At 40.2% G+C, this 285,921-nt stretch overlaps 20 protein-coding genes and 2 long non-coding RNA genes across 50 annotated transcripts in view; 11 read left to right on the forward strand and 11 right to left on the reverse strand.

Annotated features, from left to right (window-relative positions):
- The window catches only part of LOC108048982 (4-coumarate--CoA ligase 3), a 9,861-nt gene extending 433 nt beyond the window's left edge, over positions 1-9,428 (reverse strand). Inside the window, exons 1-5 of the mRNA XM_017129960.2 lie at positions 8,883-9,428; positions 3,104-3,314; positions 1,833-2,375; positions 891-1,005; positions 1-826 (exon numbers count right to left, since the gene is read on the reverse strand). The exon at positions 1-826 is cut by the window's left edge and continues 433 nt beyond it. Coding sequence (XP_016985449.1) covers positions 184-826; positions 891-1,005; positions 1,833-2,375; positions 3,104-3,314; positions 8,883-9,167 — 1,797 coding nt within the window. The 5' untranslated portion in view covers positions 9,168-9,428 and the 3' untranslated portion in view covers positions 1-183. The remainder of the gene's footprint in view (positions 827-890; positions 1,006-1,832; positions 2,376-3,103; positions 3,315-8,882) is intronic.
- A 4,556-nt stretch (positions 9,429-13,984) lies between these two features.
- LOC108049014 (potassium voltage-gated channel protein eag) lies at positions 13,985-81,190 on the forward strand. 11 transcript variants are annotated; one of them, XM_017130004.2, is made up of 19 exons: positions 13,985-14,086; positions 14,350-14,558; positions 32,730-33,447; positions 54,653-54,779; positions 59,579-59,691; positions 60,608-60,658; positions 62,073-62,204; positions 63,037-63,149; positions 63,213-63,356; positions 66,236-66,332; positions 66,395-66,741; positions 67,030-67,185; positions 67,306-67,378; positions 68,611-68,810; positions 70,625-70,877; positions 71,437-71,852; positions 73,337-73,627; positions 74,499-74,516; positions 75,363-81,190. In XM_017130004.2, exons 3-19 carry the CDS (start codon positions 33,369-33,371, stop codon positions 76,602-76,604), a joined length of 3,852 nt encoding a protein of 1,283 aa, XP_016985493.1. In that variant the 5' UTR covers positions 13,985-14,086; positions 14,350-14,558; positions 32,730-33,368; the 3' UTR covers positions 76,605-81,190. The 11 variants fall into 11 exon arrangements, with proteins under 11 accessions (XP_016985493.1, XP_016985494.1, XP_044317381.1 ...); XM_017130005.2 differs by having other exon boundaries at positions 63,043-63,149; XM_044461446.1 differs by having other exon boundaries at positions 54,653-54,773; positions 63,016-63,149.
- Positions 81,191-81,412: 222 nt separating this feature from the next.
- On the reverse strand, positions 81,413-139,777 carry LOC108049002 (E3 ubiquitin-protein ligase highwire). Its single transcript, XM_017129986.1, has 23 exons — positions 139,355-139,777; positions 135,085-136,198; positions 134,257-134,643; positions 132,458-133,577; positions 131,681-132,392; positions 131,459-131,598; positions 130,830-131,401; positions 129,732-130,770; positions 129,386-129,667; positions 126,740-129,326; positions 126,521-126,668; positions 126,349-126,451; positions 126,150-126,285; positions 92,301-92,414; positions 91,527-92,157; positions 88,693-90,721; positions 87,450-87,946; positions 86,062-87,384; positions 84,365-85,777; positions 83,958-84,299; positions 83,421-83,885; positions 83,167-83,360; positions 81,413-82,604 (listed from the first exon to the last, which is right to left on the reverse strand). The coding sequence occupies exons 1-23, from the start codon at positions 139,423-139,425 to the stop codon at positions 82,115-82,117; spliced, it is 15,909 nt and encodes a 5,302-aa protein (XP_016985475.1). The 5' UTR covers positions 139,426-139,777; the 3' UTR covers positions 81,413-82,114.
- On the forward strand, positions 97,261-112,389 carry LOC108049003. Of its 2 annotated transcripts, XM_017129988.2 has the most exons (7): positions 97,265-97,302; positions 97,422-97,858; positions 108,459-108,720; positions 108,783-108,940; positions 108,998-109,287; positions 109,348-110,405; positions 111,576-112,389. In XM_017129988.2, the coding sequence occupies exons 2-7, from the start codon at positions 97,610-97,612 to the stop codon at positions 112,055-112,057; spliced, it is 2,499 nt and encodes an 832-aa protein (XP_016985477.1). In that variant the 5' UTR covers positions 97,265-97,302; positions 97,422-97,609; the 3' UTR covers positions 112,058-112,389. The 2 variants fall into 2 exon arrangements, with proteins under 2 accessions (XP_016985478.1, XP_016985477.1); XM_017129989.2 differs by lacking the exon at positions 111,576-112,389 and having other exon boundaries at positions 97,261-97,858; positions 109,348-110,029; positions 110,098-110,253.
- LOC108049004 lies at positions 115,427-126,060 on the forward strand. The gene is made up of 5 exons (XM_017129990.1): positions 115,427-115,619; positions 122,398-122,756; positions 123,524-123,901; positions 123,966-124,125; positions 124,639-126,060. The coding sequence occupies exons 2-5, from the start codon at positions 122,601-122,603 to the stop codon at positions 125,343-125,345; spliced, it is 1,401 nt and encodes a 466-aa protein (XP_016985479.1). The 5' UTR covers positions 115,427-115,619; positions 122,398-122,600; the 3' UTR covers positions 125,346-126,060.
- A 792-nt stretch (positions 139,778-140,569) lies between the features above and the next one.
- LOC108049038 (NADH dehydrogenase [ubiquinone] 1 beta subcomplex subunit 7) lies at positions 140,570-141,284 on the forward strand. The gene is made up of 2 exons (XM_017130065.2): positions 140,570-140,698; positions 140,764-141,284. The coding sequence occupies exon 2, from the start codon at positions 140,765-140,767 to the stop codon at positions 141,116-141,118; it is 354 nt and encodes a 117-aa protein (XP_016985554.1). The 5' UTR covers positions 140,570-140,698; position 140,764; the 3' UTR covers positions 141,119-141,284.
- Positions 141,285-142,467: 1,183 nt separating this feature from the next.
- On the reverse strand, positions 142,468-143,707 carry LOC108049037 (transmembrane emp24 domain-containing protein 5). Its single transcript, XM_017130064.1, has 2 exons — positions 143,615-143,707; positions 142,468-143,551 (listed from the first exon to the last, which is right to left on the reverse strand). Exons 1-2 carry the CDS (start codon positions 143,621-143,623, stop codon positions 142,835-142,837), a joined length of 726 nt encoding a protein of 241 aa, XP_016985553.1. The 5' UTR covers positions 143,624-143,707; the 3' UTR covers positions 142,468-142,834.
- A 923-nt stretch (positions 143,708-144,630) lies between these two features.
- Positions 144,631-154,402, forward strand: LOC108049040 (1-acylglycerol-3-phosphate O-acyltransferase PNPLA3). The gene is made up of 2 exons (XM_017130069.2): positions 144,631-145,272; positions 153,121-154,402. Exons 1-2 carry the CDS (start codon positions 144,808-144,810, stop codon positions 154,156-154,158), a joined length of 1,503 nt encoding a protein of 500 aa, XP_016985558.1. The 5' UTR covers positions 144,631-144,807; the 3' UTR covers positions 154,159-154,402.
- LOC108049041 lies at positions 154,394-155,175 on the reverse strand. 2 transcript variants are annotated; one of them, XR_001769515.2, is made up of 2 exons: positions 154,893-155,175; positions 154,394-154,790 (listed from the first exon to the last, which is right to left on the reverse strand). It is a non-coding gene; the product is annotated as an uncharacterized LOC108049041 (long non-coding RNA). The 2 variants fall into 2 exon arrangements; XR_001769516.2 differs by having other exon boundaries at positions 154,862-155,175.
- A 3,861-nt stretch (positions 155,176-159,036) lies between these two features.
- On the reverse strand, positions 159,037-163,989 carry LOC108049027 (lipid storage droplets surface-binding protein 2). 4 transcript variants are annotated; one of them, XM_017130043.2, is made up of 5 exons: positions 163,538-163,989; positions 161,575-162,012; positions 160,847-160,897; positions 160,308-160,489; positions 159,935-160,188 (listed from the first exon to the last, which is right to left on the reverse strand). In XM_017130043.2, the coding sequence occupies exons 1-5, from the start codon at positions 163,734-163,736 to the stop codon at positions 160,045-160,047; spliced, it is 1,014 nt and encodes a 337-aa protein (XP_016985532.1). In that variant the 5' UTR covers positions 163,737-163,989; the 3' UTR covers positions 159,935-160,044. The 4 variants fall into 4 exon arrangements, with proteins under 4 accessions (XP_016985531.1, XP_016985533.1, XP_016985532.1 ...); XM_017130042.2 differs by lacking the exon at positions 160,308-160,489 and having other exon boundaries at positions 159,037-160,188; positions 163,538-163,988; XM_017130045.2 differs by lacking the exon at positions 160,847-160,897.
- A 6,607-nt stretch (positions 163,990-170,596) lies between these two features.
- LOC108049035 (microsomal glutathione S-transferase 1) lies at positions 170,597-172,760 on the forward strand. Its single transcript, XM_017130060.1, has 3 exons — positions 170,597-170,664; positions 171,224-171,668; positions 172,104-172,760. Exons 2-3 carry the CDS (start codon positions 171,418-171,420, stop codon positions 172,354-172,356), a joined length of 504 nt encoding a protein of 167 aa, XP_016985549.1. The 5' UTR covers positions 170,597-170,664; positions 171,224-171,417; the 3' UTR covers positions 172,357-172,760.
- Positions 172,761-172,906: 146 nt separating this feature from the next.
- LOC108049033 (microsomal glutathione S-transferase 1) lies at positions 172,907-174,422 on the forward strand. 2 transcript variants are annotated; one of them, XM_017130057.1, is made up of 4 exons: positions 172,907-173,395; positions 173,459-173,494; positions 173,578-173,657; positions 174,136-174,422. In XM_017130057.1, exons 1-4 carry the CDS (start codon positions 173,231-173,233, stop codon positions 174,386-174,388), a joined length of 534 nt encoding a protein of 177 aa, XP_016985546.1. In that variant the 5' UTR covers positions 172,907-173,230; the 3' UTR covers positions 174,389-174,422. The 2 variants fall into 2 exon arrangements, with proteins under 2 accessions (XP_016985546.1, XP_016985547.1); XM_017130058.2 differs by lacking the exon at positions 173,459-173,494 and having other exon boundaries at positions 173,120-173,395.
- Positions 174,423-174,984: 562 nt separating this feature from the next.
- LOC108049036 (cytochrome c oxidase copper chaperone) lies at positions 174,985-175,696 on the reverse strand. 2 transcript variants are annotated; one of them, XM_017130061.2, is made up of 3 exons: positions 175,573-175,696; positions 175,308-175,507; positions 174,985-175,222 (listed from the first exon to the last, which is right to left on the reverse strand). In XM_017130061.2, exons 2-3 carry the CDS (start codon positions 175,481-175,483, stop codon positions 175,138-175,140), a joined length of 261 nt encoding a protein of 86 aa, XP_016985550.1. In that variant the 5' UTR covers positions 175,484-175,507; positions 175,573-175,696; the 3' UTR covers positions 174,985-175,137. The 2 variants fall into 2 exon arrangements, with proteins under 2 accessions (XP_016985550.1, XP_016985551.1); XM_017130062.2 differs by having other exon boundaries at positions 175,308-175,510; positions 175,573-175,669.
- A 330-nt stretch (positions 175,697-176,026) lies between these two features.
- Positions 176,027-176,775, reverse strand: LOC108048996 (translation machinery-associated protein 16 homolog). The gene is made up of 2 exons (XM_017129979.1): positions 176,667-176,775; positions 176,027-176,599 (listed from the first exon to the last, which is right to left on the reverse strand). Exons 1-2 carry the CDS (start codon positions 176,667-176,669, stop codon positions 176,054-176,056), a joined length of 549 nt encoding a protein of 182 aa, XP_016985468.1. The 5' UTR covers positions 176,670-176,775; the 3' UTR covers positions 176,027-176,053.
- A 248-nt stretch (positions 176,776-177,023) lies between these two features.
- LOC108049048 (lipoamide acyltransferase component of branched-chain alpha-keto acid dehydrogenase complex, mitochondrial) lies at positions 177,024-179,474 on the forward strand. The gene is made up of 4 exons (XM_017130077.2): positions 177,024-177,199; positions 177,642-178,325; positions 178,383-178,781; positions 178,844-179,474. The coding sequence occupies exons 1-4, from the start codon at positions 177,128-177,130 to the stop codon at positions 179,075-179,077; spliced, it is 1,389 nt and encodes a 462-aa protein (XP_016985566.1). The 5' UTR covers positions 177,024-177,127; the 3' UTR covers positions 179,078-179,474.
- A 2,101-nt stretch (positions 179,475-181,575) lies between these two features.
- Positions 181,576-206,212, forward strand: LOC108049025 (MAP kinase-activating death domain protein). 10 transcript variants are annotated; one of them, XM_044461404.1, is made up of 23 exons: positions 181,576-181,831; positions 185,577-185,714; positions 186,369-186,787; positions 186,937-187,486; positions 188,186-188,547; positions 188,649-188,775; positions 190,494-190,526; positions 191,117-191,211; positions 191,519-192,677; positions 192,743-192,946; positions 193,155-193,205; positions 193,881-194,250; positions 194,310-194,695; positions 194,776-195,261; positions 195,639-195,734; positions 196,070-196,327; positions 196,393-196,632; positions 196,694-196,966; positions 197,049-197,216; positions 200,462-200,470; positions 203,750-203,822; positions 203,900-203,946; positions 205,153-206,212. In XM_044461404.1, the coding sequence occupies exons 2-23, from the start codon at positions 185,592-185,594 to the stop codon at positions 206,170-206,172; spliced, it is 6,549 nt and encodes a 2,182-aa protein (XP_044317339.1). In that variant the 5' UTR covers positions 181,576-181,831; positions 185,577-185,591; the 3' UTR covers positions 206,173-206,212. The 10 variants fall into 10 exon arrangements, with proteins under 10 accessions (XP_044317339.1, XP_044317346.1, XP_044317340.1 ...); XM_044461411.1 differs by having other exon boundaries at positions 204,518-205,258; XM_044461405.1 differs by lacking the exon at positions 200,462-200,470.
- LOC108049026 lies at positions 188,796-190,610 on the reverse strand. Its single transcript, XM_017130041.2, has one exon. It carries the CDS (start codon positions 189,508-189,510, stop codon positions 189,061-189,063), a length of 450 nt encoding a protein of 149 aa, XP_016985530.1. The 5' UTR covers positions 189,511-190,610; the 3' UTR covers positions 188,796-189,060.
- Positions 206,213-208,142: 1,930 nt separating the features above from the next.
- Positions 208,143-212,148, reverse strand: LOC108040525 (probable cytochrome P450 4s3). Its single transcript, XM_017118026.1, has 4 exons — positions 211,894-212,148; positions 210,780-211,233; positions 209,384-210,105; positions 208,143-208,401 (listed from the first exon to the last, which is right to left on the reverse strand). Exons 1-4 carry the CDS (start codon positions 212,042-212,044, stop codon positions 208,226-208,228), a joined length of 1,503 nt encoding a protein of 500 aa, XP_016973515.1. The 5' UTR covers positions 212,045-212,148; the 3' UTR covers positions 208,143-208,225.
- A 12,683-nt stretch (positions 212,149-224,831) lies between these two features.
- Positions 224,832-238,734, forward strand: LOC108040513. Its single transcript, XM_017118012.2, has 9 exons — positions 224,832-225,493; positions 231,521-231,667; positions 233,684-233,943; positions 235,376-235,664; positions 236,213-236,558; positions 236,614-236,976; positions 237,450-237,766; positions 237,839-237,987; positions 238,064-238,734. The coding sequence occupies exons 1-9, from the start codon at positions 225,121-225,123 to the stop codon at positions 238,286-238,288; spliced, it is 2,469 nt and encodes an 822-aa protein (XP_016973501.1). The 5' UTR covers positions 224,832-225,120; the 3' UTR covers positions 238,289-238,734.
- A 1,524-nt stretch (positions 238,735-240,258) lies between these two features.
- LOC108040514 (probable 60S ribosomal protein L37-A) lies at positions 240,259-241,108 on the reverse strand. The gene is made up of 3 exons (XM_017118013.2): positions 241,022-241,108; positions 240,649-240,784; positions 240,259-240,585 (listed from the first exon to the last, which is right to left on the reverse strand). The coding sequence occupies exons 1-3, from the start codon at positions 241,022-241,024 to the stop codon at positions 240,440-240,442; spliced, it is 285 nt and encodes a 94-aa protein (XP_016973502.1). The 5' UTR covers positions 241,025-241,108; the 3' UTR covers positions 240,259-240,439.
- A 3,143-nt stretch (positions 241,109-244,251) lies between these two features.
- LOC108040510 lies at positions 244,252-272,281 on the reverse strand. Of its 2 annotated transcripts, XM_017118008.2 has the most exons (11): positions 271,654-272,281; positions 257,708-257,884; positions 254,490-254,702; positions 251,878-252,696; positions 251,065-251,244; positions 250,579-251,001; positions 249,524-250,001; positions 247,819-248,415; positions 246,980-247,081; positions 246,322-246,480; positions 244,252-245,886 (listed from the first exon to the last, which is right to left on the reverse strand). In XM_017118008.2, the coding sequence occupies exons 1-11, from the start codon at positions 271,736-271,738 to the stop codon at positions 245,640-245,642; spliced, it is 3,480 nt and encodes a 1,159-aa protein (XP_016973497.1). In that variant the 5' UTR covers positions 271,739-272,281; the 3' UTR covers positions 244,252-245,639. The 2 variants fall into 2 exon arrangements, with proteins under 2 accessions (XP_016973497.1, XP_016973496.1); XM_017118007.2 differs by lacking the exon at positions 247,819-248,415 and having other exon boundaries at positions 244,253-245,886.
- Positions 272,282-283,469: 11,188 nt separating this feature from the next.
- LOC108040491 overlaps positions 283,470-285,921 on the forward strand; it is a 2,541-nt gene continuing 89 nt past the window's right edge. The window contains exons 1-3 of one of the 2 annotated variants that reach the window (XR_001769070.1): positions 283,470-283,629; positions 285,258-285,316; positions 285,380-285,921. The exon at positions 285,380-285,921 is cut by the window's right edge and continues 89 nt beyond it. This is a non-coding gene — a long non-coding RNA (uncharacterized LOC108040491). Of the gene's footprint in view, positions 283,630-285,093; positions 285,187-285,257; positions 285,317-285,379 lie in introns of those variants that run through there. The other variant, XR_001769069.1, reaches the window with a different exon arrangement.

Consider the following 285,921-nt stretch of genomic DNA (forward strand, 5'->3'; position numbering starts at 1 on the left):
GGGTTGTCGCAACAAATCACTAGAGATCTTCAAGAAGTTATAACGACTTGGTCTTTCATTGAGTAAGCGATGGCTTAAAGATCTCTGGGAATCTGGGTGCCTCCACCCCTGGATTGAGACGAACAAAAAAAAAATCACAAAAAATATATCTTAACGTATGAAGATCCCACATGTTGTGCGAACTTAGTCGGAGAACTTTTCCTTGAGCTCGCGACGCAGGATCTTGCCGGTGGGATTCTTGGGCACCTCATCGACGAAGATCACTCCGCCCTCGAGCTTCTTGTAGTGGGCCACCCGTTCGGCCACGTAGGCGGAGATTTCCTCGGCGCTGGCCTTCTCTCCCTCGCGCAGGACCACAATGGCACGCGGTGCCTCTCCATTCAGTTCGTGGGGAATACCGAAGACGGCCGCCTCCAGGATTTTGGGGTGATCGCGCAGCACCGCCTCCAGCTCGGCCGGCGGCACTTGGAAGCCCTTCACCTTGATCAGCTCCTTCATGCGATCCGTGATGTAGAAGAGGCCGTCCTCATCGTAGAAGGCCACATCGCCGCTGCGCAGCCAGTTGCCCGGATAGAAGGTGACCTGGTTGGCCTCCTCGTTGTTCAGGTAACCGGCCATCACCTGAGGACCGCGCACGCACAGTTCGCCGGTGGTGCGTGGACCCACGCCCTTGGCATCGCTCCCATCCAGGGGCACGATCTTGGCCTCCGTGCTGCCCGGCAGCACTCCAGTGGAGGCGTAGTTCTTGTTGCCCTCCGGAGTCAGTAGAACCACCGGCGAGGCCTCGGTCATGCCGTAGCCCTGCTTGAACACGGTCTTCGGGAATCTGGGGGGCAGTAGGAAACATATCATAAGTGGGGTTGTCCCAATATCATCCATTGTCAACTCACTTGTGCAGGAAGCGCTCCACATCGTGCTGGCCAATGGGGGCGGCTCCGCTCATCACCACCTTCAAATGGCGCGCCGTCTCCTGCGTCATCTTGGGGTGGTTGATCATGAAGAGGGCTAGAAAATAAATGTACAAATTAATAAATGGAAAGGTTTTCAAAGTTCACTTTTAACTTTAATCATTAATCTATATGCATTGGGAGCATTTAATAATATCGCCTCAAAAGACTCAAACTTTAGCAAGGAAGGTATCTATTAGAAAGAAAGACTACAAGAAGTACAGGTTTACAAAAATGAATTAAAAATTATAAAATACCTTTGCCTTTTATCTTTTATTATTTAATTATTAATTTTATTATTTTAGATTCCAGTTTAAACAGGTGTATTTTTAACAACTCTGTCATGTTCAATAAGACCGGTTAAATTGTGAGTTACCAACACCTTCAATTTGTTGATCCGATAACATACAGTTTTACAGTCACTTTCAAAATAGCTTTAGCCATATTTAATTTAAGAATCTATACTAAGTATAAAGTTGATTGTTAGCGAATGGCAATAAAAAAAGCCCCAAATAAATTCATTGACATTTTTAGTGTATTATACTTTTTTTCATATTATACTTTTTTCATATTATACTTTTCATATTTATGGGAAGCAGCTATCGGCTAAGCTATATTTTTTACAGATTTTGTTATTATACTATACTCGATATAAGAAGTCAATTAGAAGGCCAAAGATTATTGATTTGATATTTTTCAGAATAATACTACATTCGAGATATTGAATTCGGGATTAGGTACATTACATTTAATTCCCTTTCGGTTTTCGAAAAACTAAATCCTAATTTTAAGTCGTTATGAGGAATTATACTTTATGGACAATTGGGCAAGGCTATATTAAATCCTTTCAATTATTAAGGTTTGTATTACGAAGGTTTTACTCACCAATTGGGGGCACCAGGTTGAGGATGCTGCCCTGGTATTTGTCCAGGGAGCGCATGAAGTCGTCCGGCTTGAAGCTGGGCATGGTGGCCAGTCGGCAACCCTGTCCCAGCTTGGACAGCATCACCACGGTCAGGCCGTAGATGTGGAAGAAGGGCAGGACGCCGGGCAGGGTGTCCTGGGGACCCAGGAGGTCCAGTGGCAGCGATGCCTGCACCTGCTCGCAGTTGCTGGTGATGTTGTTGTGGGAGAGCATCACGCCCTTGGGCAGACCGGTGGTTCCGGAGGAGAAGGGCAGGAAGACCATGTCCTCGGCGGTGGCGTCCTTGGGCGTTACCAAGTCCTCGTATCGCACATTCTGCGTGCTGATCACCTCGCTGAAATCGATGGCGCCCTCGGGCAGGGACTCCTCCGCACTGGTCCGTATCACGGCGATTGGGATCTGCCTGCCCAACAATTGGCAGGCCTTTTTCAGGGTGGGGAATCCCGACACCGTTCCTACCAGGAACTTGGCCCCGCTGAAGGTCAGCTGCCTGGCGATCTCGTCTGCAAGCGGAAAGTGACGATCAGTGACGATCTTTGGACTTCGGAACCCCTAAATACAGATGTCGCCACATAAAGACCCCAGATAAGGCGCCTTTGACGCACTCAAGAGCCCCCAATAAACAAACGCCCCTCACGTACAGCTATGGTCACGCAAATAGCTAATTATTTGCCTAATTAACTGCATCATATTCCCAACTGTTTTTGTGGTACTCACCTAAGCTTTTATTTGCCCTAAACTTTTATGAACGGTTTACGATGGGTACTAGCTGACATTTGTACTTATATAATATGTGTGTTGGGTAATCCTATTTAACTTGCAGCTTTTAAGGTTTAATTTGTAAAAGTAACTAAAATGCTTTTAATACTTAAATCATTACAGCTTTAATTTGAAAATTCCCAAAGGTATATATTGTAAAAACTGCAAAAAATGTACTGAAAATTTTAAGAACTATTAAACCTTGCCGTAATTTATTTTAGTTATAGGCAATACGATATTGTGCCAATAATTTGATGTGTACTGTATTCAGCAGAACATGCAAAGCTAATTCTTTGTTTCTATTCTATTCAAAAATGTTATAATAAGCCCCTCAGATTATTGTTATTATGCAAAATTTTTATCATTAATCTGTCATTGCTACCGTTGCGAACACCATTGTACAAAATGTGTCTTATCACCGGCGTTTCTTAAGGAAAAACCGGGAGCAGGGCCCCTTGGGGACTTCACTTACCCGGCGTGTAGACGGGATTCACGGTGGTCACCGTAAGACCCGCTTCGATGGCGCCCAATGTGGCGATGGGGAACTCGGGGAGATTGGGAAGACAGATGGCCAAGACATCCGGCTTATGGAGCTTAAACTTGGTCTGCAAACGTACGGCAAAAGCGGCACTAGCATCTCGCATCTGGGCAAAAGTATACTGCCGATCGGTGATCACACACACCTGAAAATGCAAATCAAGTTTATGTATATTCCGGATAAGTTCAAGAAGATTATTAAAAAAAAAATAGTTTTCGATATATGATTCCCTGTTCAATGTTCAAAACCACTTTACTTATGCACTAAATGTAAATCAGCCCCATCTGAAGATAACTACAAATCAAAATCAAAAAAAAAAATCTGGGAATAACCAAATGGTCACACGAATCTTATCTAAAGAATGTTTCAAGTGGAATCATATATCACGGTGGAATATTTATGGGAAAACAAAATCGTGAGACTACATTGTCGAACAGGTGTTATATAGTGTATGGCGAAATTAAATGGTGAAATTATGTTAGTAATGCCCCCTACACACTACTACCGCTTATATGGGTTAAATCGTTTACTACCTAATTACCAACATAACAATTCCTTTGCTGAGAGTCTAATAAAAATTTGTAGTGCGATAAGATAATCCGACCTTGCTAAATTCAAATGACAACAAGAAAGAAAAGCTAACTTCGGACGGAGCCGAAGTTGATATACCCTTGCAGAATATTCTGTAAATTATATTCTTCAAAATTATTCATATGATGTATTCTTAATACTCATAAAAAGTCCCAACTTCCTAACTTTAAAAACACCAAAGTTATGGCATTTCCAATCGTTCAGTTATATGGCAACTATAGGATATAGTCGGCCGATCCTTATGAAATTTGGCAGGTCGGATTGATTGGCCAAAAATAAAACCCATAGAAAATCCCAACTTCCTAACTTTACAAACACCCAAGTTATGGCATTTCCGATCAATCAGTTATATGGCGGCTATAGGATATAGTCGTCCGATCCTTATGAAATTCGGTAGGTCGGATTAATTGGCCAAAAATAAAACTTATAGAAAATCCCAACTTCCTAACTTTAAAAACACCAACATTATGGCTTTTCCGATCGTTCAGTTATATGGCAGCTATATGATATAGTAGCCCGATCCGGCTCGTTCCGACTTATATACTACCTGCAATAGAAAGACAACTTTTGGGAAAGTTTCAAGCAGATAGCTTTAAAACTGAGGGACTAGTTTGCGTAGAAACGGACGGACGGACAGACGGACAGACGGACAGACGGACATGGCTATATCAACTCAGGAGGTGATCCTGATCAAGAATATATATACTTTATAGGGTCGGAAATGTCTCCTTCACTGCGTTGCAAACTTTTGACTGAAATTATAATACCCTCTGCAAGGGTATAATGATGATAGTTTAATCAGCAAACAATTAAAATCGGCTGTTTTTTTATCTGCGGTAATGTTTTTATATCAGTACAAGTTTTTAACCCTATGGGCAATTCACAGATTAAATTAATGTCTTTGAGATTTAGCTAAGGTCAGTTTTGTTTGTAGATTAGTCAAGAAGAGACCTTTGAAAGTTGTTTACTATAAGTTTTTATAGAGATCTATCGATTCCAAATCTAGAATTTTCAAATACCTAATATTAACATAAGAATTAAGATGATAATTATTTCAATAGACATCAAGATCTTAATATATCTTATATTAGTATAGGAATAATCTTAACTTTTCCCAGTGCAGGGCCTTTCACTGAACTTGACCTCTCGGTAAGCTGACTTCATAACCGGTTGCAGGGCTAAGGTGAAGGTCGTGATAAACGAATTGGCAAAATTCAGTTAAATGGGTGGGCGAAGTGAAGGGTGTGTTGATTTGCTGATTGGGGGATTGTCAGCCATAATTTGCGCAGTCGGAAATCGCATTCGGTTAAAAATAAGCATTATAAATAGCAGCACCGCCAACAAGTTGCTTAAATTGAAGAAAACAACACACAAACAGGCCGCATACACACATCATAATGAATAAATAAGCGGGTATAAAAAATAAGAGAATCATTTCGTGCATTTGCCATACAGACCCCCCTGCCCCCTCCCCCGCGCTGTATACCCATCGAAAACCGCTTCGCTTGGCTTCAGTCGTTTGGACGGTCCAAAGTTCAGTGGGGCAAAGTACAAAGTCTGCAAAGTCTAAACGAGTCGGGCCCCAAATCCCCCCTCTCCCCTTCCACCCCCCACCAGTCGATCTGCTCTTCTCTTTCTGTCTGTGCCGCTCTATCTCTCTCTTGTCACTTACTCTGCATTGTTTGTTGACTTTTGAGAGGCGAAGAAAAAAAAGTAGCTAAAAAATAGCCAAAAGTATCTCATATTTTAGGTAAAAAGAAAAGTAACTTTAAAGCAAGATCGTTCACATAATTTAACGTATTTAAAACTGTTTCAATTTCTGCTATTTTAATTGTTAAGGCGGATACCTAAAAAAGTGTTTTACGTAGAATATACATGCACATCATTTAAATTTACTTTAAAGTATAATACATAGAAAACATTAAGCTTCAAATAGCGTAGACAAATTATAACTGTTTTGAGACAAAGTCTCATGCCTTGTTATAAAAAAGATTGTTTGTACTCTGATAAAACGAAAGATAATGTCTAACAGCCTATAAAATATATTAAATAACCATGTATACATATTCAAACTATTAAAGATAAAAACCTAAAAATACACAATTGTAGAGTGCTGTGTGCAGTCGACTATGACTATTAAATAGTCAATCTACCAACACGGATGGCAATCAAGAGCGGAGAGAGCATAGATCGCATCAACATATCGGTGGAGGCTGGACCTCGACCAACTGCTGACGTCGGTCAGGGAAAAAAAGCAACAAAAATCAAAACAAAACCATCAAAATTATCAACCAAAACCAAAAAAAAATACAAATACCCAACGAAAAGCAAACGTAAATAACTTTGAGGCAATTAAAAGATCATTATATGGACTTATCAAGGAATTGGAGTTCATTTGGGTGCGACAAACACTTGAGCGAATGTCAAATAAAAACGGCAATTGATTAAAACTGACCGATTGCACCTATGAGTCATCAATATGAGTGCATTCACCAGCTGCACAAACAAATAAATTAAAGTTCAAGGAATTGAAAGTGGCTTTTCGTCCCTAAACTGTTTAAAAGCGATAAACTATTTCAAGAAATCCTGATTACTAATTTACTAACAAGTTTAGGAAACAAGAATTTCGTCCACTCTAATAAAATTAAAAAAAAATTACAAATAAAAACACGTAACATAAATGAATGTAGATAACTGATTCACATAACAAATATTGTTTACAACTCGAAATAAATAATATAAATATTTGCACGTTGCCCAAGTGCTGCTAATAGTAAAACAAATGTTTATCAGATTCACGAAAAATGTGAAATATAATGATGACACAGCTTAATCCTTATCTTATCTACCAGAAACCCTCAAGAAAAGGCACTTGATTTTACCACCCTATTGTAGGGTCTCCAATTTCCACTAACCAAACCAAAGGGGCGGATCTGGAAAATGAGTGGGCGTGACAGCGAATGGAAACAATAGGCGAACTTCGCACCGGCATGCAACGCTCTAGGTTTTTAATTGCATTTAATTCAACAATTGACGGGGCTCTGGTTACGCCTCTGGCCGACCATGTGGGCGATTACTACTCGGTTATATCAGACTCAGACTCAGACCCCAACCCCTCCTGCTCGCATGTGCATTGCACAAATGATGGCAATAAATTTCAATGAAAACTGTTTGCACTTTGATTTGCCCAGGCCCAGATACAAACATATTACAATTGTCTGTTTATAGACGACGAAAAGTGAAAAGTGTAAACAATTGGCGAAGGTCGCCTGGGTAATGTTTCGAATACGGGGCTTGCGATATGGTTATGCAAGTGGGGGTGTCATTACATCAAACTTACACTCATGGCAAAAAAATATTTGAACTTGCGGTGTTTAGATTTCTGGACAGAAGTTCTAACCCCTAGGCTACTCGGACAGCATTAGAATAATTTTATGATTAAGGAAAATATTTCCATATTTAAGAAAATATTTCTTTATTCAAGAAAATATTTCTATATTTTAAAAACGTTTCTATTTTTTAGAGTTATCTAATTTGTAGGGTTAATTTGAGACTATTTTTCTATTGAGCAGCATTTCTCATTTTAAGAAAAAAATTTTTAAAAACGAGTACCATTTTTACTAAAATATAGAAATTTTTTCTTGGATTTAGGGCGATTTTAGTTTACGGCGACAATTTCTACATTTGAGAAACACTTTCTTGATTCAAAAAAAGGTGGCTTGTTTTCACAAAAAAAAAATTCCTTGAAAATATAAATCTATTCTTGGAATTAGAAAAAAAAAATTTTATGGCGAATTTCTAAAACTTAGGGTTAGTTTAGCTATGAGTGTAGTTGACAGCAGCTCGGAGGCGATTCATTTAATCGTGAGATTTTTCTTATCACGAATCCCGGGCAATTTGCCTCAACCACTTGACTTATTCCCACTGGGCCATGGATGAAAAAGGCGGAAGGGGAATCGCAATCACGAATCGAAATCAAAATCGAAATCGGAATTAAAATTCAGACCGGAATCAACGCCTTTGGCCCCCCTTTAAAATGGGCTGGTGTTTACTACATTTCACTTTCGCTGTTATCAGGGACCTGTGCGCTTATCAACACAACCCGTCATTAGCAATGTCCGATAAGAGGATGGAGGAGCACAGGGGCCTTAATGACCCAAATTCTCGTGCTGCCACAGACTATACCTAGACCCCCTCTATCGCACTGATAGCACTTCCACCAGTGATAAAAACGGAACGATGGGCGGGGTGGGGGGTTGGATGTATTGCTGTGATGGAGGATACACAACACAATGTCGAGCATTGAGCACTTCAGCAGCGTTGCAAAATTTTGTAGCAGACGCAAATCAGACCGGCGAATGCCAGCGCCCGTATAAATATCACTTTATATATAGACGTAGGTTCAGGTTCAATAAACCGCCATAAACAAACAAAGAATTTCTGAGCGGCGCCTACGACAACGATTGCAACGATTTCGATTGTATGAATTAATTTATGATGCGATTGGGTTTACGGGGCTTTAAATGGGCTCCGGCTTACGTTTACGTTTATGTTGGGTCTCATTCAGTTAGTAAATTCGATTTTAATTAGCGATTGAAAATTTCACATTCGAGACGACTTATAATTGGTTGTAGTAAATCTTCGAGATTGGGGATTTTCATTAGTTTTTCACGTAGTACATCGCTTGGTTTATATTTGTAAAGAAGGCACAACTGTATTGCAGCTTGTCCAAAAATACATAAGTTTAAAAAAAAAGTTTTTTGATTGAAAATTACTTTACTGTTATTATAATTATCACGATAAATATATTCAAGGAACACTTGTTTTAATATCGCTATGTGCATTTTTAGAAAACCTAGTTGGGTAGCTATCATTTAACAATCACTTCCTTTGGGACTTAGCATGAAGAACACTTAAAATCTGAAGAGGTAAGCTTCTTTTCAGTGAGTGAAACCCTTGAAGTAATAGTAGAAGACCATTCCTTGTTGTTTAAACGATAGCGATTCTAGATTTAACGGCTTCCAATAGAGAGTTCTTTTAAAAAGGGATTGAGTTACCATATACAAAACTTATTCGAAAAACACAACATCACTAATTCACTGATCACTTCTGTGGCACTTACCGCAGCGGTGCGACGCTCCCACTTCTTGAAGTCGCGCCACACGTACTCGTGGAGCGGCACTTTGGGCACGGTGACGGGGTCAAAGGGCGAGGTCTTGTAGTAGCCGTCCTCGGCGCTGTAGTGCAGGAACTTGTCCGTCTCGCTGACGCCCTGCGTCCGCTCCCGCTGCGCGCTGGCGGTACTGGTGGTCCGCTCGCGCCGGTTGGTCGAGATGGAGCGCGACGAGACCGCGCTGCCCAAAGCGGTGGCGCTGCGCAGGCGCAGCAACTGAGCGGCTGGATTCATGGTATTTCTTTTTTTTTACTTGCTGCCTCTTTGGTTCAGTGTAGAAGAGAGTGGTGGTGGCGTGGGGGTGGCACTGGGTATGGGTCCTGGTCCGGTTTGGAGCTGACTGCTGCTGCTGCCACACACGTCTGCTGCTGTCGGGTGCTGAGACACGACTGGCGACGCCGTGCAGCGCTGAGAAAAGTAATGCCGCCGCCGCCGCTACTCACCAACACCAACAGAAACAAATACAGCGACGCACGATCGCGTTGGCGGTGCGCGATGTTGCTATCCCTCTCGTCGGTACACTGAAAATATTGATACCATTTGATCAGTGATCACTAGCCATCGGATTATGTGTTAAGTAGTATTCTGAACATATTTTAAATTCAGTCCTTGAAACACATGTTTCCAAAGACATCAATAAAAATGATTGATAATCATTTTAAGATCAAACATGGATTTATTATCAAAAATACATAAATTCAGTAATGTTGATTAGCAGTTAGTTCCAAATAAGTTAATCGTAAAGCATTTGATATTATCAAATGTATGATAAATCTTTATCATGAGGCTATTTTAACTTTTAATATAAAAGCTCACCGAATTGATGTTTAATTCTTAAAATATTTCTCTTAGTGTATATGCAACTCAGTTGCAGTTGTTGTCTTTCTTCCTTCGGAATGCTCTCTCTCTCTCAATCGTTCGCCCTTTCTCTCACAAGCAGTGGCTGCAACTGTAAATTGTAAAGTGAAACGATCTGTCAATAATGTAATGCTACTAAAAAGTGATCTAAAATTGCTAAGAAGAGAGCACACACAAAAATTCAGGGTGTCTCAAATATCTATTTAAGAAGATCTTAAAAGTGCCTTTTTGATGACGTATAACTTTTAAAGCATAAAGTAAATCATGCATAGTTTTACTGCTCTTAAAAAATAGGTTAACAACTCTACAATATTTTGTTCTATTAGGAAAAAATATAATAAAAGCAATACCTAGACTAAAAAGATTAGTGTACCATCGTCTTAGTCATTTGATATACTAGATATAAAGTAGAAGCCCTTTAAGTTGTCACGTTGTCCCTTTCGAGAGGTTAAAGATAGGACAGTAAAATTTCACATTAAGTTGTCAAGAGTTATTGACACTTAATATATTTTGAGTTGATGAGTTTGCCCCTTGAAACGTTCGGGTTGTTTCCAGTGCACCACTCTTAGTAATTCTTAGTAGTAATTCGTACACAGTGGCTGCGAGGTACTAGACCTGCATTCCCACGTACCTCCCCCTCCCTGGAAACCCACTTTCACACCCTGGGCTTATCGTTATCACGGTGCAGTGGCTTCTTGATGTCTACGCATGACTTGCAGGCCTTTCCCGCGCTTATCACTCGAATTTTGGTTTACTTGTATCAAACAGCCCATAAAAACGGTATTGTGAACCTTGATCACTGACTCAAGACTTACTAATCCCGTTAGAAACACCTGCAACGAGTGGAGCTGAAGAGAATCGAAAAATATTCCTAGTACAATTAGAAAATATAGCTATTTAAAAATTATTACATTAATGTTTTGACTCATTTAACATGATTTTTAAGTTAAATATGCGGAACTATTTCGATTTCCTATGAATTATTGTTATTATGATTAATGGTTTTAGGTACAATCAGTAGCTATATGAAACAAGTTTGTTAGGAACCCCTACCCCTAGTATTCGTCGTATATTTTTCAATGAAAATTTACTTTGAGTAAAAAAATGTTTTGTCGATCCAAGTTTTATCGAGATCCCATTTATAAGAAATAGAATAAGAAAAGTGCAACATTTTTAAATGTAAATATACATAGAACGTATTGGTTTTAAAGAGTTTTTCAACCTGCGAATCCAAAAAAAAAAAACTGGGCTTTTATTCTTTTCTGGAAATGTAACTGAAACTGCAAGTGAATCTTCATTTGCTTTTGAGTGCATTCACCTTTTCCAAGTGTTTGAATGGGTAACTTAACACTTAAAATTCTGCGTTTGCAATGGACACGGCGTTGCTGTCTACAAAATCAACACAAAATATGTAACACGAGCTGGAAAAACTAATCCCCGCAAGGAAACAACAATTAGAGAGCAACGTAAGCAAAGCTCAAGGCCAACAATAGAAGGCCCTTTCCCTTCTCACACATTCGGATAATTCTTAATTTGCATTCCGCTTTCTTTCCCCCTCCCTCTTTCGCGCTCTTACCGTTGCATCGATCAAGTTATTGCATCGAGAGAAGAGAAAACAAAGATAAAGAGTGAGAGAGTTACAGGGGGCCTGATATCCAGTTTTATATAGTATAGCATAGTTTGTGGGCATTATAAATGCCGTATACTTGTTATTCAACAGTTGGATCCAATTCAAACTTATCTCATGTACACTCACATATAATTTGCTTATTTTATTCGCATAACAAATCAAACAACATTTACAATGCACCACATACATTGTTCTCTCTCTCGCCCTGCCTCTCCGACATACACAGTTGAGTTCACAATAATAGCACCATCTGTGTGATAACAATGTAACGATGACCTAATTAATAAATTTGTTAATTGCGTTTATTCGTATTAAATTATTAGTATATGGTATTTGCTAATCAAATTAGTATATTTGCAATAATTGGTGAACAAGGCGTTATCTATCTAGTTAAGAGTTATAAATTTGCATATTTATTTTATTGTTATACTATTGTTGTTGTATAAAGATGTTTTAAAATTTATCTAAGTTGTATGATTATTATATTAAAACATGTTTAGGAAAACTTGAAAACTAATAGTCAAGGGTGTCAAAAAAACCATTCCAGTCCAATAACATAAAAAAATACCAGTCGAAATATATTGTCTATTTCATAAGCAAATGTTAGTCTATGAGAAGTAAATGGAATCCGTGGCACATATAAAAAAATCGCCCTTTTAAAGAGATAACATTAACAGAACTTTCTTATCTCCACTGACGTCTTAATAAGTGTTAGGAAAAACATATGCTAAAAATATGAACTTGGCTGTGCGTAGCATGCAAAATTTGTGTGATTCGCGAAAACAAGTCGTCGTACTTTCTTGGCGCTATTTTAAGTTGAACTTTGTACCCGGGCTCAAAGTCGTCCGAATCGTTTGCCCCCCCCGCCTCCTGCCTGAAAGCGGCACCAAAACAAACTCCAAAATGTTTATCCAAGCAAACCAGTTTTTCTCGACTTCATTAACGTTGTTGCATTTGAGTCTGCGGTTGTTTTTTAGTTATTTATATATTTTTTGTTTGCTGCAGCTCCAACTTGTTTACGGTTGTTATTTTCGAGCTGGATTATTGGTAGGATTTAGATTTCTCGGGTGTAAGGTACACCTTTTTGGGATGCTTTATCAGTTTTTAGTGGGGGGATTTGCCACAGGTTTCAGTTTTAGTTTCTGTCACTGTCACCCACTCACACACCTGCACTCTAATTTGGTAATCTGCTGTGCTCAGCGCTCGTTGGAGAACTGCCACCAACTTGATGCTCAACCGAAAGGAAAGGGGGAGGGCGGTGGTCGAGGTCGGGTCTGCCCCACAGTGGTTGCTCTCTCTTCGCAAGAGAGCGATGGAGAGCAGATTGCGAGGGTGGTTCTGGCTCAGTGGTGGCACTATAGCCATTTTCTGGCTAAATTCCAAGGCCCCAAAAGCAGCTTGTAAGCGGTGCAACTGCTGCCTAGCCTACATATAAATTAAGAGTAATATCTTTTTTAATTTAAGTAAGTAAGAATACATTTAAAACGTATTAACCTATTTGGTTAAATCTACTTCCCTAACAATGTATTAATTTGGGTTAGTAATTAAATCCAGCCTGAACACGAACGTAGTCATAAAGTTATAACCCGAGAAAAAATCAAAAATGGGAACTTTAATAAAAATATTTTAAATATCTATTGTTTATGCTGGCAACATGTTATTTAATAAAGAGCTAAAAAGGTTAATAATATTTATTGTACTAGTAAAAGTATGCATTAAATGATCATGCCGGCTTAAGTCCTGGGAGGAATGAAACGTCAATAAGGCTGTATCTAATATGGAATGTAAAACTTACATTTTATATTAAATATGTATATAAGCGCCACCTGATGGTGAATAACTATTACCTTTCTGCGGCTCACTTCCAGATGGCGCTGGAAAAAACCTTTAAATGTTCAATAGTTTTTAGGTAGTAATAATAGTATCGATTGCACCCGGATATTTTAAAATTGGGATATTTTGAAAAATGGTTCTTTGTCCTTAGCTAGATATCATCAAAAGAAAATGCACCTGAAATAAGATCATTATTTAGAAATGCAACTTGATTTACTTTCATATGGTCGTGTCCTCAAGATAGGAGTTCTGTTTAAATTATCAGTCCCTTTTTTGAAAACATTCTTTTAGATTTGACTAAAAGGGCTTGATGTTTATCGTACATTTAAAAAGCGAACAAAATTTAACGTAAAGTATATAAGTGTTAATAATCCTTGATCTACAATTTTAATTTCGTCTTCTTTACCATTGTTACAATTACATTTATCATTATCCTTATAATAATTAAAATAAATCCAAACACTTGTTCACCATTGTTGCGTTAAATACGAAATCGATAGCAACCTCGCGCCAGTGAGCCTTCACTAAAGGTCCTTTGCGCACAACAAAAACTCTATATATCGATACTCTCTTGTGTGGCGTCACCTAGCGGGTGAGTTACTAAAACAGGACTTTTAAAAAGAGTCGATGTTTGAAATGAAGGAGAGTATCTGAGCAATCGGTAGTGCTATCGATGTAAACCCAGCTCTAGTCGCGCGCAACTCACTCGTAGTCGACTTTTAGGTGCGTAGTCGCGAATAACTATGCAGAGGCAACTCTCGCGTCGAACGGTCCTCAGAATCCGGGAGTCGTCCTCCAGTTCAAAAAATCAGCAAATAAATCCAACATTTCCGTGCGCCATTTAATTTTTTTTTTTTTTTTTACTCTTTGGCAAATTTGGAAATTGCAGTGGGGGTGGGGTGGATAAGGGAGGGGGGTTTGGAAAAGGGGGGAGGGAGCGCACGTGTCGGCGTCGCAGTCGGCAATTGTTGCACGCTGCTCCTCCACAATTCTCGCTTCATGTTCTTTCTTGTTTGTTGTGTGCTTCGTGTCCCGTTAATGGTTTCTTCTCCTCCACATCCACCTCAACCTCCCATTTCTCATACACAACTGCAGTGCAAAGTGAAATGCGAAAAAACGCGTCGCAGAGTAATCACATCAAAAATACAGCGAAGGCAGATAAATTCAAAGAATTGAAGAATCAAGCAAAACCCAGTGAAGAATCAATGGAAGAATCAGCGGAATAACACTAAATAAATATAAATATCCACCATTTAAAAGCAATCAAAAAAGCAACCAAACAAACAACAAAAAAGCAACAAAAGGTAATCACAAAAAGGACGAAATATTGTGTAATGAAGTTGAATTTCTTTTTGCCCCAAAAAAACGAAAAAAAAAAATAAAAAAACACCAAAAAGTGGAATAAGAAGGAGCGAAGGCGAAAGTGATACGCAAAGAGAGAGCGAGTGAGAGCGGCATAAACACACTTCTAATTGTAATTGTTGTCTACTGTCGCTCTGCCGGCGTCGCTGCCGCCACTAAAAGTTTTTCCCGGTGGAGCGAAAGAGACAGCGCGAACGGCGAAGTTTTCTCCGAAGAAAAAGTAAAGAAAGGCAAAGCAAAGAAAAATAAATGAGCACGGAGTAGGAGTAGGAGTAGTGGAAAAAATGAACATAATAAGTTAAATTTGCGTGCTGTTGGCTTTTCGTTGATTCATGTTTCTTTCTATATTATTTATTTATTCCGTTTCTGTTGGTTTCATATTTTTTCCCAATTTCTTGTTTGTTTTCTTTCACATATTCTTGGTGCTTTTTTGCTCTTAGCAGAATGTGTGTCAGCCAACAAAAAATGAAATGCGCAATTATGTCAGCAACTAAATAAAACGAAATAAATCCTACATAGCAACTACAACAAATGGTTGCTTTTCAAGTGCAACAAACACACGGACGCACACACACCACCGCACTTTGCGGTTGCATAAGTGTCAACCGCAACACACGCGTACAGTTTGACAGCCACAGTTCTGAGTTAACTTTAACACGAGTAAAAATACAGCGGAAGGTCCTTAAGGCAAACGCAAAAAGATGTGCTTTGTTCAACAAAAGACTAATTTTTGTGGGGTGCCTAAAAGTATGCAACTCGTTATGTTAACCAAAAAACACGGTATATCCTTGCAATGCTCTCTTTAGTATCGCAACTATTGTTTTTCAATGTTTGAAGATATGTTTCTGGGAATGTTGCATATTTTAATTTATATTTAAAACTTATATACTTAAGATTTTGGTTAAGTCATACTCGAAAGTGTGATGTACCCCATGTTTCACTAACAAGCAATTGAAAGGCAGACTTGAATGTAATAGGCAATCAATCACTACAAAGATTAACCAATATATATTGAATCAGGAGAACCCGCATTCAAACTACTTTTTTGTAACAAATATTAAAATATTAAAGTTCTGAAAGCTGAATTGCCTAAAGTTTCGCCGGTCAAACTAAGCTTAAGTTCGCAAAGATTTGGCATGCGAAAGTTCGGGTAACGAAAGTTTTACTGTACAGGTTGAAAAGGATAAGGGCGAAGCACCTGCGGGTGGGTGGCAAAGTGGGCGGCTTAAGTTAGTTGACATCCACACAAGATTGATATTGATGCCCTTTACACCCACACTGGCATACTCAAACACACACACATACACATACACAGACACCCACACACGTACAGTGAGTCACAGCAACAGGAAACGGGGAAAACTACTTAAATATTTAAAGCATTTGATGCCAAAGGGAGGGCGATAAAGAGAGCGAGACGATGGAAGTGAAATTGAATGGTTCCGCCCACTTTTTGCGCCCGAAAGTATGCAAACAATGCCAAATGGCACCAACACAAATGTCGAGTAAATCTTTAGCAAGTTTTCCGCTCCCCAAGAAAACGCAAGAAAACGCGAGAAAACCCACAACAAAAAAAGAACAACCGAATTACAATAAGAACCCAATAATTTTGACACGCATGTGTGGCTTGATGTGTGTGTGTGTGTGTGTGGGCCAAATGAAAAGGGCCAAAACATTAAAAATGTACCACAGCAACAACACAAATAACAAAAATAACAAGAATAAAGGGAATAACACGAAGAAGGTCCAAGCTGACGGGCGCCACAATTTGCTGTTAACATAAAATAAATAAAAAGAAGCAATACACATATATAAACACACATGCATAGTATACATATATCTAGAAATATTTGCTACGCTTTTGGCAGTTGACTTTTGGCGCTGACTGTTCCTATTCGCATTTTCCACTCGTTTCCATTTCGCAATTTTCAATTTTACTTTGCGCATATTTAATATGACAAATCGTAAATAAGATTCGCCACACATTCAGCCCCTTTTGTACACTAAACGCAATTGGATACTTTAATAATCTTTTTTGTTCTCAAAGACAATTTAATGTAAACATTTTCAGTACTAGATTATTTCCTGTTACTTTTAAACAAATATATTTACAAATGTTTGGGCAAGAGAACTCAGAAAATCCGCATCATAGTGTTAATATAATAAATCAAAATTAAAAGTACCTCCTTATTATTTCAGTGCCTTTTTATTTTCTTGTTGTACTTTTATTACTCAAAGTTAATGAGTTTTATGTCTTGGAGAATGGGATGGCTAAGGGAATGTCCTGGCTAATCAATCAAGCGGCATCAATAAACCCTTAAGCAGATTTGCAAAACAATTTATGTTCTTAGAAAAAATCAAAAACTTCACGTATCCTGAGGAGACTTAAAATATTTGCTGTCGGATTTCCATAAAATATGTGAAATGTGAAAGCTGCCACCCGGCGCTTTTCTTTTTCCCCTGACCCTCCGCAAATGTTTTATGTTTGACATCCGCTGGCATCCGTGTTGCCTTGCCGTGGCTTCCGTTTCCGCATAGCGCTGCATTTCCCCTGCTCCTTTTTCCCCTTCCTAACTGCATTATCGTATTGCCCGCCATCTACACTGAGCGGAAAAGCGGTAATTTATCACACTGCCCGAATGGTTCACTATTTTTATTGGCCCTGAATAAATAGGGGTTTGAATAAATGTGTTTCGCATTCTTTTAGAAATGTGACGGATCCAGTATTTGATTGTGTGTGTGTGTGCGGTGGTGGGTTATAGAAAAAATCTTAGCATTCTTTTTAATACCAGATTTAATATCTATTTTTACACAGGTGTGGGTGGGTAATTGAACCCCGCGATTGTTTTAAAAATATTATATATGCTGTTTCACTGATTATACATTAATAGCAATCTTTGTTTAATTAATTTCTTCAAATTCTAGCGAAAACAAGGTGTCTAGAAGTATATAATTATATATTTAATTGCTGATATTTGCACATAATGTTTTGAAATAAATAAATAGCTGTGAGATATTTGTGGAACACCCTGAAGGGAATTGCCCTTCCTTATTTTTTTGGTTTTTCTTTGTGCAGGCAGCGGCACTTATCGCTACAGAGTAGAACCAGCAGCTGGACCACCTGCTGACTTCCTGTCAGATTGTCAGACTGTTTGGCTTGGCTTTTGGCTGTGGCTTCTTTCTGGCAGCTGCGAGGACTAGCAACTCGCTCCTCGCGTCCTTGTCCTCGTTGACCTTGTGCCCGAGATCTGGCTGTCGTATCAAAACAAGTTTATTAACATTCCACTGGCTTTCAAAGCGGTTCTGCCCCCGCCACTCCCCGCCCCACGGCACTTGGCAGGTGCCCAGGGGGAGGGGGTGGGGGACAATTACATATGTAAAATGTGGGCACAGTTTGGCAGCCATTGAAACGAATGGGCACGCCGTCCTGTCGCCATAAAATTGGAGCAAAAATCCCTAGCCAGTTTTCCTGAAGCTGAAAGAAGCCAGGGTTGTCAACCTTTACACATTTAACTTATTTTAAAATAATCACTAATCAATTATTAAATATTTGGATATTGAAGTTTATATATTTTTTGTGTTTTAGAGGAGTATTAAAGGAAATGTTGAGTATCTAAAATTTAAGTTGACTAAGCTTTATGTTTCGGGAATAAAAAAATGTAACAGATTTATTGATACATTGAAGATATCTCTAAGCATTTGAAATCCCTTGAAAGGATGTTCTAGATTGATATATTTTTGACAACTCTAGCCGAAACTGAAGAAGCTGGAAAAGCGAAAGGAAAACGCCAAAGCACGTGTACAATATGTAAATTTATTTATTTCTCTGTTGTTGCTGCTTTTTCATCTTTTTTTCTCGGCCATTTCTGGCTGTCTTTACACAGTTTTTGGCTTTTTGGTTTCTGCTCTTCTTGGCCCTTGGCTTGATGTTGTTTTTATGTTAATGTGCCCGGCCGAATGTGAGTGTGTGCGGGTAAGTGTAAGTGTTAGTCCCTAAGCTGTTTGTGTGTGTCTGTGTGGTGTTCCCAGGCCAAATTCGCCCACTCCAGCTCCTTCAAGATCTTCCCTCTCATGTGCTTGCTCATTGCTTTTAATAGCCAACAACACGCCATGCATTAATTTATGAATTTCGTGTTGTACCGGGCTAACGGGCTAACGGGCTGGCAGAAGCGGGCGTGGCCTTTCCGCCCACCCGGAAAGCTTTTAGCCGGAGAGCCAACAAGCCGCAGAAATAATTAAAAAAGAATATAAAGGCAGTCTACAAAAAAAGCCGAAGACACTTACCGATTCTCGCATGCTGAAGATTTAAATAAATTATTACTTTTAGCTGCGAAAAAAAAACTCCCTTCCCATTTCATATTATATATATTTTATCCTATTTAAATATTTTATGTGGCAATGAATTTGTTGAATTTGATATCAATGGATATCAGAAAGCTGATTATGCTAAATTGGGGTTAATCAAATTCAATAAGTTGTACTGATAACACGAAACGAGCATATTATTCGAGGATGATCTATTAAATAAATTATAGCTTAATACTTATTTTATTCAATGCTCATTTATATGTTAGAGGATTAAAATGATTTACTGTCTTTTGATAAATTCAATTTTTATCGACAAGCCATCAACAATAAATTCAGTTAGTTCACCACTTTTCATTGCATGATTAAATATGCCATAAAAGACCCCAACAGTCTTGAAATAGATTACAATATTTATAACTGAACAAATAACTAAATATATATATTTGAATATCTGCCAAACTCGCAAGATATTAATATTGAGAGTTTGTAAAAAATATTCAATAATTGTTGCCAGCTTAAAACGACTAGGATTCGTATTCCAATTTACGAATATTGCAGTCTTAACGGATATAAATTTATAAATTTAAAAAAAAGTGTATTAAATGTGATATGAAAAATACTTTCACTGTATTACAGCAAATCAAATTAATTTTTGCAATAAATGCACGCCGTGGAAAATTAAAATTTTCCAAGCCACAAATATGTATGAAATTTTTATTGATGATAATTGGTATTAATTTGTTGAATTGCTCATAATAGCATTATTCAACGCAAATAAAACCATTCAAGGAAGAAAATTATTTAAAATTGAAGTTATTTAAGTCAGAATACGAACAAATTCATTGTTGTTGTTTGAAATTATAAAAATTTGTAGTTGTGATTTTTAAAAGAAAAATTTGAGCTGCATAGTTTTAACAAGTTTCAAACTTAGGAGAACTAGATACATATGAAATAATAGTATGTACAGAAAATAAGAAGATTTATGTAACTGAAATGTTTAGTAGATAAACTCAAAATAAAAACGGTGCAGAATTCATAGTTTTGCCATTATTTTTTGTCGCAAGCCACAAATATGTTCAACAATTTAAAATGACACCACTGGGTGGTCGCCAAAACCGCATAACTTCATTATTCGAATCAAAGTAACAGTCGATGACTTTAATTTGCAGGCCACAGATATTTAAAACAATTTAACGAATGATATCCATTACGTATTTATTTCAAAAGCCCACATAATTTGTTTTGCAAAGTCGAAAGTAACTGACCGGAAATTGAAAACTTTTGCAGGCCAATGGCTTCTAAAGTCCTTTTCTTCTTTATTCCTGGCCAGTGGCTGTCAAACTGTAGACGCCAGTTTGTCGACCGCCCAAATGTCGCAGCATACTTTTCGGCGGGCGCTGTAAAACTATTACACTTATTGTCGTTGTGCGTGTGTGTGTGTTTGTGGGGGATCCCCCGAAAAGTGGAGAAAGGGATATCCCATTATAGTGGCCTCTTCTTCGATTTTCTGCTCTTTTCGCTCGCAGTTCTTTTTTTTTCCTCCTCTATTTTTTTTTTATTTGTTTGCCTTGCTTTGGCCTATTGTTTGCTTATCATGTGCATGGGTGTGTGTGTGTTCTCAGTGCTGTGTGTATGGGAGCGTTTTCTTACTGTGTCAATATTTTTTGGCGTAAGCTTTGCTTTTAGCCATGACAAGTAAATATGCCATCACAGAAGCACCAGCAGCAGCAGAAGAAGCTGAATAAATTGGCCAGTCTCGAGTTTTTCCCAGACCCAGCCTCCTCTGCCTTCCATTTCCCATTTTGCTCGCTTTTCCAGGGGGAAAAAAAAAGAAAGCAGACAAAAGCCCCTCGCCTGAAGTTCTCAAGTTGTTGTTTTTGTTGCTAGTATTAGTGTTAGTGTTGCTTTGGTTGCGCGTGGCGCAATCGAAAAAGTTTTTATGACACAATTTCCCTTTGTTGCCATTTGCCTTTCGCCTCTCGTCTTTCTTGGCACACTTTCGATTTTCGATTTCGCCATCGGAAAAAAAAGGGGAGCAGCGGGAAAGCGACCACTGAGTCATATCTGGTACACTGCAAAACAAGTGACTTCATGGTGCAAAAAGGAACACACTCCATACATTTCACATCTCAGTTCATCTTATTTTTAAGGAAAAGGGTTTCAAAGATAAAAATACTGATTTTGTATGGATCAAGCCGATGTGTCAATTTATAGGTGGAGCAAAGCTAGTTTTTTAGTAACAACAACTTGAGAACTTTATACCAAAAATGAAGAACTAACATTTCAATGGGACCTCAAACTTTTCGGGGCAACTTTTTGCAACACATCTTAAAAATTTCTAAATAAAATGAGAAATAATCCGTACATCTTATCCTTCCAATTCTAACTAAAACATAGAGCAAAAGTAATACAACATTTTTAGATTCATTAAATTTGATTCTCAGTGTAAAGTAGCAGAGTGAAGTAACTTTACTTGGGAAACTTCAAAGAAGAAAAAAACGGGCGTAGAAGTCTGGGACTGCTGCAGCTATATTTAGAATATTTGGTGGGCGTGCTAACTGGGTTTGCAGAGGGGAGTGCCGGGGCACAGACTGCTTTCGGGGCAATCGGCACAAGGATACGCTTGCCACTCCCCTCTGAACAAATAAAAAAAAAAGCCAATGAAAAAACGAAGTTGCATGCAAGAAAAGCCATGCAAAGCGGGCCAAAAATTATGTGTTGCATACTTACGTGCGCTGCACTGACCTTGCGTGAGGCGGAAAATAAGGGAGAGCAGCAAGAACATGGGGGGTGTGTAAGGAAAAATCCAAGGAGGAGGCAAACAAAAAAGGAGGCAACTACTTGGCCAGGTGCAACACTATCTTTAAATGTGTCTGTCGGTGGGTTTTATTGCACTGCTCGTTTCGGGCACCAGAGTCTAATTGGATAGGGAGACAGAGACAAAAAGATAGAGGCACAGATGGAAACGGAGAAAGGGATGGGGCGAGGAAACAGAGGGAGATGGCCAGAGACAGAGACAGCGAGAGAGCGAGAGGGAGCAAGGAGACCCACAGCTAGGCCAAATTAATCGATAAAAAGATCAAATTGAATTTGCCACTGTGGAGGGGGAAGAGCAGAAAAGAGGAGCGAGGAAAGGGGAAAATAGAAGGAAAAAGTAAAGGAAGAGGAAGTGGGCTAAGAAGACGCAAAAAAGAGGGCCCAAAGGCAGTCAAGTGAGCCGTGAGCTAAGGCCAAAAGCTGATAAGCCGCCGCAACAATAAAATCAAATCACATCAGGCCCGCGCCACGTTAACGGGCTCAAACGGTCAGCAAACGGGAAAACAGTTATCGGGTATCGGGTATCGGGCAATGAGTATCGGGTAGCGAGTAACGGTTATTGAGTTAGCGAATTAATCTACAAAAAGTAGCAAGTACTCAATTGAACTCAGTCAACTGAACTGGATTTAACCATTTATAGTATATATATATGCGCTGATACAGCAATGTCCAGGAAAATTGTAATTTAATTGCAAGTTTAAGCACTCAATTAGCCTCTGGCAACTGCTAAAAGCGTTAATGTTTCAATTCAGTTTATTAAGTAAATTAATTACTTTGAACCAATTATTTAAGACGTGCTTTTAACAATTCATAACAGTTAAAACAATTCATTAAAGAATAATAGTTTTATGTATTAATTCATTTAATAAATATTAAATGGCTAACTTATTTAATAAGGGCTAATTTAAGAATGGAAACAATTTTCAAACCAGTAAAAAACAAAGTTTAAAAGCTAATAAGCTGCTCATAAACTATTAAATACGTTCATGTCTCGTTCACATATTGTTAATAATGTGTATTTAAACTATTTAGTCAGTTGATTCATCAATGTATTAAGCAGTAATCCGGATGAATCTTCAACCAAGCTTAAGTCTTGTTTATATTTTATTTACGGTCCAAAATATATATATAAGTTTGCTCATCTAAATCCCGTGAAATTTGCATGCAATTTTAAAAATTTAAGATCTGATATAAAAGAGCAACAAAAGAAGACACAACTTGCTTGAGCTTTTCTGGGAATAAGCGTGGAGGAAAATCCAGCTCCTCCTCCCGCCCCTCTTCATTAATTTAATGAATACTCATCTCCATTTATATTTCATATGCTGAAATGCTTTTGGCACTGACGCCGCCTAATTAACTAAAAAATATGAATAAAAATTACTCACTCAGAGAACGGGAGACAAATAGGAAGCATTATTCAAGACATTAGTCGGAGATAATGTGCTCAGAGTTTCTAAGGGGGGATGAGCTCTTTGGGTTCCAAAGAATTAGACCGCGGATCCCCAGATCAATTCCGTTCGCTGCAGTCGAGAACTCAGAAGGATATCGGCTGCCCCAAAAGTCCTCAATGCAATCTCCTTCAACTGAAATATTTATCTTGGGAATGGGGAATCCGAAAATAGACTTTCTTTTGCGCTGCTTCTTTTTTGTTGTCTTGGGTTAATGAAATGGCTGCCCTACTTTGCCATCCCGGCCAAGGCGCCCCAACTTGGCACGCAAAAGTCAGGCCCAGTTTCAGCCATACTCGTACATGGCGAAAAACATGTTTCCTCTTTTCCATTTTATTACTTAATTTGACAAATAAAAAGTTATGGCAGTTTCAAATATAGTTAGCAAAATATTTCGTTTCTTGAAATCACTTATTAAGATTAATCCAAAACCTTTTTTTAAGATATCCAAAATAGATTCTCTTGCTTGCCTTTCTTTAACTTTAAAAGTTATTTTCAAAAATGAATAATAACCTTAAAAAACCAATATTAGATGATATTCTTATATTTAAAATTCGCGTAATGAAGATGTTTGAATAAATATGGTGATATACTTATAATTGCATTGCCTGAATGTAATAAGGTTGTTTTTCAACCATTGTTTTTGGTTTGTGGGGAGTTTTCTTATGAACTTTTGATTACTATATTTTTTGATATTTTTTCCCCGTGCAGTTTCAGTCGTAGTCGCAGTTTCAGTTAGCAGTTCCAGTCGCTCGCCCCGGGCAACGGGCTGACGACTTGGCAAAATCAAGGTTAAGTATATGTATTTATGCGCATACCCAAGTAGCTCTGACTTGGGCGCATATACAAATACGAATACATGTATATTCGCCCAGGAGTGGGAAACAAAGGACGAGGCTTTCGGTGGGGCTGGAGGGGGGGGACAGGAAATGTCAATCAATTAGACCAGCCCCAGGCGCCAAATGCGTCGGCGGTTTGGCCCTCCTCCTTGAGAGATCGGGGAATCCTTTTGGATTGGCCCTCCTTTCCTTGGGTCTTTGACCATCGCTGATTGCACTCGCCTTCTTGGAACTGGTGACCTTTTCTGGCAATCCTAGTGGTGGTGGTCAGAAGGACGTCGAGGAATGAAGGACTGCCGTTCCGGTAACCTGTTTGACTTTAATTTATAAGGATGGCTTCTGATTGCTCAACTTGATTTACTTCTGCTGGGTGAAATCGCTGTCGTTCTTCAGTTACTTTTTGTTCTGTTACTATTTGCAGCAATTTGTATGTATGCTCTAGATACAGCCACGAATTTGCTTAAATTCAATGCATTTTATATCCTTTTGGTCGGATTTTTAGTGGCAATAAAAAGGATTGACAGTTCGATTACATGAAACCATTTGAGTTTGCAAGCCAAACTTTTCAGTTCACAAATCATTCCTAGGGTAATGTGGTTAAATTCAATTAGTTTACTATCATCATTAAAACAAATACATTTCTATATTACAATTTGTGTGTTTTCATATCCTATCAAAAAGTATAATGATTTCAGGGAAAAGTTTGCAGCGCAGTGTAGATCACATATTATACCCTATAAAGTATATATATTCTGGATCAGCATCACCAAGGTTATGCTTGTCGATTCATTATTTTGAAGCATCGAAGTCGAAATTGAAATATAGGATATTTAATTTTTGTGAGAGCTACAAGTTTGCTTCCTTTTCTATTGAATTTTATTTTCTACTCTAGCAAGGGAATTAATAACCACAAAAAGCGTGACAGTTCAATAATTGAAATCCCTAAATTGTGCGAGCCTAACTTTCACCAAGATCCACTTCGCAATTGCTGTGCAACTAAGATAAGAATATTTACGTAATTGGATGAATATAAACAGCCAACTCAATTAAAACCCTTCATCTTTGGCATTAAAAAGTGTCCAATATTGATTTTACAAGCTTAGATTAAGCTTATTAATTATTTTCACTACTAAATAACCCGCAGTTTTAAATGAGAAAAATGTTAACTTATTCATTACTAAAATATGAAATGAATTATTAATTTGTAAGCCTTTAATGACACAGCCTGGTCTATTTATTATGCTTGGATGATTTTTCCGCATTACAAACAGAATTATTTTTACAAAAAGGGCTATAAATTCCCTGCAGAAGTTCAGTTGCAATTCATAGTCAATTTTCTGAATATTCAACATTTATTTATTTATTTTGCAGCCTGCTAGGTTCTTTGACATTTATGTTGTAAAATCACAAATCAAAAATCAATATGAGGTCACATCTGCAATTTACAGCGTCAAAGTTAAAGTTATTCAATAAAGGAAATGTATTTACAAGTTAGAATTTCATAAAATTACCTTTTCTTTGCAGCCACATTTTTTATTTATTCCTGGTATCCTATGAAAACATTATTTTCGATTCCCTTTATCCAGTCAATAGGCATTTCTAAGGCAACAAACTTGTTTTGGGCGCAGAAATGAGTGCTATAACTAACTGATATATTTTAGATCATCCAGTCATTTTCATTTGCCAACCAATTCAATCGAATTGAAGTAGCCTTTCTTCGGGAAAACGGAGGGGGTCCATTGTCCTGCGAGCGAGCAGCGCATCCTTGGTCTGTTCTTCGTCTGCTTTTTTCGTCTGGTTGGAGGGGGAGGGGGGAGGTCCTTAATACTCAGCCACCCCCCACCACCCCCTGTCAGCCACCCAGTCAAGCCTATTGTCCCCATGAGCTTTGTTTTCTATTTGCTGTTTTTCCCCCTCTCGGTTTGCGGCTTTGTTTTGGTTTCCCCAGCATTTGTGTTTGTGTAATTGTTGCAACAATTGTGCTTTCCGAATGGGATATACATGCACATACACACACATAACACACACACATAACACACACACACACACCGACAAGGCTCGAAACAAAACGTATTATATGAAGGGGGGTTTTTCTTCTTTTTTTTCTGCGGGGTATAACAATGATTTGTCCACAGACCGTAAAATTTGTTGTGAAAGCGAGTATTGGGAAAATGTGAATGCCTTGGGAATGGGAATGGAAATGGGAATGGAAATGGGAATGGGAATGGGAATGGGAATGGAAATATAACTGGGAATGCAATGTGCAATGGCCGAACACTCGAACTCGAACAAGGTAATTAGGAAATGCCCGGGATTTTGTTTCGCATTTTCCACCTGCTCACAAATTCTCTCTCTCACTCGCAATTTCTGTTTCTGTTTTTGGCTTAGACGCTTGAGCCGAGTTCAACTGAAAGCGAATGGCAAAAGGTTTATAAATTTTTGAATAGTCCACAATGGCAAATGGTATCCAAAGGTGAGCCAAAATGTGTGGGGCGGCACATAAAGGGGGCATGCTGCTCGGTTACACATTGCCGGGGCAGCTTCATTTTCTTGATGACACCATCTCATTAATAATGCCGCAGCTCTATTAATATTTGAAAGCCAAACGCAGCACACCGGAAATTAAATCCGAATGAATGGTGGTCGGGGGGTGCGGGGGTGTTGTGGGCGGATGAGTGGGTGTGCGTGTGTGTGTATGTGTGTGTGTGTAAATACTTCTATATGCATAGGAGTGCGAGTGAGTGGAAGGATATAATCCAGCTTGATTCGTCCTTAAAGTTCAAGTAATTGGAGCAAGGGAGGGGGGTACAATTAAGGGACTAAGTATATTTCTTGTTTGCAAATAGTTGAAGGGCCCACTAAAATCTCTACTTCCCTAAAGTTTAGAAAAATAACTGTTGATCAGGCAAACCTATTCCCAAAAAAAAACATTACTGAATGCATGTCATTGCATTTGTTTATTTTATGTAATCTCAAAAGAGTTAAAAAAATTAACAGAATTTTAAAAGAAAATAATTTTTAAAAAACCTCAGTAACATTTTAAAATTCTTTTTGTTATATCATCTATTTTATTTAAATTTTAAGGGTTGAACACAAACAAGAACAGTCTAAATTTATGATACAATAATCCGAATTAGATTTTTTGACTTTAAAACTAGTTTTATTGAAATAAGGGCTTATAAATTTTAGGGTTTTGTTATTCACGATAGAAAGATGTTGGGTTAAGCAAACTGGAAACCATTTAAATATATTTTTATATTTTATTATACATTTTGATATTAATATGGGCACTGGAGAAACTTCACTTACCGAATAATGTTATTTATCTCTTGTGCATTTCGCTTTCTAACCCCAGGCATTTCGATTAAGTCGCAGCATATCTTGTGCCATTTCGATTCGCAGCCACCTCAGCTGCTCCTTATCCTTTAGCCATTCCCCATTCCCCATTCCCCCTTGACCCTCTCATGTTAATTTTTATGACGTACTTGAAGTGAGCCATAAAATGAGAGGGCGGCTTGAGGGGAATTTAGCCCGAGGGGCGGGGCGGGGGGATGAGCTGCAACAAATTAAAATGTATAGTCGCCTCCACACGGCCCACCTGCCTTTCCGCTTTTCCCCCGCTTTTCCCACGGTTTTCCACCCGTTTTGGCGTTTCTGCTGCGCTTTGTGGGGCAAGGTGAGCGTCATCCTGTGGCATCGTTTGTCCTGCTCCGTTCTGGTGCCCCATCCCAACTTCTGTGGCCGGCCACTCGGTCGCCAACGAAACCAACAGGAGACTGGAAAAAAAAGGACAATCCCTAAATGACTTATTTCTTATTATTTCCAAATTGTTCAGTCGATTGTAAAATTCCTCACCCACCCAGTAATAAAATATGGTACACCTTCCAGCTTAAAATCTACTTAAAGATTACCAAGAGGTCAAGAAATGTCTGTTTTTATGATCAATTTCGGAAGTGCTGGTGAAATTGTAATATGTAAACCAAATATGTGTGTTACCCAGACGAAATATTTAACATATTGATCTTGTAAAACAGCATTAACAGCAATATTTTGAGTTTCAATTTGTCCTGAACTTGGCCAAAACACTTAAAAGGAAATTATTTTTAATTATTTCCTTTGGTTGAAATGATATTTATTTTCTCTCTGTGTACCAGCCACAGTGGCTGCCACATATACGTCCAAAATAGTTGTAGTTGGTCCTTGCCACACACACACACAGCCAGGAAAACTCCTCTCGTTTTTCATGTGTTGCAAGGTGCACAATGGTTGGAATGGGAAAAATTGTGGGACATGGTGGAAAATGGGGGCCATGGCATGTGGCAAGTGTGTCAGCAGGGGAGGGGGAGGGGGAGAGCAGGGGATGGGCATATTAAGGGGCGTGGCGACATTCCATTTATTATAAATAGGCGAGTGCTGAGAGGCTTGACTTTCCGTTCCTATTTTACATCCTTTTTGGCTTGTGACGTCAGTGGGCGATTTGCGAATTGACAGCATTTAGTACAGTGCGTTTCATAAGTGTTCGTTTGTCGGGAATCACTCAGTTTTGTGGGAAATGCAATAATTAGATTGGCTTTGCTGATGCCTCTCAATTTATTTTTATAGATAAATCGATTTCGGAGGGACTTAAAGTGTTTAAACTTAGTTACATATTTAAATTCAAGCTTTGAGATTTAAGATATTATTATACCATCTATCAAAATTACTCTACCACTTTCTTGTTACTATTAAAATTTTCTTATTATCCGGACTTCAATGCACTTAAGTTTACTGCTGCCACAGGAAGTTGCAAGTTTATCTGAGGGTTATTATTGATTGCCTTAAGACTTACATCATTATCTCTATTCTTTTCCCGGTTCATTAGCCAACCCAAAGAGATGGCTTAACTTTGGATCAGCTATGAATTTGCTTGCATTATCCCTGTGGCAAACACGGAGCTGCAAGTTGCAGTTAATTATATGCATTATGAGCAGAAAGGAGCAGGAGTGGGACAGGATAAGCCAGCGAATGAAGGGTGTAAAACGGGGCAGCATTGTTGGCAAAGTTTATGCCAGTCAGGCATCCCCCCTCCCGCCCCTCCCCCCTCTTCCGTCCATCTGAGATCCATCTGCTGACCCTCCAGTGGCTACAACTGGGCCACTGGGCCAGCTCCTCCTGCTTCTCCTGCTCCTCCTGCTCCTCCTGCTCCCTTTGCTCCCCTTGCTCCTCCTGCTCCTCCTGCTCCCCTTTCTCCTCCTGCTCCTCCTGCTCCCCTTTCTCCCCTTGCTCCCCTTGCTCCTTGTTCCTCCTCCTGCTGCGCCACGCATTAAAGCCAGAAAATTCATAAATGCCTGAGAGCGCTCCGCTCGCTTACACTGAAGTGTTCGTTCGCCCTCTAATAAGCACTTACGGCAGCAGCGGCAACATCGACGTGCAACATCGGCAACACAGTCCATGGATCCGTGGCAACAACAAGGACCTAACGAACAGGACAAAGAAGCTGTCGTTGCCGTTGCTTGAATTTTAATGAAATTAAAGATTACTGAGCTCAGCTAGCTGGGCAGAAACAACAGCTCACAGGACACAGGGGCTTAGTGGAAAAAGAACAGTGGAGAGGGGGTGGGAGGGGGGTATGAAGTTCATCCTGCAGAGCCAACCAAAATACGAATGCCAGACTGCTTTCACTGTGCAACAGTTGCGGCGCTTTTCAGTATAAATAACTTTGGAGGGGGCTTACTTTGGACATGGCAGACTTGACTTGGGGAAAAATTGAATATGAAATGCTTTCACTGCAAAACCCCTACAATAATTGCATTCCTGACCTGGCCATTTGGTACGGGTAATTTTACACAGTTTAGAGATAATTTAAAGAAGGGAATTAGAGTAAATTGCAAAAACTTCTATAGCAAATGGAATTGGGGGGCTTTAAGTAGATGCCTTCAGTGAAGATTACTGTGACTCAGAAATACGAAAACGTTTACTGAGAATTGTAGTAACTGGTTTTCAAATCACTTATTAAAGAAAGTTTAAAGGTAATTTTACAAAGAAAATTACAGTAAATTGTAAAAACTTATGATAACCAGAAGAGTTAGAATTTAGGTCCCTTTTAATAATAATTATAGTCCTGCGTAATTTATTGGGGTCAAACAAAATTGCATTACGAATAAAAGTTTCCTTAATGTTTCTAAGGGGTAATTTTTAGTGCCCCTAGAAATATAACTTTATTTAAGATGATGAATAATGTTTAAAACTATAAGTTAATGTAACATACAGGAAGTTATAATAAAGAAAAAATATAGTTAATGGAATCATAGATAAGATTAGATTTAACCAATCTACAAATGGTTTGATAGGCGGTATTTTAAATGAAGTATTAGCATTATATATTAGCATATTAAAATTATTAATGCTAAATTTAAAAACAGGTTTTCTTATGTCGATTTTATTGGGCTTTTGCCAAGTTTACTTTGCTGAAAATCGTTTGCCTAACCATTGAATTTAGGCATATCATAAGACTCGACTAAATTTGATTGCCTGCTTTTTGACTTATTTGACTTCATTTGAAAAGCTGCAGCAAGTCTGCTCTTCGTTTAACCCACAGATCCTGTCAGTCTATACAGATGTGTAACCTTTAAGTGCAAACATCTTGATGCAATGTCTGGGCTAATGATTACATCCTTGTGTGTTCGACTGCCTCTTACTCCTGAGAAGCCAAGCTTTGCCTGATTCCAGCCATTCATAATCCTCATGTTTCCAGTTCGCCGTACTCCTCGTCCTGCTGCCAATTTAACTGGGCCCTCAATCCGATCCTAATGAGTCTGTTCCTGTAGTTCGCCTGCCTGTCAGGCTCCTTGGTATTCAGGAGATACTCCCCCATCGGTGAACTTCCTGCACTTTGTAATTAGTGCGTGTTGGACAAGTGAATCAACTTTGCTGCCAACTTTGTTCGGCTGTCTTCTTTAATTAGTCAATTTGTTGCTGCAAGTGGCTGCGAACACTCCTCGGGTTAATGCTTTCATTTTATTGTGGCAGGCTATATTCGGGCAGGCAAACCCTGATAATTGGCTAATCGAGTTGTGCAATTGAGGCAGCTAATTGATGGCAGGTCTACTGCTCATAAGGGTGCTCTTAATGGGGTTTGAATCTACGTTTCCCTCGAAAAGAGTTATGTGCGAGTTATGGCACAAGATTAACAGTTGGATTGTATATGTATATGTATATGTGTGTACATATAACCGAGATAAATGCCAGGAGTGTATAGAATTTCGTTCTATCTGCGGGTAACAATGCACACATTACGCATACGCCCGGTTGTCTGTTCGAATATCATAATTAATTGCGAAACTTGCGCAAATTTTGCACAACTTCTGCACAACTGCACAAATCAATGAAATGGGAGGCTGACTGGGGAACAGACTACATTTACCAGGTAGTTGCACGTTGCGTATACTTAATGTTACAAAATTTAAATTGGATAAAGTGCCTTATTAATGCGACTTGACAGCAAATTTGCATGTGGCCTGTGTGCAGGCAACAAGAAAAAGGCCTTGAATCCACATTGTTCAATTTAATTGATTTCACTATAATGGCTATGTGCTTCAATAAATATCCCGTATTAAGAACTGTCATCAATTTGTCATCGAAATTATTTTGAGGCTAATTACCAAGCCAAATAATTCCAAATTGTTTAGGCCTTTAATCGTTTTCTATGTCCTTGCAATTGGATCCTTGGGCTTTTTACACCATTATAATTGGTTTTTAATAAGTTCAAATACATGTGAAATTGTCTGATAAATAAATGCAATTTATTGTGGCACTTTCTCAGTTTCGAATTGCAATGTCAAAGAATTGGGGATTAAACGAGTTGAAGCCCACTCGAATTGCAATACTGCATAGTTTAAATCGAGCCTAGATTCCTTTGATAATGGCCTGCCATTTAATACTTAGCAAACGTTTTCACCAAAAGGCAAGTTATTGTGTGTAATTTAGATTTAAGCTGGCTTCTATCTATGGGTTTAAATAAAAAGTTAGTTGTGTATGTGTATCTTTTAAATACAAGGTATTAAAATGTGTTGGAAAGTTATTTTGCACAGCAAATTTAGTTTTTGAATCCATTTATTTCTTAGCCGTTAGCTTATAGTTTAATTCATTTAGTATATCTATGTATACCTTCTGAATACATTTAGTCAGCAAGGGTATAATGTGCATAATAGTCACTCACCTATATTTTAAATAATGCCTAAAAGTAAATGTCAATTTCTGAAGAGTTCTTATAGGCGTTCGAATTTTAATCATAATGAGGAAGCCAAAGAACCCACAATGGGCTTAAAATATATATATATTTTTTTTTATTGTGAAATAATAACGAAATGGTAACAAAGATAGGTGTACTGTTTTCTAACTGGGCAACTTAAACAAATCAGAAATAATAAACATACAAATTTGTTATGTCAGCAGCACATAATAAATATAAATTATAGAAAAATTATATAAATTAAGCCTAAGGATATGCGAGAAATTTAAGTAAAATCAATTATAAGCGTGTTTAAAATCCATTGGACTTCCGTACCCAAAACATATTGTTGCATACTTTTAGACACTTCAATGGGTGATTTAAGAACCCGGGTGATTTGTGTGGCACTTTCCAAATAAAAATTTAAATTTCCTTGCAATTGCTATCTCTAACTAATGGCTTTTTTCCATCTCTCTTGTCTATTCCCCACAGTGCCATATGCAACCGATAAGACTGTGTGATTGGTCAAGTGGTCATCAGCATCGAAGCGATTCTCTCTCCCCGCATGTGTGTGAGTGAGTGAGTGAGTGAGTGTGCGTGCGAGTGTGTGTGTGTGTGTGAGAGTGAGGGAGAAAGCGAGCGAGAAAGAGAGAGAGAGAGAGAGTGAGATAGCATCAAAATGACGGACGCTCGGAGCAGCGGAATCCCCTGCGCTGCGAAATTCGAATGAGCCAGATCCACGACCATATAAGATCGGTTTCTGGATCGATCTCGCCCACTGAATTGTGAATCCCGTGGAATCAGGAGTTGGATAGCAGGCACTAGGATACTAGGAACCAGGAGCACCTCCGCCGGCCATCTATCCATCAGCTGACAACTGTCAGCCGTCAGAACACCTGTCAGTTGTCACAGCGAACTCAGCGTCGTCCAGGCCAGCTGTCAGTGGAATAGGAAGCGGCAGCGGAAGCGGAAGTGAAAGTGAAGCCGGGAGTGGAAGGACACCGACACGGGGCCAGCAAAACGGGACAGCAGGAGCACCAGGAGAAGGAGCAGGAGCAGGAGAAGGAGCAGGAGAAGGAGCCGGAGCAGGCGAGGATTGGGCAGCGCGGCGCGTAGCGTGTAGGCGGCAAAATGCCTGGCGGACGACGTGGACTGGTTGCGCCGCAGAACACATTCCTCGAGAACATCATCCGGCGCTCCAACTCGCAGCGTGAGTATTCCAAACATCTTCATCTAAGAAATTCCCAGGGGGGAGGAGGGGGGGTGGTAACACAGCGTGAAGATGTCAAGGCTTATTGCCCAGAAACACTCCCAAAAAAACATGGATTTGCTATTAAATTATACTTCTATATTTGGGCTACCATTAATTAAATCTTGCATTAAGTGATAAATATTCCTAACCATAAATATTCTCAGTTTAATTTTGGTTTTGAGTGAAACTTAATTTCCATAGGTGGATTTAATTATGATTGCCTTTTTTCTTTTTAGTTTAAAGTTTGCATATTTTAAAATAATTTGGCAAAGAAATAATATAAGATAAGAGTATACAAACTTCGGCCTTAAGGCCTTACAACTTTTCCAGAATGATTAAGTTTCATTATGTAAGCCTTCAATCCATATGCTGATTCAAACTCCTGCGGAAATCAGGATAATTTCACTGAACATTCGCAATGACCCTTATTCGATGCTCCAATTGCAGTCCGCATTTCACGCATGCCACACAATTATCGGTTGGCAGTGGGAGAGGGGGGAGGGGGGAGGGGGAGTCTACCTTTTGGGTCTGGAAAAGTGCGAGAGTGTGAAATGAATTTTCCGTTAAGTTGTCAACGTGCACAGGATGCTATGTGTGTGTGTGTGTGTGTGTGTGAGGGAAAGTTCAGGTGAAAGGGGAAAAGGGAAAAAAGGAGTAAGGGAAATGAGCTATAAATAGAGCACTCGTATTCGCACTTACACACACACACACACACACACACACATCATCGAGAGCAATGCCACACACGCACGTATGACCGAGAAATGTCCGGTTCTGTGAAATTGAATTGTTTCACTGTGGCAAGTGGAAAGTCAGGGGAAAAGTGAAGGGAAAAGTGCGGGGAAAAGTGCGGGGGAAAAGTGCGGGGAAAAGTGCGGGGAAAAGTGCGGGGAAAAGTGCGGGGAAAAGTGCGGGGAAAAGTGCGGGGGAAAGTGCGGGGAAAAGTGCGGGGAAAAGTGCGGTGGAAAGCGGGGGAGAAAGTCCGGAAGGTGCTTGGCAATTCGAGAACCGGCATTGAAATCCCTTTTTGTCCTGCGGTCAATGGCAACACTTTCAATTATGGCGGGGCCAATTGGAGTTGGGGAAATGCCAAAGAGCCAACTGCACTGGAGTTGCCAACTGCAACTTAAATCGGATTTCGGACTGGTTAACCACGCTCTCAGCTGCAGTCAACTGGGAATAGCTTCTGGTGTTGGCCTCACATCCACAGCCACATTCACATCCAGTTTTAGCATCAACAGCAGCATAAGCCCATAAATGGCCCCCTGAACAAACAGTTGTCGCAGCAACTTGAGTTGCCATTTTGCCATGTAACAAAGCAGCAACAACAGCCATCAGCAATAACAACCATCAACAACAAGCATTGGCAACACATGCAGCCATAAACAACACAGCACAGCAGCAGCAATGAGATAATTAACAAAACCCCCCTCCTGCGGAGCTCATTAGGGAATGGATTGGGGGGAAACGAAGAGAGGGGGGAGGGGAGGGAGGGTCGACATAAATGGACGCACAATTGATGCACTCCATTGCCATGTGACCATGTGACTGACTGACTGACTGACGGGGGGCATTGCATTCCGACCGGCAATGCAAATGGCCGAAAAGTATTCCGGGCAACTGCGGTTAATCATGGCCAAGGGAAACTGATGGAGTGAAAAGGACGAATGGCAGGACAATGGCAAAATGAGACAACAATCCCCGATGAAGATCCAATAAATACGAAATGTGTCATCGATTTTTTTTTTTTTTTTTTTTTTTAACACATACATAACGACTTTGGGAAAACTTTAAAGTACTGACAAAAAGGAAGTTCCAATTATGGAGGTACTGAAAAGGACACATATCAAAAATATGAGTCTATTTAACATTCATCCACATGAGATTGCTGTGGCATTGTGCAATATTCAAAAGTCAAAGATTTCATTAGACTCACAAAGAACTCATTGATATATCATCAATAGGGCACACAAAATGTACTTAATTTCCACTCAATTTTGTGGACAGTTCACAATACCCAATTGGGCTACAAAATAGTCGTATTTTAAGCTCCACTATCGACCCAATTAGGCAAAAAAAAAAAGATGAAATATTATTGTGGCTTCTCTAACTTTCACTTTGAGGAAAGGCGCCTAATGCTTCCCACTTCAGCTCCATTTGCAATTCCCGTAAAGGAGCCATCAATAGATTTAGGTAGGCCCAACGAAGACTTGACAGTTCGCTTTTTCCACACCCCCCACGCCCCTTACCGCCCCACTAGGCATAGTTTTCCATTCACATTTTCCCGAACGGCAACTGTCGAAAGCGGATTACTGAGAAGACGCAAAGCCTTTTGCAAAAGGATTTCGTTGGCAGCAAAAGTGAGGAGAAAAGTAAAACAGCTTTCAGGTCGTTGAAGAAGAGGAAAATTCTGACCTGAAACGGACAGATACAGATACATTTACAGATACAGATACAGTTAGAGATGGGGATACAGGCAGGACGTAAACTGGAAATGCCATAAAGGAAATGCACACAGGGTGAGGGGGATGAGGGGAAAGGGGGCGCCTTAAGTGCGGGATATTAAGGCGGGAATGCAAATGGCTGAGGGAAATGGGTCGTCAGGTGAGGCAATAGATTCTAATGTGATTTTCATGCCAATCGCAAATAAAAAGGGTCGCAGATTGAAGTTGGAAAGAGAAAGGGAACAACAAACTTGAAGTTTAAGACCCAGAAAATGCGTGACTTTATTTCCATGTGTCTGTTCGATACGCCTGTCTACCACACTTAACCTTTTTTCTTGGCCCTTGACTCTGTCCCAATTATTATTGTGCCATAGATTTTGTATTTAATTTATTGCCAAAACTTGTGACCCTTTCTAGAAATAACATCCTTTTCCTGTTCTTTTCTAGTCCACAAGTTATTAGTTTACCCAATTTAAAGCATTTCATTTATTATCAAGTCCTTAAAAGGAAAACTAAATCTATTGAACAATATGATCAATAAAATATTCAACTCAGTTTGATATTGATATTGTAAATTAAAAAGCAATATTTGCAAACGAAAAACCAAAAAGCAGATTATATTTCAGATGAAATAGGAAAAGAAAAATTGCCAATTTTTTAATAAAAGGGAAACCAAATCTGCAAAAGTAAGGATAACATTTCAACTAAAAAGGGGACAATTTTGGAAATTACTTTGAAAAGGCTAAGATTGATTTCAAAGAAAAACTTTGCGTTGACACTAGAAGGCGGCCTCATTAGGATATTTCACAGTAAGCAATCCTCCCATTTTCCACCCAAAACTTATCCATCAACCCAGAAAATTTAAGGAGGATAAATGGTAAATGGGGGGAAAAGGCCCACCATTTCGTGGTGTTTGTTTGGGCTGCGAATTTTCGGCCACGTTGGCGATAAACTGACCAAAGACACTGCCAAAAAGAGCAACTGGCTTAGGCAGATTTTTTAATTAGTTGACTTTATGGCTCACGCTTCCGGGCCGTCCCCTTCTGTCCGGCAATCCGGCAAACTGGCAGTCCGGCAAACTGGCAATCCGGCAAACTGGCAATCCGGAGCCCCTTGGCGGCCAGTTCGATTTGTCCCCAAGCTGCAAATAGGCAAAATTCGTGTGTTTGTCCTTGTTTGGCAACAAACTCATTAAAATTGAACGCAAAGAGCACGCCCCCTCCCTCCCCCTTGCAAAAAGAAAAGCCCACACTCACACACACATACAATCACGGGGAGTGGGAAAACCAAAATCCACAAAAATCCCGACTAGTCCGATGGCAAGCATTTTTCAGTGGTTTATCTGCGGGGTGGAAAAGTGGGGCGGAGGTGTGCAAAAAGAGACAAACAACTTTGCCCTTGTTTTTTTTTGTATTTCTTTCCCTTTTTTTTTTTGTATTTCTTTCCTTTTTTTTTTTTTTTTTGCTACCGCCTCTGTTTGCCTTTTTTGGGCTTGTCACTTTTGCGGTTTGCCTCGCACGTTTATCTCGAGTGCACATTGCTCTCTCATTCCCTGGAATAACCTAAACCCCCCCCTCCAACATTTGCTATGGCCTTTGCCCCTTAGGAGGTCGCAGCTCGACACTTGGCGCGGCTGTTTGATCTTCGTCAGCAAGCCAAACAACATTAGCAACAACAACAACGGCAGAAAAAGTGGCCAAAGTGGACAGGAGACAGGAGGAGAGGGGGGGGGAGCTTTGAAGTTGCCTCACTTCTCCATTCACCTCTCGTGCACCTCAAGAAAAAATCTAAGAAATCGGTCAGCATTTAGAGATTTTATCATTTACTTCATGCTAGCAGCAAATTAAAAAAAAAAAAAAAAAAAAAAACATACTGATATTTATCTATAAATCCTAATTATTTATGCCAAGATTTTTATACCCTTGCAGAGGGTATTATAATTTTGGTCAAAAGTGTGCAACGCAGTGAAGGAGACGTCTCCGACCCTATAAAGTATATATATTCTTGATCAGGATCACCTCCTGAGTTGATATAGCCATGTCCGTCTGTCCGTCTGTCCGTCTGTCCGTCTGTCCGTCTGTCCGTCTGTCCGTCTGTCCGTCTGTCCGTCTGTCCGTCTGTCCGTCTGTCTGTTTCTACGCAAACTAGTCTCTCAGTTTTAAAGCTATCGAATTGAAACTTTGCACACACCCTTCTTTCCTTTGCACGCAGTATATAAGTCGGAACGGCCGGGATCGGCCGACTATATCCTATAGCTGCCATATAACTGATTGATCGGAAATGCCATAACTTTCGTGTTTGCAAAGTTAGGAAGTTGAGATTTTCTATGGGTTTTATATTTGGCCAATCAATCCGACTCACCAAATTTCATAAGGATCGGCCGACTATATCCTATAGCTGCCATATAACTGATTGATCGGAAATGCCATAACTTTCGTGTTTGTAAAGTTAGGAAGTTGAGATTTTCTATGGGTTTTATATTTGGCCAATCAATCCGACCTACCAAATTTCATAAGGATCGGCCGACTATATCCTATAGCTGCCATATAACTGATTGATCGGAAATGCCATAACTTTCGTGTTTGTAAAGTTAGGAAGTTGAGATTTTCTATGGGTTTTATATTTGGCCAATCAATCCGACCTACCAAAATGGAATATATCCTATAGCTGCCATATAACTGATTGATCGGAAATGCCATAACTTTCGTGTTTGTAAAGTTAGGAAGTTGGGATTTTCTATGGGTTTTATATTTGGCCAATCAATCCGACCTACCAAATTTCATAAGGATCGGCCGACTATATCCTATAGCTGCCATATAACTGATTGATCGGAAATGCCATAACTTTCGTGTTTGTAAAGTTAGGAAGTTGGGATTTTTTATGAGTATTAAGAATGCATTATATGAATAATTTTGGAGAATATAATTTACAGAGTATTCTGCAAGGGTATATCAACTTCGGCTCCGCCCGAAGTTAGCTTTCCTTTCTTGTTAATCTTCTTCTTATAATTTGTTTTAAACTGATTTTCAAACTGAAATAGTCATGTTTTTTCTCGGTGCAGACATTCTCGTGAGTATTTTGCTTGCCTGTTGACAATTGATTACGCATACGCCGCGTGGCCCAGAAAAGAAAACACGTGCCAGGCGATATCCATCACAGACTAGCTGGGTTTTGTTTGCCCAGGTCAGAGTCGCTGAATCTCCAATGGATAAATGATAACCCAATAAGCGATGAATCAGAGCAACCGATGGGGAAAAAAAAGTTGGGGGAAAAACCATTGGCAGTTTGAACTCGATGCGAGGCTAATGGAACATAAATTGGTTGGATTGGATGGGGAATTGAAAGTCTTGAAAGGGTTTTAAAGGAGCAAGGGTTCTCTTCAATTTGATTAGACTTTCATAATGGCAGATCTTTTTTAAACATTTTAACTTTCAAACTGGCAGATTCTTTTTAAGCATTTAAACTTTCATAGTGGAAGATCTTTTTTAAACATTTAAACTTTCATAATGGCAGATCTTTTTTAAACATTTAAACTTTTATAATGGCAGATCTTTTTTAAACATTTAAACTTTCATAATGGCAGATCTTTTTTAAACATTTAAAGTTTCATAATGGCAGATGTTTTTTAAACATTTAAACTTTCATAATGGCAGATGTTTTTAAGCATTTAAACTTTCATAATGGCAGATCTTTTTTAAACATTTAAACATTCATAACATAATAACAGATCTTTTTTTCAACATTTCTATTAAATTCAAAGAAAATGTTCAATCTTTTTTAAACATTTAAACTTTCATAATGGCACATCTTTTTCCAACATTTCTATTAATTCTACTAATTCAGGGAAAATGTTCAATGGGCTAATTCAAGGGCAATTTGACCACGAAAAGCCCATGGCCGTTAAAAACTAAAATGTATTCAAAAATAACAGGATAATGACGGTCTGGTGGAAATTGTGATAAGCTCGTTTTTGTGTGCAAATTGAGAGCTAGTGACGCAAAAGGATGCCCAGGGCAACTGACAAACGAAATCAGCATAATCACACCTACGTTCATAATGACATAACTAGAGAGAGAGATAGATAGAGAGAGGGAAAGAGACGGAAAGGACAAACACGTACGCTAATTTGGTTGCAAGCGGACTTGCCGTACTGTGGCATGCAACAAGCCGCATTGGGAAACGCCCTCACGCAGCCCAATCGTTGAACAATTGCAATTATGTACAATCATTGTCTACTGTCGCACATACCCCCCCCCCCCCTCGGCGACCCTGCTCTGGCGCCACTTCCTTGGGTGTATGTGTGTGTGTGTGTTTATTATTGATTTTCATTTTTCATTTCGGTTTCGTTGTTTGTTTGTTTTCCTTCCATTTTTTTGCGCCGACTGTGTTGCTGGTTTTCGCCTCGGTTTTTGTTATTGTCGCTGGTTCGTGTAAATTAACGTTTTGCCGCCAGGGAGGCGGTGTGAAAAGGGGCGGTCATTACATTTATTGATTTTTTTTTGTCAGTGGATTGGAGGGGTGGGGGTGTGGTTGGGCTTTCACTGGGTGAGTCTCATTTGTTACCTTTTCTTTGCTTTGCTCTGCCTTCGTTTGCCGTGCTTTGCTTGCGTTTTCAGTTTGCGACACTTAACTTTTCGCGTTGTTTGCCGTTTGTTGTTGCTTGCCGTTTTCATTGCTGTTGCTGGGGCAGCGTCTTTGACCCGTTTTTTGTATTTCTATTTTTTTTTTTTCGGCGGCCGGAAATGCGCGACTGCACCCCATTACCCGGCCTTAAAGCCTCCCCCTTTTTGCCACTCGGGCAGAAGGTCAAAGCTTGGCGAGTGCCTTGCATAAAATGTAATGGAGGATGGGAATGGGGCAAAAACCAAACAGCAATTGCAATAATAATCCGCACTGACCTGGCCAAAAAGGTTGATCCTCGAGGCGAAAGGACTTCGGACTTCGGACTCGTCCTTTTTGCACGCAACAGTAAATCAAAGCCAACAAAGAAAGAGAGAGAGAAATTCAAATAAAGCAAACACTCTTTCTTTCGACTGGAGGTGAGTTGAGTGCAAAGATTTCGTGTCACTTGGCCGTTGTGCGGTTTTTTTGGGGTGGGGCAAGTCACACAAAGTGTGGGCCGAGTGCCAGGGGTGAAATATTTGCAGCACATTAATCATACGCCACGTGGTCGCGTCGCTACGGCAAGGTGTAATCATAACAATTGAACCAGCAATCAACGCCCCTAAAACAGAGTGTTAAGGAATGTCAAGAAAAGGCAATAGCGAACTATAATTACAAGTGGGGGATATTAACATGTATCAAGGAAACAGGGTATTCAGTGGGGAGAATACTTTACTCAATACATTTTCTCAATGATTATTATAAGAATAAGTGTTTTTCTTAATAGTTTAAGGTTTTTCCCAATCAATCAACAAACTTTTAGAAATAAAATCAATTAAAAATGGTAAATCAAGAGGGTGGCCTGCAAAGGTAATCATTTATTCGAAATCTTTTTGGCTTTGTTTCCCCAAACTTTCTTCCGTTTGTTAACAATTTCATTTGCTTGAGAGCTTCGTGCCGCTTTGACCTTTTGCAGAAATTCCATGGAAATCAATGGTCACCTTCGTCGGGCCTGGGCCTTCAATGCCATGGCCAAAACCTGGCCATCAGGGCCAGAGCCGCGATCCAGGCCATTCGGCCAGGTGGCGACAATTGATTGGGCTCCGCCCCCCGCAAACGCTCCCACGCTTTTTTTCTGATTGCGGCGACCACGACTTTTGCGTAATTTATGAGGACTGCGTTTATAATCCATCGCCCAGACGAAGGCCACTTACAATCAAGGGGAGGAGGGGGCGAGGAAAAGTACCCTCTTACCCCCGAGTCCGTCATTATTCAGCGGGATATATGCCGCAAAGTTATGCCCCCATTATTATCGACATGTGACCAAAGTCAAATCGCTTTAACTAGACAACAGCGCGTGAGCTCCAACTGCTTTTGGGATGGCATTGGGAGGGGGAAGGGGAAGGGGAGGTGGATGGGGGTAGGGGGGTGACGGCACAGCAGTCAAACGACACTTAGTATTAAGTAAAAGGCCATTTAAGAATGACCACAGTGGTCAGGGGCCAGGCATGTAGACGTGGCCAACAGTGGCCGAGTCCAAGTTTCGCCTTTGGCCAGTCAAATTGGATTAAGTTGTTGCCCCATCCCTCATTGTTTCCCCCATTCTGTGTGAACTGGCAGGCAGGTGGGCTCAGTTGTCAGGGGTTGGGGGGAAGGGGGACTGGTTGGGGGACTACTGAAAGTGGCCGAGCAGACCACATCAAAATTAAGACGCACCCTAATCCCGGAGAGAACCCATTGCACACAAAGTGCGAGTGAAAAGGTTGGAGACTGGTGGAAGCATTTCCCAACAAAGGATTCTGTGGATACACAAGCAATCCGGGACTTAAAGCCTTTTCGATTGTTTCACATAAAATGAAAAATAGTTTTCATTCACTTTAAATTTTCAATCGAGATTTTATATTCTTGTTATTTAAATAAAAGAGTATAATAACCGTTCGGTAGAAAGCAATGTAATATTGTTAAGATATTGTTTGTTGCTTAAGTGTTCTACAATTTCAATCACTCTGGTCAGCTATTTCTTAAGGAAAAAATATTTAAATTTACATTTTCCATTTTTGAGTTATAAATAAAATAGCTCCTACACACTTAAAGTCTGTTTGGTGTATAGCAATGTAATATTATTGAATTTAATGACAAGATGTTATGGGTTTAACTAGCATCAACCTTTATGAGTTCTACATTTTCCATCCTTTGTTCACCTGTTTTTTAAGAGAAGCTTCATTTTTGTATTAGCTTTTTGTGGTAGAAATTTAAACACCAGCAGGTATCTACAACATAGTGAGTTTCGTATTTCGTAAAAATTCCCTTCTTGTCAAAAATATTTAGCGAAATGTAAACCACCCGCAGAGATTTATATTGCAAAGATTTGTTTTTGATGCAAATTCAAGGAGATAAAAATTTCACTCCTGTGGTGTTCGCCCACTTTTTTGTAAAAAAAAATATATACCACCCATTGGGAAACCCCTTTAAATTGCTGGGTTTCATATTGCACTGATTTAGTTTTTTGTCAAAAACAATGATGTTGTCATACCAACCAATGAGAAAACGACATTTGTTTCTTGATGTTTTCAAAGTTTTGTGTTATTGTGTTAAGTGGCAAACTTAGTTTGTTTTTGAAATCAATAATAATGTAAATTATTCTTGGCCATGGCTGTAAAACTATTTTTGCAAAAATAAGAGCTTAATTTCACGCCACCCAGGAATGAAAGTTTACTATTTTTATTTTAAAATAAAATTACCATAACAAGGATGTTGTTATGAGGAAATATGAATGCACGAGGCACTAAAAGTTGTATTTGCATGTGAAAACTACTACTTAAAGCAGTAGTAAGTACTTTTTCATGACCATTTAAGCAAGAATACTAAGAAAGAACTATTAGTTACTAACTTAAAAACGAAGGATATTAATCTAAATGTAGATAGGGCGATGCTTCAGCATTAAGTACTTGAGGTGGCTACTGAAAACTCACTAAAAATCGCGTGCCAAGTAGCGTTTTCTCTTCCTTTCCGCAAACATATCGCTCTCTCCCTCTAGCCATCGTGTGTGTGTAAGTGTGTGCGAGTGTGGGGGTGAGTGAGTGCGTGGCTAATTTGCTTGGCACAAAAAGTGTAGCATGCTTTTTGGGGCCACCACTCGCAACACGCAACGCAGCGCAAAAGTTGCGGCCAAAATGCAAAATGGAGGCAATGGTGAGAAAGAGAGGGGAAGAGAGAGTGAGAGGGAGAGAGTAGCCGACAAACACACTCACACCCTTTCACACTCGTGTCCTGGGGATACAGATGTGTGTGTGTGTGTGTGAAACTAAAACTCGCTCTTGCACTTCGCAACTGGGGAAAAGTTGGCTGCTTTTCCCGGCCACTTTGTTGCTGGTTTGGACCGAGTTGAAAGTTTACGCAATCAACTTTTTCGCCATTCTTTTTTTTTTTTTTTTTATCAACCAAGGCATCCCCACACACACACTCACACACACACACACAAGCAGAGATAGAGAGGGAGGGTGTGAGAGAGCGGAGGAAATGACGATGGCGACGACGTTGACGGGGCCAAAACTTTAATGTGGCATCAGCAAATGCGGGACGAAGTGGAGCATGGCAAACCAATGGCGCCAACAGCTCTGCGGCTGTCTGTGTGTGGGCTTCGTCCTGTTTGTGTCTGTGTGTGTGTGTGTGTGTGTGTGTGTTTGCGAGAGTTGGTCAACCTACTAACACTTACTCACACTCGCACAAAAAGAAGGTCTCAAGAATTGGCAAGCAATCGGTAGTTAATTCCATATCAAAATAAACTACAGTTGCAGCCAAGCTGCAACCCTTTAATGATGGTTCAATAAAATGCAGCATATCCTTTATCTATTATAAAAATCCTTAGCTTTAATAGTGTCCATAATAAATTCTGCAATCATTTAAACGTAACGACTAAAATCGATTTTAGATTCCAGTTTATAGTCCACTTTACTATCACAAATTGTGATTAACAGTTCAGCTTGAATGTCTAAATCCAAAACAAGAAAGGAAAGCTAACTTCGGGCGGAGCCGAAGTTGATATACCCGTGCAGAATACTCAATTCGATATCTTTAAAACTGAGAGACTAGTTTGCGTAGAAATAGACAGACGGACAGACGGGCATGGCTATATCAACTCAAAAGGTGATCCTGATCAAGAATATATATACTTTATAGGGTCGGAGATGTCTCCTTCACTGCGTTGCACACTTTTGACCAAAATTATAATACCCTCTGCAAGGGTATAAAAACCCTTAAAAATGCGTTTTAAATATATGATTTTAATAGCCAAAATCCAGAAAAAACAGCCGATTTTTTAAGTTTTTTAATCAAAACCCTTGGAAATAAAGGTCAGATCTTGGAATGTCATACCTCGTTGAATTCGTTACAAAATTTCCAATCGATTGGTATACTCAGCTCAAAATTTTTATTTTGGGCGATATTTGGAAAAAAATCAAGTGTTACCCCTATCAAAAATGCGAAAATCGGTCAAAAAATGAAATTTACTAAAACCTCTTGGAATCGAATGTATAGGCTGTCAGCTACACAGAACAGTCATTCTTTTCGCTGTGCGTCTTATTTTGGCAGAACTACAACAAAAAGCCCTTAAAAAATGTGATTTAAATACATGTTTTTGATGGTCAAAATCCAGAAAAAAACAGCTCGTTTTTTCAGTTTTTTAATCAAAACCCTTGGAAATAACGGCCAGATCTTGGAATGTCATACCTCGTTGAATTCGTTACTAAATTTCCAATCGAATGGTATTCTCAGCTCAAAAATTTAATTTTAGGCCATATTTGGAAAAAAATCAAGTGTTACCCCTTATCAAAAATGCGAAAATCGGTCAAAAAATGAAATTTACTAAAACCTCCTGGAATCGATTGTGTAGGCTGTCAGCTACACAGAACAGTCATTCTTTTAGCTGTGCGTCTTCTTTTGGCAAAGCTACAACAAAAAAACCGTTAACAAGAAAGGAAAGCTAACTTCGGGCGGAGCCGAAGTTGATATACCCTTGCAGAATACTCTGTAAATTATATTCTTTAAAATTATTCATATGATGCATTCTTAATACTCATAAAAAATCCCAAATTCCTAACTTTACAAACACCAAAGTTATGGCATTTCCAATCGTTCAGTTATATGGCAGCTATAGGATATAGTCGGCCGATCCCGGCCGTTCCGACATATATACTGCGTGCAAAGGAAAGAAGGGTGTGTGCAAAGTTTCAATTTGATATCTTAACAAGAAAGGAAAGCTAACTTCGGGCGGAGCCGAAGTTGAAATACCCTTGCAGAATATTCTGCAAATTATATTCTCCAAAATCATTCATAATGCATTCTTAATACTCATAAAAAATCCCAACTTCCTAACTTAACAAACACCAAAGTTATGGCATTTCCGATCAATCAGTTATATGGCAGCTATAAGATATAGTCGGCCGATCCTTATGAAATTTGGTACGTCTGATTGATTGGCCAAATATAAAACCCATAGAAAATCCCAACTTCCTAACTTTACAAACACCAAAGTTATGGCATTTCCGATCAATCAGTTATATGGCAGCTATAAGATATAGTCGGCCGATCCTTATGAAATTTGGTACGTCGGATTGATTGGCCAAATATAAAACCCATAGAAAGTCCCAACTTCCTAACCCATAGAAAATCCCAACTTCCTAACTTTACAAACACCAAAGTTATGGCATTTCCGATCAATCAGTTATATGGCAGCTATAGGATATAGTCGGCCGATCCCGGCCGTTCCGACTTATATACTGCGTGCAAAGGAAAGAAGGGTGTGTGCAAAGTTTCAATTCGATATCTTTAAAACTGAGAGACTAGTTCGCGTAGAAACAGACAGACGGACAGACAGACGGACAGACGGACAGACGGACAGACGGACATGGCTATATCAACTCAGGAGGTGATCCTGATCAAGAATATATATACTTTATAGGGTCGGAGATGTCTCCTTCACTGCGTTGCACACTTTTGACCAAAATTATAATACCCTCTGCAAGGGTATAAAAAACAAATGACTTATAATGGATTTATAGGAAATCTGTGTTTTACTTAATAGCTTTCTAATATGTCAAGTTTTTCAGGCACAAATGAGTTACATAATAAATATATCTATTATAGACACTCAACTACTTATATTAAGAATAATTGTTTGCCAAAAGGATATTTTAATTTGTTGTAAGAAAATATTATTTGTATTTAAAGTTTAAATACGTTGAACCTTTGTGAAAATTATAAATGAAAAATATTTTTCTGGAAGCTAAGCTAAGTTGGGATTTATCATAAAATTATTTATTAACCATTTAAAAATAATAGTTATTTTTAATAGTTTTGCTCTATTCAATGATCCTGATACACTTACATTTGGACAGCGGAAAGTGGCAGGTCTTTTTTTTTTCAGTGTAGTAGAAGTACACTTTGTTTGTCGGGTGGAAGTCACCGAAATGCTGGAGAGCATTTAAACTAGAAAATATTGGAAGGACTGCGGAGAATCGCAGAACCACAGGCCCCGCGGGCAAAATTAAATGAACAGTCAGTTTGCTGGAATCCAGCGGAGGGGAGGGGAGGGGAGGGGCAGGGGGTGGATGGGTGGATGGGTGGGCACGAACACTCTGTTGACCTTGAAGTCAAATGTCCACCAAGCAGTCACAGAACATGAAAAGTAATCAAACAAAGTTGCGGAATGGGGCAGGCGGATTGGAAAATGGAAATGAAAAAATGGAAAATTAAATTGGAGTCGAGCATATGGTAAGTTCCACAGTGACGCTCTTGTTCGCAGCAAATTGAGAAACGTCACTGCTTTTTTTTTCACACTTCCAAGTCAGAATTTAATCTGTCTTTTTCTCAGTTTCTCTCCATTTCTTACCATTTGATATATCTTATTCATATTACATTAAATTTGGTATAGCTCGTTGCAGGAAGACAACTTTTTTGGTCTAAACGTTTCAATTTGTATTTCACTGCAGTCTTAAATTAAATGTTTTAAAGAAATATTAATTTAATTATATCTATTAAGCTTATCGTAGCTTCCAACTCAAACTTTTCTAATTCATTAAACCAAAAACTTATGCAAGTTTGAATGCTAAGTAGTGAAATTACTACTTTCACTTTGGATTTTGTATCCCTTATAAAATTATCCTTTTCCTGGCCATTTTTTATCTCCTTTTTTTTAATTCTCATTTCCATTTCTTGCCATTTTTTTTGTAGTTTCTTAACAAATTCAATTAATTTTGGACTCAACCAGAAGCTGACTTTTGCCTTTTTTTTTTTTCTTCCACTATCTCTAGCCCCTTCGGTTGCCCAGCGGTTTGGCTTCGTGCTGGATCGCAGCTTCTCACTTAATTATGCAAATTTAATAACAAACGCCAAATGGCGGGCATAAAGACAGAGACAGAACGAGAGACATTGCGAAAGAGAGAGAGAGAGAGAGAGAGAGAGAGTGAGTGGGTGGGGGGCGTGAGGTTTATTATAAATGCCATTATGCGACAAAAAAAGGAAGGAGGAGGAGGAGGGGGGTGGGGGAACCAGGGAACTTTGTTGCAATTCTTTTCAAGCATGCCCCAAGGAGTCGTAGCGGTAACAGGCTGGCCTAATCAACGTGGTTTTGTCGTGTTTTTCCCCAAACTCTCACTTTCAACCCTCACTTTCCCTCCCCCCTCCCCACTCTTAACCCCCTGCTGGCCCACCTTTAACCCCAACAACCCACTTTTGTGCATTCTCCAGCTGTCGCTAATGTAATTAAATCGCAATGCTGACGGAGGCCCAGCCTTTTTTTTTTTCCTTTTTCGGACAATAAAATTTATGCACTCGCCTGGTGAAAAGTAAAAAAAGGGGCTAAGAGAAAGCGGGTTTAAATGGTAAATGGAATGAGAGGGGTATAAAGTGGTAACCGGAGTTAAAGGATCTGCAAAATGGAGGACAAAATGGCATGGCCAGCTGGCAATCTGTGGCCTAATCGCAGCTCCAAAGGGGGGTGGTGGTAAATACAGAATAAAGGGAGGCAGCAGAAGGGGCAAAGAGGGGGTAAAAGTGGGAGGAGTGGGTTGGTTGGGGGAATCATGGGAGGTGTGCATAAAGGATAATTGCAAGGACTGTTGTGCCGCCTGAACCGTATAACGTTCACCATTCACACTAATGTCATAAAAAGCAACCAAACAAATGATTTTATGCGAATGTGCGAGTGTGAATATATGTGCCTTTGTTGGTGTGTGAGTGTGAGTGTGTATGTGTGTGTGTGTCTGTGACAAGTTGCAAACAATGGAAACAGAAACAACAACAAACACCGACAACCACAAGGAAGATGGCAAATGCAAAAACCGCAAAAAAATAATGACAAAACTGGCCAGAGACATGGAAAGCGGGGTGGAAATTAAGGGGTATATATAGGGTAATATAGACACAGGGGGGGGCAAAGGAAAGCAACAGAAACCGTCGAGGAAGTGGCCCGCACAGTGGGGCCATCTGGAAAAGATATGGATAAAAAAGGAAATGTAACTAATAAAATAAAAACACAGCAAAAAAGGAAAGACAAATTTCTAAAATGAAATCAATAACATTTAAATTACAAATAAAATGTATTTTAAGGTAAAGTTATGAAATGATTATAAATCCTGTGGTACAAGATCACTATTTGTATATACCATAAGCAAACAAATAAAGTGGCAGCCGTAAAAGTAATCGAAACCAATTTGTTTCAACTCAAGTGACATAGAGCAATCATAAATTCTTAAAAACAAATTAAATTTAAGGATAAATACTAGAACACAAAATAAAAAAACTTTAGCATTTTGAGAACTATAAAATCTAGTCGATTGAATCGTTTTGCTCCACTGTGCGGTGGCCAAGCGGAAATGAAAGTTTTGCGAAATTGCAACCACATTTGCATGTGTGCCAGTGAGTGTGTTTGTTTGGGGTGTATTTAGTTAATGGACTAGTTTTGTTATATCCCTTGGAGGTCCCCCAACCACCATTACAACCTCACCCCACCCTCCACCCCCTCCCCCCAACCAAGGCCTTCAACAAATCCACTTAAAAGGACTCTTTTTCGGACTGCGGTCGACCGCACGAATCCAAATCAATCAACGACAAGGCTTCCCGCTTTCCTTTATTTTTTTTTTGTGTTTGTCAACTTACAACTGTAAATGCTGCACGTCTAATTGGCCAAGAGAGGGGGGATTGGGGAGGAGGGATAGGCAGTGGGTGGCGGAAAGGCCGCCTCATCAATCATCAAGGAACATGAACCGCCTGCCGGGGAACTGAGCCCCAATTCGGGACGGGGAATCCCAATCCAAATTCCTTTGTTTCCGACCCGGCTTGTTGACATTTCAGGTTGAGTTGTCACCAGCTCCCCAAAAGCTAATCCCAATCCCTGACACTCGGAATTCTCAATGCACGATGTAGTTACTCCATTCCAATTTTCGATACTTTTTTGTCGGCCTTTGTTTGCCGCGTTTTTTCCCCAGCCCTTTCTCCATTGTTTGGCCTTCAAATAAAAATCAAAAAATCATTAATTAAATCGTAAGACACCCTCCTGGCCAACGGGCTTTTTTTTATTTTTGGAGGGACAACCGTTGGCGGTTGATGTTGACATTTATAATACATCATCCTTGATCGAGCTCATAAATAATTGGGCAATCAAGACTGTGTGGAAAAACGATGGGCAAGGAGATGTTGCTGTCAATCAGCAATGAAATATTCATTCCCTTACGATATTATTATTTGATTTGACGTCTTGAGTGCTTTATTAGTTTGGGTTTGTTGATGATTTTATTTTGGGAACATACAGATTTGGAGCGCTTTTTAAGTGGATACTTAAGAGACTCTATAGTCTATAAAAGATATAGAAAAATTAACGGAAATTTTTGGGTTTTCAAATAGTTGGAAAACAAAACCAAACTTTAACATGGCTATTCAACTAGCAATGCCTAAACACCTATAAGCAGTATATTTAAGATTTAATTATTCAAAAGCAAAGCTATTTTCGTTGTTAACATGTCTCTTGGAAATTCTTAGAAACTGATTGCGAATGAAAAGTTAACAAGAAAGGAAAGCTAACTTTGGGCGGAGCCGAAGTTGATATACCCTTGCAGAATACTCTATAATTATATTCTCTAAAATTATTCCTATGATGCATTCTTAATACTCATAAAAATCCAAACTTCCTAACTTTAAAAACACCAAAGTTATGGCATTTCCAATGGCATTTCCGATCAATCAGTTATATGGCAGCTATAGGATATAGTTGGCCGATCCCGGCCGTTCCGACTTATATACTGCGTGCAAAGGAAAGAAGGGTGTGTGCAAAGTTTCAATTCGATAGCTTTAAAACTGAGAGACTAGTTTGCGTAGAAACAGACAGACGGACAGACGGACAGACAGACGGACAGACGGACAGACGGACAGACGGACAGACGGACATGGCTATATCAACTCAGGAGGTGATCCTGATCAAGAATATATATACTTTATAGGGTCGGAGATGCCTCCTTCACTGCGTTGCACACTTTTGACCAAAATTATAATACCCTCTGCAAGGGTATAAAAAGGGTTCAAGCGTAAGTTGAAATATTCAGCGACATCTGTTGAGCTGACATCGCAGCATCCGCGAAGGACATAGTTTACACATTCATTGTGATCTCATTGTGGGGGAAATGGTTCCGGGAAAACCTTGCCCCCAATCGGCTTTTTCCCCGGTTCCAGCGACACATAGCGACAGTTGACATCCCTCCCGCATTCCCGCTCCCCCCGGCAACCCGCAATCGGGTTAAGAGCAGTGGAAACCGGGCCGAGATGGCAGCAATCCGCGGCTTAAAAAGGAATCACTGCCGGACAGAAATGGCCAAGGCAAATTGCAAAACTTTGTCCGCCAGCTTTGAATGCCATTAAGTGTCGCAGCCGCAGCAACAGCCATGCACCCACACATGCCACTGCCCCGAAACCACCCTAGACCTCCCTAAACCACCCTGGTCCACCCTAGACCACCCTAGACCTCCCTGAAATCACCCAGCACCCGCAAGTAAAAAAAAAGTGTTGTGACGCTGACATAATGGCAAAATCAGGCACGCACACAAAGACAACCATGTGGTTTATGCCTCGCAACGCAGAAGACACAGCTCAACTGCAAGGATTAAGGACATCCGCGGAGGACCTGGCCATATGTCCACTAGAGTGCACAATTAAACCCTGGGAAATAGTGGTCGAATGTTGGAATGTCATACCTCGTTGAATTCGTAATAAAATGTTCAATCAAGTTGTATCCTCAGAAAAAGAAAAATTTCCATTATGTCATTTACGGAAAAAAAATATAATTAAAAAAATTTCATAACCCTTTTGAAAAATATTTAGTATAATCAGCTCGATTTTTCAGTTTTTCAATCAAAACTCTGAGAAATAGTGGTCGAATGTTGGAATGTCATACCTCGTTGAATTCGTAATAAAATTTTCAATCAAGTTGTACGCATAGAAAAAGAAAATTTTCCATCAAAGTGTCATTTACAGAAAAAAAATCATTCAAAAAATTTGTTCGAAAAAAAAGCATGACTCTTATGAAAAATATTTTGCCCAAAATCAGCTCGATTTTTCAGTTTTTCAATCAAAACTCTGGGAAATATTGGTCGAATGTTGGACTGGCATACCTCGTTGAATTCGTGTTGGCCCAAAAATAGACAGCTTAATAAATATGTAAACAAGAGTCTGTTTACGAAAACAGTGAACTGGATAGAGAGTCCTATGGATAATAATTTATTTGTCGCCCCTAAAAGTTATAATTTGTTGTTTTTAATCATAATAAATATGAAGCCTGGAGATTGCCCAACTAAAAATGGTCATCATGTCGTATGCGCAATATTTTGCCAACGCCTTCGAGTCTTTTTTTGCCCACGCAAAAAGTTAAAATTTGTTGTTTCTTTTTACCCCAGACAAAATGTAAACATTTTTGAGTAATTAAGTTAGAGTTTTGGCAATTTTAGTTTAGAGAGAGATCCAAATGTCCGTTTAGAAAACGTTGAGGCTGTTCCACTACCAACAGCAATATGCAGAGCGTAACGAGATAGGAGATAGGACCACGCCCCCAACTTTGTATATAGTGCCGCCCACCATTTCAAGTTTTTTGTTTTTTTTTTTTTCAGTCACGGCAACTGTTGACACTACAAAGTAGCCAACGTTGTTGTTTCTGTAGATGATGTCCTTGTTGCAGTCGTAAAAAAGTCTTTCGTGCGTGTGTGTGTGTGTATGTTGGTAACACATAAATATGCATTTCCCATTTTCCAACAGCAGCAGCCATCGAGCCATTGCATGCGAATATTTTTATACATATTCATTGGCTTGGCCATGTCCATGTCAATGTGGGTTAGTGTGCTTTCCGCCACCCCCTCCCCCCCGCACTTTTCCCACCGATTTTCCCCAGCTTTTCCTCCAGCATTTCCCTCGAATTTTCCTGCTCCTGCTGCTGCTCCTGTCTGGCACCTGCGACATGCAACTCGGGCCAGGACTGGCGTGCATGCCACATTTGCATAGCCAGCTGTGGGGCGCCTCCCCGCCATTACCTTTCCCCAATAGATCCACCCCCCTCCACATAATGTCAATAAAAAGTAACGGCAACTGATTTCCACTTTTCCTTAAGCCAGGTATGGACCAGATCGAAAGTATTTACTTGTTTTATACAATTCAGATTATTACATTTTGAAACAACACTGTGTTATTCTACCCAAATTGGTCAAATTACTTATGTAAAATCAAAGATTAACTTAACCTGTTGATTTTAAGGTTTGTAAAGGTGGTCAAAAATGATAATATGAGCCAGTAAGAATTTTTAAATGGTTACATGGGTTTACATAGTTTCTTAAAACTACTTTTTTGGAACCAAAAAGTTATGAATCGACTTTTTTAAACCTATTTAATATGACAAATTTTGTTGTATTATTTTTTGATTATTTGTAAAAGACTAGTTCCTGAAACTTTACTTTTTTGGGCGCATCTCCATCGCCACTAATAAAATCACCTGAAAGTAATATGGATGTAAGCGAAAAGAACAAAAAACAACAGAAAACAAGCCAAATGGCAAACAGCAAACAGCAAATAAATAGTAAAACAACCAGTCAGACTTAATGGGCCTGAGGGAGGGGGGGGTGGCGCAGGGCAGGGAGCTACCATGTCCGTATGTTTGTCCTTTTGTCCGTACGTCTGCGTGTCCATGTCCGTGTCTATATCCCTGCCATGCGATGCCAGCGCGTGGTTTACACATGTTACCTGCTCACCTGAGGACTCGAATTTGAACCCGTACTCGTTGAGGCCCTGCAACAAATTCAGCAATAACAACCGTCATTAGTCGACCCGCCGACCAAAAGTGATGGGAATTATCTGGGAATATTACTAGGTACTTGTTTTAAGGAGATTTTACCATGCTCATGAATGCTTGTATAAATAGTAAGAACATTAAGATTTAAGGGTTCCATTCTATCAATGATGAAACATCGCATTTGAGCTAAAACAAGAAACAATTTATCAAAAAATATATTTTAATTTATATATAAAGGCCATATAAAATAAGATATGGGTACACTAAAGAGTACCTCTTCCACCTCTAAAAAACTGACTAGATAAATTCCAGCAAAATTAGTGGGCTGATGGCAGTCAATAAAACGATTTTGATTATGAATGACAACATTTGAAATGTTCCAATTACGCTCAAATATTTTGAAAAACTTCCACGCCAAAAGCCCAAATAGACTGACTTACTGACTGAATGACAGCGACAAATTTGTCGTTGACCATTTTCCGAGGAAATTGTGAAATGGAAAATGGCAAACGGTGAAATTCAAGCTGTCCTTTAAAAATGTGAGCCCTTCTATGGCGAAACTTTGATTGCGGCAAATGTAAATAAATTGGTGAAAAGTGGAAACTTGATTGTTTAACTTAGCAAGTGATTTGTTTTGTTTTTTTGGTTGAGAAAGGTTTTTCCTACCTTGTTAGGTAATTGACTTTTATTATATATTATACATTTATTGACTTGTTTTCTTTGCTTGTTTTTTAACTAGATGAGCAATTAAAATTATAAAATTAAATTAACATATTGAATTATATTTTGTATTTTTCAGCGGACAGCTCGTTTCTTTTGGCCAACGCACAAATCGTCGATTTCCCGATCGTCTACTGCAATGAGTCCTTCTGCAAGATCAGCGGCTACAACCGGGCCGAGGTCATGCAGAAGTCGTGCAGGTATGTGTACGTATTGCCGATTTATTTTCTCTTCAACTACTTTCGCTCTCTTCTCGCTGTTGTTGGTGTTCTCTGCGTTCTAATCGATGCTTTAATTGTTAATCCTAAACGATTGTTAACACATATTTATTGATGTCCTTGATGTCGAGGTTTTAATTGCCGATAAAAACGGCAAGCCATTTGATTTATTACTATCGATGTGGCTGTCATTATTATTGCTTTTATTGTATGTAGTGAAACATTGTTAGTCCATACATATTATATCGTATTCGTTTTATTTTTATAAATTAAGGCCTCTTAAAATGAAGATCTGATTGTCAAACAGCGCAAATGCCATTTAAGTTGTATGTAATTATTATAAATATTATAACTATGTTATAACTATTTAAGCAAAAAACTAGACAAAATCTCAAATGAGAAATCTGAATGTTTAAAGGGGCCTTAACAGTCAGGAATATTATTTATATTTATGCTCATTATTTCTTTAATTTTCTTCCTGAACCTTACTTTTTTAATTTAGTTTTTTATTTAATTATATATAGTATCCCAATGTGTTTGTAATATATCCTTTATTAAATGCCAGTCTTCACACCTATTTGCACTTATCTTTGGGTTTCCATTATCACTTTCACCTTCTTAAGTTTGACTTTTAACCACGTTAAAGTTGCATGCTCATTTCTTAGGCAAATATTAGCTTTGAAGCAGTGCTGCTCAAACTGTAAGCTGCATAATCGCACAGGTGAGGCAGAGTTAGTGTGAGTGTGTGAGGGGTGGGGGGAGGGGGGGTAGAGAGTCAGACAGGTCGGAGACTCTGGACATTTACCTCTGGGAGTCCTGACAGCTAAGAGGATTGCCCGAGATTGCAGGAGATTTCTTACCTGTCTCGACCCCTCCCTCTTCTCCCCCTTCTCCCCCTTCTCCACCCATTAAAAGCTCGTTCACGCACCTGACTTGACCTGCCTCACCTGCCCATTGTTTTTTTTTCAACCACTTCGCCGTGTTTATCTGCTTAACGGCTTATCCGCAGCTGCTTACACCGGCCATTGAATGTGAAGTTCATTTATTGTTCCAGCTTTTATATGCTTCGCTCGTAGTTTTTCAATTAATTTGCGTATTTTTTTGCCGGCCATTAAAAAACCATTGTCGAACTTAATGCACTTTGCTGCTCAGCGAACTTAATGCAAATGGACAGGAAGGCTTTTTACCTTGCTCCATCTCGTGTAATGAAAGAAAAATGCCACAAAGTAGCGCATAATGGGAAAATATGCTAGAGATGCCATGTAATTGTGATAAAAACACAGTGTTGCATTATGAAGGGAATTAGTATTTTCCAAACTTTGGATAATCACTGATAAAAATATATTTTGTTCGTTAGACCAATAAAAAACTATATTTCTGCTATGAATATATAAATCAAAATAGGCCATGTGCCATGTGTTACAGAACTTACTTCCAAATATAACAATTTATTTGTAAACAACTTGGTTGAAATGCATTATTTGTACAATAAAAAAAATCAGCTTCGTTAAAAAATTAAAGAAGTAAAACAACCACAAAGCAAAAGGGCTAAAAGTAATATCGTGTCACTGACCATGTTTTTTTTTATAATTAGAATGACCATGATACATACACATATGCATAGAATAAATATTAAAGTCAGTCATCTCTAATATAGATTTAAAATATTCATATCGGCGTAATTGCCCGAAAATGTTTAAGGCAGATGAATCCCCCTGGGAAGTTGGTTTAATTTTGTCCGCGGGAAATCGGTATATTTTCCCCTAACCAGTTTTTCTTTTGTGCCCGCCGCCTGCGTTTCCATTTCCCGTTACACTATTGCAAATTGCCTGCCGGTGGTCCTGACCAAACAAATTTTCTATGCAAACCTTTGGTGAATTGATGTGGGGGAGTGAGGTAGATGGATGGCGAGTGAAAGAGATGGGTAGAGAGAGAGAGAGAGAGAGAGAGATAGCATCTGCACAAGTGTTAACTGCATTTGTTTGCCTTAATACGGCTAGGACTTTCGATGCTCGTGAACTGGGTCCCTCATCCTTTTTTTTTTTGTGTTGGCCTCTCTATTCCCGTCTCTTTCAGCGCTTTCGCTCACCCTCTCGCTTTCGCCCACCAGCCTCATAAATCAACAAGCGGCGGCCCAGAGGCCAGCGTATCCAATGATTCTCCCGAGAATTGCTCGTAATTTGCAGGCCAAAAAAGCAGCCCTAAAAAGAATAGGGTACGGCAGAGTGTACCTGCAGCATCAGCGGATGATTCCCCAGTGGAAAAAATACACGTTTTTAATGCCAATCTGCCGTTTAGCTAGAGCATGCCATCTCTCTCTCTCTGGGCACATACATCCCTCTCTTTCGGCCGCTCAATCATCCGTTTTGGTGTGACCCACTTCGTTGTTGTTGCTGTAGTTGTCGTTGTTCTTGCTTGTTTCTGTTTTTCTGGTCGCGTGTGAACCTCAACAACAAAAAAAAAAAGGAACACGAGGAATGACGGCCAAAAGCAACAAGAGAACATTGACCAGTTAAAAAAAAAGGGAAAGAAAACTGAAGGAGAAGGAAAATGGAAAAAAGGGATAGAAAGTTCAAAACAGTCAAGGAACCGTTTGATTTTCACTCGACATTTGCTGCAATGCAATTCTTTTTCGCTTTTTGTATCTTCTAAGTTTCTATTACAGTGAAAACTCTTTTTCAAGAACTGCTACTCTATTAGTTACCGATTTTGTAAACTTTAATTTTTTTTGTATAGAAAAGAAGGGTATCCACCCAGACTATAAATTCTAACTTAAAGTGTCTAAAGATACAGTTTTGGAATCCTAAATAGCGTAAAAGAATTCAAAACCGCATTAAAATAACGTATACGACAAGGTTAACAAAAAAAACTCCCATAAAACTTGGCTGATTATCAATTCTAACTTTGGGTGTCTAAAGATACAGCTTTAGAGTCCCAAATAGCGAAGAGGAATTCAAAATGAAGACATTGGATAAAAGAAATTTACGCTAATTGTCAGAAACGCTTTAAAATAACGTATACGACAAGGTGAACAGTAAAAACTTCCATAAAACTTGGCTAAGAGTAAACATAACTTAAGGCTCTTATTACTTTTAATTCAAGCTAACATAATATTTAATTTGAGATATATTGAGTAGCTAGCTTTTAAAAAGAATAGTTTATCAAGTGCAACAAAAATTCTTGCTTTTAAGAGACTATGTTGGTTTTAAGCATAATTTAACACCTAAACCTTAAGATCTTTCATTTCTTTTTCAAAATTCCCTACACCTGGAAAAGTGTTTTGAAATCTCTATAATACAGTTCCAGCTGGTAAAGCCCGTTGTGCACAGCATTCTGGTATATGTTAGATTGAATTATATGTTTTCTTTGGGTGCTTTTTTCTTTGCACGCGAGCCCCAGCAAAATAATAGAATTTCGAGTGCCTGTCGAGTGCTTTTACTGTGCTCCACCCATGAGCACATAAACACTTTGTGCATCCACAGCTATATCTATATCCCCCGAAACCCGGAGCATAAGCATATCCAGGACCTGTTTTTTGTTTGCTTTGTAACCCAATTTCGTTTTTTGTGTCCCTCTGTGTGTGAACACAAAACACATACACATACTCGAACACACACACTCTCACACACACACACACACTCGACCCGTGACGTCGCCGATTCGCTCGAGCATAGTTTGTTGAACTTTTGTTCGGGCCACGAATAAAGCAAAACAACAGAAATTAACTACTCCTCCCTGCCACGCCTCCTTTGTCCGCCTCCTTCACCCACTTTTCCTTCGGTTGCGTTCTCGTTTCCCTTCGTTTCATTCGCCGCTGACGTCATCGAGCCTGGCCCCAAAAAGTATGCAACACTTTTGTACTGTAATGGCACTGCAAGTGGTTTTCCCTATCCCAAATTCTGACATTTCCCCCAAGTGAAAATAGGCACCAAAAGTTTAGTCCCTTGCTTAACCCAGAAACTCGATCATTAATTATTTAGTTTTCAATGGGAAATGAACGAAAAATAATACATTTAACAAAGGTACACAATATGATATACATAAAGCCCATGCAACGCCATAGTTTGTGAACATTTTGTTGGGTTTTCCCTGGGAAAAAGGGCTGAAGCTATCACGCATAACTTTTACCCGTACGTTGGTATATTAAATTACTGGCTACAGTTTTTGGTTTAAGGAATCTAGGCAAAACCAACACTGTCAGAAAATAATACAATAATAATATTTACATTTGACTTGGCAGTAAACACCATTATATTTGCATGATAACATAACAATAACAATATACATACTTTATGAGGCTTTTCTTAACCAACACTCCACAAGCGATATTTTTTCATTTAAGTTGTGGTAGTTCTAGATCGCCTTGACCTAATATAAAATAAAATATTGACCTGAGCCCCCAAGGAAATGTGGAGACCATTCGGTTGAGCAGCGGTGCATTAAATTGATATTTGTTTAATACTTTTTGCTGTGTGCAGTGAAGCTTCCACGTATTTTTACTCGGTGTGCCCCAGGTGCATCAATCTTGTTTTGTTCGGCATGTTTTCCTCGAATTGGAACGCTTTCTGTTTTTTCCCATTTTCCGCTGCATGTGTTTGCGCTGCCGTTCGGTGGGTGTATGTACTATACATGTGTGTGTTCGTGTGTGTGTGTGCGGCATGCAACCGACCAACCCAAAGCCAACCAAGAATAATACCTCGTCTGCTCTGCACATCTCTTTCTTTCTATTTCTGGCTCCACATCTACATCCACATCCACATCATCATCCCTCTTTGGGATTCCTGCAGATGCGGCTTCATGTATGGCGAGCTGACAGACAAGGAGACGGTGGGACGGCTGGAGTACACGCTGGAGAACCAGCAGCAGGATCAGTTTGAGATTTTGCTCTACAAAAAGAACAGTGAGTATGGCCCCCCCCCCTTGGCTTTCAAAAACCGAAAAACAAAAAATTTCCAATTTCTGCGTGTGCTAAATTGCCTGTGCCCTGTGCTCGCCCTAATGGCCAGTAGTTTGGAGCTTGATGCCGGACCCAAATCAAAGTCACCCGGCTTCGCACAAGGTCCTTTGTTCCCCCATCGATGCTAGGTCCTTCATTAAGTCACAGTCGCGGTGGCAACAATAGTGGGATTCCTGAAAAAGCACTAAATCAATAAAGTATTTTTACAATTTCATAACGTATTTGTATTGTTTTACAGTATTTTAAATAGTTCAAGTCTTGAAAAACATGTATGTTTCCGAATAACATCAAATATAAATCACATTCAGTAATAACATGTTCCAAGTAAATAGTAATTCCGAAACGCAAATGAATATTTTAACCGACTTTGTTGGCTATTTGGCTTTATGCTCGAGTTGTGAATGTAAATGTAGATTGTTCATTTCATGAATTGCTGGCACTCCGAACCGTTCATAATTCATTTCCAAGTCGCCCCCAGCGCTTGAATTCTATTTGCGAGTGCTTCTGCACACATACCCCTTCCATTTGGCCACCTGTGCTTCCACCCCCCCTCGCCCTCCCCCTCCCCCTCTACCAGTAATGCCAACAAATTGGGGCTGCGATGGCAGGCCGCCGGCACTTTTGAGTGAGGCCCATCAATCAAGCTGAGAACTCCCCCCCGCTTTCAGACACCTGTAATGCTGTAATGCCGTAACGCCATCCATCCGATCCCGGCCATCCATCCATCCATCCATCCATCCTATCCCCGGCCAAATCAAGTGGAATCGAGTCGCCCATGGCTCCCCAGCGACTCCTAAGTATTGCCAGATATTGCGGGTGTCGAGCTCATGAATTAACGCCTTCGAGTATCAATTTTCAGATTTGCAGTGTGGCTGCGCCCTCTCGCAGTTTGGCAAGGCACAAACCCAAGGTATTTACGAGGTTTTACGGATGCGATTCGGCTTGATTTTCCGCGCGGCCCAGTCAATTTTCCATCTCGATTCATGTCTTGGCAGGCTGCCCATGTCCATTCCCATGCCCACTTCCACATCCTGTTGCATGTGTGTGGTTTGGGGCATTAAATAGGCATAAATCAATTGCAATATGAGAAAGTGCAACATCTGGGGTGGTCCAATTGAGATTGAAATTGCAATTGGCCGGCACAATATTTGCTTCGATTGGATTTTGGGGGCCAAGGAGAGAAAAGGGTGCTGGTGCTTCAGAAACAATAGCTGAATTTGCACTGACAGGTGTCCCCTGGCAATTGGATATCGGTGGCTAGCCTCTCGTATTTATATGGCCAAAACCAATTAATCCAGTCAGTATGTATTGGAATATAAATAGAAATAGGAACAGAGACTGAAACTAAAACAATAACCGCACATAATTATTCAACGGAAACGGAAGTAGCAAATTGTGCTAGCAATTAGTGAATAATTATGCCATCAACTGTACACCCACACAGAAAATCACTTACACAGACAATCATAACGGATGGTAAAGAGTCCTTAAGGACAATTACCAGAATTTTGTATAGTATGTGGAAAAAATAATAGAGTCATCGACTAATAAAATACATGAACTGTTTATAGTTAACATAATCAAGTTGCATTTGAATATCTCCATTTAAATACCAAATCCATACCAATCCAAAGTGAATGCAAAAACGCGTAAAAAAAAAAAAAAATTTATTAATACAATTTAGTCTAGTATTTATATACACTTGAACAAAGGTTAACCTAAGAAAGAATGCTAATACATATTTAGAATAAAATTTATAACTCAGAAAGTTAAAGAAATAGCACAAACCTTTAGTCGTTTAAAGGTGTTTCATTTTTCATTTTATAAAGGTGTGCAAAAGGCTCTTTTCGAATCAATATGCCATTACCAACTTAATGTGTGACTTTAATGCGTGAATTTCCATCGGAAAACCATCGACAATTCGGTGTACTCATTGAATTATTCATTCGGACAGACAAAGAGTAAACAGTTTCAGCTGTTGCACACATATGTAGCGCACTGTACGCTGGTGATTTACATGTTGGCCATTGTCTGGATGCAGCATTGAGCATTCAGAATCCAGCATCCATTATCCATTATCCAGCGTTCCATATCAATAATTGCAATCCAATGAAATGTCTGTGCCCCCGTGCTCCTTCCGTCTCTGTCTGACTCTGTATATCTCTGTCCCAGTCTGTTGGCTGGTCGTGACCCGAATGCAAATGGGATTATCTATCCATCTATCTATAGTATATATACACTGGAGGGTGCTCCATGGCCCCTTATCGCCGCCATCAGGCCGCACTTACCCATAATTGTTATTAATCCCGACCTGCCTTCCGCAGAAACGCCACTATGGCTGCTCCTCCAGGTGGCCCCCATCCGGAACGAACGCGACCTGGTGGTGCTCTTCCTGCTGACCTTCCGGGACATCACGGCCCTCAAGCAGCCCATCGACAGCGAGGACACCAAGGGAGGTAAGTGAATGCTCCATACTTGCCCACTATTACCCACATATGGACCACGGTTTGACTTTTTATCCCAGCTAAATCTGTTTAGGTGTTGCCAATCAATAAAGTAATGCATTTTTATTTTAGAGCCATCTTATTAACTGCTCATAAAAAGTATAGAACAATTGGTAGATAACTTCTTTATCAACCAATGACAATAATGGTCATCATTTTAAAGTTTAGTTAGTTTTAAAAATAATTTACGATATTATATTCTAAAGCTATCCCTTTCCAATCGAATAAAAAATATGGTGGACCTTCACTTCAATATATTTGTTACTTACAAAATAGTTCAAAACAAAAGCAAACTATTTCTATCTTTTTTTTTATATGAATACAAGCAAATTGAAACAACTTTTTATTTATTTATTTTTTTTTTTTTGAAGCTTAAAATTATTTCCAGCAACTGTGGTCCATATACATTTTTTGCACATATGTCTTCGTCTCTTTCAACCTTACTACTCTACTTATCTGCTCTCTCTTTCCATGTCTACACAACACACACACACAACCACACCCACACACAATTGCACCCACAATCACACCCACCTGTAAATACACTTGAACAAATTGAAAACCAACAAAACGAAACCCCAACCAAACGAAACAAAACAATACAAATCTAAAACCAATTCGATGTGCCAATACAACACGCTGTATATTTGTATATAAATACCACTCATATATTTGACTCCTTTGTGTTTATCCTTTTTGCGATGTTTACCAACTATTTTGATGCACTGTTTCTCGGTGTTTGTGTGCGTGTCCCTCCTCGTAGCGGTTAATCTATTTTTGCCAGTTTTAGGTCTCTCGAAGTTCGCCAAGTTGGCCCGATCGGTGACGCGAAGTCGCCAGTTCAGCGCCCATCTGCCCACGCTGAAGGATCCCACGAAGCAGTCCAACCTGGCGCATGTGAGTCCTTTATATCCCTGAATTAATCTATCTATATACCTCTAATACCCCCCTTTCAAACAGATGATGTCCCTGAGCGCGGATATCATGCCACAGTACCGACAGGAAGCCCCCAAAACGCCGCCACACATACTCCTGCATTATTGTGCATTTAAAGCCATTTGGGACTGGGTGATATTGTGTTTAACATTTTATACAGCCATCATGGTGAGTGAAATGCATTCACCTTAAGCCTTCACCTTGCAATTACCTTATTAGATTTATTAAAAGATCTTGCTTCTACACCCAAAAAAAGAAATTAATTTGGGGAATAATGACATAAAATATGAGCTTCATTCACAATTAACAAAATAAATGTCTGCACTTCTAAGCTCATAACTTTTCCTACAGACATCGGATTTCAAAGTGGCATACTTTAAAATGACTATGTTTTCATTCTCTGAAAAACTGTGTTTCCAGTTTTTTTTTTGTTTTTGGGTCGAATTTTCATTATTTTAAGCAATGTAACCCCTTTCCAAATTTTCGAAAAACGGCTTTGCAGAAAAGTGACCTAAGACCTGCACTTTTAAGTCCATAACTTTTCTAATTTAAGTCCGATTTGGAAGTGGCATACCTTTAAAGTCTTGTGGTTTAATTCTCTAAAAATCTGCATTCAAATTTTGTTTTGTAATTTTTTTCAGTATTTCGTCATTTTTAATGATGTTACCCCTTTCCAAATATTCGAAAAATGGTCTTGCAGAAAAGTGCCAAAAAACTGGACTTCTAAGCCCATAACTTTTCTTACAGACATCCGATTTCAAAGTGGCATACCTCAAAATGATCGTGGTTTGATTCCCTAAAAATCTGTGTTTTTAGTTAAATTTTTTTATTTGGGTCGATTTTTCGTCATTTTCAATGATGTTACCCCTTTCCAAATTTTCGAAAAATTGGTTTGCAGAAAAGTGACCTAAGACCTGCACTTTCAAGTCCGTATCCACTTCTTTATTTACTTTCTATATTAAAGTTACATTTTTACGTATTTGCATTCATAAGCCCCTGATTTGTTCAACCACCAATCATCCTGTCTGACAACGATTGTCTGGTTTTGGGGGACAGGTGTAGTGGGAAGGCTAAGGTTTTTAACCAAAATGGGCTTATCAAGGGAGATGGCGCTACCTTCTGCCGCAGCCACATCCACATTCAGCTTACTACAATGCCTTTTCATAAGCCGATGTCGTCTGTCTGCTCGAATTGTGTCTATTTCCGTGAACAAGATGTTAACATTTTCGCTCAAATTGCGCTCAGCATAAGTTGGTATCCGCACACATGTGGATTGGGGATCCTGAATGGGGTCCTTGGTGGGGTCCTAGATGGTGTCCTCCATACCACAGCTCAAATACTATGTATCTGAAAGAAAGTTGCAATTCCTTGTTGCGTACTTGTTTCGGTTTCCATGTTGCACACTTTTCGTTTACTTATTGTTTAATGACATTTTGCGGTATTAGTTGTTTGTCCCTGTGTGTTCATATATTTGGTTTTGCCTGTTTGTTGTCGTTCGGAATTGTGGCCGTCGCAACTTTGAGATAAATGTATAGCCAGCGACAAATCAAAACTTTGTCTGTGACCATACACCAGTACAAACTGCACACAAAAAAGCTACAAAGTTATGGGATGTTTTAGGCAGGTGGCCAAGGGCTGTATAGACACAAAAGTAAAAGTAAAATAACTAAAATCAAAGAAGAAATAAAGGAAATACAAATAACATTGATTTTAAACCAATAATGATTTCACAATAGCTATAAATTAAACTAGTTTTCCTAGATTTAAATAAATATATTAACTTGAAATATTCTTTTTATTTTAATAATTCAAATTTGGTTCGTCGTGTTAATTTAATTCCTAACGTAGCAAACATAAATGAATTTAGGTGCCATATTTTTAATATTACCAATAAAATAACCGTTTGGAAATTATAAGCCCGAAAAATAGTAAAGTAATAAGTATTAGATTTAAATTTGATTGAAAGTGTTCTTTCAAAAATTAATAAATAATTTTCCTTATTGTTGGAAAGGTAAATTAAACAATTTAGCTAAAGTTAAAAAATTATATTTTTGAAGGGTAAATTAACAACTAATAAGGGTTTGGGAAGGTATCAATACATTTCCCCTGGTCTCATCACTTTCACCTAATCAAGGCAAAGGTATGTGTGTACAGTAAGCGCCCGCTAAAACCTCTAATTAGGCAAATACCCTCGAATCGGATCGGAAAGGGCTCGAGCTCAAGTGAAGAGTTCAGATGAGGGCCCTCTGTCAGACATTAATGTTGTTTCCCAGTCAGACAAAGGGCGAGATGCTGGGTCGGCGATGGAGACAGACAAGTGCACACATTTACATGACCAAGTGGCTGCTCAGACGGCGAGTCCTTCCACCTCATTCTCATCCTCCTGCTCCTCCGGCTTATGTTTTATGTGCTTAAATTAATATGCTCAGTCGGCGGAGGAGAGACAGGGCTTGACAGGACATAAGCAGCGGCATTCGTGGCCTGTAATCCAACCTCAGACCGGGCCAAAACGAGGCACGTTAAGAGGCTTGTAACTGCCACTTGGGGCAACAGTTAAGACAACAGCAAATGGTTTGTGGGGGTGCGGCAATGGCAATCCCAACTGTTGCTTAGGTGATGGAAGTGGGGAGCCTCACCTGGAACACCTGAGAGATCATTCGTTTAACATAACTCTTGGCAGCCACTGTTTATTTCCCCAATGTTTTCTTTGTCAGTCAAAAAAAAAACATAGAAAAACACATACATTCACCTGACAGCCGAATGTTGCCTTGAAGTTGAAAATTATAATATATTTTTAGTTTTTTTCTGCTTGAAGTCTTATCTAGAATCTTGGGATTATGGGTCGTATGAGTAATTTTACGAAGACGTGGACGTCAGTACATTAATCATACGCCCTGATGTCATTTTTTATGAGGCTATATTTTCGGTCAAAAAAATTGCAACCCAATTTCTAGAAAATTATGATGCAAAAGTATTTGTTATAAAATAACTAATCAAAATTAAAGTAATACAAGTGCTTTTGTGTATAACTTCTACTTTTTTTACAGGTGCCATACAATGTAGCGTTTAAAAATAAAACCTCAGAGGATGTTTCCCTGCTCGTGGTCGATTCCATAGTCGACGTTATATTCTTTATAGATATTGGTGGGTAACCAAAACACATATACATACTCTCTTCTTTTAATCGATAACCTTTGCATATGTAGTTTTAAACTTCCATACAACGTTCGTGGGTCCTGGCGGCGAGGTGGTCAGCGACCCGAAGGTGATCCGGATGAACTACCTGAAGTCGTGGTTCATCATCGACCTGCTCAGCTGCCTGCCGTACGACGTGTTCAACGCGTTCGATCGTGACGAGGACGGCATCGGTTCGCTGTTCAGTGCCCTCAAGGTCGTCCGCCTGCTGCGGTTGGGCAGGGTGGTGCGGAAACTGGACCGCTACCTGGAGTACGGTGCGGCCATGCTGATCCTGCTGCTCTGCTTCTACATGCTGGTGGCCCACTGGCTGGCCTGCATTTGGTACTCGATCGGTCGCAGCGATGCGGACAATGGGGTAAGCCTGTTGTAAAGGAAATGGGGACTATTCAGGGATCATAGAATGATCAAACATTGAAAAAAGATGGGTTAAGTCATGGGTCCCCAAGAAATATTATCCATCTAAGCTTAAGTATCGTCCGTATATCATGTAATCATTAAAGAGATGACTTTTTAGTTTTGTTGTAAGAAAAAGTGAGTAAATGGTAGTTTAATTGATACTGCTGTAAACAGATTTGATTTTTTGTAAAAATAACTGATTATTACGTGTAAAACATACCTTTTAATATCAACTAATCCCTTACAGATCCAGTACAGTTGGCTATGGAAGCTGGCGAATGTCACCCAGTCGCCGTACTCGTATATATGGAGTAATGACACCGGGCCGGAATTGGTTAATGGGCCGTCACGGAAGAGCATGTACGTGACGGCCCTGTACTTCACCATGACCTGCATGACCTCGGTAAGTGTGTGTGTGTGTATGGAAGAGTGTATTATCTTTGGTGTAATCCAATTCCCGAACTAAACAAACCCTTGATTGTTCTCTTTCTATTTCCCAATTTGATTGTTCTCGTTTGTACAGGTGGGCTTTGGCAATGTCGCCGCGGAGACAGACAACGAGAAGGTGTTCACCATCTGCATGATGATCATTGCAGGTGCTGTGTCCTTAACACGTTCCGTTGCCGCGTCCAAGTTTCTTGATATTCCCGCACACGCGTCACGCTTTTGAATTCCGGTTCCGATCTATCGATTTCGATTCCGATTCCATTTGAAAGCTAGGCCATCCGCTTGCGCCGCTAGAACTAATAAATCGCTCCAGTTTTTGGTGTAGAGCCTCATTTCGATTCGTAGCCCATGTCCATTTGTCCAATGTCCTAGTAGAGCAACTCACTCGCATTCTCACATCGCCAATCATTGATTGATCGCAGCCAGAGTTAAGTCTCAAGTCTCTTTCTTCACCCTTCTTCTGCTCCGTCGTCATCTAGTTGCACAATTCGTCGCCATGTGTGAGTTGCATTGCGTATTCCTCTCTACTCGTTGTCCGTAACTTGTTACTCGTTATTCGTAAATCGGTAATCGTAACGCATGATCCGTAATAGTCACTCGTTAAACGAAACTCGTTACTCATTAAAAGTAACTCGTTGTTCATAACTCGTTAATAATATTTCGTTTCTGGTAACTTGTTACTTGTTATTCGTATCTGTAACTCGTTATATGTATCGCGAACCTTTTCTGCTGTACTGTTTTTCATGCCGAACAAAATCAGAAAAGAGTGTCTTTCGAACACTGCGCATGATCAGCACTTCCCCGAATCGGCCGGAAAAAAATGCCAAGGAAAAGCTGATCCTGCGCAGCATCTCGCTCATGTCACTCGCCATCTCGCTCCCACTCCTACCCATCCGAAATCCATCACTGTCTCTGTCTTACTGTGTGCTCGTCCAATCTGTGGCATTTATTACTGTTCTAGCCGCGCACCTGTGCGTCTCTTCTTCCACAGCGCGTAGTATCAGCGAACACCGATAACACACACCCTATAACTGTCTATTTCACACACATCACACGCACACTTCACGTACACGCAGAGAAAAAATATAGCCAGAAAGTTCTAAGTATTTTAAATTGTTTGATTTGAGGTTTTGATTTGAGTTATTGTACAATATGATTTTGTTAAAAAATATTTGCAAATGAAATTCTTAGATATGGTTATTTCTTCTCTGTGCACTCACACACACATCTCAAGTGTTATCTAGCTGATCGTGTAAAGTTTGCTTTAAATGGAAACCCCAATCTTCGAACTCCAACTCTGTGTGCACCGCCGCCGCTAAATCTGTCCGTCTCATCACCTTTATCTCTCTCTCTCTCTATCCAAAAACCCTAAACGATATAGCTCTGCTGTATGCCACGATCTTTGGCCACGTGACCACCATCATCCAGCAGATGACCTCGGCCACGGCCAAGTACCACGACATGCTGAACAATGTGCGCGAGTTCATGAAGCTGCACGAGGTGCCGAAGGCTCTCAGCGAGCGAGTGATGGACTATGTCGTCTCCACGTGGGCCATGACCAAAGGTCTGGACACCGAGAAGGTAAGTTCCCGACTCCGACCTTGCCCATGATATCCTGGGAGGCGAAACCGTCTGGATCCTTTTTGCGTTGCCAACCAGCTTCTTGCTTTCAGAATCGTTTCACATTTTCAGCCGGGCTACAATTGTTTTTAAAGATACATTCAATGAAACGTTGTTTTTAGCTTGAATAAGGAAACACGCAACCATCTATGTGTCTCATTTATCAATGCTTTTGTGTATAAAGTTAATGCGCAGGAACTGGCTTCCATTTGTACATAGCTGGCTTTTCTATAGAGCTTGGCTCACTTCAGCCTATCACTATCTCTAATGCACTCGGCATACGCACACGTACATGGCATACATTAAACTCTTAATTGCTACTCACTACTCACTACTCGCTACTCGTTACTCGTTACTCGATACTCAATTTTCCACTGTTTATCAATCGCTGTTGATTAGTTTCCAATCATTTTCATTTCTTTATAAACTGAGCTTATCTTTTTCTTTTGTGTTTTTTTACTACATCATTTTTGTGTTTCAATTAATTTCTCTTTTATTACAACTCATTCGGTAATACCGAGTTTCTCCTTCTTGTTTCTCATTGGTAATTTATTTATTTATCATTTCATACTAATTCTTTAGCCAATCGATTATCACTCTAATCACACCCGCTAGTTGTACAGCTTGGCACACACAGTTACACCACACATACCTCTAACTACAGACGAATCACACACCTCAAAACACCTGTACTATCTCTCTATCTCCTCCACTCTCCGACAAAAGAAATTTTGGTCGCTGCTTTCGCGCTTTGTTTTCCTATTGTTTTGAAGCTGCTAATTGCATCCCTAGGCCTAAGATCAAAACCAAAAACCGAAACCCCCGAAAAGCCCAATGTCAAACCCACCCACAGATCAAGGTCCAGGTGAAGAGTCCGAGGTAAGCTGTGGGTGGCTGAGAAACTGAAAACTAAAAAAAAAAAAAAAAATGCGGAATCACCTTACAAGCTCTATACATCTAACGAAACCATCTTTAACAGAACTCAGCTAACCGATGATCTATCTCTCCATTCTCTCCATGTGTTTGCCCGCGAGCGAGATCCGTGCCAAAACGAAAAGCGTCCGTCAAATTCATGCCTTTAGATGAACCTGAACCAAACGGCGCAACGTCCCCTAGATATCCATTAATCCAAAAATCCACTCCCCAAAAGACACCCAACTCAGGGGTCGTTTGCGCCTGAAATTTTAATGATACGATATATAAAACAGAAGTTTGGTTCACAGACAGAAACAGAGTTTACAGCCGGTCGTAGCCGAATAAACTGACCTTTATAACTATTTCGTTGACTGTAGTTTGTGCCGCAATTAGAGTCCCCACATCCCCGACCTTAAAACGCAAAAACAAATGGGGTGCTACTTCCATGAAAATCGGAAATAGCCCTCAACACACTCAAACATCCACACACACACACACACAGACAGTCACAGCCTCACACACACAATGGAAAACAGACAACACCCACACACTCTGACACTCGATCAATGTTGTATGTGTATTAGTGTATGTGTGCGTGTGTGTGCGTGTCCCGTTAGCCACTAGAGCTGAAGAATTCCGTCCAGAGGATCAGAAAATCTGGATGGAAAACCTCCGTGGTGGTCCGCAATTTTAAAAAAGTTCCCAATAGAAGAAGGCTTATCGATAATCCGATAGACCAAAAAGAATAAAGAATCCCCACCCAAACCCAAAAACCAATCTCGATCGCAATCGCTTCGATTCGATTCGCCTCGAATCGAAGCCTATCGAACCGCCACTCGCAACTCGTTCACAATTCGCAGGTACTAAACTATTGTCCGAAAGATATGAAGGCTGACATATGTGTTCATCTAAATCGCAAAGTATTTAACGAGCATCCGGCATTTCGTCTGGCCTCGGATGGTTGTCTCCGGGCACTGGCGATGCACTTCATGATGTCGCACTCGGCGCCGGGGGATCTGCTCTACCACACCGGCGAGAGCATCGATAGCCTCTGTTTCATTGTCACCGGCAGCCTGGAGGTGATACAGGACGACGAGGTTGTGGCAATATTGGGTGAGTTACCCGGATTACCGATTTGATTCGGACACACCCCCCTACCCTTGCCCCTCTAAAAGCCGCAGAACTATCCACTTCGATTATCGGTAGTACCAGGTAAAACGTCTGATTTGAAGAGTCTTTTGTGTAATAATCTATCCTTAATTCCTTTCAAGGTAACGATTACAATTACATCGATTATTTCGATAACCGATATAAGCAAATCTTCTTTACCATAATATTAATAAATCTTGGTATTCAATTAGAAAGTAATTAAGTGATTCGATAGTTAAATTATGTGATTATTAAAAATCGTATGTCAGCTTGAGTGTACATTTTGTACTAATATCTAAAGCAATCTTTAAGATAAACTTTTCAACCAAATAAGTCGAGAATGCGAAGTAAAAAAAGGTATCTGAAAGGTATCATATCCCAAAAAAAAAAACTATAAAATAAACTTAGTTTCTTAGGGGATATTTTTTGTTTATGAAAGTTGGCAAGGGAAAATCGTTAATGGCAAAAGTTCTGCGGCTCTCCATCGAGCCACACTCCACGCTGAGATACCATTTCTTTACAGGCAAGGGCGACGTCTTCGGCGATCAATTCTGGAAGGACTCGGCCGTTGGACAGAGCGCGGCCAATGTGCGCGCTCTGACCTATTGTGATTTGCATGCCATCAAACGTGATAAATTGCTCGAAGTCCTCGATTTCTATTCGGCATTTGCGAATAGCTTTGCACGCAATCTGGTGCTCACCTACAATCTCAGACATCGACTGATTTTTCGCAAGGTGGCCGATGTGAAGCGCGAAAAAGAATTGGCCGAACGGCGTAAGAACGAGCCGCAATTGCCCCAGAATCAGGACCATCTCGTCCGGAAGATCTTCTCCAAGTTCCGTCGCACTCCGCAGGTTCAGGCGGGCAGTAAGGAGCTCGTCGGCGGATCCGGCCAAAGTGATGTCGAGAAGGGCGACGGCGAGGTGGAGCGAACTAAGGTGAGTCCATGGGATTGGAATCTCCCCACATGGGGTATCTCTCTCGCTCTCTCTGTCTGTCTCTGTCTCTCTCTCTCTCTGTTGCTGTGCATTCTGCTTTCCGTGTTATACTATGTTCCATTTCAATGTTTCGTTGTTGTTATTTATTGTTACATTTCCATGTTTCGTTGTTGTGTTCATTGGGTAGTTCTATGTGCGTTTGATCTATATTCTATTGGGCTTGTGCGATAAGAAGTGGAGCTATAATTACGTATTAAGAGATGTGGTAAAGCGAATTCACAAAGTCATTTTAAGGTGATTAATTTTGGATAGTTTCCTTTAAAATACACAATCTGTCAAGACATGTACTCTCAATCAGAATCATTAAAGTAAAAGACTAATTTGAGGCCAAGCCATTAAAATGAACACTAAAAAGCTCTACCCTTTCTTTATGTTACCTCTATAGAAATGTTATTAAATCTTAATAATATTTTAAGCTTTTTCTTGTGGCAAAAGTAAATGATGACCTACTTGCCATTGCACAAGGAAGAGTGTTTATATTGTTATATATCTGAAAGAGACCTAAGAGTTATAAAGCAAAATATTACCTTATCGCACAATCGCAAATGGTATATTTTATCATTTTTGTTGCTGTTCAAAATATCTGTTCCTTTTTGCGTTGGCTCTAACTCACCACGGTTCGAACCCGTTCCGTTGCCATTCGTTTCCGCTGCATTGTTCACCGTTAACCGAACAACTAACGTTTCTTTCGAAGCCTCAGCCTCACAATCCACCACTCACAGCTCCAGCCAGAGTCCAAGCCCCAGGCGAACTGAAACACCCGGGCACTGAAACACGAACTACGGTGGGGCAACTGTTTACCGCCTACCGTTAACCGTTAACTGTTAACCATTTACAGTAGTTAATAACCGTTGTATTGCTTAACTAATGTTTTTTACTATCGAAGCGATGAACTGTATACAAAAGTGACTTATGCTCGTTGTATGTCTTTCTTTGTCTTTGTCTTTCTTTAACATGCTTTCGCATAATGCATATAACTTTTCACGACTCACACGATTCACCACAATCCACCCATGTTCACAAACCACCATCATGAAATCCACCATTGCACACCACTGATCGTTTCGCTTTGTACATACTCATCTTCTGCATTTGCCTTGATCTTTGATTCCTTGATTTATGTTGTGAATTTGGCTGAACTACAATTGAAATGAATTAAACAAAATTACTAACGGAAAATTCTGTATTATTTTTCCCCACACCCGAATCGAAATTCCCCCCAACCCTGCAACCCCCGCGCTTCTCCCAACCCTCAACCCCCCTCCACACACACATTTCTCTTCTTCTTCTCTCTCCCCCATTTCTTGATCGCAAAACGCCTGATAATGCTTGCTCGATAAATGATAATGCGCAAATGCCCACCACCCTGCCAAAAAAAAAAAAAAAAAAAAAAATCGACAACAAAATGAAACAACATATACAAGAAGCTACCAGCCAAACTGACACTGACCGAGGACGCACGCATCCTCAGCACCGCGGCGGCGCCCTCGCCATCGCCATCCCCATCGCCCTCATCGGGTCCACCATCTGCGCGCAGTACACGGGCCAGCAAGTGGGGACGCCTCCTGGGCAGTTCAAGCGTCGATTCAGCTAGCGACACCAGCGCCAAGGTAGCCGTCTCGAGAAGTTTGAGCGCCCGCGAAAGCCTCCGAGAGAGCACCGCCCAAGCGCGGCAGAGTAGTACTTCGAGTAGCAATGGTGGACAAGGCAACAAAGTAATTATACGCTTAATCAATCGGATTTGTTAACTGGGAACTGGGAACATCGCTCTGCGATCTGGGATCTAGGATCTACGATCCAGGATCGTTTGGCATTCAGCAAGACACCATATACTCCGAAACACAGGGACACACACACAAAACATTCGATTCGAAAGAAAATAAGAGGATGCAACTAAATTTCAACTCTTTTTTTGGTTTAATAGTGATTTTGATTTGATAGTGATATCCACTGACACGCAGTTCTGCTTTCGGTTTTATCAGGGTGCTACAAAAATGTCTACAGGTGGCTTTAAATGTGCTAGTGAATTCAGATGATAATGAAGAAATGCATGTCAGTTGGAACAAGCTAAATAACACATTGTACGTTTATATGCCTGCTACAAAAAAAAAAAAAACGTAAAGAAAAAATTATTACTACTTTCTTTTTGATCTATGAGTCTCTTTTTATGAAACAATAATATTTTGATACTAAACTATTGGACATTATTTAAAAATATAATTTTAAATTTAGAACCAAAATTTTATAGTGAAAAATTGAACCAAAAAAATGATTTACTTTTCAAGGCTCATATTTAAATAAATAGTTTTAAGGCCAAAGCAGGCTTATAATCGTGGCAGCATTCATAACAAAATTATACCAAAACAGACATGTACCGAATAATGCAAAAATGCATGTTTGTTGGGTTTCCATCTTAATGATAACTCTGTCTCTCTTTTTTTTGCCTTTCGTTTGCTCTTCTCACTTCCGATTCCGTGACCGATATTGTTATCGATTCTGAATGCGGTTACTCGATCATTTTGCGTTCATTTTCTCAATTATCATTTCGTATTTCCATTTTGACAATTGTGCAATCGAATTGAATAGCATTTACAATTAAGCAAAGTAAGTGTACGAACAATTAGTTTGTCTAACCGCTATATTAGTTGGCTGTCCCACTCTGGCACACGATACACTGTTATCGGTTTTGACTATCGATCGGTGAATGGGCGGGCACAAATATATTGGTAATCGTTATAATTGTAGTCATCGATCGATCACTTATTGTGAATCCATATTTAGGAGCTTGCAAATCCATACGATTATTAATTCGTGCCCGCCCAACGCCACAATATAAAACCCCTGCACCACGCCCACCGCCCTAAAAAATAACACCCAGCAAACTGCCTTTAGAATGTTAATATTGCAATGATCCCCAAACCAAATTGATATGTTTTTTCGATTTTTTCCGTTTATCGTTGACTTTTCTCTCTATCTCTCAACAATCAAAAAAATCGAATTTGAAATAATGAAATTGCCTGCCTTGCTACAACAACTCGAAATTGATTTCGAATTGGAAAAACCACAACTGTAACTTTAAAATATAAACAAATTGGAATAAATTCAATGCACTGCACTCTGCCAACAACCTGCAAACCTGCAACTGCAACTGCAACTCCAACAACAACCGCAATGAATGCCTCGACAATAAATGAACCAACCAACAAAAATCAATCAAACAATCAATCAATCAACCAACAATCAATCCACCAAACTGATAACCCTAATTCCGAAACCGAAAAAAACCAACTCAAAACACAATTTTTCTCACTTTTCTCCCTGCCAACAACCATCCAACCAACCAACAACAATAAAAACATGCAACATGCAACATGCAACAACCCGCCACCCGCCTGTCTATCCCGCATTCGCATCCGCATCGTCCATTGTTCCATTAAACGTCACCTCCAGGTTTTTCCCAAGGCGCCCAAGCTGCAGGCTAGCCAGGCGACCTTGGCCCGCCAGGACACCATCGACGAGGGCGGCGAGGTGGACTCCTCGCCTCCCAGCCGCGACAGCCGCGTGGTCATCGAGGGTGCAGCCGGAGCAGGAGCAGGATCAGGAGCAGGACCTGGAGTCGGAGCAGGAGGAGCCTCATCCGCCGGAGCACCACCGGTGGCCACCACTTCCTCGGCAGCTGCGGCGGCGGCAGGAGCAGGAGCACCAGGAGGCGGCACTGTTGTCGCCATCGTCACCAAGGCGGATCGCAATCTGGCCCTGGAGCGCGAACGCCAGATCGAGATGGCCAGCTCCAGGGCGACCACGTCGGACACCTACGACACTGGGCTGCGCGAGACGCCGCCCACGCTGGCGCAGCGCGATCTCATCGCCACCGTGCTGGACATGAAGGTGGATGTGCGGCTGGAGCTGCAGCGGATGCAGCAGCGCATTGGCCGCATTGAGGATCTGCTGGGTGAGCTGGTCAAGCGACTGGCACCTGTGGCCGCTCCTCCCGATAACAACAGTGGCCAGACGACGCCCGGCGACGAGATCTGCGCGGGCTGCGGCGCGGGCGGTGCCGGCACGCCCACAGCATCGACCGCGGCCCCGCCCCCGCCCCCATCCGTATCGGTGGTGACCAGTCCAGTGGACACTGTGATAACCATTTCATCGCCAGGTGGTGGAGGTGGAGGTGGAGGAGGTCCTGGTACTGGCGCTGGTGGCGCTGGTGGTCTGCTAAATCCGGGCGCCCCAGTTGTGTCGAGCGCGGGAGGCAACGGCCTGGGGCCGCTGATGCTCAAGAAGCGACGCTCGAAGAGCAGGAAAGCACCGGCGCCTCCTAAGCAGACACTCGCCTCGACGGCCGGCACCGCGACCGCGACCGCAGCTCCCACGGGCGCCTCCGGATCTGGCACGCCAGCGTCATCGTCGGCGGATCAGCAGGCGGACCAGCCATCGCCGAGCACACCGGGTGCGGAGCTACTGCATCTGCGTCTGCTCGAGGAGGACTTCACGGCGGCCCAGTTGCCATCGACATCGGGAGGAGGTGGAGGAGGTGGAGGTGGTGAAAGAGGAGGAGCTGGATCCGGGGCAGGTGCCACGCCCACAACACCGCCACCGCCCTCGACGGCGGGCAGCGGCAGTGGCACGCCCACCACCACCACTACCACTACGCCAACGGGAAGTACGCGGGGCAAGCAGGACTTTCTCTAGCCCACGATACCGGAGCAAATGGAGGAGGCATCCGGCCAGGAGCATTAATACAAAACAATTGGGGGAAGGGGAGGGGGGGGAGTAGGGGCCCAGCCACGCCCACTCGCAAGCCTACGCCTACGCTTAGTTAGTCTATATATTTAAGATACAGCTGTAACCTCAACTCAACTCTAAAGCTAACTCATGTATCTCAAACACTTCGGAATCCACTGCAACGTATTTATCCGAAACATTCAAAAGACTTCAACACAAATTTTTTTTATTTTTAAATATTATTATATTTTAAATCATGGTATTATATTATATTTTAAGTCGTAAACTTTTGACTGCAATTTTGTACTCCAAAATTGTATAAATTGATTTTAAAATACTCCTCTTCAAATCAAAAAATATATTTATTTTACTGATACCGATATTTAAATTAATTACTCACTATTAGTCGTTAATTTTGGAAAACTATTGGTTATTTAAAAGTGAATAGTTTTCCTTGATTTGTTTTCAATTCTGTACAAAATATTTAAAACAAAAGGTTTTATACATAAGTTGCATTCAAAAATATTTAAGCATTGTAAGGATAAATATTTTGTAGTGGAGCTTTGGATGAAAAACTTTCTTTTTCGCTACACAAATTTCTACCTAATGCTATCCCTCTCTCACACCCACACAAACACACAAAAACACACACACATACACAAAAACACACACTCTGAATGGAAGTGCTCGATACTCGATATTCGATACTCTTTAACCGTTACATGATTATGATTATGATTATGATAGCGTTAGCCATAAGGATAACGATTACGATTAAGGCAAGCATATTGCTTACGAATTTGCTACATTTACTGCAATTATTTACCTTTACATATATATATGTATATATATATACAAAAAGAAACGTTGTAAAGGACATACACACACAGATACACTCACACACACACTCAGATATAGCTGTATGTATATATGGATAATTTTGTGATAACTGCTAAAGGAGGCAAAAAACCAGATGAAAAATGCTTACAGACCGAAACAATGCCCGTGAATTGTACATAGCCTAAAACCTAACTTTAGATAAGGATCCACAGGGATCCCCACACAGATACACACACACACACACATAGCGAAACTTTTGGGAGATACATATGTAATGAAACCGAAAATGTACATATAAAGACACAGAGATATGTATATGAATGTATGGATATAACCCGTCCTAACTAACTAACTTAACGAAACTCGGCTTGAGCACTCAGGCACTCGCACTCGCTTGGCTCCCTATTCTAGGCCTATAGACTCAAAAACTCAACTCAACCAAATAGTTAACTCAGCAAGAGTAAAGCTTAAGCAAAAAACAGATAAAAAAAACAAAATAAAAAATATAGACAGCAGAAATGTGGCCGCTAAACGAAACGACAATCGACAGACCTAAGAAACTAAAGAAAAAAAAAGAAAAAAAAAAACAAATAGCAAATCTCTAGTTAAATGCAAGGATCAAATATGATTTCTTTGGGCATTGTAAATAGTTGAATAAAAATTTAGCAAAATATGTTACCACCACCCACACACACACACACACACACACACACACCTACACACATGTTTTGTGATAAAAATTAGCTAAAGAGAAAACCAATTTGAAAAGTTTAGACAAAAAATTAACCTAGATATTTGTTTATGCTGACATTTGATAGGCTTGCACTTGGCATACATATGTGTATGCTATAGACTCCAAAATTAGGAGGAGCAGAACCGAACCGAAAACTCTTCAGATCGCGATATATAGTATGTTCAAGTGGGGGGAGTACGAGGAGTACGAGGAGTACGAGTATCCTGGACAGTTTAGAGGCAAGGTTTCATTACGTTTAAGTCGCCAGAGACATAGCATCAGTTGGACTCCACTTGAATCTCGTTCGGTTACCATCGTTTTGATTCCCTAGTTGATATTTGATAATTAATATTTGTAATTTGTAATTTGTAATTTGATATTTGATACTTATGAATACCTAGCGTAGAATGGCGGCAGAGCCCGTGCCCCGGTAATACGACTACGACTACAAATATATACGAACTGTCTTCCCAGTATAGTTGTGGGAATTAGGGGGTTCGGGTCTGTTCCCGAAAGTTACTTAGTTCTAGTTGTAGATTTTTTCGATTCCCATTCCCCAAAGGGGCGATAGTCCCTTCCCATCGTTAAAACAAAAGCAATTCAAGTGGTATTAAAATTGAGTAACCAACACTCATTCACTCACTAACTCAGTCAGTCAGTCAGTCAGTCACACTCCTCTATATATACGTATTTCCAATACTCAACAAAGAATCAAAAGTTAAAGCATAGCGATGAATACATTTGTTGCATACGTTTAGATCTTAAGTTATAGTTGAAAGTTTAACGAATGTAGCGGGCTCACTGTACATAGGTTTTTTTTTATAACTATAAATCAAATATACCTAAACATAAATATATATAACTAATTCATAACGATTAGGCAGCAGCAACCAACTGAATAAGAAAAGCTAAGACGCACTAGGCCGGATGGATGGGAAACGATAAGACGGAGATTTACCGATAGTCCTCATATGAAGATACGATAGCACTGATACGATAGCAGCTTAGTACTCGTATTGTTTGACCCTCTTCCCCACTCTATCTCTATCTCTATCTGTATCTCTAACTCAATCTATCTCGCTTTCGCCCCCATCCTTTGTATTCTTTTCGGGTGTTTTAGACCTAAACTACACAGAGCCTTATAAATATAACCTAAAGTAACTAAACCAACTCAAGCAGCATTCAGCAAACTAGCAACTCAGACCTAATACAAAAACCTAGCATTAGCATTAAAAACGTGAAACTAAAAATGGTGCAATTACAATTTTTAGATCAAGCTGAGCGAGCAGTTTAGTCGAAATTTATATTAAACAATTTATGGGATGAATAGCGAATCTCATGTATATACACGCAGATGGATAAAACAATGAAAAAACCGTGGATGAAAACCCCTATCTCGAATCCCAGAATTGAATTCAACTCACAGTCATGATATTCTGGCATTCAATTTCACCTTGAAATCGCCCGATTCAGTCTGATATTTATATATATGTATGTAGATAGCCAGATGGTAGGCTGCTGAGGGTCGGTTGGGGTCAGTCTGCTGGGACATTCGCTGAGAGGCGCCAAAGAAACTGATTAAGCCATATAATTATTATAGATATGTACATGTATATATGTGTACCTCTAGTTACACCTAGAACGATAATGATAACGAGAACAACCTATCAAAATTAAGCTTTTATACGCCAGAATTTTTTTCTAAACAACTAAAATGAAGAAAGTAAACTAAAGAAACACTCAAGAATATACACAATTAATGCAAGGCAGAGAAGAGAGCTAAATTAACTCACAAACACTCAATTAACGAATACCGTTTAAAACGCCCCAAGTGAAAACAAAATTAATTTAACTATACATTATACAATGATAGAAAAAGCCTTAACCAAGTAAACACGCGCCTCATTTTCGTTTTTTCCATTTATTACGTAAGTCCCACAGCAATGCTACAAAAAAAAGAAAAAAAAGCAAAAATACTACGGCTAAACCAAAACATACTAAAGATACTGAAAATACCAAACCAAAATATTTAGCATTATGCTCTAGACTCTAGACGAAAAAGAACCAAAATTTTACAACAACAAGATGAAACAAGAACAAACGCGATTAAGCAATGTTAAACATTTTCCACCAATTTGAGAAGCATAGTTGCTTAAATAACAAACAAGAAATACCTAAAAAAGAAAAACCAAAAAAAAAACTGAAACTTATTTCGTACACGCGCCCTTTGTTTTTAAAAATCGAAAAGCTGCCTATTTATATATTTACAAACAAACAAAAAGAAACGAATTGAAAGGAAAGTGAATTACCAATTAACTACAAAATTAACAAGCCACAAAAATACTACATATTGCAATTGCAACATTCCAAGTAAAGAAAATACCAAAATAATACGAGCATGTATAAATAGTTTGAAATCAATTGAGTTTTGGGCTCCACAACGCCGAAAACTTAGAGACATCAAGCCACGGCTTTGCTGAGCAGATTTACAGTTATATACATACACCACATACATATATATATATACTTATATATATATATATATACACAATACATATATATACCGATATATGTATATATAGGTAGTTTATACCATTTGAAGCTTGCTAGGACTCGTCCTTGGGCCACTGATTAAATGCCAGGAGACAAGCCGCGAAATCGAAAACAGAAATAGTTGTAACATTTATTTGAGAATCGCTGGATTAATGCCTACAGTTAATGTGTATAGTTACTTGAATATTGCCGCATTCGACCCACACTTACATTACACACACGAACACCAGACAGGCTATACGCCCATTAGTATCTCTGGGGTTTGAAAAGCGGATCGTGCGAAATAGGGAGTTCCCAAACTAAGAACGCGGCGAGGCAAAGAAAGTACATTTTCAGAACCGCAAAAAGCGCAGAACAGAAGCTAAGACACAATAAATGAAAGAAACAAAGAAATGAGAAATACATACATAAATGTTTTTAAAAAATATTTTACAATCTTTAGATTTCTTTGGTGGGAGGAGAACTTAAATCAAACATGGTAAGTATCTATCACTTAAAAGCTCGTTAAGATTAAAAAACATTGTTTTTAAATCACATTTTGAGATGACTTGAATTTCGAATAGGGGAGTGAGTAGCGTTATTTGTTTTATTTTAAAATCATCAATACTTACTGTATCTAAATCATCCAATATTAAAAAGTAGTCGCAAATTTACATTAAGAATTGATTTTTATTGCATCCTTCCGCTCGTCGCATTCATAATAAATATATATAATTTAGTTATTTGCAATATATATATAAATGTAGCATAATGTGCCTTTTGCTGGAGTGAGGGTGAGGGTGAGGAGGAGGAGGAGGGTGAGGGGGTGGCAGGAGGAGGTTATGGAGGTCAGAGGTCAGGGAGCTGAAGGATTATGTACACACTTCTCGCGCTCTCTCCCGCACTCGCTCTCTCTCGCTCGACTCCGAATTGTACATTAAATAAATAGTGAGTTTTTTTTTGATCATTGAATTGGGAGATTCGTCTCGATTCGAGTGTTACAAAATAATATTGCCTGGGGGGAAAAATATGCTATACGCTATTTGCTATTTGCTAATCTATAATCCAATATCCATCGTTCAAATATCAGCTATCCTAGAAAATATCTATCCGTTTCCGTATTCCATTCCGATGTGTGAATTAATGTCTAGAGGAGTGAAAGAACGATCCTTTCATGGGGACTAGTTTTTGGTTTTTTTCTGTTGGGGCTTTTTAATCTCTACAAATATGTCCGCGAGTCGTCCGACCGTGAGAACATGTCTAGCCACATGTTCGGCGCCAACTCCACGTCGTCGTCGTCGTCATCATCATCGTCGTCATCCGATTCCGGATGCGTTGCCCACTTGTCAGCGGGTCGTGTCCATGTGTCTGGCTAAAATGTCTGGGCATTGCGGCAGACGCCGCATCCCAGGGCGAACTCCTCGCCGGTGGGCGGATGCATCACGTGCAGCGGGCACTCGTCGCCCAGCAGCTGTTTGGCCTTCGGTCCGGCCGGACACTGCGGCAGCTTGACCTTCGGTATGTTGGTCAGTCGCTGGAAGTCGTCGTGGCAGGTGTCGCAGAAGTGCGTCGTCCCGAAGCAGAAGAACACCGCCACCGAGCAGCAGTAGCGGCACTTGTACTCCAGGAAATCGGTGCCGTGCTTGGGGCACATCTGTGCCCTGGCCACATCCGAGCATCCGCCGCAGACCAGCTCCTCCGGATCGAACTTCTCGCCAATCTCCGCATCGCAGCGTGCCTCGCCGCCGTAGTACGCCTTCTGGCACTTGAAGCACACGTAGTAGGCATACCGGTCCATCGCCAGCTGGGTCATGTTCACGTCCTTACTGTCCGTGTCCTTGACCACGCCCTCGTACTTGATCCTGCAAAGGAGCAAAGGGATTGGTTTGTTATCAGGATCACTTTTCGGAGCACACAACTTTCAGGCATCCAAATAAAAGAGATTTACAATTTGGCTCACTCACACACTTAAATTAAAAAAAAATAAGAAAAAACATGCATCTAGTTCTTTCAAAATCACACTCTTAACAAACAACACAAAAGTACCTTTCGGGGAATATTTTAATTAAAAAGCGTATCTTAATAAAACCCTGAATTGGCTTGAAAAGTATGGATATGATATAATATATAATTAACTTAGATTATTTTCTAAGGTTTTATTGCCTAAGGCTCACAACTTTAAAAAAGATTCCCCCCTTTTAATGTTTTAACAAGATTTAATAGTGTTGTATAAGGATAAGTAATAATAATTGTATAAAGAATGCTAACCCTATTAGCATTTAACCAATCTAAATATTAAAAAATAAATCATAAAACTGTACAAAGGCGTTTAGAAAATAATAAAATGACGAGGCTTTTAAGAAAAAAAAAACCAAATTAAATCCCCTTTTTTGTTCCCTATCGTATACTTTTGCAATCGCTTACCGCATGAGGGCCTTGCGCTTGACGTCCTGCTTGAGTCCGTTGATCGGCTCCAGGATGTCTGCCAGCAAGGGATGCTGGATATCCGCCTTGCAGATGGGACAGAGGGAAAATCCAAAGGTGATTCGCGGTCCACTCCAACGCTTCTCCAACACCGCCTTGCAGCAATGGTGGTGGAACACATGGCCGCACTCCAGCTGCGAAAGTCATATACATTATTAGAGGTGATCTCTAAAGGCAAGCTAAGCGAATCTTACATGGATAGAGGGAGCACAGGATACCGCCTCCACGAAGCAGATCATGCACATGTCGTCCGCATCCTGCGTGAGCTTCGGATCCCTCAGCTCCTCGGCCAGCTCGTTCTCGCGCGTGTGGCACACATGCTGCAGGCAGGGGAGGCACTTCCGCTCGCCCGTGACTCCGCCACACGCATGGCCACACGGCTTGGTCTTCAGGCACGAGTTGGCCGCATACTCCTGGCACTGGGCATCCGCGCACACGTTGCCGATCTCCAGCAGGCCGGAGTTGCCGGTGAGGCCGCAGAAGCGACACCTGCCCACCGTCTCCTGGGGACCCGAGATGATCGTATGGCTGCCGTCGCGGAACTCCACCATGGCCTTCAGTGTTTTGGAATCGGCCAGGGCCAGCAGCCAGAAGAGTTTGGTGCGGCCGCAGGATTCGTGTAGCTCCACGCGGATGGCCTCCTCCTCTTCCTTGCAAACCTATTGCATAAAATGGAACATATGTAAGATAAGGAAATACATATATTTGTGGGACATCATCAGACAACTCACCGTTCGCTTGTGGGAGCGAGTCTTGCGGTTCAGATGCAGGAAGCGATCGCAGTCGCCGCAGAGGGATCCGCAGGTCTCGCACTGGATGATGGCCGCCGTTTCGCCATCGTCGTGGTTGCTGCACAAGGGACGCGTGTCGCACAACTTGGACCACTGGCCGGAGGAGAGCTTCTCCACATGGTCGCGCTCCAGGACACACAGACTGGCCAATGCCAGCCACAAGGTTGAGGTCTTGGTGCAGTGCTCCGGCGAGCGGTAGATCTCCTCCAGTCGGGTCAGATTCAGTACGGATTCGGCAATGGCCGCCTTCGTAATCTGTGACCACTTCTCGCTGAGTTTACCCTGTGGAGTTATACCTCAATTAGTAAAAAGTAAAAACCGTTTTTTTAAATCTAGGATTCACTTACGCTGGCCAAATCCCTTATGAGACCGATTATGCTCTCCGCCTGCTTGGTGGAGATGACTCCGTTGAGGAACCACCGCTGGTTGAGATTCCGCTTGGACTCCTTTCTCGGCGGCAGGGCCTCAAACTGGAAGGGATCAGCTCCTCCCGGCTCGCCGGTGGGCGGTCGTGATCTCAGCTGCTGCACGGAGAGATCCAGCGAGCTGCAGAGTCGCACAAAGGCCGGGGTCTTCTCCTGCTGACCCGCCTTCAGGGCAGCTCCTCCACCACCACTCGAGGATCCGCCTCCTCCAGAACCTGACCCAGATCCAGTTCCTGATCCCGATCCCGATCCAGTGCCTCCAGCCGAGGCAGCTGTTGTTTTCACCTTAACCTGCAACTGCAGGGACTTGGCAATCACGGCCAGGAATATATCCAGCAGACCCAGCCGACTCATATCGAAATCACTGGCTGTCTGATGAGCAATGCTATAATCCGCCGGTGGCAATCGCTGCACTCCCAGTAGTTCGGCAAAGCTCTCAGGCGATATTTCTGGGAGGATTCGACGCAACAGAGCCGTCACCTGTCGCTGCACGCGATCACTGCCGGTGTGCAGGAGTCCCAGGAGATCCCGGAGCAGTCCGTGCTGCTGGGAGAGGTACGAGCGACCCACCACGCTGCCGGACAGGGCCAAGACCATGCTGAGCATCTCGAAGCAGTAGGTGTCCGGTGCCCGGCTCCTCTCCGGGGAACTCTCACTGCTGCCGGAGGCACTCGCGGCGGTGGCTGGCAGGGATTGCAGCTGTGGCGGCTGCTTTAGGACATGGGCCAGGTTGGCCAGCTCCCAATCCTCCTTGGCCCGCTGCGCCTCTTTGCGAATGGCATGGACGATGTGCACGATAACCTGCTTCTGCAGGTGCGACAATTTGCTCCGCGAGAACAGTATGCCCACCATGTGCTCCCTGAGGTCCAGGGAATCGGCCAATAGCGAGGTACTCGCTGCTCCACTGCTCGGTGGCCCAATGCCCGCCGAGTCCGGTGGCACCAAGTCCGAGCCCACGTTGCTGATTAGTTTGCCAAACACCTGACCGGTGATCAAACGGAAAACCCTCAGGGTTTCCGCCTCACAAATCTGCTGTTGGATGCGCGAGGCGTGACTCAAGCGCAGGTGGGGCTGCTGGTGCTGATGCTGGTGCTTGTGATCGGAGGGATCCTCCTGGCCCACCGATCCTCCCGTGGGCCAACCGAGCAACTTGATCTGGCGCACCCGCAGCGTGTTCTCCGGTCCATGCAGCTCCAGCCGGAAGTGGGTGCAGCTGTCATCGCAGATCTTCGCCGAGATCCAGGAACAGGCCTTCGGGTCCACGTCCGCCGATTTTATTACATTCGTGTCGCCCAGCGACTGGCCGGCATAGAACACCACGTTAAGCACCTTGTTCTGAAACGAAAATGGGATAAAATTAATCAGGTTTGAAAAATAAGTGCTGTTAGCTAATGCCAATTGATTTGAAATTTTTTTTTCATTTTAAAGATTTCAATGAATTGTCTAAGAGTCTTCCTAATATAAAGATACAAAATCTATAAAGATTTATAAATCATTTAAAGTCACTTATATTAAATGCAAGTGATACAAGGCAATGGGTAATTATTTTAAATCAATTGATCTGTTTGTTTGGATGTTGTAGCAACCAGAGCAGTGATCTTCTGGATTGGCAGACTCACCTGAATGTCTCGACTATTGTCGATGTGCACGAGGAGATAGCGACAGGCGTAGTTCAACTTGGTCAGGGACAACTCGATGATCTTGCACTTGTTGCGATCCTCCTCGTCGCTCTCCCAGAAGGTTTCCGTTGAGTTGTCCGTCAGGGATTCGGCCATGGCCGGACGCGAGGATACGGTGACCTCGAACATGCCAGCCAGATCCGTATAGCAGAGGAGCCGGGCTCCTGCTCCAGATCCGCCATTCGCAACGGGATGCACCTGATTGTGCTCCGCATCGCAGTCGGGCTTGAGGATCATCGAAACGGCCATGGCGTCGTTCTGCTCATCCGACTTGGACAGTATCTTCGAGATGTTCCCAAACACATGCGAGCTGTGGAGGAACTGGTGGTCCGCCTGGCGGAAACGGATGCCAAAGCACTGGATGGCCACCCGCTGCAATGGCGAACCGGGTGGCAAATGCAGCGTGAGATCGGCCACCGACTGGAGCAGGACGTGCAGGGACTGGGTGATGAGATGGGCGAATCGGCCACTGATCTGGGTGTAGGCCACCGGGTGTTCCAGTGCCGGCTCCGAGGCCTCCTCGCCCCTGCCCTCCGGCGGATGGTGACCACCAGTGGCGGTCAGTGAGCTGACGAACCACCACATCAGATCATGCAGGCACACGCCCTGGGTGACGCCCCTCAGGAGCCAGTTTAGTGCCTGCAGCGCATAAATCCTGCAGGCCGCAATCCTCAAACTCCTCCTCATGGCCGCCCTCAGCCTGTCCAGCTCGTGTTTCTGGGTGATGAAGGCCATGGCCGGACGGGTGAGCAGTAGGCTACCTCCTCCATTTTGTCCCGCCGACTGATCGAATCCCAGCGTCCCGGTTGAATGATCCTTGCTGGTTCCTTCGCCGCCGCCGGCAGATGACTGCATAACGGACACACTGGCCAGCAGCTTGTGCGGCACCAGGCGACGCAGATGCTCCGAGGGATAGCAGATCAGCAGGGATCCGTCGCCCTCGCTGGTGGAATTGTTTCGCCGCCTGTACACCACCTTGGGCTGACCAACCTCCGCTGCTGGCGGCTGCTGGTGTTGCTGCAGCTGCAGGTGCAACTGTTGCTGCTGCTGGTGGAGCTGCTGCTGCGGATGGTTGTGCTGCTGCGGGTGGTTGTGTTGCGCCAATGCCGCCCAGCCCTGACCCATCGAATAGCTGCGGTGGAACTTGGAGAGATTGCCACCAGGAGCTCCGCCACCGCCGGCCGTGGATCCGGGCGCCAAGGAGCCGGATAGCAGATCGTAGTTGTTGGGTTCGCACGACTCATACGAGATCTCCGACAGCGGCTGTTGGTTAAATGCAATACCATTAGACTCAGATAGCTTTGCATAACGAGAGTTGCGCTACTCACCCTATCGTATCCATTGTCGTTCGAGTTGGGCCCCAGTCCAAACATCTCGTAGGGCAGATCCTCGTGTCCCGCAGTGCCCAGGCACTCCAGGCAGGCGAATCCCTCCGGCGCCAGCCACACGTTCTCCGGAGCAGCCGGCGGTCCGCCCACGAAGCTTTTGCGGAACGCTCCGCTACCCACTCCCGGACAGAACTTGGAGCCACTCAGGCGGGCCATCCGGCTGCAGCGACTGGTGCTCGGCTTGAGGTCCGAGTTGCCCAGCTGGTGTTCGATCACCACGGGCATGGCCACCACGGACATCTGCTGCGGCGACCGCTTGGGATTGGAGCTGCTGCTGCTGCTAGCGGCGGCGGCCAAGCTGCCGGCCACTCCAGATGCAGAGCTCGAACTCGAGCAGAGCTCCAGCAGGAACGTGGCGTTCTCCCGCATCGTGGTGTACACCTCGGCATTGGCTATCAATGTGGTCGACTTAACGCCAAACAAATTCAGTTCGTTGCCTGGAATTGGATAAAGAGTATATTATAGTTCATATAAGGCCGAAATTCTTAATTCGTTAGACATTGTCTTCATTTTTTTTAGGAGCATTTACTTAAAATTATCTAAAGGTTTATATGAAAGTAAAAAAGTAACACCGCTAGGTTCTATCGCTCATACTCTTAATTCTTATACAATTTTACAAAACCATTTGCTCGGAAAAGAAGAATATGTCATATATGATATAGTCGTCTGAATTTTATAAAATTGTTGATTTTTTACCTTATATATTGAAAAACAACAAAGTTCAAATGTTTGTATTTGATTTTGTATTGGATTTTTAGCGAGCTGAATGTAATTATGTTTATTTACTTTTATTTTTTGATTATTGTTATGGAAGCTATATGAATTAGTCGTTCGATCCGGTCCGCTCCGACTTATTTACTGTTGGCAATATAAAGAAGACTTTGGGAAATGCTTTATTCAGATAGCTCTCAAACTGGGAAACTACTTTGCATAAAAACAGACGAACTTATTTAAAGACGGACAAACGAACGGACAAATGGAAAGACGGACAAACGAACGGACAAATGGAAATACGGACAAACGGGTAAAGTAAAAAAGGACTTTAAAAAAGGAGGACAATATCACCTTTTCTGCGTTACAAACTGTTGATTGAAAATATTATATAATACGCTCCGCAAAGGTATAAACATACACTCTTTCGGTACTTTTAAAACATTTTTCTTTTCCGAGTGCACAAACTCACCTTCGGCGGCACTGGACTCCAGTTGCCGGGCGGCACTGTTGATGTTGTTGGCGCTGCGACAGGAGGCGAGATACCGGTCCCGGCAGGGATCGCACATGAGGAACCAGGACGAAGCACCCTTGCCGCCCTCGCCGCAGTTGCCCGCCCATCCCTCGCAGAATATTCCCACGGAGTTGTAGCCCTTGCCCTTGGCCGATTTCCCACAGCCCGGATGGGCGATCCGCATGTGGTAGGTCACGGGCATGGGCAGGAAGAGTTCGCAGATCTCGCACCAGCTGCCATCGTCCTTCTTCTTGCGCTTGCACTTCCTGCCCAGATCCTTCTCTCCAGCGGATCCCTGGTCGGAGCACTTGCCATCCTTGCCCTCGGTGTCGGCATCTCCGTTCAGGTCGCGACTCCCTGGCGACAGCAGTCGCGGTTCCCGCTGCTCCAGTGCATTCGACTGGACAATCTGCACGCAGCCGGAGCAGATCTGCTCCCACAAATAGACCAGACATCGCAGAGCTGGCGGCAACACGCTCACCATCTCTGGCAGCGCCTGCAGCTTCTGGGCCTGATCCTCGCCAGGATTGGCCACTCCACCGCTGAGCAGATTCTTGCGGTACTTGCTGCGATTGTGCAGCGAACAGTTGCCGCTCTTGGTGAGCGTTTCCAGCGTGGAGGGTCGGATGTTCAGGTAGTTGCCCGCATTGGCCACCTCCACGGAGTGCCGCTGCTGGGCCTTCTGCTCCCGCGATAGCTTCAGCTTGGGATCGCCGGCCTCGCCGCGACGCGTCACCACCGTGGCGCCCTCCTTGGGCAGACCGGGATGGAACTTGAGGAAGCTGGCGCAGGCCATGGCATCGTGGACGACTCCCTCGTGCCACAGCAGGGCGGCGAACACCGCCCGGATGCTCTCGGCAAACGAGGGCGGAATGGCCCGCTTGATGGGACCCATGGTGTGGCGCTTGGACGCCGAGGCGGCGGATGTGGTGGCCAGCTGCAGCTCGCTCTGCTGCTCCCCCTGGCCCGTGGTCGTGGTGGTGATCTGCAGCAGACTGAGGTCATCCTCCAGACCACTCGTCTCCGCCGGCAGCTGCGATTGGGCGCTTCGCTTGGGCGTGTGCTTTGGAGTGGAGAGCAGCGCTGCCGTTTGACTGGCCGAGTAGTTGGGTCGCCGCATGCTGGCCAGGCTGAACTCCGGCTCCTGATCCTGCGCAGCCTGTGATTGCGAGCTGCGATTGCCATTGCCGCGCGGCGACGAGTCCTGGCCGCCCATGGCCCGCACCAGTTCCCTCACCGAGACGCCGGCGAGGGGAGGGGAGTGGGAGGGCGTCAGCGGCTGGGACCCATCCACGGCGTCGCCCTTGAACCACTTCTGCAGGGCCTGCAGCTTGATGGCCCCGCCGCCCACCACTCCGGCTATGGCCGATCCTATGTGGGCCGGCAGCAGCTCCACGGCGGGCAGTGCCTCCTGTTCGGGATCCTCGACCTCCACCTGTTGCTGCTGCTGCTGCTGCTCCTCCCTTTCCCGCTCCTCCTGCACTTGGGCCTCCCGCTCGGCGAGATCGGCATGCTTGGAGGGATAGAGGAAGGGATTGGTGGACTGATGGCCGGCCAGGAAGCGAGCCGGCTTCGACTTGGCCGGACTGAGGACCGGACTGGGATCGGGTTCCGGCTCGGGACTGGCCTCGCCGCTGCCCGACGGACTGACCGGCGGCGGCTCCTCCTCCTCCTCCTCCTCCTGCTGCTGCTCGGCCGCCTCGCCCGCGTCGCCCTTCCGCACCGACGGACTAACCTCCTTGTCGGTCACCGGCTGCAGGAGCATCCTGGCCAGGTGCTGGTTGAACTGCAGACACCACGCCTCTGTGGGGTACCAGCCCATGGTGCAGTGCTGCCGGATGGACTCCGTGGACAGGCGCAACCAGATCCCGTCGTCGTTCTCGATCTCGTCGATGAACGAGATCACGCCGCCCACCCGCACCACGCCCACCTGCTCCGACTGCAACGTGGGATGGGATCGAATCCGCAGCCCAGAACTATGGCGTGCCTGCAAGTGGAATTTAAATGTTAAATATATTTATTTGTTTTTGTTCATCATCTATTATCAGTGTTTCTCTCCTTTTATCAGGTAATCTTTATAATCGTTATACCCTTAAAGCTATAACAAAATTTATTATTTCTCAATTTTTGTTAATATATTAAAAACAAGAAAGGAAAGCTAACTTCGGGCGGAGCCGAAGTTGATATACCCTTGCAGATTATTCTGTAAATTATTGATGCATTCTTAATAATCATAAAAAATTCCAACTTCCTAACTTTAAAAACGCCAAAGTTATGGAATTTCCAATCGTTCAGTTATATGGCAGCTATAGGATATAGTCGGCCGATCCCGGCCGTTCCGAAAGATGGGTGTGTGCAAACTTTCAATTTGATATCTTTAAAACTGAGAGACTAGTTTGCGTAGAAACAGACAGACGGACAGACGGACGGACAGACGGACATGCTTATATCAACTCAGGAGGTGATCCTGATCAAGAATATATATACTTTATAGGGTCGGAGATGTCTCCTTCACTGCGTTGCACACTTTTGACCAAAATTATAATACCGTCTGCAAGGGTATAAAAAGTTCAGTCGACTTTCCGATTATTACTACAGCAACTAACTACTTATGTATATGTTCATTTTCTATAAAAATTAAAACGTATTTTATAGAATTTGGTATTTAGTCATAGAAATTGGCCAGCTGCCTTTTACAGCTGTTTGTTTCGTTTTCAGCTATCTGTAAACGTATCCGGCTACCGAACTCACATTAGCCGACATGTGATATGTACATGTTCATAGTTGCATACCTGATAACGGCGCAATTTGCTGGGTGCCTGTGGCCTTCGTTGGGCACTGCTCCTCTGAGTGGGTGGTGGCAGGATGCCCTCCTTGACGTCCACGCGGTAGACCTCCTCCAGCGGAATGCCGTCGATGGTCACCGCCAGGCAGTAGGCACCCACCGAACTGGGCGTCCACTGGACACTGAACGTGCCGTCCTCCATGTCCTTGGCGTTGAGGAGTTCCGTGATGCGTGTTTGCACCGGACTGGCGTAGCGAAGCTCTTCGAACGAGTAGTTGGTGAAGGGCTTCATGAAGGTGATCGCTTTGAAGACCATCTTCTCCTTGGAGGTGGGCTCGTAGTTGAGTCGCGGCGGCGGGGCCATTCCGCCCCAGCCCCAGGTGTCGCCGGAGGCACGACGCATCCACAGGTTTGCACCGGGTGCAGTTACTCCGGTTGCTGGGGCACCGGACGTTCCGGTTCCTATTCCCGTTCCCGTTCCGGTTGCACCATTCGGACCCGACCCCGTGGGTATCGCCTTGATCTCCACCTTGAGCTCCGGCACCAGGACAGCATCTCCATACTGATCCCGAATGGCGACCGTCACCTGGGAGGGCCAACCGTAGCGCAATGGCTCCGTGATCGTGTTCAGCTCACATCTACAAAAAAAAAGGTAAATTTAACAATAACTCTTTAAAAAATGTACATATTATATTTAGGGTTTAAAATTAATAAATGGAGATTTATAGGAAATATATCGAGAGTTATCAATATATGTATGTACATATGTATGTATACGTACTTATTGGGATCCAGGCGTGATTCTGGTTGCAACCAGGCCGCCAAACGTGCGCCCGACGATCCTGGCGCCCCACTAATAAAGTCCTTGAGGAACTGCCGCTCATTTGACTGGGATCTGAAAAGGCGAAATTAAATGGAATATAATTAATAAACATCTTGTTTACTAACAACAATTTAAAACAGGGACTTTTAAATGTAATTAGGTTCCCTTTTATCACATTTTATTATAATTATTATTTTGTATGATAAATATTATGGTATGGTAAATATTATGAAATAGAATTTTTAAAGCCATTTAAAAATAGTACTGTTATAATTGATAACTTCCAACCAGAAGATTTTCATGAATTTGTTTCTAATAATCATCCCATTATCCCATCCCATCCCATTTTGTGCCGTTCTCATGCATCCCAAAACATTTTATGTCCTTCCCATTTAAATAATCCTATTGGGGTTTTTGACTATATATACAAAAAAATAAAATAGTTTTAAATTAATAACTTATAATGTTATACGTGCTTAAAAGTTTTCAATAGGTCCAAATGTATCTCTGAAATTTCTCCTTTGGCCAAGAAAACATATCAGTTGAAACCGTAACCTCCTTCAGTTAATTCCATTAAATGCAATTGTTTTGTAAGGGTTACAAATCCTTTTAACGGAAAGAGATATTCTCTAACTAATAGTGTTGTAATAATAAATGTACGGCCAGTCAGAATTCCACTTCGAATTCTGTGCCTTGGTGGGGGGTTAATGTTCGATGTGATCAGGTAGAATCGCAGGGCACTTAAATCCATTTCGTTCCAATCAGAGGCACAGCATAGCATCGAAATCAAAGCTGGACCGCCCGGCGGAAGGAGAGTGGCACGTAGAAGAAAGGAGAAAGACTGGAAGAGGAGGTACAAACATACTCACATATACCCATACAGTCATAGGTAGACTGGAATAAGGGTCAAAGGGCACGTATCGGCGCAGCAGGCGGTGCACGTGTGCGAGTGAATGGACGGACTCACGGACACAGGGACAAACAGACAAACGGACAGGCACGCACATGCAGCGACGTGTGAGAAAATAAAAGATCGTCACAGAACCGTTCCCAAATAAGATAACATACAATATTATCAAAATAATACATACATACATACATGTATATATGTACATATGTATATATTTCCAAGATAACATTAGCGAATATTACGAGCTATTTCCATACATATGTACATACATATGTATGTACATATGAATGTATAACTAAGAACTGCAAATCAGGCTATAACCTACTTTTTATTATACAAGCATCTTATCTTCATAAATTACAACGGAACAACGTTATATTATTGTATTATACTTTGTAAAAATATATGTACATATGCAAAAAAAAGTAAACCTACTTTAAATCCCTTTTTTTTAATAGCTAATTAAAACGGCAGCCTTTAATGAGTTAATAGAAATACCGATTACAAAATAATGTTTGCAAAATAAAATAATTAATTGTTTTTGCCTTCTGAAAAATGTAGTTTTTCAATAAGATAAAATTGGAAAAGTACGCCCAAAAGGCTCGAAAGAAAGAATATGAGTTGTTTTGGTTATCATTATTTGTACTCTAGATTTAAATTTACAAGCTCACCGCCAAATATTCAGAATAGGTGCCAGGTTCTTAAAATTATATTGCTACTATTGTAGTGTAATAATAACACAGTAACAGGTAATTTCTTCCGAGAAAATCTTCCCGCTTTAAGTAATGGAGTGCGGGGGTGGGGGGGTGCGTTTTGGGGCTATAACGGTCGCATTAGAGGGAGTATGGTTAAAAGAGAGGGGGGATAAAACCGAAACACACACAAAGCTGCGCACACACATATTTCATTTACATAAAAAGCAAATAAAACAATACCGAAAAAATAAATACAAACGAAATGGAAATGGGGTATGTGGATGGGGAAAAGTGGAGTTTTCCAACGAAAATTATAGTTTAATGGGGGCGGGGGGGAGTGCAGTACACCACCCTGCACTTCACTGCGAAAACAAAAACATAACCAAACCGATGAAAAGGAAGAGAAAGAGAGAGGGCGAGAGAGAGAGTGATAAAGGGGGGCAAAGACAATAACAGAAAAGGGCAGCAGCCAACTGTGGTCACACGTGTGTGCATGACTGTGTTTGTGTGAGAGTGCGTGAGTGTGCGTAAGCTACCTGTGGGAAACACGTTTACACTGCAATATAACCCTTTTACCCCCCTGAATACGAATACGTTCCCCTCACCTTAGTAAAGTATACACATTTTAATACAATTTTAACTGAATTACTAAGAAGACAAGAAAATTAATTTTAGTTAAATCATTATAATAACTGCCAAGTGTTTATTTGAAAGTGAAAATTACCTCACAGTCGTTTTCAAATAATTGTCATACAAATATTTGCTCTCTCGTCTAAAGCACCCTATTTGAACTGGAAGTTTTTATAAACATAGTTTTATCTTTCTAAGTGTAAATTATTTGCATTTAAATGTCAAGTGTCTTTAATTTATCTTTGCATTAAAAAGGTAATTATTTGATTACACTTTAGCCCGCTTTCTCGTCTTTATATCAAGCTAGAAGTAGGGTTTAAGCAGCAAATTCCACACGTTTTTTTATAAAGTACCACTTCGGCTCAGTGTACTCTTGCAAACAAATGGAAATGGAGCGCAAAGAAACAAGTTGCAGGGTCCCAACTGGAGTTCCACTGGGAGAGAGAGAGAGAAAGAAAGGCCGAGGGCATCAAAAAGAGAATGGGACGCGTGTGCTCCCTATTGCGGCAATGTAATCGTTCATTCATTCATTCAATTCATTTTTTATCGTGCCACAAAATGCGGAAGAGTTGCCTTGTCCAAAGGGGCAAAACAACAACAAATAAAAAGGGGGGAGGCGGATAGATAGATAGATAGACAGAAAGAGAGAGACAAAAGCACACAAAGTAAATGACATTCGTCAATTTCTTTATCGCTCACTCAACTCTAAAAAAGTCAAACCATTTAAACAATATTTTCTGATCATTACGAAAATGAATAATGTAATAAAATAAATAATATCAATCCTGATCAATAAACCTCAGATGTTAGCCCTGCTTAAAAAAACAAACTTTTTTAGCTCTAGATAAAGAATCTGAAAATCAGTAAAAGTTCTGATAACTAATATAGTTATATATATATATTTTATTAGTTTTTTAAATTTCAAGATAAAAAGCACTATTAATATTTCATATTCCTAATGAGGATTTATAGTCAAACGATATGGGTATTTTATTGATTCGAAATAATGAAAACGAAAAGTTTGGCTTAAAGTGAGTTCATAAGTGATTTCACTTAAACATCTCCAGGGATTCCTATGGCACACCCTCATTATAGGGCGGAATTTTGGGAAATCGGGGATGTTATGGAAAGGAAAATATCATGACGAGATCCGAAACGCAGACAGAAATCACCGATCCAACGACGTAATAATTGAGTGGTTCGGGCGGGGGAACCCGTATTTTTCGACGTCCCACCCGTCATGATCATCTATCTCCTTCTCTCCCTCGCTCCTTCTCTTTTTTCCCACTGGGTGGAGCGGTGTAACTTCCGCTTTCCGCTTTGCCTCCAAATTGAACGCAAATTGATTTGTTGCAATGTGCAATGGGTAGAAGGGAGTATTGAAAATGGGTGGGGAAAAGGGGATTATCATCCACCTCTTTCTAATACTTGCAATTAAATCTACCAGCCCATCCTCCCAACTTCCACCTCAAAGTGCCCTTTGCCATTCTAATATATATATATTATTTTTATTATCTCTTTATCTAAAGTCTAAAGGCTTATCGCCCTATGAATCAGTTGGAAGCCAAACGCAGTCTAAGTAATAATAAGATCTATTTATAGATCTATAAAAGCCAAAATTTATAAAATTTCTTTCCGTATCGCTTGATTTTGCTTATCAAATATGTAAAAACGGTACGTACTTATGTATCTAGATATTTACATAAAATAAATCTACAAAGTTAGACTTTTGGTGTCGTCAACATATTAACATTAAATGAAAATGTGTTCAAAGACCAAATTTGTAATTCACTAGCATAAAGAGGGTATTAAAATATGCAGTGGATGACAAAAGATCACAATAAAGGGCGACTTAAAGTGGATTTCATCTGGTCTTGTTCTTTCTCCTTCTCCGGTTTATCTTTCCCGACTCGTCTTCTTCTTTTATACAAACAAATATGTATAATATGGACTGGACTCAGCATGAAATGAAATAAAAGCGGTTCAGCTGATTTAATTTATCGAAAAGCCCGACCGAGAAAAGGCAGAGATCAGCTGTGAGGTGACCGAGAGATAGAGAAAAAAAAATTGGGAGAGGCATACACTACACGAAACTATTTCATTTCCACCATTCCTCTCCAATTAATTATAAACATAAGAAGAGCTCCACTTAAATTTGCAATTTCATTAAAATTATACCAATTATATTTTGTTTACGTTTAAATTATCGAAAAACAGAAATTTTTGAGCTCTGAAAACATAGAAGAGTTTCCATGAATTAGTTTTAATGAATCTTTAAGAGGTGATTTGGCTTATATTTGACCTGGGACACAAATATGAATTGATATTTGATAGATGAAATATATTGCGCCCAATATAAAAATGTATCTTTAGGTGTGCGTGGCCAACTTAAAAAAGAATATTGCGTTTCATATGCATCAATAGAATATGAATTCCTAACGTTTACAGAACTAGATCGACTCGGCTATTGATCCTGATCAAGCTAATATAACCTTTAACGCTATCCACGATCGCCGCAGTGTATTACGCATACGATGACGAAACCCTCTTTTATGGTAAACAGCCCAGAGAGAGCGAGAGCACTACCATATACATATGTATCTTTTGCGCTTATCGAAATGGAAGTACGAATGGAATGGAACGGGTAACGCTAGATCACTAACCGCTCCAACATTTCATTTGCGGTCGAGCTGCCATTGAGTGAGCAACAAGTATCGTCGTGCGGGTCAGCATTTGTGTTTATAATTTCTTTCCAATCGAGATTCGCGGCGTTCTTTTGTATATTTTTTTGTTGCCTTTTTCTTATTGTTTTTTTTTTTAATTTCTGTGGATGACGAAGAGCAGAATTAATATGTGCTTTAGTGCGACCCCTTAAAAGATCGCTGCCAAAAAGAAAAGAGGGCGATAGTGCGGAGTGCCCGAAACGGCTTTTTATTACACATATAGTTGGGGCAAATCCACTGCCAAACGAAAACGAAACTGTTTTGCAAGAAAAACAAACAAGAAAAGAAAGTGAAAAAATAGTGAAGGAGATGAAGCACGTAAACACGATGGATTCATTGGGATTGATAACTCGAACCCTTCTCGGTATCTTAATTGTGACATCGGCACTCGATGATGTAAACGCCTATTCTGAGCGCTACACTCGCCTACCTCTCCGCGGACATTCGCAAATCGGTGGGGGGCAGGACCCCGCCCCCTGGGCAAAACGGGACGATCTATGCGACCACTGCCTCTGCCCCATCCCAAAGGCCATATGCGACTTCCAGAGAAATAAGACGGTGAGTTTCGGTTGAGGTGTCACTCATAACCGCAGCCGGACAAAAGCGGTTTTCAATATTACTTAATTGGTCATCAATTTGATATATCTTAATCACAGCACGCCGTTTAAATACTCTAGTTTTTTTTTTTTGGTTAAAAATATAATGGGGATTTTATGCTTATGTTTTTTTTTTTTGTGGTTGTGACAAAAGAGTTTTTATATGCAATTACTAATTTATTCTGAAATCTACCATAAAATTCGTCATATTTAAATATATGTTTATCAAAAAAGCTCTTATCTCTGGCATTTAAAAAGAACCAGAACATATTATTTAAATTTGTATAGTAATAACTAATATTGCAAATAAAATATTGGATTTCGGTAATAGAAATGAAAACCTTATAAAAAAAACACATTTATGTAGTGAAAAAAAAGCAAGACGCCATTTTAACTAAGCCAGTCAAGAAAAAAGCTCCAAAAGTGCAGCCGGCCTCTAGAATTTTCGAACTCATGGCTAAGAAAGCCCAATAAGCTCGGCAAATCAAGAATTTTCCAAGAAGTAAACTTTCTGCACAATCGAACTGCAGCTTATCTTTTTCGCTCGCGACAGCTGTTTTGACCCTAAAAACACTTAAAGCTAGCGGAGATCCAACTGAAACATGTATCATTGTTACAACGGCCACTCCTAAATTCGTTAACCTTGCATTTTTAATTAGCGAAAAATGTTTGAATCGGATTTTGTGTGTGACATTTTTAAATGGAATTAGCTTTTTTACACAGCAAGCAGTTATTGTATAAGAAAAGTGTAGCTTGGTTATGGCCTTTTTGAATTCCGTTTGGCCACAAAATATTGGGCAAATGTTCGCATTTTGACCACTTATAGCCATTGCAAGCGATAATTGCAGTTATTAATGGCTCAACAACGTTTTTCACGTAAACTGGGTGCATTCAGCAACAGTGCTATTTCTTTTAAAACATTTTAAATAGTAATGTTGTTGTAATACATATGTACAGATAAATTAGTCATTAATAGTAATCTTGAGTGACTATGATAACCAAAATGACGTATAATCAGGTAATCACTGGCGTGTGACTTGCTTTTTATAGACAAGAAATAAACACCGTATATCACTAAGAGTAACAGTAATTTAACCACTAAAATCCTTATATAGCACTATTTGATTTTATTTAGTGGTTATTAAGTGGCAGTTATCATTTCTGTAATCAGGCGTTGGACATCAAATGGCCACTGTACACAGGCGGCATACACACATTTTACGCATATGTGGAAGCTTTTGGCAGCTAACTGCCAAAGTAAACTAAAATTTAACTCAACGACGAGTCAGGCGGATAGAACAAAGAAAAGCGCAGAAACAGAAGCTGGTGGTGGAGGAGGAAGAAGAGGAGGGAGGGGCTGATAAATAAAAGGCGCAGGGACAGTGGCGGCGATAAGTGAGCGCACACAAATCAGGAATCACTTTGGCTTTTCTACGGCGATTGTTGACTCACATACGTGGTTGTTTATTTAGTAACGACCAGATTTGGAAAATGGAAAATATATTTGTATTCAGCATACTCTGCAGTTCGCTGAAATTACTTATGATTTAATGACTAAAATGGTGGCTGCCATAAGTAAAAAAAAAAATGTACATTGTACACACAACTGATTTGTTTATTTTTTATGAGTCATTTTGAATACATAAATTTTATTTAATGACCAATATGGGTCATCCATTCTTATCAAAATTATTATTATCTGGGATTTACTAAAATGTTATTTTTAATAAGAAAATAATATTTTTAATGTTTTGGTGAAATGGCTTATGCAATTTAATTTATCTTTTTGGGAAATGTAAAACAAACTTGCTGTTTTTTAGATCGTTAGAAATGAACATAAAAATATTATCCGCAAGAAAAGAATAATCCGAAATTAGTGGAAAATTTAGAATAGCATACTAATAAGATTTTAAAAACCAAACTATCTGAAACAGTTTATTATTTCTGTTGATGGCTAAAATGTACTTCACTTTCCGACCATGGAATTTGGGGAAAATTATAGTTTTTCAGCGTTTTCCGGTCTTGAGGAAAATTCGCTGTTTTGAAATGCGTTGCGAGCACTTTTTGATTAATAGCACGCTGAATCGGAATGTAAACAAAAGCCAGAGCTGCGTGCAAAATAAAATGAATGAAAGAACAAAACGAAAGAAGGCGGCGCCGTCGCCGCTCCCTCTTCCTCTTCCCACCCTCCCTATAAGGTAGTACCGCCCCCCCTCCCTCTTTTTGGCAGCCAACCCGTTCGACAGGTTATGCTAATGAGTCAGGTGTGCGTGTGTGCATTTGTTGCTGCTCTCTGTGGCTCTCCGAAATGAAAAAAACAAGCGAGCAAGTGCAAGTGATTGAAGAGTAAATTTATGGCCAGCAAATCGACTTCTTGTAGACAATATGCAATCTTTGGATATTTTCATAACATATACAAAATATATTTCCAGGCTGTATTCCGCACAGGATTTAAAAAATTATATTGTAATGTTTACATTTAAAATTCATGAAAATAAAATCGGGAATTAACCATATTATGTTTCATACAAAAATGCAATTTCGAATAATGTCAGTAAAAATTGAATACCTTCTCATTTTACAATAAGCTCTATAAGGAAAAAGCATTTAAACCTAATTTTTAAAATTATATAGTCAATTTAACTAAGTACTAATTTCCTGAAGAAAAATTATAAAGAATATAACGCATAAGAAAAATAGAAAATGCAAGTGATTGCTATTTATATTTGTATTTCCACGAAGATATGAAGCTATAATACGAATAATGGTTTTAATAATGTACATAGATCACATGCACTTAATTATATACTTGCCATATTTAATTGATAAAAGCTTAAAAGTACCTCGATTAACGCGAAATAGCAAGGTCATTTTAATTATTTGCACTATATGCATGCGTCTATAGAAAATAATTTAATTTACCAGAGAATTGAACTCTAAATACAAGTAGAAAAAGAAGATTTCTTCAAATTCTATCACCATATGTTTATAAAACAAATCAGAGTGCAGTTCCGAGAATTAATAGCCATTTCTATTCATAAATCAGTAATCAATAATCCAAATGCTCTACTTATGTGTTCTTGAAAGATGCGTATGGATGTATATATTTAGTATCTTGAAGATATAAGACCTTTGTTTTGTTTGCTTTGACCAAAAATATCTCTCTCGCGTTTTTAATAGATGAACATATATCTTCTATCGTTTACGAAGTCGTTGAATTCTGCACTTCCTCAGTAATTGACTGAACTTAGACGCTTTTTCCAGCGGATGTGGGCTAAGCGGGTGGCACTTTTTTTCCCCTCATCCCCTCTCATTTCTCCGCCTTTCTCCCCGCTTTCCCTTTCACCCTCCGCTTATCTTTTCTTTGTGAGCGATTGAATGAGTGTGTGCGTCGCATGTGTCGTCATCTTGTAGATACAGAATTTTATTTATTTGCTGTTCATGTTCAGTTTTCTATGTGCGAAGTGGACAGACTATCGAAAACAGAACCCAAAACAGAAAGGGAATTGGAAACCGAAAACGGATGGAGAACAGAAACGAGTGGAAATGCATTCCACCCACTTTTCCAACCCATCCCACTTAAAATCTATAGATTGACAGTAATAAGCCAAAAAGACCTCTTATGTAGTGTCGGCAGCTGGAAAACACCGGAAAAAACCGAGAACAACTCAAAGCAAAAGCAGTTCAATCATATGAGACTCAAACAAAGAAAGGGTGCACTGAAAAAATTCGGATCGCTTTCAGAAGTTAACATGAGGTTAGAGTTAACATGAGGTTTGAGTTAACATGAGGTTAGAGTTAACATGAGGTTAGAGTTAACATGAGGTTATAGTTAACATGAGGTAAGAGTTAACATGAGGTTAGAGTTAACAAATGCCGCAACTTTTTTTAGCTGGATTTTTATTAAGTGAAAAGTTTTATTTCTATCTCTAAATTTTCTATTTCCAAAGGAGTTATACTGGATCTTTTCTTTCATACATATATATTTGAAATAATACTTTTTATACAGTTTTGTTACACATGCTTTTTTTCCTTAAAGTAACAGGCCAAAAAAAAATTGGGAACATTTTTTCCCTCTGCAAGGAAAAAAGGAAATGGAGGGGAGGGGGTTTTCATTCCGAGTGTTTCTGTTTTAGTGGAATGCGCCTACTTAAATTCCCATTTCGAATGGCTACTTAAACTACTTGGGACCAAATGTTATGGCTGCGAGCTGCTAAAAATCCATCAATTGCCACAAATTGAATGCTCGTTCCACAAAACAACAATAAAACAACAAAGAATCGCTAAGAGGAAGAAAGAGAAGAGGAGTGTGAATGCAATGAGGTGGGCCACAGAAACAAGAAAAATCTGAAGACAGCGCCCCAGGAGGTGCCTAAAGATCGAGATACAAAAAAAAAAGCGAGAGTAGAGGCATCGGCGAAAAATGTGCATTCGATTTAATTTTGCCAATAATTCCGCTAATCGGTAAACAACTTTTTTCCAAACACACAGCCACGGAAACCTCGTTTTCCACTTCGATATGGAAATGAAAACATTTACAAAACATATGCAATCGATGTGTATACATAATATGGCTGCACATGACTCAAATCTCTAAACCATAAAGCAGAAATCCATAAAACCATATAAACATAAACCATTCGGAATGAGGTTTACAGATTGACCAGATATTAAATTCATAAGAACATTTCTATACTTTTGGTAATATCTGGTATATTTACCCGTTGATCTCAACTAATGTTATGATTAATGATATAGTCTTCTAGAAATGTTTTTATATTGAGTTAAGATTCTTAATAAAATGAAGTAATAAATAGGCTAGTGAATAATAGATAGATACTTCATACAAATTTATATGAATTATTCTTTAGATAGAAAGTACAAAATCCATTTTTTTTTTGGTTTGTCAGGTAAACATTGTTTTGGCAAGTTATTAGTTAACTTTAACCTTTAGGAAGTAGATTTAGATTTGTTAGATTTGTTGTTATCTCTGCGCCAAGCGACAATATTTATTTTTCCGCTGTCCTTTTTTTTATTATATTTGCCACCTGCTTTTCTTTGACTTGTAAATAAAAACAGGAAGCTTTTATTGGCCATCATATAAAAAATTGGTAAATTTGTTTTGTGTTTGGCTGTTACCTTAAAATCGCAAACTGATAGAAAAACTGTTTTGCGATGTAATCGCAGTCGAAATTTCTTTCGTAAAAATCCATTGCCACGCCTCCGACGGACATATCCAGATTGGCTTATCTGGGCATTAATATTATTCGAAAAAGAAAAGAACCACATGAAGAATGCTCTGGCAGCAAGTCACGTAGTCATTTTCCCAGCCAAACGTGTCGAGGTTGAACCTCGCAGATACAGATAATGCGCCGATACCAGATGCATTCGCTACGGCGCGTATGTGTGGGAAATAGATTGGGAAAGTCCTTTTCCCATTTTCTGGCCATGTGACCAGCATGCCGCTTGAATTTCGATTTTTAGTCTCCCGTTTTTTTCCCGGGCGCAAATAAAAGATATAGACACAAATACCGAAGAGAGCGAGAGGTGGATCATAATTTATTTTTAATTGGCTTTGTTTGGTTATTTATGTTCTGTTGTTGGTTTTGGCACTTCCAGCCAGGCGACGGCAGCTATTTCCGCTTGTCTGCCACGCCCTCCGCCCCCTGACCATCCTCCATCCTCCATGCTCCATGCTCCATGCTCCATGCTCCATACTACATACTCCATACTCCATCCTATCTGATTCCGTTCCAAAAATATATCGCTTAAAGTTGTCGCCGACGAAAAATGCCCGGAAAATGTGAAAATCGTGAGAGGAATCTTTTGGAGAAAAGCGCCTAGAGATCGGTTTGGATCAGTCAGTGAGTGCGAGGTTCTATATATAGAGCCTAGATCTGAATAGGCAGTTCATATATATACACAGGAAAAAAAGCTTTATTAAGGATAACTTTAATCCGAATTTCAATTATGCAAATAAAGCATAGATATTTAGGTTACTTTTTCGGATTGAAAAATGTATTGACAAAATGTTTTCAAACTAAAGTACTACAACTCCTTTAAGACTTGTTTATTTTGAAGGTATTTGCAAATACTGATATTATCTAGAACAAAGCAGTATGTTTCTCAGGTAATCTCAAGTATTTTTAACGTAAACATTTCTCTTGCTTAATATGTATATTTGTGAGTACCCTAATTATTTTAAAATGCTAAAAACACCACTTTTGATATCAGTTCATTTTGTATGACTAATTTGTGTTTTTGTGTATGTTTTGTACTCTGTATAAGCCATATTTATAAACATATATATATACGTACATATGTATGTGACGATATATTGACGCCGGCTGATGAGATGGAACTTCATAAACTTTTTAGACGTTTTGGCCACAAATTTGTTTGTTTTTCCTTTTCGACTGATGGTTCCCATAAACTTGAAACCGAATGAAGAAGAAGAACCGTGGGGCAAAGGGGAGTAGGAAAAACAGAGGAAACGGAGGGGGTAGGAAAGAGGGTGGAAAAACTGTCTGTCAGACAAACAAGCAAATTAAAACTCACACGTAATTGAGACTTCCTCTTTAAGAGGAGAAAAGAGCGAGAAACTGGAGCAATTGAAAGAAATTGCGCCCAAAGGCGTGTAACAAACAGACCGAGAAAAAAAAAAGGGGGGAGGAAGGAAGGAAGAGAGAGGGCAAGAAATAATAACAACAAAGAAGATGAGAAATCTCGGCAAGAAAAGCAAAAAGAGGGATAAAGCTAATGCAGCTGTGGCCAAAGATCCAGATCCAGATCCAGTTCGAGATCCAGATTCAGGTTCAGATCCAAAGACATTGAACCCACAAACGAGGCCAGCAGACGAAAGAGCAGGTGGCCAGACTTTCAGATCGAGGCCTGCATTATAATTACAATGCCACCCCGCTCCACCTCCCTCCCCCTCTTTTTTGTCCTCTTTTTTTTTCCCCCATTATGGCAACTGCGAAGACGACAAAAATTACGAATTTTATTCACGCCAACAGAAGCACATTAAAGACGAAGATTCTATACACTTTCAAGTATTGCAAGCAGATCATGCAAAGATAGTGCAAAGATCGTCAGAAAATTATTTATAGCGATAATCTTTCTTCCCTTCAAGAAAAATCCAGTCATGAAAACGGCTTTTCTTTGCTTTGGCAGCTACTGTAAATAAGTTTAAGTCTTGCAATAATTTAGCTTCATTTGAAATCAAGTGCAAGCGGTTGATATGCTGAGGTGTCTGTACCAAAGCACGTAGGCACTTACGCCCCCTAAAGGTCGATACTGGTAATGAAAACAAAACTATCTTGGAAAAAAACAAAAAAAAAAACAATGCAACCCGAAGCGAAAGACACTTGAATTTACAGTAGTGCCCGTGAAATTAATATTTATTATTTAAAACCGATTACTTTGCAGAAAACTTCAGGGAATGTGAAAACGTGAACTTACATGAATTACAATGTTGGATGCTTGAAACACCGATTAATTCACTTAATTTCGTAAATCCGTAAAGACTCCATTAAATGAATAACGTTTTCCGACTTTTTACAATCAGAAATATACACAAAAGCTTAAGTTTCTATTGGTTTTCAATTTCAATTCATTTCATTGATAAAATTGAATTCTGTTTATTGATATTTTTGCTCATATACCACACAATTTCAGTTTTTCTTTAACCAATTTCAATGGGTATTCCTTTATTATTTATTTATATACGAGTATATAGTAAATATAGTAAAATTACTTGAAAGTTAAAAACTTGTCTGCCATAATGGTCAAAAAAGACCAAAGATAAAAAAATCTTTGATGCAAGTATTTCACCAGCTTTTGCAACTGCGACTTAATCAGAATTGGAAGGCCAGTTTGTCCGTAAATTAGCTCCAATTTTCTGGCGATAAGAACTGCAACTGGGCAGAGAGAATTATTTGTGAGTTAATCACAGTCAACAGAAATGAAATAAAAAACAGTCAGATATAATACGATGTCCGAAATGGTTGATTATTCATCAATATTGTGAATGACTTTCATAGTATTACAAAGAAATAATCGAAAGACTTTATTTGCTTGTATTTGAATTGAGAAATTTTCCAAGTGGGCCGAAGTTATTAAATAAACAAAACAAGAGAGAACGCTATAGTCGGGTGTCCCGACTATCAGATACCCGTTACTCAGGTAAAGGGAGTGCGAGGGAGATGGAGATAGAAACTTTGATCACGCATAACTTTTTAACGAATGGTCCGATTTGAAAAATTTCTTCTACATTTCGATATGTATTGATAAACGCAATAAAACTGCATTTTTACTTTTCCGAAATATTTAAATTTTTAAAATCGCATATAAGCGATTGTGGGCGTTAAAGGGGGCGTGGCACCTTTTTGAAACAAACTTGCGCTGCGTAGGAACTCCTAGAATCTGCATGCAAAATGCCAATCTTCTAGCTTTTATAGTTTCCGAGATCTCAGCGTTCATACGGACAGACAGACAGACAGACAGACAGACAGACAGACAGACGGACAGACAGACGGACAGACGGACATGGCTATATCGACTCGGCTAGTGACCCTGATCAAGAATATATATACTTTATAGGGTCGGAAACGCTTCCTTCTAGCTGTTACATACTTTTGCACGAATACAATATACCCTTTTACTCTACGAGTAACGGGTATAAAAAAAGTGGAGTAATTTTTTGATGACTAAAAGTAGAAGCTAGTTAAAAAAAGGTTCTCTGTTTCTCAACGAGCTACAGGGTGGCCCAAATACATGTGCCCCATGTGTTTCTTGATTTTCATTCATTTTTTAGAAAAAGACAATTCAGTTTTCGTTTTTACAGGCATTTATTATGATCCAAGGTAATAAATATCGCCTTTTCCCTGATTACAAAATGTGCCCTTTTTTATCATGAGTGACGAGGCACACTTCTCACTGAATGGAACGGTAAATGAACAAAACTGCCGCTACTACGTCAGCGAAATTCCACAAATAATCCACGAAAAGCCTCTCTATGACGGGGAAGCGTTATCGGAAGCGGATGCGTAACTTCTGGTTTCAACAAGATGGCGGTTTATGCCATACTGCAGCTGCCACGATATATATACTAAATTCATTCTTCCCTGGTCGCTTGGTATCCAAAAATGGCCACTCGACTTTTATTTGTGTGGATATTTGAAATCCAAAGTGTACATCAATAAGCCACGGACTTTGGCTGAACTTAAAGCTTACATTGAGCGTGAAATAGCGGCGATACCGAAAGATAAATGCCTGTGAAAACGAAAATTGAATTGTCTTATTCTAAAAAGTTATATTCAAGAAACTCATGGGCCACATGTATTTGGGCCACCTTGTACTATGTTATCTTATCAAAAGACTCTGAGATTCTGGGATATATTGAGATTTGCTCTGCTTTCCGTTTACATACATAGGGTCATGATAATCCGGATTCATTAACGCAATGAGGAAGATCTTGGGCACTTCAACGTGATCAACAACAAGATCATCAGCGTCATTAGTGGCCGCATGTCGTGGACATCTCATCGTCAACCAGCCAGTACTTTGAGTTGCAACTATTTTCACTTAATTTAATGAGAAAATTGCACCCTCGGGTGATGGTTCGAGTTTGAGTTCGAGTTCCAGTTGGGGTTCTTCAATGGAGCAATGAACGTTGCGGTCAAGTTGCCGTTGTTGTCGTCGTCGTCTGATGTTGCTGCTGTTTGTGTTGCTGTTGTTGCTGCTGTTGCTATTGCTGCTGCTGTTGCTGTTGCTGCAGCTCCCATTGTTGTTGTCGCAGACACTGCGTTTAAAAATAACACAAGAGTGAGGGATACAGACCGCAAGAAATGTAAGTCAAGCGTCAAAGCCCCCCGGCAACAGCAACTCCACAGCAGCAATATTTCAAAAAAAAAAAAAAAGAAAGAGATTGCAACTGCGGCAAGTGTCTGGCAACTCCCCGTTTTTCAGTCTCCCAGTTTCACAAACAAAAACTGCTTAACAGCCTATGAATTTCTGAGTCATTTGTGCCAAAAGAAGTGCTAAATAACTTGATATATGCTTATTTCTTGAAAGCCACACATCATTGCAAATTGCACTTGGTTCCTACTTTGAAATTTGCTTTGGTTGTCGCTCAGAATTTTAAATAGATTCAGAATACTAAAAGCTACGGCACTGATTTTTATTATTATTAAAATATTGCATTCAGTTAGATATTATAAAAAAATATATGTTTTATTGTGACTTGTGTCGTGAGTTTGCAGCACGTTAATAAAATAAATACTTTTTATGATACCTAAGTGGGCGTTATATGTTTATTGGGACTATATAAACCGACACACCTATGTAACAATCTTGAAAATCAAGCAATTCTATTATAAATTATTGGGAAATGAAGTTTAAACATAACTGCAAGCAGTCAGATATCGTGTATGTTTTCCACAACAGATGACTTTTCTTATCTTAATCATTTCGTAATTAAATTGTTTACATCTTACTTAGTTTTAAAAGTGCTTTTAGCCACTTTCTCACTTGAATCTCTCTTTCTGTTTATCCCCCAACAGCTGTCGAGTGTTTTTGACGATAAATACTCGGTGCCGCTGAATATCAGGAATATCGAGGTGCGACTGACGGCTAACACACAGTTCGTCCTGCACGAGAACTTCTTCCAGGGCAACCAGGTGAACTATTTCGGCGTGATCGGAGTGCAGGATAACGACCAGGTGGAGATGTCCCGCAATGCCTTTATGCACAACAAAGGCGGCTATCCGAACATCGAGATCAGCAAGGTGTCGTCGGTGTTTCTCCAAGAGAAATTCCTGCCTGGTAAGTCCAAGATTTAATTTAACTCCCGGACTAGAGCAGGAAACTGATCTCCAAACTTTCAGGTGCGGAATTCAAACTGCAGGTGGATGACGTCGATAAGTTAGTGGTGTTCGCCAATGCCTTCCAGATGACCAATCTGGATTGCACCTTCACGCGGATCAAGGACCTGGAGCTGAGGAAGAACGCCTTTAATCCCAGCAGTGCCACTTATAGGATAAATGTGAGTACATCGTGTGTATTGTGGGTTTCTATTACCAACTTAATATCGATCTTGTAGCTTCGTGTGGAGGACTCGAATATCGATCAGTTGGGCATCTTTGGTGTGTCCATGAGCAAGGTGAGCCTGGTGCGCTGCCGCATCGGCAGAGTGATGAGCAACGCCTTCGATGTGACCAGCATCAAGGAGCTGTTAATCGAGAAGTGCAATATCTCGGTGATCGAAACCCATGCGCTGACCAACAAGCTCCACAGCGACAAGGTGTCCATTCTGAGCACGGAGATTGGCATTATCGAGGGTCAGGCGATCAGCCAGAGCGGCATAACCACTATGATTATGACTGGGAATAAGTGAGTTTGGATTTTCATTATTTGCCGACCTATGGTTAAACATGTTCCTTCCTCTTCCAGAATCAAAAAGATCAGCTCGAATGGCATCCAAATAGTTGCCGTAAACCTATTGATCCGGAACAACACAATGCATTATGTGGAGCCCAATTGGCTGAGTGTCGGCCAGGCCGATCAAGTGGCGATCGAGAACAATAGCTTCGATAACTATGGCCGCTGTGAGCTGAACATTGCCTCCTCCAACTGCAGTTTCCGCAACAATATGCTGATGCATCCGCAGGCGGGTAGCCTGAATTTCACCTGTCGCATCCATCAAGTGCGCGTGGGTAACGAGTGCTCGTGCGACAAATCCTGGCTACCGACACTAACCGATCACGACCTGGAGTCGGAGGTTATGTGCAGGGTGGCGGATCGACATGGTGTATGCTTCAATGCCACCAGCACATCTCTGCGACGATTTGTAAACGAGGCGTGCGGCGGCAATATGACGATGCGCGACTGCATCGGTGGTCTGTGGGTGATGAAGTCGGCCAGCGATCAGTTGAGCGGTACGAGCAAATACCACATCACCTGGATAGCCTGCGGGATTGCTGGTGTCGTCGTCGTGAGTGTCGTGATTTTCGTGATTGCCAACTTCGTCTTCAGGTGCTGGCGAAGTGGAGGCGGTGGAGGCGGGGGTGGCGGCGGCAATGACAATGCGAAGTGTAAGATTGACGAGATAATTCGCATTCAGTTGCTTCAACAGGCAAGTGATCTGAACAAGCGTGATGCCAGACGGAAGGGCATTCTGAAGCTAATAAACGGTCGTTTCAGCAAAGAGGAGTGCCTGAAGAGGACCTTTGAATTACTTGATAACATACCCAAGACAGCGGAAATTGAGACCCTCCTGTTGAAGCACATCGACCAGTGTCACAATCCCATAAAGAACGAACCCTATGCCACCTGCGCCACCCCTTTACCGCCACCAAGCGCCCCCAGTCCGCATCCCAGTGAGGGCGGTTTCGATGAGGAGCCCGTCTACCAGGAACCTGATCAACAGCGTCCGCTTATTTGCAGTGACTACTCATCGCCGCCCATTCATCTTGTCGAGAATACGTACTCGGAGCCGATCAATGCAACGAGTAAGTACGGCCAGGACTGCAACAGCAATAGCCGTAATGGCCGGGAGTCGGAGTATCCTGGCCAGAACCGGCCCCTCCTTCCGCGCCCCAATCAAAAATCTTAATTAATCTCCCCCCCCCCACCCCTATGATTGGTTGAGCTAACGCTACTCGGGAATAGGGTCTAATTCCGTTGTATCTAACTTGTACATATATAATCAAAACAAAATATTATAGTTACATGTGTAGAGGATATTAGTTATGGTATTTATCAAATATTTATTAAGTCACTGGAATCCCAAAAACCGTCAACTCGAACACCACACAGGATCTACTCACAGTCCCGATTTAACCATGGATAACATACGTGAAAATAAATATAGGGACCTTATATGCTATCCTTTATGCAATCAAATCTTTAGTGTTCAACACACTGGAAGTCCAAACCTTTGGCAAGATTATCGTGGGATCTACATCAGATATGCAATGAGAAAATGAAAAAAAAAAACAGATCCATTTGTCATCCATTTATGATCAATTTACGATCTTTTTATGATCCATTTATGATCCATTCATGATACATTCATGATCCATTCACGATTCAGTACACAACTTTGAAATCTTTTTATGCAAGTATGTTAGCACTTTATCTACGCACATGCACGTAGAGTTTATTGTACACCTATCCAGAATTATGACACATAAGCACACACACAAGTTCGCTGGCAGGCGTCGATCCACAAACACAAAGAGAAAAGGCTAAATCCACAATTGCGGAACGCATTAACCCACAAAGGTACTAAAAAAAACAAAATGTAGTTAAATGTTTCCCACAACCCTAAAAACATGGTGATGGATTCTAATTTTCCCTCTCTATAGCTCTTTTTCTATGTAAAACTATTTGGTGATTATGTACGTGTAATTTGTGACTCTATGTGTAACTGTAACTAGATATATATTAGCTATAGTTCGCTTAAATGTTTAACTGTCTAACTAGTAAGATTATCGGATGGTGCCACAGAAAACATTTGGTTTTTGAAATCATTTAGATAAGTGCCTAAAACTATGCTTCAACATTGTCTTTTATATTTATTTCATACTAATGTTTTCTCTGGCACTGCCGAATAAAATGGTTTTTTATTTAAGATAATCCATTATTAATCGACTATATAAATGTGGTTCTTTCCTCAGATGCGAACGACATGCCACCGGCATATCAATATGCCACGCCCATGCGCATCCTGACGCCCCCACAAACACAACAGCCATCGACGATGGCCAGTTATGCCACGCCAGTTTGGCGTTCCACACCGAGTGCCACGCCCACCAGCCGACCGCCCTCGGGGTCACAGGGACAGGGGTCAACTACAGCGCCAAGGGCTGTCAAGGATCTGAGGCAGGCTCTCCAGAATTCACCACAATTCCATCCCAATCAGCTGACCTCAGCGCACAACCAAAGACAGATGATGCCGGTGGTCCAGCCGGTCCCACCGCCGGCCTACAGTCAAAGTCACAGGTCACAGGTCAGGGGTCAGCGGAGGCGCAGCTTTGAGTGCCTCGACGGCGCCGCCAGTCTCGCGGCCATGGAGCACATGGACTCCGGCTCGGATCACTCCGGCGGCAGCGATGTGACCGTCCAAATGGCCGATGTGATCGACTATGCGGATGCCTAAAAGTATGCAGAAAGATTGAATATCTGCATATATAAACCCATATATATGTCTGCTACAACTGTCACACCCCTGCCACACATAAAACAAAACTAAAAAGTTGATAAAAAAAAAAAAGGAAAACACCTGCCAGCAGCAGCGCCCAAAACAAAAACGAAAACACTTTGTGATATTCAAACAGTTTCTCTGGATTTGCGACGAACGAAGGAGATCTACATATATGTAGATATAGCTAGAGAGAGCCGATCGAGAAGAACGTCGCCAATCGCCGATAATATAAGCTAGATTAAGTTGATCTAAATAAACGAGTCCTTGCAGACCGCTCGACTGACTCATTGTGTCCTGATCTCATTTATTTCGGGTGCTCTAATCACTTTGTAAAAAAAAAAAGAAAAGAAAAAAAAATTGTATTACAATGATCACCCTAACAGATGGCGCCACTTGTAATTGTATTAACACGGCAAACAGTAAAGATGGCGTTGATGTATATTTATAAGCTGTTATAGAATCATCATTAACTTCCGAAATTGGATCATTTTGGAAATATGTGGTCGAATAGACGGACATGGCTAGATAGAATCCACTTGTGATTCTCATCTATAATATACTTATATACTTCATGGAGTCGGATACTCTTTCATCTACCTATTACATAGTTGCCTTGGTGCCTCGAGGAGCCCATTCACTAATGGGTATTGCGCAAAATTAATTTTCACAAATTCTACAACATACTTTTACGCAACAAAAATTAATATTTCAAGTAATCCATATATTTCCCAAACACTTCGAAGTAGCAAAAGCTAAAAACATTAAAATAAACAAACGATGGATCCCATTTCTCCGGGTTTTATCGAGAGGGTGGCATATCAAATGGCCAATTTCTCAGTTACTGCAACCAAACACTGGCGTATGAGACATAAATATTAATTGGTATTGGCTTACACAGCTGTTTTGTGTATGGCTGCCATAAACAACAAAAAGTAATATTCAAGTCTAGAGACAAAGCTAAAGCAAAATACCAGGCGGGTGTGCTGAAATTGCATTTTGAAATGTTGTATAACTTGATTTGCAGGCGCGATCGGTGAGCTGTTTTTGTTGCAAATTAAATGTTGTTGCTGCAGCGGCTGCCATGCAAATGCGTTCTAAAAGCCTTTTCGAGTTATTAATGTGCATATATGGTCAGTAAGTCAGGCAGGCGCTCAGTCAGTTTGATCAGTTGGCTCACATCTCCCTGCGGGAGCAAATCAATCGGTACACTGCGAGAAAATATGACTCCTAAGCAAAGTAATTATACTCAGCTGAGGATAATACCCGACTATCTATTTGGGTATCTATATAATTGACAAAACCCAAATAATAATAATAATAAAAAAAGAAAAAACTATAAATGAAAACTCTGAAAGGGAAATAATTTTAAACTGTGTTCTATAGAATTGTATATTCAAGTATATTACTATGTTCAGTTGCATTGTTGAAACTATTAAGCTAAAGATTAGGCTTTTTATCTTGCAGTACATAGAAAACGAAATGGTTTTAGAAAAAGCAGCACAAGTCAGTTGAATTGAAATATTTATGACCTATGTAAGTGTAAGTACGTCCCGCCTTTTCATATCTCCAAGGTAAATGGCGTGCTTATCGCCGCTTTTAAATAGAATCATTCAAAAACCCATAAATATGAAATGCTCAATTTGCCACTCAATTATTTCAGCGATAAGAATAAGTTCAACTTTCAGAAGGTTCCCAAAAAAGCAAAATTATTAACTATTATAATCGATTTCTAGTTAATTAAAATTCGTAATTTGTAGTCATATTTTTTAATCGTCTTATAAATGTTGGGTGGTAGAAATGTAATGGTATTCGGCCAACAGAAGCTGAACGGTTTTCGGGATCTGAAGAGTTGAGAGTTCCCAGGGGCGTGATAAGACCGAATGATCTGAAGAGCCTCCACATAAGTTTTTACATATTTATGTACATAGCTGTGCCGGCGATCGGCTCTTAACAAGCTCACCGCTAAGTGCTTCATGTTTGCGTTTGGCCCGGAGTAAATTTGATTTGATTTGTGTTGATCTACTGTCCACCTCCTCCTTCTCTCCCTTTTCTCTTCTCTCATCCTCTCTTTTCTAGCACGTCTTTCTCCTCTTTTTTGCGGGGGCATTCTTAAAGCGGCAAGTGTCAAGCGATGCGTGGCACCGTTCAATTTAGCGCCGCGCAAGCAATTCAAACTCGGATTCATATTACTTTTCATATTCAACTTCAACTTGAAATACACTAAGCGAATACAAAGGGCAAACACACAGAACAAAATTTAATTATATTTTAGAATGCCTATTTGTATAAAACATTCATAAATAATTCACTTCATATTTTTTATTTCGACTTAATAGAAAGAAACATAGGAAAACACTCGACAAATGTTTTATTTTATATTTGTTGTCAATTATTTTGATTTTTAATTACATTTTTTGTTTGTGTTTTCTTTAAAACCTAAAATACAGAAAGCGAATTGATTTTCTCTCCAAAAATGTCAGACCAATATAAGAAAAGTAATACTAAATATTAATATGAATTATTGGTTTTTTATCTCAATCCATAAAATTATCAATTTAAATACAAGTCATGGAATAACAGCTCTAATGATCGTTTTTTTAGGTGCTTCTTCCTCACTTTTTAAATTTTTTTTTCTTTTTTAAGTTTGTTTTTGAGCTTGCGATCGTTTGAGAGACGCTGCCTCTAAATCGCAGCAGCCAAACTGGCGCTCGTTCAACTTAAAATTGCTAAAGAAGAGAGCAAAGCGCAGGAGAAAAATTCAAAGAGAGAACTCAGCAGTGATGTCAATTATGGCCGGAAAAAACGCTAAGACATAAAAAAGGCTAGGCTCAGAAATTCGTAAGCATTACGTATACGACTGTTCGTAACCAAATTGCGCATACGACCTGTTTCATAACTTAAGTTTTATGTAACTAACATCTTATTTCCGTTTTCCTCGCAACATAATTTAGTGAATTTGTATGCACAAATCCATTTTTAACCCTTGGGCAACTAAAACTTATTTTTAAAGCATTGTTCAAAATTGACTTGCTGTTGTTGAAATTTCAAATACTGAACATTACGGTTTTGCAATCACTTATAAAGGTGTCAGAAGTACGCAACAATATTTTTGAAAAGGATAAGTTCGATGCAATTCATCACAAAAATCTAGTCGATTTTTGACTACTGATTTTTGGACACCTTTATACATAAGTGATTTCCCTGGATTTGGGGTAGAATAAAAGCTGAACGCCCAGCACTGTCTGGCGTTCTGCCGTCGCCGCTGCGCGTTTGCCGCTCGTGGCCGGAGATTGGAAGTGGAGATTCGCGGTTGGCGTTCAGCGTTTAGCGTTCGGCGGTTTGGCGCTCAGTTTGTCATTTGCACGCGCTTACGCCGGTTGGCCGACCAACAACAACAGGGCTACAGAACCGCCTGACCGCTCGCGTGTTTCAGTTTGGTGCGCTGATTTCACTGCTAATATAAATAAATGCGAATATTTACTTGGGCAATTTACGGCTAAGGTTCGCTTACATATATGTATGTATAGGTTTTTTTTTTTAAGTGTGTCTATATTTTCCATATGTGTCAAAATCTTCGTGTGTGTGTGTGTCTGGAACCACCATAAAGTTCAAAGTAATAAAAAAAAAAATTGTAGGGAGAGAAGAAAAATTTGTTTGCGTTTGCGTTGCAAAAATGCCGAGAAATGCTAAAAAAGAACTCAAACAAACAGAGACGAAGAATTCGTTCCTCTCCCAGTTCTCTTCCCCTTATATTTCTCGGTGATCATGATCACCAGCCCACGCATCAAAACAAAACAAACCAAACAAAAACAAATCAAAGCCCCAAACAAGAATTTAACATCTCTCTATTCTGCGATTTAATTTTTTTTTTTGCAATTCCCCTGAGGGAATCCAAATTAGCAGTGTATATTTGTGAACAAACGCCCCCTTGCCAAATAAATAAAAAAAAGTATATAATACAAATTGGCAGACACCTTGCCATATATCCATATCCATTATGTCCGCCGCTCGTCATTATCGTATTTTGATATTTCAAGGTTAAATGACGACGAAGAAAAGCAAACGTGAAATAAAAATCTGTTTTTAGTTTGTTCTTGCCATAAAAACAAACGGCAAAAGTCAAAACTAAACGTCAAAGTTGCAAAGAGTTAGTGGAAATGTGCTTCAAAGTACAGTCAAGTCTCCAGAAATCGAACTTCTGCTTGGAAGACTTTAAAAACATTTTATTATATGTTTCTCCTGATTTCCAAGAATATTTTAAAAGGTGGAAATTTTCCAATTTCAAATATTGTAACACTCATATGCTATAATCTGAATGATTAAATACAATCAAATTTGGAGCCTTCTAACCTCAAGTTACTAAATAATGATAAATGTTAAAATTAGTTTTAATCTCCTTATCTTTTCTTTATTTAAGTCATAAATGAATCTCACTTAAAATGTAAGAGTATACAATTTTAAAACGTCATTAACCATAAATCTTTATCAAAATGGTATTTAATGACACAATTTAGGAACTATAACATAAATCGAATTCTGTTAAAGGTTTAACTTATATACTTTACACAGGGCCAAAGTCAACGTTTATCGAAATTTGTGCCAAGTGTATGGAAACAAACAAAAGACAACAGAAACCAAAACAACTTGCACGAATTTCAAGTAGTAGAAAGCAAAGAGCAGCGGCGCAACAGGCTAAAAACATTAACCCCGTCAAGTGCCCTCAGCATTCTACTACTACTTTTTCGCTTTTCAAGTGGTTGGACCTTTGGCTAAGTGAGCTTTTGCGGTAGATTCGCTTTTAACAATAATTTTAACGAGCTTCGAAAGAAAGTCGGTGACAATTTTGCAACCGAAAAGATTTGCCTAATTGCTGGAAAGTCTGCAGTTACATGTTATCTTTCAAGATAAAATGGACAGTAAGAAAAATAACAAGTTTAACATTTTCACTGAAAAGGCTTTGTTATCTGTCGTTGCTATTTTAATTTAGATTTAGATCATATAGAATAACATTTTAGGAACCTTTAAAATGTGTTGTTTCTTACAAAGAAATCTAAAAAAATCTTTTTAATTCAGAAATCTTTGACTTTGAATATAGCTGTGACAATTTTATATTTATGTATCTAACCATTAGAGTTTATCCTCAATAAATAACTAGAACTGGGTATTTACTCATTACCTACTTTACCATTGTTTTTTGTTGGACTGCTTTTTCTTGATGTCGGAAATTCAAAAATATATTTAAATATGACTGTCCCTCAATCAAAAATACTCCAGTTAGTCATTAAATTAGCAGGTAATGCAATTCTGCCGTGTAAACTGCATGGAGTAATGTAATATACACATGTGTCATCCTGCGAAAATCGAGTCAAGTGGTGTGGCAATCGCTCGAGTTACTGACTCATTCATTATCTTATCGCCATCGATAAAAAGTGCGATAAGATGGTGCTTTTAACCCGGATCGAATCGGGTAATTGGCAGAATGCAACGGAATTCAGCTATTTTGAAATGTGAACTCATTGCAATCGCACCCTCGATTCGCTTAGTTGTCTTTGATTTAATTCAAGTCAATGGTTACAAGTCCATGAAATGTGCTAATTATTGTTTGCACTTACAATTGTGGTTAACAAAAATGCCAAAATACATATATGCATTTTAAAAGCTTTGTTTGCACATTAATTGAAACATTGCTGCAACCTCAAGTGATTTTGAATTTCTAGTTAAGTTAAGTAATGCACAACTAACTTTTTTAAAACACTAATATTTGGAATAATTAATAGTGAGTAACAGTTTTATACTTGAAAATCTAATACTTTTCTACTTCTATTTTATTTTAAACAAGAAAGGAAAGCTAACTTCGGGCGGAGCCGAAATTGATATACCCTTGCAGAATACTCTGTAAATTATATTCTCCAAAATTATTCATATGAAGCATTCTTAATACTTATAAAATATCCCAACTTCCTAACTTTAAGAACACCAAAGTTATGGCATTTCCGATCGTTCAGTTATATGGCAGCTATAGAATATAGTCGGCCGATCCTTATGAAATTTGATAGGTCGGATTGATTGGCCAAAAATAAAAGCCATAGAAAATCCCAGCTTCCTAACTTTACAAACACCAAAATTATGGCATTTCTGATCAATCAGTTATATGGCAGCTATAGGATATAGTCGGCCGATCCCGGCCATATATACTGACATATATATACTGACATATATACTGCGTGCAAAGGAAAGAAGGGTGTGTGCAAAGTTTGAACTCGATAGCTTTAAAACTGAGAGACTAGTTTGCGTAGAAACAGACAGACGGACAGACAGACGGACAGACGGACAGACGGACATGGCTATATCAACTCAGGAGGTGATCCTGATCAAGAATATATATACTTTATAGGGTCGGAGATGTCTCCTTCACTGCGTTGCACACTTTTGACCAAAATTATAATACCCTCTCAAGGGTATAAAAATTGGTATTTCTTGTTATACCCTTGCAGAGGGTATTATAATTTCAGTCAAAAGTTTGCAACGCAGTGAAGGAAACATTTGCGACCCTATAAATCACATAGGTCGGAACGAGCCAGATCGGGCGACTATATCATATAGCTCCCATAGGAACAATCGGAAAAACAAATTTTAAAAAAATATAACTTTGTTGTTTTTAATTATTTTTTTTGTTCTTTGCGATTTGATTTTATTTAAATATTATATACATAGCTGCCATAGAAACGATGCAAAATGCAGCGCGAAATCGACGTAGCTTGTTTTTAGTAATATAGGCATAGAAATCGAAATGTGGTCGATTTGTAATAACTGCTTCCCTTCTTGTTACCTAAAGAAATATAACAGAATAGTATGGAATTAATAGTCCTGGCTAAATAATTTATAGAATTTTAAAGTTGTGGTTGGCTCGGTCCTACAGAGTTTTGACATGTTAAAGTATTGCTCCTAATTGAGCAACGGGTAATTGAAGCGGATTGTGCCTCCGATTCTGATTCCACGGATTCGACTGTGCGTGTAAGCGAGTTTTCACTTGACAGGAAATGCAATTGCGCATTAATTTAATTTCCTAAGCCCAAGTACACTAAATGAACACCACTTGATTTAATAGGACTTACCCCAAAGGGTTGACCACCGCGTCTGTTACACATCCGGAATTCAAGGGCATTATTATACACTTTTTAAGTCTTAGATTATTAAAGCAATCATGACATCAAATTTTAAAGTTTAAGAGATAAGAATATCTCTTTTCGCCAGGAAATGCATCATATTAAGTATACACCACTTAGATGTGAAGTCTTTTGCTTATGTATAAATTTATAGTCCATGGAGCAAAGAAAAGAATAAAGAATATAAAGCAATAAATGTGATTTGACAAAGGAAAACAAAACTAAGTACAACCATGACACATCAAGGTTATCTTCATAGTCATAATGACAAAAGCTTTTCACGAGTTTAGGGATTATAAAAGTACTATAATATATAACAAGAGAGAACGCTATAGTCGAGTGCCTCGACTATTAGATACCCGTTACTCAGCTAAACAACTTTAGATTTTGCATTAACATAATGTGAATTGGAGTGACCACAGGAAAAAAGGACAAAAAGTTCAAATTATCAATTTGAATTAGGCGATCTCTTAGAGCTGACAGCTTTACAGCACGAGCATCAGCACCAGCGCTGCTTTAGCGCAGGCAGCTTTTGTCCTGCACCAGCATACGCCACATACGCCATTGTGTGACTCAGACCTCCAATTTGGCTAACTTGATTTGATTTACATAGTTCTTGGGATATAGTTCGGTATTGACAAATGAAAACCATCGCAATTTCATTTAATAGAAAATCCTTATCGAGAATTAACGTTGACTCTGTTGAGCACCTTGGCCAGCTGTTCCAAAGTTATCCGTTAGATGGCGCTATTGTATTGCGCCATCTACCCCATGTAGAAATGTAGGCGCTAGCCAGGCTTAAGCGTTTAATGGGTTTTTGGGCGTTAGAGTGGGCGTGGCAAACTTTTATTAGACCAATCGATAGGTATTGACGAAACAAATACATATCAATTAAAATTTTCATAATAGCATCAAAACTGTGGCCACAGCTTGTGGCTTGTGGGCGTCAGAGGGGCGTGGCACCATTTTGAAACAAACTTGCACTGCGTAGGAACTCCTAAAATCTACATGCAAAATGCCAATCTTCTAGCTTTTATAGTTTCCGAGATCTCAGCGTTCATACGGACAGACAGACGGACAGACGGACATGGCTAGATCGACTCGGCTAGTGATCCTGAACAAATGAAGAATATATATACTTTATAGAGTCGGAAACGCTGGGCTTTATCTATATACTTTTGTGGAGTTCAACACCTTGTTATTATGTATTTAGCTTCACTTCTTGAGTGTTTTTTCCCCCGAATATCTGGGACAGTCTAAGATGGGATTATAAAAGTATTAAAATATATAATAATATTATTACTTCTATGAATAATAAAATGGTGTTTATCTATATACTTTTGGGGAGTTCAACACCTTCATATTATGTATTTAGCTTCACTTCTTGAGTGTTTTTTCCCCCGAATATCTGAGACAGTCTAAGATGTAAACTCGTAATATGGAAAATTCCGGATCGAGCTTCATGAAACACTTGGCATGAACGTATGTGAGTCTGTGGAATGCCCATTCGTGACGGTTATTCGAATTCCTCGACTCGTGCGCAAATATTTAAACAGTGGCTCAAGTGGCGATGGCAAACTGACTCTGCCGCTGACTAAATTTCCTCTCGCTCAAATTGAGTTCTATAAACAAATGGAAATGGCCATAAACAAATAGCAAAGCATAATTGCTTATGTTGGGGTACTCAATTTTCCCATTTCCAGGGCCAAAGAGACCTCCGAATTCAATTAACAGCCGTCGTGATTGGAGGGCAGGAGAAAACTGGTGAAGTGATCACAATTGGAGAGGGTGTTGTGATTCAATTAGAGCCTCGTCCGGCTTGAAAGCAAGTTGGTTTGCGATCGCTCTTGGGCAATTTCGTTTGCTGATTATGATCGACACTCTTAACTGGCCAAAGTAGTTTGTCAAAATTTCGCCTCAAGATCGGTAATCGATCACCCAGTTTTGTAACAGCCTCAATATTTTTGTCATTGCCTTGCAACATTCTTTCTCAAAAAACTGGGAACTGGCTACTGAAACTATTATAAAAGCTATAATATTAGTTTTCCAACACACTATTTCATGATATTTGTAAATTAGGATAATTTATTTCACATTTTAAAGAAGTTTAATTGGGTAGTCCATTTTCTATATTTTTTGTATGTACACTTTCATAATATATTGAAATAATTAAAACGATTTAAATTGTGGTTAAAACTATCAAAAAATATATTTAAAAAAACTTACGTGTGATCCAGAAAAGCTGATTCTGGTCACAGGATGTTAATAAAAATAAGAATTTTGCACTAGGATATTACTAACGCGCTTCCATGAGTTTACTGACGTGTAGTTTTTGTGCTGACTTTTAATCAACTACTTTGCTGACTTTTCTTAACAACCATTTTTATCAATAATTAAATGCGTGATAGAAGGAAGAAGGTAGTGACAAATTTTTGTTGCATACTTCACGGTATTTATACGGTATTTACCAAACTTTTATCAAAGAATGTTAAAAGCTCTTTTAGGAACTTAACTCTTCAAAGCACTTAACTAATTTCAATTATGAGTGTAATTACTCGAGGGAACAATATTCGAAATTTGAATTATGAGTGTTATTACTCGAGGGAACAATATTCGAAAATTCTTTTTCAAGGGAAATAACATGAAAGTTCTTGTCAATTTAAAAACGAAATTACCGTTTTCATCTTAATTCTAAATACAATTAAACAAAAAAAAACTATTGAAGTAATAAGTGTATTGGCTACTATTATACAATTTTTATTTTATAGAACGCCTTTAAAAATTATTTTTGAACGATAGGTTCAATTAAGAATGTCTTTTTTTTGTTTTCATCTAATACAATGAGAAATCAAATTGGTATAGAATTGTCGCAATTATCAGCTATAAACATAAGTTATATATTTCCTGAAGTATTCTTAAATATGTACAGGTACTTTTAGTTATTAAAGTTGGGGAAGAACTATGTACCCATATTCTGTGCTAAATAGAGGAACAAATTGAACTCATTTGTGGGGTGACGAGCCGAAAAGACACACACACCACAGCGATTTGCCACACAAATGCAATCACACGACTGTAACCCATACACCCATACATATGTATGTGTATACATATATATACACTACGTAGATAAGCAACACCTTCAAAGATAAGGCTGGAACGAATCGGACTTTATCAGCATTTCCACGGAACGCTTACGGCGGAGAGCAGTGCAAAACGGAGCGGATGGTAAACACAACTGAAAAATGAACGGAGAATAGGCGAAACGAGAGTGAGAAGCACAAGTTAATATGAGTGAATAATTAGCCATAGGCGGGATCAGTCGAGAAACCATGCGGAATATCAGAAATCTCAAGGATCCCACGGCATGGAGATGGCTCCACCTGCTCCTCCTCCTCCTCCCCCTCTCCGTCCAGGCGGATCCGACGAAGGTGACCTGCCGGGAATACGGCACCGCCATCACCTGCGACTGCAACAACGCCGAACAGGTGAGTCACCTCCCAAGCAACATAACTTATGTATGTTCACATACGGCTTGTCTAATTACAAATTAAATGAACCATTTTTCAAAAGTAGCAATCCTATTTTATGACTCAGCACTCACGCAAAAAAAGTTTGAAAAGTTTGTTAATAAAATTTAAAAAGAATCATCTCACAAAAAAACATAACTAATGTCCAATTACAAATTAAAATAACCATTTTTTAAAAATAGCAAACCTATTTTATGACTAATTTCAAAAGTTTGTTCATAAAGTTTTAAAAGAGTCACCTCACAAGCAATATAACTAATGTTTCTAATTAAAAATTAAATTCTCAACATTTCTCCAAAACAACAAACCCATTTTATGACTCAACATAAACACAAAAGCTTTTAGTAAAAGTTTTAACAACTGATAAGTGAACACTATTCTATTTTTCAATGGCTAAATGAGAAGCGAAAGTATTATTTCATAAGTAAACATATCAAAAGGATATGACAAATACCACAAGAATCAAATAAACTTAGGTCTAACGCAATGTTTATTTATATATGAGTAATAATTTCAAGCAAAAGATGATACACCTTTTCTTCTTCAGTAGGTACATATAATTGTTTAACTCGTAATCAAACGACCTAATATTTTATTGTAAATATTAAGTATTTGCTTTAACAATTCCCCATTCAATATGGGTGGAGTTATAAGACAAGTTGTAACTTATGTCTGAATGTATATTATTTGGTATTAGACTTTAATAAACCTTTCCTTATTTTCAGCCCATGGTTTTGCCAACACTGCACGGTGGCGTTAACCAAGTGGAGATCCGGAATTGTCGCGATCTTGTGGTGGAGGCGAATCGACTGGCGGACACGGTGGGCCTGCGGAAGGTGACCTTCCGCCAGGTGGGCCAGCTGGTGCTCCGGGAACACGCCCTGAGTGTGCCGCGCTATGCCAGCAATAAGGCTCTGATCGTGGAGTTCGAGCAGACGAACCTCCAGCTGATCGAGTCGCATGCCATCAATGGCAACATCGAGGAGATCTCATTCGTGGGCGGGCGGATAGAGCTGATGAAGCCCTTCGGGTTCACCACCACCAAGGACAGTGCCATATTGCTCAAGTTCGACGGGGTCACCATTCAGCGGATCGAGAGTCAGGTGCGTCGGATGATACGACTCTATCGTATTCCATGATCACTTATTCCCCCGATATCACTTGCAGGCCTTCAAGAAGTTCTCCGTTGAACAAATGACCATCGCCAACTGCCAGTTCCTGGGCGATCTGCCCACCCGTGCTTTCTACGAACTGGAGGTCACCAACGAGCTGAGCCTGCGGGCTAATCACTTCCAGGAGGTTCACTCCCATGCCTTCTCTTTCAAACGTAAGTGTTGATGTGGGGTGATTTATCGGTTTGTTTGGTATTTCAAATTTATCAATACTTTTTCAAGTAAACATTTTTCGTGTGAATTGACAAAATATAAAACCCAAGAATCAGCGATAAGTTATCGCTGCTTTAGGACTTGTTGTTACTTGGAAAGAAATCGTGTGCCTTTTTTTATCTTTAAATATGAATGTCAGTTTTGGAACAAATTTAAAATAAAGTTCTCTAGCAATTTAAATTCATTTCTCACGATTTTAGTTTAAAAAATATTCACTGTATATTTTACACACTATATGACTTAATAAATAACTAAAGTTTGAAACCTTCTGAAATTTATGCTAAACACCTTTTCCAAGTTATGTATAGATCTACAAAAGGCCATTTTTAAGATATTTCTTGCTTTTTCAAATGATCTTTTTATAAAACTAAATTCAATCTAATCCAAACCAATCATCTTCTATAGATTTTATTGAAACCCGAGTAATACGATATCCTTGCTTCAATCTCTTTCAGTTGTTTCCAAGTTGAGTCTGAGCGAAAACCACTTTGTGTCCGTGGATGGCGAGTGGTTTGAGGCGCAAATCCGGGATGGGGTCACCATTCGAGGCAACGATTTCGGGGCCACCAGTGAGATCGCCTTCCGCAGCCTCACCGTCCACCGATCGTATCAATTGAGCGAGCACCTGGAGCTGCGATTCCACAACAACAGCCTGCGAAGCGCTCGTCCAGGATCGGATCCCAGAGCAGATGGCACTGGAGCGGAGGTGACACCTCAACCCCTGCGTTTCGACGAGAGTTTCGCCCTAAATGTCCGCGATCTGCGCTACGATAACTCCTGGAGCTGCTCACAGCTGGACAGGAATGTGGAGCCTCCGTTGCCACGGGCGGACTTCTTCCGGCTCCACAGTGATCAGCTGATGTTCCATCCGCCTGACTATGTGGCCAATTCCGGGGGAGTGCGCCAAGTCCAGCCCTATATGCCACTGCGTTCACTCATCACGGATCAGTGTCGCGAGCAGAGCTACATGGCCTACATCGTCTTGGGAAGTGTGCTCCTGGGTCTGCTGCTGCTCCTCCTGATCTTTTTGCTCTGGTGGCGAGTGGTGCAAAAGCGCAAGCGCCGCAAACTGGACGTAGTGCAGCCGGAACCGCGCACTTACAAGGAGACTCAGATCGTATACCAAATCGAAAATGCTGGCCTGTTGAAGACTGATTTTTAGATGCCAAGGAAAGACACCACACTTGGGGATAAATGTTAATCTCCAAGATATCGAGAGTTCATCACAGAGAGCCCACGACAAACAACACAACCACAGAGACACAGAGCTGAATGAAGCTAGAGGAGCAGGTGGTGGAGCGGCTGGAGCACCACCACCCATCAAACGGAACCACCAATGCGTGACCTTTCGCTGTACCAAAACCATAGCCTACAAGTTAGTCGTTAAATATCTTATTCTAATTATGCATAACTCGTAATGTTTGTCAGTTTTTAAGTGGCCCATGTAAATAGTCGCATGTAGATATATAGGCTGAGATCTTGCCCAGAAATATCCAGGTGGGTTTGCCATATCCCATCAAATATTAATGTGGAATAAATCAATATAAAGCCAAAACGGTTTGCTTGTTTTTTGTATGGTTAATATTTATACTAAAGGTTTCTCAACTAAAATGTAATATTAAATTTGGCACTCTTTCATTATTTGACAAGCTTTACTAATTAGATTTCTTCTAAACAAATAGTCTAAGCTTTCAATTAATGAACATTTTTAAAAATACACAAATCTAAGGGCAAAGATAGCTGGCAAAATATTGTTTACAAATAGAAAATGACAAGCTAAAATTGTGTATATTCAAATTTTAGGTATGTTTTTGGAGATTGACTGTAATTTACTGTACACATATGTTTAATTAAAAAAAAACATTCTTGGAAATATCTTTGAAATGTTTATATTTTTGTTTATGAGGCCCTTTTAACAAAATCAATTTCCTAAGCCATATAAACAAGAATGAATTGGAGAACTCACCCGATGGGCAGATACGATTCCAGAGCCTGGTGCACTGTCAACTGGGGTTCGGATAGGGCGAATCCTTTGGAGAGCAGGGTGTGATGGGCATTGATGGTCTCCTCGACGCCGCTCATGTCCTCCACATCCTTGTCATCTGATGGCAAAAACACGATGTTAGGCATATATGATTAAATTATAATACTTTTGCATTAATCACCTGGCAGATTGAGCTCCTTCTTCATGAGATTGGCACTGCACATCCCACCCAAGTAGGCCAATTCCTGCTCCAATCGTATTAGACACGAGTTGCTGGCATTGATCTGAGCGAGAGAGAGAGAGAGAGAAGCATGGTTTAGAAAGAGATGGGCTTACATGTGGAGTGCACTCACCGATGTGGGATTGTCGTAGCCCACCACCAGACACTTGAAGCCATAGCGATTGTTGTGCGGATCCTGGGCATAAAGTGAGGCCGTCTCCAGGGAGAATTCCACGCAATTGCCGGGCAGGATCAGGACATTGTGCAGCCAGGTGGAGGCGCTGGAAGATTAGCAGGGTCATTAGTCGATTATTTTCGATGGCAAACTTTAATGAGATAGGTGTCCACTTACGTGTTGAACTTTTTGACCACAATCCACTCCCTGTCATTGGGATCCTGGCTGCGCAGGGGCGTGGCATTGGCAGCGGCAGCCGCAGCGGATCCTGGCGCATTGCCACCGCCCGGACTGCGACAGCAACTGGCCATGGTCAGTTGGACACTGGCGGATCGCTGGTGTGAACTCGGTCCTGCCCCACTGCCGGCCATGCCACCTTCGGCAGCCCGTCTCCTGTCCGCCGCCGCCGATGTGCCCAGCACATTGTTATCCGCCTGCTCCAGATAGTCATCCACATGCGGAACGGGCGGTGCCTGCGAGGCGGGACGCATCGGAATTGAGAGCAGCAGGTAATCCTCCAGCTGGGCAGTGCCACACTGCGGATCGAACTCGATGGTGAGCCACTGGACGCAGGGCGGGAACTCAACGCGATAGCTACTAATGCTGGCACTCCGGTACGGATGCTCGCTCTCCACCAGACAGTAGTGGTTACTCGTAGTGCTGCTGCTCGAATTGGAGCCGGAACTGGAGGTTTGCGGTGCAAAGAGTGCGGGTTCCGGCTGACGTTGATCCTTGGACACGTGCAGTTGATTCAGGGCGGCGATGTGCGGCAGGATCTCCTTGATCAGGCCAAGTATCTGCACGGAGCTCTTGGGATCACTGCAGGCCAGATTGGCAATGTGTGCATAGACCAGTGGCAGTAGGGTGTGGAACATATTGGAGGCGGCCAGGTTGAAGACCTCCAGCAATTGCACGGCGGCCACTTGACTGCCCACGGCTGCCACTCCGCCGGATCCACCGGCCATACTCGCTCCACCGGCAACGGAAGCAGCAGCCGCCATTCCGGCCACCTCCAGAGGAGCCTCCTCCGAATCGGAGTGCACTTGTTGCGCCACCGACTGTTGCGCCGGCTGCTCGGCTATTTCGAAATCGCTCGTCCTCTCATTGCCATTTATCGGCACACTCTGACTCTGACTTTGACTTTGACTCTGGTTTTGACTCTGACTCTGGCCATTCCTTAGATCCGCCGACTCCTCCACCTCGGTGGCTCCAATCTCGATTTCCATCTCGAAGGGGTTCGTCGATCGCTTATCGAACTTGAGCGTCTCCATCAGTCCCTTGGAGAAGGACTCGATGCGCTTGCCCAAATCCCTGGCGGTGGACAGCTGTGGATCCACCGCACTGGGCAGGGCAGCTGTCCTCGAGTTGTTCGCCCAGTTGATGTCCATGTGCTCTTCGATGGGTGTGATGTTGTGCTCCGAGTCGATGGTCTGTGTGTGGTTGGAACTGTATTCGGAGGGCGAACAGGAGGCGGCCATGGCGTTGCGTGCCAGGATCAGTAGTTCAGTGCACTTTTTGGTGATATCAGCGGCGATCTGCAAAGCTGTATCTCGGGTGGAGACCTCGTGCGGCCCAAGGAGCATCATGCGCTCCTCCATGTGATTGGCCACACTCGCACCGTCGCCACCTCGTCCACTGGCCGAGTTGCCGTCCTGTTTCATGGGTGTGCTGTAGTACAGGATGCAGGGCAATTGACCCCTGGCCGGCGTGGTTCCATTGAAGCTCAGATCGCAGGCATAGAAGTGAAACTGGGCGCCACAAGGTCCTCGAACGGCCGGCATCCCGGCATCGCCGCTGCAAGTGCGCGCTCCCTGCGAGCACAGCCTCAATGCGTAGCGGGCATTCTCCTTGATGTGCACCGGATGGTCGAACTTAATCTCCGCCAGATCGTTGTGCACCGCCTCCTGGTCGTAACTGCCCGACACCGACTCCAAAGTCTCCCACTTGTGCTGCGGCTGCAGATCGGCCGTATTGTCGTACAGCAACTCCAACTGGTAGTCATAGCTACCCGAACCCGAGTAGACCATGGCGCCAGCTATGGCCACACCAGGTCGATCCACGGCAAAGGCGATGGCGTCGGGTCCAAAGTTGCCCGTGTTCCAGGTGCGACTCACATCGCAGCGGGCGAAGCGAGCGCCCGTCGAGTGGAGCGTTCTGGGCGGCATGAACAGCTTGTCGAACTCCCCCATCGCCGTTTGGTAGACAATCTCGGCCAGAACTCTGGCCAGCAGGTGGCAACAGTTGTCGATTAGGCCCTGATTGACGCACTCCTTGCCACCGGGATAGCTGCCACCGAGACTTCCCAGACTCCGGCTGTAGATGGCCTCGATGCGGGATCGTATGGGACTGGCGATTATGTCCAGCAGACGCACCAGCACGTCCTTGAATGTCCACGAATTGCTCAGGAAATCGCTCTTCTCCTGCTGCGTTCGGTATATCATTTGCTCCACCAGCACGGGATACGGATGGGCATCGGTGGAGGAGAGCATGGGCAGGCCGGAATTGTCGCTGGGACTGATGATCGACTGGCGTTCGTTCCCAGCCGCACTGAGCAGCGAGAATGTGGCTCTGAGTTTCACCGACGGCGAGCAGAGTCCCGCCAAGATCGCACTTAGCAAACGGGAGTGCAGTGCTCCACGGTCCATCTGGGCGAGCAGGTCGCATAGGCAGTTCCACTTCAACGAGGATGTCGGGTAGAAGGCATCGAAACAGGCCACGAAACTTAGGTGGCACTCGTCCAGGATCTCTAGCGACAGTTCGTAGCCTGCAAAGGAAACAGGGATCATAAGGATCATAGTTTAAATACCCTTGCTTCAAACTCACCCTCATCCGTGGCTATGTCCTTGAAGATGTCGTCACAGAAGATGCCAATCAGCAGGGCCCTCACATTGCCAATGCACTCCGCCAGCTGGATGTTCTCCATGTTGGTCTTCCGGGTCACGGGAGTTCCGCTACCAGCTGCCACAGCTGCCGAAGCCGATGTGGATGGTGCTCCGCCGCTGCTTCCGCCACTGCTGATCATCGCTGGGGCCACCGATGGCGATGGGTCGCCAAAGTACTTGGCCATTACGGCCGCATTGCCCATGACGCGGGGCGCATTCTTGTCTGTTGTTTGGAGTTTAAGGAGTACATTAGCATGGGAAGAGTGAATAATACTAGAAAGCTTCACCTTTGTTCGCCTTGGACTGGACCTTGGACACCATGCCACTGCCATGGGCTTCGTTGGAGCCCGCATTCGAGGTTAGCGACGTGGAGGAGCTCCGCTGGGGGTAAATCTCGTTGGTGTACTTGCGCAGCAGGCGCAGACACGACTTGATCACATAGCCGAGGTACTGCAGCGACTGCTGCAGCTGCAGTGGCCTGGAGCGATCCCGCTCCTCGCGCAGCTGCAGCTTGAAGCAGTCCCACGACCAGCTGAGCAGGACCACCAGACTCTCGAAGCACTCGCGACTCACGCTGTTGGCAAAGGCGCGGGAAATCCGCTGCACCGGATCGGCATCCATTTGGGCCGGCGTCTGTTTGCAATCCTGGGTCACCAGGCGGTACAGAATGGCCGGTATCTGGCCGGAGTTTACGTCGGTGCCGTTGTTGGCCTTCTTGCTGGACTTGAAGGAGAAGACCACCTGGTCCTCGGTGGTCACGGAGGCCTGGCCGCAGGAACCGCAATCGGAGGAGGGACCTGCGATCCTAGCCCATACCAGGTACCACCTCCCAGCCACCGCACTAACCGGCTTGGGCAGGAGGATGTGATGCTTGCTCCGGGCGCCACACTCGTACGGCACCTCCTTGGTCTCGCCAATCAGGATGCCTTCCTTCTCGTAGCCGCCACCATCGCCGCCCAAATCGAAGAGCTTCAGCTTGCAACTGTACTCTCCGCGGCCGCCGAACATCCCGAAGCCACAGATCACGATATCCGTGTCCGCCGAGAACCTTATGGCCTCCACACTGTGTCCGGAGTAGCCCCATCCGCCGCCGAAGTTGTCGAACCGACTGACCACCTGGAATTCGCCGGCCTGCGTCTCCGCCGTCTGTTGCGTTTGCTTGAGCAGCGGCTGGTCGAAGCATCCGGGTATGTTGTCCTGTGCCGACGTGAGGATGTCCAGGCAGGCCAGTAGATTCAGTGAGGCCTGCGAGCGGGCCACGCGCGAATCCACCCGATCCGGCAAGGATAACTCCGGCGACAGCAAGGATCGATAGGTGGTGGAGTTCTGGAAGGGATCAAGGGGTTATTAGGGCCACCATAACACAGAGCTTCTCCTCAACTCACCGCATCGCTCTCGTTGATGTCACTGGCCACCACATTGTGGCAGCGCAACTTGCGTGCAGCGCCATCGAAGACCCACAGGACATTGTAGGTGGGATCCATGGTGAAGGCCAGTTGTGGTGGCGATGGTGCGGGTTCCGGGGAGCTGGCTCCCTGCTTGCCCACGCGACGTGATCGAGGTGCGGATCCTGCTGCCCCAGCTGATCCGGGTGTGCCAGGAGCTGCTGCTACTGCTGCAGCTGCAACGGAAGGTGACACCTCCGGTGGCTGCTCCTCGAAGATCTGGTTGCGGCCCTCATGCATGCTCCGCGACATCTGCTCGTTGATGGGCACACCCGCCGTGGCCGTGCCCGCCAAGGCCGTCAGCAGCGACGAGGTGGAGGCATGTGCCGGCGAATCCGCAACCGGAGTCACGGCCACATCCACATTGGAGTTTATCTCCGGCGCCACTTGCTCCGGCTGCGCCTGCATCAGTTGAACGAAGTTCGTCTGTCCGCGGTAGTGAGCCGTGCAACTTCCATCTCGTCGATTTATGGAGAGCGTGTGGAAGGACAGCGGAATGCTGGGGATGAGCACTGTTCCGGAACAGGATTAGTATTGCCTCTCAAGAAATTGGAGTGCAAAACACTTACATATCGTCTTCTTGTTTGCCACCACATGCATCTTGGGCAGCATTTGCGCCGTTATCAGGGATTCGTCTATCTTGATGAAGGTCTGGTCACCATTGGCTCCAATCCAGGTCACCTTTTTGCCAAAGCAGGGACCCAGGCCACTAAATAATTGGAGGAAAGAATTCAAACAATGAGCGATTATTAATGAGTATGTCCAAGTATGCAGTCAGCATTTGCACTTACAAAACGGCGCCGGGCGAGCAGTTCCACAGGAACTTCTGACGCTGGGTGAGCACCGGCATCAGCGGCGGCATCTCCTTGGAGCCGCTGGGCTGAACGGTGGCCGGGGATTGGGATCGTTCCGGTCCGGGCATTCCCACCGGCGCCACTGTGGGCGATCCTCCTGCTCCTGCTCCTGCGCCATCGGATCCTGCTCCTCCCACCGGTGAGTCTTCATCCTGGGGCGGGGGCTTCTGCCCGTAATCACTGGGTAGTCGTCCCAGTTGTCCCTTCTGGTAGTTGCCGAACGTGTAGACCATTCCCTTCGACGTCAGCAGCACGGTGTGGTTGCTACCGGCGGCCACTTGACTGATGGCTCCGGCCACCTGGACGCGAACCGGTCCGCTCACTGGCTGCAGGTCTCCACTGCCCAACTGTCCGTACTGATTGCTGCCAAAGGTGTACACCTCACCGGCCAGGGTGAGCACCACGGTGTGGTGCAGTCCACAGGCCACCTGGACCACCGGCGATGAGCTGGTGAGCTGCAGCAACTGCGGTGCGAGTGGAGCCACACGCGGTGGGTCCTTGTCCAGGTCTGTGGGCGTGGCAGCTCCTCCGCCGGCAGCTCCGGTTTCCAGTTCGCCCTTGCGCTCCTTGCGTCGCATGATTAGCGTTTTGGAGCGCTGCTGACGCTGTTGCACGTCACTTGGCGGAGGCTTCAGCTCCGTTTTGGCTTCTGCAGGAGGAGATAAGGTGTTAAAATACACACATACGTATAGGCGATCTGCCAAGGTCACTCACCATCGCTATCCTGGAGCGCAATGCAGGCGGCGCACAGTCCACACTTGGCACAGCCCGCATCTCCGTGTCCACAGGGACATATACTGCCCGCCAAGCGCTGATCCAGTGGGACATTCAGGGCGGAGACACAGCTGACATTGTAGCCAGTGCACTCCCGACAGATGACGCACACCCGGCACTGACCCTGCACCAGATTGTGGTCATCGTAGTCGCACAAGGTGGAGAAGTCCAACTTCAGGCGCTTGTCCAGTGGCAGCAGGGATGCAAAACAGGCGGCGGCCGTGGAGGATGAGGCGAATGGCGGCACATCCTTCACCGGCTGCAACTTGTTGAATATCCTGCCGCACTGACCCTTGTTATTCAGTCCGAACGAGAAGAGCTGTCCCTTGGCATTGAGGGCCACACAATGGGCCTTGCCCAGCGCCACCTTGGTCACATGCTGATCCAACAGCTCACTCACAAAGCCCATGGCATCGCAGTGGGCTGTATCCTTGCCGTACATTATTAGTTTTCCGGTTTTGGTCACAAAGGCGGAGGTGCCATTATTGCAAGCGGCATGAACCACCACATGACCATCGATCTTGGTCATCTTCTTCGGCTTAACCGCCTTCGGTTGCCTCCGATTCTTGCTGCTATCACCATCTTCACCGCGCCGAGCTGTTCCCGCAAAGAAGACGGTTCCATCGTCGTTCACCAGCAGAGCATGGATGCCATCGTGTCCCACGGCCACATGGACTATATTCGCCGCCTTGGAGATGACCAGTTCGGTGAGCTTGAGCGTCGGCGTGCGACCCACACACTTGAGTCCCAGGGCCGCTGACTTTCCATAGTAGTACACCCTGCCATTGCTGGCACGCACCAGGCCAAACTCCTTGCCACAAGCCATGCCCATCACATCCACATCCGCATCTCGGCACGGAGCCGGTAGCTTCGGCTCGAAGCTGTTGTGCGCCGATTGGATGCGCTGGATCTGGTACTGGTTGAGCAGCTCATCCTCGAAGGCGGCATAGCCCAAAGTTCGGAACTTCTTGCGGGCCAACTGAAGGGGCAGCTCGAAGGGTGGCGGGTCGATGTTGTAGCTATTGTGGTACAGGTTCAGCTTCTTCACCACCAGTGTATCCTATTTCAAACAGAGGGGGAGGTACTCATTAGTAAACGATATTGCTCTAAGCTATGTTGTTCAGTTAAAAATATATAGCTTCAATTTGGACTGCTGTAATTGATATTAAATAGTAAGAGATGACGCCCTTTTTAAATAACTTTTAATGAGGCTTTAAACAAACGAATACATTTCTGGTATTCTAGCTCAAATGCAACTGCTTAAATGTTTAAGACTGTACTTAACTCCCAACTTCAACATTTACATAGAAAATTGTACAATACTTAGATGAAATGACATATTTCTAGCATAATTTAACATTTATCATTATTTCTAATGGCAACAGGCTCTCAAAACATTATTTAAACATTATTATAACAAATGAAGTATCAAAATTTAATTTGTCATTCCACCCTTACAAATCATCCAACCTTCGATTTAATAACCTGCTTTAAAAGTGGTCTAAATCAGAAAAATGAAATAATAAAAATAACTGAATCTGAGAAAAAAGAGACATAAGAGGCTTAAGAATTCGCGAAAATATTTCTGTTGTTATATTACTCATATAAAACTATATTGAGAGACCATTCTCCAAAGCAAAAATTTAGTAATCGCTTAAAAAATCGAGGTTTTAATTTTTAATTTGGTTACTGGACATCTCAAATGAACTTTCCAACTCAGATTAAACACAAACACTCACATCGCGGTTGCTGCAGATGGCATGCAGTGAGTCGTCGTCCGTGAAGAGCACGTAGTTGAGTCCCTCGCGCATGTGGAGCATGCTCAATGGACTCATCGCCTTGATGGCCAGCGTGTCCAGGCCCACCATTTGCAGCTGGTCACCGGCACTGCGGCGACAGGTGCGCCGGAAGTAGAGCTGCCCGCCACTGTAGCCCAGCCAGGCACTTCGCTCGTGGCTGAAGTCCTCGTTCTGGGCATAGACGTGTCCCTTGTAGGATCCCCCGAAGCCAGTGCCGATCTTCAGCAGGGTTCCCCCGTAGAGTAGGTACACAAACACTCCATCGCAGGCCATCGCCGGCGAGGTGATGGGCGCACCCGTGCTCAAGGGCGGCAACTTCAGGGGGAACTGAAATAAAAGAGTAACATTAAATAATCAATAAACTAAGGCATCGAATACAATCGAAAACTAAGAACAACATTCTTTCTTTATATCTGACTTTGTCCTGAGTTTTTGGATTTGAAACCAGGATTTAAAGCTCTTAAAATAAGATTTGGTATTGTACTCTTTTAATCTAAGGAAAATTTTTATATTTTTAACAGCCTGGTTGGTAAAAAAAACATTAAACATTCATTATTTTAATATGAGAAAGATAATAAACTAACTAATCCCAAGTTTTCTTAAATTCACAGATTAAAATTTGACCTTTTAGGTGTTAAAAAGTAAAACATAACATTTCAAAAAGTATAAGTATATAGTTTACTTAGTTTTTTGGAAAGAATAAATGTTATCTTTGTTTTTATGATTGCAAATAGCAAGTGAGTAAACTTTGGTACTTCGTTGTCTCACCTCATCAATCAGGGAGTTGTGCGGCACCCCGTGGCTGTGAAAGTCCGGCCTGGTGGGCTTGTTCAGCGCCGCACTGACCACCGTGTGCTGCAGCGTGGCCAGCACCACCGGCAGCTGGACAATCTGGGCGGATAGCTGTCGCGGCGTCATCAGCATGGCGGCGATGGCCTTCAGCATCTTGCCGGTGTCGCCGCGGGCGATGCAGAGTCCCAGGAGCGCGGCACAAGCCATGGCCGACCAGTTGGCCTCCGCACCCGTGGCCGAGTTGAGGGCCGCCGGCATGGTGGCCAGATCGAGAAGGAGATCGTACAGCGGATTGATCAGCTCCTCCGGCTCCAGCTTGAAGCTCTCCGGCTGCTGGCCCTGGATGACGTCGAGCAGGGCCTTCAGCGCCTTGGTGCACAGCAGCGGATGGACATGCCGCGCATCGGCAATCAGCTCGAACAGGCTGCGCAATCCGGCGCCCACAATCAGGGGCACGGTGGCATAGACGGGCTCCCGTTCGGTGGGCTCCTCGGTGTCCGAATCGGCATCGCTGTTGGCGCTATCGCGGCGTGGTCGCTTCTCGGCGGGCAGACCAGGTCCTCCAACCACCACGGGCACCGGGGCCGGTACCCTCACATCGCCCAGCACGCCCACCGGTCCATTGGGTGCTCCGTTTCCGGGGCCCAAGGCACCGTGCATGCCCAATGGCGCGTGACAGGGGCAGTCGAGGATGTTGCTGATCATGCAGCTGTGGGCGCACATCATGCAGCAGGAGGAGTTCAGGGGTCTGCTCCACTTCTTCACGCCCGATCCGCACTGACCACCGGCTCCGGCTCCACCCTCCTGGAACAGGGCGTACCGCGTCTCCGCCTCCAGAACCGTAGATCTGATGGCTGAGAAGACCGCAAACTTGGACGCATTCGGATCCAGTTCGATGTGCGCCACCGGAAAGGAGGGCAGGATCATCAGTTGCTCCTTGACCAGTGGTGGGTCCAGTGGGTTCACCAGTCCACCTGCGCCCGCATTCCCCTCGAGAACCGCCGCTGCAGCCGCCGCGGCCATCGCTGCCGCCGATTTGTCCTTCCGACTTTTACGCTTAGTTAACACCTTGCGATCGTGTTGCATTTTTCTGAAAAGGTTAGGCAAAAGTGGGTTAATAAAAGTATACATAGTTTGGAAGAATGATGGAAATTGTTTTTTAAGAACTTTTAGGGGGCTAAATATACTAAGAATTTAATGCAACGAACTAAAATCGAATTCAATAATGACCTTAGAAATACAAAATAATAGGTAACTATCCCAAAACTATGTCATAAATATGGAATAGCTAGAAATAATCTATGGGTATAGATTTCCATTTAAGCTTACTGACAAAATTAAAATATATATATACATATATATACCTTCTAACTGAAGAAAAAGAATTGTACCAAACAAAAACCTACCTTAAAAAAACAATTTCCAATATTCCAAATTTTAGATTTTCGAATAAAGTTTTCAACATAACAAAAAATGTTTTCACTGAATAATAAAAATAGTTTTTAGCGCCTAAAGTATGAAGTTTTTCCAAATTCTTGAAACTTTTTTTAGTGTTTTTTTTTTAGTAGGTATACCATAAAACATAACTTGCTATCTGAATAAAAAATCGCTTTTGGAACACAATGATTACGAAGATCATAAATTATAGACTTAGTAAAATTATGACAATGTTATATGTATTCACCAGCAATAATAACAAATATTCTAGTAAAACAAAAAATGTGTATCTCTTAACTTCTTACACTAACACTGGAAAAACGCTTATTAATATTAAACTTTAATCTTTGGTGTATTTTAATACTGTGGATTAACTTAGTAAAAAGTTTTTTAATTTGCTGTGTAACCAATATTTTATTTATAACATTTTTTGGACATTTTACCAAACATTTTCGAAACATATTGGTAGTCAATTTAAACATAAGTTTTAAGAAGTTAAAACCAAATAATTTGAATTTAAGAATCCCCTAAATCGCATTTCTTACACTGCACTGATCACTTTGGAATTATCAGTAATTTGATTTTTGGCTTGACTTAAAAAACTTTTCAAAAAAACAGATTTAATGTGAAACTACTTGAACTATAGGTCATAAATCAAAAACGCATTTCAACTAACTGAAGAGCCAAACAAGCTTCCTTTTTCGAGGACCTGGCCAAGGAATTTGCATTTGTTTTTGTTGGCAACAAAGCTTTTGGCTCTTATCAACGTGGAAGCTTTTATGTAGGATGCTGGACGCTACATTCGGACGACAGTTGCATGCCACGCACATAAATCGGCCGGCAAGGTGCAAGCTTTAAGATATGTATATACCCGAGTGCATCCGGACCTTCACCTCCTGCCGCTGACAGGTGGTTTAGAATACTGTTGCCCGCTTTTCAAACGCGGCTTTTCAACTTGTGCGTTTCCCGCACAAAGAAAAGTTTTGTGAACTCCCCTAAAACGCAAGTAAGTGGATAAATTAATAATTCACCAACTGCTTGCCATGCACAAATACTTTGCATTTCAGTTGTATTGTCAAAAATGTTCAAGATTAAATTGCTAGAGTTCATTTAAACAAGTGGTAAACTTCTAAACAGCAAACCTGCGACATAAAATGATTCAAATACCGGTAAATTATGTATGCATTGGCATAAGGTATTTTATTTGACCTTTAAGAATGCTGGATGTGGGCTTTGTTGTCCAATTAAATTAATTCTAAAGCAATGCAACGCAAATGCAATAACACTTTTAAAGTTTAGGAAATAGGCAGAAACTCAAAAAATATATTTTAAAAAAATAATACATTTTGTAATCGTTAAGTAAATATTTTATAAAATTCAAAATAAAATACTTGAAAAGGAACTAAACTAATGTGATAATATGATTAATCTTTTTACAAATATAATATGAACGTATTTTCCAAATAGAAGTTTAAGATTGGACGGAAGAATTCAAGATATCATGGTCTACCAGTGTAAATATTCTAAACCAATTTTATGATAAACTATTTAAAACTATTTAAACCATGCAAATGCCAAGCAATTATAAACTTTTAACGCGTATTTTGCAAAATCGATTTTTATAAAGATGTGTCGGTATTTTGCCAACTAAGTGGTGTCCAGGTGCACGATTGAAAGTTTTCTGCCACTCAAGACAACTTGGCCTCAAGGTTTAAGGATGGTTAAAAGTTTTTAAAATTAATTTGTCCATTTGTCCACTTCCGACTCTATAATATATGTATGCCAGCATCGACTAGTCTCTCAATTGTGAACCTATTTATATGAAACCTTCTTAAAAGTCGTATTTCTATTACAGGACGTGCATTAGATTAAGCGGCTAAGGTCAGGCGTCTATATAATATTGCTGATAGCCGTATATACGATCGGATCAAAAATTAAAAAAATAAATGGTACCTGTAATAATTTTAATTGGAATTCGGAATTTTTATTTAAATTTCTTTCTTTAGGATCATTTTACCATCTATAATTAAGTGTTTAGGAATCTTATTGGAAGAAACTAAATAAAAGAATCAAATTTGAATGGTTCCGATATCGATTGTAGATTATATTGAATGCTTTGCTAAGATTTTGAATTTTAGGTGGGATATATTTTAATCATTGAATTCTTGAATAGTGAATATTAATTAAAGTTAGTACTCCTTGTAATAAAATCGATAAAATTTCGATTCGAAATCCAGTAGAAAGTAAGTACTAAAAAAAAACATTGATAAGACTTAAAATGAAACTACAGATAGTAATATAACTTTGACACTTGAAATATGTAAGAAATCGTTTCCACCATAGGATCCCTATAGTTTTAAGTTTGTATAAGGTGTAGTTATATCATCTATTAATTTAGGTTTGAAATTTCTTCGTGCATTGGAAAACAAAGCCTTTCTTTACTAAACAATATATTTTTCAGGCATTTGGTATGGTTTCTCGTTTTGGCGGTACAACGGGGGGTGACATTCTTAACACCGCACCCCCGTGGGCCATCAGTGGGTTAATGCAGGTCGCGGTGCTCTCGACAATCAGCTGACTTTGAGCACCGCTCAGCTGTTCGGCGCAGGACTGTCCACTTCCGCCCGTTTCAACCCCCAAAGAGCGGGGGCTGGGGTGCTACGACATCGGAGAGCGAATGCCCAGGGGTTGAAGACCCAGATTGAAAGCCGAGTGCAGCGATCGATTTTTCCACCCCGGATGGATGGACGGGATGAACGGGGACTTCGGTGGAGGGACATATAGTTATCCAGATGCTGGCGGGGATTACCTGCGTGTGTTGTTCGTGTACAGCTCGTAGAAGTGGTCGCCGTACTTGAGCGGATTGAGCAGACCCACCATTTTGGCCCGATTCCCTGTTAGATCCAGTGCTTCAATCGATATTATATTTTCTATATATTCTAATGCGCTACACTCCGTCGTCTACTGTCAGAACGATTTGCTCTCTCTCTCGTTCTCCTTTTGGCTAATGATTTTTATATTGCACAGCGGTTATTGCGAACAGAATAAAATATATGAATTAACAACTAGGAATTAACTATTTTGACGAGCATCGTCTGGCGTTTTCAGCGCGTTTTATTTTTGCCATTTGCCATTTGCCTTTTGTCACTTGCACGCAAAAAAAACACCGAACGACAACGCAACGGTACAATGGGAACTGAAAGAGAGAACTGAAACTTTCGGCCATCCTCTCTCTCTTTCCGCTCTTTCCTTCCCCTGTTGTTGTTCTTGTCCTCTGCTTCTTGCCGCTTCCTGTGGAGAGGACGCTCAGCTGTCTCCGACCGGAAACAGTGTTGCAAAACGAGAGTGCAGAAGGTCCTGTTTTGGGGTAAGAATCCCAAAATAATTTAAAAGTTACCCTTACTTAACCAACATTTATCTTGAAATTGAAAAAAATTAACACGCCGTTTTCTAAATACTTAAAAGTGACAAGTTTTCATACAGTTTAAGCTTTTTTGCAAATCTTGACTCAAGTGGAAATATGGGATATAGTTTAACAAAGTTTTAAAGGATTCTCACAAAAAGTCTACATAGATCTTAATTTATATAAATGAATAAAATAGTTAAGTCAATTAACGATTATAGATTTGATGACATTATTTTAACACCAAATTTCGAAAGTTTAAGCCAACTTTTACAGTTATTATGTATTGTTATATGAAATTACATCAATTACAACATAAAAGATTGTCAATAATTAATAAATTTATTTAAATAAAGCTTTTAATTGGTTCATTAAACTAAATAACTGCGACTTACATTCAATATAAATTGAGTTGAAAAAAGGCTTTGGGTTTTAAGGGCGTCGTATAAAAAGTACCACAACTTGCTAATAAATCAACTATTAAGGACAGAAATCAGTTTTTTAAAACTTCAAGTCTTAATGGCTTTTCTTTTTAAGTTTCGTTACAAAAGATTATCACTTTTCAAAATATTACTTGTTAAACGGTAACTTACATTTACCAGCTGATTTTTCAGTGCTGCAAAACGACCACACCCGCGTGCCCTGGTAACCCTGACCAGCAGCTGTCACTTGCAACAAAAACAACAGGGGCACGAAGAAGAAGAACTTTGACAGCTGCGCCGCAACCGAAATCGAAGAAAAACATTTTACGTAATTTAACTGTGCGAATATCGGTGATTTGGCAGGCGACTAAACCGTTTTTTCCCCGCCAGCAGGATGGGCAACGCGCTGACACACTACCTGAAACCGGACGTAATGCCCGGAGCGGATGTGGTGACCACCTTTGACCCAATGCTGGGCTTTGAATCGCGCAAGGAGCGTGTGATGGTCGCCACCACGGAGGAGATGGAGTCCGCCAAGCTGCCGCTGGATGCCCGCGACTATTGCGCCCATTTGGCCATTGCCTACCGCGCCTGCCGCACGGACACCTTCCCCTTTGTGTACAAGTGCGCCCACCAGAAGCATGAGTACCTCACCTGCGAGTACGAGGACTACGTCCTGCGCATGAAGGAGTTCGAGCGGGAGCGTCGGCTGCTGGAGCGCCAGAAGCGCCTCAACAAGGCCGCCTAGGCTAAGCTACACACCATACACACCCTCCCACTAGAAACCATCCTCTACACCTGTGTCTGCTGTGGCGGGCAGGAGACGCCCCTGGCCGCGGATCCACTGCCACTGCCCCATGTTGCAAGCTAGTTTCCAGCGGGAATGTCAATAAACAACTCCATGCTAGTAATAATGCGGATCTGCTTACCTTTTTTTTTTATTAGCCATTAAACGATTGAAAAACTGTTCGAAAAACCGTCGATTGTCGAGTGGATCTTGGTGAGGACATCGATTTAAAACTGATTTTGCTTGCAGAAACCAAAGGATAAGGTGTGAACAACAATATGGAGGCAAGAAGGACGGAAATTCTATTGAACTAAGCTAGTGTCCAGCGGAAATGTCAATAAACAAATCCATGCCAGTAATAATAGTCATTAAACGATTAAAAAACTGTTTGAAATAATAACAATAGGAGGAAGTAAATTGTATTGAGATGAGCCAGTCTCCAGAGGAATATTTCAACCTATCGACCGTTTTTATTTAATATCAGCTAAACGGATTGAAAAGCTGTTTTAAAAATCGTCTATTGTCAAATGGTTCTTAGCAAGGACATCGATTTTAAATGGATTTTGTTCGAGAAACCAAAGGATAAAGAAAACTTAGAAGCTTTTAGAACAAATTCAAATTTATATTTGAATTTCCCATTGAACATAAAGATTCAAAGTGATAAAAAAAATATATTTGGGGAGTCTGATAGTAAAATCATCTAGAGACGATGTTGGTAAAAATAAATAGTCAATCTCTAGAATTTACATTCTTATCTAAACACTACTCAATACATAAGGTTTTTATCAAAAAGTTTTATTGTCGATATAATAACGTTTACGCTCATTTACGTTACTCTCCTCCCTACATTAAATCTTTTAAAGAGATAAATATACACAAAAAACATGTAAAATGCCTTTAACAAATAACCATTGAACAAATGATCATTTGTAGTTCTTTAATGCAATTTGTGTGTTCACCTTAAACAGACAATTAGAATACAATAGGAAAATGTTCTTTATCTAACCACTTAGCAATCTTTATGAATATGTTACAACATGAGATAGCAGTGTAAACTAGATTCGTATTCTGAGTGGTACATTTATGGTATTAATTTTTATGAAAGTTTAAATTTAATTTTAAACTCGATCTTTTAAAGAAATTTTAACTAAAGGGGTTATTACAAATTCCTTTGAGGAAAAAGAGGACAACAAAAAAGGAGCAGAAATAAAGTTGAAAACCTTTTAAAAATGCATCGGGTCTTTTTTCAAGAGCTGTTTCTCCATTTCAAAACGTTAATAAATGAACCCCCAGATATAGTAAAACGCATATTTTACACTGGTTCTTGCAACTTTAAATTTAATATCAAACTCATTTTTTGGCTTAATCGTAAAATTGCTTTCGTTTAACAATGCCTACACACGCGCGCACACACAACACACCCCGTTTATCACAAGCACACACCCGCATATATATTAAATACACGGCTACTTAATACATGATATTATATATATATAGAAACTAACGATCTACAGATGATGGCAAGTTGTGTTTTAAATTACATTCTAACTATGGGATCCAGCTGCCGGAAGGCAATTGTATGAGGGAAATCTACTCGATCAATAAATGCATACTGTTGACTCCGGCATGTACATCTTTGGTAGAGGCTTTTCCTGGCCACCGTTTGACCAGCACCCATCAAATGCCCAGTTTCCGCCACAGATCGTGCATCCGTCCGCCGGTGGCGAAGATGCTGCGCAGCAAGAACACCTGGATGAGCCCGACACCGATCATGGCGCTTATCTGCAGCATGGACCATTGGTTGACCTTCTGGAAATTGGACTCGGCAAGATTGCGATCGCGTGCCTCGTGGGAACGCAGCACATCCTGTAACTGGCGGGCCTTGTTCAGCTGGAGACGGATGCGTCCGATGAAGTCCATGATGTCCTGCACCTTCATGTCGTAGTACTCGTCACGTGAGAGCCCCACGAGCTCGTCCACCTCGTTCCACTGGGTGTCGCCCTGGAGCTCCTCGCCCTCCCGCTCCACAATCAGCTCGAAGAACACCGTCTTCCGGTTGAACATGCTGAAACTGTTGTCGAAACAGAAGCGATAGTCACCCTCCTTGGCCACCTCGTGGCGGTGGACGTTCTCCGGCTTCTTGAAATCACTGACTATCACCAGACCGATGGGATCCAGCAGGGTGAAGCTGATGTCCAGGTCGCCGTGCCCGCCATCGATCACCTGATAGTCGAAGTCAATGGTCTCTCCCTGGCGGACCGTGTGATACAAGCACTCCGTCTTTCCGGCGTCCACATAGACGGTCATCTCCTTGTCGTAGGCCTGCGAGTCCTGGATTCCCAGGATGATCAGTCCGGCCATGAGAACGCGCAGTCCCGGCAATCCACGCCGGATCTGGGCAGTTGACGCAAAAGTTAATGAGTAATGGGGGCTAAATATAGCCGGCGTTTATCTTACCGCTTGCATTGTGAGCTGTTTTGCTTAAAATTAAAAAGAACTAAAGAACTCGGTGTGAACGTTGGCCGGTCAGAATTCTGAATCTAACTGACTGGTCACACTTTTCAGGCGGGCTGTCGGCTTTTCTGTGCTGCCATTTCAGCTAGCTTGTAGCCAAATTCGGATATTTTCAATGGTCTTTTTTTTACTTTAAGAAATTGTCAATTATATTGTGCTCGGAAAATAAGATATGTAATCTAGTCAGATTTGGATATTTCAAAGCCATAGTTATGCCATAAGCCTGCAAATGTAGCTTGCTTTAACTAGTTTGTCTATAGCCAATTTTTAAATTACAATTTAAGACTCCTATGCACAGAAAAGATATGCAAGAAAGAACGCTATAGTCCAGTTTTTCAGATTTTGTTTCACTTACGTTTCATGAAAAGCTACTTTTAGCTATAAAATTGTACCCATTTCGAAATTCATACTTGGTCACACTGGTAGATTAAAAGTAACGGATTACTGTAATGGGCGGCATATTTAAATGGAAATCTCAAAATCGCCCAAAAAACTATCTTTAATCGGAGATTTCTTTACGTAAAGCAAGTTTTTAAATCATTTAAATCAGACATTTACTCTATAGTTCCCTTAATTTTAATTAAATAAGTGCACACCAATTGAAATAACTAAATGTAAGTATATTTAGGATTTCCGAAATCTCTTCAGTTTTAATAAAAGCGTATTACTATTTGTAGTTCTCGATAATTCCAATGAATGAGCTTTCAAGAAAACTAGAAAGATCAAAGCTAGTAAAAACGGTTGAGTTAACAAATAGATATATAAACCAGTTAAAATAACCAGTTGATTATAATGAGAAAATTCAGAGAAGAAAATACTGAAACATATTGAAATACAACCATTAACAGTCAAACAATTCTAAATTTTAAACAATTTTAAAATCAAACCATTTAAAATAAAATTCGAAAACCCTAATTGGTATTTTATTGGATAGAACACTATTTCCCGACCTACTCAGGGTCACACTGTCAAGGCCAAGAATAAGCTCGAAAGAAAACTTGAAAAAATAAAAAACGTCAACAAAAAAAAAGAAGGAAATGCCAGAAGAAAAAAAGAGCTAGACGGCATTGCATGCTGTTTTTCTCTGGTGATCATTTGAAAAAAGCCGTGCCACAAAGAGGTTATCTAAAAACAAAATGACTATACGAACGCGAAGGAGTATTTCCTTTGCCGGCTGTGGATTCCTGGGTATTTACTACGTGGGCGTAGCCTACTGCCTGCGCCAACACGCCCCCCAACTTTTGCTGGAGAAGATTGCCGGCTCATCCGCCGGAGCATTGGCCGCCTGTTGCCTGGTCTGCGATCTGCCGCTGGAATGCATGGCCGGTGACTTTTTGCGGATTGTCCACCAGATCCGGCGCCACGCGCTGGGCGCCTTCAGTCCGTGGTTCAATCTGCCGGAGTGCCTCCTCGAGGGGATGCACCGCAGCCTGCCGGCGGACGCCCATCGACGGGCCAGCGGACGACTCCACGTTTCCGTCACCCGCGTCAGCGATCGCCGCAACGTGATCATCTCGGAGTTCAGCTCCCGCCAGGAACTCCTCCAGGCCCTCATGTGCTCCTGCTTTATTCCCGGACTGTCCGGACTGGTGCCTCCGCAGGTGGGTGTGTCCTCACCTTTTTAAAAAGATTTACAGATTTTCAATTTAAAACCTAGCCAGGAAATAACTCAAATCGTTTTCCAACTTATAGTTTGTATATTCTCATAACCCGGTAAAGGGCATTAAAAACTGTACTTCTAAGTCCACAACCTTTTTAATTTAAATCAGAATTTGAAGTGAAATACCTCTTAAATCTTGTGGCTTAATCCCCGTAAAACTTGCATTCAAATATTTTTAAATAATTTTAGATTGTCAGTTTTCATGAGGGTAATCCCTTTCCACGTTTTTGAATAATGGCTTTTCTGAAGAGTGACACAAGAAGTGCACTTTTAAGTTCATAACTTTTCTAATTTAAATCCGATTTTGAAGTGGAATACCTCTTAAATCTTGTGGAGTAATCCCCGTAAAACTTGCATTCAAATATTTTTAAATAATTTTAGATTTTTTGTCAGTTTTCATGAGGGTAATCCCTTTCCACGTTTTTGAATAATGGCTTTCCCGAAGAGTGACACAAAACCTGTACTTCTAAGTATATAATTTTTCCAATTCGAATCCGATTTTGAAGTGGAATACCTCTTAAATCTTGTGGCTTAAATCCCGTAAAACTTGCATTCAAATCTTTTTGAATAAGTTTAGATTTAGATATCAGTTTTCATGAGGGTAACCCCTTTCCACGTTTTTGAATAATGGCTTTGCTGAAAAGTGGCACAGAACCTGCACTTATGTATAAGTCCATAACTATTCTAATTTTAATCCGGTTTTGAAGTGGAATACCTCTTAAATCTTGTGGTTTAATCCCCGTTAAATTTGCATTAAAATCTTGTTTTATAATTTTTTTTAGAGTTTTTGTCAGTGTTCATGAGGCCATTATTCCAAGTTTTTGAATAATGGCCTTGCTGAAGAATGGCACAAAACCTGCACTTCTAAGTGCATAACTATTCTAATTTAGATCCGGTTTTGAAGTGGAATACCTCTTAAATCTTGTGGTTTAATCCCCGTTATACTTGCATTATAATCTTGTTTTATAATTTTTTTAGATTTTCTGTCAGTGTTCATGAGGTAGCCCTTTTCCAAGTTTTTGAATAATGGCTTTGCTGAAAAGTGGCATAGAACCTGCACTTCTAAGTCCACAACTTTTCTGATTTAAGTCCGATTTTGAAGTGTAATACCTGTAAAGTCTTTTGGCTTAATTCCCTTAAAAATTGCATTCAAATCTTGTTTTACAAATTGTTTTCGATTTCTTGTAATTTTTTTTTTCAAATTTTCGAAAAATGTTTTCGCATAAAATATGGAAACAACATTGAAAAATATAATTTTTTTTGGAATTATACCTCGTTGAGATGTAGACATCCTAGAGTCACTTCGAATTGCGACTTTTAGTGTCGATCCATCTTGCACTGGCAGCTTCGGCTTACACACAATCGCTTATTCTAACCTATTCTAAAAATTCTCTTTATTTAAAATTATTATTTTGCTAGAATTACAACAAACAGCAGTTTTTTTATTTTTGGAGTTCACTGCTGCATCATTTCACATTTTTCTATGAATACCACATTCAAAATGTGAAAGTATGTTTGAAAACAATGTACAATCCTTGATGCCCTGAATCCGGTCAAAGTAAGTTGGTATCGCTGTAAGCCTCTTGCAACTGCTCGTACGATGAAAGGTCCTTGATCCTACATCCTGGTGAGCAATCCAAGCCATATTGTATATCAATTGATCATCTGGAACCTCTCAAGCAACACACACTCACACTTTCGGACATCCGAGTAAACTGATTTATGGACTGCCAACAACCTCTAGGTCGTAATTATTTGGCTTGAACTGGTTGGGAATTATAATTTCCCTGGGAGAGAAAAAATTAAGAGCGACGATGACGGGGCTAATCTTGCATTTTGTTAACATTACATTAAGATTATTTGGATTGTTGATTGGATAGTTGATTGTTGTATGTAGCGTGTTTGCACGCATGTTACATGCAACATGCAACATGTAACACGCAACATGCAACATGCAACCTGCAACTTGCAACATGCAACATGCAACATGCAACACGCAACACGCAACATGCAACATGCTTTTTGCGGGATGAATGTTGCATGCTGAATGTTGCATGTTGCATGTAACATGCGTGCAACATTAAATTTATGTCACTTTGAAATAGGATTAAATTTGGTAAAGTTATGGACTCTGGAAGTCCAATTGTGAGTCACATTTTTACAAGTCATCGGAAACTTGAAAAAAAATGACATGAAAATGGGTCAAAAATTTGATCAACGTTCAAATGAATATTTTCAATGCAGTTTTTTAGAGAATCGAACCACGAGTCTTTAGAGGTATGCCACTTTGAAATCGGATTAAATTTGGTAATGTTATGGACTCTGGACGCCCAATTGTAGGTCACCTTTTTACAAGTCATCGGAAACTTGAAAAAAAATGACATGAAAATGGGTCAAAAATTTGATCAACGTTAAAATGAAAATTTTGAATGCAGTTTTTTAGAGAATCGAACCACGAGTCTTTAGAGGTATGCCACTTTGAAATCGGATTAAATTTGGTAATGTTATGGACTCTGGACGCCCAATTGTAGGTCACCTTTTTACAAGTCATCGGAAACTTGAAAAAAATGACATGAAAATGGGTCAAAAATTTGATCAACGTTAAAATGAAAATTTTGAATGCAGTTTTTTAGAGAATCGAACCACGAGTCTTTAGAGGTATGCCACTTTGAAATCGGATTAAATTTGGTAATGTTATGGACTCTGGACGCCCAATTGTAGGTCACCTTTTTACAAGTCATCGGAAACTTGAAAAAAATGACATGAAAATGGGTCAAAAATTTGATCAACGTTAAAATGAAAATTTTGAATGCAGTTTTTTAGAGAATCGAACCACTAGTCTTTAGAGGTATGCCACTTTGAAATCGGATTAAATTTGGTAATGTTATGGACTCTGGACGCCCAATTGTAGGTCACCTTTTTACAAGTCATCGGAAACTTGAAAAAAATGACATGAAAATGGGTCAAAAATTTGATCAACGTTCAAATGAATATTTTCAATGCAGTTTTTTAGAGAATCGAACCACGAGTCTTTAGAGGTATGCCACTTTGAAATCGGATTAAATTTGGTAATGTTATGGACTCTAGACGCCCAATTGTAGGTCACCTTTTCACAAGTCATCGGAAACTTGAAAAAAAATGACATGAAAATGGGTCAAAAATTTGATCAACGTTAAAATGAAAATTTTGAATGCAGTTTTTTAGAGAATCGAACCACGAGTCTTTAGAGGTATGCCACTTTGAAATCGGATTAAATTTGGTAATGTTATGGACTCTGGACGCCCAATTGTAGGTCACCTTTTTACAAGTCATCGGAAACTTGAAAAAAAATGACATGAAAATGGGTCAAAAATTTGATCAACGTTAAAATGAAAATTTTTAATGCAGTCTTTTAGAGAATCGAACCACGAGTCTTTAGAGGTATGCCACTTTGAAATCGGATTAAATTTGGTAAAGTTATGGACTCTGGAAGTCCAATTGTACGTCACCTTTTTACAAGTCATCGGAAACTTGAAAAAAATGACATGAAAATGGGTCAAAAATTTGATCAACGTTAAAATGAAAATTTTGAATGCAGTTTTTTAGAGAATCGAACCACGAGTCTTTAGAGGTATGCCACTTTGAAATCGGATAAAATTTGGTAATGTTATGGACTCTGGACGCCCAATTGTAGGTCACCTTTTTACAAGTCATCGGAAACTTGAAAAAAAATGACATGAAAATGGGTCAAAAATTTGATCAACGTTAAAATGAATATTTTCAATGCAGTTTTTTAGAGAATCGAACCACGAGTCTTTAGAGGTATGCCACTTTGAAATCGGATTAAATTTGGTAATGTTATGGACTCTGGACGCCCAATTGTAGGTCACCTTTTTACAAGTCATCGGAAACTTGAAAAAAATGACATGAAAATGGGTCAAAAATTTGATCAACGTTAAAATGAAAATTTTGAATGCAGTTTTTTAGAGAATCGAACCACTAGTCTTTAGAGGTATGCCACTTTGAAATCGGATTAAATTTGGTAATGTTATGGACTCTGGACGCCCAATTGTAGGTCACCTTTTTACAAGTCATCGGAAACTTGAAAAAAATGACATGAAAATGGGTCAAAAATTTGATCAACGTTCAAATGAATATTTTCAATGCAGTTTTTTAGAGAATCGAACCACGAGTCTTTAGAGGTATGCCACTTTGAAATCGGATTAAATTTGGTAATGTTATGGACTCTAGACGCCAAATTGTAGGTCACCTTTTCACAAGTCATCGGAAACTTGAAAAAAAATGACATGAAAATGGGTCAAAAATTTGATCAACGTTAAAATGAAAATTTTGAATGCAGTTTTTTAGAGAATCGAACCACGAGTCTTTAGAGGTATGCCACTTTGAAATCGGATTAAATTTGGTAATGTTATGGACTCTGGACGCCCAATTGTAGGTCACCTTTTTACAAGTCATCGGAAACTTGAAAAAAAATGACATGAAAATGGGTCAAAAATTTGATCAACGTTAAAATGAAAATTTTTAATGCAGTCTTTTAGAGAATCGAACCACGAGTCTTTAGAGGTATGCCACTTTGAAATCGGATTAAATTTGGTAAAGTTATGGACTCTGGAAGTCCAATTGTACGTCACCTTTTTACAAGTCATCGGAAACTTGAAAAAAATGACATGAAAATGGGTCAAAAATTTGATCAACGTTAAAATGAAAATTTTGAATGCAGTTTTTTAGAGAATCGAACCACGAGTCTTTAGAGGTATGCCACTTTGAAATCGGATAAAATTTGGTAATGTTATGGACTCTGGACGCCCAATTGTAGGTCACCTTTTTACAAGTCATCGGAAACTTGAAAAAAAATGACATGAAAATGGGTCAAAAATTTGATCAACGTTAAAATGAATATTTTCAATGCAGTTTTTTAGAGAATCGAACCACGAGTCTTTAGAGGTATGCCACTTTGAAATCGGATTAAATTTGGTAATGTTATGGACTCTGGACGCCCAATTGTAGGTCACCTTTTTACAAGTCATCGGAAACTTGAAAAAAAATGACATGAAAATGGGTCAAAAATTTGATCAACGTTAAAATGAAAATTTTGAATGCAGTTTTTTAGAGAATCGAACCACGAGTCTTTAGAGGTATGCCACTTTGAAATCGGATTAAATTTGGTAATGTTATGGACTCTGGACGCCCAATTGTAGGTCACCTTTTTACAAGTCATCGGAAACTTGAAAAAAAATGACATGAAAATGGGTCAAAAATTTGATCAACGTTAAAATGAAAATTTTGAATGCAGTTTTTTAGAGAATCGAACCACGAGTCTTTAGAGGTATGCCACTTTGAAATCGGATTAAATTTGGTAATGTTATGGACTCTGGACGCCCAATTGTAGGTCACCTTTTTACAAGTCATCGGAAACTTGAAAAAAATGACATGAAAATGGGTCAAAAATTTGATCAACGTTAAAATGAAAATTTTGAATGCAGTTTTTTAGAGAATCGAACCACTAGTCTTTAGAGGTATGCCACTTTGAAATCGGATAAAATTTGGTAATGTTATGGACTCTGGACGCCCAATTGTAGGTCACCTTTTTACAAGTCATCGGAAACTTGAAAAAAATGACATGAAAATGGGTCAAAAATTTGATCAACGTTAAAATGAAAATTTTGAATGCAGTTTTTTAGAGAATCGAACCACGAGTCTTTAGAGGTATGCCACTTTGAAATCGGATTAAATTTGGTAATGTTATGGACTCTGGACGCCCAATTGTAGGTCACCTTTTTACAAGTCATCGGAAACTTGAAAAAAATGACATGAAAATGGGTCAAAAATTTGATCAACGTTAAAATGAAAATTTTGAATGCAGTTTTTTAGAGAATCGAACCACGAGTCTTTAGAGGTATGCCACTTTGAAATCGGATAAAATTTGGTAATGTTATGGACTCTGGACGCCCAATTGTAGGTCACCTTTTTACAAGTCATCGGAAACTTGAAAAAAATGACATGAAAATGGGTCAAAAATTTGATCAACGTTAAAATGAAAATTTTGAATGCAGTTTTTAGAGAATCGAACCACGAGTCTTTAGAGGTATGCCACTTTGAAATCGGATTAAATTTGGTAATGTTATGGACTCTGGACGCCCAATTGTAGGTCACCTTTTTACAAGTCATCGGAAACTTGAAAAAAAATGACATGAAAATGGGTCAAAAATTTGATCAACGTTAAAATGAAAATTTTGAATGCAGTTTTTTAGAGAATCGAACCACGAGTCTTTAGAGGTATGCCACTTTGAAATCGGATTAAATTTGGTAATGTTATGGACTCTGGACGCCCAATTGTAGGTCACCTTTTTACAAGTCATCGGAAACTTGAAAAAAATGACATGAAAATGGGTCAAAAATTTGATCAACGTTAAAATGAAAATTTTGAATGCAGTTTTTTAGAGAATCGAACCACTAGTCTTTAGAGGTATGCCACTTTGAAATCGGATAAAATTTGGTAATGTTATGGACTCTGGACGCCCAATTGTAGGTCACCTTTTTACAAGTCATCGGAAACTTGAAAAAAATGACATGAAAATGGGTCAAAAATTTGATCAACGTTAAAATGAAAATTTTGAATGCAGTTTTTTAGAGAATCGAACCACGAGTCTTTAGAGGTATGCCACTTTGAAATCGGATTAAATTTGGTAATGTTATGGACTCTGGACGCCCAATTGTAGGTCACCTTTTTACAAGTCATCGGAAACTTGAAAAAAATGACATGAAAATGGGTCAAAAATTTGATCAACGTTAAAATGAAAATTTTGAATGCAGTTTTTTAGAGAATCGAACCACGAGTCTTTAGAGGTATGCCACTTTGAAATCGGATAAAATTTGGTAATGTTATGGACTCTGGACGCCCAATTGTAGGTCACCTTTTTACAAGTCATCGGAAACTTGAAAAAAATGACATGAAAATGGGTCAAAAATTTGATCAACGTTAAAATGAAAATTTTGAATGCAGTTTTTTAGAGAATCGAACCACGAGTCTTTAGAGGTATGCCACTTTGAAATCGGATAAAATTTGGTAATGTTATGGACTCTGGACGCCCAATTGTAGGTCACCTTTTTACAAGTCATCGGAAACTTGAAAAAAATGACATGAAAATGGGTCAAAAATTTGATCAACGTTAAAATGAATATTTTCAATGCAGTTTTTTAGAGAATCGAACCACGAGTCTTTAGAGGTATGCCACTTTGAAATCGGATTAAATTTGGTAATGTTATGGACTCTGGACGCCCAATTGTAGGTCACCTTTTTACAAGTCATCGGAAACTTGAAAAAAATGACATGAAAATGGGTCAAAAATTTGATCAACGTTAAAATGAAAATTTTGAATGCAGTTTTTTAGAGAATCGAACCACTAGTCTTTAGAGGTATGCCACTTTGAAATCGGATTAAATTTGGTAATGTTATGGACTCTGGACGCCCAATTGTAGGTCACCTTTTTACAAGTCATCGGAAACTTGAAAAAAATGACATGAAAATGGGTCAAAAATTTGATCAACGTTAAAATGAAAATTTTGAATGCAGTTTTTTAGAGAATCGAACCACGAGTCTTTAGAGGTATGCCACTTTGAAATCGGATTAAATTTGGTAAAGTTATAGATGTTTTCATAATTTGTTCGACACCTCATATAAATATATAAATAATATAAAAAACTTAACTTGTAAATTTAAGACTTTATTATCCCGATTTTCCTTAATTTGATCAATGTCGCTAACCAGAATATGTAAATATATTATCAGATCAGAGGAGTTCGCTATATGGATGGCGCCTTTTCCGACAACCTCCCTTTGCTGGACGAGCACACTGTGACCGTGAGTGCCTTTTGCGGGGAGAGTGATATATGCCCGCGGGATCAGAACTCCCATCGGCTGCAGCTGAACATCCATTGGTCGAACACTTCCATCCGGTTATCAAGAAGGAATTTGCGACGCCTGATGCAGATCGTGGTGCCGGGAAGACCGGACTTCATAGCCAATGTTAGCCAGCAGGGCTACGATGATGCGATGCGTTTCCTGCGCAGAAATACCCTGGTCAAAAATGGAATTAAGGTTCAAGAAAGGGGCATGATAAGTTGGATCCATCAGCAGGAGAAGAAGGAAAAAGAGCGAGGGGAGATGACAAAGTATCTAGAAAAGGAGCAGCGAGATTCAAAAACTATAAAGAAAAGGGATCAAAAGCCACGAGATCAGCAGAATAATAAACAGCAAGATCAGGTTAACCAAGTGGAGAAACATCGAAGAAATCGTAAGTCGAAGCTTCTGCAAAAACCTAAGAAAAACCAGAAGAACAAGACAAAGTATGAGAAATGCCAGAAAAAGGAGGCCAGGAATCAGGAGCATGGCCATGGGCTCAAAGAAAAGAAGAATCGCAGCAAACTGGATGGGAATCAAACTGGAACCCAGGAGAAAAAGCGCAATTCGTCGCTTCAGGAGAAGCCCATTCACCAGGATCACAGTGCCAGCTCCCTTATGAGATCCACCTGGTCCCTGCTGCGCAGCGTGATAATCGCTCCGCCGCTGGCCAGGCACATGGTCGAAATGATCACTCTTCGCCTCAGCCAGAGTCTCACGCTCTGCGAGCAGCCGCACTTTGATCTCGCCCTGATGCACACACCCTCCTCCTGCTCATCCTCCTCGTCGAGCAGCTGCTGCCCCTCATCGACGCCACTGGGTGATAGCGATAACGACAAAGTCAAGGCCAACCGAACGTGCGAGGCCAACCAAGTGGGAGCGGAAGATCGGGTGGCTGATCAAGGGGAGCGCACCGGCGTTCATTAGGCGCCATTAGCTTTATCAGCGATCGTCAATCGATCAGTTCCCAATTTGTTTTTATGTCTGTTCTCGTTAATCTTTTATTTCATGGTCCAAGGCTTGTTTTTTTTTTCTTGTTTTAAATATCATGGTTTTAAGTGTTTTTACATTGTGTTTATACTAACTGCTGTAACATAAATAAAGATATGCAAATATTGTGTTTATACTAACTGCTGTAACATAAATAAAGATATGCAAATAATTATTTAAATTGAATTTATTTTTATATTAATGTACTACACATGAAACAAAATATCTATGTATCAAATTTGTAAAGCTAAATTTGAAAGTTAAAAAATACGAGTTATAATATTACTGGATCTAGGAACAGCTCAAGATTTAATATAAAAACGATCAAAAAAGGATTCGGAAAATCAAAATAGCTTCATTGTTTTTTAAACATATTCATACGCATAAAAATCATATGCAATACTTTTTTTTCTTGTAATAGCTACAATAGTAAATAAACTTCGGAATAACCTAGTTTGCTTCCTTTCTTGTTATTACAAACATTGACTACGAATTTCCTAAGAATATATAATGTCAATATTTTAGTTGAGGTTTCTTCTTAGGAAATGTCATGTAATAGAATCCAATACCTGGAATATTATAAATATAATAAACTTATTATTTTACAACACTAACTTAAAATAGTTTTATAATTATTTACATATTTATTAAAGTGTCTGCTTATAATTTACCCGTTATTATCCATTACTTAAGATTTTTTATTATACCGGTTGGGAATTTTAAGTTCCCTGAAGTAATAAAATGCTATTTTTATATGGGTATTTAATATTTGCCCTGTGATTACTTAAAAAGCGGTAAATTCACAAAACCAGGATTATGTCAAGGCATTTATTAGCTGCCCGCTGTGTTGCACTCGATTCTTCTATCCGAATAAACTGATATAACCTCCAGATCCGATTCTCTGACGCAGGTTCCACTCGGCAAAGTGCAACGCAAGAGAGAAAGATGCACAACGAGATCAGAGAAGTGGCCATAATTCGCACACATAATGCCCATATACCGTGCAATATACTCAATAATCAAAAGCGAGAGAATGAATTATAATAAGAATCACGCCACTTTCTGCACTTTGCACTTCGGCCATCCTGCTCGCACTTGTGCCGATTGAAGGATGCCACGCCTCTTCCGCCAGGGGCGGGGGCTCATCCTGAGGCTTTATCACCCTCTCTCTTTCTCTCGCTCTCTCTACCACTCTCACTTTGTAGACTCTCTTTTTTCTGTGTTCTATAAAGTCATTCAATTTTTTTTTATAATACTTTTGATTACGATTATAGTTGGGTACGAACGCCTTTATGAACGAACCTTTCTCGGCGATAAGAATTGTCGTTGCCAACCGAAGACCCAGACCTCGTCATCGTCGCTTCGGGAAGAATCTGGAGGGGATCGGGAGGCGGTGTCCAAAGTCCGGGTCCATTAACATCTTTACACTCAGGCCCCCGGGAGGGTACACCTTGCGGTTGGCATTTCCATTACATTAAGCTACCCAATAACGATCATTAACTCCATGATCATTGCATGGTCCGGAAAAAACGATCAACGCACCTACACAGAGGATAAAAAGGGAAGAATCGGATTTTCTTTCTTTAGGAGTAGATTTTCCTATCTAATATTCACTTAAAAAGTCGGACAAGTTGTATTACAGATATTATAAATTAAAGTTATTGTACTTAGTAATTAATAAAGCACTTCGAGTATACAAATTTCTTAAGAAAGGATGCATGAATATTTACTCATTGTATCGTATTTTTAGTTATTACATATTTGTGTGATAGGAATTCATATTAGAAGAGTTCTATAATATTTGTAATTAAATAGTTCAAGATATGAAAATTGTTCTTCTATGACCCTTGAATATGTTTTTTTTTTAAGCAACCGAATCATTTGTATAGGAATTTTGTATTTTAAGTGATTACATCTTTTTTTCTTGTGCATAATATATACTTACTGATTGCGGTTTTGGGAACCCGTCTAACAAGTCATGGGTTCCATGGGTTCCACAAGAAATACCAAGACCCTTTTCTGGCAAACCAAACTCATGAATATTTTGGCCCCAAATGCATTAAGCAAAACTCAAAATAATGCCAAGTATGCTGGTATAAGATTGATTCCCCAGGCGGACAAACTGGAACTTGGTCGAGACGAGGGACAGACTATGGCTATGGCATGTTCCTCTTGTCGGGAGCGCAAATTAAAGCGATCGGCCAGACGTTGGGCATACAAATGAGTTGGGGATTCGGAGGAGACGGCGGGGAGGAAGTGGAGTGGATGGCCCTCCACTCCAAATGAAAAGGAAAACCAGAGAGGCCGACGTCGACGTTTTTGCCCAATCTGAAGACGGATAATTGCACGGCCATTAACGCCGTCATTATCGACAGGGACCGAGTCACAAGTCCACTGGGAAAAGGCAATACAGTCCGGTTCACGAAAGTGGGATCTTAGCCTTTAAAATATGCTAAGTTGGTTCCCAAAAGTATATCTTATTCGCATTATAAGGTTTTAACTATTGCAAAAAAATTACCTTATATCTTAATGTGAATTTTTCTATTGAAATTGTTAAAGATTTAATGCAAAATTGATTATATATTGATTATATTATATAACCAGCTAAGTTAACAACAAACTTTTGTGAATTTAATTTAAAGGCATATTTAGTTTCTGTTGTAACACATTTGTTATATTAAAAGTTCATTTAATTTTAAGCTTTAAACGATGAGTCTATAACGATACTATTAAAACACGCTAAAAGCTTTGCAAAATTAATAAAAGATTTCTATTATTAACAAAGCATACTACCCCAGTTAATAGTTAGTACGATTGAAATCAAAGAAAGTGTATTTTTAGCTTGAAATCCAGCAAATTCCGAGCAATTTTGATAGCTGCGAAACGCACTTTAATATCACATGTTCGTAAACACATACACTCACTCGCATATCTCTGCGTACACCCCAAAAAAATTTCAAAATCTAACTTTGAACATTAACTGTTCGGCCATTTATGCATGTATTTTATTCATTCTTTTTTTAAACAAAACTATGGTTTATTGTCTTCATTGACGTAGAAATATTAGAAATATTCAACAGGGGGTTATATTTTATTTTTAATTTTAAACCTAACACTACGAAAAAGTGTACGCGCAAAAGTCTGCGTACAGCAGTTTTCAACTTCGAGAAATGCAGGATTGTGCGATTTCCGTTAATTTTGTTGTCGCCGATCTACTTTAGAATGTCTAAAAATAGACATTACGCAGTTAAAATGAAACTCTTTCATTATAATAACGAGCATATTGCAACATGGAACAAAAAGGCAAGGAAATTTCTGTTGAGGAGTGGAAAATTATATTAAAAGGTTTTTTGGATGGAAAATCTTATAGAGAAATTGGTGCTTTAGTTGCTAGAACCCACTCATCCATCCAAAGAGTGATAAATAACTACAACTCGGCTGGAAGTATCTTGCCAAAGGCTCGTTCTGGCCGTCCGCCTTTGCTTATAAACCGCGAGCAGAGGAATATTATCAAATCTATTCAGCTCAACCCAAGGACGACAGCTCACCAGGCAAAGCTGAAGGTCGAGGATAGATTTTCCAAAAGAGTTTCCGAAGATACTGTACGCCGGACCATAAAAAAGGCTGACTACCATAGCAGAGTCGCCCGCAAAAAACCTCTCATATCGGAAGTCAATAGACAAAAGCGCCTAACCTTTACTAATGAGTATATTTCCAAACACCAAGATTTCTGGAATAAGATTATATTTCCCGACGAAACTAAATTCTGCATATTTGGAATCATGGGAAAGGTTTTGGTATGGAGGAAAAGCGGAGAAGCCTCAAATTAAGAAAATTTGGTTGGCACAGTAAAGCAAGGAGGAAGCGGAATAATGGTGTGGGGGTGTATGGCAGCAAGTGGCGTTGGAAAATTGGCATTTATCGAGTTAATAATGGATCAGAAAATCTATATTGACATATTAAAAAACAATTTAAAAGAAAGTGCTGAAAAATTAGGGCTCGAAAGTGAATGTTGGTTCCAACAAGACAACGACCCGAAGCATACGGCGCAGAATACCAAGCTTTGGCTGCTGTATAACGTCATAAATCAGCTGCGAACACCTCCCCAAAGTCCTGATCTAAGCCCAAATGAGCATTTTTGGGATCTTCTTGAGAAGAAAATCCAAAGACACACGATAACATCTAAAAAAATGCTCAAGAATGTGATTTTCGAGGAGTAGGGGAAAATTACTGCAAATGAGACAAAAAAAAAGTGGATTCCATCCCGAGACGCCTTACGGAAGTTTTGCAGAGAAAAGGATACCCTACCAGTTACTAAAAATAATATTATTTGTGTTTTAAACAGGTGTACGCAGACTTTTGCGGGTACATTTTTTGGTAGTGTTAAGTTTAAAATTAAAAATAAAATATAAAACACTGTTGAATAATTTAAAAAAAAATACGTCAATGAAGACAATAAATTATAATTATGTTTAAAAAAAAGAATGTGTTGAATATATGCATAAATGGCCGAACAGCTAGGGTTTAAAGTTAGATTTTGAAATTTTTTTGGGGTGTACGCAGAGATATGCGAGTGAGTGTATAGAGGTCTTATCGCGCCAGCGAGTGCTCTATAAATTCATTCGCTGCAGTGCTCCGGCAATTACGATGACTGAACTCTCCACTGAACTCTATATAAATCAGCGGACCGGGGAGTGCTGTCTCGATAAGGAGCCTAATCAGATGGGGGGTATAGAACCTACATATAACGTTTTTCTGCTTATCATTCGCGTTCTTCAAGTGGCGAAAAATAATTGAAAAAAAATTCGTTGGCAATTTTCTTGTTCTTCGTTCCAGTTTTGCGTTGGTTCTTTTTATTAATATTTAATATTATCAATCTAGTTGTTTAAAGCAAACATTATGGCTAGGTTCTCCATACAAGTGTGTGTGAGGGTGTGTATTGTTGTGTTGCGTATATATATATATATATATGATAGGCATAATTCATTTTCATTAGCAATTAGACATCATCTGGTTGGACTCCCAGCGAGCGTACAATGGAAATTAAATAGAGATAGAAATAGCATAAGGCATTAGATTACGTATACGTATAGCTTAACCACACTATGCCAACGTGTGCGTACGTTTTTTTTTATATATATTATATATCAGTGTATATATTAGGCATATATAGGCGTATATATTATGTTTTTATTCAATGCATGCGTGGCACTTTAGCACAGCTAAAATTGATTTAAAAAAAACGCGCTCTTCTTACTCCCGATCTCTGGGCCTACTATAACTTAAAACTATGTTGGTGAGGGCTATACTTCAAATAAATATTTACAAAGCAGGGTGCGCAGGGGAGGGCGGGTTTCGGGGGTAGGCGTGTTCGAAAAACCTTCTCCACTTTTGATGATCCTCTATGGGAAGTACTAATTATATAGGCGAGTACTCAATGAAAAACAAAAGTACGCAAAAAAAAAAACGAAATTTTAAAATATAAAATGGGCGGCGTGGGTGGTTGGGTGTTAGGAGCATTGTGTGTGGTGTGCGTGTGTGTGAAAGAGGATAATATCTAGCTATAGATATAATTATTTATGGGCTTCTGATTTTTCCACTACTGAGACGACACCGCCGCCGCCGGTTTGCTCTTAGCGACTTGGGGCTTGGCCACAACCGCCGCGTTGTTGCTGGTAGAGCTGGTGGTGGTGCTGCTGCTGGAAGTGGTGGGTCCAAATGGCGAACAGGTATCACTGCTGCCCGACTGCTCCACATTCGTGCCCATCGATGAGTTAATAAAGTTGATGTACTGATGCAACTTGAGGGCGGCTATCAGGGAGCTCAGATAGTCGTTGATGTTGCCCTTCTGGACCTGCTTGATCTGTCGGGAGACATTTCGATAGACGCGACGCGAGATCTTGTTGGATAGCCGTCCAACCGTCTGTACTGTGTGTAGGACTGGATCCTCGCTGGCGGGAACTGGCACTACAAATAAAAGACGATTACCATTAACAAAAAGAATAGCCAGAAATTTGTTGTACTTTTTAAGGTTAAAACAAGTCTAGGTTAGTACATGTGTGGCTGTGCGGCTTGTGTGTGCTTACCATAAACTTGTTGAGTTCCCTATCGATAATGCCTACGATCTCTGGATTTCTTCTAACGTACTCAACAATTTCGGTTATGATTTTCAGGGACATGGACAGAAATACCGTCGAGGCGGCCACTAAGAATCTATCATCAATCTCTTGATCGTGATCCTGGTCGTAGCTCTCCCCAACAACAATAACTAACAAATGGCACAGAGAAAGAGAGATAGAGAGAGATTAATTTAGAAAATTAGTGTCAATTTTTTTGGGTGGTTATTTAAAGTTAGGGGTAGGTGACAGGACCAGGATCAGGATCGGGTTCGGGGGTTCGCAGGCTAATCAACATTTATCCCTCAACTCAAAATCGAAAATATTTCTGTATATTATAGCCCCGTTTTGTTCTGTTTTCGTGTGTGGAATTATCGTCATGCTTGATTAGTGTTCATGCTTTTTTTATTTACTTGCTATTTTTATGCTTATTAGACGGTGTGTTAGTGGTGGACAAACAAACAAACGATCGAACGAACAAAAGATCGGATCGGGGATCGGGAACTTACTGTCATTTTCAGAACTCTTGCCATTCTGCACGACGGCATTTTGTTTATCATCTGAGAATTAAAAATATTTACGATTTATATTTAGCATTTTGTTTACACACCGCGCAGAAAGCTAGCAAGCGAATCTAACTTTTCGGCTAGCAGATGGAAATGGAAGGAAGCCAATAAATAATGTTCTTCCCCATTCAAGGTTTTTAAATAAAATTGAAGTACCATAGTCTACAGGTTTTTAGAATACATTTTAGAAATTTCTCTAATCTGAAGTCAGTACCATCGTGTATTAAAAAATATGTATGTAATTAATTAAATATGCAAGAGTTAATTAGGGACATGTACACAAGATTTAAATGCATGTACTTTTTAAATAATCAAACTCTGAGTTATTCAGTACCAATCTCTTGATTAGGTTTGGTGAAGTTAAAGATGATTATATGAAATAAGTATTAGAATTTATTAAACTTTAAGTTTCTCACTATTCAACAACTAACAACTTATTGATATTTAATACAATATAACTATTTTTACTTTAAAGAAAAATTCATTTAACTTTTCTAATAATAATAATAATAAGTTTCACAATTATTAAAGGATAAACCGGAAAAGGGTACACAATAAAACTATTAAAATCCCAAAAATAGTAAAGAAAATTGAATGAAGACTATTTACAGTGAATATATTATTCCCTCATTCTGGCCTATTATATTTATTCATCTAGCAGCAACACTCACCATTATCCTCCTCCACATCGGACTCGCACTTGGGGAAATAGTACTCCAGGAGGCGCTCGGCTAGCGCTGTGGTAGTGTCTACTCCGTTGACCGCCAGGCTGCCGTACTGGGTGGCCAGCACCTCGTTGGCCTTCTGCCAGGCGAGGTCCTTCAGCGAAGCGGCCTTCTGCTGGCCGGCGGCCTTGAACTTGACCACTCGCTCCAGGTGCGGCTGCACCACATCGATCACCTTGCTCTTTGCCTGGTTGTAGATCTCCTGCGGCGTATCCTTGATAATAGGTGCCTTCACCTCCAGCTTATCAATGCCCTTTACCAGGGTTTGGTCCACATAGGCGATGGGTCGGTCCAGTTTGGTGACGAAAGGAGCTGCTGTTGTCACCGCTCGGGTCACACAATCCTCGGCCGCCGTTAAAGCCCATTCAAAAACACGATTTTTGCCTGCAAAAAAAGAAAATACAAATTGTAATTATATATTGGCTATCTTAAGGAAAATTCTCATCTATCAAAATTGATATGGAAAATGTTAATGACCTACGCATTTCGATTTAATATCGAGTTTTGTGAAAGCACAATTATTTGGTTTGAAACTTCCTAATCAGATTGTTCTGGAATTTCTAGAATTGTGTATGAGTAGTTATTCACACACATGTGACAAAAGCACTGGGAGCCTGCTTATCAGTTGCAACCGTAATAATAAAATAAATAATAATAATAAAAATAGCATTTCTGACTGATAAGCAACTGCGCAGTTCACGATCCGCAGGGCCCCTTGGACCCCTCCTCTATCTGTCTGGGCCTGCGAGTTTAGACTTTGATAGTTCGTCACTCGGCAAACACATCATCCAATTTCAATTCCAATCCCAATCCCAGCAGCTGCAACAACAACTGTGAAATATCACAAACAAGTCGAAAGTCCAACTACAGTTGTTGTTGGGGCCCCCTGAGAGCCCCTTAACGACAGTGCTGACTGCTTAATTTAGTTTCCAGCTAAAACTGGATTTTTTAAGGTAGAAAAATTAGTTATATCTACTTTCTCAAGACCAACTATGAATAAATAAGAGAAATGTTAAACAAAAAGTAAAGCATACTTTTTTCTATAAAAAATTCTATCTTTATAAAAGTTAAATAAAACGTGCTTTACGAAAATTAGTATCAGTATATCCTATATTCAACTTTAACTAAGATCGACTTTTTAATATTTAATAGAGCTTAGGCTTTTATCCACATTCTGTGCTATTGTTGTTTACTATTTTCAATAGTTTTATTTTAAAATTGAACCTTAACAATTTATATTTTGACACATTTAAAAAAAACTTTTTTTATACATATTTTGCAGCAATTTAAGCGTTTTTTTTTGTGACACTGGGCAGCACTGACTCGCCAGAGCGCCAGTGGAGTGGCCATTGGGTCTGCTTTGCTGTCTCTCGCAATGAAGGGGGCTCGCCCCCGTCTTCTCTCGCTGTCGGCGCCCCTGCGACTGCAGCCTACGTGCTGTGGCCTTTTTCGCCCCCCTCTCTCTTTGGCACTCTCTTACGTTTCGTTAGCCAAGAGTATTTATTATGTAAATTTCGAGCGAACTTTGAACGCGGCGCGTCACGAGGGTAAAGTCGCTTTTGTTGCTAGGTCATGGTTGTTGTTGCCGCCGTGATTTCGATTATTGAACGCCCGGCAATCAATTAATATCAATTGAGCTTAATTTCAGGCCAATTAAAAAAGAGTTGCCCTCGATGTGTTTCGAGTTCGAATTGCAACTCGAATTAAAATGGCGAAGCCATGTCGAAGTCGTAGCAACGGTTTAGGTTTCGATTGCGGTATTCGATTGCATGCGCTGCATTTGTTGTTGCTTTGCTGCCCTCTCTTTTATTTTAATCCCCCATCTTTTTGCTTCTCCATTTCGTGTGTGCGAACAACGGGACTAGAGTTCAATGCACTTATTGTATGCACTTTACACTCACACACTTACCTTTTACTTTGCCATAGACATCCTGCGATTTGTCCCATGCCGCATTTACCACGGGCAATTTGATGATCCTTTCGAGGGACTCCAGGTGCGGCAACAGGTCCTTGGCATCCTTGGGCTGATCCACGTCGTTTACCGCTCCGTTGCCGGTGCTTCCATTCCCGGTCCCGGTGGTGGCGTGTTTCTGCTCTGCACTGGCCATGATCTTTTTTTTCTGACTTTTCACTTTTTCTTTCTTTCTCTTGGTCTCTTTTTCAAGCTCTTTTGCTTGCCACCGCACTTTTCTTTTCTCCTTCTTTCTTTTCTTTCACGAACAAAAAAACAGCTCAACGTATGAGTGTGTGTGACTGTGGGGCTTGTATGTCGTATGTGATTAAGGGTACTTGGAGCACTTTTTAGCACGTCTGCACACGTCTGTTCGCCGGGGCACTCTGGTTGATTTGCGAGCTGCGCGGCTGGTTTATTATACGAGCGAGTGCCGCCGCCAGTGCTGCCAGCTCCAAGCAGCGAAAAGGCCGAGAGCGACAGATGTGCAGTTGCTGGCTGGAAATAGCCAAGCCATACTCCGAAAAGCTAGCTAAAACGTGACGTAACAGTTTTTATTACCTAAAGCCTAGTATCCAGATCGACAAACGAGTATGCTAGCGTAAAAACTTTAATCTTTCCAGTGTGACCAAAATTTCGAGAGTTCATCGGACTTAAGCGTGCTACGGTCGTACTGTCAATCAGCTGGGTTTGTTGACAAGCAGTTAAAATTCAAATATCGCATTTGCGGGAAAGAGCCTTTAAAAGATATTATCAAATACCTTGGCAAGACAAGTCTGCCGGTGTACAAAGAAATTAAAAAACAATACAATTTAAATTTAACAGTTGTTTTTTTTAATTTACTGATAATTATTTGCTAATTAAAAGTTCATAGCTGCACTTTTGTTGTGTTAAATGTACATTCTGGACCTAAAAAACATTTTGCTCTGACAAGAGGCACCCCAGATAGTATTAATGTTATTTTGTCCTCACATGTAAACACCTGCAATCGACTTTTGTGAGTTTTTTGAGTTTTTCCCTCCATTTCTTATAATGTTCACTGAGAAGCGCACGCCAAAAGATTAAATTTCTTAATCTTTTCCGCTAGGGTTCACCCAAAGTTATTTTCCGCAGACTGGCAACGCTATGGAATTTTCTGGTATTTTTTTCGTCGATCAGGAGACCGACGTGAAAAAAAGGCCCGACGAAAAGTGAACGCCAGCTATTTGCCTCTCGCTCTCTCTCATGACTGGCGTACGGTTTACGTCGAAGTGGATACTAGGCTTTAAGAAGGACATATTTTATAAATTCAAGTTTTAATTTCCATAAAATAATAAGACCAAAATAATAAGCATCTGCAATTGTTTTCATTACCTTAAATTGTATAACAAAATAAGGGCATAGTACGTTTACATACGTCGGTTCGAGTATTTTTGAAATTTGAGTATACTACAGATAAAAAACAATTAACAAGAATTATATTTAATTAAAAAACCGAGGTTCCCACATGGGATTTTCTTATTTAAGTTTAAATTCTGTAGCTTAAAGTAACCATTAAGCTGAAAGCCTGCTCTGAGCCACGTTGTTATCAGTTCTTAAAACGAGTCTACAATTTAACGATATTCTTAAAACTGAGATGAAGGATTCTATTAATGTACAGATAAAATCCTTTTGGTCACAAACATTTAAGAACAATAAACCTTACGATTTTTCTTAGATTGTTTATTTTCTTTTTAGTATTTATCTTGCACATTTTCCCAAAATCGAACGTAAAAATAGCTAGGTTGCTTAGTCTTTATAGATAGCCATTGATGCAGAGAGCAGAGCTCCAAAGCAGCGAGAGATTTAAGATTACAGCTCTCTTTGGGGACCCCATGGAATAGAAGATATGAATAACTGCTGGTATTCTAGTTTTTTGACCAGTATCCAAATGACGAAAAAAATGTTAAAAATTAAATATTGATAAATAACATAAAATGTACTACTTTACGTCTTAATATTGTAATTGGCCAAGTTACTTTCAAAACGTTTTTTTTTTTTTAATTTTTGTATATCCATTTATCCTTGTTATCTTTCATGGAGTGCAATTCTTCTGCTAGGAAAGCAAGAAAGAGGAGGGAGAAAAGAGAAATTTGGGGAAAAGGGACAGCGCCTATGTTTGTTCGCCATGCTTGACAACTAGATTAATTAATACGCAGTGTCGGGCGCAAACAAAGTTTAGATTGAAGTACATTCCAATATGTATGTGTGGGGGCACTGCCATTATCAATGGCCAATGGGCACCAGCACCACCACGCAAATACTTCGTGCGACCTTTGAACCCCAGCCACCGCATCGATAATACGCCACTGCACATTCACACATCTAATTCTACGTAATATTTACCGAATGCTGTGTAATTCGCTTGGCATTCCAAAGTCCGGTGTGTGTCAAAACAAAAACAAATTATGTACGAAAACTACCAGCGAAACGTGCCCGTTTCCCATCTATAAAATCAACTTCTATCCCCCATTCTTAACCCATTTGTAACCATATGTAAAACACAGCGATTGACTGAATAACTTATTGATTATGTATCCATTAAAACGGGTTAAAAATTAAAAATCATCCTGCATAAAATGTGTATAAAACAAGAAAGGAAAGCTAACTTCGGGCGGAGCCGAAGTTGATATACCCTTGCAGAATACTCTGTAAATTATATTCTCCAAAATTATTCATATGATGCATTCTTAATACTCATAAAAAATCCCAACTTCCTAACTTTAAAAACACCAAAGTTATGGCATTTCCAATCGTTCAGTTATATGGCAGCTATAGGATATAGTCGGCCGATCCTTATGAAATTTGGTAGGTCGGATTGGCTGGCCAAATATAACACCCATAGAAAATCCCAACTTCCTAACTTTACAAACACCAAAGTTATGGCATTTCCGATCAATCAGTTATATGGCAGCTATAGGATATAGTCGGCCGATCCTTATGAAATTTGGTATGTCGGATTGATTGGCCAAATATAAAACCCATAGAAAATCCCAACTTCCTAACTTGACAAACAACAAAATTATGGCATTTCCGATCAATCAGTTATATGGCAGCTATAGGATATAGCCGGCCGATCCCGGCCGTTCCGACTTATATACTGCGTGCAAAGGAAAGAAGGGTGTGTGCAAAGTTTGAATTCGATATCTTTAAAACTGAGAGACTAGTTCGCGTAGAAACAGACAGACGGACAGACAGACGGACAGACGGACATGGCTATATCAACTCAGGAGGTGATCCTGATCAAGAATATATATACTTTATAGGGTCGGAGATGTCTCCTTCACTGCGTTGCACACTTTTGACCAAAATTATAATACCCTCTGCAAGGGTATAATGATAGAAATGTATTGATTTAAAATATACAAGAATATTATGTTTCAGTTTAAAGAAAACGTCTCAAAATATCCAAAACTTTTTACCCAAATGGGTTAATGCCCTCAGCGAATTATGCGCTATATAGTGTAATTATGTCTGTCTGATAAGGCTTAAGCGGTCAGACTATCGCCCGTCCATAAATGCGCAAATTAACCAGGCCCTCGAGATGGGAAGGCTAAAACAGTTTAGACCGTAATCCAAAGTCTACCAATGTCGTCACAACTTTGTTTATGTTGTAACCAAGATCAGGTGCCGGGCTTATCGCCACTTGGTCTAGTCGGGTCCCAATCACCGATATGGCCCGTAAATAAACCAATGTAACCGATGCCACCCATTTTATGGCACTATATTTATCTGTGGACTTTGCAATCGATGGTTACATTATATTACCGGAGGAAATCACTTACACCATGTTTGGTAAACTGATTTCATTTACCGATAAGAAGATAACATGGTGTAAATATTTGTATGTTTATTTTACAAATATATTATAAAACACAATTTTATTACTCTGTTAATGAAATAGTTTTTTTAAGCAGGAGACAAAAAATAGTACCCATACAACAAGGTCAAAACTTAATAATTTTAAATTGTTATTTTTTTAGAATTGCTTTGTAAGCCAATTCCAATTTTTAAAGATATGAATAGGTTCATTCACTTTTTTGACGGACTAATTTGTGTAACAAGTGTGAATTATAGGTCTCAAGATACATATATAAAAACTAAGCAAATAAAACCTACTCAAAAAGATTGCATTTTAACAAAGTTAGAAGGGCTAAATGGCATTACAATTGTTGATTGCCTTTCCATTTTATCAGCTTTTGAAGATAGCCTTATATATTTTACATCAACAGATAAAAAATATAATTCGAATAATGGTCGCAAGTAGACAAACCCCAGACTGTATATAGTTCCATAGGCTCAACAGGCCCCGTCGAGGCATCAGTACATATAGTGTATATATATAGTATTCCGTTATCGGGTCCCAAAGAGTGTCCGTCTGTGGGTATTTTCCCAAATGGTCGAGCCTAGAATTCCATTGGATTTTGGACAGATTATACACCAATTCAGAGGCCTAGGCATAATCTATATATAGAAGGAGGAAACATTCAGGTAACGATGACATATAGACGGACTTTGAATCCGCGGCGTGAGTGAGTTTTTCTATATACTGGTACAATACATGTGAAAGGCGAATGAGTCGCCTGCTGATTTTATTAAGTTTTTATTTCCTTTTTTTTTTGCGCTGCTTTCTAGATGGATTGTACTTTGCTGATAAGGGGTTTTGAATACTTTTTTATTCTCTGCTTCATTCATTTAATGCCTTTGTTTTATAATTGTCGCCGGTTATCTTATATGAGGTATAAGCCTTTAAGCCACTTATTAAACAAAGTTCGCCATGCTTATCGCAATCTAGTGACACACGGGTTCAAATTACTCGAGAGTCCAATTGAAGAAATGATTAAATTGACGACAATCTTGGAATAGATGAATTTTAAAATTCACTGTGAAAATGTGCTTCTAAATAGGGTACACTTTTTGATAATGGCAAAGTAGTCCTAAAGAATCCTTCAACTGAGTTAGCTATACAAAAATTGACAAACATCATATCCCAGAGTTAAAGCAGTGGGGCAAATCAGGGGTACTGGGGCATGTCTGCTATGTCCGACTACGTGTATTAAACCCAATTCGTCATGGGGCAAAAACCCAGAGAAGACTAGAAGGAATAAGAACGACGGAACCACAAAAAGTCGTCTGGCGGTTTGGACTTTGGACGGTTTACGTGATGTCGTAGTCATGACGCCGACTTTGACTGCGACTGAGAATAATTCAATGTGTTGGAGCATGTATTTCGTTAAAAACCAACAAAAAAAAAAAACAAAATGAATAAAGAAGGCAAACCAGAATCAAAAAGAACTCTTTGACTAAATTTAGACGCGACCAAAGACCAATTCTTGCGAATACGTCATCGCTTGTAGATAAATGTGTTTTCGTATTATGGGGTGCAAAAGTAAGTTTAAACTTGTTTTCACTGCCCAGGCAATATATAAAGTTTTAAATTTTATATACAAAAACTGAAACTAAGCTACTGTAAAAAATGAAAAACATTTGTAAATTTTAATCAAGTAAACGGTGTATAAAATGTTTTGTGACTACAAAGACTTATCTTACGTAATTTGACTGCTGGATAAGTAAGCTTCATAAAATTTGGTATACAACAGGAATATAACTAAATAAGGATATAGTACGTCTTTTGCGAAAATTCCCTTATTGAATTCCCAGTTAGTTGGGACCAATCCTTCGTAACTTTTGAATTATATGTTCCATATTTGTTTGAAAAATATGTATGCTTAATGCTATTATTACAAGCCCCCCTGTGAAAGCGGATATGCTCCAGTTCGGGGATCACAACAGCCCTCTTCCCAGTCCCAGTTCGAGTGGGACTCCATTAAGGAGCAGACATCTAATCAGACGGCGGAATTGCCTCGTTTCAATTCATTTTCGTCTGGCTGAAAGACGCTGACAAACTAAAGATCGCACAAACATACTCACATGCGTATTTGTATATATATTTTAATGATTTCTGTGGCTTTTGTACAAAAGCTGATAGTGATAATATAGTTGCCCCCACGCATTGAAAGCGTGAAATGTTCGCCCTCTTTTTTCCCCTATCTGTCTGCTTCCGTTCCTCCGGCCTTGTCTTCGCATTGGTGATAAATTTCCTTAAAATATCAAATTGGTATTTAATTCCAAGTTAGCTAAGTACATATTTACTTGCATTAAAAATTAATTTAATAAATTGATATTGATTTAGGGCTTTTACAAGAAAGGAAGCAAACTTTGACAAGCTGAAGTTTATATACCCTTGCAACTCTTACAAAAATTAAATATTATACATTTCGATTTTGATACAGCTAGGTCGGTTTTCCGATAAAATATTAAATCAAAATTAAAAAACATATTTTTAAAGGTTCCTGTAAAAAAATGTAATTAATTTAATTTAAAAAATGTTAATATACATATATAATATATGTTATAGTGATGCTGATTTAATAAAAATTAAATTTTAATGTGATGTTTTAATGTTAATGTAATGCTAATGTAATGTTAATGTTATATTGATGTAATGTTAATGTAATGTCATTGTAATGTTAATGTAATGTTAATGCAATGTTAATGTAATGTTAATGTACTGTTAATGTTATGTTAATGTACTGTTAATGTTAATGTACTGTTAATGTTATGTTAATGTACTGTTAATGTTAATGTAATGTTAATGTACTGTTAATGTTAATGTACTGTTAATGTAATGTTCAATTGGCATGGTCACCGTCATTACTCCCTCGATACTTGTAATTCCCAACAAGTTCTAGCCAAAAAATTACGACCTAGTGGTTGTTGGCAGCCCATATACCAGTTGACATGGATGTCCGAAAGTGTGAGTGTGTTTCTTGTGGGGTTCCAAATGATCAATGGTTATACCATATGACTTGGATTGTTCACCAGGATGTAGGATCAAGGACCTCTCAAGGTATGTATTATTTTATTATAAAATAATTCGCTTAATAAATTAATTAAAATTCTAATTCCAGATTGTGTGTGTGCCTGTGATTGAGGAGCAGTTGCAGGATGGTTACGGCGATACCATCATACTTTATCCGGATGCAGTGCATCAAGGATTTAACGGAGTATGTACCATTATTATAATAAATAAAATTAAAAATTACACGTTGAAAAGAAAATTATTAGTATTCAAGTATTAGTATTAGTTTATTCAAGTTCCTGCGTTGCAAACTTTTGACTGAAATCATAATACTCTCTGCAAGGGTATATAAATATTCAAGTTATAGCAAACTGCGCATTGCAATTATTTGAGGCTAATCGAAATCTAGGTGGCTCACTCAAGTATATTTCGCGGATAAACCACCTCTAGGTGTCGCTTTGTAATTTTATGTAATTACCATGTAGATAACTACTTGAGGAAATATAACAATTATTATAGGATTTTTAGTACCATACAATTTATAATTTGTAAATGATTAATTACCAAATTTTATTTTCCTGCTTTCTTTTAAATAATTGAATAAAACTATGCTTTTTAAAGGATATTTAGTTAAATATTTAAAGTTACATAAGCAAGGGCTCAACTTAACCAACAACAAAATCTGTATCAATTCTTAGTTCAACTGCATACCTTATATTATATGAATCGATTTTTGAAGGTCTTAATTATAATTGTTCTCGAAGTGCACCTGAAAACCCGCTAAATATAACCCAAAAATAAGGGCTAAAGTGGAATATATGATTTTAATTATTAAGTATTGGTAAGAAGAAATAAGGTCAGGTAAGGGAACCGATCCACCTGTTGTCCCTCCTGCGCCAATTGCCCACCTTGCGAAGGCAATCACCTGCGAACGGTCGACGGGAACGGAGCTTTTGCCATGGATCACGGACCGACTGATGCCACGCCCACCGCCGCCGCCTTCCGGCTGGTGTTGCTAAGCAAATCGAATCCCGTGATGGGGTGCTACATGTTCTGGACCAGTCTGCTGGTGCTCAAGATGCTGGCCATGTCGCTACTCACGGCCCGCCAGCGGATGAAGACCAAGACGTTCGCCAACCCGGAGGATTTGCGCATCAGCCGAAGCCAGGAGGTTCGATTCGGGGATCCCCATGTGGAACGAGTGCGACGGTAAGTGCAAATACATCTTCCATATAAGCTTGGGGATCAAACTTTAAGTATTGTAAATATCACTTCACAGAGAAGAAGGTATTTTAAAATCGATCTGAATTTACAATTCAAGGTACTAGGTATATAAAAGGTGTAATTAATTTTGAGCTAAACAATTCCGATGTTAAATATATATATAATTAATCAATAATAAACTAAGGACTTCCTAAAAGGAAGCTTATATTCTGTAAAGATAAAAAATAAACTTAAAAGCATTAATCTTTAAATGTCTTATATTAGATAAAGAATTCGTGGTAAATTTAAAAAATTGGTTTTCTTATTGTTTATTAAATTTAACCGGACTTGTGTATTTAAAATATATTAAGTATTTATTTTACTGAATAGAAAACTATGTATAGATTATAACATTATTGTTATGATGATGACTTCTTGCAGGGCCCATCGCAATGACCTGGAGAACATTTTGCCCTTCCTTCTGATGTCGCTGGTCTATGTGGCCAGTGGACCGAATCCCCTGACCGCCCGTTTGCTCATCCGCATCGGAGCAAGTGCCCGGCTGCTCCACACGGTGGTCTACGCACTCATCCCGGTTCCGCAACCGGCCAGAGCCCTGGCCTTCTTCACCACCTTCGGCATCACCTGCTTCGAGGCAGGCTACGTCTTTGTCTTTTGTATTAAGTACATTTAGACCTTTAGTGACTCCCACTTAGCTAACTTGGCCAAGTACTCACCTTTCGCACATTTAAACAGCACCAGTGATGTTAAGTGGCTAGGTACAGATTTAGGTACCTATGTTAAGTACAATTAAAAACTTAAATATGCATATTAGAGTTAATATCACTCCCTACAATATAAGCCCTTAGGGTAACTTTCAAAAGCCATAAAATGGTTCCGCAATATTAAAAACTCTTTAAGAATAAATAAAACCCATAAAATTTAATCAATTATTTGATAATGTTTGTTAGATTAAATATCAAGTAGCACAAACATTGTTTTAATAAACAAAAATCTTTACTCTTTAAGCCATTCAGAATATTAATATTAATTAGAGAAAGTCCAGATTACAATATTTTTTAATTACATGTAAGCAGTATATTCGATTTAAGGAATAGACTTTAAAATATTGCTGTCAGTACTATTAAAATGATTAAACAATTAATTTAAATAATAATATTACTATAAAAAACGTAGAAAATCACTGCACAGAAAATTCGTTTAATCATGTTAAATTAGAACAGACATTTTTTTTCTGTAGACATAGGTTTAAATATGAATAAGAAATTTAATAATTCTAAGGAATAGGCTTACGTATGTATAAGAAATTTATCAATTCTAAGAAACAGGCTAAGGAATTTATTTAATTTAAATAATAGTGTACCCGACAAACTGGGTAAAATAGAAAACTTACCCATTCCATTGCTGCACAGCACCTCAGATTCGGTTCGACGCAATTCGTAACCAGTTTGGTCGCATGCTTTCATGATCTCCACAATGAGCTGAGTGCGGCTTTATCATTTATTTGCCGAAGTTGTCTCAAAGCGAACGCACATACCTCATCCGCCATGTCGACCACAGCAGGGAATGCCAGCCAGACGATGACATCGACCGGCGAAATGTTCACCCTGGAGAATCCGGTCTTCTGCTGCTATCTCTTTTGGGCCACGGTGCTGGTGGTGAAGATGAACCTCATGTCGCTACTGACCGCCATCCAGCGTTTCCGGTATAAGGTAAGTCATACCATTGTGTCGCTGCACTTGCTCAAAGGTCACCACCACCAATTCCATTCACAGCTGCTGGTATTCGTACCACTCGCACTGCGACGTAAGGTAAAATAGCCACTAGTCATCGTAGATTAATTCGCTTAACCTGTTTGGCGAGGCTCTAAAATTGTTGTTTTTCGCTATTGTAGATCTTTCCCAACCAGGAGGATCTGTTCTTCAAGAATCTCGAGGTAAAATTCGATGATCCGAATGTGGAGCGCGTTAGAAGGTGGGTTGTTGTCTTTCTATTTACAATATCTCAAAGTAAAATGGACCTCATAAAGAGGTTGAATTATACAGAATCTTATCTTTTAAAAAAAAATATTGACTAATACAATCGAATCTTTATCTTTATGTGGACGTCCCTTAATTATTGTTGAAATAGTTTGTTAGTTCTTATTAAATCTTAAAATGTAACTCCTTTTTATGGGAAGTATTTAAAACCTGACTTACGAAATAGCTTTGGAATGTGTAATACTGTAATATGTCAACTATTATCGAATTACTTTGCCAATCAGCATATTAGTCATACGATTAAGTATTATTGTTGACGACTTTAAATTAGCTTTAAATTGCTTTTAAACACAGATCGATTTAAAGCATGCCAACGTAGATAACTTTTACTTTGAGCATTGGATAAGTATAAGATACTTTTGTAAAACCTATTATTGTTCGAATCACTTATTAAAATGTTTGCCACCTTCCAGAGCGCATCGCAATGACATGGAGAACATTTTGCCATACTTTATCATGTCCTTGATTTACATCAGTACCAACCCGAATGCCGACGTGGCATGCAATCTGTTCCGTGTGGCCTCTGTGGCCAGGATCATTCACACTCTGGTCTACGCCGTTTATCCGGTTCCGCAGCCGTCGAGGATCATCGCCTTCGCCACCATGCTCCTAATCACCTTCTATATGGCCGCTGTGGTCGCCCTGCGCACCCTAAACTTTATCTAAATAAACAATAATCCCTATCGGCTTAACCCTTAAATGCTAAATGTTTATTTCTAGTTTAGTTCGAGATATGGTGGACTGAAGGCATAATCGAAACTTGATTTTATTTAAATATTTGAATAGCTATTCAATTAATTAACTAAATTATTCCTAAATTTCTAAATATTGGAAAATTCATGATTTAATAATTCAAGTAGTTAAACTATACGATTTTGGAAAAAATATACAAACTTAAATTGGCACCTGGGTCTTTAAGAGTCAAGTGCTTAACTGAAAAAGTTTTAAAGTCATATTTTTACTAGTTTTCTTTCAAAAATATGGAAATATAGATTTACCTATTCTCGATTACGAAAACATACTTTGCAAGTCAAACATTAACTGTCCACCGGCATAGTCAATTAAATGAAGGAACTATTATAATTATCAATTTAGTTACATTTTTTGGTTCAGCTCATTTTAAATAACCTCTTAGAATAAACTTCATTTAACCGACAATCTTAAAAAAAATCCTTATAAATCAAAAACAGAATATTACATATCTCAGAAGAAAATTCAAAGCAAACTTATCGCCATCCTAGAATAAGAACATCACAAATTGCTTGATTTTCAATTAATTTAGTTCTATAATTAGCTTGAGATGCAACAAAAACAAACAGTGGAAGGGACTAGGTATCCGGGGAACTGGGGACTGGCACTGGGAATCTTTAGAACTAGCAGGCTAGTCCTCTCGTCCGACATTGGCCATAGGATATCTAGATGTTGAAGCCGGCATCGCGCATACACTTCTTGTGCGCCTCGATCAGCGCCGAGCAGTTCTCCTCGCCGTTCTCCACAATGCTGGAGGGGATCGGAGATGGGGATTGAACAAGGAGACAATTGTTAGCCATGTAGTTGCGTCATTGGTTTTGGGAGGTACACTCACCAGGCATCACGTGCCCGCTTGGTCTCCGGACAGGCGCAACAGGCCTTGCAGGTCTTGGGCTTCTCGCCGGAAGCGGGTGCGGGTGAGGATGCGGTGGCCACCGGCTGGGCGGCCGAAACACTTGGAGCGGCGGCTGCCTGGGCCACTCCGAATCCCTGGGACATGCTGTTGCCCATTCTTCAATCCGGTTTTCTGAGTAACTGCTGGGGACCAAGAGAAATGCCGTTACAGAACGCTTCACGTTTGTTTATATAATAAAACTCACGTTTCGAGACGGATATTTCACCACAAATCGGTTTATCGGCGCACCGCACACAAAAATAACTAAATTCAAGTTCACTGAACAGGGTTGTCAAATGACTGACATACATATATCGGTTTGGAGGGGTAGCTATCGCTAAAACTATCGTTAACAGATTTTGTTATGTTTTTTTAATTTGATTCAAGCTTCATATCTACCTTCCATCTACTTTTTTTTATTTTGTTTTAAATATATATTATTGCTACCTTCTCATTTTGCAAATAAAATGAAAATTTATGTCGGTTTTAATTCGAGTTATATTATATATCACAATCTAGATATTATTTCTATTTTTAATGCCTACCCACAAGCTCACGTTAAGGACACGTGACAGCCCTGTCAAAAAGTACTTTACAGCACAAAACAGCTGTGGCCGCACTAGTGTTGCACAACAGCAAAATACAAATGTCAACAAACGTTTTTTAGTCTATATTTCCATTTTATTTCATGTTTCCATTTGCTCGTTAGTGTCCTCTTTTTTCGCCGACTGCTCCTCCTTGAGCCGCTTCAGCATGTTGTGGGACACCAGGTCGAGTTTCAGGTGCTGCACACTCAGTGCACTGCCGTCCCAATCGCGCAGCATTTTTAACTTGAGGGGATCGCACAGATTCATCAGCTCCAGGCCGCCGCTTCGGAACTCGTTACGCTCCTTTTCTAGCGTCATGGTGATCACATCCTTGCGGGCGGCATGCTGGTTAGCCCGATGTTTGCCAATCGACTGCTTTAGGTTGATCTGCCCCAGTTCCTCGTCAAATCGTGTGAAGTACAGCTCGATCAGATCCTCCAGTTCCTGCGGACTCAGCGGCTCTGTGCGGCCCTCATCGATTTGGCCCAGAAACCAGCTCAACTTCTCGCCGGTTATGTTGCTCTTAATCGCATGGCCCAAACGCACTTGGTGCTTGTGGTTCTGGCGGCGTGCTTTCTTGCCCAGAGCCTTGGTCTTTCGGCTGTTTGGATGCTTGCATTTCTCCAGTTCCTTACGTAGATTCGTCTAGTGTTTATGGTGGGATAAACTTAAGTTTATTTCTTTTATTACGCATTATTTACTGCACACTTACCATTTCAGGCGTAGTTTCACGTTGTTTTGATCCCAGTGTTGGTAAACGCTGGAGTGCACATGTTGCCCGCGATCAGCTGAGTTACTAGTGGCGTTTACTTTTAACGATAGTTTATGCGATGATTTGGCTGTGAGATCTTTGTTTGAATTTTGTTCTTATTCACTACACATATTTTATTAAGACCCATTTATAACTGTTTGAAGAATTTAAAAATCCATCAAGCATATTTTTTAATGAACACTTACATAAAAATATATATATATCATTAAAATTTAAGACGATTTAAAAAAGTATTTATTTGCATTAATATTATATTAGATATCGATAGTTTCTGGTTCGTCTTCAGATAGAATCATATGTTTCTGCAAACACACACACACACACCTGCTTGATCGAACCCACGATCCGAACCGATCCGCTTCTATTTCCCGTGCATTTCCAGGCCCCAAAGTCCCCGCTAAATGGCAACACACCTGCTCCGAAATGGCGCTACAAGTTGGCTGCTCAGGAACTGCATTTCCCGCCAGGCGACAGTAAGTATCTCCGGAAAACGACCGCCGTATCACATCATGCCAAAAGAAAAACAACACCGCCGTTATGTAATCTCAAAAACACCCTGCGTGCGTTCGAGCGAGACGGGAATATCCATCTCCGCACTCTTCCAATCGGAGCGAATTTGTTTTCGTTACACAGAAAAAAAATAAGATCAAAGATCAACAGGTTCAATTCCTATTTTTAAATTCTATTTATTTGATCCTATATATGTACAAATGTTTTTGAGTTTGGATGTACAAATATATTAATGACGATTTTAAAATATGGATTAAAACCACAAATAAGTAACGCTAACAATAGTTTTTTAAATTTACAATTATAACTTTGAATTGTTCTTGTGATCTCCCAATATTAAGCAAGTTATTACATGATATTTACATTAATATTAAACCATCCTTGATTCTGTATTTTGCCTCGTAGTTAAGACGCTGCCTGCATGTGACCTCCAGTCTGGACAAGACGGTCTCCTTCAACCTCAGCGACATTGGAGAGGGCATCCGGGAGGTGACCGTCAAGGAGTGGTTCGTGAAAGTGGGCGACACCGTGGAGCAATTCGACAATCTCTGCGAAGTGCAGTCGGACAAGGCTTCGGTGACCATCACCAGTCGCTACGATGGCAAGATCACCAAGATCCACCACAGCATCGACGAGATCGCGTTGGTTGGCAAGCCTCTGGTGGATTTCGATGTGCTAGACGAGGAGGGCGACGACGCGGAAGACTCCTCCTCTTCATCCTCCACATCCTCCGGCAGCTCTTCCAGCGAAACGGAGTCACAGGCAACTGGAGCAGCCGCTAGTTGCACGGGCGGCCGTGTGATCACACCCGCCACGCCCTCTGTTCGTCGCTTGGCCAAGGAGCACCAGTTGGATCTGGCCAAGGTGCCGGCAACGGGCAAGCATGGTCGTGTGCTCAAGGGCGATATACTGGAGTTCCTGGGACAAGTGCCTCCTGGTACAAATGTGCCACATCCCACGCTGGTGGCCAAGAAGCCAGTAGCTTCTGTTCCAGCTGCAGCTGCTGCTCCTGTTGCCGTGCCCGCCGATCGCGTGGAGGTGCTCAAGGGAGTGCGCAAGGCCATGCTCAAATCGATGACGGAATCCCTGGTAAATCCTTCTCACACTAGGGCGTTTGTATTAAATAATCATTGCCTTTTTCCCCAGAAAATCCCGCATTTCGCGTACAGCGACGAGATCGATATGACCCAGCTGATTCAATTCCGCAACCAACTGCAGGCGGTGGCCAAGGAGAACGGCGTGCCCAAGCTTACCTTTATGCCGTTTTGCATCAAGGCCGCCAGCATTGCCCTGTCCAAGTATCCAATTGTAAACAGCTCTTTGGATTTGGCCAGCGAGTCTCTGATCTTCAGGGGCGCCCACAACATCAGCGTGGCCATCGATACACCGCAGGGTCTTGTTGTGCCGAACATCAAGAACTGCCAGGCGAAGAACATCATCGAGATAGCCAAGGACCTGAATGCACTCGTGGAGCGCGGACGCACTGGCTCCCTGAGCCCATCGGACTTTGCCGATGGCACTTTCTCGCTCTCCAACATCGGAGTTGTAAGTAGAATTAATTCTTTGTGTGGCAAATAGATCATCATCAGATCTTATAAATCCTCCAGATTGGCGGTACCTACACGCATCCCTGCATCATGGCGCCCCAGGTGGCCATAGGAGCGATGGGAAGGACCAAGGCGGTACCGCGTTTCAACGACAAGGATGAGGTGGTCAAGGCGTATGTGATGAGTGTGAGCTGGTCTGCGGACCATCGTGTCATCGACGGCGTGACCATGGCCAGTTTCTCGAACGTCTGGAAGCAGTATCTGGAGCAGCCGGCTCTTTTCCTGCTGAACTAGTCTGTCTGCCTGAACAACTCCAATGCAAACTACCACGGATAAGGCTGTACACTGTACCCCATGCATTTATCTAGACATATCTAATTTTGTAAATTGTACGTCAATCCGTTTTGCTCAAGAGCATGTGCCATGTGCCGCCGCCCATCCCCGAAACGTGCATTTATAGGAGGGACGCTGCTCTGAGCGGCTCCTCGATTACTTTAAGCTCCTGGCGCACATGGCTGGCTTCCCGCTTACCTATTTTTTTTGTTAACCTGCATTTATACATATATCAGTTCTGTGTAATTTGTTAAGCAGCGGCTTTAGCCTACAGTTTAACTGTAGTGTGTGCATTTATTTTAAAGCTTTGTTTTATTGGCTGTCCAATAAATATCCAAAACGGTTTATGTGAAACCCCCATGTTTTTGCATATTTTCCCGGCACCTGAGTGAGTTGTAATTAGCTTACAACTTTGTCTTTGTGGCCTTGTGACGGCTTTTGCCTCTGGAATCCATTTAAACTGGAATGTAGGAAAGTAAATTTGATGTTTCTGCGGGTGTTCTCGAAATCTCTTGAGCATTGCGTTTGCGTTTATTCTCGTGGGATTTTATAAACACTTTGGTAAATGCAATTAAATATTAAATAATTACGCATTTAAACATAAAAATTTCAAGGCAAGTGTAAAGCACATTAAAATTTTGTATACTACTTGTATTGCTTTTTAAGGGTCCATTAAATCTTCCCAAGTCTTTTTTTTTGATTTAACGACTATCCAAATGTGCCTATCTACATGTGCGTAATGTCCCTTTTGTTATGCCAAAAACTCACGCATGTTTTTGAGAACACTTTCGTTAAACTCGCATTACTCGCTGAGCGGGTAACTTAAGGCAGGCTTGCACCTTGTTGGCGCCCAAAACCTGATTTTTTTCTGGAATTTATTTCTTGGAAAGTATGGTAGGTATGGGAATAAAATTTTAGCCAGTTGTAGGGTACAGTTTATTGAAGCTACACAATTTTTTTGAGTGCGATCCAAGCGATGGGGGGAGGGGGATTACCCAACAATGGCGGCATGTCCGGGAAATACTCGTCCTCATGGCGGATTTTTTGGAATTTTAAGAAATAATCTGAAACGCAAAAAACGAATATATTCTTAATCTGTACACTTGTTCGCATGGCTTGAACTAGGATTATTGAAAAAACATGAAAAATGCAAAAATTATGAGCTTTTGAAAAAAAAATCGGGTTTTTCTTCATTTTTTCGTCACTTATTATTTTTTTAAATAAACAATTTTTAATATTTTCAAAAGATCCTAGTCTATTCCATGCACATACTTCTGAGGAACATGTATACAAAATTTCATGACGATTACTCAATTTTTGCGGCTTGTACGACTTCCGCCAACTCGGAAAACATGGTTTCGAGAAAAACGCGTTTGAAAATTTGCACTATAATGGCAACGCGCTTGACACCGGTCCACCAAACGCTCGATAACTTTCGTAATTCAAGAGATTTCGACTTGAAATTTTAGGAGAGTAAAATTGAAACATGTATGTATCCGAAACTGCAAAAAAAAAAAAATTTATTTTTTTGACCTCACAAGGTGCAAGCCTGCCTTAAATGTACATACACGTATTTCAACTTTGTTTTGCAGCAAGTTTAATTTAATTTTAGCATACATTTGCTCTGCTGGCTCCACTCCTTTTCTCAGCACGTTACTTACCGCGTGTTAGTAGGATATCAGTGTAGCCAGGTCAAAGCATAGCTAAAAATATAAAGCTAAAAATAATATATTCGGTGTGTTTTTATAAATGAACCCTAAAGTTAAAAAAAAGTTCTTCAAATTTAACCTAATAATCAATTTTAATCTTATTATTTTATTACTTTTTTCAAGGGAAAATATCTTTCGAAAAGATCAAACCATTTTTTAAACTGCTTTAAAACTCGATAAACTCTTTAATTTTAAAATACATTAAAGCAAAAACTATTTTTAAGAGCTCACTCCATTTCATATCATAAACTGATTATAGATCTAAATGGACAAAATAGATATTCGCAAAGATTGAACCGACGAACGGTTTTGAAACAAACCGATATCGAAATCTCTTGAGGTATATCTGACAATCCAGGCTAGTTAATGTTATACACATACCTGTGGGGGTAATCTAAATAAAGCGCTAGATATATCGGTGAAAAATCCGAAATGATATCACTAAAGTAAAATCGCGGGTCATGCGCAGTTTTCCATCCGTCAACGAGAATCCAACAAGTGCGGCATGGAAATGTGCTCTTCGACTCTGGTCGCCCAACTTCGTAGCGCTTCGTATAACGGCACACTTCCAGACCCCAGAGCAGAGGAATTTCAACACCACCACATCGCACATTGCAGTGGTGCCCGAGCAGGGACCGTGAGGGGGGAGTGGTAACGGGGTGGTCCGTTGGTTGGTTGGTTAGTTGGCGTCCTTTGGTTTATCTGCTCCGCTCGACGGCTAGAAAATTCAGTCACACCACAGCCAGCGCGCAGTCAGCTACATAAAAGCAGGAGCTAACGAGCTGCGACAGAGGGTCCTTCGGCTGCAACTGACCACGAGAGCTGAGCAAAAAAGAAAAGAAGCCAATATTTTTTTTCCTGTTTGTACAATTTAAAAGACATAAATAAAGTGATTGTTCCAGTGAATTTTGTCGGTGCAACGCCATGTCAACAGAATGCAAAACTCTGATGGAGAAAAACTACCTTTAACTAACTAAAAACAACAAACAATAACTAGTGAGCTAAGGTAAGTATCCAGGCTATAATTGCAGAGCTAAGAAATGCCCAAAAAATGAGTTTGAGTATGTATACGGCATATACACTATATCATTGTTGTTTCTATTCCGCTGTCGAGTGTGTATTTTTTTCGTTCTTAACGATTTTTCCAGTGACCTTGTTGCGTACGCCAGAACGTACAAATTCTGCGTGTGTGTGTGTGTGTCATTGCTGCTTAGCCTTGTCCTCCCCCTTTTATCCACATTCCGCATATACACACACATTCGTTTATAGTGTGTGTGTGTTTTCTGCGCATATATTTTTGGGGCCGAAATTTCGGTAGCATACTTTTGAGCACTGAGCACTCGGAATTTATGCGGGAGTTTTCGGAGCCAAAAAAACGACATTCAAGGCATTTTCACTTAGCATATTGCTTGTTCCCGGGTTTTTGCATTCCACGGATTGTATATATAGCCACAGCTGCGGTCAAGATAATAGCCCCAAAAAACATGTACCCATAATTGACTCGGCCAACTTTATCTACACGCATTATAGCAGGGGTTGTTCCGCGACACTTCCAATTAAGAACAATTATAGAGATGACTAATTGAACGTAAGATAGCATATTGAGGTTAAGTTTGGTGTAATAAATAGGTTAAATTATAGATAATGATCTCATATAATAACTGACTATTAAGATGCCATAAACAAAATATATATGTTCCCTTTTTTTATATTGTTTATAGATTTCTGGCTTGAGTTTAAAGTAATAATATTGGAATACTGTTTATAAGAAAATGAAAGGATTTTAAGAAATGTTATTTTCTTTTGGTGCTGAATTAAATCCTATACCAAAATTAATTTTGATTGAATCCAAAAAGAAATTAGTACTTTTACAAGTATTGTTTAAGGAAAAAAATCCTTGGCCATAAATACCTCTGCCTACTCTGTACTTTAAAGTTTGTAGTAGTAGTAGTATTTTGTTGCCTTTAATTATATTTACCAAGTGCAGTTCCACTGTGGTGCTATCCTTCTAAGCGCCATCGTATTATGCTCGGGGAATGTTAATACCCGAATGATAAGACCATTGGGCATCAGCATTTGTGGCCTGGCCTTGATGTACGACTGTATCTATGTATGCGCTGTGCTGATGATGTGGCTTCAGCTTGTTGTCAGGGAATGCAATTGCCGAGCCCTTTATTGATTTTATGATACCACGGGTGGAAGAGAAGGACCCTCCGCCCACTCCTTCCCTCAAAACCCCACCACTCCACCCCTGCAGTGGCACGTGCAGAACAACAAAACAAGTGCGGCAACAACAAGTCATTCACACCATCGGAGTAGGAGATGCAGATGGAAACAGGGCAAAAAAACAAGGCAGGAGGTTTGGGGATGTGGGTGTTGAATGGAAATTGCACGCCAGAGCTCGACTGACTGACAGACATGCTCTGCCCACTCTAAGTGGCTTGAGTGGTGACAGGAGAGCTTTTACAAGAAAAAAAAAAGGAAAATGCAGCAAAAGAATCCTTGCTTCAGCTTCCTTTTGCCTTTTCCTTTCCCTTTTCTTCGTCACGCTTAATTCAGCCAAGGAATTCCATTGCATTCTTCGTTTTGTTTTATCATAAGGCGCATTGCACGACGATAGTACGAAATCGGACCCTAAGCTCACGTTCAAAAACGCTTTATTTTCTTTATCCTGGCTTGTCCGATTGTTATGGGCTCTTATTGTAACCCGCAGACAACAGATATACACAAGTTCCTCTTTTCTCTCTTTAAATGTCCCACCTTTAATTACTGTCAAGAAAGATGAAAGTACTTTTAAAACTTATGAACAAAACTTACAGTCCATATTCATTTCATTTATCTTCCAGAAATCGAATGAGTTACAAAATATGAAATATATAGACTACAAGTTATTTAGTTTTTACTTAGAATAGTACTAGGTTTGCAAAAAGTAGGGGAAAAAACTTCTTATATCAACTTTAAAACTCACAAGTTCATAAATGTTATACCATTATTATGGTAAATCTGCTATATGTATAATGCTTTCCATTCAATTTATAAGTTAATTGGAGTTGTGGTAAGGCCATTAGAGCTTTGAGCTGACCAGAAAGTGTCAAGTGACTGGACGGGGAATGAGTTGGGCGTTAATCAATAGGCTTTTTGGGAAGTGTGCTACTGCCATTAGAGCTTCGAGTCTCAAGTGGCTGGTCCAAGTTCTTGGGACACTCGAAACCACGCAATCAGACCCAATACCACACGTCACATCTCCGATTCCGATGGCTGGATGATTTCATAATAATACTCACGCTGCCACACCGACGTTGACAATTTTTCGGTTAATGACAGTTTCGCTCTTATCCACGATACTCTGGACTATTTTTAACCTTCAGTGGGAATGGGAACGGATATTGGGATTGGAACGCCTGTCACGTCCAGGCTGATGTCATTTCGCGGAGTCTGCGGTCTGAGGAAGGTATGGGGTACCCCCAAAGTGGCATCCCTTCAATGAGTTTTCCCGGGGCGAGCAAACGAGTGGGAGAACGGGGGGATTTTGATGTTTGGGGCTGCATCTATAGCCTTGACATGATTCGCCCTGACAAGTGGTGGGATGTAGACTGCAGGACTGGTTGACCAGGAAAACGTATGAGTCCATTGCTGGCAAACTTTTCCATGCCCTTACACATCAAAAAAGGATTCCACTAAAATGGTATGTTAGAAGTTTTTACAAGTTTGCGTTATATCCTTGACGTGATTTTGTTTTCAAAATGTACATGTTTAGCGTGGCCCTATAATCTTTATTTCTGGGTCTCATTTTATTAAAACCAACTGTAAGCATTATTATAACTTTAAAAAGAAAGTTTAATGTCTGAAGTTAAAAATACCATCCTTGAAGTGTTCACCCTGTGCTCATTTGGTTGGTGAATTCTTGACTTAATCTGAGTCAATGAAGCCTGTCAATGAAGTGAGATTAATTTGTGATGGATGCGCTGATGATGGTTGAATTGGATGTTGATTTTGACTTTGCCTCGCGGTTTTTCCACTTCATCCCACCATTTTGCCATCGGCCTTGGGGCAACTTCCACGTGCCGCCTTACCGAGGGTTTCGCATGCCAAGAGCGCTAAATTGGCATTCTTTGGACCGCCCACAGGAGAAATGTGGGCACCTTAAGAGACCCCAGCACCCGACAATAGTTCACTCCCTCTGACGTCAATGGGGGGTTTGCAATTTGTGATTGGGCACTTTAAAGTATTTGTGCTTTGACATTCAATTTACCCGAACTGGCTTTGTTTGCCATTCTCAGTTGGTCTCCATTGGCAGCCCGTACTCTGAATCCGGATTAGTTTGCCTGCGGCAAGGTCATGAGCCAACAAAGAGAAGGCCACCGGGTTGACTGACTGACTTTAACCCGAAATCTGCGGAGGTCCGAAGGGAGTTGGCTTGACATTGCCATGATTAATATGTCTCGATAAAGGGATGCCTTAACTATGAAGCCATCTAACAAACATTAATCATCCATGTACTCCCGTAAAGTAACCTATAGGATCCATAGAAACCTTCATAAGTCTTGTATTCAGAAGGCTTTGAATGTAACACTTGGGAGGCCCTGAAGGCGGATTTCACTTTTTTAATAAGCCTTGCCTTCGTTCTAATGAGTTCAGCCTTGAAACTCTTTTAAATGCAACAGTCCTTGGATAAATAATCCTTGCCTCATCATGCTTACTGTCATGGCAACACTCATGTTTTCCCCTTTTTCCTTGCCTTCCATTGACAGCAAACACAATCCAGGATGTCGGACCAGCAGAAAGCCTCCCTGTGTCCCCGCTTGGTGGACTACATGGCCATAGTGGGTGCACACACGACGCCACCGATGCCAAAAGGACTGCAAGGACTCAAGGCCCCGCCGGTGCAGGTAAGTCGGTCATTGATTATATTGCTACTTTGATTTATCCCTTGCTGTTAAGTAATGAAAATAGTGCATATTTCACTGTTCCAATTTGTATACGTAAATAGATCTACCTATTGAATAATGAATTAATACAAATGGATTTGATTTAAAGCTTAAAACAATATATTGTAAATCCAACTTTTATTTAACTTACTGTGCAGTGAATATTTCATTTTCAATGGAAGTTTAAATTTATACAGTACAAAAATCTGTGTCGCACAGTAAAAGCTGAAATATACTTTTAGACCATAGGGATTTTATTTGTATTTTATCAATGAGAATAGGTAGACAAATAGATTTGATTTTAAAGTATACATTTATATAATAAAAATCATATTTTAAATTCTACCATAATGTGGTGTGGAGTTATGGAAGGGGTGGATATTTCACTGTACTTATTTAGAATTTGATGCAAGTTTAAATGAATACAAAGAGCTGAAGTATACTTTACTTTTACTTAGAATAATGTATTTCATTGTTTCATTTAAATGTACGCATTAGGCGTTTTCTATACGGTGAAATGTAGAGATTTAAAATGTCTTGGATTTTATGGTACTTTCCTTTTTACCAAAATTAAGTTTATTATTTTAAATACTTATTTGTATTGTTTTATAACAGGTGCCCGATCTTCTGCGTCGCTATCCCCCATCGGACCATGCTGACTTCCCGCTGCCCCTGGACATGGTGTACTTCTGCCAGCCGGAGGGGTGCACCAGCGTGGGACCTCGACGCACTGGCTCCGCCATACGGGACATGTCCTCCTTCGTCTTTGCGCTGACCGACAAGGATTCGGGCAAGACGCGCTATGGCATATGCGTTAATTTCTACCGCCCCATCGAGCGGCCCAGTTCGGTGGCGGGCTCGGCGGGAGCTGGTAATGATCGTCCGGGAAACGGAGGACCCGGTGGCCATGGCGGCGGTGGCGGTGGAGCTGGCGGAGCCGGAGGCGGTGGACGGGGCGGAAGGCGGTCGTCGGCCTTCAGGCGGGAATCGTGGCGCAAGAGCATGGAACGCAGCTCGGATTCGGCATTTAGCAGGCAAGTGTTGTGTGCCAGGATGTGGGGGTCACAATGGGGTCACACCGTACACTCAGACAAACAAATACCACTTTTGATTGCCAAAAACCCCCCGTCTAACGCATCTCAAACCATTTCCATAATAGTTACGGCCTCTTAACTTCTTCTAGCGACTACAGAAGTAACGTAGCGCCTAGTGATTCGGATCGAGAACTGACCTCTCGTCGTGATTCGGACCAGCAGCGCCTGCACTCGCATCACTCGCACCACTCGCAGCAGTCGCACCACCAGTCGCACCATCCGTCACACCACCCGTCGGCGGGTCCGGCGGTGCCCAAGCTGGGCCTGATGGCCCCATCGGCGGACTCCGAGTCCGGCGGCAGCCACTCCCCCTCGCCGCGTGCCTCCCGAAAGAGGACGAAGCTGCGCAACCAGTCGCTCACCTCGCTGTGCATCATCTCGCACCATCCGTTCTTCACCACCTTCCGCGAGTGCCTCTTCATCCTGAAGAAGCTGATCGATGCCTGCAACGAGTCCTCGTCGCCGAAGCGGGTGGGCGCCTCCCAGAAGATGAACCGCGACAATGTGTGGACTGTGCTGACGGGCCATGTCAGCGACGCCACGCCCTCCATCGTCCTGCACGATGTCCGAGAAATCGAGACCTGGATCCTGCGACTGCTGTCCACGCCGGTTCCGGTGCCCGGATCCACACGAGTCGAGGTGAGTGGTTAAGATCACTTAGGTAAATAGGTTCAGGAAAGTTAAGGCCTTAAAAGTTCAGGTTCTAGATAAATTTTCTGCAAAGCCATTTTTCGAAAATTAGGAAAAAAAAAAATAATAATAATAAAAAAAAAAATCAAAATAAATGAAAAACCAATTTTTGAATGCAGATTTTTAAGGAATTAAGCCACGAACTTTTAGAGGTATACCACTTCGAAATCGGATTTCTATGAGGAAAGTTATGGCCTTAAAAGTACAGGTTCTAGATCAATTTTATGCAGAGCCATTTTTCGGAAATTAGGAAAGGGGCTTCATCATAAAATATGACAAAAAATCGAAAAAAAATTACACACCCAGATTTGAATGCAGATTTTTAGGGAATTAAACCACAAGACTTTTAAAGTATGCCACTTAAAAATATGACTTCAATTAGAAAAGTTATGGGCTTAGATGTGCAGGTTTTAAGTCATTTTTCTGTAATGCTATTTTAGAAATTAGGAAAGGGGTTTCATCATAAAAAATGACAAAAAATCCAACAAAAAATTATAATTCAAGATTTAAATGCAGATCTTTAGGGAATTACACGACGAACTTGTAGAGGTATATAGAAGGGTTAAATAAAAACCCTGTACCCAAATGTAGTTAACAAATCGACAAGAGTTCCTTAGCAAAGGTATTAAGATTGGTTTATCCTTTCAGGTGGAGGTGCTGTCGCCGACGGTGCATGAGCCACTGCTGTTCGCGCTGCCCGACCACACTCGCTTTTCGTTGGTGGACTTCCCGCTCCACCTGCCGCTGGAGCTGCTCGGCGTGGAGACCTGCCTGAAGGTGTGGACCCTGATCATGCAGGAGAACAAGGTGCTGTTCCAGTCGCGCGACTACAACGCCTTGTCCATGTCGGTGATGGCCTTCGTCACCATGCTGTATCCGCTGGAGTACATGTTCCCGGTCATCCCGCTGCTGCCCACCTGCCTCAGTTGTGCGGAGCAGTTGCTCCTGGCGCCTACGCCCTTTGTCATCGGCGTGCCCGCCTCCTTCCTGGTTTACAAAAAGAACTTCCGGTAGGATTTGCTTTTAAGAAATAGTATTAAAGATTAGGCATTATTTTTCCCTCTTTTTTTTTGATTTGTAGAGGACTAATTGCTCATTTTATACTTTTTAGGCTACCGGATGACATTTGGGTGGTCGATCTGGACTCCACCAAACTAACGCCACCGACTGGTGGATACGAGGAAATACCACCGCTACCTGAGCCCGAGGGCACCATCCTGAAGAACCACCTCAAGCAGGTAAGCCACACTTCCTCGTCCTTGGGCCTTTGTATATATAACTTGATCTTCAAAATCAAATGGATGCATTTAAAAACTACATTCCTAAACTTTGGAAATTCACACAAAAGAAAGAGAATATTTAGGATATTTTTAGGTATAGAAAATATGTTTTTTTAATGTTTTTTAATAGTGACTGTTTTATTTGAGTGTAATGAGGGCTGGTTTCGTGTTATGTATTTTTTTGGCACAAATTAATTTGACATGCTGAACGATAATGGGAACGGTAACATTTAATTTGACGAATCAATGTAGATTGTCCAGGAGAAGCTGGCAGTTCTTGAGGAGATCGCGACAATGGTCGTAGAGTGCGGTGTCCAGCTGGCGAATCTCCTGCTCCTTGTCGCCGTCAAAGAAGCGCTTTAGCTTGTCCACCTCGTTGCGCATTTTGAACACGATGCCCGGCATCATGGCCTGAACCTTCTTGACCACCTGCTCCTGCACCTGCAGTCGCCGCTCGGTGGCTCCCTCGCAGCGAAAGCGTTCGAGGCGTTGCAGCTCCAGCTCCCGTTCATGGTCAAAGTGGGCCTTCTGCTGCAGCAGGTGCTCCAGCAGGGCCCGGTAGACGATCATTTGCTCCACACGCGGATCCGTGAAGGTGGTATCCGTGGGACGGCGCTGGAAACGGAGCTTGGCCCGGTGACGGGAGTCGTTGGCCTGCACGGTCGATAGAAGGGCGATGTGGGGACTGTACATGGCTCTTAGTGACCGAACTCGACTATACAAAAAATATATTATATAATATATAAAGCTCGGACTAATGAGTGAGCAGAAGTGAGTGAGACAAGCAATGTTGTGATTCAACCAAAGGCACAAAGCCTTCTGATCTTCTATGATTTCAAAGTTAGAAACAAAATATATACTGGAAGAAGTGGTAGATATGTTTGTCTTCCAAAAGAAGTGGCGCCCAAGCAGAAGCTCTCTTTTTCTACTATATTATATTTATATTTCAAGTTAAATTTGTTAAGGAACATTTACAAAGGAAATAGTTTATTTGGTTTATTTTATGTTTATGTTTTTTTTAAAAAGTGAATTTCCAGAGTCTTAAAAATGTGTTTTTGTGAAAATGTGTTCATCCTAGGTACTGGTAAGCGGTTCGCACATTTTGCGTTCAATAAACGCTCATGTCATACACTTGGCCCAAAGCCAATGTCGCTTTTCCATGTCTATTTAACCGAGATCACCTGAAAATTTGCCTGCTCCTAAGGAGAATTTCAACCACAAGGGAATTGCCTAGAGCAGAAGCTATCTTTATCGCTGTCATTCAATCGTTATCATTGCTCCATTAAACTTTGGTGTGTGATTGTTTTAATTCCAATAAATATATCTAACTACTTATGGAGTTCTCTGGTGTGTAATAAAGCAAATATTAAGAGAGCACCACAATAATATTTTATTTTAATTTAATTTTTAACCCCATCGAAAAACTCCTCAAACACTTGTACAACTCTCTATCTCTCTCTTTCTTTTTTTATGTTTTTTTTTTGTGTACTCACTGCCTCTCTTTCTGCCTATTGATGTGTGTCCATCTCTGTCTCTACTCTAATGCTATACTTTTGACACTCATGCATTATCTGTTATATGAAATTTGTTATACTCGATCACAACTTTAACTTCAACAACAACTACTACTACAACAACAACAACAACAAATCGAATAACAACAACAACATCGGCAGGCTATGCTATTGATGGATGAAGCTGGACTTGGTGTAAATATCGTTCGCAAAAGTGTTAACTACGTTTGGTTTTCGTTTATCGTTATATTTGAGTTGAAAGCGTTTGTACATACTAAACATAATCCATTAAGAATATACTAACTATATGTGAATATCCGTAAACGAAAGAATTACTTAACATAGAACATAGAACTAACCGCATGCACAGTCATTCTACATAGACATAATGGCCTAACTCTTGATGTTGAACTTTAGTCTGAAGCGAAGCTTTAAAAAGGGTTTCCAATTAGCTAGGCTACCTTCTTTCAAGTGAAGGAAATTTCGTAATTTCCATCCGAAGATTCTATCACTTTCTCTAACTATCTGTCGCTGTCTTATAGTGTTACGTGTTTCGTGTGCATGCCCAGTCAGTCTCTCTATCTCTCCCCCTTTTCCAACTTTTATAACTAACTATCTAAGTAACTAACTAACTTACTTAATAACTGAAGTGGCCTTACGCCTTCAAAAAGCTTTCCGATCCTCCCACCCCCCAAATCTTATAGTTAGCCAAGTTGAAGTCCTCATTTAGATGGCTTGAGCTGAGAGTTAACCCTACTAATTGCTCTAAATGGACTGTTCCACAGGCACTCACCTCAATGACGGCCACCAATACGGCGGTGTCCTCGCAACAACTGTTGCCATCGGTACGGGACAGTCTCCAAGAACCACCATTGCTCGGGTAAGTGATCTTAAAGGTCCATATTACGAATTGAACATGTTGAAAAATTAAAGTCTTCTTGTCATTGTAACAAAACTTACTATTAAATGTCACAAAACATATTAAAGATTAAAACCAATAGAAGATTTTGGTTTAGTGTTGTATTCATGGTCTCTGTTTCATGATAATTGTCCGTTGTTCATTGTCCGTTATTTTTTGTCCGTTTCTATTGTTTGTTGTTTATTTTCCGTATCCATACCTGATATCCTTTCTAAAGATATTATTGATTTCGATTTGTTCATACTTTATTGTTCTGATTATCCAACAGGGTATCGCAGGTGCGTCTACCACTTCAGACGCCACCGCACTCGGCACAGGCCAGTCAACGGAACTCGATGTCAGCACAGGGGGCGATGAGCTCCCGGCAGCCGAGTCCGATGAACTCACCAGCCCTAAATCCATTCGTCTATGGCACAGATGTGGATTCGGTGGACGTGGCCACACGAGTGGCGATGGTGCGGTTTTTCAATGCCCAAAATACGTTGGCTAATTTCGCTGAGCATACACGAACCTTAAGGCTATATCCACGTCCAGTGGTCGCTTTCCAGATCAATAGTTTCCTGCGATCCCGACCACGAGCTTCACAGTTCCTGAACCAATTCGCCCGGACTCAGGCGGTGGAGTTTCTGGCGGAGTGGTCACTAACGCCCACGAATGTGGCCTTCCTGCGGGTTCAAACTGGGGTTATGGATCCCATGCAGGTGGGCGATAAGCCCAAGTGGTTCGCCCACGCCTTGACCCCAATTCGATTTTCGGTGTGGGACGATGGAAGCTCGCTGAACGGAGCTCTGCGATCGCTGAAACAACTTGAGTGCCAGCCGACGGACGAGAGTGGTTCGGATTCAGAGGGAGCGGATAGCAGCAGCTCCTCGTACAGTTCCCTAAGTGATTTCGTCTCGGAAATGGCCTCCTCGGATCTGTCGCCCAGTCAGCATGACGTCTTCGGCTCGTACAATCGACCGCATGTGGTGCCCCAGACTCTATCCTCGAATCTGGACCCGGCATTGGTCTACCATCCACCCAGCAAGCTGCAATATCCCGAGGGCATTGCCGATGCGGCGGCCAGCAAAGCGGAGGAGGATGAGGAGCGTGCCGATAGTCCGGTGTCCTCATCCTCCAGTCGCTCGGACCTAAGTTCGCCGAGCTTCAATCGCGATTCGGAGTTTGATTTCCAGCCGAAGGGCGGCCAACAAGTTCTGGGATCGACAGTAGCAACAGGAGCAGCAGCAGCTGGTGGTGGTGGAGCCACTGCACCCAGTTTCGAGTTGGCCACACCGTTGGCCATGCGACTGGAGGCCACCATCAAGATGGCCAGCATCGAGCAGGAATCGGACACGGGCTCCACGGTCACGGGCAAGATCATAGCCACCGGCTCCAAGCTCCAAAGACATCCCAGCGATTCCGAGCGGCCCGAAAAGAAGATACCGGTGAGTTGGGGAGTTTAAGTTAAATCCCTTTTATTTTTTTCAATCAAAAATACCTATATTTGCAGCCACCGCTGACGCCACCGGTAAAGCAGCCGGGTGTGAGTAATATTCTGGCCCGGACCGGCAGTTCCGGCTCCAGTTCGAGCAGTCCTGGACGCCAGAGTTCCCAGAGCTCCCTCTTCGAGAACTTCGCCTCCCATGCCAAAGAGCTGGTGCGGGAAACCACTCGACAGAGCAGTCAGGAGGGTCTACTAGCCCATGTGGATAAGGTGAGTGCAATCTGGGGTTTTTTCGGGGCAAATTTTCTAACTCGATGTGCTGTTGTGCTCTGATCGTTGATCTGTTTTTCTTTCCTTTTCTTTCTACGTCTTCGTGGTTTATTGGTTTTTCTTTTCTGATTATTATTTATCTTTTACTTTTATGTTGGCGGTGTTGCGTTGTTTTGATTGAACCTGAAATGAATGTACCGTACTGTAGCATGCGCTGGACGAAGATCTTGACGACAAAATGCGTCATACCTTCGAAAAGGTTGGTACTCCCGCCGCACTTTCCCATCCCATCCGTCCAGAACCGATCCACCGATCACGCTATCATACATCGCCTAAATCTAATAACATTTCTCTATTCATAACACCGCACTCTACATTCACTTATCACTACATTTCATTAACTGAATAACGTAAGTCCTTTATAGACATCAAATCAATTAAAGCAGGGAAGATTTGTAGAAATCATTTAAGCTTATCATCCATCTGGTCACCCATCTGAACATAAAACTCTTTACCCAGCAAACCGCATGCAATTTAAAAATACATATTACTACTTGTTTATCTGGCTACACATATTTCCAATCTTTTTTTTTTATTATAATTCAATCCTTTAAGTTATTATCCCTATTTCTAGTTTATTTTTCACAGTCATTACATATAAAATACATATCGTAAAAATGTCACTACTGATTTTTCACAACCAAACCCTTTCTTAAAGCATCCTACCAACCACATCCTCACCACACCCTTCCACCGATCTTCTCATGGGATTTGTAGTGCCATTGTAGATTTCTTAAAAGTAGACCTCAATCCGGTACCTGGTGGATTGAGGGACTCGAGCTTTGATTATTAGCACCACATAGGCGATTGTGTAGTTTCGAAACAATTTCCTTAAGACCCGAATGCTAATACCTATTCGATTTTGGGTCCACAGTTCACGCTGCACGCGAAGAAGGCAGCCGGAGAGGCTTCCAAGCAGGCATTGGAGGTGTCCAAGCAGGCTGCTGGTGTGAGCAAGAACACCCTGGAGGATCTCACCTACGTGGGCAAGTCAACACTAGGCGATCTCACCAAGACGGCCAAGGAGGCGGCCACCAAGAAGGGCATCATTAAGATCGAGGAGCATCCGACGGCCGTGGCAGTACCGCCACCCAAATCTCCTGGCTCCCAGTTGGCCACCCACAAGCAGGTGCAGCAAAGTGGCGGAATGGGTGGTGGCAACAATTTCTTCTCCTCCATTGGCACTGATTTTAATGGTCTAGCCTCCTCCACATCCACCATGTTCTCGGGCATGTTTGGCAAAAGTAAGTGACCGACAAACTCAAAGATATGAAATAAACTTATCCAAAATGTCACATTGCAGAGAACCAACAGAAGCAGGTTCCTATGCCACAGAAACCAGCTAGTGTGTCATCTGGAAAGAGCAAGACGGGCATCAATTTCGATCCGTTTCCCGGACGCAAAGGTCTCGTTGAGCGGACGCCGTTGATCAAGCACTCGGGTCCGAGGCAAACGCAGGAGGAGCTGACCCGTCAACAAAACCAGGAGCGGTCGCACAGCAATGCCGAGAACCAGACCTTCCTCAAGGATGTCACCAACCAGGTGCTCGCTGGCGAGGGTGTCGGCTGGCTGAAGCTCAACCGGTTCAAGAAGCTCATGGAGGACGAGTCCTATCGTACTCTGGTCCTCAGCAAGCTCAACAAGACGCTGGACAAGAAGATCGCCCCAGATGATCACATCGACGATGTGGTAGGTTAAGTTATGATCTGGAAGATATTGAACTTCAAGGATTGTGAAACCCGACATAACCCCTCCATTTATCTTTGCAGTGCGTGACGAAGCCCGTGTGGAAGGGCATGCTAAAGTGCGTTCAAGCGATAGCCGGCGGATTGGACGTGACCTTCGCGAATTTCGGCCTGGGCGGTATGGCCTCTGTGTTCCAACTGATGGAGGTGGCGCACACGCACTACTGGAGCAAGGAGATCAACGAGGGCAGCGACATGTCCTCCAGCCTGCTCTCCAGCCACGCGGCCAGTCCAATGGGCAGTCGGGAGAACCTGCGATCGCCAAGCTCGCCAAATGGTTCGCATTCAGCCTTGGGCAGCGAGTGGGCATCGCCACAGGAGTCGCGGAAGAGCTCTACCCAATTGCCACACGGTGGTCCTGGTGGTGGTTCACATCCGGGAGCTCCGATCAATCGCCGGTTGTCGTCGGCGGACAGCCAGGATGGCCAGTCCACGACGGAGATGTTCAAGGACATGCTGTCGCAGAAGAGAAGTGCCTTGAAGAACATGCTCACCTCCTTCGATTCGGATGTAAGTTGTGTAGTTCCGTAGTGCCACCCAGTCACTTAGATCCGTCCATCCCATCATGCCGATTGTGCTCAGCTTGCTAAACCAATCCTGTATATCACTCAGTGTATATATCGTATATCGTATATCGTATGTAGTATCGCTTATCAGCATCTCAGTAACTAGATAAATCAGTACCAAATAGCATCAGTATATAACATATATGTATATCGCATCGCGATATGTATGTCAATCGATGTAGTCTGCCGATCCCCCCACCGTATCTATATTCGTAACCGCCACCCACCGTCCCACCTACATCCCGTATCGTTAACGTCCAACCGATATACCCGATTGTAGAGTTCTCTAACACTCCTCGTGTGTGTGTGTGTAATCCGTAGGCTGCTGGCTCTACGGGGGCGCTCTCCGTTGTCAGTCTGGGCGTCCGCTTGCCCTCCAGCTGCCGGTCCACGGTCTCAGACACCGAGTACGAAAATGTAAGTACCCCAGAGGTTCCAAAGACACGGAAATAATAATTACTTGTCCAAAAAATCAAGTTACCATTTGAATTTTCTAAAAATGATTCCTAATTCTCATTTAATTCTGAACTGTCACAGAAAGTGAATTATGAATCTGGGAATCCTTAACAAGGAATCATCTTTCCCTGAAACAGCTATGCATAGCATTTCCTGTATTGAGCTCGGGATACAAATTTTAAATCAAACTACTGCGACCATCTTAAAAGTCCCTCCCCTCCGATCGCGTTACTTTATCCTGTGTCAGGCCACAAACCAAAATCCAGACCCAATCTAATGCCAAATACATTTTCCAGACGACCACGTCGAAGGACTCCAAGAAGAGCTCTGGCAATCTGTGGTCCGGAAAGTCGACGCTAAGTGCCGGATTTCGTTACACTGGCGGTCACCTGATAAACACCTCATCCTCACCTTCACCGGACAGTCCGCGGGTGTACCTCTTCGAGGGACTGTTGGGCAAGGATCGACTTAATCTTTGGAACCAAATGCAGTTCTGGGAGGATGCCTTCCTAGACGCTGTTAGTCAAGAGAGGGATATGATCGGAATGGATCAGGTAAGATCGATAAATGATAGGTGAGAAATCTCTTTCATTCAGGTGTTTTATTTTCATTCAAATAGGGTCCCATTGAGATGATGGAGCGCTACAAATCGCTGAGCGAATCGGAGCGCAAGCGTCTTGAACACGACGAAGATCGCCTGCTATCCACTATGCTCTACAACCTGACGGCCATTCTGGTGATGCTAAATGTCACCAAGGACGAGATCCGACGAAAGATTCGGCGTCTTCTGGGAAAGAGTCACATTGGCTTGGTATATTCCCAGGAGGTGCACAACGTAGTTGATCAGATCAATAACTTGGTAGGTTATTATGACCTAAACATGGCTATATATAAAATGTACAAATACCTTCTTCTTGCAGAACGGCAATGACATTGATCTGAAACCTTTGGGTTCACGACTGTTGCACCGGCAGAGCTTCACCGTCCATCAGGGCACGGATGTGAACGGACCTCTGCGATTTATGGAGGTGCGGGACGATGGGCTGGTACTGCGATCGGTGGATGGCACCATTGTGGAGCGCTGGTGGTACGAGCGGCTGGTCAACATGACCTATTCGCCCAAGACCAAGCTGCTCTGCCTGTGGCGCCGCAATGGTGGTCAGACACAGTTGCACAAATACTATACGCGGAAGGTGGGTTTTCTTCGAGGTTTTTCTTTTGACCCCCAAGGTGCTTAAGGTGTCTAGTTTAATCCACCGCTATTTCCATGTACAGTGCAAGGAGCTGTACAACTGCATCAAGGAGGCAATGGAGCGCGGCGGTACGCCCACAAATGTGCCCGAGCTGGGAGGCGAGTTTCCGGTTCAGGACATGAACACGGGCGAGGGCGGCCTGCTGCAGGTGTGCCTTGAGGGTGTCGGTTTGTTGTTCTCCAACAGCAAGGTGAGTGATTGCGAGATCTCGCCATATGTCGATCCCCCACCTACACTTGGCATACACGAAACATACAACATGGTTACACCCAATACTCATACACAACCAGCTTCATCTCCGAATGCCTCAAACTACTAGTATTCGTTTTTTTTGTGTACACCACTCCTCATCAAGCAAAGCATCTATTTCCCGAAACGAATCCCCCCCTCCCACGAAATCCATGATTAGTTGAGTTGAGATGAACACTGTTAGCTCATAATAATCTTCCTTACTCCCAAACATAATCAAAGACCTTGACCTTTTTACCATGTTGTTTTGGGTCACCAAACAGCGAATAGAGAAGAGAAGAGGGTCACCTAAGTGGTGCTGATGTGGGTCACCAAGTCAATGGAACACCAGATCTGAAAATGAATTTGATAAACTGTAATAGAGAAAAAAGATTCACACCCATATTGGGTAACCGTTGTGAAACCACCAATAATCTGTTTGGTGAAAGTGGATAGCCCACAATCGAGAATTACACTAATTTTGTCAGGATCAGTCTTTATCAGATCCAGTACATATGCGCGACTATCAGTCCAGATATCGATACATACTCCCACTGCCTTCGTATCAGTGTTTCGTTTCCAGTAGTTTAATTTCGTTTTATTTTGGTTCACTTCTTTTTTTTTCAGTCTGGCTTTCTTTGATTTCCTTTTCTTACGATATTTTAGTTCGATCGGACTCCGATAATTTCCTTGTAGTGTGTGTGTATCGACTGCATCAAGATCAAGGGCCCTCTCAATATACATACATCTATATGTATAAATATTTATATATATATAAATTATGTTTGGTTTTCAGTTCGTGCTTTTCCGATATGTCTAACCTATGTAATCGTAATGCGAATGAACCACAGACACATATTTTCAGGAGACGTAGGTCCGCCCAAGTCTGCCCCCAAAAGTCTATAAACGAATCTGAAATTGAGTATCAGACTATTTAAATGTATATTCCAGGCCGAGAAAATCTGGATATCGTATTTCATCTTAGCCTATACCGTTTCTTTTCGGGTCTTTTCATTTGTTAGCCCCAACCGGAACCCGACTTCACCTATCCAACTACCCAAGCTAAGCCCCAACTACGTATTATACTTTACCGAACTCTCTATCTCTCTCTCTCTTTATCTGTCTGTCTCGCTCTAACTCTTTCTCTTTCGTTCTTTGGCTTTGGTTTTGGCATTTTATTTTGACTCGCCTTCTTATATACCTACTTATATTATTCCTAAGTCATTATATAATCCACAATAAATTGAAAAATCAATCGAATCTTTTATCTTATCCAATTTCTAATCGATCAAGTGAAAGTATATATGAACAAATAAATATATATATGCAGAAAAATCCATCTATATCATACTCATATATTGTGCTAGTGAATGTACTGAATGCTGTATTCATTATACTCTCTATTTTATTTATTACCTAATCGATTCAATAATAACGCCATCAAAACCAATAGCAAAAGAAAACAAGAAATTCCCAATTCTCCTTTTCATTCTTTTCGATTACGATTCTTACGATCCTTACGTTTGGTTACTTATACTCACCGTTTGATATGTTGATATTGTCATCTTAACCTCATTTATTGTCTTGATTATCGATTAATCTGACTACCAACAACCGATTTACGATTACCGATTAGTATCGTTCGTAAGAGTATTTCATAGAAATCAAAATCGAACTTTAAATGTACCCTCGAAACACCCACGTCAAAAGTGTCCCTAATAACCACAAACAAAAAATCGATCTACCTCAAGAACAACTATAACTACAAGCAATTATTAAGTGACTCTTAAAATAGGTATAAATTACACATCGACTTAAACCTCGTCTGTCTCGATAGGGTCCCTAAAAAGTGTTGGAGTCCAAAGAATTTCTTCTTTCGTACCTTTGGCAAAGTTATTTGTGTTCCTGTAAATATATAGAATTTCCTTCTTCCCTTTGATATGGTCAAATGGGTTCTGGGCTAAGATTAAGATGTATTGTTTGTTTTTATTTTTCGTTTTGCTCATTTGCCTTCTATTAACCTTTCGAAGCTCATACTTGAAAACAAAATTTATGAATCTATATATATATATATATATTTATATATATATATATGACAAAGAAATGCAACGAAAGAAATAAAGTGAAAAATTATAAAGAAGTATTCTAAACTGGTAACTTTTGAGATGGTCCTTGTGCAAAATCCTCTAAAGTGCTTTGTTTGTTTCGTTTTCAGTTTTATTTCGATTTTCATTTTATGATTTCCTCGTTTCCTGTCTCTCTCTTCGCTATCTCTACAAACATATATGCGTATATACATATATAAATAACTTCCTTTCTATATATATATCTGTCTCTGTCTGTCTCTCTTCTTACTCCTAACTCTATCTTTTTTCTGTGTTATATATGCGATATATAAGAAGTTTTTTTTTCGTGAGCTCAGAACTTTCTGCCTTACGCCCTTTTTTCAGTTCCATTGTTCCATTTCGTTACATTTCGATTCGATTGCGTTTTTATTTTCCGTTTCACTTTTTGGTAGTGACTTCATGCCAAATTGTTCCTTAAGTATGATAACCGAACAACAACAAGTACAAACAGCAAATGTAATTTAAGATATAGTAGCCATGTCCTACCCATGATATCTCCACAGTTAAGTTTGTAAAGCCGATAAACCGATACCGATACCAAACCAAAATTGAAAACTCCCAAAATGTCCCACCGTCTATAAGCAACCGACTCTAACATAACAACAACAGCAACAACAACCACATTTCATATCGTTTCTATTTAGTATCTAACAAAAAAAACTTTAAAAAAAAATCAAAACTATACAAAAAAAAAAAAAACAAATTTGCCAGCAAATTAGAAATTGAACAGAAAATAAAATGCAACTAAAACATTTGAATGAACAGTTTAAAAAACCGTTTTCTCAACTTTCCTTTTTATAATTTTCTTTGTTGTTTGTTTGATGTTCTCTGTCGAACGCGGATCGCTGCACCGTTGCTCGCTCTCCCTCCTTTGTGGACCAACCAAAAATCACGTTCCGTATCCGGAACGAACCGATCCGAAACCGAACCAAAACCGAACCGAATTGAATTGTATTATTCCAATGATTGGTCTACTTCTCAAACGATAACAAAAAAAAAACCCAAAAAAAAAAACAAAATCAAAAATATAACCAAAAATCTATGATAAAACGATCTGAAAATGTCTGAAAAAACGATAAAGGATTTCGAGGTATTGCAATGAACAAATTTCTTGTTATATTTGAACTTAAATTTATAAGCAACTATTGTTCTTTAAATGCCCTGCTCTCCACCACCCAACCCCACCCCCATCCTCTGCTCCTCGTCCTCATCCACCCACTGCCCAACACCCTCCTGGCCCTCACTTAAAATAAAAGAAAAATATAAAATATATTTTAGTTTGCGTTGCTCTTGAGTTTTAACTTGGACTCTTTTGCGTTCATAACACTTGATTTAATCCTTCACTTTCACCCACCCCCCAAAAAAAATAAAGGTAAAAACCAAAAAGTATACAAAATAATCTGATATGGCATTTAACAGTTAAAAAATAAAATAAATTTGTAGTTTATATTGAACTTAAACCTTAAGCCAAAAATAATATATATACCATAATGTATATTATTTACCCATATCTTTTGTGTTATGATCCTTATCTCTCTCTCTCTGTCTCTCTAACCCAACTGAGATTTTCGTTTTTGAACTGTTGGTTGATTGATTGGTTGGTTGGTTTGTTTGTTGAATTGAACTTGATTGAATTTAATCGAAACTGAGCCGTACAGTTGGTATACCTTAATGCCGATTATCGATTGACTACTATTATTGATTAACGTTAGATTAACCATTTTCGACACCTTATCTTTTCGTTCTTATTTCAAGCCTCCAGTGTATGTTTTTATTTTCAGTGTTAGCCAGCACGCACACTAGTCGTCCAAAGCATAGATGGTCACACTATTCGCCCAAAGCATAGCTGGCCACACTGTGGCATAAAGATCTCCAAAGCATGTCAAGCACTCTCCACACCTCAAGTGCAATCACTTTAAAGTCCTTGCCAGGACTGCACCACAATTCAACGCAGCTTACCATAATTCACCACACTTGTCTGTCCGAACACTCTGCGAAGATGTTAAATAACGCCCAAACTAGACACAATCATGTTTTGAGTTGTGAAAAAGGCTTTACGGCACTTGGCTGATAAGCAAGCTTTAATTATATATAGCAATATTAAGACTACGAATTCCACAAATACCCAAAAAATATATATTACCAACTCAAGAATTTGAACACACACATGGCTGTACCATTCTATTTCGTTTTGTTTCAACACTTTTTTTTCTGTTCCGTTAAGTTCCGTACCATTTTGTTTCGTTGGTTGCGTCCTAAGTTAGATGACTTTTCACTTGGAGGGAAAGCAGCTCCTTAATCATTTAGACTACCCCTTAAAAATAGTGCAGGGTTCGTATTTCAGTGATCTCCAAAAGAAATCTTTAATGTACAAAATGAAATGCAATTTAAAATTGTAATAATTTAAAATTTAGATTACAAAAAACGAACCCTGTGACCAAGCTTCTATTTTTTAATCTTTCGTTCTATTCCCCTTATAGCGTGTGCCAGACAATTCACCGAGTTACCAACAATAGACCTATAAAGTTTCCTTAGTGTTGATTTTGAGTTTGCTTGTGTAGAGTTACTTGTTTAGCAAAGACTTAAACACCAAACGTAGTTGTAGTTTAATAATTAAGAAATTAAAAGAAAGTATTAAATAAAATGAGAAACAAAAAACTTAAATGAAAACGTATGCTTAGGGTAAAAAAACCCACTTAGAAAACCAATTAATATAGTCGTAAGCTGAAAAAACCAAAAATGCTGGCGTTTTCTTTTCAATATCTATAAGCTATCGCTAACAGTCTGGCTTTCCTGCCTTTCTTTTCCATTCTGTCGCTCTCTATCTGTTTCTATTTCACCAATATTACGACTTTCTCTACCTCTGTTTGCCTATTGTTTCGTTAAATCTTTGATATCGAGCCAACTTAAGGAAAGCAACTTGGCTTATAGTAAAGTGATCGAATATCGATCCTAATCCGATCATATCCACTGGTTTTTAGTGGTAGTACCACATGCTGCATGCCGTTACATGTGTTTCTGCCTTATTCCCTCTCCCATTTCCCAACCGGCTCCTATACACCCTCTTAAAATCTTGAAACCTCTATGAAGTCAAGGAGTTACAAATTGTGAGAGCGACTGTCACCGACGACTTCACCCTTTTCTCTTTGCTGCTTTTCAGGGAATGAGAGGGTGACTTATAAGCTGTTCCATTGCCAAGTGTTCCAGACTTGCTACCCAAAAAAAAAAAAACCTTTGCTAGAACCCCCTTAGAAACGAAACAATTATTTGGTTAACATCATTTTCTTAAGTGTTTTAACTTTTTTATATACTAACAACTTCTTTAGAGAAGTACACACACTCGGACACCAAACACTGTAGCTTTATTTAGTTTGTTTTGCGTTTGTATTAGTGCAAATTGGGGTTGCTCAGGTGAACAACTCTCGTAAATATATGTATAATATGCATAGAACCAACGCCTTCGTATCCAAATTCCAAGCTACGTAGTATACGACCATCTCACAAGTGCTAATTAGAATCCCCTCTCCCTCTAAAGAAAAAATTGACTAATAAAAGTTCCATACTCAATATGATATATGGAAGAGAAAAGATTTTCGAAAAAAAAATCAAGTAAACCTAACTAATTACCGAACTTTCATTTGATTTTGCTGCATTCTCTTTCTGTCTTCCGTTGCATTTTTTTGAGTTTTACTTGCCATTCCGTTTCATTTCATATTACGTTACTATTTTGATTGTTTTAGTTTTTAGTCCTGAGCACTAATTACTGCGGAAACACCTGATGGGTGCTGTGTACATAAATGAATGTCGTCAACTTTACTAGGTGTCCTTGTCTTGCTGCCCGCCCTAAATAGATCAATATGTGTGACCCAAGCGCTTGCGTAGCATTTAGCTTTTGTTTGCCTGCCCGCCTGCCTGCTTATGTTCCAATTCCGTACCGTTTCGTTTAGTTGGGTTGGTAACTGTACTTTTGGCCATACACCAAAATATTAAAAAAAAAAAAAACTACTTGAAGAATCCGAAGAAAACTCCCCACTGCTTTAATTTATTACACATTATTGCCCACGCGTATACGCTATCTTCTTCAACTATTTCTCTCTAACTCCCGCTCTGCCTATCAACCAGTCTCTTCCTCTGTTGAACAGCGTTCTGTGTGAAAGCTTTTTGGTTGAACCGCCTTATGATTTGCATTCCGTTATCGTTCCCTTTAGTTGCGTTGCGTTTTGCTTGATTTAGTTCCGTTCCGTTTCCCCTTCCGTTATTTTCCATTCTTGCGTTTCGTTCCGTGATGGAGCCTTGAAGCCGAAGAAAGAATGAAGGTGTCATTTGGCATTGAAGCCTAACTAACTCTGTTCTCCGCACGTAATTTCAGTTCTTCGTGCGATTGGACCATATCCGCAAGTGCTTCACCCAGAAGGGCGGTATCTTTGTGCTGGAGGAGTACAGTAAGTACTGTGTTAGCCAGTGGCTTACTGCTGTACCTTGACCTTAATTAACTCCATTCTATTTTCCGAACTTGCAGATCCCAAGACGCGCAATCTCATCCAGCGGAAGTACCAGTCAAGCATGGTGAGTACTGTAATTAAACCTTAATTCCACCACTGATCGCCACCATAGCCATCAAGCACTGTTCACCACTTGTTCCGAGTTGCATCCCGTTCCGTTCCGGAACTATCGTTTATCGATTTACTGTACATAAACTTGCTTAAGCCTGCCGAGTTATGCAAATTTCTGTACAAATCAATTGTGACCCCCAAAAACCCATCTCTATATATTTGTATAAACATATCTATATGGAGATTCCAGAAAGTTTTTTTCCACTGTATGATATGGCACATTCAATTGCACCGACAGTTTGTATGTACGATATTGAGATAATCTCTTTGATTTTCGATTTTCCTTTCTTTCCGTTTCCGTTTTCCATTTGGTTCGTTGCATTCGTTTTTTGTGAATATATTTCTATGTCAACAACAACTCAACTACTCAACAACAAACAATGCCTGCAACAACAACACACAAAACACCAATAACACCACTCATATATCATCTAATAATAAAAAATAAAAAACTACACCGAAAAATAACCTTCACCAATTTAAAACTGAAACCGAAAAACCAAAATGTGTAATTGAAACCTAAGGCGTCGGAAATTGTCCTGAGCTTTCATCGCGTGACCTCCGTGCAGTTTGCCTACATCTGTCATCTGAATGGCGTCCGAGGTACAGTCACCGACAAAAGCATTGCTGGAACGATGAAATCGGCGGAGATGCTTAGGCCCAAGGAAACGCTGGAAGATGGATCAACCTCAGCTGGGGAGCGCGAATAAATAATGTGCCTAAAATGAAATCTATGTAAATAAAATCAAGAATCCTTTTTATGTAACTCCTATGTATGTATGTACTTCCTGCAACATCTTAAAAAGAAAAGAAATACCACCACAACAACAATCAAAACATAAACAACAAAAAATTGTTCTTTGGTTTAGACTTTTTGTGACCTTTTTTTGTTACCATCATATATTTTGCATTTGTTTTCCTATATTTTCACTTGAGTTTTGGTTGTTGTCGTTCCACTTCAAATGTTGCGAATTGCATGCTCTTTTTCTTCTGCTATTTTGCCTTGTTGTGTTGTGCAAGCACCGTCCACCCCAAAGAAAAACCACCCAAAAAGTCCACATAATTCACTTCAACACCGCCCAAAAAAACACTGTTCATTTTGAAGACAAGAAAATGGCCATGTGCAGCAGCTATTTCAAATAACGTATACGCTCCGTAGTCCGATCAGATATGCTACTCGGTGCTGTGCGTTTTCTCCTACGTGGCCGCCGGTCAGGATCAAAAGAAGAATCCTGTGGTTATCACGCCGCAAATCCAGGACATCCATGCCCAGCAAAAGCAGAAGCACCAGCAACAGCAACAGCAGCAGCAGCATCCACAGCAGCAGCATCCACAGCAGCAGCAGCAACATCAGGCTGTTGCAGCACCGCCAGTGCCCGCAACCAGTGCTCCAGCGGCACAGGCCAATCCCGGCCGGATGAGTGGCAAATCCCAGGCGGGCAGCATCTCCATACGCCACACGGTGCCTATGCAGAAGCCCACCATCACCATGTCCACGGTGCAGCCACAGGCCAGGATGCCCGTCCAAGTGGCAACCGCTTCGGCGGTTCCAGTGCCAGTGCCAGTTTCAGTGTCCGTTTCAGTTTCAGTTCCTAATTCCACACCCACATCCACACCCGCACCCACAAGCACACCAAATCCCGGCAAGCTGCCGCAATTGCCGCCGCGTGTTCCATCGCAACCATCCACAGAGAGTCTGGCCTCGATCTCGTCCCCGCCGCCGAAGATCAGGACACCAATGACCGCACCACCCGGACCGCCGCCGGCCATACCGCCGCGCACTGGGGCGATTGCCCGGAGCGGTTCGGTGCCGGCGGCCAGGTCGTTTGTCCGCCAGGCATCGGCGAACTCCACGCCGCCGCAGTACACGCCGCAGCCGCCGCCGCCTTTTGTGATCCCCAAGCGGCACAGTGGACTGGCCAGGGCGTCCACTTTGTCATCGTCGTCATCGTCGTCGTCGTCGTCGTCCGCCTCCAATCATCCCGGGCATTCGCAGTCGCAGCAGCGCGCCAGCCACGGCAGCGTCGCCGCTGTGCTGCAGTCCATGCCGGAGGCTGAGCCCGGATTTGGGTCCGGGTCCGGGTCGGGGTCGGGTTCGATTTCCGGCTCCAGTTCCGGCTCCGGTTCGGCATCGGGCTCCATTGCCAGCGCTTCACCGCAGGCCCATCGCAAGCACTGACGAAGGAGTTCGTTCTTCAAGTTTGGAGGCGGCGGAGGAGGAGGAGGAGGTGGCGGAGGCGGTGGAGGTGGGGCTAATCCTGGGGCAGGTGGCGGCGGCGGCGGCGGCGGTGGACAGATGGGCGAGGAGCCGCATCCACATCCCCATCGACGCGACGTCTGCCGCACCATCTGCATACCCTGGCTGTGATCCCGGCAGTCGCCCGATTAAAGCGGTTCACCTGGCCATAGATGCCATAGAAGCTATCTATCCATTAGTATGGGGCTTTCCGGATCCCTGCATTTACCAAAGACAGCCAGAAACTAGAAACATTACCACCTTTATGCGCTCGATATAAATACAGCGAACTTCTAAAACAAAATTCTTAAAAACTTCCAAAGCCAACAAAAAATACGAAATAATTTAAAAACATTTTAAAAGATATTTTTGAAAAGTGCTTCTATATAATACCATAACTAACAAAGCAAAAATTGACTTTAAAATACAAAGCTTTCAAAAGGTCTCGAAACTAAATATAAAATTATTCGATAATGTAAGCTTTTCAAAAACATAATTTTGAAATATAGCTGTTAAACTTCATTAACCTTATGTTCCACATAAACTTTAATTGGAATTTTCAAAAGTCATTCGTCATCAGCTTTCAAGCATTTTTAAGTTTTCTAAAGAACTTAAAAACTTAAATCTTCCTTGGAATCCAGTAATTTTACAATAATTAAATTGTGTAAGAAGTTAACTAAGAGAAGTTCGCCTGTACTAGTTAAAAATCAATCAACTTGAAGTATAAACATATATATATATATATTACCTTTAAGGTTCAAAATTTGTGAACAAGTTAAGTTAGAGAATAGCAACGTTTTGCTGTCTATTTGTAAATATAGGATGTCTACTAATCAGTAATGTTAGCAGATTAAATAGTTTATCCTGCGTATAAACGTAGTAAAAAAGAATGCGGGTTAGATATTGCCTAAAAAACATTATAGCCAAAGTTGCAGTATTCCCCAGCCTTCCTCTTCTAGTGCAAGGATCCCGAAAGCCCCAGTTATGCTATATATATGTATGGTATTTGAGCTGTATTTACCGAATCTTATTCTAGCCAAATCATATCATTAGCCGCCTCTAACTAAGCCCCTAGACGAATTGTTTCCTGCTAAGCTTTAAGGCAGAAGCGCCAAACAAAAAACAAAAGAAAGGAACTCGCTTACACTTACCTATATAGAAAATGACATATATATTATATATACAAATCGGGACTTGACTTCATTGTGGGCCCAGTAAAGGGCACAACAAACGAAACACAAACGGAAATTGAAGGCAATCTAGTTAGGGATTATAGTATACCATACAAACTAAATCCAAAACAAAATAAAATAAAATAAACAAAAATATATGTGAATAACTACCAGATAACTACGATCATACATGCATCTAACAAAAGTAAAAAAAATAAATATATATATATTTGTGGTAAAGGAATTTAACTAGTTGTACAAGAAATCAAGTGAGGGCAAAGGATCCCGAGTCGAGATCGTATGGGATCGGAACCGTAGATTAAGGAATTGTCAGGGAATACGAGCACGGACGATATGGAGTTTTGGGCTAACGGAAACTCGGAAGAGAGCAATAAGTAATGTCTGTGTATGTAGTTTGTAGGGAGAGGGAAAGGGAGGGAGCTATCGGCATACACACAATAAATATATATACATATACATATACATAAACATAAACATATAACTATTTTTTTGTTTGCTGGTTCTGGATGTTAACCATAAATAAAGCCCAGCACCTATATACATGCACACATATATATATACCTCTCTAATCGTGTATATATGTATATGATCGATTGTATTTTTCAAAGTTCAAAGCAAAAAATAAACAAAGCAACAAAAAAATTAAAAAGTAATCCAAGTCTATATAATCTATATTATGGCAGCAGGGTCTCGCAAGTGATAACAAAAAGACCCCCAACGGATGTTTTCAATTGTTTACTACACTCCACTTAATCTAGACATGATGGGGCCTACGAACTATAAATTATGTTGAGATAATGGCATTATGCTGAGCTGACGTTCTCGTCACGCGGCAGAATCCGAAGTCTGATTCCATTGCCACTCTTAGTCACCAATTCGGCCAACGGCTTCGGCTGGTGATCCTCATCGGGCAAAAAGCGATAGCTCCTCAGCAGCATCGACAGCGAGGTCTTCAGTTCCAGCATGGCAAACTTCTGGCCTAAATGGTTGAAAAAACATTTAAAAGGTAATTAGAACTGGTAGGTACTAGATGTGCCCGAAAATTAAGCTTATATTTAACTGCAAAGTGCTTTTCTAAATTGAATCCGATGGTATTGAACTTTGATTCCTGACAACTAAGTGATTGAACTAAATAGACAGATGTTTACTTATTTATAGTGCTTGATTACAATAAATAAATTCAAAATAAACAACAGGTCATTATTATTACAAACTACCACAACTAGTTCAAAATATAAATCATCATGAGTATCTTTTTGATATTTAAATGTGCTTTTACTTAACTAAACTAGTACTAAACAAATTTTAGTATCCCAAGCTTATCAGCACTGTAAGATATTTTTCATTATTCAAATTATAAATACACTTAAATTTAACTGAATTTGAGCATTTGTGAATTAGGAGCCCAGAAATCGAAAAACATGTCGTCCTTATCAATCATTTAAATATATAAATATATTGTGGAATACAACCTTGGACTGAATTTGCACCATATAAATTTGAAAAATGAAATCGCGACTTGCTAAATCTATTTTTGGGTTCAGGTTCAATGATATTTTTCCGCTGGCTATTCTTGGAAACAAAACAGACTGTATAAATAGCATTAAAAGCGATTATCTCATAGACGTGTTGACTAAATAGACCTGTATTCTAATTGTTATGGAACCTTATCTATCGAATTTTGCAAAAGTGAACTGTACGCATAAATTTGCGAATGATTTTTGAGGTGCATCTAATTGGGGAATTTTTTGGTGATCTTCGAAGTACTAGTAGAAGATTGCTAGCCCTAAGATATTTTAGCATTGAATGGCATTTATATATAATACATATATAATTATACTATCTTATCTTTTCTTGATTATTTATAATGATTTAAAGGCAAATAATAATAATAATAATAATCTAGGGATATTTCCAGGTATTTATATGATAACACAACGATTTCTACTGAGTGATCTTACCTATGCAATTCCTGGGACCCGCGCTGAAAGCGGCGAAGGCGAACGGATGCATTTGCTTCTCGTTGAGCAGGAAGCGGTCGGGATCGAAGCGCTCTGGATCGGGAAAGTTGTTGGGATCGCGGTGGAGCATGTAGATGAGGCAGCTGATGGAGGCGCCCTTGGGCACCGTCAGTTTGCCCACCGGCAGATCCTCGAGGACCTTGCGCGAGAAGAAGGGGACGGAGGGATAGATGCGCAGCGTCTCCTTGATCACCGCCTCCAGATAGGGCATCGATTCCTTCTCCCTGCCCTCCAGTTCGCTGGCCTCCTCGAAGGCCCGCTGCTGGACGGCCGGATGCTTGGACAGCAGACTGAGGGCGAAGGCGATGGCCGAGCTGGTGGTGTCGTGGCCCTCGAACATGAAGGTGTCCACCTCCTCGCGGATGTCCGTGTCGCTCAGCTCCACCCCGCCGCCGCCGCCTTCCATTTGGGCGAGGAGCAGCATGTCGAGGAAGGCCAGTCGCCGCTTGACGCCCACGTCGTCCACGTGCTGCTCCGCCTCTGGCCGGGATTCGCTGCGCTCCTGGATCAGCTGCTCCCTGCGCAGCCGGATCACCCGGTTCGTCTCGTCGTGGAGCACCTTCAGGGCCCCATCCCGCTCCTTTCCGGCCTTCGAGTGCTTGAAGAACACGTTCAGGCGCTGCCAGAACGAGAAGCTCTGCTTGTGCATCACCCGACAGATGCTGTGGGTAAAAATACAAATTCAAATATAAATACAAATTCAAATATAAATACAAATTCAAATATAAATACAAATAATACATATATATATATTTGAATTAAAAAAATATATACATATACATCTTAATTAAATATTAATTAACATAAAAAACTATTTTGAAGAAAATAAAGATAGACTTAACTTAGCAGGTACAAAATTAAATTTCTTTGAAAATTTTAGCCAAATAAATAAATACTTCCTTGTGAATTTTTCATTTTTGTGTTACAACATAAAAAAACAGAAAATAAAAACATGAATGAAAAAGGAGGAAATAAATGAAGGAAAACACCCATTTTTCTAATAAGAAAAAACGTTGATAAACATTGAAATATAATGCAGCAAAAATGTAATATGTTTTATCTGAAAAATATTAACAAGAGTATTAAGGAAAGTGTGTGTAAATTCACACATAAAATCTTTATATTTTGTCCAGTACAAAAGCAACAAACTATTTACCAAAAACAAAAGGGTTTTATAGAAATAGTTATAGTAAGTTTTAAAGTGCTTTTTTGTTTTATTACCAATTTGTTTGGCTTTTCAATTACACTTTCTAGACCAGCTATTTCCCCTGCTTCAAATAGCAATCATACATAATAAGAAACATACGAATAATCAAAATTTTGTATCTGTACTTACGTTTGGACAGCTTGGACATAATCCGAGTCGCTCTGCAGCTGGGCGTGCTTCTTGATTCCCATGGCCGTTTCGCAGATGGCGTCCAAGGCGAACAGGGTGATGTAGGGGTAGATGTCGAAAGACTCGCCATCGGCCCGTGTTTTCAGCCGGTTCACCAGGATGCGGCAGTTCTCCTCCATGGGCTCCTTGAACTCGCCCAGGATGCGGAAGTGAAAGCCCGGAGTGAGCAGCTTGCGGCGACGGTGCCAGGACTCGCCTCCATTCGTGAGCAATCCCTTGCCCAGCCAGGGCTCAAGCAACTCGTAGTTCCGCGACTTGGTCAGCAGGTGGTTGTTGCCCAGCAGCTGCTTGATGTCCTCCGGATCCGTGAACATCACCATCAGATCCTTGCCGAACCAAATGCGGAAGACCGAGCCATGCTGCTGCCTCAGCTCCTTCAGCCAGTTAAGGATCTCTGGGTAAAATCAGAGGATGCGGGACTTTAGTCTTTGGAAGCCATTTCTTAAGGTAGGCAATTTATCTTTAAACAACTAGAAACCATATACTAAAACATAATTTAATACAAATTAGTTATTGTTATTAGGTAAATTGAAAGCGAACTTGTCACTGAAATTTTCTGCGAAAACTGGAACAGGTTTGAGAGGCTTTAATATCAGCAAGATTATGCGTAATTTTAAAAACAGCATAAAATTGCCAACTTTAAGTTAATGTGGATGAATTGGCAAAATATTTACAATTTAAATGTGGCATAGTCTTTTGTTTATGAGGTAAAATTAAACATTTTTGTTTTTTCATTTTACTTTTACTTTAAGCACCATAAATATTCATTTAGCATAAATAAAAACTGTTATTCAACAACAAAATACATTTTTATATTGCTTTGTAAATAATAAATCTTATTTCACTTTTGTTACCCAGCTATTAAAATATTTAATAATAATTATAAAGAAACTGCATTCATAGAAGAATCAACAATTGTTGCATGTCGAGATAACAACGCTATGCACTGCACATGTAAATCAAGTACGCCAGCAAGGTCAACGCTGCGTATGCGTGATAAAATGTATGCATTTTTTCACGGCCTTTTTGACTGGAGATTTGGCAACAAACTCACCCCCTTTCTTTACATTGGCAATCAGCTCGCCAATCGTGGGACCCGGCAATGTCTTAGCGAATCTCTGAAGCCTCAGGAAATTCAGGATATTCGGCAGATATCGCAGGAAAAGTGCCCAAAGCACGAATGCCAGCAGTGCCAGGGTGCTCATTTCGCAACCGATTTCAGCTTTGTACTCGCTCAACGACCCCAAACAACGACGACTATATAATCAAGAATCAACCTGTTGATGTGACGAGCGATCTTGCGTTACTGAATGACTAGTTTGCGAACTTAAAGTTTGCGAACCGCTCTGCGTTGCTGCTCGCTTTGCCATTAATGCGCACTCGGATCGCAGCTGTTGGAATTGGGGGTCCGGGGTATGTGGTTGATGGTTTATGGTCCGAGCTCTGGGTCTCACCAGATAGCAGATCGTCGATCGTCAAGGTGGGGCAACTCTTGATGCCCTCCGCCGATAGATAAGGCTCTTCCAGGAAAAAACCCAGCGGAAGTGCGTCTCTAATTGCGGAAAGATGCTCTAAATATCAGTTGTTTATGTTAACCCAAGACAAAATAGACCCAGCTTAATGCAAGAACAGTAACCAAAAACCAAATAGTTAGAAAAGCCATAACAATGTTCAATGAAAATTTAATGGAGATTTTCTTTCATAATTACTTTATATTTGTAACCCATCCTTTAAACACGAATTTTAGCCAAAGCAACATTCATAAAATACAATGCATAAATATATTTATATTTATTATTTGCATTAATGGATTTTGTTTGATATTTTCCAATAGTATTTCGTCAACCAACTAGCTTAGATCGGACCACTTTTTGACCTAAAAACAGCAAGACTATTGCGTAGGCAATCTGATTAATAGCTCAAAGTACACACCCAAACTGAAAAATAACCGGGTAATAAACAAAAGTTTCCAAGTGCTTTAAACTAGATTATGACGTCAAACAAAATAAAAAATCATCAACATTTAGCCCTAAATGTTTTCTTATCTAAGAATTGGCATTTAAAAAGAGTGCTGAAAAGAACAATTTTCTAAAAAAATATATAAGGGTAAATTTTTAAATGTAAAAGAAATATGAGCTGGAAATATGTAAGGCGAATTTTAAGTTCTTTCCTTAAATATTGACTTCTTATATAATATGATATTTAAATGTGCATAACAATCTTAAGTTATTTTCTTAGTTTATGTTGGAATGAAGACTTTATATGATAAGAATAAGTTCACAATAATATCAAGTTCAATAAATGCTTTATTTTGCGTGTGATAAGCAAGTAAAAACGCCGAGGAAGGAATTAAAAGTACGTGTTGCAATTGAATTCTATCTTTAAAGGTGTGCATACGCTCGATCAGGTGTAGTGAAACGATCGCCAATTTGAGGATCCCGTGGAACGTGTCGGTTGTTCTCATTGGATTGGCCAGACCCAAAAACGAGTTCTATTACAACGACAGTCGTACGAACAGCAACTACGAGGTTGACGGTGACCCACATAGAATATGTGGATTTTATAGGCACATATATACTATATAGTACATATAAATAAATAAAAGTGCTAAAACTGGTTGTTTTGAACACCCCCTCAGTATAAAATCTTATCATTAAATTACCCTTATTTTGTCTTAAGTTGAAATTTATCTTATAATGCAGAAAAATAAACTATTTAGCTCAAAGTTCAAAATATTGTTATCCAGCTAAGTAAATTGCCAGTCATTTTGGATCACATTTTTTCATAGTGTGATAACTATCTTTTATAATCTCTAAGAATATAAAAAAAAGGTTATTAAGAAGGGATACAATCCAACTCCAAGTTAACTGAAATTACCTAATTGAAAAGGAAGATTGGATTAAATCTATCTTATCTGGTAAAATAATAAAAGAGGGTATTATTTCAAGTATAAAACTTAAAATATAAAGCATGTTCTTTACCGACTTGGAAACTGAAATTAATATAGACTGCACTTTGCAATCTGAAATTGGAAAGTTCAAGTTCGAGATTGATTGATTACAGGTCAATAGGTTAATCACTGATAATTCCATTGTTTTCATCCCAACAATTTTCTAGGTTGCTTTATATGGATTGCTTATCTTTCACCTTGCAGTTTGCATTTGATTAGATTTGTAGTGGGAAGTGAAAAGAAGAAAAATATGTAATATATTATCAAACTATTTCATTTTTACTTATAGTTATTTTTGAGCTTTTTGCAATACAGTTGAAAAAGCTTAGTTGTCTCAGTTTATTTTGAATACTTTTAGGCTGTGACTATAAGTGTTAGTCAGTTGATCTAAGCTTTTTCTAATACCATATCAGTTAGGATTTAAAATATTGTATTTACCTAAAATTTAAGTTATACATGGTAAATTAAGATTAATAAATGATAAATAACAATTTTTATTATTCGGTCGAAACAAGATTATTTTAAAAATACAAGCTAATAGAAATTGTTTAAGTACTTTAAAGGAACTTAAACAGATGAAAAACGTTTGAGGAAATTAATTTATAGATACATTAATACATATTTTTATTAAAATTACTTATTCAATTGTGCACAAGCTCAATTTATGATTGTTATTTAAAGTCCACAAAGAGAGCTGTGCAAACTTTTGGTCAGGTAGCCATATTGAGTGTATGTCTTTCTGGCATGGGCACATTCCCAATGCCCATGTCAAATGTGTTTACTTGGCAAAAACAAGCCAAAACATTGGCCAGCCCCCAGACACGGCGACATGGCCTTATTGGGTGGGTCAAGGTCGTACTGGACTTCGACCCGGTCGCCCAGTTGGCCAATACCTAAGACAGCCAAGGCGAAAATCCAGGGAGCTCCCGTCGCGGATTTCGCACTCAGACGTGCCGACAGGTGTTGTTGGCCCAATGGGATTTGAAAATAGAAATAGAAACATAGAGGCAGGTAACCGATACCCGAAAAAACCCATCAGCCGAAAACCCTTTGATTAGATCACCCTGAACCGGTTGCCAATTCGGACTTGTTGTTGTTGCCCGTCTTCGCCACAATTAAAATCAGTTAACAGAATTCAGCAAAAACCGATTGCCAAATAAACCGATTGTCAGCAAGAGCCAAGCCCCTATACGATATAGCCATGCGTATATATATATGTTAGTAGTATATAGCCTTGGCATGCCAGCGAAGTTGCTGAAGACAGCAATCCAAAGCAGTGCAATCCAAAAAATCCAAAAAATCCACAAAAGTATTACACTCTGAAGATGGGTCAGCAGAAAATCCATATCGCTAAAGAATAAATCTTAACCAGTTCGGGTTGAGAACATTCTGGTTGGACCCTTAAATGGCAACAGAGTTCAGAAATAGAACTACGTACCGGTGTGATTAGCATATTCCAGCAAGCTGCTGAATCATTATTTATGCATACATTTAAGATATTTGTTGATTTGATTACCCATACTTGAATTTTAAGACTGTTCAATGTCTTATTTAAATAAGAATCTGCTAACGCGCAATGATAATTGAACAAGTAGAAACAGAAAGTAGATATACGAAATGTATTCTCTTAATGGAAATATTCTCTGTACTTCCCAGTCACAGTTTTTAATTGATGATGTGTTTGGTTACTTAGTAAATGATATGCTTTCTAGGGAACTACTTCAATGTTAAGTACAGTTCAAATAAAGCTATTAATAAACTGAAAGATGCAATGGTCGGTTTTTTAAGGTATGTAATTATATTCTTATTTACAAATTTACGTACTTTAAATATATTTTGTAATAGGAAATACATTTAAAAGTTAGTAATAGGGTAATTAAGAAAATAAAACTAATTATATGACTAACAAAAATGTACATTAGTTTTGTCTATTTAAAAAACAATAACCAACTTTGTGAATTCCCACAAATACTTATAATATTACAGTAACTTGAGAAAGAGTATTCTATATACAGCAGTTCTAAGGAATACCAGTACTTCTTTGGGTTCTTTTCTTTGGAACCAAACCTGACCTAAGAAAAACCGTAAGTTCTATATTAAAACTCGTCCAATCAGAGCCCCATTAAAACTACTCTCTTTATGCAGATCAGATCGGATCGGATTGGACCCCAATCGCTTAAAATCAATTCAGTCTGAATTCATTGGCCCCAAAATAGACGTGTCAATGACTTGAGTCAACGTTGGCCAGCCCCAGACACACAGACCCCCATATTACCCACTTAGAATGACTCGGCACTCTATGGAAATATGGTAGGGTATAATATCAGGTGAATAGGAAGAGATAATGGGCGGGTCTGGCGTTCGGCTTCACCGACTACTATTTAAACTATATTCGAGGAACTGACTTCTTGCCACGCCTCACTGAGTACGCCCATTTCCGGGTTTCGGATTGGCAGATAGTCCCAAATTCGGTTTACTTTCCCATGGAGATGGGAATTCAGATGTGGATTGTGGGCTGCACCCACCACCATAACTATATGTGTTCAATTAAGTTTATGCAAATGCAGAGACTAGTTTGTCATCAGTTCCCCGCCATCAATCTACGTCCGAAAATATTCAATTTGGCAAACAACTTTCGGAACTTCGATGGGAATTCAATTGCTTGGAATGCTGGAGACACAAGTTCTTTGGTCTATTCTGGCCATGTAAGCACACATCTTTGTTTTAGTGCCTTTATGGCCGGGCCTTGAACTTGCGAAGGGGGAGGCTGATGAATTGGCCAAAAACAAACAGACAATCGCGTCCACATGAGCGTAGCTTTGTGTGCACAAAGTTGTCGGGACAGTCCGATACGAAACTGTAGGGCTACTCGGTGATTGTGTAAGCATTACAGGTGGTTTAAAGAACTTATATATATATTCCAAATATAACTTCAAACCTTGGTTAAGTTTGCATTGGGAAATGTGGAAAAAATTGCATTTTCTTAAAGTCACTATTAAATTAAAATTAAGAAACAACGAGTTTCTGTAGAGTGTTTTATTAACTTGTGCTTTACGCACTTTACAACTTGTAAAGCGACTACTGAACTCCCTTTGTTCAAAGTCATTATCAGAGTGTAAAATATATATAATTATAAGAGTAGTTTCAGGACTCACACTTAATAACGAGTTTCTGTAAGTTGACTTAAATTTTACAAATTTTAATTTGTGTTCCCTTTGTTTGCTTATAAAACAAAAACTGATTTATACTTAAAACTGAATTATTCTTTATACTTATACTTTAATTTATGTATATGTATGTATATGTATAAACTATGTAAATATAATCATTTTAAATGAAATGTGAAACAATTTTGTTAAATTAATTATAATAATAAGACATGTTTAGCTAATTTACAGCTTTGAAACGCACTGTACGCACAATCTACGGTTCGCTGGGATTTGTTCGAGGCATAAAATACGCGAACATAAATCGTTTTTACGGCATTTAAATTGCTGCCCGCTCTTCATCTTTCGGTTGGCTGCTGTTAGTTGTTCGTTTTTAGCTATTCGCTGTTGTCGCCGCTTGTACAATGTGGATTTAGTTATTTAGTTATTTAGTTATGGACATACGAGTACAAGTGCGAGTGGTTATGGAGGTGTTTCTGGTAATGTGTGCTCTGCTCAACGGCGACTTCCTTGTTCTTTGCCCACTTTTATGATGCATCGAGCAACTTTGAATTGTAAACGCAGCCATTACTGTGTACATTGTGTTGACTTCCTTAAAATCATAAGACAACCACTTCAATTAGGGTAACAATTAAGTCACAGAACTGGCGAACTGGTGTTACGTGAAGGGGAGTTTCCGATGGCTCAATATCAGTGTTAAATTGGAGGTCTTTTCCTTGTTCAACTACGTAGATATTCATTTATTTAGATGGCATCTAATTAATATTTTTTTAATTTCTAAAAGAAAAAAAATTATTCATTAGTATGGTTTAGCAGATAAGTAGGTTTTGTAATATTAAATATATTGATTTGTTAATATTACTTAATTATACTGAGTGGTAATAATTGAATAATTGAAAATAGCTTCAAGAAGTAGTTCCTAAAGGTTATAATAAAGAATTCTTAGTTAAGCAATTATTATAAAATATATAAATTAAATATGTTAATTTTTCTTGTTATACCCTTGCAGAGGGTATTATAATTTTGGTCAAAAGTGTGCAACGCAGTGAAGGAGACATCTCCGACCCTATAAAGTATATATATTCTTGATCAGGATCACCTCCTGAGTTGATATAGCCATGTCCGTCTGTCCGTCTGTCCGTCTGTCCGTCTGTCCGTCTGTCTGTCCGTCTGTCTGTCCGTCTGTCCGTCTGTCTGTTTCTACGCAAACTAGTCTCTCAGTTTTAAAGCTATCGAACTGAAACTTTGCACACACCCTTTTTTCCTTTGCACGCAGTATATAAGTCGGAACGGACGGGATCGGCCGACTATATCCTATAGCTGCCATATAACTGATTGATCGGAAATGCCATAACTTTGGTGTTTGTAAAGTTAGGAAGCTGGGACTTCCTATGGGTTTTATATTTGGCCAATCAATCCGACCTACCAAATTTCATAAGGATCGGCCGACTATATCCTATAGCTGCCATATAACTGAACGATTGGAAATGCCATAACTTTGGTGTTTGCAAAGCTAGGAAGCTGGGACTTCCTATGGGTTTTATATTTGACCAATCAATCCGACCTACCAAATTTCATAAGGATCGGCCGACTATATCCTTTAGCTGCCATATAACTGATTGATCGGAAATGTCATAACTTTGGTGTTTGTTAAGTTAGGAAGTTGGGATTTTCTATGGGCTTTATTTTTGGCCAATCAATCCGACCTATCAAATTTCATAAGGATCGGCCGACTATATCCTATAGCTGCCATATAACTGAACGATTGGAAATGCCATAACTTTGGTGTTTTTAAAGTAAGAAAGTTGTGATTTTTTATGAGTATTAAGAATGCATCATATGAATAATTTTGGAGAATATAATTTACAGAGTATTCTGCAAGGGTATATCAACTTCGGCTTCGCCCGAAGTTAGCTTTCCTTTCTTGTTTTTCATTATACATAAGTATGACAAGTAATGCATCAATTTAAAATGGTAAAAATTTTATTTTTTTGTGCTTTATGAATTCACACACTTTTAATAAATATTGGTAATATAACTTACTTTATGTAATTATGTACTTATTTAAAGTTTTTAAGTTTTACATTTTTGCATACAAATATTTGTTACCAGCTATACTAAAAATACAAAATTAAATGTTGTTTAGTTACGGTAGTTTAAAGCTAATTAACAAAGCATTGTTTTTTTCGCATATTAACATTAATGCTGGTATTAAAATGTGTTTGTAAATAACTTAATTTACCCATATATAATTATTATTTAACAACTTTGCTTGTTTAAAAATAGCTTAGGCATACGTTTTAGATTCTTTTTCAGGTGTCGCGTGTCAATTTTTTTAAATAGAAAAGTGATTTAAAGACTATCAATCACTATTTTAGTTTTAATTGGTCGCCAGTGCCTTCCTCAATGATCTTCTGACCACCTGGAGAACAAAGTTCGCTGGACTCTTTGAAAGTAGTTTTTTTTTCGGAGCATAAACCTGTATATCTGCCCTCAGGTGCTGCAAATTTGACGATTGTGGGCATTATGCGAGTTAATTGCTCATTAAATCCATGCATTAAACAAATTTAAATCAAAATTCATGACCACAACTGAGACTAAAACAATGTTGAAAGGGAGAACGCCGGGCAGATTCTTAAATTTAATTATATTTAATTACGCAGCGCGATTTGAATTTGAACTTTAGCATTAGTTCAGCTCGTTAAATGGACAAAGAGCCATTAAGCTTAAAAATTAAAAAAATAAGAAAAATAAAGCGAAAAGTAAACACGAGTTGAACATGCAATGTGGATGGATGGATGTCCGGTGACGTGGCCGGTTTTTGGGCCTGGCTCAATCCGAATTAGCCAAGCTCCATTGCCCTTCGAGCAAACAAGACACTTGGAGCTGGGCTATCAGCCAAGAGCCAAAAAGACATCGACATATGCATATAGCGTGGCCAACACAAAATACGAAATGCGACAAAGAAACTGTTTAAAATTCCACATACAAATCGTTGCAGTGGCCGCCGTTGAAAGCGAAATTGAAGCCGAAATCGAAATTGAAAATGAAAATGGGTTACAACTGCCAAGGTCGCTGCAGGAGTTGAAAGCGAAAGCGAATGGGGGGAGGGGGGGCATAGTATGCCCCACTAATGCATATACACTGAAAAACTACAAAAAAGATCAAGCCTATTTCAAATTATTATTTTTATGATCTTAAAACTAACTTATTTTGATCACAAAAATAATATTTTATTTAAGATGTTTGTTTAAAAATAAATATATTATAATATAATTATCATATTCCAATCTTGACAAAAATTATTGGCTGAAATTTATAGATAATAACCATTTCATTTACCATGTTTATTTGTATTTTGCTCTTAGAAGTACATATGTATGTTAAACTATTAGATCTTTAAAATACAAATAAACAAAAAAACAAATTATAATTATTTATATAAAGTTAGGAAAATCAATGCTTACACTATTAAAAAATATTATGAAATTGTTTATATTTAAAAGGCAATTTATTTCTTTAAATTTCATATTTCTCTGTGTAAAATCCATATCGCAATACCCTCCCCCCACTGCAGCGAAACAAAAGACTTAGACAAGACACAAACTTGATCGGCATCATCATTATCATCCGCATTTATGATCACCATCATCAAAATGCATTGATGAATGCAGGGGCTTTTCGAGTCACATTTAACCCATTGACTTCCCACGACGGCCCAGCATAAGTGAGTTTTTGATTGGATTGGAAAACCCAAAAATGGAAAAAGATGCGTGTGTCTAATAATAATATCTACGTTTCTGCTGCGGAAAAAAATGGATATTTGTTTATATTTATCAGTGATTAAATGTTTATTGTAATGGACCAACTCAGCAAAGCTGGGAGTTCATTAATATTCGATTTGGTATTTTACTTTGTTTTGTTGTGAAAAAATTTAAAAATAAATATATACAAGTACAAACTCTTTTTTTCTGAATTTTAAAACCACACAAAAAATAAATACACGACAAATAATATCCATTACGTTTTTGTACTCAAAAAACAAATATATTTTGTTCATTTTTGAACATTATTAAGCATTTTATTGTTTTTCCCTTTGTTTTCTAATAACTTTTTCATTACTCATAACTTGTGCTGAGTTTATTAAGCAATTCTCTTTTAGCAAAACATCTTAATTTAATTATCTTTTATTTTTATTTGGTCTTTTTAACCTTTCTTTATTCTCCTCGTTTTAAACTGTTAACTTTGCTTCTTTTTTACGCGTTCTTAATATCCGAATCACTTTATTTTTTGGCACAAAACTTTGCGCTGACTTTGCATTTTCCTCACACTATTTGGTATTTGAATTGCAACTCCGTGTTTCGTGTGCATTTCCACGTTTTATTGTTTTGTGGCATCTTGTTTGCGCTGCAAACATTTGTACATGCAAACAAATAGAGACATCGTGTTATCAATACGTATACGCCTAGTTGGTTTTAGCCGATCCACGAGTGTTGCCATCGCGTTGATGGGTTTGATCTTTCGCCATTGATCGCTGATCTTTTGGATGTCGCTGGTGTTGCTGGTGCATGTTGGACATTATTTGGAAATAGCTCTTTGTCTGCCCAGAGGGGCCCAAAAAACCGGTTGAAAAAATGCATTCAATATTACACCGCGAAGGGAAGAGATGGGCCCTCTGTTTGGCCAAGCAAACAAGAATTCTAGATGGCTAATGGAGCCAGCCGGGAAAATTCGCACGAAATGCCAAAAAGCCAAGACGGCAACATTTCAATTGGCAAAGCTAGCCACGCAAACTTCACAAACTTGCCCAATTGCCAAACTGCAGTCAGTTCGCCGGTTTGTCAGTCAGTCAGTAAGTCAGACACTTTTTAGAGCCGCAAGTCAAGTGTTGCACGTTGCCGTTTGGACGTTGGTTGTTGCCTCTTGAAAAATAGCAGCAGGCAACGTGCAACTTGGCCTGTTAATGAGTCGCCGTCGACGTTGGTTGTTGGTTGTTCCGCGGAACCAAACTCGCTCAGATTGCCACAGGCCAACTGACATGGCCAAAACTATAGCCATATAGTCATAGCCATAACATCAGTTAGAAAAAAACTGTATGCCAATTGAAAATCAACATAATTATTATTAATTTCTAATTAAATCTAGAAATTTAAATTTCTTTATTAGATACTATAATATTAAATATCTTTTCATCATACGTATTATTATTAATTCCTAATTGAAATAAAATAAAAAAATAAAAATAAAATAAAAATTTCCCAATAGTTTACTATAATATTAAATAACTTTTAACTTTTCATGCTAACGCCCAAAAGTGAATTTTCCACTATTAACTTGTTTATATCTACCAAGTATAAATCTTATAAATTTACTTTTTTAAATGTAAAAAATGTTGTAAAATAACAGGTTTTTCTTTTTCTTAATAGCTTAGGCATTTCTTATTGTGTAGAATCGTACTTGCAGCCGCAGAGTCAATTGCCACATTCTTCTTTTTGGCCACCCGACGAAAGAGAATGGTTATTTTCGGCTGCCCTGTAAATCTAGTTTGTCGAATGGGTAGTTTATTAAACATTTATTTCCCATAATAGCAGTATTGTTCATTCATTTAAAAATTCTATTTAGTCAAAATTTATTTAATGCACATCTTGATAAATGTTCGCCAGCTTAACAATCATATTAAAGCAATAAATTATTTAATTCGCTTTCAAGTTGTGATGAAACTGGATTATTTATTAGTCTTTAAGTTGTTTTTCATTTGGTTTTAAGGGAAATTAGACATGAATTATACATTTAACAAGTTTTTAAATTTTATTTAACTGAAAAAATACTTATTATTTAATTATAAGTTTTTTAACATTTATTAGATTTTTTTGATTGATTTTAGTAACATATATATTTTTTTATATATTTGGATTTTGCATTCAATATTTATAGAATTATATTTATTATTGTCTAATATTTTGTACTGTTTGTTAGTTTAGTTTTGTGATAGTTGAATATGTGGTACCACAAAGTCTAAACATTTGCTGCGAGTTTTTAAATACATATACTTATGTATAAGCCTGGGGGCTTTTGGGGGCCTGCGATGTGTGTTTTGTTTTTGGCACTGCTCTGGTTCCGCTTGCAATTGGCGCCTGTTGCAAGAACCCGCCGGCCAGAGTCGCTTTATGGCTATGGATACGACTGTATCCATAGCTCTGACTCTGGGTAAATAGGTATATGGCTAACCGAGCTGCAAATTGCCGGCGTCAGGTCGGCTTGGGTAATTTGATATTGGCAACCAGACCAGACCAGACCAGACCGGACTCACTTTCAATGGATTTGCGTCAGTTTGTGTTGCGAATGTTTGTCTTTTGCACCACCGGTGGAAAACGGTGGGTTCTGATGGATTCCTCGGTCATTTTTGACTGTCATCCGGCTATTCTTTTTTCGCCACATGATCCTAACTCGTTTTCTTCTGGTGTCATCGAAACGAGTTATTGGCCAACGTTGGCAGATCGCCTGTAATTATGTTTCCAAACTTTTTGCGCCGGCCGATTGATCAGCAAGAAATTGTTGCCACACATCGTAATCCCCCCTCCCCCCCACACCAAGTCCCCTTCAAAGTCTTCATGGTCAATTCGGCCTCTAGATTGTTTTGTTTATATGTCAAATACCATTTGCTGATGTCATTCACGCCTTTCTTTCCCCTGGAATCTACGAATCTTTCTCCGACGCAGTGTCTCACTTTTCAATCGATTCTGTCGTGTCATGCCAATTTGCAAAATCACCTTTCTTTATGTGTAACGCAAAAGTTAATTCTAATTTGGTAATTTCGAAATCGAGTTTTGTTAAATTTATTACAATTTTTAATGTCACAGAAATGAGAACAAAGTCCTAATTTAAAATGTTGCATTAATATGCGGTTATTGATTTTAGTTGCAGTTTCGATTGTCAATTTATATTTATTTTTATATTTATACAAAAATTACTTTTATTATTTGAATTAGCTTATATTTTTCTGTTGTTCTTAAATTTCTTTAAGATTCTATTATATGAAATCTTAGTAATACTTTTCAAGGTCAAATTCTGTTTTTGAATTTAAATTATTGTTACATTTTTCTGGGTCATATATTTAAATATCGTAAAATGCTGAAGAGTAACTAAAAACCTTGTTTGTCGAAAGGCATAACACCTGATTGACATTTAAAATATATCATTATTATAACTCAAAAACTCAAACATTTTCCGGCATCGTTTTAACCCAATATCGTAAATTGTTACTTTATTAAAGTAATAAATATTTTTATTTTGCTTACTCGTAATGCATAAAGATGATTGCTATTGATAAAAGACATATACTTTTTGATTTCAGTTGAGCAATTTGTCATAGCCATTTAAATGTGATAGCAGCAATTGGGAACTTATGGATGGCTTCCATGGCACTTACAATTAGCAGCCGATAGCTGAAAAGATAATCTCGAATGTGGGAAGAAGAGTCTGGGATTCTCGGGCAAATTAGCAGGTGAACAGTGAGTGGGTCATGCAATTCCCAGAGTCTCGGGCTTCCATCGGATCGGGAATGGGAATCCAAATCCGAATCGGAATCGGAATCACTAAAGCCGCAGTCTCAACGGCATTCGTTCAAAATTAGGCTTGCATTTGGTTTTGAAATTCGGTCTGTGGCTAAAGCACAGATATACGAGCAGCGGCACACAGATACTGACTGATACATAGAGCCCCCGGCTTAGGCCCCCGAACCGCCAGCCCGCTGAGCCGTCGAACCACCCAACCACCGAACCACCGATACACCGATCCACCGAACCACCCAACAACCCAACCACCGAACCACCGAACCGCCGAACCTGAGCGGTCTTCGTATGCTCGGCGGCATTTGGACAATCAGTTGACGTTGAATGTTTCGTCTTGGCGGTCGCTTAATTTAATTCGCTGACGAACGATCCGAGCAATCATCGATCGCCGGAGTTACATCTTTTTGATATATTCGATTTGAATATTTTTTAAATAAATATATTGCATAGAGATATATTCATTTTTTTCTGGTGTTCTTGAGTTTGCATCCTTTGTTCATTGTTCAGTGTGTGTGTGTGTGATTATGTGCCAGAGAACTGCTGGAAATTAGTAGTCATTTATACGTGAGGCAATCAAGGATCCTGGCTCAAGGATGTCGCTGGCCATTTGGACCCTGATCTTGGCTGGCATTGTGGCCTGCAATGGGGTGGTGCAGCCCACCTGCAATCTGAAGGACAACTGCAATTTGGGCGACAACCTGCTGGGCGGAGCAAGTGCCGCCACCGAATCCGGCGATGTAACCGCCGATAAATTGGAGAGCAAAATAGCCTCGATCTTCGAGGATAAGGTTAACTATAGTCTCAAGCTGTTCGCCGATGATGCGACCACCACGATCCTGGAATACCAGACGGCCAATCTCAGTCAACTGCATGCCACACCGCCTGGTAACTACACGCTCCATCAAATGGAACACCAAATGGCCACAGATGATGAGGATCAGGAGGAGGTGGAGGAGGATGAACGGGGTAAGTCAAGTGGCCGATCCATTACCGATCGAACATACACTTTCTCACGCCGCCCACGTCGAGGCCTTGGGCCATGACAACTCTCGACAAGCGATTTCTGCAATTGTAATGCCGTTTTCGATTGACCCACAGCCAGTGGTTCGACGATTGCATAAGAGGCGCGTGCGTCAAATAAAATCAATTGTATGGCGATCGTTGATAAGTTTAGGTAAGATCGTAAGTTTGAGTACCCACGATGACGCACCTTTTGGCCACTTCCGGCTGTAGAGACTCTCCTCACAGCCCATCCCGAAAATCACATTGAAAATCTGCGCTTATCTAATCGACATATCGCCTTTTGTTAACCACTTATTCTTGTTAAAAGTTTTGGCCTTGACTGGCTCTTTATTTTCTTATCCGGTGCAAATATTTGCACTAAAAGTTAGGACCTTTTGGATGATTATTTGGGGATTACCATTCCCACTCCGATATTCGATGGTTCCTTGGAGCGTCTGGCCAAGGCAATGTGCGAAGTCTCACGTAAACGAAACAATTTTATTTTTTTGTATTTAATTGCATTTTGCTCTGCATAATGTGATAAGGTCGAGTCTCACGTAAGCGAACACACAAATTTGGAGGTTTTACCCATATAATTGTTTCAACTGTTATCGCCTTAAATTACAGATGTAATTATTTTAATTGCTAAGCAGCATCTTATTATATTTCAGTGGCTAAGAAGGATTTTTATGTCAAGTGTATATTTGCAACGATGTTTGTATTTTGGCAAAGTTTGTTGTCGTGAAACGCATTTACTTTAAATAATTAATAATAATTGAATAATTATTTTTGGTTTCTTCTTACTATTTGACGAAATATTGTAAATAAATCATACTACTTTATTCGTTTTAATTAATTGTCTTAAATTTAATCAGATTTGTTTTTCCAACTTTTTGTGTTGAATGTCGTATATGTCGATATGCACGTAATACAATCATAATCCTTTTATCGTTTCAATGAAATTGAATTGGCCTGTATTAAAAAATACTTTTTCCAACCTGTTTGTCGAATATCGTAAATAAATTTTAATAGTCAATAAAAGTCATGTATCTAAGTGAATTGAGTGTTGTAATTAGAAGTTATATCCAATATCGTAACGAATATCGTAACGAATATCGTAACCTTAGATTTTCTCACTTTTTCATTGATTACCACCACGATTTCCCAACTTTATCCCAACACACTTCCGCAAGAGCTCTCCACACCCGTTAGTGCGAAACGAATATCGTTTAGAAGCGCCAATTCTGAGTGTTATTGTCCAATGAAGATGTTTTCCTCCCATTCGCGTCGCAGTCGCATAAAAATAAATCCAAGTGGCCCAGCCCAGTCGCTAAACCCAGCTTAAGTGGTTTTTGGTTTCGGTTTTAGGTTTTTTACCCACTTTGTGGCTCGTTTGTTTGTAATTGATCTTCGCCGAGTGCTTGTCGCCGATTTGTTGCTGTTGTGTTTTGTCGCGCCTGCGATGAGTATACCATATGAATATCTCCAACCCATCATCATCATCAGCTATCCATAAGTACGCGACCACTTGACCAGGCCCCAAGTACCGTTAAAGGCTGTCATAAAACGCAAAGCATGTTTCACACTATCCGCCAAAAAAAAAAAAAAAAAAAAATCGCAACAAATTTACCTAATAGTTATGGTGATGGAAATGACAGTGACGATGAGTCGACCGAAAGGTTAAGATATATATTACCCGTTGAGATAACAAGAACTTCGAAACGGTGGCAAATTGGCCAGCTCAACAAGCTGTTTTTCACGGGGCTACGATCGCTCGGTGGCAACCCAATGTTAAACTGCCAATTGACTTGGTAAATATTGACTTTAAAGCCCAGTTAAGCTGAGTTGCGGTGCACCGAACAAAAAGTGTGAGATCAAGTTAGTTACGGTAAATTATTTATCGATCTAACGTTGGGTTTTATGTTTATATGTTTATATGTTGGGGGTCAAAAATGGTTTCTTGTTAGAAATGTTTATATTTAATATAGATTACATGCCTATGGATATTACATTTTTAAAGTTCTATCTAAACTTTTAAATTTAATACGGGATAAATATAAAAATATTATTAATTTCGATGTTGATGTACAATATTTGATATTTCAATTTAATTTAATAAAACTGGATAGTGTAACAAAACATATATTTATATTTTTAATTGCATAAAATATGAAATATTTAATAAACCTTACTTAATGAGTGTTGATCCCGAAATATAATTTTGTTATAAAGTTTTTTTTTTTAAGTATCAATACCACATTTATTTAAAATTGTTTTAAAATTTAATAGTTTATTTAGTACTAATTTTTGTATATAAATATTTAATGCTGTTTCAGGCCGTTTTTCTCTGTGTAAGCTGGGCTAACCGAACTCCTGGGTCGAAGTCGATCGTGAATTCGTTGCAGTAGCCGGCGAAATGTTAACGAGAACAAAGTGACAAGTGCTGATCGATTTGTTTCGATTGTTTCCAGCCAAGGTGCAAATAAATAGATGGATTTTGCGAGATGGGCCGCTGCTAATTGGCAACATGAAATCATGTTGGCAAACAAGCCCGGCCCATTTTGCACTATCAACGCGATCGATGATCGTAAACAAACACGTATTGGTGTATAACTCTAAGCTAAGCAGCCCAGACATTAATGGCCCATTCACCGCCACAGTTGGCCATTACAATCGCTGCGATTCTGGCTGGCCGAAAGAAAAAACCAGATCCGGCAACTAGAATGCAGCGCCAAGGATTGCGTTGGCCAGGAATTGGCCAATATTTTTGCGAGAGTCCAGCTGGCAGTTAGTTGGCTCTGAGCTCAGTTGTTTCAGTTTTGTTCAGTTTTAAGTTAGCAGCACGGCCAAGTGGGTCAGAGACGAATACGAAACGCACACTCAGCCGAGATAGACGGTTAATTAAGCCGCCAACTGGCAGTCAGTTGCCACTTGTGTTGACTTTGCGGTCCAAAGTGCGATTCTTGTTTAACATGGCACTAGCACCACATTCTCTGGCGGCCATTTAGCATATGTCTGAGCCACAATTTCGGCGTTTAGTTGGCATTTTCACTTTTCAACTGCCGTCGAATACTTTTCATTTCATTGTGGCAACAGGAAATTGTCTTGGGTTTTATGGTTCAGTATTTACGATTACACTGGAGTTTTGGAGGTTCATAAACGATTGCAATGCTTAAATGTTCCATTCCCCAAATTTTATTGGTCATAGTTAAGCTTTTTACAAATTCCCAAAATGTATTGCATAATAATTCGTTGGTTGTAACATTTGGCACTATTGGTTTCTTGCAGTTTTTACGATCTTGTTAAATTTGTCTATTTGGTATCTCTTGTAGTTTTTTACGATGTTTTTAAACATGTGCCTCAAAAACAAGAATTAATCATGGATTATATTATGAATCAAATAAAAGGGTCGATAAACAATTATTTTTTATAGTCAAATATTTTTATTTTATATTATTTTATTTTTTTATTTGATCTAATATTATTTTTGAAAATTTTCTCATTTGTTTTATTTTTGGTTAAATAACTTACTTGGCATTTCTGATGTAGTTAAATTATGTAGTTGGTGTAATTGAATAAATTGTTTCCTAGAACATTGGAATTCCGCTCAAGGGAGCTCACCGGCTCACGACATTTACAAACTATCCTAAAGATCTGTTTTGTCATATCAATGTCTCAGAATCTTCATAATTTGCGATGCTAATGAGCGAAGGGAACCGAGTCGGTTGTAAATGTTTCGCACGGCTGCCATTGTTGGTTGGCACATCTTCATGCCGGGACTAACAATTGATCGGAGAGCGGGCGTTGAATTCTCCATTCTTTCCAGCCGGCCAGTTTTTCCAAATTTAGTTTAGACCGTATATATAGAATATGACGACAGGTGGTGGCATTTGGCATTCGGCAGTCAGATCTCGTCGCACTCTGACGCATTTTAGCACTTTGGGGACTGCCCAGTATGCCGACTTCTCCTTTTTGAATCCCCTTTTTGAAGCCCCTTTTTGAAGCCCTCTTAAAGCCCCCTTTAAGCCCCCTTTTCCAGCCCCTTTAAAACCCCCTTTTCTAGTCCCCTTAAACCCCCTTTTCCAGTCCCTTTAAAACCCCCTTTTCTAGTCCCCTTAAACCCCCTTTTCCAGCCCCTTTAAAACCCCTTTCCTACCCCCTTTAAACCCCCTTTTCTACCCCTTTTCTAGCCCCTTTTCTACCCCCTTTAAACCCCCCTTCTACGCCCCAAAAAGACGGATGCAGGCGGCGACTGATGGATCGATGTTCAATGGCTGGAGCCACGCGATCCGCATTCCAAATGAGATCTGCCTAGCATAAAAAGTGGCCAGTTCGGCGACAGTTCCACCATGATAATGAAAATGTTAATCGGTTTGGGGCACAGCTTTGGCATTCTAATTGATGCCGCTTTGGCGACACTCCAAGATCCAGTGGGATGTTCCATTCAATCCATCTACTAGGCAATATTTTTGGCCAGATGGCGGCGCCTCATTGTCCATCTGAGATCTGAATGGATGGCCCGAAAACCCGACTTCCTGTTCTCCACTGCCACGTGCCCAGGAGCCTGACCTTGTCCAATTTGGTGGCCACATGTGCATGTGGACTGCCTTAAAAGGCGTGAATAGCCTGCAGCCGATAAAGGGAACATGATTACCGACCAGTTGTATTTTTAATACTCAACGAATGCCATTTCAAATATATGTATGCAAATTTATAAAATTCCGGTTGAATACACTCGAAAAGTGCACGAAAAACATGCATAAAATAATCGATTTTCAATTATATTTCCAAAATATGAAGTTTTTGATTTGACGAATTAGTTCAATATTATGAACTATAATAATTTTGAAATTAACAAACATTTATTTAATGGTTAATAATTGCCAGTTATGGCTTATGCCAAATTTATTGTAACCCAAATTTTTTAAATGGCTTATGCAAAAAATATTTACATATCGAAAAACTATGCAAAATGGCTTTAAATCATGCATATTCTTTCGTAAGACTCAACAAAAATTACTTTCAATGCTGTTTTTTTGAGATTACGTAAGATAGTTTTATAATAATACAAAATTAATAAACATTAGCGTTGTGATTGCGTTTTCAAAGTAAATTACAAATATCCTTTACTCATTTTGATATACAATTATTTTTTTAAAGCGCATATCAAAAATTGGCATATGTCGAAAAAATAGCACATTCAAAAACGATGATTACGAATACCAATCACTTTTATATGGAGCAATTTTCCGTTTCCGATACATTGTAATTTTGGTTATGATGATTGTTTAAATTATAGCACAAAAGTAACCACTTGGACCCGAGTGCTTTTTCGAGCCGTTAGAAAAGTATTAATATTTGATGATCACGGGTTAGAGTTTGCTTGTAAATATGAATAATAATTTTATGGCTTGTCTGACTTGCAACAACGTTCGCTTATATGGGTTACAGTGAATCACAGGTTGGTTAAACAACAAGTGTTTTTCATTTTAGTATTTATGTGAAATCCAACTTCCTTTCTTTAAGTTTGCCCAATAAATTCCATAACAGAACAACAACATAAATTAGAGCTCCAGTGGTGATTTTGTATATATTTCAATGCAATATTTATAACACACAAATATGGCATCCAAGTGGGCAGCATTGTGCTGAATGAGTGGGCAGAAAAGTTGCAATTCTAGTAGTTTACTTAACTGCCCACTTTAAATAATATCGGAAAATTCAGTAACTGAAGTTTTTTTAATGAATTGTTTTGTACACAAACTAGTTTCTACAATTTAAAATTTAAGAATAGCGTTCTGTTATTTCCTAATTATTTTTGATACATTTTGTATTCGAAGTGTATTTAAAAAATATATATCTTTATAATAAACAATCAAGAGAAAGCTTTAGGCTTTTTTAATTTTAATGCCTGTTTATCTTGGAAAAAATTGAATTCGCTACAATGTAAACACTTAAAATATTAAATTAATGAAATATCTTGCATTTCAGTTTATTTATACAACATTGGCAGGCGTTTTCTGGCGATTACGCAACCATTCGATTCCGCCAGAAATCCGGATGCCTCGTCGCTATGTCGTCGCCAGATGCATCAGTTTCTGAACGCCTTGGACAACTTCGATCTGTGGGCACTGAAGAGTGAGTATACAAAATCTGACTAAAAACAAACTTGAATTGAGAGGTGGTGGGGGCAACTGGCTGGCAAGGCCGCCCCACGACAGCAAACAAATTAGCCAGATCCAGCAGAAGTCCGCTGGGGTTCTAGTTCTGCAAGTGGATAGATGGTTAGACGGTTAGATGGATAGTTGGATTGGTGGAGAGGTGTTTGCCTGATGCTGGACCCATAGAACCATAGAACCGTAGAACCGTATAACCAGTCGGGGGACGTTCGGCTCGAATTCGAGTCATTGCCAACTGGCAACTTGGATGTGACCGCCAGACGAGTCGACATGAATCGAAAGACCCCAAAGTCAAATGCATCAAATGATACAGTTATGGGCAAGAGAATAGTAGTGTAGGAATACAATAACATTGAATGGAATATACCAATTAAAATTAAAAGGTGGATATTTAATGTAATTAAAAATTATATACATTTTGTGGAAATGAACTTATAACTTGTATTGGCTAGCAACCATTAATCCTCTAGTTTCCAAATAAGATGCATACAAAATAAAATTCTTGTAATTTTAAAGAATGCCTAGATTCTTAAAAATATAGTTAAATAAAATAAAATTAAGTATATACGTTTTGGAAATAGTGGTATTATGTGTATAAGCATTATTAAAAAAATGTAACAATAAATTGTAAATCAGTTTAAAGGAATGATAATATTTTTAAAGCACACTGGAACTGTTTTCAACCCATGAAAATTATTTATAGTTACATGAGTTACTGTAGTAAAAAATATTTAAAATAAATTTAGAATTATCTAGGAAATATTTGACTTATATTTTTGACCCGCACTGTGACTGCAGCTGTGTGTGATCTAAAGTGAAGGCCAACCGTCGAACTTTACCCACATTCGCACTCACACTCGCACAACCGAGCATGTGGCAAAGCCAGTTGCATCTAGCGAATTTCCAGCCAAGAGCAGCAAAATTGCAAGCATCAGCGAAAATAGCGATTGCAATTGCAACAGCGAACGCGAACTTGACACAAAAGACCGCAACGTCGACGTCGACTGAGGCTTAGAATCGGAACGAAAAACACTACGAGTTGCGATCACAGTCAAGGTCACCGCCGCCCACCCCCCACCGCCCACCGTCCCACACCCCAACCACCTCCAAATGGAGACCCGAAAGCGAAACGTGAATGGATCACATTTTCAGCTATTCGAGGAATCTCCAATGGAATGAATAAGAAGAATTCTCTAAGGCTAAGATCAAAACATGAATACAGAACTTGACATTTAGAAATTATAATAGGTCTCTTATTTTGAAGATCATATTTGAAGTGATTTTATATGATATGATTATCACGATTAATGTTGAAAATATTTCTTTTATCTTACTTTAAGGCCGGGGAGATTCAATTAATATAAACTGAATAGTTATTAAAACTGTCTGTAGGCTTTAAGACTGATACATAAGAAGTACCAATTTATTTGGATCAAACTACATACTAAATAGTTTAAGTCCTATAGCCACGTACTTAATTAAACAATCAATATTCATGTATTCATAAGATATGTCATCTTTGTTGGGAATTTCTTTTACCTAAGAAATCAATCAACGTTTTCAAGAAAGTCATATAAAAATGCAAATTTCTTCTAAAGTTTATTGACATTAGTTTAATGCTTTTCATCAACAAGATTTTTTCTTTATTTAGTATTAAAACTTAACAACGAATGAGGTGTGGTTAATTTTAAGCGAAATAAAATTGAACTACATTGAAGAAGGGAGAAATTTAATTTGCATTTATAGCAAAGTTTATGGCTGTTTTTAGAAACAAAATAGGAACAATTAAATACAAAGGCGATAGGATACATAAAAGTGGAATACTCCTTTTGTTTAATGATTTTAAAGAAGAAACTTTCGGAGAAATTTAGTATTTTAGGGTCAGTAGATAAAATCTTAAAGTATCAGCATTAAATTATAAATTTACAACATAGGAATTGAATTAAAATTTTTTTTTTTAATCTTTTTAAAATAGTGCATGATGCCAGTGGGAAATTGAACTCCGGAATCTTGAATGGCAATATCAATCAACCCGGCGATTTCGATCAGTGCCTGGGCATTCAGCAGCGGATGAAGGATCAGGATTTGGAGCAGGATCGGGATGAGGACTCCATTATCCGTGGCCAGTATTGCTTGGCCTACGCCCAACCAGTTCTGCCCCACAACTCGAAGCGATTGCAGAGCTTCTTCAAGCTGATTCAATCCCACGGGCCTTTCAAAAGCGAGTTCAATGACGTGAGTATCCAGAGTATCCAGATTTTCAGTTCCTCCAGATCGAGGTTCCTTTAATGGAGCACGTGCCTGAGATGGCAGATCAAGGGAGTAAGCTGAATCACTGGGTCTCATCGAATTTGGTTTACCTGAAAAACAACAGTATTGAGGGAATAAGTAATGGGCAATTTTTTGATTTTTAAAAATTACTTTAGCCTTAGTTTTTTTTATTTGTAAAAGATTTGTTTCCCGTCTTAGTTTAAATCAATGTTTTTGTTTGTGTAAGTGCAAGTTATAATATGGCCAATTAGATTGATTAGCATTGGGCCGCTAAAACGTTCGACTTCGACATTGAACTTGACCAAAGACGAAAAATGCCAAAGCAAAGCAAAATAATCAAAGGCGATAGATGGCCGTAAAATGCAAATCACAAATCACAGCGCAGAAATCGAATCGAAGCTCTCTAAGCGAAGCTCGGCCAGTGAACCCTGAAATCGGATATACAGGGAGAAAAAAAAACCATTTTAATATGAATTGTTTGCTGTGATTTATTCACTTATGTCACCAATAATGTGAATTATGTGTATGTATTTTTGTGATCTGAAATCATTTAGGCAACAATTCGGTCCTGTTCTTGACGTATCGCTTTTATGTCAGTTTAATGTTTTCAATAAAGTGGTGATATATTTTAAAATACTCTTTTTTGATCGTTAAAAAAATGGTATGGAACTTGTACTTTTGTTTTATTTTCTTTAAAGTAATTACAAAATAAATACATTTTTAAAAATAAAGTGTCATATACCAGAAAAAAGCGTACAGGATACACTCAAAAAAAATAACCCATATATTAATTTTAATGGGCGTTATTTTAAAATAATTTGCAGGCAATATTATGGTTTATGTATTAATTAATAATAATATAAAGACTATATTTGGTAGTTTATCTTTTGAGCAGATTATAAATGTTCCGTTTTGTGTTATATTTTTATATCGAAAGATTTTTTTTGATATTTTAAAAATTAATAGTTAATACGTATTCAATATCAATGGTTATGAATTCATTAGTTTCATGCCATTTTTTCGGTGTACATATTTATATACATTATTTTCCTAAACGTTATTTTGTAATGATAAATAATGATTATTCTTAATCCTTTTAATTAATGGAAATAATTAAACTAAAGGAATGAAAATTGTAATATGAATGAATGAAATATGTAATTTACGGTTAAAAAAGTTAATTTTAATTGTAAAAATGCCAGCAAAGTGAATAACCGGATCAAACGCGACCTGGCTTAATTGAATTGCCTTAAGTCTCGCTCAACTAGTCATTGTTTATTGTTTAGCTGTGCTGATTCAGCACTCCATTAACCTGGAGGATGGGACAGCCCGCCTGCGTCATCGACCGATAGCTTATCGCTAACCGAACAATCCGTTCTGATTTGATTTATTCCAGCCCGGTCACCGAGTGCCCCGGTACTCACTGATCAACTGGGGTCTCTGCGTGCCCTCCGGCTGCTCGGCCCGCGATGTGGAGTTCAGTGTGGCGGAGTTCCTGGCCAACCAGACCGCCGCCACGGGCATCACCTTCAATGTCCGCGTGGAGCCGCAGATGTGCCAGGTGCGCGACCAGCGACCCTGGGACCGGAACACCACCTGGGCGGTCCGCTTCTTCGTCCTCGTGCTCTCAGTGGCGATCCTGTCCACCATCTACGATCGATCCACCAAGTCGCAGGCCAAGCAGAGTGAGTTTCTTAATGTTACCGATAGAGTATATCACCTAAATACTAAAGCATTATTTAAATTATTTAATTATACATAAATCAGATAAATAGCTTCATATAAATGTGATATTATCAGTAAAACAATATGTACATTAAAGCGTTTTAAGTTTAAAAAATTATCACTCATACGTAAAGTTGCCTTTGATCAACGGATCGTATAAGTAATTTTTACGAAAACTTTGAGCCTCAAACTTTTAATAATTTTGCTTAAAATATATTCATCGAACACCAAAATCTTCCATATTAAGGTTTTTTACCGCACATGATTAATATTTTCTTTTCTTAATAATATTTCGAACGGTTCCCGCGAAAATTGTCTGAAAAATCCTTTAAGATTAAGATTGGAATCTCTAAAGATTTTTGGTTATGCCTGTTTACAAATTATTTTTAAATCTTATGAAATCACGCGATGTTTCATCCTTAATTTGCTATGAACTTCAATCAAAGCTGTTGATATTTAAACAGAATTTTATAATATGAAATGTGAAAAATGTCAATTCCATTTTCAGACGCCTGGCTCACGGCATTTTCGCTGGACAAGAACCTGCGCTGGCTGTTCAGCACGAGCAGTGCTCCGGGGGACATTGAGGCGGTCCATGGCATTCGGTTTCTGAACGCCATCATGCTGATCTTCTCGCACAAGTCGATGGCCATGTTCTTCAATCCGTACAACAACCGCACGGCCATGTCGGAGAGTCTGGGCCAGCCGTGGACGGTGATTGGACGGGCTGCCTCCCTGTACACGGATCCCTTCCTGCTCTTCAGCGGAATGCTCACTGCCTACTCCCTGTTCGGTCGCCTCATGAAGCAGCAGCCCATTAGGCTCAAGAACGAGTACATCAGTCGGCTGATGAGGTAGGAAAACCATAATTAGTATCAGTTATTTAGTGACTAACATACCCATTTGCAGGATTGTTCCGCCCCTGGCCGCCTTGATCCTGTTCTGCACATATGTGCTGCCCCTGTGGGGCAGTGGACCACAGTGGAACCTCGTGGTGGGCCACCATGCGGACATCTGCAAGAAGAACTGGTGGCGCAACCTGCTCTTTATCCACAACTACTTCGGCTTTAGCGAGATGTGCTTGACGCACACGCACCATCTGGGCATCGACACGGAGCTCTTCGCAGTGGCTCCGCTCCTCATCCTGGGACTCTGGCGGTGGCCACGACGGGGTCTCTTCACCCTGCTGCTCCTCTGCACCGTGGGAACGGCGGCTCGGTACTACACAACGATTGTCAACCAGCTGTCCAACTACATTTATTTTGGCACCAAGTAAGTTGGCAGATAAGAATGGAATTGATTAACCAGTAAGATAGTGTTTTCAAAAGCGAATTATTTAGCACAGTTTGGTTTAAATTGGTTATCTCTTGAAATTGTACATATGTTACCGTAAATTCTTTAGGATAATTATATGAAACTATTTCCGAGTGTGATAAATTTATTTTTACATATATAAATCAGTGTTATAGAACGCAAATTCTTAAGACCAGCTTTGCTTGTGGTTATTTCTTGTTCCTGTTCATATTACAATAAGTAAATTCTTAAGGTAGAAGAGGAAACTAGGAACTAGGTTGAAGCTAGATACATTAAATTGTAATGGTGTATATACATGGTGAAATATCCATTTTGATTGATGATTCATTTAAAATTTTTGATCGAAGGTGATAATAACGTCTTCAAATACACAAATTCATATAGCACCGACTAGACTAGTCTAATCCGCTATTATTTTGTGATATCCGCAGTATCCAACGCCTGTTCCGCACCGCCGACTACATGTACTCGTTCCCGCCCCACCGCTCCACGGTGTACATCATGGGCATCCTGTTGGGCTATGTGCTGCGCAAGTACCAGAACGCCAAGCTGAGCAGCCTGCAGCTGCGACTCGGATGGCTGGTGGCCACCGCCTGTGTCCTGGCCTCGCTCCTGGGACCCGCACCCATGGGGGACATCAACTACGTGTACAACTCCACGCATGCGGCCATATATGCCGCCTTTGCGCCGATCGCCTGGTGCCTGTTCTTCTCCTGGATCGTCTTCGTCTCCCACAATGGATACACAAGTGGGTGTTCGACTGGGTGATCTCTTTGTTCTGCTTCTGCATTACTAATTTTTTGATTTCCTCCGGGAGTAGATAAACTGACGAAGCTGTTCGCCTGGCGCGGTTTCCAGGTGTCCACGAAGCTATCGTACGCCATTTACCTGACGCAGTTCCCCGTGTTCTTCTTTAATGTCGGCCGAAGGCGTCACATTCACCATTACTACAACTTTGTTTCGATTATTGTGAGTATTTATTACAATGGAGGTGGAACTCCTTTTTAGAATTCATCTATTAATGATACTGTTTTACTTACCCCAGCTCGACACCAACGAATTCATATCGATCTTCCTGGCCTCCGTGGCCCTGACAGTGCTCTTCGATGCGCCCTTCCAGAATCTGAAGAAGCTGCTGATCAAGCGACCCTCTGCGAAGGTGGCGAAAAAAGATGATGTTGCAGATTCGAGAACGGAGTCCCAGGATGCGACGACACTAGCCTCAGAGCCCAGCAGCACTGCCCTTAAGCCGCATCCACACTCCGATTAGTCTGCACACAACACAGTCTTTCTTAGCTATAACTTGTAAATGTCTTAGCATTTAGTGGCAATATGTTTAGTAACCCCAGCGATATTCCCAAATCCCGAATCCCAATTCCGTCCATCCAACTCCTCCCCAAAAACGCCCTTAGTTTAAGTGGAACGCTTTATACATTGTAAATTGTACTGTTAGTCAAATCGAGCGACAAATGAGAACCGATTCGTAGTCATAAACCAATCAATCACTGCTTGTTGTACGATATTATCTTGCTTGCTAAACCGGGCTTCGAGAGGCAGTCACTGCTGACCCCAATAAAAATCAACTATATTGGGGTCCCAGCTGAGACTCTCGGAACCCATGTTTCTTAGAATACGTTACCTTAAGCGAGGTCGAATGTCAGTTTTTTTTAATGGTAATTTAAAAAATAAATAACAAATAAATGTTTAAAAACCTTAGTTTTTTTCCTGAATTGATTCCTGAAAGTATGCAATATTCAAATTCAGAACATACAGTCAAGAACCTTTAAAAGCTGTGTACAAAATCCGCTACAGTTTGAGAAGCTTCATTTGGGGATACCTAAAGTTAAGAAAGGTTTAGAGGCACTGAAAGAATATCTCTAAAACTGTGATACCAAAAACTCCACATGTGGCTTAGTTTTCATTCATTGTATTGTTGCCCAAATTCTTTTGTTATTAATACTCCTAACCTTCTTAATGAAAGTACACAACTCTTTTAAGCTAGAGTATCTAATAAAAATGATTATATGGAATAGTTTCTATCAAATCAAAGCAAACAAAATACCTTGTGTACCATAAACCTAATTTGTATTTTGGTAAATATAGTTGTTTTTTGTGAAGGTAATCAATACTAGTTTAGATGTCTGCTAAGATTTCTCAAAGTTAAGGTATTTCTGTTGAAAATGCAAGGAAGTTACAAATCTAAATGGTTTCTATGCTACTTAATCTCTCACATATTGTTTGAAGTTGGTTTTTTAACAAATTCTTTAAACATAGAATTCAATTTGATACTTTGTTGTTTAAAAAAGAATTCAATTTGATACTTTGTTGAATTCATCTGTTTGTGAGGTATCAACAAATATATCTATACATTGCAATGGTTTGTTTTAATAAGGAAACCGTATTTGATACCATTGAATATGGAAATCTAGATAACAAAATCCAAAATAGATTCAACTTTTGTATTCTTTTATGGTTAAATGCACCTGGAAGGAGTATATGATTCATTTTGTTTTAATGCAACATAAGCACATGGGCTGCTGGTAAATATTTGCCTATCTACGTTTTCCCTGAGCCTTTTCTGGCATCACAAGGTAAATGCTAGCTGCCCTATACATATTGTTCCTCATTTACCAAATAAACACAACGTATCACACTTTTTAAGAATCAGAACCTGCGCTTTATGAATAAAAAATGTTTTTGGAGAACTAACATGAACAACAAGGTTAAACAATGGTCAAATATTGTACTTGTCTGATTGAACTGGTTAATAGTTAAAGAATTTCCAACTTGTTCTTTCGAAGAGTTTAAAACTCCTTTTAAAAGCTTTTGTAATTATCATAAAATCAATTATATGCTACAGTTTAGTTATTAAATACATATAAAACGTAGCTTTCGGCTATTATATTTGTACATTACGTTTTGGTGATCTTGTTCATATAAAACAAACCTCCACGCTTCTTTTTTTTGGTTATTGAAGAGCTCCAGGTTCTGATTTTTGATCGGTGATACTTTATGCTTATACAAGCGGTGAATACTATTTTGTGGGTTTAGAGTTTTAAAGCCCTGCAAATATGGATTCTCAGTAAATGCTTACTTCAGAGAAAACCATGCGGAATTAGCTTCTACAATGCATTTTGGCGGTTTCCCCGCTTGCTTTCGCCATTTTTCAGTCACAATAAAAAAAATATCTCGTACCATTTCACTTTTCTTGCACAAACTTTAAAAAAATAGTCACCAAGATTCACTTAATAAAAAAAACGTTCATTTATTAGCGCTCGAGCGATTTATTAGCCGTTTTGGGCCGGTTTTACTGAGGATTTAGATGTTGGATGTTGGTTTTTTTCTCTCCCGCAGATCCGGAGGCTGTCGTTCTGGCAATGTGCTGGTGTACATGTATCCCGAAGGACGACATACGCCGAGCCTACTTGCTGGACTTGGCGGCCTTCTTGGGCTCGGCCTGGGTGCCCTCGCGGAATCCGTTGCGGAAACGGCGACGCACGACCTTCAGGTGCTGCATGCGACCGGTTCCGGTGGTCTTCCTCCTCTTGGCCTTCACCGACCAGTTGTCTAGATGGGTATCAATGCGATTAGTGCTGGATTACGATATATGTATGGGGGGATCAAACTCACAGGAACGCAACTTGGCGGCTGGGTAACCGCACTGGGCGCAGGTCGACTTCTGGATGTGGTAGGAGGAGCGGCCACAGCGACGGCACAAGGTGTGCGTCTTGTTGTGGCGTTTACCAAAGCTGGAGGTACCCTTCGTCTGTAATGTAAACACCAAGTGATTAGAATTTCGGCCTCAGGCAACACTTGAAAACAACCGAAATAAATTCGCCTCGTAATTTATCCCCTTAGCGGTTTGGCCAAGTGTCGAATTCTATGAAATTCGCACTCTTCAAAGCGACCACTCAATAAACGTATTGTTATTTCGCGGAAATTCAGTGGGATGTTTTGGAAATTAGGCGATTTTATTTCGGTTAAACGAGAATTTGCTGCGCACCATCTTGAGCGGCGAACGGTCGAAAAAGAAAGAGGAAGAGCGGTATTGACAGCTGCTGTCACAATATGGCCGCTGCGCAGGGCTGCATTTTTGACAGCAGTGTGACCGCAGAGGAATATACCGTCTGTGGTTGAAGAATAAATTAATTTATTTCAGTTTCCAACCAATGGTCTACATGGCCATCACTGCTTTTCTAACAGTAGCAGATTGGCGGCAGAGGCCAAATCAGCTTTCTCTGATGGAAAAACGTCGATTCTTAATATTTTTATTGAATTAGAAGCGAAATCGAGAGAAGGAGGGCAATTAGTGTAACAGCGCAAAATATACTGTAAATACCAATTTTTAATATACCATCAATTTGTCCAAGTTCCCAACCATCAGAGTTGCCCTTTTCGGAAACTGGCACTGCTGTCACTGTTAAGATTACGCTGTTAGGGGAATGCAGTTAACAGCAGGGATGTCAAATCTGGCTTTTTTCTTAGGGGACAATAAATACGGCTTTAAAAACCAAAAATAAATAAATAAATAAGAATTCAATATAATTTGAAGGCATATAAACAAATTTTCGAGACTTCCAGACATCCGACTTCGATTGGAAAAATTGCTTTGCAGACAAGTTACCTAAAACCTGCACTTTTAAGCCCATAACTCTTCTAATTTAAACCCGATTTTGCAGTGGCTACCTCTAAAATCCTGTGGTTTAATTTTATGACCCCTTTTCAAATTTTCGAAAAATGGGTTTACGGAAAAGTGTCCAAAATCTGCACTTCTGAGCTCATAACTTTTCTTACAGACATCCGATTTCGAAGTGGCATACCTCAAAATGATTGTGGTTTGATTCCCTAAAAATCTGTGTTTTTAGTTAAATTTTTTTTTTTTGGTCGATTTTTCGTCATTTTCAATGATGTTACCCCTTTCCAAATTTTCGAAAAATGGCTTCGCAGAAAAGTTACCCATAACCTGCACTGTTAAGGGGTTATCCGGGTCTTGGAGCACGAAAAAAAGCCTATTTTCGTGAATTTTTTTTAAAGATCTTACGACAGTTTCACAAATTTCATTTATTGTACATTAATGGTTATGGTTTGACCAACATTGTGTAAAAATTTGAACCAAAAATTTTTAAAATTGAGCCGTTGAGGCAGGCTTGAACTTGACCTCATAAAAAATTGTGTCCTTGCGGTAGGCAAAATATCTCCGCCAATTTTTATCTGAAATCAAAAAACCAAAATTATTCTGATAGTGTATGTGTTTCGCTTGTCCTCTACGAACCATTTTTTTTTTAATTAAAAATTGAATTTTTTGTAGCGCTTTTCATAAAAAGTGTAATTTTTTACGTAAATTTTGGCCATATTTTGGCTTATAAAATGAGTTGTAATAAAAAATTTAAAAAATCCCTCCGTTAAGGACAAGAGAATTATGTCTAAAAGAAGTGTGCAAAAGCAGAAGTTGATCGGTGCAATAGTTTTTGAGAAATCGTGACTACCGACTTCAAAAAAGTGGTTTTGAGAAAAACGCGTTTAAAGTGCCGCATCTGCCCGACGCCAGAGCCCGAATGGCCCGTTGTGACGTTCGACGAGCTGGGCCTTAAATTTCTCCCATTCCTACAGTTTTGCTTCGATCGACTTGAAATTTTCAGACAACATTCCTGAAACTTTGTACTATTATATAAAAAAATTTGAAAAAAATGAATTTTTTGAAGTGTCAAGACCCGGATAACCCCTTAAGCCCATAACTTTTCGTACATACGTCCGATTTCAAAGCGTTTGTGGCTTTTATTAATATTATGATTCCCTTAAACTTTACATGAGCACTTAACCAAAAATTAAATTCTTGAAATAATGATAATTGACTTTGCAAATATTATTATTTATTATTACTAATATTTTTATCTGCATTTCAAAAATAAACTTAGATTATAACAAATTATGCGCTTAACAGCACTTTTTACTTCTGCTAACGGTAACAGTGGTTCTTTTAACAGAAGTCGAAAATGCAAAGATGGCAGTTGTTTTATCTGCCAACGGATGGCGCTCCACAATTTCCCGCCGATTAAAAATTCAAAAAGCCTCCAGATGAAAAGTATTGCACTAAAAACCATCTTTATAATATATTTAAGATTTATTGATAAAATATTCAAAGCTGGTTAAAAAATCTTTTTGATTTAGCACATATTTATTGAAAATATCTACCGATGCCACCCATGCATTTAGGTTTTTACATTTTTTTGTTTTTTATAATCGTATGTTATAAAATATGTCCTACAGTTCGATGATAGATCAAAAATAAATGTTATTTACAATAAACAATGTTTGTAGTCGAGGTAGTACTTCATTCCAACGAAAGTTTCGATTCAAAACTGAAGATACTCAAAAAAATAATCGCCGATTATTTTTTTGGTGAAGAGGTTTTGGTCGGGCTTTTTCTTGGTCGCATCGGAATCCATGGCTTCGGAAGAACTCATATTAATGAGGCTCCTCTCTCCCATTTTTTTTAAGGGTCATGAAGGCTTAAGATTCGGATTTGAAAAATCATTGAGCAGCGTTTTCGCTGCAGTTTTACAATCGCAATGGGGGAGTTCCCAAACAGGACTTGGGATTTTACATTTCTGCCCCTTGAGGAATCGCAGTTCCGTCCAAAATCCATTGCATCGCACAAGACCAATACCAGCTCTATATCCGCAAGTAAACACAGTAGTTCATCAGGACGTAGAAGGAGGGCCAACCACGATGATAAAAAATCTGCATCGCGAAGGATGAGGATTGGTCCAGGTGGTAGTGCTTCCCAGTGCCCGAAAAGGCCCTCAATGACTACAGAAGATTTCGACTATGACGAAAGGAGGATTTCAATTAAAGAGCCGTGCCATCACTGTAAGAAAATTTAATGATGTTAGTTGGTTACCAATTTTTGGACTTAGTCGATTGCACTCCATACCAAAAGTAAAATCTGGGAAAGTTGTAAAAATTTATACAGAAAATTGTGAAGTATCTTGTGCGAAGTCTGGATTGTAACAAAAAATATAGACAGGTTGATAACTAGAGAAAAGCAATTTGATCAATATTTTACAGATAAAATCGGTAAGGGTATTATTTCAAGGAGTTCTTTATTACATATATATACTCTTTTATAAATAGTTATTATTAAGAATTTGAAATGGTATTAAATACTTCTGTTTCGCCCCAAAAATAAAATGAAGACAAACTTTTTTAGTAAAAATATTCATTGTTTTATTTATGAAATAAATTATTATTATTTACATTGGAAATAATGCACGAAATTCAAATAATATTGCATACTAAGCGGTATTTTAGCACTGGACCGCTCGACGAATACACACTCGAGAACAAAATCTACAAATTACAAGACTCTAGAAATACAAATACAGGGCGATACACATATATGTATAAAGGTATGTAGGTTAAAAAAAATAATGGAATGGTGCAGCTTGGTGCGGGTTAATTATATTATATTCTTCAGATGCTGTGCAGATTTTTATACTGTAAGTTCTGTGGCACGCGTACTACGATTTCATTATTATCGGTTGCGATTGATAGGTGATTTAAATGTGGATTTATCTTGGGGGGAAATGGATGTGGGTGGTTCTATCTAGTGTTAATGTTTACGTAACTAATTTGCGACTATGAGCAAGTCGATTTGGCTTGAGACCTCAAACGAAACCAAGTTGCACATAATTTGGCTGCAGCTTTGATCTGCTTGCTGGGTGAGGGGGGTAGGTGAGAGGGTAAAGGGGAAAGGGGCGACGGGTGGAGGGGTTTTGGGGTGGATGTGGGTGCTGGTGCCTTGCAACTAATTACTACGCCTCGACTTTTTGCCCTGTTCACGCCTTTACATACAACTAATTCATAGAGACAATTTAACTAAGAACCTTACGAAAGCTTTGCGAATAAGTTATACGAGTTCGGACCAAATCTGAGCACGAGTGCACATTATACATATGGAGGGGCTTCCCCGCAGCCCTGGAGCTTTAAAAACCATACAATTTAAACTGATACTTGGTGCTTTTATGTCTCTAACTAAATCTTTCAGTAATATTTAAAAATATTGTGAAATTTTAGACATTCTTATGGGTGATTTAGGGTCACCATAGATAGGGCTACAAAAACAGAACACAAGAGAAAGAAAATTAAAAAAAAAAGAATAAGTGATTATAAATCACTATATACTTTTATAGTTTTAACCATGAAATAAAAAAATATTACATTTTGGAGTCACAAACCTAATATCTCTAGATATTTCTTTAAGCTATGGTTCTTAAATCTCCAGAGGCCCCAGTATTTTGCCCCGAATAAATGTCGCATACGAGTATAGCTAAGTATTGACTTGCAAGTTAAAGGATCTCTTGCGCTGCTTTTCGCTATGAACAGAAAAGTCTCCTCCACAATTTGCCGAACCCTTTTCTCGATCTTACATAACTAAAGCGCGAAAAAAAACTGTTGCTAAAATTAAACAAAAAACGTTTCGTTGTTGCGCTCGCTGCAGCTTTCAGATTGCGATTCCTTAATACGAATCTGAATCCGAATCCGATTCCTACGCCGACTGCTGGCCTCGACTCTCGTTTTGGCTACTGCCGCTCCACGTTGATGGTGATGACCATGGTTGGTCAATAGTGGCCGCCACCACCGCCTCCGCCGCCACCACCTCCTCCACCGCCGCCGCCGCCACTATGTCGGTGGTGGTCGCGCCTGCCGGAGGACTGATCCCGGTCGCGGTAGTCGCCGTTGCGCGAGCTGCTCTTGTGGTGGTGGTGGTGGTGGCGCTTCTTCTCGCCCTTGAGGCACACGTCCGACACCACCGAGGACACCACCATCTCGGAGTCATCCCGCATGCCGTAGTTGTCCCTGCCGCATCTGTTTGGTAAGAGGAGAAAGGAGAGGTTAGAAATGGTTTCTATCCGGGGTTTCTACTCGTCATCTCTGGGAGCATTTCAAATCTCTCAATTTTACAACATTTTGACTTCTTTGACTAAATCACTTCAAGTATTTCATAAACCCTACAAAAGAAATCATTTTACTCAATACAATAATTAATATATAAAAAAAAGGGATGCCCCTTAACTATTTTATTTTGAAATTTAAAAATGTTGAAAATAAGTTAAAATATAGGTATTGCTATATTTTTGTTTGTAATTTGGAAACTCTTATTTATGAAATCTTAAATATGTAATTTTTAATATTAAAAGCACCCCAATTTAAGTTGTGATTTTGGTTGTATTCTTTAAATATTTTCTAATTTTTGAGATTTCAATGACACCTTTTGATGATTTCATTATAAAGGTAACCCACCTGTCGAGATTTTCGCGGGAGCGCTGCATGTTGTCGCGCAGATTGTCGCGGGATCGGGTCATGCTGGGCGGATCGAGGGTCTCCTTGCGGCGCAGAGCGTTGTGCGAGCTGTTCTTCGAGGCGGACTCGTGCAGGTTCTCCCAGGCTTGGCGGTAGTACCTACGGAAAGAAATATTGTTATATTACTACGGAGTCTTCATTTAAAAAAAGTGTATTTATTTAACTCCAGGAACTTAAAGATGTTATTTACATAATTATATATCAAGTTTTACATACAAATGTGCTAATAACTACAGTTTTTCAAAAAAAAAAAAAAGGTATTGTAAAAAAATGATATTTCATTGCATATATTTAGACCTATATTAATTTGCTGGTTGAATTTGGTAAGCTGATATAAGAAAAAGTCTCTTAGCAATGATTTATTAAAAAAAAACTTTTTATAGTTGGATTTATTTTAAAAGAAGACTTTTTTTCTGCATACTATTAGACACCTTTATAAGTGATTTCGAAACTCTAGTGATTTCGAAACTGTAGTGATTTCGAAACTCTAGAGATTTCGAAAATTTCAAAATCCTTATGATTTCAATAACACCCCCTATATATTTCTTAAATAAAAAACCTGTTATTCAGTATAGACTTATTTAAGCTAAGGACCCACCTGTTGAGTCCATTGCGTGATCCTGAGGTGGAGCTGTCGAAGCTGGCCACAGTGTTGCAGTCGGGTGAGGCGCGATGGCGATAGTGTTGCGTGGTTCGATTTCTGGGGATGGCAAAGAAATAGACCCATTAGTAAGTCTTTTCACTTTTTCGTGGTAATGCTGAATGCCAGGACGAAATAGTGTTGGGTTAGTCACAAGTTCAGGCGATAAAACCGGGTTAAAAACGGAGAGCTACGCACACAAAGACAGAGACAGAGAGAGATGAATGGAGAGAGACGGATAGAGGGGGAGCAAAAGAGACAGGCAGGCAAAAAAAGACAGAGACAGCGATCCAGGCGTGCAGTGTGTGTGTGTGTGTTGCTGTGTGCGTGTGAAAGAGAGTCCCGATCTGTGTGTGTGTGTGTGTGTGTGGGTGGTAAATGCTTTGATTGACTGATTGATGGAGGTGCAACAGCAAGGAGTAGGTGGAATATCGCCTCACAGCCCACAGCATTCGCAGCTTTTAGCAGTTTTCAGGTTTTTGGTTTTTTTTTTTGGTGTTTCAGTGTTGCTTGTTTGATTGACTGACTGACTGTCTGATTGATTGTTGTTTCGTGTGGTGTTGTTTGGTTGATTGACTGATTGATATAAATGTTGTTTGCTTTTGGGCTGCTTACATTTGTGCATATGGCCGCTTTGATTGTTCTTGCTCATAAGTTTTGTTCGTTTCGTTAGCTTAATTTCGTTTTGTCTTGCATCTTTGGCACGTTTTCAGTTAGCTAGTGGTGCTCCAGGTAGTAGCAGGTCTCTTTGGCTTGTTTCGTTATACTCTTTTGGGGATGGCCACACCACCCACTACATGTGGGTGCTGCTGAAGAGTCCGGCCCGTGCGCGATAGCCACGCCCATAGCTGCTGAACTCCCGCCGCCCCAGCTTCTGGTCGTCAAAGGGCAGGGCCAGTACGTTGTACCACAGGGATGAGGGCGCTGCCACCAGGCCACCACCGCTGCCCGATCCGATGCTGCCATAGTCCGTGGCGCCACCACCACCACCAGCTGCTCCTGCACCTGCACCACTAGAGCCACCCGGGAATAGCTGAGCTAGTTGGGCGGTGGAGGCGTAGCTGGTGGCACTGGTGGCCGTCGCCGTGGCATAGCTGGGCAGTCGACTGGGCCGCGGTATTCCGATCCCGATCCCGATCCCCATCCCCATCCCGATTCCCTGGGCTTTCTTCGGCTGGCAGTTTGGTTGGTTCTGGTACTTCTGGTACTTCTGCTGACTTTGCTGCTGGTACTTCTGGTGGTACTTCTTCTGTTGCTGCTGCTGTTGCTGCTGTTGCTGTTGCTGCTGCTGCTGGAACTGCTGCTGCATCTGCTGGTGGTGGTGATGATGAGCATGATGATGTTGGTAAGCGGTTAAGTGTTTGGCTAGGTGCCGCCGTTGGCTGTTCGGGGTGCTGGCGAATGGTTTTGCCCAAAAGACAGAGAGTGGGAGAAGCAAAAACGAAAAAAGAGAGTTGTACAACGAGAAAGAGAAAGCTTTCGATGTTCAGGAGTGTGTATGTGTGTGGTGTGCATGTGTGTGTGCATGAGAGACTCTCTTTTTAAGCCAAAAAGTGTGATAGATTTTAAATTCCGGGGTTACGTTACTGAAAACCAAAAAAAAACACAACCCTTCCAAAGTTGGGGACTCAGCGGAGAAAGAGAGGGGGTGAGACAAGGGGCAGAGCGAGACGGAGACAGCGTGTGTGTGAGCTAGAGAGATGGGGAGAGAGAGAGGGAGAAAGGGACGGGGGGTGGCTGGGCAAGTGATGGTGACCCCGACAACGATCGACTTTCCTCCACACAGAACAAATTAATTGATATGAAATTACGGTCAATCTGATCTTATTCAAATTTATATCGTTCCCCCTTTTGCCCAAGTCCACTGAGCAGTATGTAATATTCTTTACGGCCTAAGAACTTTAAAGTCAAAAGATTGAATTTTAAAATGTCCATATAAATGTATATATATATAACATACATTAATATACATATGCAAGAAATTAATATGCAGATCTTAGTATTTAAGAATTCACAAAGCCATTATATATTCAGTAGTCCCAATCAATTTCAATTTGTATGTCAAATTATAAATAAATTCCATTGAGCAAATTGTTTAGTCTTAGTTTTCTCCGTTCTGTGAATTGTTTTACCTAGATATAAAATATAATTAAATAATTTAACTAATTCTAACACCTCTGCTAAGTCAAGGTATTTTAAATGCATTTTTAGAGTTTTACTTTAACAACACAAATATTCCTATTTTGCTAAGAAAATATAGTTTGTCAATAAGTTGGGTCCTAAACGATATAAAAGAACATATACATCTCTATTATGAGCCTATTAAATTGTACAAAAAAATATATAGCATTTGTAAAAATATAACCAGGATTGCAGTGTTGAGATCTAGTTCGAATTAGTATGATTGATCTGGGTGGAAGACCACATTGACCTCGAACATATCGGATTGATCACTGATCCCATTCATTTTTCTGTGCCAATTTTGCCGGCCGGCAGACTCACCTTCGCACAAGGATCACGATCGTGGTGATGACGGCGGCCAGGAAGACGAAGCCACCAAAAGCGCCCAGAGCCACGATGGCGCCCAGATTGAGTTTGGCCTCCTTGGTCTCCTTGCGGTCGGGATTGTCGACGGCGAAGGGCACGTTGACATTGGGCGACTGGTTCTGCTGAATGTTGACGCTGTCGGGGATCTCGTTGTCCTGCGGATGCGAGTTGGCGATGATCTGCTGCGTGTTCCGGGTGGTGCTCTCCACTCCGCCGCTCCCTGATGATCCGCTCGGGACTCGGGTGCGGGGTGGTGTGGGTGCATATGTGGAGGGTGGCTGCGGTGGCACCTGGTGGGTGGTGGGCGGCAAGGCCGCTGGCGTGCTGCTCGGCTTCTTCGGAATGAGCACGGGACGGACGGTGCGGCGGGGCGGGAACTCCTCGCGAACGGTTCCCGGCACTGGTGGCACATTGATGTCCTCCTCGGACTCAGCTGGAAATATGGAAGACCAATAAGTTGCAAGTCGGTATGTCAAATTAAATCAAAACTAATATAACATTATTGGGTCTTAATGAGGTATTACAAGTTTAGGGTTTTCAAAATAAATTGAAATAATTCGGGTTAGTTATTTCAGATTTGCCTTACATTTTGTACTTTTTAATGTGTATTTTTTTAAAATTTTTAAAATTTTTGAAAAGCCATGAAAATACAAAATATAATACATCGAATGAATCTATAAATTAATCATATATGAAATCAACGATGATTATTTTAAGAATATAGGATCAAATTAATATCTTAATAGTCATTAAAATATTTGTCATTACAGGAAATAGCTTCCAAATACGTTTTAAATTTGATGTAGTTCCAAAATGATCTTATAAACTATAAAATATCTGGAGATAAGATACTTTTCTGTCATTATTTACTGTAAGTGATTTGCAAAGCCATAACAAAAAGGCCATTTCGTGACCGTTTTGAAAAGCGCATTTGCATGCAACAAAAGTGTTGCCTGGAAATGTGACCCTCGAACCCAGGAGGTAAGCCCAGTGCCTTGCCCTCTACTCACATTCGCCGTTGATCTCCACCTGCGTGGGACTGAGGCTCGGGTACGTGCCCACTGTGCTGGTGGAACTGCCGCTGATTCCGCTGCTCGCTGTGGAGACGGCCGGGCGGTAGGGGGTGCGGCTGGTGGTGGAACTCTGGACGACGACCTTGGGCCGGAAGGGCGGAGACGGGGCCGGGGGCGTGGCCACCGACGAGGGCACAGGGACGGTGGGCGCAGCCGTGGGCTGAGTGGACGGCTCCAACTTGATGCAGCGCGGCAGGGCACTGCTCCACTGGCCACTGGCCAAGCAACTGAGCACTCGCGGTCCCTCCATGCGATATCCCGGCGGACAACTGATCTCCGCCTTGGATCCGTAGTACGTGCCATTGGGCGCATGGATAATGGTGCTGTAGTAATTGCCCGGCAGTGTGTCGCACTCCACAACTAAGTGATATGGATGATAAGGATTAGCATTTGGGAGTCAGTGGATCAATCATGTATACTCACTCTCGCAGCGGGGCGGTGGTCCATTCCAGCGCTCATCGAAGTCGCAGGTCAGCAGGGCGCGTCCTATCATCTCGTATCCTTCCTCGCAGGAGTACTTCACCAGGCTCAAGTAGCCCACCGTGTTGTTCAGCAGACCATAGGAACCATGGGCAATGCTGGCCGGAAGACCACATTCGATATCTACAAAAGGATTACCCATTAATTACCATGTCCTAGGAATAACACTCTAAAGATGGTTGTAAACGATTCAGCATACCACATGCGAGGCATACCACAATCTATTAACTATTAAGAGTATTACATTTTTTTTTTTTACTTCTGACTAAAACTTTGTTAAATGTGTAGATTAATGAGTACAAAATATCCCAATATAGGTTACTAAGCTCGTAATAATAAAACTAGTAATCGAAACAGAAGAATTGTATGAAATATTGGCATTAAAGCTTTTGTTAATATTGTTAATATTTGATAAAAAAGGATATTTTAAATCGAAAAATCAAAAGTTGTGAATTATTTTTTTTTGGTTTTTTTTTTTTTTTTTGGTCAGTGTTAGATTGAAAACGTTTTTGTTCACTGCTATAAGTGAGCCCTGCATTTAGTTGAGACAATTGAAAGTTTTATGCTAATTTCTTAAGATCATTTCTGATTTGTTTAAATTGCCCAGTTCATTTCACAAAAAAAAAAAAAAAAAAAAAATTTCTTAAGGCTTTAAATCCAATTTGCAGCTGCCTACTTTTGGGGGACCTTTTTAAGTAGCTTACAAACTCTAGAGCGGCTGCACCGTTTACAAGCTTAAATATTCTTGCTACTCACACTTGCACACCGGCGGGAACTCGTTGTAGAAGCCCGTCTCCAGACAAGTCCGCGTGGCCGGACCCACCAGCAGGTGGTTGGCATCGCAGCTGTACTTGATCTGGGCGCCCACCTCGAATCCGTTCAAGGCCACCATCGTCGAGTTGGGCGGCTGCTCCGGCCGTCCGCAGGTCTTCGGCTGGTGCTGGCATATAAAGTTGAGCAGCGTGTTGCAGTTGGTGTCGCTCCACAGCCATCCCTTGGAGCCATCGAACCGGGCGCAGTCCTCGTCGCCACCCGGATGACTCCAGAAGGAGACGGTCAGCTCGTCGCCGTTCACCCACTTCCAGCTGCTCCGATCGCTGCCATCCCGCACCGCTCCCATCCAGTATTGCGAGCTGACGTCACTGCGGTGACGTCGCCACAGCTCCCAACTGATGAAGCCCTGCAGCGCCGGATTGCTTTCGCTGATGAGGGTCCCACCGCGGGATCGGCAGAAGGAGAGGGCGTCCAGGAAGTTCAGCGGCTGGCGGTTGTAGAAGATGTAGCACTTGCCGTTGTACGAGGCCAATGCCCCCGGCGGCTGATCGCGGAACGTCGGACACCGCTCGATGGGCAGCGCCTGGTCCGTGTAGACGAACGCCTCGCAAATGGACAGCGGATTGGGCGTGCTGTTCTCCAGGTGGACACTCACAAAGGCGCCCGGCATGGGCGGATTGCAGGGCAGGAAGAGAGGCTGGCCGGCCTCCAGGAGACCCGTGAATCGGTTGCAGATCGGATTCGTGCCCAAGTCCGGTCGGTTGTTGCCCACTCGCACCACGATCGTGGCCGGCTTGTTGCCTGCAAATGGGTGATCAAGGTTATTAAGTAATACATAAATAAAGATATCAATTTAAGCCAACCCTAATCTAAGACCCTACTTAATTTTATAAATAACTTTTCAATTAAGAACTTACTATTTCTTAACACATTGAACCATTCTTTAATGTTTTAAGCATCAATTTATGATATTTTTGTTTTGAGTTCTTTAAATTTAGTTTTTATTTAAAACACAAATTTTAATAAATATTTAAGCATTTAAGAACGTCATAAGAACCTAAATATTTGAAAACTCATACGCAGCCATATTTAATTAAATAGCTTCCATAGCTTACAAATTTAATTCTCTATACAATATAAAGTAGGTAAATATCTTTATATATATTTATGTTTTTAAAAGCGAAACAAAGATATTTTCAATTTTTAAAAACGTAAAGTGATCTACCAATTTGTAACAATTAATTATTGAATTTTAAGTATCACAAAATTGCAGTTAAATAATCTGTTTTTTTTTGTTTGGCTTAGTCGTAATACCCAAATAAGCTATTTTATTTTTTATTTGGCACATTCGATTGATCGTAGTTTCTCGAAGTGTAAAACTGCAGCTTCAGCTATTTCTATTGGTATTCCTGTTGTCACTATTATTGTTATGGCTTTGTCTGTCAGCGGGTCAGGCGGGTTCAGTTGAGTTCAGTTCAGTTTGGCTTGAGCCGCAGATTCAGCTTCATCTTCAGCCGCAGCTTCAGTTTTAGCCTCAGCCTCAGCCAAGTGAAAGTAATCATAAATTTCGGGCCGCACTGACTGACTCACTGGGTCTGGGTTTCTTGGGATCGGAGATGGAGATGGTGATGGTGACCGAGTCGAAGTCGAAGTGGAAGTCGCTGTCGTCGCCAGAGCCGCACGAAAATCACATAACCAGCCGCCGATTCGAAGATCCGAAGATCCGAGGAGATGGAGATGGGGGACTTCAGGTTGCTGGCAAGTGAAAGCATTAGGGAAAACTGGCTGGCAGTTGTTTGCTTTCGGCGGCAACCCTTTTCAAACAAAGACGGTGGGGGAGAAGATCGTGCAGCATTTGCCATTTTGTTGGCAGAGGTTTTGCTGCAAAAACCTGGCCGACTGGCAGGCTGGCAGCCTGGGAAAACGGGGCATTGAACTGTCCACCGGGCGAGAGAGTTTCGTCCACATCCACATCCACATCCACATCCACATCCACATCCACATCCACATCCACATCCACATCCACATCCACAGAATGCGGTCCGAGCAGGTCTATTATACGGCTTTATCGCCGCTATATGTTTGCGACAGGTTTAGGGTTGGGCCGCCGTCGCGATAATGGTCGACTGCGGTTTAATAAAGGCGAAAAGTTGCTCAATTTAATCAATTTACCCGAGGATTACCACGAGCTAAGCGCCATTTACGTGATATTTTTCTTATTTGTCGACTTGAGTTGCCACAAATTATGGTACACAAGCTAGGGAATAATTTTCGAATTAATTGTGGTATTTTATTTATTCACTTTCCATTTCCTATTTTGTTTTTTGGCAAATTGTATATTATACAAAAAACTTAAGAGCTCTACTCTTGAGGTAATAAAAAGGAGTTTATTCGAATAATTTAATATTAAGCTAATCTATGACAAAGGTAAAGCTATTTACCATTTCTATCAGGGCTGCATATTTAATTATACCCCTTACTCGTATAAATGCTGTATTGCAATCTTTATATTCTTCTATATCTATTTTTTGTAATATTTTTTTAATTACAAATATTGTTGTATACTCCATATTATGTATTATACTTGAACTCACCGCAGCAGGACTTGCCGAAGTCCAGGCGCACCAGTTGCACCATGTAGGGTTCCAGGAGGTTGACATACCACCAGGGGGATCGCTCCGCCTTGGTCAGCGAACAGGTCTCCGGAGTGAAGAAGGCGGACGTGGAACCATCGATGGCCTTTTGGGGGGCACCGGCGCCATCAGTTGAAATCTGCATGGGCGCTTTGCCAGCAGCAACATTCAGAACTGTAGGTAAATTAACAAATCATTTATTAATTTAATTGCTATTAAAATGACAATTATGTGTTGATTGACACATAATACGATGTAACAAAATAACCGAGTTGAAAAAACGCATGCAACATTTTCTAATATTTTCGCATTCAGCACGGTCCACATTTCAATAATTTCAATAATTCAATTTCAATAATAAAATTTCTAATTAGAACCTTTGGAATGTTGAAGGTACGATCGATTTTTCTTTAATCAGATAATTCTTTAAATGAACTATTATAATTTTAATTGTTTTGATATTTATAAATTGTCATTAACTTATTCTACTGTTGCATTTGAATTAGAAAAATGCAATGAAATACATATATTTTCCATGTCAACTCTAGTATAGTCTATGTATATATTTTATGCTAAGTGCAGAGATAAGGGTCAAAGGTAATTGTTTGGGAATTCAAGGCGCAATGCGGCGATGAAGATCAGTCGTGGGCTGATTTTCCAGCGATTCGTTTGTCCGTCAGTTGGCGTCGGATTCAGTTGGTCCGAGGGCCGAAGTGCCGGATCGCCGGAGTGCCAGAGTTCCCAGAGTGGGCCCAAGGCCCGGCTAATTGGCCGCGGGCCCTGACACGGTTTGTGGCCAAAAAAAAAAAAAAAAAACCGATAAAGCAAAACAAAACAAAACAAAGCCAAGACAACTCAGAAAGGCAAACATAACCCAACAATGTTCTGCCTGGCGAATTTGTCAAGAGACCTTCGTTCTGGCCCGGACCATTGTTTATTTTTTATTTTTGGACAGCGGAGATTTTCGCTGGCCAAAAAAAGCTAAGGCAAAAGCAAAAGTGAAATTTAATGTCGGCTCAACTTTTACTTGCTCACCTGGCCGGGGCTTAATTACATCGCTCGCCACGCACTTCTGCGGCATTGGGATTCATTAATCAGATGCATCTGTCGGATAAGACGGGTTTGGATCCGAGTTTTGAGCTCAACGGCTTGGAAACGCTTGACGGCTGCTTTCCAACCTCTAACCCCACCCCCCCCCCCCCACACACACACACACACATACACTCTCTAAGACCCCAGCTTTTCTCGCTGTGTATCAGCAGGTGTTGCCTTGCCGGTGTGACAAATGCCTTTTAATTGCTTTTAATTAATTTCCAATTGCCTGCCTGCTGTGTCATGTCGTATTCGAATTCGAATTCCAAAACTTGGCCTACAGATCCACAAACAAAAAAATACCGATTTTCAGGTCGGTAATCTCGGCTTTGTTTTCCTTTTCTTTTCTTTTATTTTTCAGCGTCATCAACTTGCAATTAGCAGTGACTGCAGGGGGTTGCAGGGCTAAACAGCAGCTATATGTCTACAAATCTCACGATTTGATCGAGTCCGTATCAAGGAATTTTAAGGGAATATTAATGAATCCACGCAGAGAGGAAATAATTAACATCAAATGGGGTCAGCCCATGGAAAATACTGTACTTTATAACTAAAAATGCATTTTAATTTGATATGACTTTCATTATTGAAGTTATTTAGATTATAAACGCTTTTTGAAAAACACAAAGTGAGCTACGGATTGTTTAGAAGCTATTAACAAAAATTTCGATTTGATTGCTTTTTTTTTAGGAAAATAATTTTACAAATGTGTGTGAACAATTTCTGTTATAAATATTAAACTAAATTTACTTCGAAATTGTGGTCCAATAATTTAGATTTGATATTTTGTTGGGCTTAGGTCATCTATTTAAAAAGTCTTTTTCCCTTTATTTCTTTGAATCCCTTTAAAGCATCATTAAGTACTCGTTAAGTATTTTTAAAAACTCCCCAGATTTTCTCAGGCTTTATCAACGCATATCAACACCTACTACTGCCTCAATCGATCGACTTATCCATGTGATCTCCCAACAAAAGCCCCGTCGAAAGTTTGATGGATCGTTGAAGTGCCGCCTTTTTTTTTTTTGAGAACTATTTTACGCCCCCCAATCGATCAATTCATTCATCGAATTCCAGTATTCATTGATTATAAAACTATTTCCCCGCCGCTCTGATTGTGTCAATCAATTCGGTTTTTGTTTGTCTCGGCTCACGGAAGTGCATGTCTAGTTGGAAATCCATTTAGAATATTTGTTTATTTTCGTGCCCGCCTCATTTTACTCGTGTTCGTGTTTCGTGTCTGTTGGCTTCAATGTTCGCAGCTAAAAGTGGGTCAATCTGTTGAATTCTTCCCACTTCGCGGCTTCTCTTTTTCACTTTGCTACACACACACGCATTGGATTTTAGCCCAATTTTGCGCGATTTGTTAATCATGTTTCGCTTTTGGTCAACAACTTTGCATTCAATTGGAATGCCATTTGCTCTCTTTTGAAACGGAGAGCATACACGGAAAAAATGGATCTATTTGCCCACTTGTGTTTGTTAATCTACAAATTTTAAATGACATCGTTTCTCTTTAAAGAAACAAATAGTTTGTTATATTTAACAATATTTTAAAGAAGCTTTAAATATTATGAACTGTTTTAATTATGAAATTTATATTTTTGCCTATTGAAATTATATAAGTTTTTTGCCAAGCGTTTGGTTTTAAAAGTATATAAGAAAATTAAATTTTGTTACTGATTCTATTTTGATTTTAAATTATCTTTTTGGTCGTAAGAAAATAGGCATTTCTTTTTTGCTTTTAAATATTTTAAGTTTTAAAATAGATTTAATTTGACTGCTCTTTGAATATTTTTGTTTTTGTCTTACAAGTTGATGACTTTAATAACAAGTTGAGCAAATCAGCTTGATAGTTTGGGCAAATCAAATCTGGACAAGAAGAATACATATTTTCTTTCCGTGTAGAGATATTTTGAGAACGCTTCAAATTTCGTTTCGGTGAAAGTAGTTCCCAGTCCGCGTCCGCGTCCACGTCCACGTCCGATTTGGAATCGAAGTCGCCTCTGAGGCGCTAATTGAGTTGACGAGCGGCGGGCGAGGCGAGTTCGTGTCCGCAGTCTTTTGTTTGGTTTGGTTTGCTTGCTTACCGCAGAACGGGATGCCCTCGGGCACCCACTGCCCCTTGTCGCAGACACGCCGCGCCGGTCCCAGAAGCTCGAAGCCGCGCTCGCAGCTGTAGGATGCCACCGTGCCCTGGGTGAGATTCGCATTGGAGAAGACCACGCTGCTGTGCGCCGGCGATCCCGGGAAACTGCAGTCGGCATCTGCAAGTAATTGGAAGGGGAAGGGAAAACAATATTAGATTATGTGGCCATCAATTATGGGGAAATATTCTTCATCTTCTGAGATTGCCCCGAACCGTTCTCATCGCCACTCCGTTCTGCCCCTAAGCGGGCAAATCATTTTTGATTGATTCCCCAATTAAGGTGCGAAAGGGGTTCTCAGCGAATTGAGTTGCCCAGCCAGCTATTCTCCATCATTTATCAAATTAATTCCCCTCACAGATGCGATTAAATGTTGATTAAAACCGACGAAGGGCATGAAAAAATATTGATTCTAAGGTTCTAGTGTGTCGGGTATGATTGAATATTATTTAATTGAATTTGAAGAATTTGGGAAAGCTGAGAATTGATTAAATAGATTTACATTTTACGTTGAATTATGAGCTTCGATTATGAGCCTAATAACAGATTTCATTAAAAATTGATTAACACATTAAAGAAGCATGTTTTTGGTGGAATAGTTTCTAGGAATGATTGAATTTAATTAAATTAAAAGATTTGATTCAATTATCTCCCTTAAATAATACTTTTAAACATATCTCGTTTCTTCTGAAGCTCAGAAAAGGTAAATTTAGACAGACAACTATCACATTTCCCAACAGACTTTTTGTTTAAGACATAAGTAGTTATTATCAAACGTTGCTTAAACTAAACACGTTTCTTGTTATGATTTGTTTTGATGTCCAATCAAAGAATCTAAGGTATTTGAAATTATTACATGTTTTTTTCTTTTGCCGCTTTGTCAGGGGTATTTTCCCCCACCATTTGATTGACAATTAAGCAAGTTCCGTTCCAGTTTGGTCACTCGACGCCTGGCGAAAAATCTCTGGCATTCGCAGATTGCAAAATGTTCTCGACTGTTGTTGTTGTTGTTGTTTCTGTTGTCAATGCAAAGCGTGAGAAAATGGCCACAACAACAAAACAGAAAAAAAAATAAATAAAATACAGCCATCAATTTAGTTGTAGCTGCTGTACGAATACGAGTATCTATGCAAAAATGCGAGCCAGCCGTGTGCAATAATCAAATGTGTTGCTGCTGCTGTTGCTGTTGCTTCTGTGGCGGCATTTGTATGATTAGTTATTCAATTGAGCAGTTCCCAGGCTAACCGACTATCCAACTATCCAAGTAGCCAATGTCATGAGTTTGATTCATCCCCGACGCTGGCTGAAATTGTTCTTGGCCCAGAGCTGGCTAAGTGCGACTTTGCATAATCGAGAAGAGGGGCCAGTTAAAAGGCAGTCAGTGAGGCGGCGAGGCATGCCATAAATGGTCGAATAACTGCAACATCATTTGACCAACGGCCAACAAGCAACCAGCAACTAGCAACAGTGCAACTTTCCAGGCAGCTGCAACAGCGAGAAAAAAAAAAAAAAAAAACAAGTCGTTCCTACACATTGCAGCCAGATGCTGGCAGCTTCTTATACAATCCCGATGCCAATGCCAGTGCAATTTCATCATAACGGTGCTCCTAGGCCAACTTAGCCACTCCAATTCACTCGAAAAGCGGATAAATACAAAATGCTACACACAGATATTCAGGTATATACAGATATAAAGTTATAAAGATAGAGAGGCAAATCAAATTAGTTCGGGCAAATTGAAATTAACAAAAGAGCAACTTTAGGCGAGTCATTTGTCATGCAGGGCAAACGCAAACTCAAACGCAAATTAAGAAATCAAGTTCATGAAACATTTTCAATTTCGGTAAAGTTTTGGTTTCGGTTTCGGTTTCAGTTTCAGTTACAGTTTATTTTCCCCGTGAAAGATGGAGAAGGGGCAGACTTAATGACGACTCCCACGCTGTGCGTCGAAAGAAACCGAAAGAGCAGAGGACGACCCAAAGGTTGCCCAGTCGGCCATGCATGACAATGTGGCTCCGCGTTCGGCACCATACAATTTTTTCTCTTCTCTACTACTTTTTTTTTTGGCTCTGTACTTTGGTTTTTGTTGGCTTTTGTGCCAGGTAGATTTTAGCTGTTTTTTTTTTTTGTTGTAGTTTATAGCCCGAGTGGGAGCTAATACCTTAAAGTGCAAAGGCAGCCAGCAACTTGTTGCTTTCATTTGCTTTCTATGTGCGCGAACTTAGTGAAAGTGATACCCATACACTGTACACACACACACACACACACACACAATTGGACACACAGACATGTGTAGCACGCCACCATTGACAAAACAACAGCAGCAATTTGTACAACAAGCAACTACAGCAGCAACTTCAACAACAAGCAACTAGCAACTAGCAACGAGCAACGAGCAACTAGCAACAACAGCATTATGGAAGTTGGAATATTCATTGTGCGCGTCTTGGCGCGGATCAAAATCATCTAATAATCATTATAATCATAATAACCGTTATAATTTCCAACTAGTTTCGGACATGGTCCGTTGTTGCCGTTGTTGCTCTTGTAACAAATTACCCATCAACGCCTTTTCTTTGATTGCCTTGGCATTGTGTGTGCCGGCCTGTGTGTTTGCGGGGAAAAAGGAAAAAGTGTAGCACCAAAATCGAAATTGTTTGCACAGTTCACCCAAAAATTAAAAAAGAGAATTGAATGAAAAGAAAAATGATTGAATGGCAGTGGTGGTAGCAACAGCAGAAGCAGCAGAAGAAAAAACGAAAGCGGGATTTAATTTGGGGTTTCTGTGGTCTGTGGAAGGGAAAAGATTTTTTCCAGGCAGTTTGTATAATAGAAGTTGAAAAATAGTGACCATTAATAAACTACAAATGCTCACATGAAAAATTAATACAAAGTACTTACACTGACAGTTGGAAAAAATTAAGCACGTTGATAGCTTACTTATTAACTAAAGTAAATTTACTAATTAAATTGCCATAATATACCCATACATACAATTTGAATCTAGCTTATTGAATTATGTTTTAATAGTTATTTCAGAAAATAAAGAACCCAAAACTGATTTTAAAAAAATTTAATTTTGTAAAAAATATATATAAATTAATCCTCATAAAATATTAAACATTATTTTCTGCCCAATTTTTTTAAATCTATAATTTGAACAAGTCTTTTTGTTAAATTCCCATTAAATTATATGGAATATTTTTGTTTAGTGATTTACCTAATGAATTTGCTTTCTTTTGGTACAAATAAAAGGTTATGAGTGTTATGGTAAGCCATTGAATGAACATTTACCGCATGTCTGGGCTTTATTTATATGCAAAATACTGGTTTCAAATCAGCGTGGCAAGTGTGAATGGTCCACCGTTTCCGCTTCAGTGCAAGCCTCAATTAATGCGATTCAGCGGCTTAAAGTGCAGCTGAACCTGCGATCGCTGCGTAGAAAGTTTAGACTTGGTGGAGGGGGGCTTGCTGAGTTAAGAGCTAATGGTGACCCCCACTTAGGCCCAGGCTTCGGTGCGGTTCGGTCCCAGGGCCAGTCCAAGTTTCAGACCCAATCTCAGTCGCAACCTGCGCATTAGCCCCTCCTTTCCTCCTTTCCCCATTTTCCTTTTCCCATTTTTCATATTCCACATTCCGCACTGCACATGCAGCAGGTCTGCAATTTGCGTATGTCGGCTAATTTCATTTTAAATGCAAGTCCACACCTGGAGGCATTTTTACCTGGGGTGTGGCCGAGCGTCTTGTTCGCACGAAGCCAACCGCCATTGTTTCTCCCCGTTTATTTGGGCAGCTCATTTGCTTGACCCAAGCGCGATAATTAGTCTTTGTGGCTTTGCTGAGTGGGAAAAAGCTAGCAGTGAAAACCTAAATGGGGAAAACCTAAAAGAAAATCCGGCTAAAGGTTTTCTGCAGTGAGTGCAGTTCTGGGACGTCATGCGCTGATTGCCAAGCGCCTACGCTTCGTCGATTATTCCGCCGCATCTGCTGATCTGGATGTGAATATCTTGACTGTGTTTTTTTGGGCGGAAAGTGCAAGTGCTGCCACCGCAATCCGCACCCGATGGCCCAATTGCGATAGCCTAGGTTTTCCCTACCAAACCAACCTACCTATCTATCCATCTAACTTACTAAAAAAAAAAGACTAACTAAAATGGGGGAAAAGAAATTTTCTTTCCATTCACCCAAGCGGCGGGAGACTGGTCGAAAAGCGGCTCAAACCGTTAGCCCCCGTCATAATGGTCATACCATAATGATAATGATGATGCTGCTGATGATGATGATGATGATCATCGGGGGGCTGGAGAGTTTTGGACGCTGATTGGTTTTGGATTTACATAAATTGGCGCTGGACGCAGCTTCTCCTTTGCGGCGCGCTTCTCTTGACCCAGTTAGTTGGGTTTTTTTTGGTTTGGCAAGCCTGGCTTGTCGGCCAAATTAGTAGAACCTCGTTAAAATCGCTAACACAAACACACTCGGAGCGTCGGAGAACTTTGAAAAGATTTCGCAAGTGGCTCGGTTTGCGCAATGTGGCCATTGTTGCTGTTGTTGGCGGATGCGCCTGGCCAGACGAGACTTGTGCAAGCTGCAAGTTCGTTGCCTAAGTCTTTTGATTTGAACTTCCGCTAGAGGATCTCTCTAGGGTATTAAAGGCTACTTCGGGCACTTACTGAAGAAAAATAAGTAATAATATTAAGAAAATTTAGTTTTAAATAGTAAGAAAATAAAACAACTAAAACTAAACTAAACTAAACTATCCTACTTAAGGTCACTACTCTTCCTTGTTTTTGATGGAAAACAAATCTAATAAGCAAACATTTTAATTTCCAATACTTTCTCAGTTGAAGTTATGAAAAAAGTACAATTTTGTTATTTGGTAATTAATAAATATTATTTTATATAAGCTTCTATTTTGATAAAAAAATATTTGTCCTTCAAAAACCATACATATTATTATTGTATATACATAAAAATACTTTTTAAAAGATAAAAAAAATATATGCTTAAATATAGTTTTGTTTTTTCAGTGTATCTTTCGGCCGACTGCCCTTGGCTCTTGGTATTCTTCGGCAACCGTTCGTTCTTGCCTTTTGGAATTAATTGCGCATAAAAATTGCCCATCATGCGCATTAAATGAGACATCAAAGAACGTCTATGTGAGCTAGTTGGCTGGCTAAGAGCTGCTAAGCGTATTAAATAAACATGCGCTGTGACTGCTTCCCCCCACCACCCGTCGGATACCACTCTTTTATGTAACGGTACGCACAACAACAATAAATTTCAAGCGTAAACAGTTACGTAAAACAACAAGAACAGGAGAAGAACGAGAAGAATTGCTGCTGGCAGTCGACAATGACAGCATCCATTCCGTTGCCCACTGGTGGTGCTGGTGGTGGCAACATCTTTCACCCGACGACACCCCCTCGGTGGTTCGGTGGATCAGTGGATCGGTGGATCGGTGTGTCTAACTCGAAGCTCTATAACAGGTTCGATATGATTTTGCGGCACTTTTGCCGCAAAGGAAACGCTTGATTGCCGCTTCTAAAGCAAGGCCAAGCAACGGCAATCGTCAGCGGACTGGCAGACTGGCAAACTGGCCAACTGGCTAACTGGCTAACTGGCGGCGCAAGCCAAAAAGACGATCGACGACATTGACCGACGATGCTGAGTGCTGAATGCTGGACTTTAGATGCTGGAAGCTGGAAGCTGTAAGCCGTCTTTGCCGTTTGCCAGTTGACCGCATTCCAAGCACCGGCCAGCAAATCAATGTGCAAGCGTAGAAGCAACATCAGCCACATCAGCCCAGTTGCTGTTGTCCTTCTCTCTGCCGCACGGAGAAAAAATATCATCTCCATTTCCTTTTGATTTTAATCAATAATAGCTTATGGTATTTGTCTATATATTTTCGTAGCTTGTCTTACACGATGTAATTTTACCAAAAAAATATTACCTCCTTTTTCACTTCATTATAATATCTGCATTTTGGCTAATTATTGGATCTAATATAATATAACAAAAATAAAATTCAATAATTTATAAAAAAAATATTAATTCCTTTTCGCTTGATTATAGCTTCAGCAATTTAAATATATTTCAGTCAAATTACTTTCAATTATTTTCATAACTTCATTATTTACCAATTTTTCCTAAAAAACGTTTTATAATTGATACTTCTTAAATCTTTTATTTAACTAAAAATAAAAAAAAAGTTTAACATACGATTATTAAGCCTTTTGAATATTATTTCTTACTAAATAAGAAAGCATGATTATTTTTTCTCACTGTGCTGGCTTGCAAACTGGGTCACTTCGGCCCAAATGCAGTTTAAGATAGAATGCCAGGTGGGGTGTGTGTGTGTGTTTGGCAGCTGCGAAACACCTGCAGCAGCAGCAGCAGCAACATCGCTTGCACCGTAGCAACATCGCCGCTTTTCAGCTCGTGCCACAGTGAGACTTAGCAGTGAGTGATTGCAGTGGGGCGAGAAAAGGCAATCGTGGGCATTTAGCCGGCGCCCACTGTACGTCTGAGATGCGTTCTCATTGCAGTTGCTAATTTCTGCGGCTTTTGCATCGGCTTTTGGTTTTGTGCCTAATTTGCTTTGGCTGTGAACATTCTCAATGCTATGCGAAGATTGCCTCCACTTTAGTTTTATGGGCTTTTTTGTTTTTGGGCTTGTGGCGGTCTGCCACCAAAAGTGGACAAGCGCTGGGGTTAATCTTATGGTCAGACCGCTTACAAAGTCACCAAAAAAAAATAACAAAAACACCAACACCAATGCATTCAAGTAGTTAAAAAAGAAATGAAAATGGAAATAGAATAAAAAACAACAGTTTACAGGGCAATTTGCATAAGAAAGGAGAACACAAAGCCGGGAATTTGTTGGCTGTTCTTCTTCAATTTCGGTTTTCTGGGCCTTTCTCTGGTACTTCTTGGACTTTTGTCAACCCGTCTATGCAAATGGGCAGCCACAAATCAAAGCTTGCCCTCAATACGAAGGGAAATTAAAGCCGGTCCAAGGGAAAGAGATGGGAATAGAAATCCAGAAAGAGATGGAGCGAGGGAGACCGCAGTTTTGTCATAAATATTTTCACTTTAGACATTTTTGTGGCTGCCGCCGCCGCCGCCGTTGCCACGGTGTTGATAATAAAATCGATATTTTCTTGCTTGTGGCTTTGGAATTCGATTTGAATATTTTTACCGCTAGTTGGGGGCATTACGACATCAAAAGATCGGGATCGAGATGGGGAATTGGGAACTGGAATCAGGTGTAGCAACTTGCCACAAGACATAACTGTAGCTGCGGCAGCAACTGTTGCTGCTGCTGCTCTCTTATTGATTGGCCACAGCTGCAAAACTGCCAACTCATCCTGAGCCTGTGCCGATGCTGCACTTCCGATTGCCCAGAGAAGCAGCCAGCAGTCATTGAACTTGCCCCCCATCATCGGCACCACCATCGTGATGATGAAGATGGCGCCATCGCCTCTCCATTCAGCGTGCAAGCGGAACAAAAGCAGCAGCAACACTATCAACATCAGCAACACCAGCAACAGCAACACCAGCAACAGCAACACCAGCAACAGCAACAGCAACACCAGCAACAGCAACAGCAACAGCAACAACAGCAGCAACCATAAACTACAACTGAGCTAAGCAAATTGCAATTTCCATGCGTTGCCTGCCACATCCACATCCATGTCCGATGTCCGATGTCCGCAATTAGGTAGCCGGCCCCATCATAATCTATGGTTATTGTTATGGCCATTGTTATTATAAGTGTTATCGTTATGGCTAAAATATTGAAAAGGCTTAGGGAAAACGTAGAAATTAACTCAGTGCCTGGCGGTTCAACTTGATTCAGGCATCGATAAAAGTAAATGAGTAATACGGATATGCCTTAGTAAAAATTTGATTTTATGCATCCCAAAAAAACATAAATAAGAGCATCTACAAAATATATATGGCTTAACATATTTAACTACTATCATAAAGTTAAGAGTCCATTGAAACGCATGTAAAAAAAAAGCCTTGAATTTAACCATACAAAGCAAAACTAAAATGGTTCCAAAAGAAATTTATCTATATATTTTTATGTTTTTAAAAACTGAGACTTAACAACTGTAATTTGTATGTTAACAATGGATTTTATTAACTGTTGAATTACTGAACTATTATAATTTTATTGTGTCCATTGAAAAAAGGAAATATAATACAATTTCTTTAGTGTTAATATTTAATATGCTCAATACACCTTTCCAATTAATTAACAACACAGAGCAGTTGTCAGTCATGAAATCGTTTAGCTACAACTTGGTTAACTTTTCACACTTGAAACCTCCGATCAATGCAATCGATCGGCAATTAACAACAGCTGTGCCAAATTATCAATCACTCTCAAGTCACTATTTCACGATCGTTTTCATATTTTTCGTTCGATGGCAATTTGCAACCGACTTTTTGGGCCAGTGACGAAACGCACAACAGCAACTCCAAGAGCAGCAACAGCGTTTAAAGTTATTAACAAAGCAATTATTAATAACAATTTCAATTGTTTGCCTTTGCTCTGGCATTGGTGGCTGCCGAGCGAGTCGTGAATCACGTTGGTGGCCAATTTGCAGTGGCCACAACGGCACAATTGCACTTGTACATATATTACAATTAATTAAATTAAAAAAAGATGAAAAGGAAAAAAAGCGCATAAATTCTGTCCAACATATTTCCCCAGCTCTTTTTTATACACCATGTTTCTCTTTCGCCGCAACTTTCTTGGTGGCATTTAAATGCGCTGCTAATAGCAAACAATTTCATTTATTTATTAGACGTTAGTTTCACTTTTCGAGCATTTCACTGCGACATTAAAATTTCACACACACGACGCGCCGGGCGACTTGGCCATCCAGTAAACAAAACGCGAAAGTTGCCCACAGTCGCGGGGAGATCAAGATACTATATATGAAAAAATTTTTAAACTGCGGTATGCCATTTATGTATATGGCAATTAAAAAGATACTGCGACACGGCTCACGCCTGAGAATCGCAGTGGGGCAATGATGCCCAGCCCACAAAATCAGCTGAATGGCATCGAAACTGATTGAAATTTATGCCGCAATCCCCAATATACAATTCAGCCAAGCCAAATGACAATGACAACCCAGAGATCTATGGCCCGTCTGGGGATGAGTTGCGATGAGATCAGATCAGTTTGAATAATGACGAAGACACACCCTCGACTCATCAATTCTTCGCCAGCTTTCGGCATAAATAGCCATTTGATTAGGTGTAAGTTTTCGCATGTATCCCACACAGAAAGCTATAATATTATACAACCAAGAGACAAGAAACTGAACTATACTTACTCCATCTTCTACTTTACGTGGACATATTGTTATTGCATATCTTTTTGTACTTTGATGTAAGATCAGATAAAGGAAATTAACAAATTTCTTATTGAATTATTGCAAACTTGAATAATGAAATTTACAATATCAAATCAAACAGAACATAACTAAACTCTTGAATAAACAATTTATTTAATTTAGCTTTTAAAAAAAAAACTAAATCAGAAAATGTTATGAAATGGGTAGAATATCAAAGCCAGTCAATATTAAATAAGTCAACATTTTTGTTTTTTTTTATATTTAAAATATTCAATTTTAGAAATAAAGGATACATTTTTGTATAGCCTATCACAATTTTTTGTGAAAGTATCCAACCATATCGAAAAACATTTTCCACTGCAATGTAGCCCCAATTAATTCAGTCTCTTGTTCAATTTGCTGGCATTGCCGCGACTTGCTTTTGATGCTCGTCACTCTTGGCGATGATTTACATATTGAGTGTACGAGTACGAGTGTACCGGCAAGGCCATTGACAGCTTTTGGGCAATGCCCAGCCCCCGAGCACTCCACCCCCCACGCGCAGCTCACCTACGTGCCAAGGCGGCAATTGCAGTCAGAAATAAGACCAAAAAAAACAAAATGTTTCAAAAAAAAAAAAACTCCACAAATATATAAACAAAACCGAAAACGTTGCGTAAATTTGTTAAGTCGAACATGCTCAAGTTGGACTTTTGAAACTATTTGGCAGGCAGTGTCACCCGCATGAAAAAACATCATTATCGGGGGCTTGATGAGTGGCAGTTGAAAGTGAAAACTATGAAAACTGTGAAGGTCTGTCTGTCCCACGCACTGTGTTTGCTTTTCCAGAAGAAAACAGTCTTCCTACTTCCTTGTGGCAAAGTAAGGCCCAGCCAGGTCTTATGTAAAAACGGCGACCGCAGGAGGCAGGCATGCGTGCAGCACCACCCTTTCAAAACAGACAAATTGCTGCGGTTCATTGTGCAGCAATCGGCAGATGCAGATGCAGATGGCAAGGGGTATCGTTTCAGGTATCTGCCGAGGCAGTTACAAAAGGTACAACTACTACTACTATGACTATGAGTGCGAGTATCTTTTCTTTCAAAGTTTCGCATTGCAATTAAGCGAGCGCTGAGCTTCCGCATCTGCCGCTGATGATGATTATGATGAGCTGGTGGTCATGCATGCCCATCCCCATACCCATAACCATACTCATACCCATAACCATACCTATACCCATCCTAGTCCCCACATCATATTACGTTTTGGCCATTAGATGTTGGGCATGTGCTCGATCATCCCATCCAGCGATTCGCCATCTTTGCCTGCCACTTTTACTTTTCTTATTGTCAACAATACGAAGGAAAGCCGCAGAAATAAAACTTTCCCAACATTACAGATTTGTGTTTTTCTTTTTTTTTTCTCTCTCCAACCTACCAGCTGCAATTGTTGTCGCTTTTATTGTGGAATGGCTGCCGCAGATCATAAATTTTCTTTTAATTTCAGTTTCTGTATGTTCTGCCTTTGTCTGTGATTAATTTAAGTTAATTTACAAGATTTTCCTCCGGTACAGAGGTAAAAGTCTTGAGTAAAAGTTGCTGCCTTCACTTTACCTTCATTTCTTTTCTTTTCCTTATTAAAATTAAGGTTCTTTGCTGTAATTCAATATATTATTGGTAATTGAATACAAGTAATAGTGACAGGTGTTTTTCCTTTTTGACCCAGAAAAAAATATTGATACTTTGATGATCAAGTAAGTAAGAAAGTCAAAAAGATTGAATTGTCTACAAAATTATAAAAAATTATAGTAAAACAAATTAAAAACGTTCTTGTTATTTCGTTGAGTATTTTATTTGTATGTGACTAGTTTGTTTCCTAAGTCTTTTGAATCTAAGAATCAAAGTTTGTTGCCTGGGTCTTTTTAATTAAAACAAGAAAGGAAAGCTAACTTCGGACGGAGCCGAAGTTGATATACCCTTGCAGAATATTCTGTAAATTATATTCTTCAAAATTATTCATATATTCATATATTCTTAATACTCTTAAAAAGTCCTTCCTAACTTCCTAACTTTAAAAACACCAAAGTTATGGCATTTCCAATCGTTCAGTTATATGGCAGCTATAGGATATAGTCGGCCGATCCTTATGAAATTTGGTAGGTCGGATTGATTGGCCAAAAATAAAACCCATAGAAAATCCCAACTTGATAACTTTACAAACACCAAAGTTATGGCATTTCCGATCAATCAATTATATGGCGGCTATAGGATATAGTACCTTATGAAATTCGGTAGGTCGGATTAATTGGCCAAAAATAAAACTCATAGAAAATCCCAACTTCCTAACTTTAAAAACACCAAAGTTATGGCATTTCCGATCGTTCAGTTATATGGCAGCTATATGATATAGTGGCCCGATCCGGCTCGTTCCGACTTATATACTACCTGCAATAGAAAGACAACTTTTGGGAAAGTTTCAAGCAGATAGCTTTAAAACTGAGGGACTAGTTTGCGTAGAAACGGACGGACGGACAGACGGACAGACGGACGGACAGACGGACAGACGGACAGACGGACGGACAGACGGACATGGCTAGATCGACTCTCCTGGTGATGCTGATCAAGAATATATATACTTTATAGGGTCGGAAATGTCTCCTTCACTGCGTTGCAAACTTTTGACTGAAATTATAATACCCTCTGCAAGGGTATAAAAATTTTGCGGTTTGATTGTTTAAATTTAGTCTGCAGTTTTGGTATATTTATTTTGAAAGGCTAGTTGGCTGCTTAGATCCTTTGACTAAAGACATGGCTTGTCGCCCAAGTCTTTTGACCTTAAACATTTTAAGTCACTTGCAATCAACTTATTTCCATATTTTAAAGTCTTTTGCAATCAACTTATATTAATCCGATAGCGATCTCATTTCCCCCAGTGCACTTGCCACGTGCAGCAGCAAGTTTGTTGCCCAAGTCTTTGGTGTGCCACATTTGGGTTCGCTGTGTTTGCTGACCCAAACAAACATCCGTTTCCTGGCAAATGCCCGAGTGACACTCCCCCTGCGCCCGCCCCTTGTCGCATGTCCCACGAAACAATTAACCGGCGGCAGAGAGCACTTGACTCGCTGCTAAAAGCTAAAAACTGGAACCCAAAAGTGGACTGGGAGTGGAACTGGACTGGAATATGGCCAGTCCGACTGCCTGGACGCCCGTTTATTAACGTGGGAAAAATGCAAAGGCAGCCGAACTTAAAATAATATAAATTATAAAACGCTGCTTTTGTTTCGAACCAGAACCGGAAATCAAAAAGAGCAACAATCAGCCGAAAAAAATGTATGCAAAAACGAAATAAAAAATTAAATGTGAAAAAATAAACAGAAGAGAATCGGCTTTTTTTTTAGGTGTGCCGCACACACGAAAAAAAATGGGTGATGAAAATGGGCAACAGCAGCAACAACAACAAGAACAACAACAACAACTAGTGGCGGAGAAAGATGTGGAGGAAGAAGCAGAGCGACAGCAACAAGTGGGATTCACAACAAACGAGAACGAGAGAAAATTTGTTTGCTTTGGCTCCGAGTGCCGTTGGTGCGGTTTTTTTCGAATACCCTAAAAAATGGGGCATATGCAACGTGTTGTTGTAATTATATTTAAGTATGATGCGAAATAAATCCCGTTTCTATTAAATCGGTTGTTCAATATTTCAATTAAGTTTTTTGTGAGTGTGCAACTGAGTGTTTAGTTAAGAATTCAAGACTTTTAGTGGCAACATAAACAAATTAAATAATTGTCTTAAATGTTTTTCAGTTGAAACACACTGATGAATGCATTGTCTATGTGTCAGAAGATTTTCTGAATGATTTAAGACTTAAACCTAAGCTAATTAAGCTTTCATAATTTATGCAAATGAGCTTGTGTTAAAGTTAACCGCCCTAAAAGTTCCCACATGTCAAGGCTGCTGGTAAATATCCATTTGGAAAATGTTTTTTGTATTAACGCTTTTAAACTGTGCTAGCTAAAATAAAGAAAACTTATGTGAACAATTATATACATTGGATTATATATATCTGAGATACATAGTCTTAGATCTTAAGACTTTAATAAAAAGATTTATTTAAAGTCCCGAGAAATAATTTGAAAACATAAGTTTTGTAAAGCAGCAAAACAAAGTAAAGTTTTTCTTCTTTGATTTTTAATTTGTCTTAATTTGTGGAAAAGGATAGGGTAAGCAATTTGAAAATTATGAAGAACTTTAGGCTTATGATTTTTGAATAAATATGTATTTGAGTTCCTAGTGCAACAAGCTGATACGCTTCAACATTATAACAATGAAGACTGTGTAGCTTCTGAAGATATGATTTTTAAAGAGAATGTTTCTAGGGGCGGAATATTGGGGAGTACGTCTTGATCACCATTCAGGGACCATCTCTAGCATCTTCTCTAGCATATGTCCCCCACGAGGCACAGGGTATTCGCTGGTCGTTCTGGCACCTTTCGCAGCATTTCTTTCTTGTTTTCGTCTTTCGCTTGACACACTCACCTATATTCTGCGCCTGCGCATGCGCCAAAGCCAGCGCCGACGTCAACGCCAGCGCCAGCAGAAGCAGCGGCTGCGTGCGGTGCATTGTTGCTCTCTCGCTCACACCTGCTGCTGCCAACACCAGCTGTCCGTCCGTTTGAGTTCTTTTTTTTTCAGTTATATTTTATTAGGTTTTTTTGTTTTGGGCTTGTGGCCTTAATGCTATTTCGCTGGATTTTGCAATTTGCTTTCGCACACTGTAAACTTCCTTGGGATTTTAGCACTTGGCGCGAGTTTCGGATAGTTTTAATTGCTGCCTCGACATGCCAGGAAGTGGGGGTTAGTCGATACTCGATAAACAAAACAATAAAAAAAAAATTCACACTGCACGAGCACCGAACTTAAAAAAAAAATAATTTTCGCGACGCGATAATCCGCTGCATGAACCGATCGCTGGGAATTCTGCAGGGCAACTGAAGTTATTTAAAGTCGGCGATCGCGCACGAAGAATTCTTCGCTGGTTTCTCGGTCTTTCACTTTTCTCTCTCTCGCTCTCTTCTTTTTTTGGCTCTCTGAGGAGACAGTCTATCGTTTTCTTTTTCTCTCTTTCAACCGGTAAGCGCCGAACTTAAACCGTTGCCTTGTGCAGCTCGAAAGCAACTGAAAGTTGGAGACGTCGCGCTGTGCGTCTTGTAAGCTACCTGGTTTACCTGTCGCAGTCGACGTCGCTGTCTCTGTCTCTGCCGGCGTCGAAGCAGCTGCATGCGTGAGCACTTGCTGCGCTTTTGGCAAGTGGTAAGTAGTAAGTGCCAAGTGCCAAGTGCCTTTGCCCCCTCTCCCTCCCCCTCACCACAATTCAGGGCCCGCTGATCAATGGCCAATCTTCAGTTCTTCGGCCATCATCTACAAAACGGTAATAACAACTAATACAGGTTATGCAACTGTAACGGAGCACTAAGAAAAAATCAAATAATATTGCTCTTAGTTTATCCATTTGCCACGTTTGGGGTCAAATTACGTTTAAACAAAATCTTGGGTTATAAAAAATCTCTTTCGTTAGAACTTATAAGACAAACAAACCGTGCTCTTATATAATATCAATTTTCATTACTAATTATACCAATTTCTTAGAACTAAAAATACTAGATAAGAAACAATAAGAAATTTATGACACGAAATGAGGATTGATTTTGAATAAAAAATTTGCAAAATTAGAAAAATGTATTTAATCTAGATATTAATATTTTTTGTCTTGGGATTTGAAAAATTTACAATACTAGAATCTAAAACTACATTTATATATTGGCGGAACATTTACATTTTAAATTTAGGTAAGTTGCACTTTTATTGTTATAAAAATTAGTTAATTTGCACTTTTATTGTTAGAAAAATTAGTTAAGTTGCACTTATATTGTTAGAAAAATGTTCGATAAAATTAAGAATATTTTGGGTGACATTTTGCCCCAGTGCACAATTCTTTCTGCCCCCATCTCTACGCGACTGTGTGCGAGTGAGTGGACCAATTTAGAAGAATTCCTCGATGGACCCGTCTTGGTAACCTGCTGGAGATGTGGACCTGGATCTGGACGTGAACATTCAAGGTAGAATAGACGTTGAAAATTGAACACTGGACAACCGACGTTGCACAATGCCGCATTTGCATGCCACACGAACCGGGCGGAAAGTAAGCCAAATGGTCAGGAAATTGGAGCAACGAACAGAATCCAGATTCATGGATGCACTGCAGCATCCCAGTTTTTCTCAATTTCTTTAGTATGTCCGGCCAACGCACATTTCTTGCTCTTTATGTGTGTGACACATGTGGGCCAAATGCAAAATGCAAAATGCAAAATGCAAAATAGCCCAGACTTAGGCCAACGATCATCGTGAGCTGGCCAAGATCGATCGAGGGGCATGTGACACCGAATTGGGTTGCGAGCAAAGTGCAGTCGAGCATTCCACACGATCTGGAAACTGGAGAAGACAGCGTGACCACTGGCAGGGTGCTCCGGGCAAAAAGCGATTGATGGAAGCTTGGAATGGAGTTTACGTGATGGGATAGATTGAAAGTAAATGGAAAAGATACAATTTTATACAATGGATACAGCTAAGCAGTGTAGAATATCAAAAGTAGATAGAATTGTAAAACAAATACAACGATATATGTATAAATAAATAGAAACATATATCTCACAAATATAATAGTAGTAAAATAAAGAAGATGATACAAATGAAGATATGACATAGATAAAAAATATTGTATTGTGTAACAATTTATTTGCTACATGTATTGTTGATATACAAAACCATTTGTTTTGCTTTGAAAATGAAAAAAAATAATTGGCTTATCTAATATTTAAATGGAAAAGAGGAGTGAAGAATACAAATTATTGGGAAGAAGTGTTAGATCATAAGTATATGTGAACTCCCTTTCCATTAGATATTTAATGTACCATAAATTGACTTCATTATTATCTTAGTTCTTGCTTTAACTTCGCCTCTTCACTATTTTTCCGCACTTTTCCGGCCCAGTTTGATTGCCTCATTTTCCACACGACGAAGAAGCTGGGATTTGAGTCGTATTGATTGCCCTAGGGGCTAGCTGAAATTTTTCGGTCATGTCAAAGCGTCGTGTTGAGTTCACGGATTGATCCATGTTCGATCTTGCCAAACATCTCTCTTTGCCCCCCCGGTTAGCTAACAGCAACAGCCAAGTTGGCTTGTGGCAACATTTAATTAGAAAATCGCTGGTGCAAGTGGCTGCCTGGTGGTGGCAGTGGTGCAGCTGGGATGGGATGTGGATGTGGACGTAGATGCTCGATGGGCTTGGTCTTGAAGCCTCGTCTTCGGCTCCTCTGCCGCCCATTGTTCCGCTTGCTTGACCAGGCAGCAGCAAGTACATCCAGTACATGCACTGGGAAAAACAAAATTAAACCTACATAATTTTTTTATCTTTGCTTAAACTTGTTGAACATAATTTCTTTAAGATGTTAAATAAATTATTTATTTATTTAAAGATTTTTAATTGAAGGCCATATAAATATATGGCTTATATTTATTCGCGGGCAAAAAAGTATACGAATTTCAAAATGGTGGTAAAAATCTCTTTTTTAGACACAAACACTATGCGTGTTTGCTATACTTTTAGATAGATAAACAAAGGTTGAGTATAGTATTTAATTATATTATATTATATTTACTTGTAATTGTATGTTTTCGTAAAAAAACATGTTGTAAATCGAACCATGCTTTTAGAAGTAATTAAGAAATTAAGTTCAACATAGTGTCTAATATTTTTTGTCTGCCGCGCCAATAGAATTGCAAGTAGCGACATCTATTAGGGGCATAATTGCTTAAAAATTAAATTGAATTTAAGTTTATTATATTATGTTTTTGATGTGCATAACTATTTTGTCAGTGGCATAACTGGCAACACAGCCACGTGCTGCTTGCTCCTCCGCCTCCTCCACGAACGACGCCCACCAGTGGCTAGTGACTAGTGACTAGTTGCCGGTTACTAGTGGCCAGTGGTCAGTGGCCAGTGATCAGTGTGGAGTGACCACAACAAGGAAATCAACTCAGCCAGGCACACGCAACAAGTTCGGGGAAAAGCTGGGAAAACGGAGTGCTGGGAGAATCTAGGACGCAGCCAAGCAGAGCGAATTGCTGCATCTGAGGTTGCCCATCCCATCCCATCCCATCCAATTCCGATTCCATGGCCACCCATCCTATACCATTCCTCCCCAGCGCAGCGCAGCCTCGCTTCATTTTCCATTTAGTGCTTTATTATTTTTAATTTCCAGCCCGACTTCCGAGATTAATGTTCTGAGTCGCTGCTGCCGTTGCCCATGGGGCATTCCCTTCCCTTCCCTTCCCGTTTTTGTTTTTGTTTTCCCCCTTTTTGCCATCGAGCAAATCAACCTTAGGCTTTGCCCCCAGCCAAATCATAGCCAACTGTGCTCCAGTTCGAAGTATTTCTTTTCCCGTTTTTCAGATCAAAAGTCCATAAAAAAACTAGTTCAGATCGTGGCCCAAAAACGAAAACTCTGATGAGCTTTTGATTGAGACAAAACGAAGATTAATCCCGGGTGTCTGCCGATATTAATGAATTGTAAGTTTAATTTCAGATAGTGAATAATAACCTGATGTGCTGATGGAGAAAATAGTTCAAATATTTCACACATGGGAATATAATCAAATTTGGAATGAGAAACACAATTCTTGAAATATAAGGCATTTTTATCTTAATTAAAAAAAATCATTTCAGGCACAGAAAATTGTATATGTTTATTTGTATGTTACTGGGGACTATTTTAGGTTGCTAATGTTCTTTTATCAGGTAATTTCCTATATTAATAACAATTTCATTCCGAATTTATTATGACAAACTTAAAGAACTTCAAAAACTTTTGAAAGGAATCGAGTATATCAGAAATATTTATCTCAATCGTATTTCAAGAGATTTGTTATGGATCAAACTTATGATAATCAGGAGAGATATCATCCTTATCCTCTTTATATGATTTATGTATATTGTTTATTAATTAAAGTGGACTACAGTAAGTGTTTTCGTAGTTTTTGCAGACATTAAGAGTTGCTAAACATCCGCTTTTCCACTTTCCTCCTTTGGTGGTTTTGGTTAGCTTGAGTTGCTCGGTTACCAAACGCTTTTCGGTGGCAATAAGGGGGCTCTTTAGGGGAGGCCTGGTTATGGGGTCTATGAGGCAAGTGCACATAGTTATGATTGCGCAATGGTCGCCCACAGAAAGTGACTGGAGGCGTGGCACCTGGCGATGGCCAGTGCAAGGGATAGGTTCTCCGCCCCTTCCTGAGATTGCAAAAAAACAAGAGGCAAATCCCCTCAGTGAAATGTGTATGTACTCTGTCTGACATGAAACGAAAGTAAAACTCATGTCTTTTGTCTGTACCACAGCCCCTCCCCCCCCTCACCCATGCAACTACCCATGCAACCACCCAGTCAACCACCCACCCAACCAACACCACCACCCCCGGGGCACCACTGACAAGTGGAGTGCTCTTTTGTTGCGTTTTTGATATTTGCAATCATTTCATTTTTGGACACTAATGACGATGATGAATGCAACCGCAGAAGTGGATGTCCAGAGCGGAGCCCAGAGAATTGAGAGCTTACATAAGGCACTAGCAAAAGCAGCAGCAGCAGCAGCAGTAGCACCACCATCAAAACCACCGGCGACTGTGTGACAGTGGCAACAATAAACATTGCAGAAACAGAAAGAAAATCACCGAAAGAAAAACAAAGCAATTGATGGAGACGTAGAGAGGGCAACTGCCTTACACTTGGAAAAATTAATAAAATAAATCAAAACTAACTTAGAAGAACAGAAAGTATCTCCAGCGATAGAACATTTATTGAATTCAGGTTAATATTTATCAAGATCTATTATAAATAAAATAAATAAACAAAATGTTTCAAGTTTCTATGTATATAGAAAAAAGAAAATTGTGTATATTTTTGTAATTAAAAATATAAGAATACATAAATAGCTAGTAATAGATGTAAGGTCTTCTTTTTATGAATTTAATAAAATACATCGCCTTGTATAGAAAGTGAAATGTGAGAACATTTCATATATAATATACATGTTAAAATAATAAAAATAAGGATTTGGCTTATGGCGACATCCCTTTATATTATATTAGTTTATTATTTTTTTATATCACAATATTTTGAAGTGTACTTGTAGACTTAAGCCTCCGTTAGAGTCTCGAGTGGATCAGGTCGCTCTGGACAGAGTTAGCGTTGTGATTGTGTCACCTTAGTGGAGCAACCGCAGCTCATTTGGAGCACCAGCAAGGCAGCGAAAAAATGTTAGTGAGATGACATGTTTCATCTGCCTGGAAAACAATAATTTGTGGCATTAGCACACACTGTTGGCTGATCCCAGCGACCTGTGCCTGGCCCTAATCATTCGAGTTCGTTGCCTGAGTCTTTCGATTCTGACGGTGAGCGTAAGGGGGGGCGAAAAAGAGAAGCGGGGAAGAAGGGGAAATGACCAGCGATGGCAGCCAGAGAAATTTGCATTTAATTGCTCCTCACTCACACCCACGCAAAATAAAAGTTCAAATTTCTCATTTGCGTATTCTACGCACGACCCCACTTCTCTTTTTTATTTTTGCCAATTTGACAATTTTATTGATGGCCAGCAGTTACGTGCCCATTGTCCATCGCACGCACTAACAAACGAATGGAAGGCAAAAAAAACTAAGCTCGAACTTTCATTTTGATAATGATAATTTAATGAAGAGAAGTCTGAAGGTTCAGTTGAGTACGGTGAGTACTGCAAACAAGCGAAGATTGAATACATTTTATTGCTGAAGATAAAGCGGTAGCTCTTCCATATCATATGGATATCGATTGGATCCACTCAATCATATTAACAATAACTTGATAATGTTGTTTAAAGTACTTTTATTCAAATATAGTAATATTCAAATACATTACAACAAATATTATAGAGAGCAAGAAATTATTTTAAAAGTTATTAAAAACTTTTATAAAAATTTAAAAATATATAAAATGTTTTCTATGTTTTTCATTAAAATATTTTATAAATTAGGTTGTATTAAAACAAAATATTTTTATGTTAGAATCTAAATTGTTCTCTAAAATAAGATTTAATGAACACATTGAATACCTGTAGCGGTTTTTAAATATTTTTAGCATATATGTATTCTTTTGCAAAACTTTCTGATTCTTTCAATTTCCCCCCGATAAAACTGAAAGACAAACTTTCATACCAACTTGGGGAAATACCCCCTCCCCCCTCACCCAACCTTCAACCAAAAGACTAAAGTGCTTGTGCGTATCAATTTCATTTGGTTATTCTCGAAATTCTTTTATGGCCCGGCCCATTCAATGGTTATGTGGGTCTCCAATGGGCTTCACTTTCGATCGCCCATCGTTCCTGCCCTCCCTCCCCCCCCCCCCCATCCACACCCACCGGGCAGGTGTCAAGTGCTTTTGTTGTTGGCCAGAGCGGAGTAACGCCTCGTTAGGCTGCTAAGCGTTGCCCATCAGCGGCAGGTGAATTATTGGCTGGCAGCACCTGGGGATGATCCGTAGAAGACCTAAAGAAGACCCAAAGAAGCCCCGAGCGAAAGACCAAAGACCGGAGTTAAAGAACCCGGCGCGAATAGGGCTAACTGTTTGCTCAGTTGACTGCCTGCCCGGCCAATTAACGCATTCCAAGTTGGGAGGCAGAGGAATATGCAAATACATCTCTCTGGCCGGGCTACTTATGATTATGGCTTTGCCGAAAAGTTTCTACAAAAATATTCGATTCTGGGGCTTGCTAAAACTGCTTATGATTCAGCGGGTCAATAGACGCCCAAATCGAGAACACCGCGAGAAATTCATATATATTCGCATTTCAGTGGAAGTTTGTGAAATATGTCATAAAAAAATACTGTTTTGTAATGAAAATCCCAAAAAAAAGGTATTTCTAGACATATTTTAAGCATAACTTTTCTTACAGTAATTCTCTAAAAAACTGTGTTCACATCTTGGTTTGTATTTTTGGGTGAATTTTTCATCATAATTTTTCATTTTATTTCATAATCTGACTTCAAAATGGCAACTTTTAAATATTTATCTAAAAAACGGTGTTTCCACTTTGATTTTTATTTTTCGTTCGATTTTTCGTTATTTCAATGATGTAACCCCTTTTCAAAATTTCGAAAAAATAGCTTTTCAGTGTGTCCAAAAACTGCATTTGCTTATTAAAATTTTTCTCTCTGCGGTCTTGAGACAAAAACAAAATCGAAAACAACGCCACGGCAATTTCTGTGCCAATAATTTATTTTAGGAATTGGAATTGGAATCGGAATCGCCGGCGAACTAAACGAGGTCGGGAGAAAGTTACTGCACAACAGCCAGAATCGCGGCGAAAAAAGCACTTGTCGCAGGTTGGTAAATTGACTGGAGTTATGATTAGCTGTTGCTGTTGTTGCTGCTGCTGCTGCGAGGATTGCAGGTTGTCAGCGAATCGAGACGTGTGACGATTGGCCTGAAAGTGCAGCCAGTGCAGCCAAAATCGGGGCTTGGATTCGGCGGCAGCCGCACATTTCCGCATCGCAACGCAGGCAGCCACGCCAGCAACCTGCAACCTGACAGCAGCAACCTGCAACATGCCGCGAGCAACTAGCAACTTGCAGCAGCAGCAGCAGCAGTACCAGCAGCAGCAGCAGAAACGTGAAAGCTGCCACAAGGTCAGCCAGCTGACAATCGGGATGTGTCAATTGTCCAAAAAAAAAAAATAAGAAACATGACTGGGAACGGGAAAACCAAACAACAATGACAGCAGCCAACAGCTACTGCAACTGCAACGCTTATCGTTCAAAAAATCAATAAAAGCGAAAAAAGAAACGAAGTTGGTTTGCCCTTTCAGGCAAATATTTGGGGGAAAGTTAGCCGGGGGCCTGGGAAAAGTAAATTTGCCCGAAAACCATAAGGATATATTAAAAAGGTTGCATACTAAATAATATAGCAAATTGTTGTTACACTTTAAAAACAATATTGCAAGTAATCCCCCAGCTTTTCATCAGCTAAAAGCAAAGGAAAGACAATCGAGTCAGAAAATCTGTGAAAATGAAAATGAAAATTGTGCAAGAGCTGGTGCGAAATGCAGTTAATAAAATACAGGCTGGCCAAAACTGTCAGCGTTGATGACCCACTCATTAAATGAGAGGATGGGGAAAAACAGACGAAGAAAAACACCGTGACAAATGCGTGAGAAAATATAGTCAAGTTGGCACCAAAATGGAAAACACAAATTTTGCCATGACACCCTATGACTTATGACACCGAAAACATTGCCAACTATATACAGATGGCGAAACATAGATAGTACTTTTGATTGTAGTCGTTTTTCGTTTTTCTATGGCATCCCTATATGAATAGAGTTTTAAGGTGTATAGGTAATTTTAAATCAATATTAACTAAGAATTTTAACAGCGATAGCAGTATGAAAAGCTTAGGAAATTATATGAAAGCCAGAAACAGGAGAAAGTGTTGGAAAATCGAGAGCGGTCTTTGATGTTGACCCGCCGCGGAGATTGGGTTAGATTCGAAGGTAATTCGAAGGTAAGTTCTGCTGACAACCCAGCCAAATGAGACACAGAAATCTAGTGTAGCCTGAAATTGGCTCATTTATGCCGCTCTCGACTGATTGTTATCATCGGCCGCGTTTGATGGCATTAAAATACTACAAAAACTACGTAGTTTGCCCCACAACTCTCATCACTTTGATTGCACGCCTCCATTTTGACTCGACTCTGTGCCAAATGTGCAGCCCAGAAAGTCTTTCATTCTCGCTGGCAGTTTTGTGCTATCATCACACATGCATCTCAAAAAAAAAATACGAAAAATACAGAAAATAAGATGTGCCAGCCACAAAGCCCTCACATTTGCCATATACCATTAACCATTTACCCGCCATTCCCCCGATGGCTTTCTTGATGGTTTTATTTGCCGCGTGCTTTCCTCAGCATTTAGTAGCCAAGTAAGCAAGTATCTGCATGTGCCCAGGTACGACTATCTTAGTATCTGCCATTGACAAGTGTCACTCTTGCGGTTGCCAGCTGAAATCCGCTGAAATTACTTAATAAAAGTGAAATTATACTTGCGGGCATCTCTCTTTCTCTCGCCTCGCCGCAAACAAGTTTATGAGTCGAAGTCGAAGTCGAAGCCGAAGTCGTAGTCTTTTCTAAGCAGAAAACGAGAGTGAAATTCGTTGTTAAACTAAAGTCCGCTGAGCGGAAGTGGTGGGGGCTGTAGATTTCGAGAAATTAGATTAGTCAGTTGCCATTCTGCTACAATTACGTTTCGAGTTTGTGGCCTAAGTCTTTTGTTTTCGCTTGCACGGAAAATTCCAAAATGACAACAGTCTGAGGTGGCAGCTGAGGAAAGCAGCCAAAGGAATTATTATTTTTTATATTAAATGTTGTTTGTTTATTTTAATTTAATCAAGAATTTTGAAATAAATTAAAAATTTTATTTATTTATTAAGTTAATGGAGACAAAATGTTTATCATAATAAAATAAGTTATAGATATAAGTTAATATAAAACTTATTATATTTTAAATATTAAAGATAAACTCTTTTTTTAAATTCTTTCCTAACTTAATTTTTTTCAATTTTTTTTACCATTTTAAAAACACTTCTTGAAAATGATTGGAGCTCTTACATTTTACCTACTGCCACAGAATAAAAAGAAATTAAAATAAGACGCCTAATATTAAAATAAACAACAAATAAAAATGATTCATTCAGTTTTCTTTTATTTAGTCTGCCTTCAACCTTTTCAGGTTTTCATGTTAACGTTTATTTTTTAAATTACGCACAAGTATTTTTGGTGGAATGCTTGCCTTTCAGGGCGCGTTTAAAGAGGTCAGGCGCCGGGGGAATTTCTCGAGGAGGATTCGGGGTAACTTTCACTCGGCGCAAACGCTCAACCTGCCAGCAACGAGCGACGCGTCATGGAAATGGAAATTTATTAGCAAATTATGATTTCTGTGCACAGGCTGACCGACGGACGGACTCGATGATAAAGGCGGCCGGCCCAACTTGGCTCGAACAACTGGCCAAAAAACAAAAAAAACAACAAAAATCGGCAACAACAACGGCTACAGAAATTGCGGCAAATGAACTCTGAGCGATTCAGGGCAGGCCAAAAGGAACGTGACTGAAAAAACTGAGGGGCCTTCGCCAGAATCGAGGAGCGGATGAAAGAAAGTTGGCTGCTTTTGACTCATGGCGGTATGTCCCATCTCCTTCGTTACCCCCACACCCCTGACCCTTCGAAATAATGAAAACGAAAACATCGGGTCTGTTACAACAACAACAGCAAGACTACAAAAACAACCACAACAACAACAACAACTGTGCAAATACAAACACAAAACACAGATCACAACAATTTTCTCGAATTTCTCGACAGGTATTTTTTTTTTTCGGGCTTTCGCGGCAAGGCAAAATATTTGCTTAACAATTTCTACTGTAACAAATAAATAAACTTGCTGCCCCGACAATAATGCCCATTAATTGTTGCCAGATGACGATGATGAAACGCGACACACAGTTGGGGCATTGTCTCCCGTCCGATGTTGCAATCGTTGTCACCCACGTAAATGGAGTCATAAAGATGCCGCAGGTCCGTCGAGGATGACTCAAAAGAAAGTGAAATCTTTTATTTTCGGGGGGTTAGGGTAAAGAAATCCAACGAAATTGACCGACCAAACGAACGAACGAACGAGCGATGACAAGAAGCGAAAGTGAAATGCTTTCGCGGCCATTGATGATTCAATCTGCCACGCCCCTTAGTTAACACCATCCAGCCGCCCCGAAAAACTTGCATCCGAAAAAATGCGAAAGTTTTGGTTATCAATCCGCGCCCGAAACAAAAACAAAGCCCCAAATATTTCTCATACATAAAACGATCATAAACTCTGGGCGGTTGGGATATTTTACAATTCAGATGAGGGCCGGCCGATAAGCATCTGGATTGCATAAGTCCGATCTCAAAAATAAACAAGATGCGATTGTCAGTTGAGATTGGTGGCTTAATGGAAGGAGAAAAAGCAAAGGACTTAAAACTAGGGAACATTTATTCTTTGCTCTTTCTTGTAGTTTTATTAACATAATTGAGAGTTAAATAATGAGTCCTTTATTTGTAACTGATCAATTGAAGTATTTTATACTGTAATCGAACATCTACGAAATATTTGATCAAAATGCCTTGCTTTAGTTATCAACCTTTGAATATTTATTTTCATTAACAATTCAGACTTCACACAAGTCACTTCATAATTTTCCGTACATTTTAAAATTTTTTTGCCAAATTTTATCATTGGTTTTGAGTGCAATTGACTAAGAATAAGAATCTTATCATTATCTTCCAGTGATGGATCGGCTCTTTTATTGAAATCCTCCTATGGCTTGAAGATTACGCTTTATTGTAAGTATGTATTCCCTTTTCTTTCTAATTATACATTTTATAACGAATTCAACGAGGAATGACCACTATTTTACAGGGTTTTGGTTAAAAAACCAAAAAATGTAGCTTTTTTTTCTAGATTTTGGCCATCAAAAACATATATTTAAAACGCATTTTTAAGGGTTTTTTTGTTGTAGTTCTGCCAAAATAAGACGCACAGCAAAAATAATGACTGTTCTGTGTAGCTGACAGCCTACACAATCGATTCCAGGAGGTTTTAGTAAATTTCATTTTTTGACCGATTTTCGCATTTTTGATAAGGGGTAACACTTGATTTTTTCCAAATATGGCCCAAAATAAATATTTTTAGCTGAGTATACCATTCGATTGGAAATTTTGTAACGAATTTAACGAGGCATGACATTCCAAGATCTGACCATTATTTCCAAGAGTATTGATTTAAAAACAGAAAAAACGAGCTGTTTTTTTTCTGGATTTTGGCCATCAAAAACATATATTTAAAACAAATTTTTAAGGGTTTTTTCGTTGTAGCTTTGCCAAAATAAGACGCAGAGCCAAAAGAATGTCTGTTTTGTGCAGCTGACAACCTCCACAATCGATTCCAGTAGGTTTTAGTAAATTTCATTTTTTGACCGATTTTCGCATTTCTGGTAAGGGGTAACACTTGATTTTTTTCCAAAATATAATTTTTGAGCTGAGTATACCAATCGATTGGAAATTTTGTAACGAATTCAACGAGGTATGACACTCCAAGATCTGACTATGATTTCCAAGGGTTTTGATTAAAAAACTGAAAAAACGAGCTGTTTTTTTTCTGGATTTTGGCCATCAGAAACATATATTAAAAACACATTTTTAAAGGGTTTTTTGCTGTAACTTTGCCAAAATAAGACGCACAGTCAAAAGAATGACTGTTCTGTGTAGCTGACAACCTACACAATCGATTCCAGGCGGTTTTAGTAAATTTCATTTTTTGACCGATTTTTGCAATCGATTGGAAATTTTGTGACGAATTCAACGAGGTATGACATTCCAAGATCTGACCATTATTTCCAAGAGTTTTGATTAAAAAACTGAAAAATATAGCTTTTTTTTCAGGATTTCGACCAAAATATATTTCATCATAATTTGTTTTCTAAATATACAAATTTTTTAGCTGAGAAATAATAAATGAAAATGTTTTTAAACGTATATACTCCGAGATATAGTTATCAACAATTTTTAGCATCATGGTTTTATATATATAGTTGTACGGAAAATCGAAAATGCTTAATTTTTTTTAAACAAATACGCATACAAATCGAAATATATTCATTTTATAAAATATATATTATATTTTTTGGACTGGCTTTCTTGTTTTTGTTAATGTTTTTTGAAACTGTAATCGAACGTCTAGCTAATAATGTCATCCCGTTTTGAAATTTACATGATCAAAAGGCCTTGCTTTAGTAGTCAATCTGTTTATATTTATTTTCATTTACAATTCTGTCCTCACACAAGTTACTTCACTTCAATTTTCCGTAAAATAATTTAAAAACTTCCTAGATTTTATCATTGGTATTGAGTGCATTTGTCTGCGACTAAGAATTTGTAACATACTAACATGAAATCATTTCATTTTCTTTCAGTGATGGAACGGCTATTTTGTTGAAATCCTCCTGGCATGAGTTAAAGATTGTGCTTTATTGTAAGTATGCATTCTCTTCTCTTTAAGAGTTATATTTGTGACAAAAATTGCCTCCTCGTCCAGTTGCTGATCATCAGAAAGTGGGGCATTGGGAAGCACTACCATCTGGACCAATCCTCATCCTCCGCGATGCAGATTCTTTATCATCATGGTTGGCCCTCCTTCTACATCCTGATGAACTACTGTTTTTACTTGCGGATGTAGAGCTGGTATTGGTCTTGTGCGATGCGATGGATATTGTCGAGTTCTGCGAATCGGACTTTAGAAGGAACTTCGGAAGTCTTATAAAATCCAAAGACCTGTTTGGAAACTCTGTTGCCCAATTCCCCCCAGTGCAATTGTAAAACTGCAGAAACGCGACGAACGTCTTTCCATTTAGTAGCGAAAACGCCGGTCCTTGAATTTTCAAATCTGAATCTTGAGCCTTCTTGACCTGCAACAAATTTGTGATAGAGAACCCTCATTAATATGAGTTCTTTCGAAGCCATGGATCCCGATGCGACCAAGAAATAGCCCCACCAAAACCTCTTCACCGAAAAAATAATCGGGGATTATTTTTTTGAGTATCTTCAGTTTTAAATCGAAACTTTTGTCGGAATGAAGTA

Source organism: Drosophila rhopaloa, unplaced genomic scaffold (assembly GCF_018152115.1).
Source record: "Drosophila rhopaloa isolate 14029-0021.01 unplaced genomic scaffold, ASM1815211v1 contig_3, whole genome shotgun sequence".
Classification (NCBI taxonomy): domain Eukaryota; kingdom Metazoa; phylum Arthropoda; class Insecta; order Diptera; family Drosophilidae; genus Drosophila; species Drosophila rhopaloa.

Coding starts and splice junctions, on each gene's coding strand:
- LOC108049035 (XM_017130060.1), top strand. CDS start 171,418: ATGGATCACGGACCGACTGATGCCACGCCCACCGCCGCCGCCTTCCGG. Junction 171,669..172,103: donor CATGTGGAACGAGTGCGACG/GTAAGTGCAAAT, acceptor GACTTCTTGCAG/GGCCCATCGCAATGACCTGG.
- LOC108049026 (XM_017130041.2), bottom strand. CDS start 189,510: ATGTACAGTCCCCACATCGCCCTTCTATCGACCGTGCAGGCCAACGAC.
- LOC108049014 (XM_044461446.1), top strand. CDS start 33,369: ATGCCTGGCGGACGACGTGGACTGGTTGCGCCGCAGAACACATTCCTC. Junction 63,150..63,212: donor AGCAGTCCAACCTGGCGCAT/GTGAGTCCTTTA, acceptor CCTTTCAAACAG/ATGATGTCCCTGAGCGCGGA. Junction 67,186..67,305: donor CCATGACCTGCATGACCTCG/GTAAGTGTGTGT, acceptor TCGTTTGTACAG/GTGGGCTTTGGCAATGTCGC.
- LOC108049048 (XM_017130077.2), top strand. CDS start 177,128: ATGGCAACACACCTGCTCCGAAATGGCGCTACAAGTTGGCTGCTCAGG. Junction 177,200..177,641: donor GCATTTCCCGCCAGGCGACA/GTAAGTATCTCC, acceptor TTTGCCTCGTAG/TTAAGACGCTGCCTGCATGT. Junction 178,326..178,382: donor AATCGATGACGGAATCCCTG/GTAAATCCTTCT, acceptor CTTTTTCCCCAG/AAAATCCCGCATTTCGCGTA.
- LOC108040513 (XM_017118012.2), top strand. CDS start 225,121: ATGTCGCTGGCCATTTGGACCCTGATCTTGGCTGGCATTGTGGCCTGC. Junction 225,494..231,520: donor GGTGGAGGAGGATGAACGGG/GTAAGTCAAGTG, acceptor CTTGCATTTCAG/TTTATTTATACAACATTGGC. Junction 235,665..236,212: donor CAAGTCGCAGGCCAAGCAGA/GTGAGTTTCTTA, acceptor TTCCATTTTCAG/ACGCCTGGCTCACGGCATTT.
- LOC108040525 (XM_017118026.1), bottom strand. CDS start 212,044: ATGAGCACCCTGGCACTGCTGGCATTCGTGCTTTGGGCACTTTTCCTG. Junction 210,106..210,779: donor TATGTCCAAGCTGTCCAAAC/GTAAGTACAGAT, acceptor TTTTACCCACAG/CATCTGTCGGGTGATGCACA. Junction 208,402..209,383: donor GGGTCCCAGGAATTGCATAG/GTAAGATCACTC, acceptor TCAACCATTTAG/GCCAGAAGTTTGCCATGCTG.
- LOC108049004 (XM_017129990.1), top strand. CDS start 122,601: ATGCGGAATATCAGAAATCTCAAGGATCCCACGGCATGGAGATGGCTC. Junction 122,757..123,523: donor ACTGCAACAACGCCGAACAG/GTGAGTCACCTC, acceptor CCTTATTTTCAG/CCCATGGTTTTGCCAACACT. Junction 123,902..123,965: donor TTCAGCGGATCGAGAGTCAG/GTGCGTCGGATG, acceptor TATCACTTGCAG/GCCTTCAAGAAGTTCTCCGT.
- LOC108049027 (XM_017130042.2), bottom strand. CDS start 163,736: ATGGCCAGTGCAGAGCAGAAACACGCCACCACCGGGACCGGGAATGGA. Junction 160,898..161,574: donor CGATGTGGAGGAGGATAATG/GTGAGTGTTGCT, acceptor TTTAATTCTCAG/ATGATAAACAAAATGCCGTC. Junction 160,189..160,846: donor CAAGAGTTCTGAAAATGACA/GTAAGTTCCCGA, acceptor TTTTATTTGTAG/TGCCAGTTCCCGCCAGCGAG.
- LOC108040510 (XM_017118008.2), bottom strand. CDS start 271,738: ATGCACCGCACGCAGCCGCTGCTTCTGCTGGCGCTGGCGTTGACGTCG. Junction 257,885..271,653: donor TGCGCAGGCGCAGAATATAG/GTGAGTGTGTCA, acceptor AATTACTTGCAG/ATGCCGACTGCAGTTTCCCG. Junction 251,245..251,877: donor GTTCCCGCCGGTGTGCAAGT/GTGAGTAGCAAG, acceptor ATCCTTTTGTAG/ATATCGAATGTGGTCTTCCG.
- LOC108049025 (XM_044461404.1), top strand. CDS start 185,592: ATGTCGGACCAGCAGAAAGCCTCCCTGTGTCCCCGCTTGGTGGACTAC. Junction 192,947..193,154: donor TACTAGCCCATGTGGATAAG/GTGAGTGCAATC, acceptor ACCGTACTGTAG/CATGCGCTGGACGAAGATCT. Junction 196,967..197,048: donor ACAAATACTATACGCGGAAG/GTGGGTTTTCTT, acceptor TTCCATGTACAG/TGCAAGGAGCTGTACAACTG.
- LOC108049033 (XM_017130057.1), top strand. CDS start 173,231: ATGTCGACCACAGCAGGGAATGCCAGCCAGACGATGACATCGACCGGC. Junction 173,495..173,577: donor CACTCGCACTGCGACGTAAG/GTAAAATAGCCA, acceptor TCGCTATTGTAG/ATCTTTCCCAACCAGGAGGA. Junction 173,658..174,135: donor AATGTGGAGCGCGTTAGAAG/GTGGGTTGTTGT, acceptor GCCACCTTCCAG/AGCGCATCGCAATGACATGG.
- LOC108040514 (XM_017118013.2), bottom strand. Junction 240,586..240,648: donor AGCCGCCAAGTTGCGTTCCT/GTGAGTTTGATC, acceptor ATACCCATCTAG/ACAACTGGTCGGTGAAGGCC.
- LOC108049003 (XM_017129988.2), top strand. CDS start 97,610: ATGAAGCACGTAAACACGATGGATTCATTGGGATTGATAACTCGAACC. Junction 97,859..108,458: donor ACTTCCAGAGAAATAAGACG/GTGAGTTTCGGT, acceptor ATCCCCCAACAG/CTGTCGAGTGTTTTTGACGA. Junction 110,406..111,575: donor GGAGCCGATCAATGCAACGA/GTAAGTACGGCC, acceptor TTCTTTCCTCAG/ATGCGAACGACATGCCACCG.
- LOC108049038 (XM_017130065.2), top strand. CDS start 140,765: ATGGGCAACGCGCTGACACACTACCTGAAACCGGACGTAATGCCCGGA.
- LOC108049036 (XM_017130061.2), bottom strand. CDS start 175,483: ATGGGCAACAGCATGTCCCAGGGATTCGGAGTGGCCCAGGCAGCCGCC. Junction 175,223..175,307: donor AAGCGGGCACGTGATGCCTG/GTGAGTGTACCT, acceptor GATCCCCTCCAG/CATTGTGGAGAACGGCGAGG.
- LOC108049040 (XM_017130069.2), top strand. CDS start 144,808: ATGACTATACGAACGCGAAGGAGTATTTCCTTTGCCGGCTGTGGATTC. Junction 145,273..153,120: donor CCGGACTGGTGCCTCCGCAG/GTGGGTGTGTCC, acceptor ATATATTATCAG/ATCAGAGGAGTTCGCTATAT.
- LOC108049002 (XM_017129986.1), bottom strand. CDS start 139,425: ATGGTGGGTCTGCTCAATCCGCTCAAGTACGGCGACCACTTCTACGAG. Junction 133,578..134,256: donor CCATCTGCAGCAACCGCGAT/GTGAGTGTTTGT, acceptor TGTTTGAAATAG/GATACACTGGTGGTGAAGAA. Junction 126,669..126,739: donor GTGGTCAAAAAGTTCAACAC/GTAAGTGGACAC, acceptor CTAATCTTCCAG/CGCCTCCACCTGGCTGCACA.